We start from the raw sequence: 212,789 nt of genomic DNA, 5'->3' as shown, positions 1-212,789 counted from the left end.
ATGTTTCCATATGGAGAGACCACCATGAGAGTAATTGCGGTGGTTGAATGGTGGCCTCCAAAAAGATATGTCCATGTCGTAAACCCCAGAACCTGTGGATGTGGCCTTATATAGGAAAAGGGTCTTTGCAGATGTAACTAATTTAATTATCTTGAAATAAGATCATCCTGGATTATCTAGGTGAGTCCTAAATCCAATGGCAAATATCTTTAGAAGGGACAGAAGAGAAGACACAGATATAAGATGGAGGCAATGATTAGAGTGATGCACCAAGGAATACCACAGATTGATGACAGCCACTGGCAGGTAGGGGAGGGGAATGAAGGGATACTCCCTAGAGCCACACTCAATCAGATGACCTATTTCTTCCTTGGGGAAAAATGAGAAAGAGAAGGTGATGAGGCCAACAGAGGTAGTTTCTTGTGGCTGCTGTAAGAAAAAAAAAATACCACAAACTATGTTGCTTAAAAACAACAGAAATTTATTTGCTCACAGCTCTGGCAGTAAGAAATCTGAAATCAAAGTGGCAGCTAAGTCAAAAGAATATTTGAAGAAATAATAGCATAAATGGTTTCCTAGCTATGACACCAAGAAAAAAAAAGCAGCAACAAAAGAAAACATAGATAAATTAAACTTACTAAAAATTAAGAACTTCAGTGCTTCAAAGGACACTATCAAGAAAGTAAAAAGACAACTTGCAGAATAGGAGAAAATATTTGCAAAGCATATACATGATAAGAGACTAGTATCCAGAATATGCAAGGAATTCCTACAATGAAATAGTAGAAATATAATAATCCAATTAAAAACATGCAGAGGATTTGAATAAGTAGTTCTCCATTGAAAAAAAAAAATAGCCAATTTGCACATGGAACGACGTTTAACATCATTAGGCGTTAGGGAAATGCAAATCAAGACCACAATAAGATACCACTTCATATCCACTAGGATGGCTATAATAAAAAACTCAGGTAAAAAAACACGTTGACAACAATGTGGAGAAATTGGAACTCTAATACACTGCTGGTGGGGTAAAATGGTGCAGCCATTTTGAAAAACAGCTGGAAGTTCCTCAAAACGTTAGTTATAGAGTAATCATATGACCCAGTGCAATGGGTTGAATGTTTATGTGCCCCCACTGGCCCTGAAGCAGATTCATATGTTGAAATCCTAATCCCCAAGATGATAGTGTTAAGAAGTGTGGCATTTGGAGGTGACTAGGTCACCAGGGTGGAGCCCCCATGAATAGGATTATAAAAGAGGCCTCAGAGAGATCTCTCAAACTCTCCACTATGTGAGGACACAGATAAAAGACGATTGTCTAATAAGAGGGCCCTAACCAGACATGGAATCTGCCAATGCCTTGATCTTAGGCTTTCCAGCCTCCAAAACTGTGAGAAACAAATTTCTGGGCTTTTTGTAAACCACCCAGTTTATTGTATTTTGTTATAGCAACCCAGACTCAGACATGCAGCAATTCCATTCCTAGCTATATACTGAAGAGATATTCAAATATATAGCTACACAAAAATTTTTACACAAATGTTCATGGCAGTATTATTCATAATAGCCAAAAGTTGGAAACAACCTCAATGTCAATGAACTGAGAAGCAAAATGTGATATAACCATACAATAAAATATTATTGTTATACAAATGAAGTACTGACACATGCTAGAATCTAAATATTAAATACATTATGGTATGTGAAAAAGCCATACACAAGAGACCATGTCATATGATTCCATTTATATTAGATGCCCATGATATGCAAATTCCATAGAGACAGAGAGTAGATTAATGCTTGCTCTGCGTTAAGGTAGATGGGGTATACGAAGATGATGGCTAAAGGACACAGGGTTTTTTTGAGGAGAGGGTAAGATATTCTGAAATTGTGGTGATGTCAGATGCCTCATGAGGATGTGAAAAATTAAAAAATAATAAAAAATAAAATAAAATTGTGATTGTTGCAATATATGTGAATATCCTAAAACCATTGAAATGTATACTTTAAATGAATGAGTTATATGGGATGTGAATTATATCTCAATAAAGCTGTTAAAAAATGTGTCCCATACTGGGCATCTGAAACTTCATCCATAGCAATTCCTATGCACAAATTCAAAGGTTGTAGCTCCAATATAACTGTATGTAATTCCTAAAATAATCCAGTTGTCAATAGTGGAATAACCATGTATAAATGCCAACCCATTTAAGATTAATTACTCTGAAACTAATTTGTCAAGCACAGAACAGGCATATACTTTAGACAGATATCTAGTAATTTTTTTAATGGAGGATTACTGTTTTAAAAAATAGGATATACTGCATTTGATTAGATGGGAACCTACTGGCAGCAAGGAAAAAAGTTAAATTGAAAAAGTTGATAGGGGACACATTATAGAGCCGATGTGATGCCATGATAAAGAGTTTGTACTCTCAGCTGTAGACAGTGGAGAGACTGGAATGGCTTTCAGTAGGATAATGACAAGGTTAGATGTCTGAAAGATACACTGGTGGTAAGGAAGATGAACTAGTAGGTTTAAGTCTAAAGAGAGGGAGACCAGTGGGGAGGCTTTTAAAGTAATCCGGGAGAGAGAGGATGATGGCCTAAACAAGGATAGTATCAGCATAGGAGGGCAAGAGGGACATGATAAAATAAATATTATTAAGAGGTAAAATCAGTAGGAATTGGCCATTAATTTAGCACAAAGTTAAAGCCCAAGAACACTGCTTTGTGCCTATTAACAAGAAAACTCCATCACCTACTTTCTAAATTCTTAATCTGTTGAAGTCAAAGTTCTCTCCATTCCATTGCACAATGTTGATCATATTAACTTTGGAGATTTAAAGACAGCATTAATGTAGTTTGGCCATGCACAACATTTATAAATTTTAGTTTGTATCTTCAATTAATTGATAAAAATAAAGAGGTCATGTAATACAATATCAGAGAACTGCCTGAATTAAATACTCTTTCTTGTATTCAAACTAGAAAGTTTCCTCCTTTTACTTTATTGGCTTTAATAATATAATTGTCTCCGGCTTAAAACAATTTATGAATGGGCATGGTGGCTTCTGCCTGTAATCCCAGCATTTTGGCAGGACGAGGTGAGATAATTGCTCGAGCCCTAGAGTTCTAGACCAGCCTGGGCAACATAGCAAGAATTTGTCAAAACAGAAAATTAAAAAATTAGCCAGTGTGGTGGCACATGCCTGTAGACCTAGCTACCTGGGAAGCTAAGGTGGTAGGATTGCTTGATCCCAGAAGTTTGAGGCTGCAGTGAGCTAAGATGGTACCACTGCACCTTAGCCTACACATAGAGTGAGACCTTGTCTCAAAAACAACAACAGCAACAAAAAACACAACTTATGCCCAGGTTAAATCCTTTGAAGTCTGTCAATTATAAGCATATTTCTTAGCCCTACAGCCTTCATACAGTGGAAGCTTTACAGTCTCCAACCTGCTTTCATGCCTTCATCTCCTTACTATCCTGAACTCCCTCTCCCAAGATTCTTTCCAACAACCACCCTCCTCCCACCTTTCACTCTACTTCCTGTAACTTTTGCTCCAACATTACAAGATGCCTCCATATTTTCAAAATTAGATGGAAATTTGGTCCAGCGAACACCTATTAATCCATGCTTTATCGGCTATGAGGTCAAGCTCCCTGACTACACTTCTGGATTCCTTGCTCATATCCAGTAAAGCCAGTGAATCTGGGGTTAAATTATTTATCTTTACCCTAAATCCTGCCATAATCCTAAGACAGTCCAATGTCCTTGTAGCCAGCAAGCCATGCTGTGGATCTCAGAAATCTTAAACTCTAGAGCCCAATCTCTGACTGCATCTTCTCTCATGATCTCATACCATAAGAGATCTTTCATCTAGAAAACCTTTTGGCAACATTTTCTCCCAATCTTTTTAACTCCCTTCTGGCCTCTGTTCCCTCTTTTTGTAGCTTGAGTCACATGATTGATCACTTAAGCCAAAACCCTCAGTTCCTTATCTTTTCAGCACTCTCAGTTCCATATCCTTTTAACCCGTAAAATCCAGCAAATCTTCAATCAATGTTTCTTTGCCCTGCCATTCAGGTGGTGAACTCTGCGGCACAACAGCCTCATTTGCACATAGATTGCTGCCACTGTAAATTGAGCTGGATCATTGATGCTGCCTAACAGTTCTCTTACTTGTCCCTAGTCAGTTTCTTCTGGTGCATTCTCCTCAGATAGTAAACTCCTTGAGGGTAGAGTGAATACCTCATGCATGGTTGCATCTCTTGCACACACCACTGACTTGCCTATAGTGAACACTTAAATATTTGTCAAATTATTAAATGCTAATGAGTTAATTCATTAACATTTATATTAAATGAGTGAGTCTACCTTAAAAATCTTCAAATCTCTCCAATCTCTTGACCCTGAATTTCTCTCTGGCTCCTTTCTATTCTCTATGTAAGTCCCAACATCCAAACACTACAGAAGTACAGTCTGCACTGTCTCCTGTCTTTGATTATTATTGATAATATTCCCATCTCAAGATCCTTAACTTAATAACATTTGCAAAGTTCCTTTCGTCATACAAAGTAACATTCAAAGGTCTTAAGTATTAGGATCTGGATATCTTAACCTATATACTCCAGAAAAAATAAAGCACTACCAGCAATTTTTAATGGCTTAATTAAATCACCTTATTTTTCTTGTATAAAGACATTAGTGTGGTGGTCACAGCCAGAGCCTGAATCCTCTGCATGGACACTCTGGTGTGGGTCAGTGAATTCTTGTTAAGCAGACAGAGGCTTCCCAGAGATTGGAGTGAGATAACTATAGGTCTTGTAGATGGCATCAAAGGTGGCTTTGGTGAAGTTGCCCAGGGTGGTATTGCAATCCCGTGGCTAAAATGTAGTAGTTGAGGATACCGGCCATTATTAGCAGCTTCTTTGGTGGCAGGGGTGAGGAGTACCAGCACAGAGTTACAGCTGCCTATTACCTTTCAAGGGACAATGTGGAGTTTGCCAATCTTGTTCCTCCAGTAGCTTCACTGCATGGGACTTACAGAGAGCTGTGCAAGGATGACGGTCTCATTGATGGCAGTGGCTACTTCCTTGGAGCACTTCACACACAGATGATATGTTGCTTATAGTCCAAGATAGTGAAAAATGCATTGTTCCTGGTCAGCTGGACAGCATGAATCTGCTTTTGCAGGGGTGTAATCTTTAAAACCTTGTCTTTGAGGAATATTCCCAGGAAATAGTAGATGATCTCAGACTACTGAATGGGTAGGGAAAACAGAAAGATCTCCCTTGTGGACTTGATCCAGGTGGCACAGCTTGGTGATAGGAAGGCATCCCTTGTCTTTAATTCCTTCACAAGATCTGAGACTTGGACCAAATGCTGCCGCAGAAACCTCTGTGGAAACCAAGGCTTCTTTTTCCAGGACATCCGGGTGTGGGGGGGCCCTCAGGCAGCACTAGGAACATCTATCATTTGGTATTTTCTCAAAGAAGCCCAATATTTAAATTGGAGCCCAATGAGCCCTAGGCTGGACTTCCAACCTATAGAACTAATAAGATAATAAATCTGTGTTGTTTTAAGCTATTAAAGGCGTAGTAGTATGTCACTGAAGCAATAAAAAACTAACATACCCATCTCCTCAGTTGATTTTTCAGTTATGCAGATCTGTCTCTAATCTGTACCAAAAAATCTATATCCTAGCTTCTTGCCTAAGAATTTAATGTCTACTGGTTTGATGCCAGCTCTTACAAGATTTAATTTTAGAAACTATTTAAGCCTAAAAGAAACCACCTTTTCCCTTACTATCAGGCAGAACAGCTCTGTCCAATACAACTTTCCACAATAAAGGAAATGGTCTGTATTTGCGCTGCATTTCATGTAAATGGAATCATATAATAAATGGCCATTTGTGGCAGGCTTTTTTCATTTAGTATAATGTTTTTGAAGTTCATCTATTTTGTACCTCATATTGGTACTGCATTTCTTTTTGTGGCTGAATTAGATTCCATTGTTTGGATATACCATGTTTTGTTCATCTAGTCACCAGCTGATGGGCATTTGAGTTGCTTTCACCTTTAGTTATTATGAATAATGCTGCTAGAAACATTCCCATACACATTTTTGTGAAGACACATGTTTTCACTTTTGTTGGATATATACATACCAGTTGAATTGCATGCCATATGGCAACTCTATGTTTAATTTTTGAGGTACTGACAGACTGTTTTTCAAAGTGGCTACGTCATTCTGCATCCCCACCAGCAGTCTATGAAGGTTCTAATTTCTCCACATCCTTGCCAACATTTGTTATTATGTCACTTTTTGATTAGTGGCCATTCTCACAAGCCATTCTTGTCCACATGAAGTGGTATCTCATTGGTTTTGATGTGAATTTCCCTGATGAATAATTATGTTGAATATCTTTGTATGTGCTCATTGGTCATTTACATATCTTCTTCGGAAAAATGTCCATTCAGATCTTTTGCCCACTTTAAATTAGGTTATTAATATTTTAATAACCAACTTATAATAGTTCTTTATATATTCTAGATACAAGTACCTTATGAGAGGTATGTTTTACAAATATTTTCTGACAATTACTGTCTGGGTAATTTAGTTCCAGCCTGAAGAACTCCCTTTATTATTTCTTATATAGCAAGTCTGACAACAGTAAACATTTTCAGTTTTGTTTCTTGGGGAAGGTCTGTCTTTATTTTGCTTTCATTTTTGAAAGACAGCTTTGTTGGGTGTAGGATTCATGATTGACCTTGTTTTTTGAATACTTTGAATATGTTATACCACTATCTTATGTTTTCCACTATTTCTGCTGACAAGTAAGCTCTTAATATCACTAAGCTTCCCTTGTAAGTGACAAGTCATTTTTCTCTTGATATTTTGCAGATTGTCTCTTGATCTTTGACTTTCATTATTTTTATCACGATGTGTCTTTGTGTGGATTTCTTTACACTATTCCTGCTTAGAGTTATTGAGCTTCCTGGTTGTCCAGATTGCCTTTCAATAAATAAATTTCTTCAGTGTTCAACCTTTTCTTTCTTTTGTTTTCTTTTCTTTTCCTTTTCTCTCTCTCTCTCTCTTTCACCTCCCTTCCCTTCCCTTCCTCCTTCCCCTCCCTTCCCCTCCCCTTCATTTCCTTTCCTTTCCTTTTTTTTTTTTTTTTGAGACATTTTCACTCTGTCCTCCAGGCTGGAGTACAATGGGTGTGATCTTGGCTCACTGCAATCTCAGCCTCCCAGGCTCAAGCGACTCTCGTGCCTCAGCCTCCCAAGTAGCTGGAATTACAGGCGTATGCCACCATGCACAATTAGTTTTTGTATTTTTAGTAGAGATTGGGTTTCACCAGGTTGGCCAGGCTGGTCTTGAACTCCTGGCCTCAAGTGATCTGCCCACCTTGGGCTCCCAACATGCTGGGATTACAGGTGTGAGCCACCACGCCCAGCTTCAGCCCTTGTTTCTTTGAATATTTTTTGCTCCTTTTTCTCTCTCTTCTCTTTCTAGTACCTCCACTATACATACGTCATTGCCCTATGTTTTTCACATTTCTCTGTGGCTCTGTTCATTCTTCCTGGTTTATTTTTCTTTCTATTTTTTGGATTGTAGAATCTATTGATATATGCTTGAGTTTGTAAATTCTTTCTTCTATCAGTTGAAATCTACTGTTGAGCCCCTGTATGAATTTTTCATGTAAATTATACTTTATTGAAAATTCCATTATTTTCATTGGGTTCTCTTTTATTATTTCTATTTCTGTTTTTATTTCCCTAGAGGCAAGGTCTTGCTCTGTCACCCATGCTAGAAAGCAGTGGTGAGATCATAGCACACTGCAGCCTCAACCTCCCTGGCTCAAGTGATCCTCCTCCCTCAGCCTCCTGAGTAGCTGGGACTACAGATGCATGCCACCATGTCTGGCTAATTTTTAAAATTTTTGTAGAGATAGGGTCTCACTTTGTTGCCCAGGCTGGTTTTGAACAACTGGGCTCAAGCAATCCTCCTGCCTTGGCATCTCCAAGTGCTGGGAGATTATAGTCATGGGCCACTGCACTTGGCCTGTTTCTATTTATTTGTAACCTCTGTTTGATGTGACATGGTCATCTCATGTTACTTTTTAAATCATGATTTCCTTTAGTTGTTTGAACATATTTATAATAGCTACTATTGAAATCTCACATCTGGTTACTCTCACAGGCAGTTTTGTTGCCTGATTTTTTTTTCCTGCTATAAGCATCATAATTTTCTGTGTCTTTGCATGTCTCATAATTTTTTTGTTGAAAACTCAACATTTTAGGTAATAAACTGTAGCAACTCTGAGTGCTGTTCTCACCCCCTGCCCATACTTTGTTATTGCTATTTGCTTAGTGACCAGCAGCATTGTTTTAACAGAATTTATATCCATCCCCACAACCCCCAAGCCCCAGTGTGAAGCCTCTGATGCCCATCAGGGCCCAGCCTTTGTGATACTTTCAGAGTCACTTTTAGATGACAGTTGCTGTGGTTAGGTCACTTTTTGATTATGTCTTTCCCTGACCACATCTTAACTATCAAGCACTAGTAACTTCTAGTTAGTGTTCTGTTGTTTCCAGCAATGCCTTGAGGGCATAAATAGCTCCACAGACCAAATCAATCTAAAGGGGCTCCTTTGAAGGAATAGTTCCTGTCGTCAGTTATTGAGATTTATTCTGACCCCTTGTGATCTCCCCACAGCTGCCTCTTCCTCTGGTTCTCTCCAACAAACTAGCAGACCTACAGTTTACCTTATATCTCCAATGAAACTACTAATCACCTTCCAGTTGCCTTTTGCTTTGTTGACAGAGAAGGTCAAACTCTGAAAAATATTTGATGAGGTTTATTCTGAGTCATAACACTACCTCTGGTCCTGAGAACATGTGCCCAAGGTGACTGAGTTACAGTTTGATTTTATACATTTTAGGGAGACAGAAGTTACAGGCAAAGACATAAACTAATATATGTAAAGAATACATTGGTTCAGCCCATAAAGGCAGGACATCTCCAAGGGATGGGGGTGGCTTCCAGGTGATAGGTGGATTTGAAGGTTTCTTGATTGACAATTGGTTGAAAGAGTTAAGCTTTGCCTATAGAGTTGAAGTCAGCAGAAAGAAATGCTTGTGGTTAAGATAAAGGAGGTTATAGAAGCCAAGGTTCTTGTTATGTAGATAAAGCTTCCGGGTACTGGGCTTCAGAGGGAATAGATGGTAAATGTCTCTAATTGGGCCTTAAAAGTTTTCAGACTCCTTGTTAAATCACTTGTAGATCAGGAAAATACCTGGAAAGGGAAGGGAATTTTCTATAGAATGTATGTTTTCCCCACATGAGGCAGACTTGCAGGACTATTCCAAAATATGTTAAAGAAACGTATTTTGGGGCTAGGTGTGGTGGCATGCCTGTAATCCCAGCACTTTGGGAGGCTGAGGTGGGCAGATCACTTGAGGTCAGGAGTTTGAGACCAGCCTGACCAACATGGTGAAACCCCATCTCTACTAAAAATACAAAAATTAGCCATTCGTGGTGGTATGGGCCTGTAATTCCAGCTACTTGGGAAGCTGAGGCATGAGAATTGCTTGAACCTGGGAGGGAGAGGTTAGAGTGAGCCAAGATCGTGCCACTGCACTCCAGCCTGGTTGGCAGAGCAAAAGAAAAAGAAAAAAACAAAAAAAGAAATACATTTTGGAGTAAAATACTTTTATTTCTTTTAGGGCCTCTTATCTATCATATGATGTTATACCACAATCAGGTTTGAGTTGGTAACACATTGCTACAAAGAGTCTGCTCTGTCAGTCTTAGGATCTCTATTTTTAATGCTAACGCTGTTCAGTTGTGTCTAAACTCCCAAAGGGAGAGGGTATAATGAAGCATGTCTGACTCCCTCTCTTGCCATCTTGGCCTCAACTATTAATAGTTTTTCATGTTTCCTTGGAATCCCCTTAGTTGGAAGGGAGGTCCATTAAGTTAGTTGTGGGACTTAAAATTTTATTTTTGGTTTACAGCTTTTATCATCAATGAACCTGAAATGGAGCAAAGACCCTTTTTAGGGGCCTTCCACGCCCCCATAAGCATGGTAATAAAGGAAAATCTTGAGTTCCTTCAAGGAAAATTCCAAGGACCTAGCTAGCCTTGAGTAGTAAATGAGCAACTTGATAAACAAGAAGGTAGCTTAAAACAACAGTGAAGGAAATTAGAGTCACAAAATGTTTGCTTCCCTATAGAAACTAAAGATAACACCTTAACATATGTTCCTGAATTGTTTTTCAGAAACCTAGACCTCCACAAAATGGAAAATGCTATCTGTTGGCATACAGACTTCAGATAAGTGAGAACTGAAGACTGAACTTAGAGCACTGTTCTTTGTTCTAAACTTCTTCTTGCGGATCCTGGACAGTCATGCCCAAAGTCCAGAGCATAATATTCCTTTCTGCTGACCTCAAGTTTTTAGACAAACCTTCGCTTCTTTAACCAATCACAAATCCGAGAATCTTTAAATCTCCCAATAACGTGTGACCCCTTGCTGCAAGATGCCCCACCTCTTTAGACCAAATAGATGTATAGCCTCCATGTATTGAGTTATGGCTTTGCCTGTAACTCTGCCTCCTTGCCTTTAAAACCCCTGCATGTAGGCCACTGAGGAATTCTGGTCTTAAGCATCCTACCTGATTCTCCGTGCTTGGAGTCCTGAAATAAATGCCTCACTTTCTCTGGCTGCAAATGCCAATGTCAGTGTTTGGTTTTGCTCTGCCAGATTTTTACAGATTTTCTGGAATAAACATTTCTTATTTGCTACATGTCTTTTAGGCCATTTTCAGAAACTCTATACAGTTGAGTCTTTCAAAAAATAATTTTAACCCATTTCCCTAGGGAGTGGGTCCATGAGATCCTCATACTGTTGTGCACAAGTCTCTCCTCTGGTTGTTGATTTTTATGCAGAGACTGAACCTTAATATTCCACATTCTAAAAAAGTTTATTTTGATGGATTATAATTTAAGTGTGGTAAACTATGGCCTGCTGACAAAATCCAGCCAAACTGTTTTTGTAAATAAAATTTTCTAAGAACACAACCTTGCATAATTTGTAACATATAATTTATGGTTATTTTTGTCCTACAAAGGCAGAGTTGAATACTTGAGACAGAGACTGTATGGCACATAATAGTACAAATATTTGCTATCTGGTCCTTTGCAGAAAAATCTTGTTGACCTCTGGATTAGATGATAATATCCAGCAGGGTAATAGACGGAGGGTATCTTGTTTCTTTATACCTCAATGATTTGATGGGTACACGCATTTACTTATAAGTGATCTGGCAAGAAAGAATGTTTGTCTTCCCAAACTTTAGTTTAGAGGATGTAAAGCTAAGCATGACCTAAACTATTAGACTACTGTCTTAGCACAAACGTCTTCAGAAGCACTTTTTTTTGTCAAATTGATTCTACTTTCTCACCTGAAAAGTTGGCCTGCTTAGGTAAGCCTAAATACTAGGTAAGAGGTCAGAGGGCATTAGAAAGGCACAAAAAGACATATTCCTGCCATTTTAAAAGGATTTAAATAGAGGTAAACATTTATAGAAAATATATTTTGCCCCTGTAAAATGATTTGTACACAGAATAAAATCATTCAGAAATGTGCAAAGAAGAAAGCAAATTTCATTCGAAGTCCTGACTTTAATCTTCTCCAGTGGAACAGGTACATCCTCCTGAGCCCTGGACCTCTCTCTGGTTGATGGTCCTTGGTTTATTCTGAGCTGGGTTTTATTTTCCCCAAGGAAGTTGTTGTGTAAGATCCTAATTTCTAGTTTAGAGGTACATTCTAAAGGGATTTCTTAATTGCCCTTTTCTAAAGATAAGGAGAATGACCCCCTTTTGAGACCCCCCACTTGGTTTCCAGTTTGAAGGTGCATTCTAAAGGGTCTTCTCCATTGTTTTTTCTCCCCAAATTAAACTCAGTTGACCTGTCTGTGCATTGGCATGAGAAACTGAAGTGTTATTTTCACAGATAAATAAGACACTGAGCTCCTCAGCTCTGAAGAAAAGGAGCATTTTGCTCCTCTCAGCGGAAAGGCACCCCTGGGTGACCACAGGCTGAATGGGAGTATCTGGGGCATTGACCCCCATGACATATGGTGGCCCTACAGAGAACCTCCCCAAAAACTTAGTTCAAAAAGCCTTATCTAGGAAACACATGTAAGACCTGATCACTATGTGTTTTGGACCATCTCAAAGGTGCTAGACCTCAAGAGAGAGAAACTGAAATATGTAAGAGGGCAAAAATGATTCAGTGGTGAAACACTGGAATCCTGCCCACAATCAGCACACATTGATCCGCCACACTAAACCCTAAGCCACAACTCAGATACTTCTTTTAGGGAAAAAAAGGTAAGAAAGAGAAAATCTAAGAATGAAGAAAGATAATGAGAACGACCCCCTTTCAGGCACCTCAATGGTTCTATGGCACCTCTACTTGCAAGTGTTTGTGTAAAATGGAAAGGTTCCAGGGCATGCCAGTTTTTCTAGCTCTGTACATATCATGGTCTGCTGTGCACACTTTAAACTCATGGACAAATTACATCAAGGGAAAATCTGGAGTCCAGAGGCTGACCTTCAACTAACTATAGAGTTCCTAAGTTCTCTATTTTCTTTTCTGCTGTTACTCTTCTATTGAGATAAAAACGACTGTTTGGATCCAATCACTTTTTTTTTAAACTGATGAGTTTGTATTAGCATCTCATGGCTGGAGTTCTGAAGTAAAAGCTATATGATCTTTTTATGAGTGCCTATGTATGTATTTATGTTTACATACTGTATTTTATGTGTTGTTACCACAAGGTACCAAATTGGCTTAAAGTTAAGGAGTAGTCATAAATTAAGTGAATAATAAGCCCAAATGTTTTTTAAGTTCATGTGACTTAACTAAAATCTTTAATAAATAACCTGGCTTTAAAATTATTGGTAAAGTAATATTAGAGATGTCTTAAGAATTGTCAGCATTTTTGTTTGCATTTATTGATTAAGCAGTTTCATATGTACCCTGACAGATACTATAAGGTGTCAAAACTTGCCAAATGAATTAAAAAAGTATAAACCCAGCTCAAAACAGAATGATCTTTGCTTGTGTATTTTTTGATATAGGAGACTTTTAATATTGTTGGTTTAATGAAAATAGCTAAATCCTAAGTTATTGGTAAAATACCCATATATTTAACCTTAAGTTTCTCACATAGGTAAACACCTGAAATTCATAGGCTATAAAAATGGTTAACAGGGAAATAACACTAAATGATGACTATCACAGTTTTCATGAATAATCTAGGTAAGCTATTAAAAATAAATAATTGGGTAAATGTAATGGAATAAATGCTTGCAAACAAACTTGTCATACAAATTTAGAATCTAAAGTTATTTTAAATAATAAATATTCATTAAATGTTTGGGTAATTTTCAATTAAAAATTATAGAAAAATATTTTTCTAAAACAGTGTTCTTATTAAAATGTAAATACTTTTTATCTAATTCAAAAACTATTTAAAGGTTATATATAAAACAAGGTAGAAGGAACTAGGAGATGGATGTAAAGAAACTTATAAATATAAAGAAGTATTTTTGGTAGAAAAGGCTATGAGAAAGAATCTTGTATGATAAATTTTTATCCTAAAATAAAATGACTAGTTGTTAAAGAAAGAGGGGTTTTTAGGATAAACCAGAAAGTCCAAACATGTTGTAAATGGTCTGTGTACATTTTAATAGGTTAGTTAAAAAATTTATTTTAAAAAGTTATATAATTAAGTTGGCTATAATAAAGGGAAATTTTAAGTCTTTCTGGAAACTCAACTTTGATATTAAAAATACACTAATACAAAACTAAAGGATTGGTTAGAACAATATTTTATTGAAATTGACTTACTCATAATACAAGAAGATTTTAAGTTTTAAACTATATAATCTGTTTCTTTTTGAAATTCTTCATATTGATATTTCAGTTTAACTTCTGCTGTATACTGCTGCTTCAGCTCCCTTTTGAGAAGGCCTGTGGTGGTAATTCTCTTCTTCAATGTTTGTTTTTAATTTTTTTAAAAAATTAGTAGTCTAAAGTAAGGGTGAGAATTTTTAAAAACAGGAAAATGAAAAATCTCATAGGATCTGCCTTATGTCTACATGTTTATATGTGTCATGCGGAAGTGATACTTCACTATCAAATTCTATGAGAGCCCTAATCAATTGGCTTGAAGAAAAGTAAATGCTTATCAGACTAATAAAAGCAATCTACCTCTGATGACTTTTAGTTTGTATGACTATAGTTATACTTGAAAAGATTAATTTGATAAATTTAATCTCAAAATTCTCTCCAGTGGTTTGAAATCTTAGAGTCATGTTAAATTAAGTTACCTCAATTTTTTTCCACTGGGAATTTGAGTTATACTAAGAGTTAAAATAGCGGATGAGTTAAAAGTGTTTTTGATGAAGTTCATAAAAACACAAGGATGTGATTTTTGCTAAAAGAAATGTATTTTTTCTAGTTTAGAGGCTGTCACTTTAAAATAAAGAAAAAAATTATATAAATAAAACTAAATGGATAAAGAGAAAAATTGAAAGGTGGGGAATAAGAAACCCTGACACTTGGGTAGCCACATGGTCACACATCTTAAGGAGCTGCAGCTGGGCTGCATTCAATTACAAAAGAGTAAAAGTTCCCAATGGAATTTAGAGATGGATTATACTCATACTCCCAGGGAGTTAGTTTACTGAATGCATAAGGAAATGAAAACTAATTAAAAAAAAAAAAACATTCAATCTCTTATTTATTGTTATCTGTAATAGCTAAAATGAAAGTAAGAGAGTGCTGGGTTGGGCCCTAAGGCTGGAGGAAGCTCAGATCAGAGTCTGTCTCAGCTCAGGCCACCAGCCTCAAAGCTACCCACATAAGGAAAAATTAAGCCAGGGTAACAAAAGTTACCTCTGAGACCTGTAGTTACTAAAAAGATAATCAATGTGTGAAAAGGGCAAAAACCAAGTAACTATTAAAACCATAGTGTATAATGCAAAGGAATTGTTTCATTTTGTAGATTGTTATCCTCAGCTTCCTGAGAAACCTTTACTATAATGGACTGTAAAAATACTACTTTATGGACAGTATCTTTAGTTTTAACTGCAACAGAATAAAAGAGCATGTTTGGGTTGATGCATGACCCACAGCTCACTATTAAACAATTGCTGATGAGTACATATGATCCAGGTGCACAAGAGATTATTCCTGAGAGAATGACCAGCCTATTGGACAGAATAAACACCACCTTAATTTCTGTTTACCCTGAGAAGGGGAATTCCTAACTATCCCTATAAATTGCCAAGTGGAACACCCCAGATGAAGCAGCTTATATGCTTCATATTCAAGCCGTGTGGGACTGGCTTTATGATGAGTGGGATATTCTCCCACTTCATATGCCTATTACCCAGGTCATGATAAATGCTGGGGTTAAGAGGGCCCCTTCTACATGGGCACCGTGGGTGACATTACTACTACTGAATCAAACAACTGTTTGAGAAGCCTTATCAAATTCTTACAGATGCTAATAAAACATTAGGATAATTAACAAAACAAAACAAAAAAGGAGACAGGAGAAAGGGAGTCAAAGGACTAGTCCCAGAAGGGGACGTCCCAGAAGGGATGAATCCTTTGACTTAATAATCATCTAAAGATTTAGATGATTATTAAGAAATGAAATTAATAAAATAAAAATGGATGGGGTTAATAACAATCAAAGGTTGGGTGGACCAATGGGGAACCCCTGCTGGTTCCCCAACATTTATGGGACCTCAAACTAGTTGTCTGCATTTGCCCTGGATTGAAGAAATTTAAAAAAAAATCAAAAGGCGAAGGTTATAATGAGAAAGCTGACATTGCCTGGGGCAATGTTGAGGCAAATTAAGATAGATATAGACTGCAAAAAAGGGCCTGAGTTCCTTGGCTCAACTCCCTGCTAGGAGCCCAAATTTTTTTCACCAGAAAAGGTAAAATGATCTGGCAGTAGAGAAGAAAATTTCCTGGGACCAGAACATAAAAATGTAAAGGTTGAAAGGATTATGAAATTATGAAATTTGAGATGTTTAAACATCCTTTATGTAAACTGGTTGTGACTCCTTTGCCTAAACATCTTATGAAAATGGGTATTGTATCTGACTGGGGGATGTTTCCCCATCTAGTACTATAAAACTAAAGACGTGTAAAGCTGCTTGGCTTGTGAATGGCAGTGCCCAGGTGACCAAAGAGATATTTTCTTTGGAAGGCTGCAGCTCTGGTTAAATAAGAATCAAGGAAATCTTTTTCTTTTGAGTCATGTATTTTTATTTACTTATAAATTTTTTGAGACAGATTCTGGCACTTCAGGCTGGAGTGCAGTGGCACAATCCCGGCTCACTGCAACCTCTGCCTCCCAGGCTCAAGCAATTCTCCCACCTCAGCCTCCCAAGTAGCCAGGAATACAGGCCCACACCACTGCATCTGGCGAATTTTTGTATTTTTTTGTAAAGAAAGGGTTTTGCCATGTTTTCCAGGGTGGTCTTGAACTCTTGAGCTCAAGTGATCTGCCCGCCTCGGCCTCCCAAAGTGCTGGGATTACAGACATGAGTAAAATTTTTTTTTTAACTTTCATTTTAAGTTCAGGGGTACATGTGCAGGTTTGTTACATAGGGAAATTTGTCTCATGGGTGTTTGTTATACAGATTATTTCATCACCCAGCCTAGTACCCATTAGTTATTTTTCCTGATCATCTCCCTCCTCTCACTCTCCACCCTTTGATAGGCCCCAGTGTGTGTTGCTTCCCTCTATGTGTCCATGTGTTCTTGTTATAGTAAGTAGCTAGTCTGACATGAGCAGGCTAGGCGAGCTCCCCCGCACCACCAGGATTGTCTGGCAACTATCAGGTGATGGTCAGGAGGTTATTAAACTCTGTCTCAACAATAGTAATTGGTCACAGCCAGGGCCAGGGAAAGGCAGTCTCCCAATAGATAAAAACGCCTGAAACTGGCCATCAGCAGCTTCCTGATAAGATCTCAGTAGTTGGGCTAGTGAGCTCAAGCATGCACAGTAAGAGGCAAAAATTGTGGAGCTTAACTGGTATATGACATTCTATATGAATTTCTAGGGACATTTCACTGGTAAGGGAATAATGCCTCAAGAGAACATGCAAACAATTCCAGTAAATACACTCTGCATGCTCACCTCCCAAGTTTTGGCAGGCCACTGAGCATGCAGACAGCCCACCCCAAGGGAAGAATCAGGGGAGAAGGGATGCAAGACCCCAGAAGCATGCCATCGTATAAAACCCCAAGTCAAAAGGTCAAACCACGCACCTGTTCTTCATGTTGCTGGCTTGGCCCTCTCCCAAGTGTACTTTCTTTTGTCCCTGCTCTAAAGCTTTTTAGTCAACTTTCATTCGTGCTCTAAAACTTGCCTTGATCTCTCCTTCTGCCTTATGCCTCCTCGGTAGAATTCTTTCTTCTGAAAAGGCAAGAATTGAGGTTGCTCTAGACCCGTGTGGCTCATTGTCACTAACATTATCATTATTCAGCTCCCACTTATAAGTGAGAACATGTGGTATTTAGTGAGTTAGTTATAGTTTAAAGCAATTGGGTAAAGTATGTTTCTGTGAACAAATGTACCTTTCTCTCTATGAGTTCTCCAAAATTTAAACACTGCTTGTGATTTTATGACAATAGTTATTTGCATAAATTTAGTAAGAGTATTTTCTTTTAAAATAAGACAATTGGAGACACTAGTTATTTTACCAAGGTTTTGGCTAGAATAAGTATTTTTAGGTAAGGTTCCAGCAAAGCCAACTTGATAAGAGCCTATATGACCAATCAATTCCTCCTGCACTTTATGCGAAAAGTCAGGCCAAGTGTAATAAGCCTAAAACTTATTTTACACACAAATTGGTCTTACTATAACTTTTCCTTAGTAGAAAAGGAGGGCTGGAAAGAAAAATTATTTTAAAGGAAAACTATAACCCCTGTTACTAGATTGTAGCCCTGACTTTTCTTTTGATTGCAGATTAAATCATGAGTTATTCCTTAGCTATAATAATCCTCTAAAGATGAACCAGGTTATAATTTTTCTCCATGTTTTTTGTTAGCACCCTAATCGAATAGGTCACTTTTTCTGTTCTGACACATACATTCTCTTTTTAATTGTCAAATTATTAATGTTATTTATCTCTCACAGCTTTACTCCTTCCAAGAAAACCAGAATTGTGGTATTTTGAAGACCAGAGATGATTTGACAAAGCCTTTGAATTACACTCATTTGGAATCCCACTGGGCCCAATCTGTTTTTCACTACAAATCTCCTGCTGCTAAAACTATACAAGAACTCTCCCTCCAGGTCCAGAAACTACTGCAAAAGTGGTGGGCATGTGAGATTTTAAGGGCCGGTTTTGAGGAATAGAATTTGTTCAGACCCTGCAAATCAAGGATGGGTACACAAATGCCTAAACAGCTGGAAAATAAGGAACTTTGCTTTCTGAGCTACTATGTGGCACCTTTTCATCCATCCCAACTATAAACAATTTACTGCTTCCTATAGAATTAAAATAAAATTATTACTGAAAGGCTATAAAGATACCTCATGACAAAGTCTCCTGGGTATAATACTCCCAGTTGTGTGATTCATGCATATATATATATGTATATATTTATTTAAAAAATTTTATTAGCCATCTTAGAACAAATTACTAAAAGACTGCAAAAAGCATTGTGACATAACAAAATCCCTAAATTCCTTAGCTTAAAAGGTTTTACCAACGCTTATGTTTTATTATGCTACGTTTTTATGCTAATTGCTACAAGTCTGTAACTAAAGCTGAGATTACAATAGTTCAATGCATAGAAGTTAAAGGTAAGTCAATTTTGTATCCTTGCTTTAGGCTTTTTGTTTGTTCGCTGTTATATTACTTAAAAAAAATGTAAGAGTTAATAAATGCCTGTCCACGTCCATTCCTGTCTAGCCTAGAACATTTAATCTAGCTATAAGTCTTTTGGCACTAAGTCTCTTGGCCATTGGGGTTCAACTGAGGGGCAGGATGGACCTGGGGCAGGCAGCCATGCCACCCTGGCAATGCTATGGGACAAAATAAAAGTTTGGTGGCCACTGATGTTGCATCTGGCAAATATTGGCCAGAAGGGAGAGAATGTAAACCAAAAATAAAATTCTAAGCCATGCAGTCATCTGAATGGATCCTTCCTCTCAGCCAAGGGCATTCCAAAGTTAACCTGAAAAAACTAGTTCAGGCCATGATATGAAGGGAGAGCCAGACATGCATCATTATATCCTGTACCCTTTTGGAATTACTCATAGAACAGATTCTTTAAGTCTGGTAAGAAATATTTACAATCTATTATCTCAGAGGCCTGCTACCTGGAGACTTTGTCTGCATGATAAAACCTTGGTCTCCACAGCCCCTAATCTTGAAGACCCAGACATTCCTTTCTATTGGTTCAAAGTTTTTAGACAATAACCAAGTGCCAATCAGATCTTTGAATTCACTGATGACCTGGAAACCCCCACTTTTGGTCTTTCTGGACCAAACCTATGTACATCTTTTATGTATTGACTAATATCTTATGTCTCCCTAAAATGTATAAAGTCCAGCTGTAGCCTGACCTCCTTGGGCACATGTTCTCAGGATCTCCTGAGCACTGTGTCATGGGCCATTGGTCACTCATATTTGGCTCAAAATTATTATCTTCAAATATTTTAGAGTTTGACTCTTTTTGTCAACAGATCCTTAACATAATTTACAAAGTCCTACAAAACCTGTACCCTGTCCACCATTACTCATTCTGGATTTTATTTCTTATACCCACCATACTTTTTTTCAATGTCAATGATTTGTATACATTGTCCTAACTGCAATGTTTCCCACTCTCCTTTCACCTAGTATTTCTTCTGATTCTTAAGATTCTAATTTAAAGATGATTCCTACAGTAAGTCTTCCTTGACCACCCCTCCTCAACTTGGGTCAGCCTGTCACACAGATTCTTAACACTCTGTATTTCTCATTGACAATACCCTGCATAAGAATGCGTGTATCCTTGTTCAGTCTTCATCTCCTCATAAGACATAAACTCCCGGAGATCTGGGACCATGTCTGTTGTCTTATTCACAATTGAATTCCTAACACTTAGTATAGTGCCACATGAAGGAAAGCATTTAATGGTTAGTCTGTAGCCCAATTAGTCTATAGACTAATGAAATAGCATACTTTTATAGGCCAATACATGATTGACACATTTAACCATATTGCTATTATTTTTGTTGCTGTTTTAAAAATTGCTGTGATGCATAACCTTGTCCATATATATATGTGCACCTGTTCTTGTATCTTTTTAGGTTAAATCTCTTGAAATGAGACTGTTGGGTGGAAGGGAAGGAAAGATGATATAAATAATACTGAGAGCATGTAGCATAGTTATAAGGAGATGATGTAACATTGCCTAAGAGAATACTGATTTTCCAGCATCAGCTCCATCCTCAGAATTCTGTGGATAGAGCTTTATTGTCTTTAAGATATTCACTGCATACTTATGGTCCTAGGCTGTGATCTTCAGAGTGGACTGCATACCCTGTAGGAAGTACTCAGGAAAACCCATGGGCACACTGGAAAAAAATAAAACAAGGTCTGTTTATATTTGTTTTTAACTAATCTTTCAAAATTGTGTTTAAAATGTACTGTAGTAAATGTATTTAATTTATAAAAAATAAACATATACATACTTTACATATATATATGTACGTGTAGGATACAACTTCCACATACATTTACATTGATGACACAAACAAAAGTTTTTACATCACTGCTCTAAAACGTGCAGAGAATAAAAATAGTGAAGATTCATAATTGTCATAAGATATTGATATAAAACCAATTTTTCATCCAAGTTTATTATTGAAAACGGGGAATGAAGTCTGAGTGCTGTTAAAATTTGCTTTGCCTTTCTTCCACATCTGGTCATTAAAAGCTCATTACAAATTCTGTGACCCTTGTTATCTTAGTCTGTTTTGGTTACTGTAATAAAATACCATAAACTCAGTAGTGTGCTGTTATGAACAGCAGCAATTTTATTTCTCACAATTCTGGAGGCTGGGGAGCCCAAGATCAAGGCACTAGCAGATTTGGTGATAAAGACACAGATAAAGGCACTGATCCCATTCATGAGAACTCCACTCCCATGATCTAATCACCTTACAAAGGCCTCATTTCCTAACACCATTGCTTTAGGAGTGAGGATTTTAACATGTGAATTTTGAAAGGGAAACATAAACATTCAGACCATAGCACTTACTTTTCTCCCAGTACTTTCCTGGCTGCATTCCAGTGAATAGCAGTTCAATACTTTTGTACTGATTATGTTTTAGGAGTAGCCAGTGAAATAATCAGTTTTATCATTTTAACACTCAGGAGGTTTTTCCTAGACATCAACAAATGACTGTAGAGTAAATCTGAGATAGATAGAAAACCCATAGATATAGATCTGGCTAGAGAGTAGCGGTGTTTCAAGTCACAGTTCAAAGCCACTAGTAAATGGTTAATGTTCATTAATGATTTACAAGTGAGGAGGGATTTCTATATTGTTGATTCTTTGGTTTTCCAACTTAATGGCTTTATTTCACTGAAGGCTACCACCCTCATTCGCCTACAGAGAAGTGCATATTGAAAGATTATCCTGTTATTCCATTTTCTGAATTGGCAGCCAAAGGAAATATTAGTATGTGATGTGAAACACAGCATCTATTATCCTGAAACATTCCCCTGGGTTCACAGGTTCAGACTAGAGAAGGCAAAAGTTGGCAACCAAATAATATATATATTATTGTGGTAAGAACACTAAACATGGGATCTAACCTCTTAACATGTTTTTAACTATACGATACAGTATTACTAACTACAGGCATAGTGCTGTATAGGTCTCTAGAACTTACTCACCTTCTGTAACTGAAATCTGTATAGGAACTCCCGAGTTCCTCCTCCCTATAGCCCCTGACAACCACCATTCTGCTCTGTTTCTAGGAGTTTGACTAGAACTCCTGGATACCTTGTTATTGGAATCATACAGTATTTGTTCCTCTGTGACTAGCTTATTTCAATTAGCATAATATCCTCAATGCTCATCCATGTTGTCACACATGGCAAGATTTTCTTCTGTTTTAAGGCTAAACAGTATTCTGTTGTATGTATATACCACATTTTCTTTATCTATTCATCCATTTATCAACATTTAGGTTGTTTCCACATTCTGACTATTGTGAATAGTGCAATGAACATTGGTGTGCAAATACCTCTTTCAAGCAACCAAATATACATCTGACATGTATATTTAGAACTCTCATACTAAAACTATATGTCCAGTGCTTTTAAAAGTTAAATAAAAGCTGTACAATAGTTTAAATAAAAGTACCTAAATTCTTGCCCTCATTGTATTGATTTTTTCCTCACTTTTAGATGGTCTTTTCATTTATTTTGCAAAAACATATAATACATGGTTGTAATCCTTATATAATACAATTTGAATTCTGACTTTTACCCTTATCCTAACCATTTCCACATACAATTTGAAATTTTTACTTTTTAATAGTGGCATAATAGTTTTTCAAGATGATGCACTATAATGTAATGAATCATTTCTCTGTGGTTGGATATTTATAAGTGACCCTGATGTATTCTACTGAGCCAGGGTGTCACAATCTCTTGGCAGTATTTTTTTTGAAATGTATTATTGCAGGTGTTACTGGTTGTCTGGGAACATAAACAGCGGGATCATGTAGCCAAAATATCATACTTGGTTTGGGTTACTTTATTGTGAAAAAGATTTAACCAAATGGAATATTCACAAGGGAAGAAAATAATAATGAGGGAAACAGGGACCATTTGAAAGAGGGAAGTACAATTTGTAACTCACTATTTGACTATTTTCTTCATGTACTTCAATGACAGGTTATCTGTGGGGAGAAGACAGTTACAGGCACAGCAAAGCATGAGGCTGGATACAGGAACTGTGTTAGAGAAGAAAGGCCAAAGGATGATGGTGAGCACAAAGTAAGCTGTAAAAGACAATGAAAATGTAAATAATTACTACTATCACATCATGATTAGAAAGAAAGTATTCAATTTAAAGAGCTGAGCTGAGAGACACAGGTTAAGTTCATGGCTTGTATTAAGGCAGCAAAAAAGGGTTACCCAAGTCAAGTCAACACAACTGATATTTGTTGAACTGCTCTATGCTTAAAAGAAATCCTAGGACACTATAGATACAAAAATGAACAAAACTTAATAAGCTCATAATCCAGGTGACCAAGGGCCCTGAGAGCACAAAGTAAAAGAATATAGTTTTTTAAGAGGTGGAATTCGGAGTGTGAACAGTCAAGGTACACAGAGGAGTGACATTTGATCTGAGTCTTGAAAGAGGAGTAGGAGTTTGCTCAGCTGGCACAGAAAAAAAGGCTTTAGCAAAGGCTCCCTGTCAGAAGGTGCTTGGTATGTGCAGGGAGCAGAAAGTAGTCGAATTTAGCTAAAGCCATAATTTTCAAACATATTTAATATGAGTCACCCTTTCAAATAAAATTGTATTTAGAACCCAACATATACAATGTGTAAAAGTGGTACTTTACAGTTTAAATGCATTTTATCATTTTAATTGTGAAATATTTTCCTGTTATACATGGAAAAAATGAGAATAATGAAGCTCTTCGGAGAAGCTAAATATTGCAGCCATGGAGTTATATCTGATATTTTGCTTATTTTATTTCTGTTTGGCTGCACAATAATAAGAAAGTTCTGATTCACACTGCAGCTTGTCCCAGAATTTCAGTATATGCTTCAATTAAAGTAGATCAGAAGCTTGAAAGAAAAGTAGCAGGAAATGTTTGCTTCAGTGGTCAATAACTAATAATGTCAATTACCTCTTGTTCACATATGTAAATGTCAGACAAGATGTAGCCAAAATGGAAAATAATCTCTAAAACTATTTATAGTACAATATTATCATGAAGTGTTTTATATGCTCTTTTTGAACAACTACAATGCTGTGATAAGAAATAATTCTAGGCAGTACATGTCTCTGACCAGAGCCTCAAAGTATTATATACTTATATAAATTTAAGTGAGTCAAAATGCAGAGGTCTAAATGATAAAAAGATAAATACAGAGCTACAAACATCTTTATCAATGACATATTTTATATATTCAAATATAGGAAATTTGATGATGAGGAACCTTTAATCTAAGGTTTGTCTCCCAACTGCACAATCTGGTCTGTTTTTTTTTTTTTGTTTTTTGTTTTTTTTTTTGAGATGGAATCTCGCTCTGTCACCCAGGCTGGAGTACATGGTGCAATCTCAGCTCGCTGCAACCTTCATCTCCCAGGTTCAAGTGATTCTCCTGCCTCAGACTCCAGAGTAGCTTGGAGTACATGTGCCATATGCCAGGCTAATTTTTTATTTTTAGTAGAGATGGGGTTTCACCATGTTGGCCAGGCTGGTCTGGAACTCCTAACCTCAGGTGATCTGCCCACCTTTGCTTCCCAATGTGCTGGGATTACAGGTGTGAGCCACCATGCCCAGCCACAATCTGGTAATTTTTAATACTTTTAAATCAAAGATAGATCACAATTGAGTGTGCATGCTCCTTTTGTTAGTGTTGATAGAATAGTAAAAATGTAATCTAAAATTTAATTTCAAAATATAATGTTTGCATAGCCCCTGAAGTACCTCTGCAGAGCCCTTAAGGCCACATGATTTGTTGAGGCTAGATTAAACAAAATCTTGCCTATAATTGAATGTTGGACTTCACTTGCAGCCTTTGAGCATTTCTTGAAATATTTTAGAAAAAGATGTGAGAAGACCAGATCCTGTATTTGAAATAATAATTTTAAGTATGTTTAAATTGAGGGAGAATGGAAATTCATTTGGAAGGAAACTGAAATAATTCAGATGAGAGAAACTGAAACTGAGGCCCTGAAGTAGTGCAGAATGAGTGAAACTGGAGAGTTGGGGTAAGATTCAAAGATATCTCAGAAAGAGGGAGGTATAAAGAAATAGCAGCTTTTAATAACATATGGTCCAGGGTTTGAATCTTGCCTTATTTTTTTCAGTTTATTAAGTAAATTTTTCAGTTTACTTTATGTTTTCAGTAACCAAAGCACCTGCTGTGGTTTGAATGTGTCCTCCCCAAATTCATATGTTGACACTTAATTGCCAGTGTGATAGTATTAAGATATGGGGCTTTTCAGAGTGATTAAATCATGAGAGCTCATGAATGTGACTAGTGCCCTTATAGAAGAGGTACAAGGGAACTGTTTATGTCTTCTGCCCCTTCCATTATGTGAGGACACAGAGAAGGTATAATCTATGAGGAACAGGCTCTCATCAGACCCTTGTTAAAAGAAAAACTTTAGACAAATTAACTTTAGCAGAGTTTATTTGAGCAAAGAACAATTCATGAATCAGGCAGCACTCTGAACCAGTAGAGGTTCAGAAAGCCCCACTCAGCAATGTGAGCAGGCAGTATTTATAGGCAGAAAGAGGAATTGAGGTACAGAAACAGCTTGATTGATTATGGCCCAGCATTTGCCTTATTTGGGCACAATGCAATGTGGCATTTGCCTTATGTGGACATGGTCTTATTAGTTGGTAGTATGTGATTGGATGAAACCTGGCTGCTGTAATTAGCTGAGACTCAGCTATCTGTTACAAGAACATACTCTTAAGTAAGGTTTATTTAAACACTAACTTAGGTGCAGTTTGCTATGCAGAATTCCAAAGTATGGAAGCAGCTTTTGGCCAAATTTAATTTAATTTAACATATTCAATATGCTGGTGCCTTGATCTTGGACTTTCCAGCCTCCAGAACTGTGAGAAATACATTTCTTCTTGTAACTTACCCAGCCTAAGATATTTTGTTGTAGCAGCAAGAATGGACTAAGATAGCATCTGGGAAATAATTAATAATGTATAATCTTTTAACACCTGAATAATGCAAATATTGATCTAGAGATTACCTTACATCTTGACATTCTGTAAGCCCTGCTTAACTACTGCACCACAGAAGGCCGTATAGCTAGAGACTGCAGAGCTGAGACTTGAACCCTAGAAGCCTAACCACAGAATTCCTGCTCTTTATTATTTTGCTGTCAACACTTGATTCTGAGGTTGTGCAAATTCACTGTGTAAAAATCAAGAGGCACATATAGTTTGAAATATAAAGCAGACGTGTGGGGGAAAGGAAGACCAGAAGAGATGATCCTCTTCTATGTCATGTTATTAAGTATGAACTTTGGATCTCAAAGGCAGTGGGGAAAACCAATGACAGGTTTTAAGCAGAAATAAAGTGATCAGTCTTGAATGTATACAAGATCACTCTGGTGCATTTTACTCTTTTAGGTTTCCTTAGTATCTTATCATAATTTTCAATTTCATTCCAGGCCTTAAGCCCTCTCCAAGTATCTCATGCATTTATTTTACTTTTTTTCTGAGAAAACTACACTTTATAAAAATCAATCTATTTTTTCTTTAATCATTGAACAAATATTAAATACACACTAGTTAATACAAGGGACTCCTTTAAAGGATCTATGAAAATAAGCTTGCAAAATATGCAAATTAATGGGTGTCTTGCACTATAAAACAATACTTAGATTTACAGATTTATGTGAAATTTCAGATTTATGTCCTTCAAACCTACTAGAAGCAAATTGTTTGAAGGACTATGTTCTCCATATATTAAAGGACTATTGTGATAAAATGAAGCACGCATGCACTTTTATAAGTGACTCAAATGACCTACTTAAAAACTGCTATTTCTAGTGAAACCAGTTAATCAACATTTGAAAAACAAGTCTTCAGATGCCCCTGGTTATCATCCTGGGGAGTACACCATCAACTGTGAGAATAGGATGTCATATCTTGCACTAATGAGATATGCTAATGCATCATATTTTAGGAGAATTAAAATGAAACTCCTTAAAACAGAGAATAATTTACAATCTAATAAACTCTGACACATTACCTGCATGTATCTGATAAAATGGTGCCACACAGTCATGCCTTGCTTAATGACAAAGACAGGTTCTGAGAAATGAGATGCTAGGCTATTTTGTCATTGTGCTAATACAGAATATACTGACATAAACCTGGATGGTCTAACCTACTACACACCTAGGCTATATGGTATGGCTTATGCTCCTAGGCTACAAACTTGTACAGCATGTTACTGTACAATATTTAGTAGGCAATTGTAACATAATGGTAGTTATTTGTGTATTTAAATTTTTCTGTTCTTTCTTTTATTTTGAGACAGAGTCTTGCTCTGGCATGCAGAGGAGCAATCTCGGCTCACTGCAACCTCTGCCTCCCAGGCTCAAGCAATCCTCCTTACTCAGTCCCCACTGCCCACCCCACCCCAGTAGCTGGCTACAGGTGTGCTCCACCACACCAGCTAATTTTTTTGTTTGTCTGTTTTTGTAGAGACGGGGTTTCACCATGTTGCCTAGGCTGGTCTCGAACTCCTGGGCTCAAGCGATCCACTTGCCTTGGCCACCCAAAGTGCTGGGATTGCAGGCGTGGGCCACTGCACATGGCTAAACATTTCTAAACATAAAAAAGCTACAGTAAAATATGTTATTATAATCTTATGGGACCACCATCATATATGCTGTCCATTATTGACCAAAATGTTATGTAGCACATGACTTGGTGTATGTACACCCACACCCACACATACACATACGTATCATAACATAATACAAAAAAACAAAAAAAAATACAAAAAAACAAACAAAAAAATCTTTCCTCATTGCATGACTGGAATCAGACCTTTTGTTTAAAGGCTTTGAATCCAATTCTCCCAGTTTTTAAAAGTGTGGAAGTTAAACTGTAAGATTCCACAAAGAAAGGTTTCCAGAATATAACATATTTGCCAGAAACTGCCTTTCAAAGCAAGTGGGAAATATCCTTACTAGTTCGGAAAAGTTCAGATATTTAAAAGAAGTAAAATTTTGCACACCAATTAAAATTGAAGTGCCTTTGTGTAACTAGAAGTGAAATCAGCACATAAGAACTTTTTTTGTAATTTGTAATCTAATTTATTCAAGTTGAAGAGACTTGCACATTATTTAAAAAGTATAAAATGAAGTCACAGTCATCAAAAATACAGTACAGTGTGTTTTGACCATACAGTAATTAGGGTGATTTTCTCAGGAGACTTAGTCACATAGCATGCAACATTTAAAATGTGTCTTCCTCAGCCAAGAGCAACAAAGTGAGACCAGCCAAGAGTCAGTCATATGACCACCGGCAAAGTTGCCAATGCAGTTTTTCCATTTCATGTGCCCTGTGGAAGGGCAAAAGTGGAAAAGCAGACCCAATCGCAATGGGCAAAAGTGGAAAAGCAGACTCAATTGGAATGCTAGTTTTTTTCACATTGTGTAAGTTAAAGGTACAACAGCTGCTATATGCTAAATTATCACTAGTTATGGGACTTTAGTTACAGTACTTGAATTTCCCCCCAATCCAACTTCTTAAAATGTGTTGAAATACCAACTAGCAATAAGTTAATTTCTCCAGTGTAATTGAATAGTCTAACTTGGTATCTTACTCCTTAACTGATTTTGACTAAAATTATAATATTTACAGGAAAAAAAAAAGTTCAGAGTTAAAAGAATACCATGAAAGGGCAAATGATTTTATGGACAAACTTTGAACTGCATCTTCACTGTTCATTACCTTACTGTATTTGCTAAGGAAGCTAAGATCTCATTTAATTTTTGTGTGCTTTGCTTTGGTTCAAAACTAACATCACATTCTCAGAACTTGGTCAGGCCTTAATCAAATAAAATGCTATTGAGCTTCCACTTGGTCTTTCCACTCTGCTAAGTGCAAAGACAGTTCTGGAGAAATCAGTCGTGGCTCATGTCCTCAAGGAGTTGGTCAAAAGACAAGGCTTGGCGAATATGTACGTGCCATGTCAATGAACTGCTACAATGGAATAAACTTATAATAATGCCTAACATTTATTGACTCCTCATAATAAGGCCATAAACTTTGCATGAATTAACTCATAGAAACGTTATGACGTTGTATCACAAGCAATCCTAATTTGCAGATGAGGACACTGAGGCTTAGGGAAGTTATCTAACTTGCCTAAGGTTAAAGCAATATACTGCTTTTATGGTTGCATCTTTAGTAATCTCTGGGGTTGCTGGGACTCCAGTGCGAGAAAGAGCCCGAAATTCGCAAACTTGGATGATGGGGAAGAAAAGGTGTGCTAAACTCAGGTCACAGAGGTCCAGTCTTAATCTTGTTCCTCTGCAAGCCTTGTTGCTCACACCTCTTGACCGACAGTTCGAGGCAAGTGCTCACAGCAAACTTACTCTATGTAAGCCAAGGCCAGATGTGGGGAGAAGGGGCTGAGAAATGTTAGAAACGTGAACGCAGTCCAGGCGGGAGAAGAGAAGGGGGCCTCGAGGGGTGCCCCTATGCAGCCCACACACACGCCAGGCACTAACTTGGAAAAGCAACAAGCTTGGCGGGAGATCCTCCCGCGGCCGGAGGGCCCTGAACCCTAGGCCAAGACTCATCCACAACCTAGGGGGAGGCGGCCACCAGCGCCCCATCGAAGCTAAAGGGCTGACAGAAGGGCTGTAGCGGCAAGTGTGCGCCAACACAGCTGCACACGCCCAGACACCTGAGGCGCTGAGAGGAACTTCCCCGCGATCCGCCCCGGCTGCACAGAGCCTCTTCTCCCCGCCGGGGCCCCGCCCAGCCTCACTTCTTTTAAAAGCAGCAGCCAGCAGCGCGCCGGTGGCGTGCGGCTCGAAAGGCCGGGAGGACGTCATCGACGCGCTGTCGAGCCTCCAGCCCGCCCGGGTTTCCTTCGCAGTCGCGCACCGACGCTCAAACGCGCGCTCCAACCCGCAGCCTCCTCCTGCCTCACCGCCCGAAGATGGCGGCTCTCAAACTCCTCTCCTCCGGGCTTCGGCTCTGCGCCTCTGCCCGCGGATCTGGGGCAACCTGGTACAAGGTAAAGTGCGGGGGAAGAGGAAGGCCATGGGCAGGAAGAACGTGGACCAAACCCTGAGTGGTGCCCGCGTTTTCTTCTCTGCCCCTACCCGCTCTCTCCAGCCTGGGATCTGGCATCCGTGGCGCGGTGCCCTGGTCACGGACACGCGGCGACGCGTTCCTGGCCTCGCCGGCCCCTCGGATGACCGCCTTTGCTTGGTTCTGCAGTCGCTTCCCTGATGGAGCGAGACGCGATAAAGAAGCGCGCGGAGAGGCTGAGAAGGGGCGGGAGGACTCCTGGCAGCGCTCCCGAGCCCTTTGGCGCTCGTCGGCTTCCCTCCTGGCACCCGCCCTTGGATAGGGACTCTGAGGGTCTGAACGGGGGGAGGAGGGCGCCAGTATATGGAGGTTTAGGAGTGAGGCAACAGCGGGTAGGTTTGCGCCCCCGATGTTGGATCTCTGGGCAGAGGAACCTCTAGAGGCCCAGAACCTGAGGCTGGGTTAGCCATGGCTCTGCTCGAGTTCACCGGGGCTGGATGCCGGGTGCGGCGGGTGTGGAATGCCGCTCCCATCCTCTCCTCCCTATTTGGCTCTGCTGCCCCGTAGACTGGAGCGCTCGCCAGGGCGTCTTGCCGGCCAAGCTGGGAAACCATCCGAGGTGTGTCCCTGGCCCGCGCCTGGGCTGCAGGGGAGGACAAACCTTTCTCTCGAGGCCCCTCGTATCCGGGTTAGGGGCTTTCGGTTTTCAGAGCCCTTTGAAATCCTTTTTGTGCCCCACTGCCGACTCTCCACCGAGTGGTATCCGGAGGCATTCCCACCGTGGACTGACTTGTGGTTTTGCCTTATGCACTGTCCTCGCTTGTAAGCCCACCCCTGTCTGGAGCCCTAGGAGCGAATTACAGGACCAGAGCGCCAGGTCCAGGAGGGTGGCTTTATCCCCGCCGTCTCAATCGCGGGAGCCTCTTCCTTGGTATTCAGTAATAGGTCTGAGCTTGACAGCGTGCCATGCACACGGTGCTTACTCCTGAAGCGTGCCTGCCTGGCCCCATTGCTCTTTCCTGCATCCAATCCCTGACCGCTGAGAACACAGAGGAGCCACTGAGCTCCTTCGGTAGGTGCTAGGGAATGGTTCAGAACTGGACCATTTTACTCTTAAATGCCTCTTAGGAAGCATTTTTATAACTGCAGATAGACTTGGATATATAAAGCATTATTAAAAGGGAACTTGACCTTCAGTGAGATTGCAGCGGTGCTGAAGCTAATACAAACCAGAGCACAGCGATACCCTTGGGCCGAGGTCAGGAACGTTCCTTCTTTTGACAGTTACTGATTTGCCCAACTGTAATTTACTCACTTCAAGTCTTTTCCATCTTGAGTATATCATTAAACCATTTCCGAAGCTCAGCAAACCTCATCTTAGAGGGACGAGATGCAAATAAGGGGTTCTGCTATATCTCATTAAAAGTTCATACAGAGTTCAAACTTAGCCCTGTCAGGCTTGATTATCATAGGTCTAACTCCTGCCTTCCACTATTCCCCTAGCTTGTGGCTCTTAGTGCCCTTATTGTTTTTTTTTTTTTGAGACGGAGTCTCGCTCTGTCGCCCAGGCTGGAGTGCAGTGGCGGGATCTCGGCTCACTGCAAGCTCCGCCTCCCGGGTTCACGCCATTCTCCTGCCTCAGCCTCCCAAGTAGCTGGGACTACAGGCGCCCGCCACTACGCCCGGCTAATTTTTTGTATTTTTAGTAGAGACGGGGTTTCACCGTTTTAGCTGGGATGGTCTCGATCTCCTGACCTCGTGATCCGCCCGCCTCGGCCTCCCAAAGTGCTGGGATTACAGCCCTTATTGTTTAGCACTTTAAATCCTCACCTGCTGCTTCTGTTGAACTGTACCACTTATCTACTTGTTTAACTTTTCAGATGTGTATATTGTCTCCTCAACCAGATGACAGTTCCCCGATGGCAGAGACCATATTTATGCCTTACACTTAGTCTCCCTCAACAAACACACTACTCTGCATAGATCAGATATTCTACACATGTTTAAAGTACGGATGAGAGAACCCTCCAGGCAAACAGAAACCTTGAGTTTTTCCACTAAACATAACTAACAGCTAAAACGAGATAGTTATTTTCTTAAATGTTTAACATTTTTATAATGGGCAGGCCCAGTGTCTCGCAGACCTGAGAGTGCATCAGCATTACCTGGAGGTTTTCTAAAACAGATTGCTGTACCCACCCCCAGAATTTCTAATTTAATAGGTCCTGGGTGGGGCCCTAAACTTTGCATTGATAAGTTCCAGGTGATGTTGATGCTGCTGGTCTGGGGACTGACTGCCCCTTTCAGAGTTATCTGGCATGGACTTAGGTGAAAATAGACTATTGGGAGGTATCTTCTTTTCTTCATTATTACTGAGGGGCAGTGGGGAGCATTTAATACTATTTTCACTATAGAAAATTATTAGTGGGAAAAAGGTTATAAGAGTACCACTAACACTTTACCCACCATTCATCCTTGACCCTGTCTTTTCCCAAATCTCTTTCCAACCTCTGACTCTCCTGAGCTGCAGTCCTTCTGGTGCAACTGGTGAACTTCACTTGGATGTCAGTTGGTGCTTAAAGCTCTTTCTGATCCAAAGCAAACTAGCCATAAAGTGGCTTTCCCATTCCTTGTTTTGTTCTTCTATCACTGTGCTTAACAGCACCAGTATCCATCCAGTATATAAGCTGGAAATCCTGGAACCATCTTCTCTTCTCCTTGCTGCACTTCCAATTGATCACCAAGTGTCATATGTGTGCCTCTTTCTGAAATGTTCCTCAGTGCTGTCCCTGGCATTCTTTCTCAGCAACTGTTTCTTCCTTATAGCTCCCCAATTAAATACTATGATTGTGTTTAAAATTTTGTAATTATTTAATGACTACTATCTTTGCTAGTTTGTAAGTTTCATTATAGCAGGGGCTATGTCTGGGTTTTATTTTCAATATTTTAACTTTGTAGCCCCAGTATTTTGTATAGTTGGTACAAATGAGTGAAGGAAAGAAATAATGAGTTTCCATACCACTTTCTTAATTCAGGCTTCCTTTGAGTTGTGACATCTGTTTCAAAAGCTTTGCTGTCCCTTCGTCATGGAATGATCAAGTCACAAATCAACACTAAAGAACTTACTCATGTAACCAAATACTACTTGTTCCCCAAAAACCTATGGAAATAAAAAAATTAAAAAGAAAAGAAAAAAGAAACTCTGCAGTGTGGTCTGTAAGGCTTTTTACAAACTGCCTCAGTCTGCTTCTCCAGCCTCATCTTCATGAACCTCTCTCCATGAGACCTGATCCCGCATGTCTGTAACCACACAGCCTTTTCATATCGCTGAACTCTTACTCATGTGGCTCCCTTGTTTGGAATCACTGTCCTGACAAGTATTTAACACCTGGCAAACTTTGGTTTTCTAGTCCACCAGGTAGAATGAATTACTCCTTCATCTGTGCTCCTTCGGAGCACTGAGTATCCCTCCAGCATTGGAGAAGAACATGTATGTTCCCTCAATAACAATGCACACCACTGCTGTAGAGAATTGCCTAGTGTTGTAACTCTCTGTGAGCTCCTTGAGATTTATTCTTGTCACATGTGCATAATTGGCAGTGTTTAGTTCAAGGTGAAAATTCTACCTTTGGTAGACACCGGTCCTCTTCTGGACAGCTAAAGTATTTTCACACACATCACTACCTCTTGGGAGTGATGCCGTGCTCTGCAGGTCTGTGAGTGTATCCACTCACATATTACTGCCTTTTCTTTATAACGTGTATCTCTTTACTTCTCTCCATATAACTTCTCCCCACTTTTGTTTCTCAAACTGTGATACTTGGACAATATCAGCTGTTCCTTGTCATTTATTTAACTGTAAGGTGACAAAATAAATATCACCTCATGTGAAAGTAATCTTAAAGCTAAGGCCTATGTCTTTTTGAAAACCTTCAACAAAGATCACCTGGGTTAATTTGCTACAGTATGAATTGTGTTTAAAAACATTCTTTGTAAAATCAGTGGAGTGTGTGTATAGGGTAGAGTGAGGTGGTTAAAAATTAAAACTAAACTCCAATAAATGACAAGTTGGTCTTACTGCCCTGGTAGAGAATGAAGAAAAGTTTGCATTTTCCAAAGGAAGCTAACAACCCCTGAGTATCTTCTATAGTCCAGGCACAGGGCTTCTGTATATAACATCAGAATATGTTATATACATACATAACCTCAGGGAAACTGTGGATAAGCGGTGGGGGGGGGGGTCTACTGTACATATAAAAACACCATGTATGCCATAAATATATACATTTGTTACCTGCATAAATATATACATTTATATACAATTAAAATTAAAACTAAACTCCAATAAATGACAAATTGATCTTACTGCCCTAGTGGAGAATGAAGAAAAGTTTGCATTTTCCAAAGGAAGCTAGTATCCCCTGGATATCTTCTATAGTCCTGCAACAGGGCTTCTGTATATAACATCATTTGATCCTTACTACATTCCTAGAAAACAATTATCATCTTTTTGTAAACTTAAAATACCTTCTCCCCCCATGAAAAAGAGATGCAGTGGTTAAGTAATTTTCCTAGATTCATACAACTGTGGCAGAATTGGAATTTGAAGCAAGGGTATTTTTTGATCCCAAGAGCATGATCTATTATGGCACACTATCTCCTAAACTAGATGTTGGGTTTCTTAGGATACAATCTGTTGTAGTATAAGTTGACCTGTTAGTAAATAGATATCAAATGTCAACAAATATTGTTAACTGAATATATGAATAATGAAAAAAACAAGTACCTGCAGGTTCTTCATTGTCTTGAGCCCTTCTCAGATTACCTGGAAAACATCTTCACTTTATGCTTTTAACTTTTGATTATCTGGGTAAACATGTCTTCCCTAAAATACTTTTGAAGTATATTTTTTTGCAGAGAGTGTGGCAAGCTCTTTGGTAATTTCTAACTGTAGTGAAAACTATCAGATGAAACAAAAAAATAGAATTCTTGACAAGCCTGTAGTTATATGCTTTTATTTGTGGGCAGGGGAGAGGTAGTGAGGGTTAATGGGTACCAAAAATTAGAAAGAATGAATAAGACCTTCTGTTTGATAGCACAATAGGGTGACTATAGTCAATAGCAACTTAATTGTACATTTAAAAATAGCTTCAAGTGTATTCGGATTGTAACTCAAAGGATAAATGCTTGAGGGAATGGATACCTTAATGTAAAAAGCCTCTATAGGTATATAGGGGAAATGAGTTTTCTTCCAACTTCCTCTCTATGTGGGATTTGTGTTTCTCAGCATATTGAAATAGTTAGGGTGATCTTACTGCACAGACTGTTGAGCTGTGGATGAACTCTTTAATTTTCTTCCCCTTCCAGCTATAAGGGCCTGACTCTTCACTTTTGGGTGGAGGTAATGACAGCAGAGTTATACAGGAAGAAATAGAACACTCACAAAGATTTATTTTATATCAAAAAATGAGAAGTGGAGTATGAGAGGTTTCAAAAAACATGGAGAGAAGCATATTGTAGTAGAAAGGCCCTGAGGTAGAAGGCCAAATAAAACCTTGGATCTGGTCTTGCTTTAATACAGTTTTGGGTAAAGTACAAGATCCTTCTAAGCTTCAAAAATTTGACCTGTGAAATGAATTGGTTGGATTAGATATATGCACTTTTTAAGTGTGTCTAGGAGATATCCTCAACTTTATCTTACGATCCTTCTGTTGGCCTGTTTATTCAGGCTATCACACTTGTAATTTCTAATATATTAAAAAATATATGTTTAAAACAGAAGCAGATGAATAGAAAAGAGGGAAAACTCTTTGTGGCTCAAGCCCTTTCTGTCTCTGCCTAGACTTATTTCTCAGGGTTTGAGCAGTGTGCTGGCATATTTTTAGGGGAAGAAAAGAATGATGGATATTTATGCTGTCACCTTGACCACTTCAGGTTGTGTCTGTCTGGGAGACTGTTAGGCAGTGGATGTGAGCTCATAACTGGCATGTTAAGGTAGCAGTATATCAGGATTCAGATGTTATTCTTTCTTTTTAGCCTGGCTGTATAGTGAGAATAAAGGAGAGGTGATATTGAGTATGAATGATTGCTACAGAATCTGCTTTCTTGTTTTCTTTTGTGCATAGTGTGGATGAAGTAGGGGAAAGGGAAAAGTTTACAACTGATTGCTCATGAATATTCACTAGGTGACTCATTTGGGACCAAATAGTACACAGTGGTAAGGCTAGACTTACCTTCCTTGTAGATAATGGTTTGTTCCTTTTATGTAGCCTCCATAAACCTTAAGCCCCATAGGAGGATGAGTTGTTTTGTAAGGTGTTTTTGTCCCTCTAGGAGGCATTCTTTGACATTTAAGATTGAACCTGGGGCCCAACTCTGTAGGTATGTGTTTTGTTCATATTGGCTTTAATTTCTTAGAGAGCAGTGCTCATGTCTTAATACTTAACTGTGTTGGAATAAATAGTACAGGACTTGACACATGGTGGGTTTACAGTAAATACTTGTTGATTAATGGAAGATTGGGTTACCAGAAACTGATGCTTGATGACACCATTGCTATGAATTTGAATTCCAGTATATGGACTTTTCTTTCTACTTTCATTCTTTTGGGTGGCCACAAATGATGGAGTTAGAACTTTCCCTTATGTAATAGAAGACATCTGTTACAAGGGGACTTCAGTGATAATCTGTGGATAAAATATCCATCCTACTTTTAAGTATGAGTCACTTAAAGCGCCAGGCTTTTGAAGAGGGGGATAGTATCACAGACAGAAAGGTGAAATGGTGGTTATGGAGGCTGGGGGTGAGGGGTTGGTGAGATGTTGGTCAAAGGATACATAATTTTATTTAGGAGGAATAAATTCAAGAGATCTGCGGAACACCATGGCGACTATGGTTAATAATATATTTTATACTAGAAAATTGCTTAGAGATTTTTAAGTGTTTTTACCATAAAAAAGTGTGTGCATTTATAAATAGCTTGATTTAGCTGTTCAACAATGTATATAGTATCCTCCCTTATCCAAGGGGAATATGTTCCAAAACCCCAGTGGATGCCTGACCTGTGGGTAGTACCAAACCCTATATAAGTTGTTTTTCCTACATATGTGTATCATTCATTTTAATTTACAAATTAGACTATGAGACATTAGTCACAATAACTAATAATAGAACAGTTATAACAATATACTGTAATAAAAGTTATAAGAATGCATTCTGTCTCTCAAATCTTATTGTACCGTACTTTCCTGGGGTGACAGACCTCAGAAAGGGAAACTGTGGATAAGGGGGGTCTACTATCCATATAAAAACACCATGTATGCCATAAATATATACATGTATTACCTGTATAAATATATACATTATATACAGTTATTACCTGGCAATTAAAAACGTGTATATATAAAGGAGATAATGAAATTATCATTTGTCTATCAATTGAATAAATTGCTACACACACAAAGTAAAGCTGTATCTCCAAATGATTATCAATTTTTTTTTTTTAATATTTCAGGGATGTGTTTGTTCCTTTTCCACCAGTGCTCATCGCCATACCAAGTTTTATACAGATCCAGTAGAAGCTGTAAAAGACATCCCTGATGGTGCCACGGTTTTGGTTGGTGGTGAGTACTAACACTGTTTTCATGTTATGGTAATGTCCTTATGTTTTTAAATGAAGCAGGCAAATCACAATGACAAAGATGTATAAAAATGATAATTATTTTATTATGCATTATTTATTGTACATATTATAATATCATCTATTTTATTAGTGTCTCCTTCCTAAAAGTTTAGCAAGGTTTAGCACTTAATATTTTACTTTCTCTGTGTGCGTGCATGTGTGTGTGTATGTGTATTTGTGTGTTTCTGTTTTGAAAAACTGAAGCTTCAAAGTAGTCAGGTTTTATTAATAGCTTTGAAAAAAATCCCTAGATCCCAATTTTTTAACTTAAAATGTTTGCATTAATCTCATAAGCTTACACCTTCAGAGACCCCGTAGACATGTATTGACCTCCCCCACTGCCAATTCTATTGCTGCTTCTTGTTTGGACTCTCGAGGGAGTTTCACTTTGTCACCCAGGCTGGAGTGCAGTGGTGCGATCTCAGTTTACTGCAACCTCTGCCTCTCGGGTTCAAGCCATTCTCCTGCCTTAGCCTCCCGAGTAGCTGGGATTACAGGCACCCACCATCACTCCTGGCTAATTTTTGTATTTTTAGTAGAGATGGGGTTTCACCATGTTGGCCAGTCTGGTTTCAAACTCCTGACCTCTAGTCATCTGCCCACCTTGGCCTCCCAAAGCGCTGGGATTACAGGCGTGAGCCACCCACACCCAACTTGCTGCCTGCTTCTGATAAATAATGTCAAGGATTATTTTTAGCATTGATCTCCACTCATTCAAGTAAGTCATTGAATGTTCATTTTAAACCCAATACAATTTGAGTAATCATGGAAAATATAAAGAAATGACAGTTTTGGGCTTAGGCTTCCAACTATGCAAAATCTACTCAGACATATTAACATTCTTGAAAAAGTTGTAGAAAAACTGATTTACAAAGCAGGAAAACAATAGATATATAGTTAAGTGCAAACTGAGGAATGAGTAGCCATATAAACTGGTTGCACTTGGCTTATACTTGTGGTTCAAAGACTGGGCAGTGATATGTGATATAATGGTGCAAAACATTTGGATACAGCTATATGACCATTTACTTAGCTGCTGAGATATATCTGTGTATTTTGCTTAGTAGATCTAATAATGTGCTTTGTTTTATTTCCCTTTTAAAAAGAATAACACACACTTCTCTGAAAGAACATTGTTACCCCCTTTACAAATTGTTTATTTTTTGGGCTTAATATAGGTTTTGGGCTATGTGGAATTCCAGAGAATCTTATAGATGCTTTACTGAAAACTGGAGTAAAAGGACTAACTGCAGTCAGCAACAATGCAGGGTAAGTGTGCATTTTAAAAACAATTGGCTGGAGAGAAATGCCAATTCTTAATATTTAAACAGAGTTTATCAATGAAATGAAGTTTTCTCCTATTCACATGAGCAATATGTCCAAGCATCAAAATCTAGTGTTTAACAAGGTCAAGAGGGGTGGTTACATTTATCCAAATGTTTTTGGTACCATCCTTCATAAGTAAAGCAGACTTGCTTCATCTAGTATAAAGATATAAATTAAGACTTTATATCTTAATGTGATGTGCTTTTATTTTTCTAAACTTAAAATGTATTGAAGTTAGAATATATATCTTCAAATTAAGTCTTGCATTTTAAAATTTAAATGTATTGTTTTATGTTATTTATTAGATCATTTATAAAGCAAGGTGGGCATCAATTTGAAATCTGTTTAAAGCCCTTTCTTTTAGCAATGCCATCATTCTAGATCATAAATAAAGGGATACCATTAATCACAAAAACATGGCTGGTCTTGGAAGGTGGATATGCAGCCAGCACTTAAGATAATAGGATTGCATATTATAGTGGTCAGAAATAAGCCATCATTTTAATAATAGCATGCACATTAAGGTACATTTAGCTATGTTAGGAAAAGCCATATTTTTATTTTTACAAAATGGTAAGTCATCAGCTCTCAACAATTAAAGACTTTAAGGATTTTACATTTTTAATCACCCAATTGGCATTTTAGCCAATTATAAAAGCAGTTTAGAATAAATAGTGTAGGTTATTTGGGAAGTAAAACTGATGCTACTTTTTTGTGCCCATTTTTCCTTTTCTGAGTCTGTTTCCTTCTGGGAGACTGTCCCTCCTCTTTCCTGTCTATCCACATCTCTCAGGATTAGACTTAAGTTGTATATCCTCAAAGTATCCTTATCCAATTATAGAAACTTTTCTAGTCTTTATTGATCTTGCCCCTTTTTGAGTTCCTTTAGAGACTTTTAGCCTTTCTTTGTGTGCTGAATTTTACTTATCTTTGATATATATGTATATTACATTACCAATCTCCTTTATTTACAGTAGTTATGTATTCCCTACTGTCCTGAGCCTGTAAGTCTGAGTCTCAGAGTTACTGTGTGTTGGAGGGGAATGGGATTGTAGAAATCATCTGTCCCTTGTTTAACTGACTTTTCAGATCGTCTGAAAATAGAGAAGTAACTTGTTTAAGACAACTCGATAACTCTTAAACATATCTTATGCCCTTTAATTTGACTTGATTATACATACTTTTGATTATCAGCACTTTCAGTTTTCCAGATAGCTTTATGCTTATAAGGGATACTACAGATCAATATAAAATTCTTGATGCAGAATAGATGCTGTTATGACAAAGGCTGAGAAATCTGATTATACATATGTACCTACACCTATAATTACTTGTGTGTGTGTGTGTGTATATATATATATATATATTACATATATATATATATATATATATTACTATACTAGTCAGGTATAATAGTTTTTTGAGAGCCCAATGGTCAGTCTATCACTCTAAAATGTCTGGTTGTGTACCAATGACTTTGAACCTCAAGATAAAGGCAGTGACCCCTCTGCTGTGCCCTTGTTCTTTGTTGAGGAAGCTGCAGCTCTGAAGGAGTTAATAATCAGATGTAGGCCATGAGCTGATTATGGACATTCCCTAGGATTTAGTTATTTTGTCTGGGAAGGGCTAACCAATTCCTGGGATGTATACTTGAACTTCTGTGCTCAGCTCATGAAAGATTTCATTTGTCTCATGTAACTACAGAAGTCCTCCCTTATTCGAGGGGCCTGTGTTCTGAAATCATGGCTAATACTCAACCCAATTGCTGTCAATGGGAATGTATTTCTGTTTGTCTTCCACCCACAAATTTAATGTCTTTTCCATCTTAACTAAGCTCTTATTATGCTCTGTGGCTATAACTTTTGCAGTTTGAGATATGACAGCAAAACTAGCAGATATTTTTCTCTTTCTTTGAAATTTAATGGATAAAAGATTCATTCTTACTTAGATCTTTCACTTAAAGGAAGCACTTTATGACCTCTTTCTGGCATATCCAAGTTGCCTGCACCACTACTCTTGTGTTTTGGGGCCATTATTAAGTAAGATAAGGACTACTTGAACACAAGCACAGCAAAGACTGCAGCAATCTATCTGATCACCATCATGGCTACTAAGTGAAGAACAGGAGAGTAGTATATACAGTGTAGATGTGCTGGACAAAGGGAGGATTCACACCCCGGGCAGGATGGAGTAGGATGATGATAGCTCATCTCGTTACTCAGAATGGTGCAAAACTTAAAACTTATGAATTTTATATGTCTGGAATTTTCCATTTAATATTTGTGGACTGCAGTTGACTGGGTAATTGAAACCACATAGAAAATGAAACTGCAGATTGGGTGGGGGATGGGGAAATTACTGTATGTCATAAATTAGCCTTATATTTAAATGAAGCATTTTGTTTTTGGTACTCTTGATATATTAAATATAATTATCTAATCCAGATTTAAGTATGTCTAAAATGAAAAGTAAACAAAAGAAATACAACTTGGTAAGTGATCCCAACTTTATTTTTGTTTATCTTATTTTGACAAGAATTGCCAATTAATGAGATTTCAGAAAATCAGCAAATTAAATTTCAGATTCAGAGCATGGAAATATTTCCAGAACATTGTCTCTGATGCGGTATCTTTTTGCTTTATAATAATGTGTCTCATTAATGAATTCTTGGCCTTAGACTTTTTCTAGTCACCAAAATGTTTGAAACCCAGGTTTGTTATGATGCAGGAAAAAGATCACATCTCTCTTTAGTATGCTAAAAAATGTTGGCTACTAAAGGAAAGCACCCATCTTTTTGAAGGTCTTATCAGCATTGTCTTTAGTATTAAAGAGCTATAAGATGGTTTAATATACATGTCTCTATTAGAAATGATATGTTCCCCATTTGCAAAAGATCACATCTATTTTTCTTTATCTTGTAAGCCTTTATAGGTAAGGGACTTGTCTTACTAATTTTTTATCATCAATGTCTGATAATAGGTAAGATATACACTTGCCAAATTTGGGTTGTAAAGTATGTGGCAAGAAACACTCTCATTGTAAGCTGACAGCATTTTCAAGACCTGAAGAACTGGTCAGGTAGTGCACCTGGGGCTAGCGTCTTATGCACTGCTTGATTGCTATGCCAGGATACTAGTCTAAAAACAAAGCAAAGCCCATATAAACAATGATTCTCAGAGCTAACAAATGAATAAAGAGATGTGATCTCCAAATAGAGCCAACTTAAAATGGGTAATGGGTTGAAAAGCCAAAGAGATCCAGAAGACAGTAGTTAGAAAAATTCCCAAGTCAATCAGTGTCCAACTATATTCTGGCTTTACTATGGGCCTGTAGGAGTTTCAGATATTTTAAACTACAGAAAGTAAAATGGATCATATCTACCTTCATGAATTATTTTATTACAACTTTATTAGTCTGGGCTGTAGATGATATCAAACGTAATTGAATTTTCTGAGTGGTTGAGGAGTTTACCAAAGGGAGCCTTTTCAGTGGAATGGTCAGGGATGAGGGAAAAATGAGTAATAAAGAACACTGGAATTTGTATTGGAGGGGTGCTGTTACCAGCCCCAGGTCTGAAGGAGTGAAGGCAGGGAGCTGTTACTAGGACCTGGAAGAAAGCTTTATGGAGGGGGTTATCCAATAGGCTGTAACTTCTCAGGGAGAGAGCCAGAGGAATATAAATCCCAACATTTTCCCCTCACCCACATCCTCTTGATGGTGCCTCCCATTGGGTGAACCCGGTCAGAGTGGCTGAACCCAATCAGAAGCCAGAGGGCAAGGGGACCCCTCAATTTAGTCTACAGGGCAGCCATCTGAGGTCCAGATGTTGGAGGGATGGTGAGGCCAGGAGAGGAAGAGAAGTGAGCCAAAAGGAGAATGGGTGGAGTGAGGTTGGGGACATCAAAGGGCAACTGATCACATGGGACCTTGCAGGCCACTCCGGAGACCTTTAATTTTACTCTGAATGAAAGTACCATCACAAGGGTGTGAGCAAGAGCAGTGATATGTTCTGACTTACATTTTATATGGCTTGCTTTGGCTGCCATGTTGTGTGGGAGGGGAAGCAGGGAGGGTTTGCAGTACCCTGGCAAGATAGTGCAGAGTACCAAGGAGAGAGTGAGAAATGGCCAGATTTTGAATAGGCTTTGAAGGGGGAATCAGGATTTCCTGATAGATTCAATGTGGAGTTTGTGAGAGAAGTCAAAGATCGCTGCGTTAGTTTTGGGCTGAGGATCTGTAAGGTGAGCCTGCCATGAGGTGAGATGGGAAGGCTGCAGTGGAGTTGAATTTGGGGGAATAGAATTGTGGGGACCTAGCCAGGTACTAGGAGTAGGTTAAAAACTCAGAAGGCATTGTGTGCATTGAGAGTAATGGGAAGACAGCCCTTGAACAACGGAATCCTTAGGCCTCTGGTGACCTCTAGTGGACAAATGTATTCTTAACTTGCCGGGCATTCTAGCTCAAAAGTACACTCTTGAAAATGCTTATGTTACTTAGGCATTAGTTTTCTTTTGAACCAAGTGAGAGTAAGTCATGCAGCTATTTCTTTTCTACCCATGGTGGATGGGAAATCTTATCAGATTCAGCATTTGAAGGCTAGGGGTGCAAAACACGTTGAGTAGGAGGTTGACAGTTACCTGTTACCTAGACACTTTGAAGTGTTCATTGTGTCAGGAGTGCCGGGGGTAGGAAAGAGGTTTGGAAATGAAATTCTGAGAATTGGGAAGGAATCAGCTGAGCTGGAGTGGTCACTTGTCGGTGTGAGGAGTATGAGAGTGGAGAGTGGAATGAAGTTGGGAGAACAGGTGGCATCAGGAGAAATGTCAGTGGTTTGTCACATACTTAACACCTTTCCAGATCAAGTAAGTAGGCGTCACTAGTGCTTGTTAATTTCCCCCAACCAACTTTCTTTATATTCCATCACCAAAGCCAGAATTCTGGAGTGGGTCTGCAGCTTCATCAGGATGGGCAACAAGTCTTATGAATTATTTCCCCCAAAGACCCTCTTGATTTCTCCCTTCTCCATTCCCATTCCCACTGCTCAGACTCTCACTGTTGGTTGTTTGGACTACTTCGAGCCTCTTCATTGATATCCCGGCCTTTCATCTTTCAAGCTTTCCAGCTAATCATACTGTTATATTTCCGCTTAAAACTTTTTACAGGGACTTCCTGTCTTTCAGGATGAAATCCCACAAGGCTGATCACAACTGGTCCTGCCTTCTCCCCTCCCACATGCTGTTGCCCTCAGTCCATACTCCAGGAACACTGAACATGTAGTTTCCTGAGTGCATCTTTGCAAAGCTGTCTATCTGTCTGTTTTTCTCTACACCTCCACCCCACACACTGTTCTCGAGATGTTTTCTTTTTTCCTATGTCTGTGTAAGTGCCACCTCCTGTAAGATTTTTTCTGCTATCTTTCTCCTCCCCAAAAGTTGGGTTCTCCATTTTCAGAATTATCACAATTTGTGCCTAATTCCCTTAGCATGTCTCTCCCTCTGTTGTAATTATAGGTTACGTGTTTATTTTCTCAGTTTCAAAGCTGCCCAGGACCAGGTCTTATTCATGATTGTAGCTCCAGAGCCTGACACAGGGATAGAATAAGCACTCAGTAAGGGAGTTTTAGATGAATTAACAAACCTGTGGTAGAATAAGCACTCAGTAACGGAGTTTCAGATGAATGAACTGTGTAGATGACACAAGCTCTGTAGGGAAGGAACCATCAGAGCACTAAAGGAATTAGGAGGGAGAGATTGTAAATAAAAACTTCTGTTTCTAGGAAGCACTCTGGTCCTTATCACTACATTTCTGTCTCTTAAAAGGCTTTCTTGAAGCATAGTATGGAGTAATATAGAAAAGTGAACATCTCATAAATACAGTTTGATGGAGTTTTACAAGCTGCACACCCATGTCATCAATGCCCAGATAGATAAATGGAACATGACCAGTACCCCAGGAAGCCCTCTTCCTGCTCCTTCCAGTCGCTGTTCTCTTCTCCCACTACCAATATTAATCGTTAGCCTTACTTTTGATTCTCATAGATTTGTTTTGTCTGATTTTGAACATCATATTAAAGGAATATTTCAGAGTATAATCTTGTGTCTGGCTTTAGCTCAACATTATTCTGTGAGATTCAACCATTGTTACTGATGGTTATAGATGAGTCATTCTCACTGCTATACCCCACTTCATTATGTAGTATGCCACAATTATCTATTTTGCTGATGAGCATTTGGGAGGCTCCAATTTTGGCCATAATGAACAGTGCTGCTATGAATTTTCTTGCACATGTCTTGTGATGAACCTAAGTATGCATTTCTGTTGGTTATAGACCCAGAATGGAATTGCTGACCCATAGCATATGGATATATTGAACATTAGTAGGTACTAACAGTTTTTCCAAGGTGGTCATTTCAGTTTAAATTCCCCTTGGCACATATGAGAGTTCTGATTGTTTCACATCTTTGTCGAGACTTGGTATTTTTTTCTTTTTTAGCCATCCCTTCATGTTTGTGGTGGTGTCTCATCATACTTTTTGCCATTAAAAGTGTTTTGCTACGAAAAATACTTCCCCATTAAAACAATTTCACCATTAAAAAATATTTCGCCATTAAAAGATATTTCGCCATTAAAAATATTTCACCATTAAAAAAAAATTTTGTCATTAAAAAATTTCACCATTAAAAAAAGCTTAAGGTCAAGTATTCTTATCTTAGAAATGTTTTATTTCTCTAGTTGGTTAAAATATTTCTGACTCTTGAATGGAAGATGATCTTCAGTCTTTAAGGTGACTGAAATGGAAAAATAATTCATTCAGTTATCTATCTTGTTACATTGACTTTGCTTTAAATTCTAGGCATATTTTGCTTTGAAAAATAATAGAAATAAAGAAAGGCATAAACCTGGAGACCTTCACCCAATGAAAAAATAAAGTCAACACTGTGTATACCATTTCTAAGAATAAATTGAGCGCCAGCTTTAAAATAATAAAGATATTAAACTATAGTATATATAATTTAACAGATACAGGATTATTGTTTCCACTTAACACTCTTCACTGGCTTGTGATTAATTTTTTTTTTGCTTGTTTTTGTTAAGAATGTGTAAATCTTCTTGAGCAAAAGATTTATGATATAGGGAAAATGTTCATAGCTATTTATAATTTGGGTCCACATTTCAATGAGCATGTTAATCTCTCTTTTAAATACCAGAATGCCCCTCTCTCCTTTTTAGAAGTGAAAGAGCTTCTCCATCCAAATCTTCATTTTGGGTCAGTATATTGTCACTGCATTTATGTGTTCCTTCAAAGCATAGGACAAGAACCAATTCATCTCTTTGCTTATCTTCTAACTCAGAATCACTCTGCAGCCGTGAAAATAACAAAAGGTGCGGGGTAAAACTGTAGGGTTGACATGGGTGTGAATATTGGCTGTATGTCCCTTACTGCCCAAGACCTTGCCCTGTGCATGCCCCGCTCCCACAAAAAAATAACTTAAACTTCTTGACTTTTAGTTTCCTCAACTGTAAAATAAAAGGATAGCTACCTTGCAAAAGTTTTGGGGTTATGGGAGACTAAGAATGTGGATCAAATGCCTATAAGAAAGGATTTATTTTTCTTTAAATTAACAAAGTTTTATCTCTTTAAAAAGATGTAATAGTGTTCTGTCAGATGCTCTTTGGTAAGCTCCCTTCATTTTCCTTCTAGGGTTGACAATTTTGGTTTGGGGCTTTTGCTTCGGTCCAAGCAGATAAAACGCATGGTCTCTTCATATGTGGGAGAAAATGCAGAATTTGAACGACAGTACTTATCTGGTGAATTAGAAGTGGAGCTGACACCACAGGTGAGAAAATTTGCTTTTCTTTTATAATACTAACTTACTTTAAAAATTCCTTTTTTCTCCGTGGAAATTTCTTTGTGCAAAAGAGGTAAGGCAGAAGGAATAGTACTTTGCCAAACCAGGGAATTTTGTTTCTAACTCACACCTGTTGATTGCTGGAGGATTAATATTTTCTTCTACTGTGTACTGAAAAAAGAGATATTTCTAAAAGATATCCAGGCTGCAAGATAAGATTTTAAGTTTGGCACTGTAATGTGTATTGTGCCAGAAGCATACAAAAGGATTTGCTGGAATGTTTGAGAATCATCCTAAAAAGTTAATTTATAGGAATTTATTTTTATTTTTTTTTTTGAGGCAGAGTCTTACTGTGTCACCCAGGGTGGAGTGCGGCGGTGTGATCTCGGCTCACTGCAAACTCCACCTCCCGAGTTCAAGCAATTCTCCTGCCTCGGCCTCCTGAGAAGCTGAGATTTGAGATTACAGGCATGTGCCACCACGCCCAGCTACTTTTGTTTTCTGTATTTTTAGTAGAGACGGGATTTCACCATGTTGGCCAGGCTGGTCTCGAACTCCTGACCTCAAATGAGCCGCCTGCCTTGGCCTCACAGGTGTAAGCCACCATGCCTCTCCAATTTCTATGAATTTTAGAACTAGAAATTTATGGGTGATCTGGTCTTGCTGAGACACTTCAGAGTGAAGCCCTTGAAAGGTGCATGTGACTATATCTGAGTAAGTGCTGGGATCAGAACCTAGATTCCCAGGGAACTGATGTTACTACAAAGCAAGCAGTTACTATAATTAATCTAGCAACTTTTCACTCATTTTCTATGTCATCTCTTAACTAATTGGAGTTATTCATAAAGAAAGGAAAACTTTCTGAAATCTTTAAGTAAAATGAGGGTCTACAGTTTGCTCTTCTTTCATTTTGACATGCTCTGCTCTCAGCTCTTGAACTGAGCCACTCCGCTTTATTTTAGTCAACAGAAAATATTGCTACTGACTTTGCCAAGTTGGTAATAACATAATTTAGTAGATTTTTAAAAATTAGTAATGAAATCATGGTGTGTTTGTCTAGAAAGCACACATGGGAACTATTCTGAGGCTCGTGTTGCAGTCACACCTGGTCACTCTATAGCACCGTTACCTGTACATACCATAGCATTGCACTGGGCTTGGTATTTACTCAATTTTCTCAGTTTTTTGAAAAAACAAAAACAAAAAAAACAAAGATGTCTTAGTCTGCTCAGGCTGCTATAACAAAATATCACAGACTGGTGGCTTAAACAACAGAAGTTTCTCACAGTTCTGAAGGCTTGGAAGTCCTCCTTGGCTTGCAGATGGCCGACTTCTCACGGTTCTTGCATGGCGGAGAGCATGCATGCTCACTCTCTGGGTGTCTCTTCTTGTAGGAACACTAATCATACCAGATCAGGGCCCAACCTTTTTGACTTCCTTCAACCTTGATGACCTCCTTATAGGCCCTATCTCAATACAGTCACACTGGTGACTAGGAATTCAACATATGAATTTTGGGGAGAACACAGTTCGGTCCATAGCAGTATTTTTCACATGGTAGGTTAAGATACAGTATTCTTTGGGTTGTGGAACTATTGAAAATTAACCTTTTGATTACCCTTGGTATCTTTTATGTTACTCCTTATTTCGTCAGAAAGTACGTACATCATTAATATATCATTTTTTTTTTTACAGTTTTTCCTCAGGCTAAGAGAGGTCAGTGTCTCCTTCCCCAACTTAGTGGCCCGTTAGTAAACACTGGCTCTGGCAGCTTATTTTGCAGCCTGAAGGCTAGGGGGAGGAGTATCGATGGTGGGGATCAGGAGTTCTTTGGTGGGTGAGGGTAAGGAGCTGGTGGCACCTACAGAAGGCCTATCTGCAGAAATAGTCCACTTTCAGGCCCTTACCTGGTATGATAGAAGGAGAGTATTCAGGGAGGGTATATATAAAACATATTTTAAGGCAAGGGGTAGTGTTATGGTAATTTTGATGATTTAATTTTTTGTAAATGTTACTAACTTCACAACACAAGGTAGAGTCATCTCTTTCCGTTGGCTAGATAATCAGTTATCTGGAAGATTTTCAGTTATACCCCAAGTCTCTGTTTCCCCAGAATATTCCACCTACTTGAATGACTCAATGTCTCAAGTCCCAACTGTTAGTTTCTTTTTTGAGTTGAATACTTAGAGTCCTGTTAAAGTAGAAAATACTTTTTAAGGTTGGGACAATATGAACACATCATCATTAATACCATGAACCAATTCTTTTTTTTCTTAAAGAGGCAGATCTCATTATGTTGCCCAGGCTGGACTCAAACTCCTGGCCTCAAGTGATCCTTCACCTCCCAAAGCACTGGGATTTACAGGCATGAGCCATGGTGTCCAGCCCCAATTTTTAACTACTGACTAGCCAGTCAGTTTTCTAGTAAGACTGTTGTAACAAGTCTATCACAGTAGGCGTCAAGGTTAGGAAGGGTGTCAAGGTTCAGGGCCAGAGTTGATTCCTTAGGGAAAACCTGGGTAGAAAAACAGTTGAGAGTGAGAGAGCCAGGGAAACTAGTCTTGAAATCACTGGTACCTAGGAAGAAGAGTCACCCATCGGAAAGATGATGATCAAAAGAAGATACAAAGTAACTTTGCTTGCAGCTGTTTCTACTCTGAAACAATTTGATGTACTCTTGGCTTTTAAAAACCAATTTACCAGTATGCTGTATTTTTCACTTTGTTTTTTTTCTTAGACGATTTGTAGATAAAAATATTTATGAAAATGGTTTAAAATAAGCTCTAAAATTTAAACACTTTACATTATTAACTTGAATAAAATTTAGGCCATACCAACATAGATCATGAAATAAAACAAAATTTAACTGCATTACTTAATATATATAACTAAAGTTTCATAATTCAGATTTTAAAATTGACTTAGAATATCAAAAATAGACACATTTAAATGTGTCAAGAGATCATTGAGAGGTATGGAAGCTCAATGCATGACTATACAAATAAGCGGTTACATTTTGAATGTGGATTTAGAATGGTTCTAGAGGGGCAGTAACTTCTTAAAATTGATCTTCTAGCATACAATATTAGTGAAGTATGCTAATGTACAATGCTAGCTACTTTTTAGAATTATAAGCCTCTAGATAGTAGGAACCACGTCTAAATGTTTGTGTCCACATAGAGAAGTGTGCTTAGTGAACTTATGGGGTGTTGGTTGCTCACTTGCAGGGCACACTTGCAGAGAGGATCCGTGCAGGCGGGGCTGGAGTTCCTGCATTTTACACCCCAACAGGGTATGGGACCCTGGTACAAGAAGGAGGATCGCCCATCAAATACAACAAAGATGGCAGTGTTGCCATTGCCAGTAAGCCAAGAGAGGTAAGAAACACTCTTAACCAGATTATACCAGGATCCCTCTTTCCACGTGGGATTTTGGGTGGATCATTGGGCAAATAAGTATAAAATCACCTCTATGTGAGAAAAAGCACTCATTCATTTTCATAAATAGGTGAAATTTCTAGCTAAATCTGGGCATCCACTAGCATTTAAAATCACGTAGAGAAACTACAATAAAAAGAAGGAAAAAATGGTGTAATCCACATATGGTGTACTAGTCAAGGTTAGTTACTTGAACTGATTTTATGGTAGGCTTTAACAAATTGAGAAACAGTTATACTTGCTGATTATGCTTATATGGAAAATAAAGTAGTTGTGGTATGCATGCTAGCAAACTCTTTATGCTCAGGCCCTTCCTAAAGTGACTGTAGGAAGAAAAAACAAGGAAATAATATGTTTGTCTGAAACCTTGAAAGGAACTGTTATGATAGAATAGAGAGTTCATATGGTCACTATTTATTTTGTATCTTGGACACATTTGAGCTTTTGATGGAATAACCTACTTCTATTTAAAATGCTGAGTAGGATGGGGTACATCTATCCTAGGCATATTATAGAAGAGTAGAATTTCAGATAAAGGTATTTGAGATGCTCAGGTTGGAGAAAATTTCAAAAATTACACTGGCCAGTATTTCATTACGGTATTTTTTAGTATCTTTCCATTTTCCTGTCCAAATGGCCGAAGAAAGTTAACACAGGTTGCAGAAATGCTGTAGTCATCTCTGGGGAAGTGAACGTAGTAAATCAGGGGATCTCTTATCACTTTTCTGCATATGGGGATGCTGGCTGTGCCCCTCCCATTCCTAGGAACGATCAGAGGGAAGATTGGAGGTCACTGAATATGTCCTTTGATGTTCACTGTTGATCTCCAGCTGCATCTTCCATCTGGAGACATCTTTCTGTTGAGAGTGATCTATGTGGATTCAAAGCTTTTATTAATGTGTTTTTTAGATTCTGGATATTAGCCCTTTGTCCGAAGAGTAGGTTGCGAAAATTTTCTCCCATTTTGTAGGTTGCCTGTTCACTCTGATGGTAGTTTCTTTTGCTGTGCAGAAGCTCTTTAGTTTAATTAGACCCCATTTGTCAATTTTGGCTTTTGTTGCCATTGCTTTTGGTGTTTTATACATGAAGTCCTTGCCCATGCCTATGTCCTGAATGGTAATGCCTAGGTTTTCTTCTAGAGTTTTTATGGTTTTAGGTCTAACGTTTAAGTCTTTAATCCATCTTGAATTGATTTTTGTATAAGGTGTAAGGAAGGGATCCAGTTTCAGCTTTGTACATATGGCTAGCCAGTTTTCCCAGCACCATTTATTAAATAGGGAATCCTTTCCCCATTGCTTGTTTTTCTCAGGTTTGTCAAAAATCAGATAGTTGTAGATATGCGGTGTTATTTCTGAGGGCTCTGTTCTGTTCCATTGATCTATATCTCTGTTTTGGTACCAGTACCATGCTGTTTTGGTTACTGTAGCCTTGTAGTATAGTTTGAAGTCAGGTAGTGTGATGCCTCCGGCTTTGTTCTTTTGGCTTAGGATTGACTTGGCGATGCGGGCTCTTTTTTGGTTCCATATGAACTTTAAAGTAGTTTTTTTCCAATTCTGTGAAGAAAGTCATTGGTAGCTTGATGGGGATGGCATTGAATCTGTAAATTACCTTGGGCAGTATGGCCATTTTCACGATATTGATTCTTCCTACCCATGAGCATGGAATATTCTTCCATTTGTTTGTATCCTCTTTTATTTCCTTGAGCAGTGGTTTGTAGTTCTCCTTGAAGAGGTCCTTCACATCCCTTGTAAAAGTTGGATTCCTAGGTATTTTATTCTCTTTGAAGCAATTGTGAATGGGAGTTCACTCATGATTTGGCTCTCTGTTTGTCTGTTATTGGTGTATAAGAATGCTTGTGATTTTTGTACATTGATTTTGTATCCTGAGACTTTGCTGAAGTTGCTTATCAGCTTAAGGAGATTTTGGGCTGAGACAGTGGGGTTTTCTAGATATACAATCATGTCGTCTGCAAACAGGGACAATTTGACTTCCTCTTTTCCTAATTGAATACCCTTGATTTCCTTCTCCTGCCTAATTGCCCTGGCCAGAACTTCCAACACTATGTTGAATAGGAGTGGTGAGAGAGGGCATCCCTGTCTTGTGCCAGTTTTCAAAGGGAATGCTTCCAGTTTTTGCCCATTCAGTATGATATTGGCTGTGGGTTTGTCATAGATAGCTCTTATTATCTTGAGATATGTCCCATCAATACCTAATTTATTGAGAGTTTTTAGCATGAAGGGTTGTTGAATTTTGTCACGGTCTTTTCTGCATCTATTGAGATAATCATGTGGTTTTTGTCTTTGGTTCTGTTTATATGCTGGATTACATTTATTGATTTGTGTATATTGAACCAGCCTTGCATCCCAGGGATGAAGCCCACTTGATCATGGTGGATAAGCTTTTTGATGTGCTGCTGGATTCGGTTTGCCAGTATTTTATTGAGGATTTTTGCATCAATGTTCATCAAGGATATTGGTCTAAAATTCTCTTTTTTGGTTGAGTCTCTGCCTGGCTTTGGTATCAGGATGATGCTGGCCTCATAAAATGAGTTAGGGAGGATTCCCTCTTTTTCTATTGATTGGAATAGTTTAAGAAGGAATGGTACCAGTTCCTCCTTGTACCTCTGGTAGGATTCAGCTGTGAATCCATCTGGTCCTGGACTGTTTTTGGTTGGTAAGCTATTGATTATTGCCACAATTTCAGATCCTGTTATTGGTCTATTCAGAGATTCAACTTCTTCCTGGTTTAGTCTTGGGAGAGTGTATGTGTCAAGGAATTTATCCATTTCTTCTAGATTTTCTAGTTTATTTGCGTAGAGGTGTTTGTAGTATTCTCTGATGGTAGTTTGTATTTCTGTGGGATCGGTGGTGATATCCCCTTTATCATTTTTTATTGCGTCTATTTGATTCTTCTCTCTTTTTTTCTTTATTAGTCTTGCTAGCGGTCTATCAGTTTTGTTGATCCTTTCAAAAACAAATTTACAAGAAAAAAACAACCCCATCAAAAAGTGGGCGAAGGACATGAACAGACACTTCTCAAAAGAAGACATTTATGCAGCCAAAAAACATGAAAAAATGCTCACCATCACTGGCCATCAGAGAAATGCAAATCAAAACCACAATGAGATACCATCTCACACCAGTTAGAATGGCAATCATTAAAAAGTCAGGAAACAACAAGTGCTGGAGAGGATGTGGAGAAATAGGAATACTTTTACACTGTTGGTGGGACTATAAACTAGTTCAACCCTTGTGGAAGTCAGTGTGGCGATTCCTCAGGGATCTAGAACTAGAAATACCATTTGACCCAGCCATCCCATTACTGGGTATCTACCCAAAGGACTATAAATCATGCTGCTTTAAAGACACATGCACACGTATGTTTATTGCAGCATTATTCACAATAGCAAAGACTTGGAACCAACCCAAATGTCCAACAATGATAGACTGGATTAAGAAAATGTGGCACATATACACCATGGAATACTATGCAGCCATAAAAAATGATGAGTTCATGTCCTTTGTAGGGACATGGATGAAATTGGAAATCATCATTCTCAGTAAACTATCGCAAGAACAAAAAACCAAACACTGCATATTCTCACTCATAGGTGGGAATTGAACAATGAGAACACATGGACACAGGAAGGGGAACATCACACTCTGGGGACTGTTGTGGGGTGGGGGGAGGGGGGAGGGATAGCATTGGGAGATATCCCTAATGCTAGATGACGAGTTAGTGGGTGCAGCACACCAGCATGGCACATGTATACATATGTAACTAACCTGCACATTGTGCACATGTACCCTAAAACTTAAAGTATAATAATAATAAATAAATAAATACATACATACATACATAAATAAATAAAGAGAAGACTTCTGGATTGGAAGGCAGAAAATGAGTGCAATTAGGGAGGGAATGCAGGGGGATTTAAACTGAATATTAATGTTCTATTTCTTAAGCTGGTGTTATAAAAATGTATAAGTACTGCATATATTTTTAAAATGCTACATAAGCATATTTTGTACATTTTTATATGATAAATTTTACATTAAAATATTTTAAGATAAAAAATGTGTTTTTTATGTTTGATCTTTTTCCTTTACTGTCTAAATAAGTTTAAAAGGCTTCTTGACAAAGTAAAAGACAGGAGCCTAATTGTTAAAATGAACTGTAGTAGTATCTCATAAAGTTCCCGGAAAACTTGGGATAAATACTTTGATAGCTTGCTAGAAGTTGAAAAATTAATTCACCTCGTGAAAATATGAGACTAAAATATTTCTTAGGTTCATTTCTGCCTGGAATCAGGTGCCTCAAACTCGTAGTTTTTTAATTTTGTCTGAATTCCCTAGGAATATGACAGATAATTTATTTCTTAATTCTTAGTACTTTTTTTTTTTACTTAAAGCAGGAAAAAGTGAGTTCATTTCTAAATTAGTGTTATTTATTGAGGTCCTACTCTTTGCCAAACCCTGGTCTAAGCACTGTGGTAAAATGATCTAGATCAAGTCCTCCTGCTAGTGGAGGAACTGACAATGAATGAATAAATGCATAATGTCTATAGTGGAAGTACTGTGAAGACAAATCAAGTAGATTAACAGCAAAGAGAATTAATTATCACTGGCCAGGCAGCTGATATTCCAGACTGGTGGCCAGGGAGAGCTTCTTTGGGGAGGTGACACTTGGTAGAGACCTGAATAAGGTAGGAGAACGAGGCAAGTGGAGATAAGAGGGTTTGTGCTCTGTTCAGAAGGAAGAGTAAGTACAAGGTGCTGAGGCAGCTACAGGCTTGCCGTGTTTGGGGAACAGGAGGGTGGTGAGGCTGGAACAGCACATGAGGCAGAGAGTGATAAGGATGGAGATTGAAGAGAGGCAGGAGTCAAATTCATGCAAAGTTTGAATTTTACGGAACGCAGTGGGAAGCCTATGGAGTTTTGAATAAGGGTGAGAGTGATGTAATTTGAGTTGTCTTTTGTAACTATCACTGTGGCTGCTGGGGTGGTGGTTCTTTTTTTTTTTTTTTTGCTAGGAAGCCAAGAGCAGAAGCAGCGAGAGAGGGTTTAGGAGGCTGTTGTGTTAATTTAGGAGGGAATGGAAGGTGGCTAGACCAAGGTGGTAACAGTGGAGTTTGAGAGAAGTGGTTGAAATTGGTGTTATGTTCATGGTAGAGCCAACAGGATTTACTGGTAGATAGGTAAGGGGTGTAAGAGGAGTCAAGCATACTGTGTAAGATGAATGAAGCACAGGCCTTATCAAAGAGCTCTGTTTGGAACATGGTGCATTGGAGACGTTCATTAGACTCCAAGAGGAGGTGCTTAGTGAACGTCATATCAGGGGAGAGTCTAGAGCCAGGATAGAGACTTTGGAGGCATCAGCATATAGTATTTAAATCTGTATACTAGATGAGTGTCTAGGGGCTGAGTGCAGAGCACCTCGTTGACATTTAGAAATTGGGAAGAGAAGGAGCAGCAAAGAGAAATGGGAAAGAGTGATTAGTAAGTAAAGAAGAAACCCAGGGGCATCTGGCAATTTGAAAGAGAAGGGAAATTTTAAAAAGAAGGGAATGATCAACTGAGTGTGAAGAGGTTGGTAATACAGGGCCTGGAATTGAATCATTGGATTTGCAAAAACAGAGGTCATTGACAACTTTAAGAATTATTCCTTTTTGGAATAGAGGGGATGAAAATCTCATTAGATTCAAGAAAGAACCAAAAAGTGAGGAAGTGGTGACTACGAAATGTAGAATTCTTTCAAGTGAGTATAATAGCTAGTTTGACAAAACCAACTCCTTCCCCATTTTTAAATTTCAGTAAAACTAACACTCAGCAACAGCTGGTATGTAGACACATCAGAAAATTATGTAACTAGAATATAAAAGAAGCCTATTTATTGACTTTGCCTTGCATTTGCATATATTTACCCCAGTTTTCTAGATCTGTATGTAAAACACTCAACTATCATTGTTGGTATTTACAGTGATTTTTGAAATACATAAGCCGTTCCAAAATAACTTTGTATATTGATATGTGGCTCAGAAATATCTTTCATATAATTTATCTTAGTTCCTATAGTAAGATCCTCATTCATCAGTTATTCCCTAAGTGCATTAATCTTTTTTCTAGCAGGCAACTTGGTTAATGTCTTTAAAGTAGCCTTTATTTAAGAAAGGTTTTGTTTCAAACCATAGTTGAAATAAATGTACCAAAATTTTCTATTTTCTATAGCAGCTTTTTGTAAAACGCACTTAGTCTGTTTTTCCACTAGGGGGTGCGGTAGGGATGAGAATGGAGTTCTACATTCACATGGCTCCATTTTGTGCAGTGATGGAGTGTGGCAATGGATGCTTGTTTTAATTCCCGGAAATAAACCGTCAAGAATAAAAGAACATGATGGCAAGACAGTTTTGCTTTATGTTCTTCCCTCCAAAATTGGTAGTATAATTAAAAGGCAATAAACATAAATAAAAATCAATAGCATTCCCTAGATCAGTAATGTCAGAAGAGTAGATAGGAGCAAATGTAACATTCACAGTAGCAAGAGAAACCACTAAGTACCTATAAATAAACCTAAGAAAAAAAATAAAGCTTTTATGGAGAAAATAATAAAACTATTGAAGGAGGTCGAAGAAAACCTCAGTAAATGGAGACATATACTATGCTCATGGGTGGGAAGATAGGGCTTGTTGGTTTTCTCCAAATTTACTGATTCTGTGAATCCCATTTAAAATCTCAACAGGTGATATAGGTTATTGAGGATAGCTGAATGATAGATTTTTGTAACTATTTTATGTAGGAAAACAATACATAGACCATTTTATGCAAACTGTTTTTTCAGGGGAGAGGGAAAGAAGGACTATTTTTCACATTCAATATACAACCTGTACATACAAATAGTAAAATGAAAATAGTCTATCCCTCAGGCCATAGAACTTTCAGTTCCTCAAATGCACAAATTTTCTTTTGTCACTGGACCTTTGCTTGTCTGTTTCCTTAGCTCCCCTTAGACCACTTTGACTAAGTCCTGCTTGCCTAACACTGCTTATCTTTGAAGTCTCTGGGATGCTTTTCCCTCTGAGAAATTTTCCCTCAGTAGGCTTGTATCCTTATTATCTACCTCTATCAGAGTGCCTCTATCACAATCAAGACCTATGCAAATACCTGATGATGCCTTCTCCCTCTTCTGCAGGTGAGGGAGTTCAATGGTCAGCACTTTATTTTGGAGGAAGCAATTACAGGGGATTTTGCTTTGGTGAAAGCCTGGAAGGCGGACCGAGCAGGAAACGTGATTTTCAGGTATTGTGATAGTTTTAAAAACACTCGTGCATATCAGCAACTCTAAAAATGGACATCAGAGTGAATTTGGAATTTAAAAATGTATTTTCGTAATGGCCCAAAATCATACATGCCCATGTGTATTGCACATATATAGGTGTGTGCAGGGCTGCTGGTATGTCCACTTGTGGGAGTCTGTTTAGACTGGTCGATATCTATGTTGCACTGCTTGTTAAATATTTGGATCTATATGCCCTTTTATATAGGCACATGCAGTTGTTTTTCTCCTTGTGTATTTTAGTTGCCAAGACCAGTTACATGCTTAGAAAATGTGACATCATACAATTTTATTTAATTGATATTGTAATTTACATGTATTGTCTTAAAATGTCAAAGCTAATTTGATACTCTGGAAAGATACTGCTAATAATCATTGGGGTCAGTCCTTCAGTCCTTTTGGTGTCTTCTAGGAAATGCTTACAAAGGTTCTATCTGAAAAATTGATTAACCTTTATAATACTGAATTTTCAATCCTCTCAGCCACAGACTTTATAGATTTTAAAATCTTTTGGTTATTCTAAGCATACTAAGTATTTATATCTTGGATTTATAGATTTATATAGTTGTTTTTTGAGGAATATGAAACCTTTGAGTGTACACTTAAGAGTTTTCCAAACTGATCTTGAAGACTTTACCTATCAGATTACAGAAATCATTGTTTTTGCTTATTTATCATTTGCTGCTTTCGATTAACAATTTTTAAATCTTTAGCAAATGCAGCTTTGGTGCAATTACAGTTAAGTTCTCAGTGATACTCTCATATCACTTTTTATTTCTGAAGGACTTATGTGATATTAATGCTCTTTGATTTCTTTAATTTAGCCAGTTTTTTAAAGTACAACTAATTTTGGCAATAACAGGAGTAATTTTACATCATCTTTACCTTATTTGACACGTTTGTGTAATATTTACACGTTTAGTTGCTTTTTAAAAAAGATTAACAAAATTGTATACTACCAAACAGAAAGGAATTATTGAAAATATTCCCATGTTTATTCTGCGCTGCAGTGCCTGGCTCTGGTATTTGAAGGCTGCACAAGGGCTATTCTGGGCACTGACTTTATGCTGGTGGTTAATGAGTTCGGGTGTGAAATGAAAGCTTGCATCACCAATGGTCAAGTGACCTTAGGATTAACTTCATATTTAGTGGGACAGCTGGAACAGAAGTCTGTCTAGGTTATTCAAGTGGGGGACTTGGGACTCCTTTGCCTCTGACCATTCTGCCCTTGGAGCTTTTGATGCCTGGATGTCTGGTGGGATCTAACCCAGCAACTTGTGAAAGTTCACGAGGGCTCCTTTCTCAAGGATGCTCCTATTCCTGTACTCATTCTTCAATCTGAGCAAAAGAAATATTGGTGGCTCAAAAGAGCTAGTAAAACATAGCTGTGACTTACTTCCTTTTACCAAAGAAATTCTGCCATCAACGTATATTCCCAGAGACAAAAAATATGTTTTAATTTTTACCATTAGGGGAACTGTATTGAGGAACATCAGAGTGCAAAACCATCGGCAAAATTGGCACCTGCTAGAAATTTTTACACCTCGGGGTCTGATGTGGGTGTTATACTTCCAAAAACTTCATCAGAAAATGATTCTCCAGAATGATCTTTATAGTTGACTCACAAATTATCAATGAATGTTTCATTTAGTTTCAGCAATAGGCTTCTCTTCAATAGAGAATGTAATTACTGTACCTTCTCATGTGAAGCATTTGCTACTTTTCCTTTCTTAATATTTTAATGAAAGCAAGTGGTTGAATGAAATATTTAACTAATAGGGACAAAGCATACTTGTTAAAAGATTAAGGGAAATTAACTTCAAATAAGATAGATTTATTAATATTCCTTTTTTTGTTGTAGCTATATGTTGAATGTGAAAAATAGTTCCTCTTTCCCTCAATCCTGTTCAAAACAAAACTATATACATTGAATAAAGTAGTTATGGTTTTTAAAATTTATGAGATATTTATGAAACTTTATTAATGGAAAATATGATACACTCTTTTTGGAAAGATTCTTAGATTCTTAGTTCATAGAAATTCTAATCTATAAAACCTTAAAGGTGACAGAGATGCTTATTTTTCGTCTTTTCCCCCCCACTTTCTTATCTCCTCCACCCCTGTAGGAAAAGTGCAAGGAATTTCAACTTGCCAATGTGCAAAGCTGCAGAAACCACAGTGGTAGAGGTAAGAGGTTATTTTTGAATTCTTGGTGTTAATTATTTAACTTGATGTTAAGTATTAATTCAAGAAAAAGTACCACAGTTCATTTGTTTTATGGATAACAATGACAGCTTTTTTTTTTGTTTTGGAAATGGATCCATTCTATCTAAATATATAATAGTTAAAATTTTGCTGTAACTTCAGCTTTCTGGTTAGATAGGGTCTCACTAGAATGCTCTCTTTGGGAATCAAGCAATGGGACCAGCTTATAAAAGTCTTTTGATCCTTAAATGAAATAGATCTCCTTGAATGAAATCCCAAGATGAATTTATGTATGTGGAATCCCTGGAAAACAGTAAATGTGTCAGAAGAAGTTCATGATCTTACTGTGATAGATTTTGTGATTTCTTTAAGGGAAGAGCATTGCACATATAACTACTTTGATGTGGTTCAATTCAGAGCAAATTCAGGCACTGACTGTCCTTTGGGTATCTCAGTGTTTGGAAGGGGCTTGGATAATTCTGCAGCCTTTCCAGGCTTAAGGACCCAGGGCAGAAACAGGGGCTTATACCAAAACCGTGCCATTTTGGTTGTAACATATTGAACCTCAAAGAAGACTTCAAATGGTTCTTAACTTGAGGCTTTGAGGATCAACTTGGAACCCAATTTTCGTGGGAGTTTGAGGTAGTTTTTCCTTGGGAGGGCTTTATAGGACCCCTATTGGGATCTGGAATTGAAAATACATAGGTTCCTGATTGATTTTTCTCATGATGGCAGGTGTTGTATGTGGTATCTTTTGATTCATTTTTACAAGGCCAAGATAATGTTTCATGAAGTCAGTACAGTGTATTTTGAAACAATCAAATGTTAGAGTTTTGTTCCTTTCTTGGAAAATGAAGTGTGCTATTTTTAAATTGCTGAAGTATATGTTACTTTCAACCGAGGCATGGTGGTTTCTTTTGCAATGGCTTTACATTTTCTGAATTTAAAATGGATAGTGTGGCTTACACTTTCTGTGTAACCTGTCTTTAATTTATTCATCCATCTTAATGACCTGTCCGTGGCACACAACTATAGCATTACTGAAAAAAGGCCTACAGCATAGCTTAAAATAATCAATAGTTTTACACCCTGTTGACTTCCTGTATTTCTGTAAAACTGTCAGAAACCAGTATTTCTTTCCAGAGTACAGAGGGGCGTTATGCATTATCCTGGGTGAAGTTCTCTTTAAAATTTTTCCTGTTATAATCTGGTTCTTTTCAGTTCATCTCATTTCTTACAAGAGCAGAAAATAACCTTGTGTTGAAGAATCATTGCAGGTATTAGGAAAGAGAGGCTCTCTTTTGGCCTAAGGAGAGAAAATCCTTTAACTAAGCCTGCAAATGTAATAAAGGCTTCCCTCCTGTGTCCCGGAACAGACATCTCTGATGGATCACAGAATGCTTTCCTGGTAGGCCGAGACACACATTAGGGTCTCTTTCAATACAGTAATGTGCGCAACCACTCCTAATTCACTACACTCTCCAGTATGGTAGCCACTAGCCACATGTGACTTATAAAATTAAAATTATGGCACAGTGGCTCAGGCCTAATTTATCGCAGCACTTTGGAAGGCTGAGGCAGGTGGATCGCTTGAGCCTAGATGTTCAAGGGCAACATGGTGAAACCCTGTGTCTACAAAAAATTAGCCAGACGTGGTGGCATGTGCCTAAGTCCCAGCTACCCAGGAGCTGAGGTCTGAGGATCGCCTGAGTCCAGGAGGTCAAGGCTGCAGTGAGCTGTGACTGTGTCACTGTGGCTCCAGCCTGGGCCACACAGTGAGACCCTGTCTCAAAAAAAAAAAAAAAAATTGACTGAGAAATTGAATTTACCTTTATACTAGTCCCATATCAAGCAAAGCTACATGTGGCTAGTGATTACTGTATTGATTAGCACAAGTAAACATTATCATTGCAGGAAGTTTTATTGGACAAAGCTGGATTAGAAGGATCAAGAATAATCTGTTATACTAGTACAGGAACATAAGCAAAACAGCTCTTTGGACTATAGGATTATTGTAAGCCTACCCCTGACACCTGTTCATAGTAGAAACATATAGTATACATAGTAGAAACATGACCATAGATTGAATTGTAAGAACTGTGCTCTCAAAAGTGGAAAATAATTTGGAATTGGGGTTAGTGCCTAGATTGGGCATTTTCTGATGTGAAACTCTGTTTTGGCTTTGTGATTTGTATTTTGAGTCCAGTGAGTACCCTGGACCTCCAGCCCCCTGTTCTGTGCTATACCCTATGCACTCCGTTACCTGCGCTGGCCTCCAGGTTGCTATGACTTTTCAAGCCCTATCTTGCTTTCTTTTATGGGAGTCATAGTGGGATGGATGATTATAAGCTGGTCTCTGAAGTGCAACATTTAAGAGGAATCTTCAGGGATCATTAAGTTAACTGCATATTCTTCTGCATGCAAAATGCCAATAATGTTAGCTACTATTCAGGCATTTATGATGTATTAGTCACTACCGTATTCCTTATGTGCATTATTTTAAATTCTCACAATAGTCCTATGAGATAGGAATAATAATTATCTTTATTTTAGAGATGATGACTTTAAGGCATAGAGAGGTTAAGTTATATACCCAATGTCACACAGCTTAGGTGGAACCAGGAGAGACCCACAGAGAAACTGATTCCAGGCTGTCTACTCTTTTCCATTATGTAATGAAATGCTTCCATGTTATCTATCAATGGATGCTTTAAACTCTTGGAAGATATTGAATCTCCAGAAGTAGTCCATTTCATTGCTAACTATTAGATACAAGCAAATAAGGAGTTTTTTTTTTTTTTTGCCCAGCTTATTTTTCTATCCCAGACCTTCCTTGACAATTATTTCAATTGTAGTCTTTTTTTTTTTTGTTCTAGTACCATCTACCTTAGAGATGTCTTTGAGAAAGGCATCATCCTGTGTTCAGTGGCCCCGTGCATTCATTCAGTCTTTCTCTTGGACTCTTTTCATTCGATTGTCTAGCCTCTTTGACCTTTAAGCTTTTTACATATTTCTCTAAATGTGGTGACTGAATGTCTGTTCTAGTACTATAGTATCTTAAGCAGTGGGAGGCATAACAGTGTGACTACACCCTATATAACATAGTCAACGGCGTCTTTTTTTTTTTTTCTTAAATAAAGAACTCTTAGCTCATCTCCTTTCTTTTGAATTGTGGAATCTGGATTAGAGCTTGTCTCCTAAAGCTCTGTGCCAGCATCTTCCCACTCCACAATGCTGCATCTTCTCAACCTTTCTTCTCCCTGGTGATTTGAGTTTTGACTTGAGTTTTAAAGAGGATAGAACTATAAATATTTAAAGTACTAAGATTCCCTTAGGCATCTTAAATTTGTTTTGGATTTAGAAGCAGGGTGGCAAAGGAACATACATCTTGCTTTTTTGTTTATAATTTTTAAATTATATAATTTACAGCAAATGTTTTACATCAAGAAGTAAATGAGTATGTTTATTGTGAATTTAAAAGAAAATCAAATTGTCCTTGATGTTACTTATTTCTAGACTCTGCAAAAGGGAAACATTAGTCCTTTTTGGCAAAGTTTTGTTTTCAGATGTGTTCTAGACCAAGGGCCCCAACCCTCAGGCCATGGACCTGTACTGGCCCATGGTCTGTTAGGAACTGGGCCGCACAGTGGGAGATGAGTGGTGGGTGAGTGAGCATTACTGCCTGAGCTCTGCCTCCTGTTAGATCAGCCCTGGCATTATATTCTCATAGGAGTGGGAACCCTGTTATGAACTCTGCATGTGAGGGATCTAGGTTGCTCGCTCCTTATGAGAATCTAACTAACGCCTGATGATCTGAGGTGGAACAGTTTCATCCCAAAACCACGTCCCTGCCCAACCCCCATCTGTGGAAAAAGTGTCTTCCACAAAACTGATCCCTAGTACCAGCCAAAAAAGCTGGGGACCACTTTTCTAGATAAACTTATGAGTTGTGTAAAACCATAGAGGTGATCACTTATGTCTGTTTTTAACAAAACCAATATGAACATTACATTCATATTTCTTAAAATGTGCAGCCATTTGCATGCTTCCCCACAAAGTTGTGACACAGTTGATGCTGGCTGTATCTTCCTACCCCTCTTATGGACCTAGGTAGCTACTTGGGAAAAATAGTGCACATGGGCGCATATTGCCACACATGCTAGAGAGATGTTTCTCTTTTCAGTCCAGACAGTGTTATTTCTGGACCTCCCTCTCTTTGAGTGAGGGTGAAGTCTTCCCTGATAAACTTTACAAGTTCAAGTGCAAAACCAGCCAGGGAATGACTCTTGGGTGTTGCCTTCCATGTGTATGACAAGGAGTAGCAAGGACTCTTGAGTCTTCCAAAGGGAACTAATTTGGCTGTTTCTCAGGAGGAATCCTGTTATTGTGTTAAGCTCTCAACTCCCTATGAGCCCCTCTGCTAGTCTTCTGTGTGCATAACCTACCATCTAAGTTTCTCTGGAAATGGCCTATTTCTGTTTTTTTTTGAAGGAGCCTGTAATAGAAAACCTATGGGGAGGGATGAGAGTGCTTCACTCAGGAGACTGTTGATGCTTTGTCTCCTGCAAGCAGCCTGGCATGCACGTGCTGTCAGAAAAGGTCGTCTGACTCAGCCACTGAAGCTGCTGAGGCTGCCTGTGACTGAAATAACCTCACTGCTGTGGATTTCTTTGTGCTGTCAGGCTTGTGCCATGGCTAGTTTACGAGACAGCAAAGGTTTACCCAAGGCCCTTTCAACTATTTTAGTTAACTTCAGCTTTCAGTCAAAACAAGTACATTTATCATGACATAAATATAATTACTTTTATTGTATTTATATTGTGGTATGTTTGCCTGTAAAAGAATTGCTTAGATGATACGATATTTGGTGCACACAAATATTTATTGTAGCCTGTGTGGTTTATGAATCACAATATAAATTGAATATCGGTGAACCCATCTAATATAAGAATTAGAGGTTAATGGACATATAGAAAATTATTTTCAAAAGTGATATTCTAAGACTTATTTATAAGAGCCAGGCTTCAGGGAGCTGTATCTTCTGTGTTCTATACTGGTGCCTGGCATGTGCCATTGTTTTAAAATTTTTAAATTTTTGTGGATACATAGTAGGTGTATATATTTATGATTATTGGGCTGTTCAGATTCTTAATTTCTTTCTGGTTCAATCTTGATAGGTTATATATGTCTAGGAATTTATTCATTTCTTCTAGATTTTCCAATTTATTGGCATATAGTTGCTCCTAGTAGCCACTAACGACTCTTTGAATTTCTTATGAGTTTTAATGTCCCCTTTTTCATCTCTGATTTTATTTGGGTCTTCATCCCTACCCCCACCCCCACCGTTGTTAGTCTGGCTAAAGGTTTGTCAATTTTGTTTATCTTCTCAAAATACCAACTTTTTGTTTCATTGTTCTTTTGTATTTTCTTCATTTCAAATTTATTTCTGCTCTGATCTATATTTCTTTTACTAGTTTTGGGTTTGGTTTGCTCTTTTCTAGTTCTTTAAGTTACATCATTAGGTTATTTCTTTTTCTTTTTTGATGTAGGCACTTATAGCTGTAAATTTTCCTCTTAGTAATTTTTATCTGATGAAATGTTCTGTAGATCTCTATTAGGTTCATTCTGTAGTGCAGATTAAGTCCTATGTCTCTGACTTTTCTTCCTGAGAAATCTGTCAGTGCTGAAAATGGGGTGTGGAAGTCTCCAGCTGTTGTATTTTAATCTGTCTCTCTTTAGCTCTAATAATATTTGCTCTATGTATCCGGCTGCCCCAGTGTTGGGTGTGTATATATTTATAATCATTGTATCCTCTTGCTGAATTGACCCCTTTATCATTATATGATAAGCTTCTTTGTCTCTTCTTACAGTTTTTCTCTTGAAATCTATTTTGTCTGATGTAAGTATAGCTACTCCTGTTCTGTTTTGTTTTTTTTTTTTTTTTTGTGGGTTTCCATTGGCATGGGATATATTTTTCCATCCCTTTATTTTTGGTCTCTGTGTAGCTTTATAGGTGAACCATGTCTCTTGTAGACAACAGACCACTGGGTCTTAACTTTTTTCATCCATTCAGCTACTGTGTCTTATTGGAGAGTTTAGTCCATTTACAGTCAATGTTATTATTGATAAGTAGGGACTTATTCGTGCCATTTTGTTTTTTGTTTTCTGGTTGTTTTGTGGTCTTCTTTCTTCTTTCCTTCCTTCCTGTCTTCCTTCTAGTGAAGGTGATTTTTCTTTGGGGTGCTTTGATTTCTTGCTTTTTATTTTTTATGAATCTGTAGTTTTTTTTGTATTTGATGTTAGCATGAGGCTTGAAAAGACTGTCTTATAACTCGTTATTTTAAACTGATGAAAACTTAACACTAATTGCATAAACAAATAAGCAAAAAGAAAACTAATACAAACTCTATGCTTTTTTTTTTTTGAGACGGAATTTTGCTCTTGTTGCCCAGGCTGGAGTACAGTGGCATGATCTCGTAAGTAGCTGGGATTAAAGGTGCGCACCACCACGCCCAACTAATTTTTTGTATTTTTAGTAGAGACAGGGTTTCATCACGTTGGCCAAGTTGGTCTCGAACTCCTGACCTCAGGTGATCTACCCACCTCGGCCTCCCAAAAGTGCAGGGATTACAGGCATGAGCCACTGCATCCAGCCAAAACTCTACACTTTTACTTCACCCCTATGCTTTTTAACTTTTTGTTTCTCTTAATTTCTTATTGTGCTATGTCTTAAAGTTATTGTAGTTATTCTAATTGGTTCTTTAGTCTTTATGCTTAAGAGTGTTTACACACCACAGTTGCAATGTTAATAATATCCTGTGTTTCTATGTGTGCTTATTATTACCAGTGAGTTTTGTATCTTCAGATGATTTCTTGTTTGCTCATTAACATTCTTTTTTTTTTTTTTTCAGATCAAAGAACTCCCTCTATCACTTCTTGTAGGACAGGTCTGGTGTTGATGAAATCCCTCTGATTTTGGTTGTCTTGGAAGTTCTTTATTTCTCCTCCATGCTTGAAAGATATTTTGCCATATATACTATTCTAGGGCAAAAGTTTCTTTCCTTCAGTCCTTTAAATATGTCATGCTACTCTTTCCTGGCTTGTAATGTTTCCACTGAAAAGTCTGTTGCCAGACATGTTGGAGCTCTGTTGTCTGTTGTTTCTTTTCTCTTACTGCTTTTGGAATTCTTTATCATTGATTTTTTGGGAATTTGATTAACTCGCAAAAGGTAGCTTTGGAGGTAGTCTTCCTTGGGTTAAATTTGCTTGGTGTTCTATAACCTTCTTGTACTTGAATGTTTATCTTTCTCTAGGTTTGGGACATTTTGTTATCCCTTTGAATAAACTTTTCTACTCCTATCTCTTTCTCTACCTCTTCTTTAAAGCCAGTAACTCTTAGTATTGGCCCTTTCGAGGCTATTTTCTAGATATTGTAGGTGTGCTTCATTGTTCTTTATTTTTCTTTTGTCTCCTCTGACTGTATTTTCAATAAGCCTGTCTTCAAGCTTAGTGATTTTCTTCTGCTTGATCAGTTCTGCTATTTAAGAGACTGATGCATTCAGCAGTATGTCAGTTGCATTTTTCAAATGTAGAATTTCTGCTTGATTCTTTTAAATTATTTCAGTCTGTTAAATTTATCTGATAGAATTCTGAATTCCTTCTTTGTTATCTTGGATTTCTTCGTGTTTCCTCAAAACAGCTGTTTTGAATTCTGTCTGAAAGGTCACATATCTCTGTTTCCCCAAGATTGGTCCCCGGTGCCTTATTTTGTTTGGTGAGGTCATGCTTCCCTAGATTGTCTCAAGGCCTGTAGATGTTTGTTGGTGTCTGGGCATTAAAGGGTTAGGTATTTATTGTAGTCTTTGTGGTCTTGTCTTGTTAGTGCCTTTCCTTGGGAACGCTTTCTAGGTATTCAAAGGGACTTGGGCTCCAACCATAATTGCTGTGGTTTTTGTAAACTTGTAGGAGGTATTGTCTTGATGGTCTTAGATAATATCCAGAAGAATTTTCTGGGTTACCAGGTAGAGACTGCTGTTCTTTTCCCTTACTTTCCTCCAAACAAGTGGAATCTCTCTCTCTCTCTCTCTCTCTCTCTCTCTGTGCTGAACCGCCTGGAACTGGGGGTGTGGTGATACAAACACATCCCTATGGCCACCACCACTGGGACTGTGGTGGGTCAGGCCTAAAGCCAGCACAGCACTGGGTTTTGCCCAAGGCCTGCTGTTAACTACTACCTGACTACCACCTATTTTAACTCAAGGCCCTAGGGCTCTACAATAAACAGGTGGCGAAGCCAGCCAGGTCTGCATTCTTACCTTCAGTGCTGTGAGTTCCCCAAATGCTGTCTGATTTTTGGTTCTTGTGATGGTGCTTTTCTGTTTACAGATCGTTGTTAAAATTTGGTGCTCCTGAGGTGTGGACAAATGGCTTCAATTCCACCATCTTGCTCCACCACCTCTCCATCTCTTTTTAGGAGGTTAATCAGAGGAAAAGATCATGGGTATGTCTGCCATCCTGCCAAGCAGACATGTAGTGTTTCTGATTGGTGAGTGAGGAAAGGTAAAGATTGCAGTGTAACTGATAATACAAATTTTCATTTTAAATGTCTATTTTTGAGGATAATGAACATATATAATAGTAAGCAGAGGAGTATAATGTACCTTCCTGAGCCCAACACCTTAGCTCCAATGACTATCAACCCATGGTCACTCCTGCCCCATTCACATCCCCATCTCTTTGCCTTCTCCCTCCTCTAATTGATTTGAAGCAAGTACCAGATATTACAGTGCAAAGATAGTTTAAGGAAAGTTCACTGATACTCAAATTCTAGTGTACTAGGTATTTTTATAGGTTCTGGAAATACAGCAGTGAACAAAGCAAAACTCACTGCCCTCATGGAGTTTACATTCTGATGGTCTATCTTGATAATAGGATGAATAATAAGTAAAATATGTAGTATATTTGATATTGCTGTGTTAAGGGAGGAAAAACAAAGCATGAAAAGGGACCTGATATTTCAGGGAAAGAAACTGAAACTTAGGGTGGTACAGTGAAAGGCCTCGGTGAGATGACTTCTGAGTAAAGGCCTCAAGAAAGAGAGGAAGCTAGATTTGCAGCTAACTGATGGTGGAGCCTTTTAGGGCCAAATGAGTAGTGCGTGCAGAGGCCTGAGGCAAGAGCTTCCCTGGTGGTTTGGAGAACAGGGATGACAAACTTTTTTCATTGCATGGTCATAGGGTGTGGAGTCTTACGAGAATTAACTTTCTTGAGAATAATGGCAATATGTTTTTCAAAGACTGTGACTTTTGACATTGGAGCCTCCTGGTATTTGTGACTCTGGCCCTGTTTGGAGAGCTTTGTGTTAATAATTCCTCATACATTATCTTAGAAGTGATCAAGCTGGTTGTTTTACTTTACAATAGAAGGTGGGAATGCAGTAGATTTTAACCAGGTGACTTAAGCACTAAAGTGGATCCTATGAACATTTAATTTTCATTATTAAGCAGGCCAATTAATGTATCAGTGTTTTAGAGATTTGGGGCATCATGCTTCTTGCTTTAGAGAAATGAAAATGCCTAAAGAGTAAGCATAATTCCTTCTCTCTTAAATTTTTCTTATTCTTTAGACTGCTAATGCCTAATGATACAGTTTTAAAAGCAGTGGAACTCATAATTTTTCAAGAGGCAATAAAAAGAATGTTGGGATAGGAAGAAAAATGAAGCTTCTGTCCAGATAAGACAAAGACTTCTCACCATGTTGAAAAACTTCATTAGATCCCATTTCAAGAACACACACATCCATACGCAGGCTCATTCCTGTGTGAAATTCATTCACACACAAACATCTCTGACATATGGAGGCATATTTATAAGAACTTGGCTGAAATGTCAAATTTGGCATTCACTATGTGAACTTACTATGCTACATGCTCTTTGCTGCACTTTAGAATTTACCTGGTTAAAGCTCTCTATTTCAGTTAGCTACGTAGAATGAGGTTAGCAAAAAACTGTTCCTAATCTTCTTGAATCTACTCACATCAGCCAGTTGAGTTGAACACTTGACACAAGTTCTTTTAAGAGAAAGAAAAAGGTGTCTGTTTGATACAATATGGAAAAAAGAAATACCTTCCTTCCACCAACCCTTTCTGAAGAATCCTTAGTCCTTCGGCAGAATACTATCACCTTCCTAAGTGCTAACTTTTGGGATGGATGTAGTTAGTGATGGATATCATTCACACAGTTTGATTTTTTAGACATGGTAAATTATATAAAATCTTCAACTTACATTTATTTTCCTTATTCTTTTTCAGTTATAATATTTTACTTGTGCTTTTGGACTTTTTAAAATTGATTACTAAATCATTCTTAAAGAGATCTGTAAATTCTGTGCCACATATTTAGCCAGGTATAGAGTGCTTTGAAAATGTAATGTCCTAACATAAGCATACTGAATGAACTGACTGATCATACTTGTTTCAAGAGTATTGAAGTATTTAAAGACAATTCATTCGTTTCCTTGAATTTTCATGAAATGCTAGATTGGTTTGAAAATTTTGGATGCTAATGAAGATGTACTCAATGAAGACATATTGTAGTTGAGTAGTTTGGCAAAATAACCTAATAGAATTACTGTTACGTTAATATTTGCTATTTCTACCAAGGAAGTAATAAATATAAAAATATGGACTTGGTGAATGCCTAGTATTAACTTACTGCATTATTTTACATACACTTGTATATTAACAAATATAATTCTTAGCTTAATGACCATTTACACCCAGAAGAATAGCAGAATAGAAATAGTTTATTGGTGATAAAAATATATTAAACAAAGTGTTAATCTTGACATTTTATTTCTTGTTGCTTGGTAACAATGCTGCAGTAATGCGAGAGAGTTCCATTATCTCAGGTACAATGGACTTCATTGCATTGTGAGGTAAAAATACCAATTACAGCAAGTCATTTGTATGCCATTATCCTCACAAAATTTTGGAGCTATTTTTTATAGTTTATATAGAGATCCTAAAAGAAAGTCATTTTAATAATATATCCCCCTTTCTTGATGGATTGGTGAATTTTATCCTAGCTATTTTTGGCTTTTTGTCTTTATAATTTTTCAGGCCTCAAATTTGTGTTTTTATTAACCTGTATTATGTAAATCCAGGCTTTTAAATGTTATAAATATGCACATTATAAGTGATACTTCATAGTCCTTATTGAACATCTTTTATCCTTGACCACTTAAAGAAGAGAGAAATATCTGGGTGGAATTTTTTTGCCTCGTGAAAAATAGGGCATATTCCTCATCCTTCTCTAATATAGAACTTCCTAATTCAGGACATCAGGAGAGCCTGTTGAACTAGTGTGGCTTGTATTAAAGAGAGGCTGATTCATGTTGTATAGAACATTTTTTTTTCTCTGTAATATTGGTTCACAGTTATTACTTACAAGGATTGACAAAATACAGCCCACGGCCTGTTTTTATACAGTCTGAGAGCTAAGAATATTTTTAAATTTTGAAAAGACCATTTTTTAAAAAAGTATGTAACAGTGTGTACCCTGCAAAGCCTAAAATATTATTTAATCCTTCACAGAAAAAAGTGTGCAGACCCTTCATTTACAGCATAACTTCTATTTCTGTAGTCTGAATATATTAAATTACTCAGTATTTCTTAAAGGATCAACATAGAACTGAAATAACTGATTTGAAGACAATGAATAGAAAATTAATTAGAATAATGTGAATTTGTATAGATGTCGAGAAATGACTGCAATTTTGTGGGACTGGTTTTGGGGCTTCTATGAAGGGAAGATCTTGTGCAAAAAATTTGTGTATCCAGCTGTAGTTGCTGCCATCTTTTAAAAGCATGATGCCTCTGTCAATAGATCTGACATTAATATGATATAATTACATATTGATGGACTCATTTTATTAGAAGCACTTGCCTTTTTCTTGGTTATTTGACTTATACTTGACGGCCAGTTTCTCATGTATAGAAATGTGTAGCCTGGCCATGTGCAGTGGCTCATGCCTGTAATCCCAGCAATTTGGGAGGCCTAGGAGGGTGGATCACCTGAGGTCAGGAGTTCGAGACCAGTTGGCCAGCCTGGCCAACATGGTGAAACCCCATCTCTACTAAAAATGCAAAAAAAAAAAAATTAGCCAGGCATGGTGGCAAGCGCCTGTAATCCCAGCTACTCGGGAGGCTGAGGCAGGAGAATTGCTTGAACCTGGGAGGCGGAGGTTGCAGTGAGAGGAGATTTTGCCAGTGCACTCCAGCCTAGGCAACAAGAGCAAAACTCCATCTCAAAAACAAAACAAAACAAAAAAAAATTGCACAGCCAGATGAATGTCAGTAACCAGGATGATGGGTGGAATCTTCTCCAGCCTGACTAGTGTCCAGCATGTGGCTGTAGCTCCTGCTGGCTGGCAGAGTTTCCAAGAGCTACAGAAATAGTCCAGGGTTGAAGTCATGCTGTGTTCTTGGGGTTTGGGAGGGCCCTATGTCTCTGATTTTTCATCTGTATCATCAGCACCTTAGGAGGCGGAAGAACAGTGTTGGAGAGACTTTGAGGATGGTGAGGCTGATTACTCTTTTTTTCCCCCACCAGTTTTCTAAACTGCCTTGTAGCTCTCTCTTTTCTTTTTGGTCAGAAACACTTTTGTAAGACTTATTTATTTCTTATTTGTTGGTAAGGTAAAGCCTCAAATCAGGAAGTTTACCCAGGGTAGCAATGTGCTTTCTTGTCTTGCACCGATCCTCTTAAGCAGCAGAAAAGGATTGAAACAGCCAAGGTTAGTGATGAATGGCAAGTCAATTATTTTAGCTAGATTCATTTAACTCCCCTTTCTTATAAACAGTGTTCAGAACTTCACACTTGAGCACCATTTCCGCAGTATCTTGTGTTTGATATTACTTTGCATAATGCTTTGGGCTTTTCAAATCACTTTCACATACAGTATCTCATCGGATCCTCTAATCACCAGGTGAAGTTGGAGGAGAAGCAGCTTTATTACAATATTGTAAATGAGAAAACTGACATAGATAAATTTCCTGGACTCGATGACTGGGCAGTTGAATGGCATGTAAAGGACACTTGGAAGACTTGGATTAAGTCCTGAGTCTCTCTATGACTTTCTGGTTGCTCTGACAATATCGAGGCTTTATTTCTGGATATGTATAAGTAGGAATTATAAAAATCTGAATGTAGGTAGGTATATAGGCATTTGTAGGAGCTTGGATTTTAAGTGCATTTGGAAAGGTCATAATTTTAGCTTGCGTATTGTTTGTAGAACAGACTTTAGAGGCATAAAGGGGCAGACCAATGAGGAGACTGATGTGATCTGGGTGAGAGCTTGAATGGTGGCTTGGACTTGAGTGGTGGAGAGGAGGATAGCATTAAGAGATACGGTATGTTGGAAGAGGAATCTATCCAACATGCCCAGGCCTTAGATGTGGAGAGCTTGGATAGAGGAAAGGTAGAGATTCACTCCTACACTTGGCTTGAGCAATGATACATCACTTACTGAGACGGGGAAACCTGGGATGATCCTGTTGGAGTGAATCAAGAGCTCGCTTAGGATTGATTGGCTTCTTAGGCATTCAAATGGTGGTGACGCAGGTGCAGATGGATATATTATTGTAGTGCTTAGAGGGGAGGTCGGAAAGGTAGTTATACAATTGGGAATAATTCACAAATACTTGAGTTAGGGTTATGGAATGGAAAAGATCACTTAGGGAAAGAAGCTCTGGGACTAATCCTGAGGAGGCTTATCTTTTTTCTTTTCATTTTTTTTTTGAACAGAATATGAGATTAAGATTTGTTTCTCACTACTTTTGCAACCTTAGACAAATGACTTTAGAATCTCGTCTTCCTTACAGCCTCTGTTGTTTGCTTATTTCATGGGTTTATTTTGAGCATCAGTGGGATAGAGCATTCCAGTGTGTTTTCTAAAGCTTAAAAATGCTACATGCTCACCTTAATCCCTCCCGCTGCTTTGATTAATAAACCTTAGATGACTGTTCTCATTGACCCAGTGATGATGACTATTGAACTACATTGTAAATGGCAGCTGGCAAGGCACATCCTCTGTAACCTTTCCCTGTCTTCCAAAGTTCTTTATCTGAGAAAATAAAAATTCCATAATGCCTCCGATTCCTAAAATCTTAGTGCATGATCAAAAAACTAAATTTTGTTTTAAAAATATTGTTAGCTTAAATCCTTCAGAAAACTAACCAATATTTGAAGTCCATAAAATCAACTTAAACATGCTGATACCTTACATCAAGCAAAAACTGTGATGACTCTTGAGGGGAATATTATGGACACCTTCACGAGAGCAAGGTTCTTATAAATCTGTCACTTCATAGCTTGAGTTGTACACCCTCAAATTGATGACCTCTCTCTGCCTTTGTATTTGAAATATGGAGCATTAGTTAATGACCCATTTTATCTCTTTTTATACTTTGGCTCAAAAGATTCACATATTTTGGTTTGGGATGAAGATTAAAGTTATTTCCTGCTTAAAACTTGCTTGTGCTGAATAACCACTGTGACTTTTTTATTCTTTAAGAAAGAAAAGTTTACTTAGCTCATGATTTTAGTGGGTACAAAGTCCAAGACTGGGTAGCTGTGTCTGGTGAGGGCCTCATGCTGCTTCCACTCATGGCCTAAATTGGAGGAGGAGTGGGTGTGCACAAAGAGATCATGTGATGAGAGAGGAGGCAAGAGCCATATGACTTCTTTTGAATGAAAGTCACATCTGTTGTTCTTTTGGGGACATAAATAAAGAGGGCCTCAGATACTGATGCTTTCTGTTCACCTGTGGGCATACAACTCCCTGAACACAGAGGGACTTAAGGTCCAAAATGTAAGTTATGTGGAAGGAAGTGTTTTCTTTTCTTCCTTATGATAGCTTTGCCTTATTGAATTTTTATAGAATTATGAAAATATCTTTTTGTTTTTGGATGGAATATTTTAAAACAGTTAACAGTTCCTAAGACTAGGAACCAAGAGTTACTTAACTGTTAGAATGTAATGGTCTTCTACTCTGTGGTTTATTCCATGAAGAAATCAAGTCCACTCATGTCTAAGACTAGAGTTTACCTTCTCTGGTTCAGCTTTTTCAAGTTTAATGATAATACACAGTGTTTCTGCCACTGAGTAACAAAGTCCACATTCAGATTCTTCAACCACTCATGTCCAAAAGTATAGGTCACCTTCTCTCTTATTCAGCCTTTGAAGTTTAATGATAATATACAGTGTTTCTGCCACTGAGAACATATTTGGGTTCTTCGAAGAGAATTCTAAATACAAATCCTACCTGAGGAAAGTTAAACTGGAATGTGAAGAACCCTGCTACCTTTTCTGTGCCTTCTGTGAAAAGGATCTGGGTGATTCATTTAAAGAATCTATTTTAGTTTCCTTAATAGTTGCAGAAAAGGATACAAGTTTTGCCATGTATTGTGAAAAAGTTCTGTTCAGTTTTGAATTTCACTTTAAATTTTGGAAAAGCTTTGCCGACACAGACAAAACTCAGAAGAAAATTTCATCGTTATTACCAAACTCAGGCGAATACAGGTTAACTATAAAAAGCTATGAGATTAAGAATGAGTTTGAAAGTTTTGGTGTAATTTAACTTTCTCTGAGGAATTTACAAAACTCATTCATCTTGAATTGTCTTCTTAGAATTGGAATTAGACCTTTAGAAATAAAAGTAGTATTAAGTAGAATCTGAAAGACATTTTTATAACTCAGCTTCTGCTATAAAAAGTATTTTAGCTGCTGTTTTATTTATAGTTTTTTGTTCAGTGCTCTTGGCATCTGAATATGTTTGCACTCAAAATGTTTTCACTTATTTTTCCTCTTTGGTTTATGTTTTTAATGTACAAGGTAATATTTTATATGTAAATTGAGGACTAGGTTTTATAAGGAGATAGGAAAATGGAATGGAAAACTTTCTTAATGAAATTCATTCCCAGGAAATAGGGGCAGTGAAATGGTCCAAGTAGACTCTATACAGCTAAGATGTGCTTTACACAGAGTGTGGTAGATGCTATACTTGAAATATTTTCAATAATGGTAATATAAGTTGAAGGAGATATATAGCCTAATAATTATGAAAACAACAATAGCAACAACTTCTGTTTATACCATGCACTTACATGTAAAGCACTTTATAGTAACCCAGTGAGGTAGGTTTTATTGTGTATATTTTATAGAAGAACAAATGAGGATAAGGAAAGACTTTAAGATAACAAAATTGGTAGGGGGAAGAGTTAAGATCTAAACATTTCTTTGTGCCTCTAAAGCTTATGTTCTGAAGCAAAAACAAATGACGGTTGGTATATTTTGAGGTGCATTTTACATTATGCTTTGCAATGTTAACATTTTTATCTAATTTACAGTCTCCTTACTTGCAGGCTCATAGACCTTTAGCTGACTGAATTTTTCAGTTAACTTAGTGTAGCCCCAGGATAATGTTAATACTTTCATAAATGCAAAATTAAGAATTGTTCAGTAATGTTAACCTTTTAGAAAATATGAAATAGGATAATCTCCTAAAAGCTGTAAAATGAGAACCTTCACATTTAGGAAGACAGAATGTTTTTTTCCCCCCAATTGAAAATGAGGTAGATAGTATTATATAGTTGTTTGAATTCAAGATAGAAACTTTAGGATTCTATATAGTAACTACTGGTAATGATTATTTAAAAAATAGCCACTTCCAATTTCAGGCCTAACGTGCCAGGAGGTTGGAAGTTGCCACACCCATTCTCACAATAAGAAAAAAGATGAATAAACTGAAAAATCAACAATTATTCTTAGATCCGTCAGAGGATTAAAGTCACAGGGCAAACCACTGCCACCCAAATTGGAGAGAGACAGGCTAATACGGAGAATCACAACTGACTGGAGCAGAAGCCTAGTAGCAGAAATCTCCATGGGAACCAGTCCTGGGGTAGAAAAGCTCAAACTGTAATTGATGAATTGTTGGAGGCTCATGTGGACAAGTTTGAGAGTTAGACTCCAGAGTGGTCTGGTCTTGGGAGGGGCTTCATATTTCTGTGAGTTTTATGTCTAGGATCCCTACCAGAGTTTTGGTGAAGACCAAAGGAAAATTTCCTTGTGCTTCTGGCAAGGGGAGGGGGGAAAAGTGGACATTTTGAAATATACCCAGAGCGTTCTCTTTTTAACAAGGCCTGCCTTCAAGTGAAATGAATGATAGTAATGTTATAAGAGACAAGTGCTGGGGATACCATGTTTTAAGATATTTGCACTACCTGTGAAGTGATATAGTGTTATTTGAAAGAGTACTTGGATTAATTGTAAATGTATATTGCAAACTCAAGTGTAACAAAAAAAGCAGAAAAAGAATTGTATGAAAAAGATTAATTAAAACTACAGAATGCAGAAAAGAGTGGAGAGCAAAAAGAATAAAGAACAAGGACAATGATGAGAATAGTAGCAAATATGGTAGATATTAATCCGACTAAATAATTTGAACATTACTGGTCCGAACAATTAAGACTCACAGTGGATTAAAAACAAGACTCAGCTGTATGTTGTCTATAAGAAATCCACTTTAATATACAGACACAAATTACAAGTAAAGAGATGAATGTAAAAAATTATTCTAACATTAATCAAAAGAAAGCTGGAGCAATTAGGCTGGGCACGGTGGCTCAGACCTGTAATCCCAGCACTTTGGGAGGCTAAGGCAGGTGGATTGGAGTTCAAGAGCAGCCTGATGAACATGGTGAAACGCCGTCTCTACTAAAAATACAAAAATTAGCCGGGCATGGTGGCACACGCCTGTAATTCTGGCTACTTGGGAGGCTGAGTCAGGGGAATCGCTTGAACCCGGGAGTTGGAGGTTGCAGTGAGCTGAGATCATTGAACTCCAGCCTGGGCAAAAGAGTGAAATGGTCTCAAAACACAACAAAGCAAAAAAAGTTGGAGCAGTTGTATTAATTTCAGACAAAGTAGACTTCAGAGCAAGGAAAATTATTAGGGATAAAGAGGGCTAGTCCATAATGATAAAGAGGTCAGTTCTCCACAAAAACAGAAAAATTCTTAGTGTTTATGGTGTGGCAGTTCTTATTTCTGGTCTCCTCCCACCCCCAAACCACTACCGCAGAACTAGCCTCATGAGCTTCAGAAGTACCAGTACTGGCTGCCTCCTGTCACTCCCAGTAGGGGTCTGAATCCCAGCTCTGAGAAACCCCTGGCCCCATCACCAGTTCCATTTACTTCTCTTTGTTCCTCCTGCAGTTACTAGATCCGTGTCACCTGCGTGCTTTTTTGCCTTTTTGGTTCTCAATTTCTTATTTAAATTCTATTAAAATAACTGACAAAACTAACTCAAGAAGGAGTAAAGAACTAAATGTAAGTGTAAAATAGAAAACTCATCGGAAATAAGAAAAAAGTGGCCATGCTTTTTTAGATAAAAACATGATCCCTGAGAGAAAAACACTTGATAGGTTGGACTTCGTTAAAATTAAAAACTACTACTCTGTGGAAGACACTGTACAGGGAAAAAAATGACAAACTCTGGTTTGGGAGAAGATATTTGAAACATGTATCTTATAAAAGACTGGTGTCAAACATATGCAAAAACAATTAAAACTCAACAACAAGAAAATCACCCTATCACAAAATAGGTAAAATCTGAACAGGCACCTTACCAGAGAAGATACACAAATGGCAAATAAGCATATGAGAAGATGCTCAACATCATATCATTAGGGAATTGCAAACCTAAATGAAATGCCATTACACACCTATTAGAATGGCTAAAAGTCAGAACACTAACAACCAAATGCTGACGAGGATGTAAAATCACAGGCACTCAATCATTGCTGGTGAGAATGCAAAATGCTACAGCTTCTTTCGCAGTTTGGTGTTTTCTTATACAAATAAACAAACTCTTACCAAATAATCCAGCAATTACACTCCTTGGAATTAAATCACTATGTTGGTTGGAATGCTTCCTGAAAGATTAATAAATTGCCTATTTTTGTTTCCATGTAGAATATGTGATAGACTTGTTCATGCTCTGATTCTGAGCCATTGTTGAATTTTATATTTCATTTCTCATATTTTTCCTAAACATCTAAGAACCACTTTATTGGCACTGTGTACTGACTTTCATAAAGAGGCAATGTTTTCTTCAGGAAGTGACTGCATGTGTGTCCCTGTGTAGATAAAAACAATACTTTGGTTAAATGTGGGAGACAGGTAATTGGCTTTGAAGTCCATTTCAGCTGCATATTGAGTGAAGTTTCTAGCTTACCAAAACTACAAATTGCTACTTTCAGAGTTGCTTGGGGATGTAGTCAACAACATGGCTATTAGGTATACAAATGTTAAGGATTTGCTACATAAGACACTGTGATTGTTTTAGATCATCTTACAATCTAGTTGAGGTAGGACTAACCTGAAAATAAGTTGTGCATAGAGCAGTGAGTGCCCAATTTAGTGATAAAGATAGTAATTGCTGTGGGATCTTGATGGTGGTGGTTTGCTGCGAGTGTATGGCACTAACCCCACCCAATCCCTCTCCACTTCTTGGCCTTGTTTATGCAGATAAACAAGAAAAGTAAGGTCAATTGTGAAGGAAGGAGAAGACTTAAGGCATTTTACGCTTGCCATCTTGATTGACAGGTCTAGGGACATTTGGGTCAGGATGGGCCATAATGGGATGGGGAGACACTTTCTGCATGGAACAAAGAGACTTGAGAGAAAACATGGAAGTGTCTTGGCTTGATTTTCTTTAATTACTGTCCATACCTAATGTTTCTTTTTATAAAATAGGGACCATTTTAGTTATAATATATATTTCATTACATAAAACATTAAGCATGTTTTTGCAGTTCACTAATCCCTAACGAAAGATATTTTAAGTTATAGTAAAACATATCAACAATTCTATTGTTGGACTTTCATGTTTTCCATCTTTCACTATTAATGCTTTAGTGATTATTATTTTTGTGCATGTCTGATTATTTGACCACATTTCTAGAAGTAGATTTTCTTTATATGAGTATCAACATTTTAAGGTTTTGGAAAGTATTGCGAAATCATTCTCTAGAAAGATAATTTCAATTATAACCCCTCAGTGATATATAAAAGTATCATTTGGAACTACTCTCAACAACATGGATGTTATACTTTAAACACTTGATAACTTGCTAGGTGAAAAATGCCACCCTATAGTTTTAACTCAATATCTTTGACAAGAGACATTGAATATTTTTCATATATTTATTGACTCTATTTCTTTTGTGATTTTGTGTCTTATTTTAATGGGAATGTCACTATTATTTTATTCCCAGGTGTTCTTAAACCTCCCACTTAGTTGAGGAGTTGTGTGAGGGAAGAAAAGGTACAGGGTATGGTTAAAATGTGTGCTCTGGAGCCAGGCACTCTAGATTAGAACCCAGCTTCCTGGAGAATCCTCCTGGCTGCTTGACCCAGGATAAGAACTTGATTGCCTGTAGTTAGTAGACTAGAAAAAGAAGAACATTTTGAACCCAGAGCAGTAACCAGTTACGGAAGTAAATGTGGGTAAGATTCCCAGAGAGAAGGTAACCATGGCCAGCAGCTATACCCACAGAGCCCCTTCATAAAATAAGGTGTGAGTCAAGTGCTGTTGATTCATTGTTTTGAGATAGCTCTCTAAAACTTACAGTCATGATTTCTCACAAAATAATTAACAATTTTGTTGCAAATGAGGACATAGATTGTGTTTAAAAAAAAAAAAAAAAGAAGGTGGCTCACGCCTGTTATCTCAGCACTTTGGGAGGCTGAGGCAGGCAGATCACCTGAGGTAAGGAGTTCGAGACCAGCCTGGCAAATGTGGCGAAACCCTGTCTCTACTAAAAATACAAAAATTAGTTGGTGTGGTGGCGCATGCCTGTAATCCCAGCTACTCAGGAGGCTGAGGCAGGAGAATCGCTTGAACCCGGGAGGCGGAGGTTGCAGTGAGCTGAGATCCTGCTGCTGCACTCCAGCCTGGGTAACGAGTGAAACTCCATCCCCCTGCCCCCCCAATCCCCCCCAAAAAAGGAAGAGCCAGAGGGCATTACTAGCATATTAATGGTTTTAGAATGTTCGTGATACTCCCTCCTGAAAGATTATTAAATAAGGTACACTGTCACTGATACAAACTGAGGGGATGTTCTCCTAAAAAAAAATTATCTTAATACAAAGAATGACATGGATTCCTTTTCCTAATTTTGCTCTCTTTTGGTTTAACAACTTTTGACCTACTTATCGATTTATTTCATGTTTGTGTTAAGAATATAACTTATGATTTTAAAGTCACTCTGATTAAGAATAATAGTGGTTTTCCTTACTCCTTCCAGAGACCTTGTCAAAAAATGGTATTTTTTCCAACTTCAAATATAGATCTAGTCTACAAATACTGAAGTGATAATTAGGGCTTATGCAAGATTGCTTCATTTGAAAAATTAGTTGCTTTTTTTCTTTTTCTTTTTTTTTTTTTAAACGAGTCACTTTTCAAATCTTTCTGGTTCAAGGACAAAGCTAAAAGAAGGCATCTTAAAGTCATGGCTTATATAAATGATTTAAGTAAGAAATGTGGGAAAAAGTGATAAATATGATTCATTGACCCCTTTTGTTAATTTTTGTCTTATAAACACGTTTTTCCATGTATTAGTGTAGTATGAGCATGCAGCATATGGCAGCCTCCTAATATTAGAACATATGCAAATATCTGGCCTTTTACTAGGCCCCTTGAAAATCCAGGTACACAACCAAAAATTAATAAAAGCGAGAAAAGGTAATTGCCAATATGTTAAATTTTTTTCTTGTGAGAAGCCACAATAATCAGAAGAGACTGTCCCAGCATCATTAGCTAAAGTGAACTCTCTTGTGAATTTTTTGAAGTGTGAAGGACGCCATATTTCCTTTTTTGTTCAGTTAGCTATTACCATTTCTGATAGCTTTTCCAAAATTAGGTTCCTCATTCCACAGAATAAAAATTTTGAACTTCTGATGCAATGCTTTTATTTCCTGTGTACCCTAGGTCCTTTGACAAGTAACACATCCTCACATTCTCTCATGAGATCACATCCTTCCCTACCCTTTGCCCTTGACATTCCTACTGCCTAGAATGTTCTCCCTCTTTTTGTGGCTAATTTTCTGCCTGGTTAGTGGAATGTTCCCTCTATTATTGCACTTATTTTCATGTTTTATTGTGATACTCTGGTTACCTGTCTTCTCCATGAAACTGTGAGCACTTTGTAGGACCTTGTCTTACTCATCTCTGTAGTCCCAGCATGTAACACAATGCTTGGGACATAATAGCTGCTCATTAAATGATATTTGAGTCACTGAGTCAGCAGGTTCAAAACATACACAACACTTTGCAGGCTTAGAAATGTTCTATGGATTTTACTTGATTGACATTATCCTGCCATGGTCTAAGAAAGCAAAAATGCCTTATGTTCAGTGGTTCTTCCTGATGGCTTTATATTTGAGGCCATTGTCAGTCCTGCATTGAGAGACTTGATAATGTGCCACCAGCTGTTCTGTAACTGCCTTCCTTATTACTGTGCCTAGTTTCCTCTGACTTCTCTGGGATCATTTTATCTCAAGGTGTGCCTTTTAATACTGCCTGGTATAGTGTGTCTCATTCAGTAAGCTTTTATTACTCTGCAAAAGCAGAATAAGCCATATGGTAGTTACCTAGTTATACAAAGGGTTATAAAGTAATGAATTGGCAAATAAACTGGCCTTGTAAATTCAACAGCCTGTTTGGTCAGGAAAGGATGGATATAGCAAGTACACAAGTACAGAGGGGTATTGAAGATATGCTGCGTGGCATGGAACTAAAATCATGTTTTGCATTTAACAGATATGTCCAGTAAGATGACATTAATCTAGAGTGTTCAATATCCAGAATAATTAGAAAGATACTACACAATAATGTGCAAACTTTATGGTCTTGTAATAGAATGTCTAGGAACTAGTATAGACTTAACGGTCATGCAAGTGCTGGGAAGAATATTAGGCTTCATTTACAGTTCAACTTTTTCATTTTAAAGGTGAAATGACTTTAGGTGATTCATGTAAGAACATAGTATTAGATGATGTTAGGGCTGAAACCACAAATCGATGTCTTCTGACTTCAAATCCAGTACTTTCTTTATATCATACTGTCTTTTTTTTTAACTATAGGAAGGCTCAGTGAAATACATGGCATTAGAATCATATGGACTAAAATGTCCCTTACTAAATATTGACATCAATAAATTGCTGTTCTTTATCAACCATTCCTACTCTTCTTTTAATCATCATACTTAAGTTTTCAAATATGGTGTTGAGTTTTGGGAATGAGTTTATATGCCAGGAAGATATTTTGGATTTGGGACCTCGATCAGCTTTACTCATGGTAGATTTCAGTCATTGTCCGAATGATGGCTATTGTCAACTATAAATAATGAGATTCAGAAGATATGATTAAGTATAGAGTTTGAGTACAGTCTGAGGGTAGCCACGGAGGAGACACTCTAAACAAATGGGGTTAGCATTCCAACATTGAAAAGTTAAGTTTTCACTCATAGAGGAACAGAAATTCCAGCAGTACTACAACATTTTTCATATGAGACCAGATCATATGTTGTAGTGATATGACTCAAGGAAGATTAGTTTATTACTTCATAAGGAGAGATAGTGATCTTAAGGGGGTCTTATCTCTAGTGCTGTTTGGTCTTTCTAATTATTTATAGGAAAAAAAGGCAGAAGTTGCAGCGGCATGCCAAGTGACCCCGGCTGCATAGCCACACTCCTCTCAAGGGTCAGAATGATTTAAAATTCCACAAGCTTTAAGTTTGAATTATTTAACTTAACACCAGAATTAAGACTTGCCTTGCTTTCCCATGATGACTAGATGCTGAAATTCAGTGAGTTAGAAAAGCCTGGAACCAAGTGTTGCCAGCAGTAAAACTGATTGTGCATCTCCCTACTTGTACTAAGAGCCATTTGATCATCATGCTAAAGTCATAGTTGAAATGTGATAAACATGTTTGAATTTCTTTAGGACTTAAAGATCTAGTTTTGAAAACTGAACCACAGAGAGGAAGAAATATTTTGTTTTAAAGTTTATTTTTCCATTTTATATCTACCTCATATAAATCAGGGAAAACAAACATGGCATCTTAATTTTCTTAATGAAATATGTAGGATTCTACTCTGCTTACTGCTCTAGAGAAATGAAAACGTGGAGAACATTTAAAAGATGAAATGAATAAAGTAAAGCTCTTCTAATGCACGTGCTAAACAATTTTAAATTTAGGGACTGTTGAGTCATCCTCATGCTGAATTCAAATCAAATCTGTTAGATTTAGCAGCCATTAACTGTGTTCTGGAAATGCTAGGGTTTAACCCAATCCCATTTTGCATTTTATGTGTTAAGTATTGTGTTCCTGCACTATGAAGTGCTTCAGGGATGATTAACAGCCTCAAATAGTCTTAGAGTAACATTTGGAAATAGTCTTAGAGTAACATTTTAAATTTTAGTTGGCATTACCAATAGGCAGCCTTTCTGTAGCTGTAAAAACCCAACACGAACTTTTTCTCTTCCTGTTTCTCTATGACTCTCTTCACTGAAAAATGTTCCTTGTTTAATTCTATTAATTATATTATGTCTCCCTGTTTTCCTTGGGGTATATGATAATGGTGTAATTTTTAAAAACTATTATAGATAAGACTGGTGCTTTGAATGAACATGTTAGATGTATTTTAATTCCTTTGGGTAGATGTATTCATTTTAATTATTTCTCTGGATTTGCCACAGTCCTAATAAAATTTCTTTTTTAAAAGAGATATGACAAATGAAATATAGATATTTAGAATATTGCCTGAATGTTATTAAGTCACACATAAAGAGAAGATTGGCATTTCTGGGCAAACAAAAAATGTTAGCAGCTGGGCATAGTGGTGCATGCCTGTAATCCCAGCTGCTCAGGAGGCTGAGGCTGGAGAATCTCTTGAGCCCAGGAATTTGAGACAAGCCTGGGCAACATAATGAGATCTCATCTCAAAAAGTAAAATAAAATAAAAATAAAGTGTTAGTCTAATCAATGCTGGTATTTTGCTATTTTAGCTTGGTTTGAGTCAGTGGAAATGAAAATACTTGTCTTAGACTGCTTTTATTTTTTATTTTTTTAAAACAATTCTTCCACATTACAAAAACAATTGGGATGGTATATGAAGTAACAGTTCTACTTTTTTCAGATCATTATGGGTCAGATGTTGTATAATATAAAGATTTAATATATAAGCTATTAATTTTGCTGCTAGTCAATTTTAACAAATTGAGTTATTTCAGATAAAGCTTTTCCTCTAGAGTTCAGAGTGTTTTATCCATTTTTCACATCCTGCGTTTTACAATGAGACATTGTAGAGAGGAAGGACTGTTTTTGTTTTGTAATGAGATACATTAGGTTGAAGGTGCTATCACCAACTTTGAGGCTGGACAGCAAACAGAGAAAGGAAGACTCTTTTTATTTATTTATTTATTTTTATTATTATACTTTAAGTTTTAGGGTACATGTGCACAATGTGCAGGTTAGTTACATATGTATACATGTGACATGCTGGTGCGCTGCACCCACTAACTCGTCATCTAGCATTAGGTATATCTCCCAATGCTATCCCTCCCCCCTCCCCCCACCCCACAACAGTCCCCAGAGTGTGATGTTCCCCTTCCTGTGTCCATGTGTTCTCATTGTTCAATTCCCACCTATGAGTGAGAATATGCGGTGTTTGGTTTTTTGTTCTTGCGATAGTTTATTGAGAATGATGATTTCCAATTTCATCCATGTCCCTACAAAGGACATGAACTCATCCTTTTTTATGGCTGCATAGTATTCCATGGTGTATATGTGCTACATTTTCTTAATCCAGTCTATCATTATTGGACATTTGGGTTGGTTCTAAGTCTTTGCTATTGTGAATAGAGCCGCAATAAACATACATGTGCACGTGTCTATAGCAGCATGGTGTTTGGAATATTTCTGTCATGTTTAATAGTCTTTGTGCTGGTGGTTAGCTAAACCTTTCTATTTGCATTTCAAAAAACTATTAGGCCAGGTATTTTATGATATGAACTTTGATCCCTGCTGAAGTTCATTCAGTTGACACTGACCCATTTTATTTCCCTAACCAGTAGAGATCATTTTCTGTCTTCATTGAATTAGCTATTCTTTCTGGCCTTGGATCAGTTTCCAATTTGATAAATGTGCTGTTTAGTTTTTACCTGTTTTTTTTTTCCCAAAGATGATTTAAAATAGCTTATAAGACATAAATATACATGATAGCATCAATTAGGAACAGAGCTATAAGAATGAAAAGGAATGGTAGAACTGTACAGTGACCCTAGGATTGGACTAAAAATTGATACTATAATGACAAACATGAGTGAGGCCTGGGATGCCAAATAAAAATCAAAGTATTTATATAGTTAATAGTACATATAAAAGAAAGCTAATGATCAGATGAAATACAACTATTCTTGCTACTACAACCAGACAGTTTTATGTCAGGCACTATGTTTTAATGGTAAGAAATAACTCACTTGATTGCAAGAAAGAAAAACTGACTCTTTATGACTGTGGCATAAAGGTAATTGGTTTGTTCTAGGGGCATACCATTCTTGGGGCATTTAAAAGAGTGGTTCAACTCCCTGAATATGGTTTTTGTCACCTCTTTTAGTAAATACTTGGAGGCATGAGCGTCAGACTGTCTTCTCTGTTAGAGAAAGGGATGCACCCAAACCCTTGCCCCTTAACTATAATGCTGACTTCCTTATCTTCATTTAAAGCCTTGTAAATATGTTGACTGAACAGCGTAGGACAAAGACATCAAACCATTAGAGCAGGGGTCTAGGCTGGAGCTAGGGGATGGGAGTGGACAGATGTCTGTGGAATAATTCCATGGAATCTTTCAAAGGATTTTATACCTAAAGAAACCTTTGTGTATGTGAATTGACCCATGAGATTCTTAAAGTAGTACATTTGCCCTCAAAAGATAAAAACCACAGCACTGAAGACTTCCCCCTAAGGCTTTATCAAGCCACCATATACTTATGGTTCTTCAAGTATTTGTCTACCTATCTGTACACCAGAGCATACACCTTTTCTGTTTTCTTCCTTGCCAAATCTAGTAGGTGCTTAGTTTGTATTTGTTGATTTTAAGTGAATGAGCTCAAGTCACATTTTCCTGCTATGTCTATAAGACTCTTATGTGAAGGGCTTGGTCAGAGGCTCTGTGAAACTACACACTGTGCTTTTTTCCTGGCCCACTTATGTTCTAGCCTGATCACAAATTAATGAAGATCATATGACATGATTTAATTGGGTGGAAGACTTAGACTGCTGTCCAATTCTTTTCTCTCTTTATGGCCATCTAGACCATGTATATAATAATCCATTTTAGAATACTGTTGTAGATTGAGCCCCCCTTTTGGAAAGGAGTATATTTGCCTCTCAGTTGACACTTCTACCATTTTTCGCTTGACTGTAATTCTGTGATCGTATCTTCAGGCTCTTTAAGGGTCCTGGGATATAGATGTTGTGGGTCTACAGCCTAGTATTAGTACAGAGAATCTGGGTAGCTCTTCTTGGAATTGAATTTCTTCATAATCATACTAGTTCTACTTTCTTTCTCCCTGGTGAAGTCAGGAAAAAAAATAAAATTGAACTGCTCTGTTTTTTCCTGTCTTCTGCCCAAGCAGTAGTGATTATCATTTTCAAGTTCTCCAGCAGTGGCAGCAAAAACAAAATCACCCCAGGAGCCACCCTTTCCTTATCTTGAGCATTTTGAGGAGTCCTCATCTCATTCTGATTTTGTATCTTTTGATAGACCTCTTAAGGTCTCTTGACTTCCATTTGTCCTAGGTCATACGTGTCTCTTTTGTGGGAGCCCTGATAAAATACGAAGAAACACAAAGCTATCCATGTTGTTACATTCATTTCTTTATATGCAATTCTCTTCCTCATCAATATAACCCTTTTTCATATTGTCAGAATGGAAGTTTTGCAATCCTCATCTTTCATAAGCCCATTTGTGATTTTGAGTTTCTGACCTCTTGATCCTGCTTCTCTTTTCTCTGAACTTACTGAATTTTTTTCTTCAAAGACCAGGATATATTTCTGTGTACGTTTAAGATTCACTTCCTGGTCTATTTCCAATTCCAATTTTACGTTGTCATTTTTTTCCTCAAAATTTCTGTCATTTCTACTTTACCAAGCAATTTATTCTTATTCGTTAGAGGTCCTGAATCTTGGTTTCTCTCAGTGTTTTTATTCTGCAAGATAGAAATGACCAGAAGGCAATACAGAGTTATCAGCAGACTGTGATGAATAGAAGATGTTCAAATAATTGGCATCTCTTATTTGAGCCAATTTTTGTCACTTCTGTTACAAATATAACATCTATATCTTTGGGCATTATATGACCATAAGTGTGATATTCTTTCTCCTTTTAAACTCACTTTAAATATTCCTCACCACACTTCATGCCTAGGTCTGTGGCATCCCAGGTGTTATGCATATTTTCTTGGCAGAACATGCTTTTTTGTTAGGTTTATTTTCATTGGACATTGTGGAATGTCTGTTGGCATGAGCTCCCATCTACTCGGTTTCAATGACTATGCAACCATATGTACCACCATTTTAAAGGTTGCAAATTCATTGGTAGCCCCTCAACTTTTCAGTCTTTGTGCATTTCCTTATAGACATCTAAGACCATATGTATCTGTCTCTGGCCCTTTTAGCTTTCATACCATTTTTTTCTGTGTTTTTGTACTGGTCCTATCATTCCTTAGCATGAAGCCTAAGAATATATTCACTTTCTTGCTCCTTTGGATTTTTTCTCTTCATTTGAATCTTTGAGAAAGATGCCTTACATGCTGACCTCCTCTTTCTCTACATTGCCTCTTGTTTAAAAAATTATTTCTTTTTTGATACATGATAGACCTGTATGTTTTCAGGGTACCTGTGATAATTTGACATATTCGTATAACATAAAGGTAAAATCAGGGTAATTGGGATATTCATTACCATATTTATCTATTCTTTATGCTAAGCACATTCAAATTATTCTCTTCTAGCAACTTTGAGAGGTACAATAGATTTTTAACTATAGTTATCCTATTTATCTATTGAACGTGAGGTCTTACTCACATTTCCTCTTCATTTTACTCATTTTACTTCATTTTAACATCCAGAGCACCTCTGCATTTAACTTGTAACTTCTCTTATTGCTTATTGTCTCCCCCTTTTATTTTTCTAGACTTCCACAGCTGCTTTTTTTTTTTTTCCCTCTCTTTTGGAGTTAATGTTTCTCATGATTCTAGACATTATTGCTTGTTGTCTGTTTTTTTTCTTTTCTTTTTGGCAAAAGAAGTTTCCTCCTAAACTTTTTTGAAACTTAAAATGAGTCAGGAAGAAAGCCTGGAATGTGAGTCTCCCTCTTCCTCCCCCTCAACAGCCCTTACTTTGTATCGTACACAGAGTTTTGCAGGTGTGTATAATTTTTCGCTAACACCATTTAGGGTTGGGTCCATTTTTGTGTCTATAACAGATTGAGGTTGTCACTAAAATAAAATAAAAAATGAGGACGTTATTGCCTTGCAGCTCCTCTTTTCTCTTACCTGAGATATAATGTTTGCCAAGCAATCACAAACACATTGTCACCAAGGGATGAATTCTTATCCTTCTCTAAGCTTTAAAATAAGTTTTCAGTTATAAAGTAGGAAGAGTGCAGTGCAGAGAAAGCAATCTTTTAAAACAAAGTTCAGATCAATAACAACATTTCCTAGTGTCTATTTTTCTGTTAATGACTAAAGACAAGTACCAATTAGAGAAGCCTCAAACGTCTGGATTTCTGGTTGTAGCAAGTGGTGGGGCATGAGAACTATTCATAGTGCCATGGAGAAGTCCGGGTTGTTCTTAGCTACCTCTCTTCCATCTTGATCTTGCCTGAGGATACTTACATCTGCCCATTGCTTTGCCCTGAGGCTTTTCCTTTGTCCTTTATTCTTTATTACCCATTTCTAACTTCAGGAGGAAAACTCTGCCATCTTTAGTAAGGGATCTTTTATTTTTATGTTTGTCCTAACCAGCTCATTTTAGTCATCATTTTCTCATCAGGTTTTCCATTAACGCTTATGTTTAAATCGCCTGATCTCACTAGACTTTTTAATCCTCCCATTGCTCCTTCCTTATTGTTCTCAAGATCACACGAAACTGGCACTGAAGTCAGTCCCTTCAATAGCTAGCATTAAGATAGTTCTGCCTCTTCATTTTTTTTTTTAAACTCTTTTCATAGATTGTCTGAAAACATGTTTTCTTCTTTTGGTTTGTACTTCAAATATTTTCTTTCTTAGCTATTAACTCTGCTAACCAACTCTGAGAAAGCTTTGATTTTTGTATAGACGTTTTCAATACTGTTGAGTGTTGTTATTTTGACAAATGCTGCACATGCATTTTCTACAGTCTGAAAGCCATTTATATTAGGATGACAAAACATGGAATTGTTTATGTTTAGCTAGATTCTTGCTTATCGGAGTTGTTTTACCAGGACATATTCATTCTGTTAGTTCTGAGAGTTATGATATAATTGTCCTTGGTAATGAAGCTTTGTCTTGATTTGGTGTTTTCTGTTGAAACATTCTTTGATGGAACCAAAAGAAAATAGTGGCGGGTTTCCATCAGCATTTTCAGTTTAAGTGAGCAATACTTTTTTTTCTTCCTTTTTTATTATGTTCTTTGCCCCTGCTAGAGGGTAAGGCAGGAAGACCAAAGGAAGCTGCTGTCACAATCATAGCAAGAGATTTGAGGGCCTGACCTTTTGGAGCAATATTAGGCATGAAAAATAATTCACATTATTATTTTCAAATGTGCAGGCAAGAAGGGTTTGCTTAGTTTAGTTCATAATGTGACTGCTTTTAGGGTTTAGAAACTTCAGTTTTTCTTAGACTCTCTATTTTCTTTTTAACATGCCCTCTTTGGTACATGTCAAACTAATTGTGAGATTTATCACATGCTCCACTTATGATTTTCTAGTTTTAGAAACTTAGTGTTTATCACATCTTCTGAAAAAATAACATTGTGGGTTTCAGTTTTGATTATAAAAGTAAAAGGAAAACAAAAACCACTTGTACTATTACCCAGAGATAACAATTCTTAGCATTTCCGTGTGTTTCCTTTTATTTTCTGTAGGTATATAAATAATTGTCTATCCCAAAGTGCATTTCTATAAATTTTTATTTACTTATACAAAATCTTGCATTTTATGAAACATGAAATTATGAGATCATTAAATATTATGAGTGCATAATATTGATTAATCACATGGCTACACCATGTTTATTTGACCATTTCCCTATTGCTGACATTAAAGTTGTTTTCAATTCATTATTATAATAAATTTTGTGATTAGTGTTTTCATGAATAATAAATCTTCATGTCTATCCTCAGGATACTGGATTAATGTATAAACACATTTTTAAAGTCAAGAACTTCTTTGAAGGCTAAAACTGAATATGGAAAGATGTGAATGAGCCCTAATGGCTGAAAGTTCCAACCAGTTGAAGAGGTAGCAGTAGTGCTTAGCTGCTCTGCATTCCCCACCTCCACCTCGAATAGAAAATACTGGAGCATACAGAGTTTTCAAGGGGAGGACATAGAGTGCAGTGGCAAGGGGTCTTCGGCCCCACTTTCCCTGTCTCCTCACTCATCCCCAGATGCCTCTCTACCCAGTAGTTCAACTTGGATGCCGACATATTTTCTGACCTTTCCTTGGAATTTTTGTTTGATTTTTCTGTTTATCAAAGAAGATAGCTTTTATCCACCATGTCCTTGCCTTTTTCAGCTATTTGTGAGCATTGCACAATAAGTAAAATGTCTTCTGTAAGCCCTGGTATTCTTGCACTGTAGGAGGAGCCTAGTGAAGGCATATAGTAGTAGAACAGCATAAGAAGGGCTACTTAACCTCACAGATTTCCAGATTTCAGTGATTAGTTTAGGAAACAAAAATCAATACTACTATCCTTGTATAAGTCAGTTCATGGAAGCAAACGTTTGTTTTGGACACTGTATCTGTTAAGCTGAGTACTCACAACTTAAAGGTGTGTATGTTTGTGTGCGTGCGTGTCACCAGAAAGCTAATTCTTTCACCACAACAATGTTGAGTTTAGTTTTTCTTGATCCTTGTTCTTTTGAACTGTTTTATGTTGATAGAAAAATTGTCTTTTAAATTAATTCTAAAATAACAGACTAATGTGGAGGCATTTCATATTGCTATATGACCTTATTCTTGGTGAATGACTTTGATTCTAATTAAATTGAGTATTTCTAGTTATTAATTAATATTTCAGTTTTGAAGTTTCCATATTGGAATTAATTATCTGTCTTTAAGTAAATTATTTCAGCAATTGCAGTTGTATCACGATCCTAGGAAGCTAACAAGAATAATTTACAACTGTTACAAATAGCATTTGTATCTATATTTAAAAAGCTCTTCAATTGACCAAGCAGATGTTATTACAGATTTTTGTCTTTGATATGATAAATTTCCCATTAATTTAGAAAATCTGTGTTTAAGGAATGTGCTATCATTGCATAGTTGAACTGCAATTTGTGAAAGTTCAAGCTGCTGTACTGACAAACCATTTGACAAATTTGTAACTGAGACTCTTTTAAGCAAAGACTAACTTCTGGAGCCTAATGGTCTGTATTTTCTGTTCAGACGCATACACTTTAATTTCTTCTCTTTTGTGGGTCCAGGAGGTGTGATAGACATTACCTATATGTATACATATACATACATAGATATATGTCCATATTCCGTCATATGTTTGCAGCCTAAGTTGTATGTGAAGTTGTGTATACTTTTTAAAAAATTAAAAATGTTCACTTTAAGCTTTCACTAACTTTGAAAGAAATTTCTCTTTGTCTAGGTTGAAGAAATTGTGGATATTGGAGCATTTGCTCCAGAAGACATCCATATTCCTCAGATTTATGTACATCGCCTTATAAAGGGAGAAAAATATGAGAAAAGAATTGAGGTAATTGACTTAGCTGCTTTGTCAGTATTCATGGATCCAGTTACAGAGATAGTGCATCCCTGGGGCCATTCGAGATGATGGGGAACTAGAGCTGAGCAGAAAGTCTGGTCTTGGATCTTAGTAAGAGCTTCTCATGTGTCTATCATCATGGGGATATGATGGTCTATGCCTCTGTGCAGGCTGACAGTGCCTTGTCATCACAAGATATGTATCACCATGCCATGAGATTCTCTAGGCTGTGTCTACTAGGCTTCTACTGTCCTAATTTATGATCTGTAGTTTTTCTGGCTGTCTTAGAGGGGAGATAAGAATAATCATGTCTTTGGTGGTTTTATCCCTGCTGTAGTCTTATCTTAATGTTTGATTGTTCAGAATTGTCTGTCTTGAAGGTGCTTTGCACTTTTCTAGAGTGTAGAATGTCATTCTAATTAGCTTCAGGCTGTGGGTAGCTGGTGAGTATGAGATTGTGGCAAGGAGTGTAGGTACCAGGAGCATTGAAGGTATTCTAAGGCCAGTGTGTTAGTCCCTTTTGCATTGCTGTAAAAGAATACCTGAGACTGGGTAATTTATAAAGAAGTTTGTTTGGCTCACACTTCTGTGGGCTATACGTGAAGCATGGCACCAGCATCTGCTTCTGGTCAGGACCTCAGGAAGCTTTTACTCAGAGCAGAAGGAAAAGGGGAAGCAGGCATGTCACAAGGCGAGAGAGAGAGAAGGTGCCAGGCTCCTTTAGACAACCAGCTCGTGTGTAAACGAACAGAGGGAGAACTCCTGCATTTCCAAGGGATGGCACTAAGCCAATTCATAAGGGATCTGCATCCATGATCCAACACTTCCCACTAGGCCGCATCTCCAACATTGGAAAGTACATTTCAACCTGAGATTTGGAGGGGACACATATCTAAATCATCAGCCAGTGAGAGTAGACAATGGCCACCCTACCAGAATTACTGTCATGATTTAGAAGTGTCTAGGGATCAGCAACAGAATAGACATACAGTAGGGTGCTAGAGATACCCACTACCTTGTAGATATCAAACAGGAAGACATTTTATAATACAAAACCAGTGTCAGGGGCCCAGGAAGAAAGGATGAGACTTTTGCAAACACGAGCCAGAGTTTGTGTCAAAGAGACTTAATAGAGGAAATAGTTTCCTGGCTGGTTTCTGGGTATTTCTATGATTCCTGTGGTGCATTTGTGGTAAAAATAGTCTGGACTTTGCAGGTGGAAACAGGCAATTGGCAGCAGCAACACCTGGTAAACACATTCTGACAGCCCTGAAAAACACATTCCCAAAGTCTGTTCCTCTTTCATTCTTCTGGCCAATCCCTGAGCACCAGAGGAGAATTTAGTTGGAAGAATAACAGAAGGAGCAGACAGTGTGATAGTAACAGATTATTTGCTTCAAACAGACTGAACAGCGTATCTTCCTCTTTAAACAAATCTGACCACTTTCATTTAGTTCCTAAAGAATTATTTCTACCATCAAATATCACCCATAGTATTTTTTAAATATCTGGTATATTGCAGATTTGTCTCATAACAATGGGAGAGAGCTCATCTTTTTTTCCAGTAAAATTTATTTCAGCAGTGATAAAATACAAAGCATACCTCAACCACGAATAATTTATTTCTGTTTAATTTAAAGCGTTTATCAATCCGGAAAGAGGGAGATGGGGAAGCCAAATCTGCTAAACCTGGAGATGACGTAAGGGAACGAATCATCAAGAGGGCCGCTCTTGAGTTTGAGGATGGCATGTATGGTATCCTTTATCCTTCTGAGCCCGGGCAAAGACATAGCCTTTGCTTTTCCCATATTGATCAGGCTATTAGACCTCTTGCATAGTGAGTCATCTCTAGTCTATGGTAACTTTTAAGGTAATTAATCAATTTTTTTTTTTTTTTTACAAAATGTGGCATATAATCCAAAGGTGTCAAGATACATGACAGATATCTCTTTGCCTTCTTGAAACAAAATGGCAATCAATAATTTGCTTAGCTATTTTCTAATACCCATTAGATTTCAGTACAACTTGCATTTAATGGGAGATTATTGGGAAAAGAGATTACCCAAGATGAGTGTTTTCAAATCTCAGAATTCCTAGTGATAACCAGTGCTATTTACTTTCTGTCTATCCTGACATTTGCATACTCATTGAAAGATCCAACTTCTTAACAACCCTTTTATTCTCTTGACAAAGATCCTGTGATTACCCTGTTATATCTAATATTTTATGAGGGTATTCAACAAATGATTCAAATTCTGCTTTAGATACTTTGTCAAAAAAAGAGGTAGAGTAGACATAATTAATGCAATTAATATTTGGATTTTGAATGCATTTAAATAACAAATCTGTTCACCATTTTGCTAGTTTTCACTACAGTAGACATTGAATTATATAATACAAATAACACATACAAATACAGATCGCATATGATAAAATGAATGTTTGTTGAATGGTGGATACAGTGAAGCCATACTTAAAAGACCTAGGACAGAAAGAATGAGAGACATGACAAATGTCTCCATTCTGTGAGCTTCCCTGGTCCATGAATGTCAGTCTTCCAGACTGTGATCTTGACTGGGAGAACTTTTCTTTTTTCCCTTTCTTTTTACCTCTACCTCATTTTTGTTCATTTTTCAGTTTATACCTTGTGTTATGGTGCAAACTCACATAGGGGAAAAGAATAGCATGTTGCTGCTCTTCCAGTTCTTGTATCAGCAAGGTGTGGTGTCAACCAAGTTGAGTTAGTAGGTAAAAGTTGGTCACTGGACTTCTCAACCCGTCTTATCCTGACTTACCATTGATATTTAAACACTGACTATAATACTGATTTTAGGTGTTCTTTATTCAGTTATTGTATTGCCTGTGAAAAATATTTGCAAGTCAGTTTATGCAAGTGGTCTTTCCATATCTCCTACTTTTTTTCAACCCAAAATACATAGACTTTTTTCCTCCCTGGTGTTTGACTTTAAAATATTAAAGAACTGAGAGAATGCTATAATATGATGAAAGAGTTGAGGTACCAGACTTGTAATTTGGGTTGCTCTGTCCTAAAAACACCTGCTCATAATGGAATTAGTATCCTAATGTGTTCTGTGCATTATTGAGAAATAAATTACAAATAACACTATACTAGACTGTGATAGAACACTAGAGGTAAACCCAGTAGCTATAATCATAGCTTCATAGATTTACTCTATCCACAAGAAGTGACCTGGGTCATTGAGTTGTACTGCTGGCTTTTGTAGTTTATAATATGGCACCATATATAAACCTCCTCTGGCCTTGATTTGTGAAGATTTCACTGTTAGAATCTCATCAGAGTGCCATCATTCTTTGTACTAGTTCTGGTGAGGTATTTGTTGTGCAGTGGTAGTGGACAGTAGTGGGCAGTAGTTCCAGGCAGTGTGAGTATCTTTGATCTGATCAGCCTGCCTATGTTGATAGGCAGGATTGAACCCACACCATTGAGTAGTAATCATCATCACTCCTGTTTTGATCATTTAAGGAAGACAATTCAACAACCTCATTTAACTCTTTGATGCCTTAACAACAGCTCCTTTATCGATGAGCTCAATTGTATTTGCTGAAATTTAATTTCCTCCCCACTTTTCTTTTTATGTCACATAGAAAATTCAGTTACCAATGAATGTTACTATAGAGACCCAAAGGATCTGATATACTTTTAGGCAGAAATTTTGGTATTGTCAGAAAACTTTTTTAAAATTTAAAAACGGTAACTCCATTTATCAATAAAGACGATGAAAAACGATCTTTACTTTTGGCAGGAGTTTTGAATAGTGAAAATCATTCTTTAAAAGTCAAGCTGTGTTTAATAAATCAGTTATAATACATAAACCCAAATTTGCAGAGCACATTAATGAAAATGTGCTTACATTTTTGTTAAAATGTGACAAATGGCTAGCTTCTGAGGCCACTACTTTGATATTAATGTTACTGAAAAAGCTGACTAATTAGAGACTTTTTTTTTGAAAAATTACAAAATAATGCGCCATGGGTGATTGGAGAATATATTCATTTATTACATTCAGAGTAAGCCACCTTTAAATAAAGCTTCTGTTCAGATCTGTATATGTAGAAGATTTATGGTATAACTTCTCTACCTTTTATATGCTGGACCTTAACATCTTTTTTTTCCAGCTAATTTGGGCATAGGAATCCCTCTCCTGGCCAGCAATTTTATCAGCCCAAATATAACTGTTCATCTTCAAAGTGAAAATGGAGTTCTGGGTTTGGTAAGATGAAAATTTGTTTTCTAAAATCCAGTCTTAATGAAGAATGAGATATTTCATGTTGTGAAATTTTTTATTAAATTTTTTTATTTCAATAGCTTTTAGGGTGCAAGTGATTTTTGGTTACATGGATAAATTGTATAATGCTGAAACCTGAGATTTTAGTGGATCCGTCCCACATAGTGAAATCTGAGTTGTTGCATAAAGTGCCCAAGCTTATTTTTCTTTTTATCATGATAAAATATTTAATTTTTCCCTTAAAATGTAAGCAATGTAGTATTGTATTTTATGTAGTAGATGGTACGTTCCTGACTCTGGCTTTCTGACTGCGTCTCCCATGTGGAACCTGATTCAGAGAGACCTCATGATTTCCTGTGTAAACTATTTCTCATCCTTCTGTTGTTGGACAAGATAATGAAGGTTGTCAATAGTTCTATGTTAAATAAAATTAAGTAAGCCTCAGAGTGAGAAACTGAAGAGTAAGGTTTCTACTTTAGGACAGGGACATTGTTTGAGTTGATTGCCTCAAAAAGCTGTAGAAGTTCTCATCTCATTCTCCTTTTGAAGCTCTACTGTCCAAAAGGTTAAATTTTTTTCTTCCTTAAGATTAAGCATCCAGATGAGCTCAGTTTTCTTAGTTAGGCCATATTTTTTCATTAGTATAATAAAATCATATTTTTTTACTTCCTGTATGACATTTTAATTTAATTAACAATGGCAGGGATTTGGTTTGCCTATTCATAATCTTTTATTTCTCAGTAGATAATAACTGTTAATGCAATAGAAATTATGCATATGGAAAATGTATTCACAATTCAAAATAAATAATGATCCTGAGCGTATAGTTGATACTGATTGAGGCAATAATCATGACATTTTCAAAGACACAAAAATGATATATATTTGGATAAAAGCAGATTCATGTGGAAGTTAAAGACTTGCATTTTTAAGGTGCCTTAGAGATTATCTAGAGTGATCAAATTCCTGGTTTTGAAGAAAAGGGAAATAAATTTGTGGATTATCCATGGCCAGTGTTTAAAGGAAAATTTACATAGCTCTGAACATTAGTTGCCACTTCAGTTTAAAGGATAAATTTTTGGTCCCTCTCTAGAAAGTATGTAAAAATTTCACAGCCAATATTTCTTCATTTTTGGCTCCATCTTATATAGTATGCCTTTTATTTTTTTATAGTTTCCTCTCTTTTCATCGAATATATGTGATATTCTTAAACTACTTGGCCTATTTAAATAGAGTTACATTATAAAAATATATGGAAAAATTTAAAAACTTTACTGAGAGTAGCTGTGCAAAAGGAACATAAGGACATAAGTATATCAAAACTTAGATGTAGTGAGGAGTAAGATTAGAAACCCAAATTCAGGCCTACATTTTACAAATCAGAAAGCTAAAACTTTGCCTCTCCAGGTCCTTCTAGCCAAATAATGTGATGTAGTTTGTATTCATTAATCCTCACAGAAAAGTTTTTGAATAACATTGGCTGCATAGTAGGTACTAAATTTTTCCTCTTTGATTTTTATATTTTTAAGAGAATGGGGTGTCACTATGTTGGCCAGCCTGGTTTTGAACTGGCCTCAAGTGATCCTCCTGCTTCAGCCTCCCAAAATGCTGAGATTACAGGCATGAGCCACTGCCCTGGCCTACATTAGTTTTACCGACCTATATTTCTAATACATTTTCATAGTAGGGACTAAATAATTACTTTTTGTTTTATGGACTTGTATTTCTAATAGTATAGCATTTCTTTCAAACTGGTAATTTTTAGAAAATATTTTTCATTTGCCCAATCACAACTTTAGTATAGAAAAGACTAACATAAGAAACAGAGCCATGGACACAACCGAATTATTTTTCAAAAGTTTACCTCAAGTCTTCGGATGATAAATTTATAGGGTTTTTAGGGAAGTTATTTATATTATAGTTCTAATATGTGATTCAGTGAGAATCTTCATTTACTAATTGAATGTATGTTGTATTTGACAGGGTCCATATCCACGACAACATGAAGCTGATGCAGATCTCATCAATGCAGGTAAGCTCACTTATTTCTAGCCCTTCCCTTTGCTATTAATTTTGTGCTACATAATAAGAGTTTGGACTCAATTCTTTGTCTTTTCCTGGAGAGCACTCCATGGTATTCATTGTTGAGGAGGAGAGATAAGCTTTTTTGAGGTCTCCCCTCATTCAGGAATGACCAAGATAAAGGAGGAAATGCAGATGAAGGCACATTTAATGGAAGAGCTTTGATGGATCAATCAGTCAGGGTCCTGCCTGTGAACAGAGAGCACTCTTATATGGGGTAATTGAGAGTTAGAGGAAGGGACAATTTACAAGGGCATGGACAGGATTAAAAGAGACCAAGAAAGGATGGTGAAATTCCACAGGGAGTTATCACCTCTGGGCTTTATGGGACAGGTTGCTGTGATTTCACTGAGTTCCTCTACCAAAGGCCACTTAATGGAACTGTGGCCTTTGGTAGAGGAACTGGCCACTTAGTAGGAACTGTGGCCTTTGGTAGAGGAACTCAGTCAAATCACAGCAACCTGGTTGGGTGGAGAGTGTCCTCTGCTGGGTTGCCTGCCTGTGCTTCCCACTGGCGAATCTCAAGTCAAAGTAGGTCAGCCTTCTCAGGATAGAGAAGGGTGGGAGTGAATCCATAGCAGCAAAAAGAAAAGATCTGGTACACTGGGGTTTTTGTTGGTGGTGATGCTTCCTATTTTCTAGTTCTCATTGGAGCAGGAGAGGTGCTTAAGGAGGTACTCTGCTGGTAAGTATGATCTAGTAATGTAATAAATATAGTTTTGTTGAACTGGGGACTAGAGCCTTGTCTTCTCCTTTGTTCTTACAGGCATATGCTTTACCTTTTATTACTAGCCTTTTCTTTGACTGAGATGTAGCCTCATATATTAACAGCCTAGAGGAGGAAGAACAGGTCAGGTCTTTTGGCCATCTTCACTGCCTATGCTTGAGGCAACACTGCCACCACTTTGGAGCCATATGTCATCCCTGGAGTGCAGCTGCCCATAAGAAGCTAATTTTTAGGTTCTAGCATGATTTTCTGTATCCTTTTATTCATTCTGCCCCCGCAAAACTATTATTCTTTATTATTCTTACTTTGCATTCAAAAATAGTATGTGTAAATTTCAGAAGACAGGTAATATGAGCTGAACATAAAGGCCAGCTGCCAAGTAAAATTGATGTTTGATACTTAGAATTTTTGGAGTGAAACAGCTTCTGGTTGAATAGTTGAATTAGATAACACGACTCAACTCTGAAAGGCCTACTGTGATAAAGCAATGACATTTAACCAAGGCTGTAATTTAATTGTACTGTACCCTTTAGCAATAGCTCATTGATCTGTGAAAATATTTGCTGCTTGGTTTAATTAATTTATGATGTTAGTGAGTTATTTGCAAAATGAATAACTGCATGTTCCAAATTTCAGGCTTCAGTTTATAAAACCCACTTTCTTTGGAAAAGTTGTTAACTTTTTCAATGTGGTTGGACAGTAGGTGTTTCTGATTCCATAGAGCTTAGAAGTAGCTCAGTCCAAATGAAGCCACCAATTTTATATTTCCACCAATTTTATATTTCAACTTCAACACTTGAAGTGCCACATTTACAAACTACTTTACAAAGCAAGAATTCATTGCTTATGGGAAGCCAAGCTCCAAGTCAGTTTAATAATATTATAAGTTTTTCAAAGTCCTTTTTGGGATTTTTGATACTTTGACACTTTTGATTTTAAATTAGGAAATACTTTAAGCTGGAGAGCCTAGAATATAAATTGGTGGTTTCCTCAATTCCCAAAGTTATCTGCAAGATCAACCCATTATTTGTGTTAGTTTGAAAGCATTTTATGGAAATCTCTTTGAATACAAAGAGTTATGTTTCTGGATATAATTGGTATGATAAAAATTCAAAATAATAATATAACTATTTCCAAGGATCTCTTTTAAAAAAGTCTCATAAGGTTATGTAAAAATGAACTACCAGTTGTATAGTTTTACATGGCTTAGAGCATACTTTTTCACATGTATTATACCATTGGAACCTCAAATGAAACCTTGTTATACAAATTGGGAAACTGAGGTCCAGAAAATTGAAGTGATGGGTTCAAGATAACATTGCTAGGGACTGAGTTCATACCCAGTCTCCTGCTTGTGACCCCTGGCCTTTTTCTCTATACACTGAGTTATATCTGCTGATGACCTGACTTGCACAGAGGTGCAGACAGCAGTGCTAGGAATGTTCCAGAGGTCCCATCAAGATCTGGGCTCTAACCTAGAGTAACCCAATGCAGTTGTGAAATTTCTAAGTCTCATATTTTTGCTTCTGTATTGTGCATTTTGCATTCTTCATTTCTTAATGTTTTCTTATTTTAATATACAGTATTTTAAATGACTTAACTTTTGATTAAAGTTGCTTTAGAAAGAATAACCATGTTTAATATCCCTGGCCCCCTGCCATGTCCTCTCTGCACTAGTCGTTTTCAATGGGGTGGGGTCTGATTTTGCCCCCAGAGACATTTGGCAATGTCTGAGGACATTTTTGATTGTCACACCTGGGGGAGTAACATCTAGTAGGTAGAGGCCAGGGATGCTGATAAACATCCCACAGCAACCAGGACAGTTTCCCTATCCGCTGGAGTTAACCAGCCCCAATGCTCAATAGTGCTAAGCAGGAGAAACTCTGCTCTAGAGGTATATGTATCACATCTGAAGAATCACAGGGCTGCAGTCTAAAGTACAGATAACATGGCATTCCAGATCTCTGTAGTGTTTGCAACCAACCATTATGGCTTTCTGTCTTGCTGTACCCTTCAAGGATACTTTTGTGTACCCATTCTGGACTGCTGGGTGTTTTCTGATTATGGCTCATACTCTTCTTTGCATGTCTTTGCTCTTGGTGTGTCTTTCATGAGATTTTATTCTGCTCCATTCCATTTTTATCCCCATCTCCTTACTGATAACTTTCTATCAACATTCATTATGCCTATCCTTCAAGTTCCAGCCCATTTTTCTTCTCCAAATCCTACTGTAGCTCAGAAATGCCCTTCCCCTAAACCCACAACATATCTAGTGTCTCTCTGAGAAGCATATCACATTTTGCCTTGTAATTATTTGTTCATCTGTCTTGCTGTATAGTAAGTTCCTTTTGCTTAGGGCAGTGTGGTCTAAGTGTGGTCCCCAGACCCACAGCGTCAGCATCACTGGAAATGTTTTAGAAATGAAATTCTCAGACCTCACCACACTTACTGAATTAGAAACTATGCATTTCATAAATCTTCCATGTGATTCTGATGAATGTTAAAGTTTGCAAACCACTAGTTCAGATCACCCAAATTTGGTTTATAACGCTGTTTAAGGCATATAGTAGGCATTTACTATTGTGTGGATGACCTGTTAAATCGTGAGCCAAAGGACTCAGTGACCATGAAATTGATAACTCTATTGCCCAAATATGAAAAATTGAGATATACATAAAGAAAAATTGGAGGAGACAAATCAATCAGGAATAGCCAAATAAGAAAGCCCTCTTTGTGTTGATTGCCTTTAGTTACGACTTTTCTTGACCAAACTTGGACATTCTATGTGAAAATCATGGATTCAATTTTAGGATACTTATTTTTGTTTAGATATTGGATGTTTAAAAATGCTGAAAATTAACCTTGCTTCAAAAGAATGTAATTTTTAAGATGCAGTAATGTATTAGCAGAGGCCTTGATAATGATTTTTCAAGAGAGTTGTTTTCTAGGCTCTTTAATAAAACTATGCTTCACAAATAATATAGGGAGATCCAAAGCTCTTCCCATTGATCTCAGTTTCCTATAACATGGTAAATATGCCTTCTATGTATTATCAGCCAGTGCAGGTTGTCTTTTGGAAGTCAGTGTTATTTAGCCTCTAAAAAACAAAGAACTGGAATTTTTAATGTTTTTCTTCCTTTTTGTCCTACAAATTCCTCCTCCTTGACTTCCCACAGGACTGATGAGGATCTGAATTTGCAGGTTATAGACATTGTGTCTAGAATAAGGTTTAGTTGTGTTATGCCTGTCTTAAAACCTAGAGCTCACACAGGCTGGCCATACAACCCCACCATATAAGCCAATTGCTTGGTCCTGTGGCATTTGTCCCTAGAGGGGCAATGGCATTATCTCTTTTATAAGTAGCTTTGGAGAGAGGAATAACAAAAATGGCAATAATAAAAGGTGACGTTTATAAAGCCCTTTCTCTGTGCCAGGCAAGTTAGAGTAAGGACTTTGTATGCATTATCTAATTTAATCCACTACGTCTTACATGCTGTTTAAAAGCCCCTGCTAACCATACCAGGAAGTATTTTCAAAACTTTTCAATTTTGTGTACTTTAAAAGATACAAAAATATTTCTATCATTTGGAATAAAACTCCCTCGAGAGATATATATTTATATCAAGATGAAGTATTTATATATTTATAAATAAGCTTACTCTTTCTCCATACTCAAGTTTTAATGGAGGGGGATATTGATGGAAAAGTTAGCTTTCGGGAAAGACTTGAGAATCTGAGGATATAACTGTGTTGCACAGCTAGGGATATTCAGACTGCCTGTGGTCCTTTTGTTTCTGGGAGCTATTTCCTATTCCAATTTTGGAATAACAGTTTTGCTTCTCTTTCTTTTTGTCTGCCCTATTATACTGAGGCCATGCATGGGGTGTTCTCAAAACAGGTGACTTATCTTTGGCACAGTGGTATGTGAGCACCTTCCTGGTTGAGACCAGAAGCTATTCCCAGGCCCCTGAAGCTCCTGAATAGAGAGGAAATAGATCACAAGATGGGAGCAGCTTAGATATGAGTCAGGTGATTTTATTAGTTCTATGGGGAGTAGATGACCTTGAAAATCTTTTCCAGCTCTGAACCTCATTATGAGATGTAAGTCTTGGGAGATGTCCTTCCAAGGGGACCTCTTGGAAGTTAACCTTAGATACATTGGCCAGTATTACCATGTTATTCCCTGATTTTATGAAAATCCTGTGGTTTTAATAGAAGCTTATGGGGCAAGAGAGTACAGATGAGTCAGAAAAAGAAAGAAAAGGGGAGAGAGATGAAAAGTCGAGAGTTCAGGCCAAATGAAATTAAGGAATTAGGTGGGTCCTTTTTTTCTATATGTGTTTTCTAATTTTATTTTTATTTCTCCCCAGCTTCACTGAGATATACTTAACCAATAAAAATTGTTTATATTTAAGACGTGTAATGTGATGATTTGATATACATATACATTGTGAAATGATTACCACAATCATTAATTATCACATCCATCACCTCAGAGTTACCTTTTTTTGTAGTGAGAACTCTTAAGATCTACTTTTCTAGCAAATTTCAATTATACAGTATAGTATTAACTATAGTTAATACTATATGCTGTACATTAGCATCTCAGAAGTTATTCTTATCACTGAAGTTATTTGTTGATTAAAAAAAGAAACTGCGGTGCATCTCCTGTGTCATTCCCTTCAAAATTGCATTCCTTCTTATGTTCATGTTGATTCCACAGTCTCTCTGTCTCAGTGACTTACAGTAGCATTAGATTCTGACAGGTGTTACCCCAGAACTTCCTTCCTCCTCATTCCTAAGTAGTATTTAGCAGAGGATTGTGAAGGGAATGGGGATGGCGAGAGGCTGGAGAGGTATGGACAATAGAGGGGTGCATTTCCTGTAGAACAGGGGTCCCTAACCCCTGGGCTGTGGACCAGTACCGGTCCATGGCCTGTTAGGAACCAGGCTGCACAGCAGGAGGTGAGCAGCAGGCGAGCAAACGAGCATTACCATCTAAGCTTGGCCTTCTCTCAAATCATCAGCAGCATTAGATTCTGATAGAAGCCCGACTGAACCCATTGTAAACTGTGCATATGAGGGATCTAGGTTGCCCGTTCCTTATGATAACCTAATGCTTGATAAGCTGATGTGGAACAACAGTTTTATCCTGAAACCATCCCCATCCCCCAGTCTGTGGAAAAATTGTCTTCCATAAAACCGGTCTGAGGTACCAAAAAGGGGACTGCTGCTGTAGAGAATTTCCAAACAATAAGAAAACTAAAAGTGGTCTGCTTTTCATTATCATCATGCAAAGGCAAGAGCAATGTCAGTGACAAAATGCTTTCCACCACAAAAGGTTCCTACTGTGTCCCCCCACCTGCTATGTCACTGCATTTTGGTAAAGGGAGCTTAAGTTCTTTTGGGAATGGAGAAGATGTGGACCTCTGTTCACCATGATACTCTTAGAAATCTAATAGCCTTTTCTTTCTTTTGTGTGTGTGTGTGTTTAGGCAAGGAAACAGTTACTATTCTTCCAGGAGCCTCTTTTTTCTCCAGCGATGAATCATTTGCAATGATTAGAGGGTATGTAATAACAGAGCCCCTCATGTTTCAGACAGTATGGAATGAGCTGAGTCATCGTCTGAGTGTGTTAGCAAGGCTCTGAAACACAGCCACATTTCCCAGCCAGAAAACTATCAGGAGTTTGTTCGGCTGCAGGGTGTGAAATTATTCACATCGAATGTTGGGCATTGAATATCCAGCCCACTGTTAGGAAAAGAACCCCCAAAATGGAATCCATGCCTTTGTGCCAACCATACTGAAATAAACATTTCTAAGGTGCTTTCTGAGGATTCTAACATTTTCTTCAAACTGTGTTCACTTTCTAGCTAGTGTTTGTGTTCAAGTAGTCACATTCTGCCTCACTGAAGGAAACAGTCTTCCTGTGTACACCTGTTCATAGTTTGTTATTGAAACAATGTATACTGTAACTTTTTTTTCAAAAAGAATTTTTAGTGATTATTTCTCTGTCAGCATGGAGCTGATCTATTAGGAAATCAGTTGTGTGGTGGGGGAAGCAAGTATATTTTGGTGGTATGAAGTTATTCTAATTGCTGGCAAGTTCAAGCAAAGGGGACAAAAGCTTATGAGGTTCACTTTATTCTTCCTCTTTCTTTCTCAGTGGACACGTCGATCTGACAATGCTAGGAGCGATGCAGGTTTCCAAATATGGTGACCTGGCTAACTGGATGATACCTGTAAGTAGACATTTTTTATTCTGAATTATGTTTGGATCAGAATAATTATATTTTAAATACTAAGAAAAAGGGCCATGAGATCACGATTCTTTAAAAATGAAATATTTTAATATATATTTCTTACTAGAATCAAATTTTAATTAAGTAAGCACTGAGAAGTATTCAGCTTTGCCAATTTACTGTGCATTTGGGACTAAAAGTAGGCAAGGTCAGAGCCGAAACCTCTTGCTTAGAAGAAACCAAGTTAGAGAAGACTTAAAAAACAGAAAAAGGGCTAATTATACTCTGAAAATAAGAAATACAAATATTTACCATAACTAAAATTTTAAACTAGGAAGAACAATTAACAAGTTTGTTAGCGTTGTTAATTAACTTTGCTAATTGTTAATTCTATTAATCAGTGATTGAAATCATCTTGATTGGTCATGTGACCCCATAAATAATCATTGTCCTCTGCTATGGAATTCAAAACCTGTGAGAGTTTAATATCCTTGTGAAATGCACAGTTGTCATTTAATATGAAATGCACAGTTGTCATTTAATAGTGACCTAAATCAAGGAAGAAACCTCTTAGAATTAGCTTTGGAAAGAGGACTGTTATCACTGACTTAATTCATGAGTGTAGTTCATTATAGACCAGGATGTTGCTTCCCAAGTACGTGCATGGAAACAATAATGGGTATGTTTATGATTATGAGCTCATTTTGGCTGGTAGCCCGGTTGCTCTTTGTGTGTGTGTTTAAGGATTTCCATATGTTTCTCTATAGAACAAGCTAAGAAGAATCTTGTCAAATAACTGAGGCTGGTGGTCTATGATAGGACAGTTTTCTTGAAATCTCTTAAATTTGTTTTCTAATAATTTTTTGAGGAAGGTGGATTAATGTAGTTGATAACAATGTTAGAGATCATGTTAGTCTAGCTCATTTGATCTAGAGATCATGTTAGTCTAGCTCATTTGATCTAATGCCACCTGAAATGTTATGTTTAAGTTTTAATAATTATTCAAGCCCTAGTTTTCAAACTTGGTGGTGTATTAGAATACCTCAGAGTTTTAAGAAATTTTGATGCCTGGGTTCCAGCCCAGGTAGTCTCTAATTTAATTAATCTGGGATGTAGCCTGGACACTGGGTCATTCAAAGCAACTCAGGTGGTTCTGATATGTGACCAGGTTTGAGAACCAGCATATTAAAGATTGATTACAACTCACTTCATTTTAAAATGTAAGAGAAAAACATCATTGAGCCATCATAATAAGAACCCTTAGCAAATTGTGGATTATATTGTTAGTTTAGTTGTAAAAATACTGATCTTTCAGAATCAGCCATAGTTACAAGGGTTAGCAGCTTTTGATTGCTTCAAAAAAATCAGGGAGGGTCTCCTGAGCATCGTACAGTGAGTCAGATAGAAAGTTTGTGGAAATACTTGTGTAGGATATTACAATGTATTTCTGTTTTCAAATTTTAGAAAAGGGCCATACGGGGTAGTAGAGTGACTATAGGAAAGCAAGCCCTGGGTTTTAGCACTGACTCTACCAGTAATCAAGGTGTGATGTTGAACATTTCACTTATGCTCTTTGGGTTAAAATGCCCTCATCTATAAAGTGAGGGTTTGAGAACAGATAATTTTAGGGGTCTCATTTGGTTCTCTTAGCTTAGTAGGTAAGAGCAAGGCCCTGTAGTGAGATAGTTGTGGATTAAAGTCTTATTTCTGACGCTTGCTGGCAGTGTAACTTGAGCTAATTTCCTATTTTTCCTCATCTGTAAAAATGGGAATCATATAACAGTACCTACTTTATAGGACTATATGAAGGAATACATGTGACAATGCATACAAAGTACATAGCACAGAGCTTGACACTTAGTACCTGGTAAATAGGTTATTGTTCTTATAAGAAGTTGCGGGCCGGACGCAGTGGCTCACGCCTGTAATCCCAGCACTTTGGGAGGCCGAGGCGGGTGGATCACGAGGTCAGGAGATTGAGACCATCCTGGCTAACATGGTGAAACCTCGTCTCTGCTAAAAAATACAAAAAATTAGCCGGGCGTGGTGGCATGCGCTTGAGTCCCAGCTACTCGAGAGGCTGAGGCAGGAGAATGGCGTGCACCCGGGAGGCGGAGCTTGCAGTGAGCAGAGATCGCGCCACTGCACTCCAGCCTGTGGGCGAAAGAGCGAGACTCCGTCTCATAAAAAAAAAAATAAATAAATAAAATAAAAAAGAAGTTGCGGATACCTGGCAAAGAAGAGAAAAGCATTGGGTCCTATGAACAAAAGCAATAGGGTTTTAAATACATCTATTTCTCTAGACTAATGATTTTTGAAATCAATTTGCTCAGTGGTCCTGGGTATGAAGCAGAAATGTGTTAAATATCTTCTTCCCTTCGGGGAACATGGGCATCTTCATATCAGTATAAGATTTGTTTATATTATGATTTAGCATGTAGTAAGGCTGGAAGCTCTCATAGTGGTAGTGTACACTATGTAGTTATTTGTAGGAAAGCTTTTCCAATGCGTACCATATTTTTACATATCCTGTTAAGATTCCTGTGAATGATTAAAATACAAATGTTTATTACTTTATACTTTTCTCAATATAACTTGGAGCCCACGAGTTCCCAAAGGAATGGACCTAGTGGGATGAACAACTCTGGAGTTCTGTAGGAACATCATGGAAGTCTAGTTGAGAAAAATTAAGCATAAGAAGTGTTCCTGGGTTTGGTTCCACTGTTTTGGTAATGGAAGTTGGTAGTGTTACTTCTGATTAGCATTTTTTTTGTTGCTTTCATAACTGATAATCATTTCCTAACTTCTTTGTATGTGATGCACCATGTATATTTTCATTGTTTGAGACTCAGGGCAGCTTCAGAATCAAGTCCATGAGGTTTAGTTTGGTTTTAATTTCAGCCCTACCCCTTACAAATTATGTGATCTGAAGCACATGTTTTGGCTAGGATTAAGTGAGAAGAAAATGAAAAGTGAACACTGCAAGCACTCTCTAAATAGTGGCTATTAAGTAATGCTCTATTACTTAAAATTAAAGAGGAAATATTTACCTTAAAATACACTGGTAAAAGCGAGATGATTTTACAGGAGCCAGTACAACCTGCTTATCCTAAGTCCCTATTCAAGCACCAAAATTAAGCCCTTTGAGGACACATTTTTTTTCTTTTATTGGTTATGGATAAAGATACAGCTTACCTTCCTTATGTAATTTCAGTAAGCAATCTATTTTTATTTGTCCCAAAGATTTGTTGACTTATGTAATTTAAATATGTTTTTATTGCAAGATCTGGCAGTCAAGAAGCTGAAAAATTCAGCTTTATTATATTATTTTTCATTTACTTTTATCTTTTTCCTGAGTTTAATAATCTTTCAATGGCTGTGTAAGCCATGAGTTCTCAGCATCATGACATTATCATCAATCATTATAGCATCAGATTACAATAAACATTAAGCCTTCAGGGCAAGCAAACGGTGTGGATGCTATTTGTCTTACCGTTTAATAGCTTCTTAGTATGCAGTGTTGGTCTCATGTACACAGATTTTTAACAATTCTACCCTGAGCATCCAAAGGAGGAAAACTTGACAAAACAGTAGTTGGCTCCTTCAAGCTCGCTGCTGATTGTGATGATGGTAAAACCCCAGGCAAGCGAATAAATGATGGAAAGATGTGCAGTCCGCTGAATCTATATTCAGAGCTGCTCTAGTGCTTTCTGAATGCCTATTTTTGGAGAACAGCTGGCATTGATTATTGACTTATGAAGGGAAGCAGATGTGTATGGTCAGCTATGAGAGCTGGTTATTGAAAGCACAAAATAGCAGCCCACTGGACAGGGCTGCAGTACGTGAGTGGCACAAGAGCCAAGAGCCCTCCTCTATGTGGAGAGGATTGAATGAGGCATTCTTATGGCAAGAAAGAATGGGACACTTTTGGTGTTTTTTTATTTTTTTCCTTTTCTCCCTCACATTTTTCACATCTTTGTGCATTTGAAAAGAATAAATACTAATTAATGTCATACTCCTGTGTGCTACATGTCTGAGCACATAAAATTGATTGGGTTCTCTAGACATGCTACCTGTTTTAAATAAGTTAAGTCACTAGTATTCCTGGTTATAAAACTACAAGGGGGTTTGTGTTGAAGATTCAGTCTGTTTAGTTGCATCAATTGTAATCCAAATGTTAGTCCAAAATATAGATATTTAAATATATTATGACATAGGTGAGGAAATAAGCATAAATCTCTAGACATTGTTTTAACTTTAGTGTATTGTCCATTTGGTCCTGAGGCTCAGGAAAAGAAAAACAGGTGGAAAATCCATATGAGGTCATATGAAACTTTTACAATTAGTAATGCCTTTGTCTTATTAGTGTAATGTAGTGGAAAGCTCATAAAACTTTGGAATTAGACAGACTTGAGCTTAAATACTGGTTCTTTACTTATTGATCATGTAGTATATCACTGTTGTAGTATATTCATTGGTAAAATGACAATTTTTAACTCATGCTTGTTCTGAGGATTAAATTCGCTAATTCATTCAACATGTATTGATCTGGCATATATTAAGGGTCAGGCACTGTTAAATATAAACGACAACGTTTTTGGGGATGCAGTAGTTAACAAAACAGACAAAATTCTCTGCATTTATGGAGCTGATATTCTAACAGGGGTCAGCAAACTGTGTTGCATGTACCAAATCTGGCCCACTGCCTATTTTTGTAAATTTTTCTTGGAGCATAGCCATATCCACTCATTTACGTATTGTTTATGGCTGCTTTAAATAGTTAGGATAGAAACTGTGTGGCTTGCAAAGCCTAAAATATTTACCGTTTGGCCCTTTACAGAAAAGATTTGCCAACTTCTGCCTTAGATCACTGATTTGAAACCTTTTTTCTCTAATATAAGCAAGTAACATCCTACAAATTTTTATGTTGTTTCAGTCTCTTCAAAATACTTTCTAATCTTCCTTGTTATTTTTTGTATGACCCATTGTTTATTTAAAGGTGTGTCAGTTTCCAAATATTTGGTAATTTTCCACATAACTTTTTAAAAATTTTTCAGTTTAATTCTTTTGAGGTCAGAAAACACACTTTATAGTTTCAGTCCTTTTAAATTTGAGACTTGCTTATGGCCCAGAATGTAGGCTATTTTAGTGACTGTTCCATTTGCACTTGAATATATATTCTGCTCTTGTTGGGTACAGTGTTCTGTAAGTGCCAATTGGATCAAATGGGCAGTTAGTATTGTTCAAGTGTTCTGTGTCTTGTCAATTACTGAGAGAGCAGTCTTGAGATCTTCAGCTATAATTGTGGATTTGTCTGTTTTTCCTTTCAGTTATACCACTTTTTCCTTTATCTGTTTTAGAGCTGTTACTACTTGCATTTATACACATTTAAGCTTACATTCTCTTAATGAATTGATCTGTCATTTTGTCTCTTCAATAATATTCCTTTTATTGAAGTCTACTGTCTGATGCTGATATAGTCACTCTTCAAAGTATGTTTCTCCATTCTTCTGCCTGTAACCTATGAACACCTTTATTTTTAAGTAGGTTTTTGTAATCATATAGTTAGATTGTTATCTTATAATCTCTAAATCATAATTGGAGGTTTAGACCATTTACAATTAATGTAGTCATCAATATGGTTGGGTTTAAATCTATCAGGATATTTTTTTTTCTGTTTACTTCATCTGTCCTTTTTGCCCTTTGATTTCTTTGGGATCAATTACGTATTTTTTGAGTATTTTATCTTCACTGTTGGATTACTTTTTAGTGGCTTCTCTAGGGTCTACCATATACATATTTTAATCACAATCTACTTCAAGTAATATATCACTTTATATATAATGTAAGAATTATACAATAGTAAACTTCTGTTTTCTGCCTTATTGTGTGTTCTTTAGTGATAGTTAATTCTGCATGTGACATAAACCTTATACTTCGCTATTATTTTTGCTCTAAACACTCGACTATCTTTTTAAGTAATCTTTGAAAATGAGGAAAAATCTTTTATATTTTTCCAACATATTTTCTGTTTGTTGCACTTTTTCTGTGCAGAGATCTAGATTGCCATTTGATGTTTTTTTCCTTCTGCTTGAAGGACATCCTTTGATGTTTGTTGTAGCACAAATTCTATAGATGTCTCTCAGGTTGATCTTTTTCAATATTTGCTTTTAAGCTGTGTTAAGATTAGTTGAGAGTAGCCTTTAGTTGCAGTTTAATTTATAGCCCCACTACTGAGAAAGTTTTCTTCGGAGGACTCTGCCTGATGCTCCATATATTACAAAATCTTTCCTCACTGTTTGGTAGGATTGTGAATTGTTCCTAGACCTGTGTTAGTTTTGGGCTTTTTTTTTTTTTTTTTTTTTTTTGCCTAATGCTTGCTTAATGGTTCTTTTTCAGGCTTTGACTAATTTCTTCTCATATATGCACATATTCATACTCTGCTAAAGACTTGAGACCTTCTTCCTCTGCAAATCTGAGCTCTCACTCTGTATAATGACCTCCTTTCTGGTATTTTCAGATCTCAAATTGTAGTTGCCTCAGGCTCTCTGAAGCCAACAAAATTGCTGAGTTTGACTTCCTGTACTGCAGCTTGCAAATTCTCTCCAGGCAGTAAGCTGGGGGAAATTGTAGACCTATCTTGTTGGCTTCCCTTCTTTCAGAAATGGTAGTCCCGTACTGTGTGTGGTCTAATGTCCGAAAGCCACTTTTTCATGTCAGTTTGATTTTTCTAACTGTTTAATATCATTAATAACATGTTTGAATTTATGTCATTGTGTATTTACTGATGGTTTTCTTAGTACAAATCCCTAGAAATAGAATATCTTTGTCAGTATTTTAGGGATTTTGATATATCACAGAGTTACTGGCCAGAAAAATTATCCCAGTTTACTCTCACACTGTTTCTACTCTATTACCAACACTGGTATCAGCTTTTTAAAAGCTATATTATTTTCTTGCGTTATTTGGCATTTCTTTATAAAGCTGCTCTCTGGGATTGTTTAAGGGGCAGCCGTACCTTACTCTTCAGGAGGGCATTTAATCATTTTCTCTCTTGTTTTGGAGACCTTCCTTTTGGCTTCTAGCAATTATCTCTCTTCAAATTCCAGTGTTGCTCTCTTTAGTTATATTAAAAAACAACATTGATAATGAGTATTCTGTGTTAGTGAATGTATCTTAGGAGATCCACTGTAACAAGCATGTATGTGAATGTGTGTGCATTTCTTCTGTTTACAATATTTTGAACAAGCTCTAAATGTGGGATAGAATAAAATACAGCTATTTTTATCTCCTGTGGTACTCTTTAACCTATTCTGTTAGGGAAGCTTTTCCTCTGCTGTTAATGAATACTCAGGCTGCATGACATTTCAGCTCACTCTAGGAAAATAAACAGCTCTTAAGTGACTTTAATTCATAAACTCAGTCTTCATTCAGACATTAGAGGGTCCATTCCAAAACAGTGAAAAATGCTTTAATAATCATTCAAAAGCAATGCATCTCCTCATTTTTGATCTCCCAGCTACAGTCTGCCTGCATTTGAAGAAGGTTATATAGTATGCTTTTGCTTTTTCTCTACTCCCCTCCTCTTCCAGCTCACTGTTTGGCACCCACCAGGATCAAAATTCAAGAGAAAGGGAAGGCAAGGAAATAGGGCAGGAAAGATTTTACATAGCAGGAGACTGGTAATCCTGTTTGCTGGCTCCATGATCTCTGGTCCATAAAAATATTTAAAGCTGATCCCTTCCTCTCTCTGTGTGTGTGGAGTGGGGTGAGCAGTTGTCTTTAGAGACCCCCTTCTTGGTTCCTCCTGCAGCGGCTGCTCCTATGGGTGATGGCTGGATGCTTCCCCAGCAGCTTCTGACTTTCCTGCGGTCCACTTAACATATAGACTCTTACCGGTGGAGTCCCTCTTCCTGGGCTATCCTGTTGACAAAGCATTAACCTGTTGAGGTTGTTCCTCTCTCACATGGCCCCCATCTGGGAAGCACTCACATTTCTTCTACTGCCTCCAGTGATAGTGTAGTTACTTCCGCAAAACAGCCCCTTTAATTTTCTCAGGTAAGAGTCAGGCAGCACTCCCTATCTGCACTCCCCATCTTTCAGGCTCTGATTTGTCAATGGAGTGAGCAGCAGGCATACCCTTACCCCTTCCTTGGTTGCTGAGAAATGTAGGGGTAGTTAGAATACTTTTCATGAAATAAATCCTTCATACAAAACCTTTGCTATTCCTATACTGTATTCCTTCAGCCTGCTGAGGGTCCCAAGAGCCTTGGGATGTGCTTTTGACTATTTCCTTTGTAAATTCTACTTCTGAGCATCTATCCTACATGCTGGTATCCCCTAGCTCTTCTATCAGTTAAAAGTGAGACAGCAAGATCTCATCTAACATCTGGTTACCAACCACTTTTGCTCATGAGCCTGCCTTTTTTTGTTGCCATTAATCCTCCCTATTTATCATATTTAATTCTGCACGTGATATAAATCTTATAATACTTTGCTATTATTTTTGCTCTAAACAGTCAACTGTCTTTTAAGTAATCTTTAAAAATGAGGAAAAAAACTCTTCAATATTTTTCCAGCATATTTGCCAATTCAAGCTCATATTCAGCTAAGCCTTGGTGCATATAAGGGTGTTTTCCAACTATGGTTCTAATACCTCTAGGCAGTTCCCCCTAGCCTGTTCTGTTTTCCACAGAGGACTGTGGAAGAACCCAGCCAAACCCTGTTTGTCCTAACAGGGAATAAAAATACTGACCCATTGGGATGGACCTTTACTTCCTGTGCTGTTTGGAAAATGCATTTAATGCCTTCAGAATTTCCAGGAGCAAAATATTATTTCCTCTTATACAGTGATTTAACAAATGGGCATGCATTTTTTTTAGAAAGGCAACTTTTTATTAGTGATTCACCAATTTAGGATGTTATTAGAAACATAAGCTATTTATTATACTTTTCTTGGGTGCTATATTTGGTTATTCAAAAATACTTTTATCTATGACTATCTGGAAAACATGTTGAAAACTAATGTTTAGTTTCCTTATTTACACCCAATATTTTTCAGACTAAAGGTATATTTAGAGACTGACATATTTGACATATTCATTTTGTCAGGAAAATTTCTCTTACTTGAAAGATCCTGTCAATGATTAAAAACTGTGATTAAGGTTTAAAAGCCACAGCTAAATTCTAAATCTATTTTTTACAAGGAGGGAACTAACAATTATTAAGCACATGTCACTGGCCAGGTTCTGAATATTTATTGCCATTTTATCCTCACAGAACACTGAGTTAAATACAAATATTCCTGTTATTATAGATGAAGAGATTCAGGCCAAGGGAGTTAACTATTCAAGTTCACATCTGTGGCAAGTGATGAAAAGAGAAGTGGAATTACAGTCTTCTTTGCTCTTATGTGCTTCACATTCTGCCACAGGTACTTTTGGGGATATTTAACTGCCTTTCAGAATGGAAGCAAAACAACCTGCAAAATACATAAAAATCTGTATAGCATTCTGTAAGCCTTATGAAGAAATGATTGTCGGATAAAGCCTGTTGTGGTTTGAAGGATATATGTTGAGTACATATGACTCTTATTCATGGTGGGATTTTTTTGTAGGTGGACCATTTGCATGTTTGTTCTTCTGCATCCCGTTTTCTTTAAGCTTTCACCCAAATTCTAAAGTCTCCACTGCCCAGTCACTTATAATTAGCCTAAATGTCATATATGAAGTACTTTATCCATTTTATTTACCCATTTTGTTTTTTATAATCTACCAATCAAAGAATTCTTTGGAAAATTTCAGGCCCTCTACAAAGAATGTTTATAAAATTATCTTGCAATACTTGTTAAATGGGAAACACTGAAGCACAATTGGAGAAATATCAGAATTATTGCAAAGGGAGGAATACTGAAGATAATTTTTAAAAAGATTAAGATCCGAAAGGAACAAAAGCAAATTCATTAGCAAGCCATCTCACCCAGCCTAGGCCCTCACACATGTTAACCTTTGACAGAAGCAAAAGGATATGAGAATGTGAAAGAGTTTCTCCATCTTCAACAGTCTTACAGAGATTTTGCCTTTTGATTGCTACCTGAGTCTTTTTTAGGAGGAAAGAAAATATTTCTCTCCTTGCTGTGCTTCATATGATATATTTTGAACAACTGCTTACCTCTAAGACTTTGACTGTTCACTGGAACTTGGGTATGTTCAACACAGAGACTGAAAGAAAGGTGAGCTAGATACCTGATTCCAAACCATGCTGCTACACTGCCTACCAGACACTCTTGTAAGAATTTAATCAAATATTCTCCATCTCCTCTGGTGTTGAAAGGCAGACTTCTTTGCATAGAGTGGGATTTTGGTCATCTTTGAATCAGTCGATCTCTGTCTCTCTCATGAACAATGAATGAGTTTGATATTTGTTATAAATATCCTTTTGGCTAATGATGCATTTGTATGACTGCAGCAGGCTCTTCTCATTAAACAGCTCACTTAAAAGGAGAAGAAGAAACATTAAAAATGATAGATGAGGCTTCCTAGAAACCCATTATTAATAATATGATAAATCATAGTGTTGCTGATATGACTTAGCAGGGAATGAAACCAAAGGGCTAATGATTACTGCTGGTGACCCTGCAGCTAAAGGCTAATGAATCTTGAAGACTAAATTTTATTAAATGACTGAATTTCACATTCCCAGTTGGCGAAATCTTTCTCTATTCTTTTGGTTTAGAGATCATCTTGATCAACACTTTTGAGAAAATCTTTAAATTAACTCTCTATAAAAATAGAATAGTAAATGCATACATCCAGCTTAGACAGTTATCCACTTATGGTCAGTCTTGTTTCATCTGTACTCAACTTCCCTTTTCCTCAGATTATTTTGAAGCAAATGCTGCACATATTCTATCCATAAACATTTCGGCATTATCTGAAAGATTATTTTCAAATTTCTTTATAAAAGGATTCTTTTCATAAACTGCAATTCTGTTATCCCACCTAACAGTAAGGAATTAAGGATATAATTCTTTAATATCATTCAGCTATAAGCACCCTAATGTTAATTGCAGAAAACCTGAATCAGGAGAAATGAAGTGACTCAGCTCAGGCTGCAAAACTCTAATTAGTAGCTAAGCCAATATTAGGACCTATCTCTTCTGTCTGTAGTTTTGTAGGGATGCTCTTTCCACTACACAGGGGAAAGTTTACCTTTGAAAAACATCCCAATACAAAGAACCTTCCATGTTTCTTTCAAATATGCTTAGAAGTGGCTGTATCCAAAAACTATCATCAGGATGAACAGAAAACCTACAGAATGTGAGAAAATATTTGCAATCTATCCATCTGAAAAATGACTAATATCCAGAGTCTGGAAGGAACTTAAGCATATTTACAAAAAAAAACTAACCCCATTAAAAAGTGGGCAAAGGACATGAACAGATACTTCTCAAAAGAAGACATACATGGGCCAAGAAATAGGAAAAAAAGCTCCTGGGGCAGTGGCTCATGCCTGTAATCCCAGCACTTTGGGGGGCTAAGGCAGGCGGATTACTTCAGGTCAGGAGTTCAAGACCAGCCTGGCCAACACAGTGAAACCCGATCTTTACAAAAATACAAAAATTTGCTAGGCATGGTGGCATGCACCTGTAATCTCAGCTTCTTGGAAGGCTGAGGCAGGAGAATCACTTGAACCCAGGAGGTGGAGGTTGCACTGAGCTGAGGTCACACCACTGCACTCCAGCCTGGGCAGCAGAGCAAGACTCCATTTAAAAAAAAAAAAAAGCTCAACATCACTGATCATTAGAGAAATGCAAATCAAAACCAGAATGAGATACCATCTCACTCCAGTCACAATGACTATTACTAAAAATTAAAAAAAAAAAAAAAGATGCTGGCAAGATTGTGGAGAAAAAGGAACACTTTTACACTGTTGGTGGGAGTGTAAATTAATTCAACCATTTTGGAAGACAGTGTGGCAATTCCTCAAAGACCTAGAGGCAGAAATACCATTTGACTCAGCAATCCCATTGCTGGGTATATACCCATGGGAACATAAATCATTCTGTTATAAAGAAACGTGTGTGTTATGTTCATTACTGCACTGTTCACAATAGTAAAGACATGGAATCAACCTAAATACCCACCAATTATAGACTGAATAAAGAAAATGTGGCACATATATACCATGCTATACTATGCAGCCATATAAAGAAACGAGATCATGTTCTTTGCAGGGACCTGGATTGAGTCAGAAGCCATTATCCTCAGCAAACTAACGCAGGAACAGAAAACCAAACACTGCATATTCTCACTTGTAAGTGGGAGCTGAACGATGAAAACACATGGACACCACTGGGGGAACAACACATACAGAGGGCCTGTTGGGGTATGGGGGGAGCGAGAGTATCAGGAAGAATAGCTGATGGATGCTGGGCTTAATACCTAGGTGATGGGATGATCTATGTGGCAAAACACCATGGCACACATTTACCTATGTAACAAACCTGCATATCCTGCACATGTACCCTGCTACTTAAAATAAAAGTTGAAGGGAAAAAAAAAAAAGCAGCAGCTGTGTCCCTGCGGTCACTTTATCTTTCTAGACCTCAGCTTCTTATTTGTAAAATGTGATCCATGGCATAGCTTTTATTCAACAAAATTAAGATTTTGTTTTCTTTTTGTATTAGGTGTTGTATTAACAATGAAGGGTAGAGTGGTAAGCAAACCCAATACAGTCCTTTCCTGTACAGAGAATGTTTTTATATCTATGATGAGGTTAATAAGATATGGGAGACAGTAAGCCGGCCTTGGTGGCTCACACCTGTAATCCCAGCACTTTGGGAGGCCGAGATGGGCAGATCACGAGGTCAGGAGATCAAGACCATCCTGGCTAACATGGTGAAACCCCGTCTCTACTAAAAAAATACAAAATCAGCTGGGCGTGGTGGTGGGTGCCTTTAGTCCCAGCTACTTGGGAGGCTGAGGCAGGAGAATGGCGTGACCCCAGGAGGCAGAGCTTGCAGTGAGCCAAGATCGCGCCACTGCCCTGCAGCCTAGGTGACAGAGCGAGACTCCGTCTCAAAAAAAAAAAAAAATGTGGGAGACAGTACTATAAGGTCAGTGCAGTACACGAAACATGAAATATTTTGGTTTGGGAAGAATTAAATGAGTTTGCATTAGTTAAGTCATCCTGTCCAGGAACATGGTATAGTTTACTCTCCAGGTCTCATTTTACCTCCATTACATTTGTTACATTATTTTATAGTTCTTGTCAATATTTTGAGCTGAATAGTCAATTTCAGTTTCCAAATGTCTATTGCTAATATAAAGGAAAACTGTTGATTTCTATATTTCTTATACCTATTCATTTTACTAAATTTTCTTATCAGCTATAATAATTTTAAAAAAATTCTTAGACACTCTACACAATTCTCTTATCTGAAAATATTTTGAATTTAATCATTAAAACAATGTAAATAGTAGTGATTGAGGAACTTGATTTTGATGAATTAGAGTTTTAACTTAATATTATGTTTGCTGTTTGTGCTTCTAGTAAATGTCCTTTATACTGTTCTAACAGTTTGCCTTTACTCCTTTGCTTATAGTTTTTAAACTGAATGGCAGTTGAATGTAGTCAGTATGTTTCCATCTGTTTAATCACAGTTCTTCACCCTGAATTTATCAATGTCATTATTTAAATTGATGTTGAATCAGTTTTTTAATACAAATAGTCAATTTTTAACAATTTTTAAGTTATTCTCGTGCCTTTTCATCTCAAATTTTCTCACTTCTTGTGGCAATTTTGTTAATTTGCATTTTCCAAAAAGCATCCATTTCTTTTGGATTTTCAAATTCATTCACCCAAAACATGTCATATTCTTGTATACCTTTAATTTCCTCAGACTGTTATTATATCTTCTCTTTATCCTAATGCTGTAGATGTTCAGACTTACTAATTTTCTTTACTTTTACTCACTTTTTAATGTTACACTAGTTCTACATTTGTAAATTCAAATGTTTACTTTATTTGCAGTCCTTATTATAAAATCATTTAAGGCTCTGTGTTTTTCTGAATATAATTTTAATTGCATGTCATAATCTTTGAGAAAGTTCTTATTTTCATTAATTTCTGGGTAGCTTGTAATTTCAGTTTTGATTTCTTTTTTGGCCCAGTAATTTTTCATAAGTGTTTTTTCTTCAAATTTTAAAGGCTTGGAGGAGTTACTCTTTACATTGCTTTTTGGAATTTATTGGGTTTTCTTGGTGGCCAGGTAACTTGATTTTTTTTTCTAAACTTTACATGAAAATAAGATAATTTTATGTAAGATTGAGCTTGTTAGTTATTGTATTCGGATCTTTTACTTTCTTTGTGTGTTAGTTCTTGGAGACAGTGTGGTTTGTAGAAAGTGAGTAAGCATAGAATTTTAAAGACCTGAATTCTAGTTTTAGCTTTGTTACTAACAAATTGTGACCTTATACAGATTACTTTCTCTCTGTTGGTCTAATACAGTATGGTCCAGAAAACTCACTGTGATGATGGAGACATTCTATATGTGCTTGTACAGTATGGGAGCCATTAGCCACATGTGGCTTTTGAGTACTTGAAATGTGGCTAGTATAACTGGCAAACTCAATTTCTAATTTTGTTTAATTCAGATTTATATAGCCACATGTGGCTAGTCTAACTTATCAGACAGTGCATATATGATCTCTGAAATCAAGTTCTTGGATTCAATAAATCCCTAACAGAACCCAAAGCTAAAATTTAACCTCTAAGCTGTGGATTTACACATTTCTAAAGATGCTACTATGTAATGGGGAATTTTGAATACTTAGAAAAAAATCGATATTTGAGAGGTGGTAAAACTTCAACATTTTTCTACCTGGTTCAGGCTTCTAACACGTATAAGACCTAGAAATAATCTACATTTAATAATTTAGCCTATAGTGATCTTAAAGGCTTTGAAATGTGGAGAGTTATTTTAATGAGGATTTGCTTCTGAAAGTCAATGCTATGGTGAAAATCACATTCCAATATTGCTTCTGAGTATATTTTACTTCCTTGTCAAAAGTTGCAAAACACATAAAATCTAACATATGTTCTTCTCCCAAAGGGCGTTGGATCAAAAAAGAAAGACAAATTATAACTTATCTAGAAACTAATAAAAACTAAGAACTTTGTGTCAAAGCTTGAGGAATACAATTAAATTTATACTCAGAATAAAAAGAGAACCTTAAGTGCTTTTATTACTTGCAGAAATGATACATTGACCGCTTCTAGCTTGTGTGCATTCCTTACCTGTCTAATGCATGTGGTGGGGCATTGTTGAAGAACTTGCAGCACTCGATCATACTAGCAGCTGAGATGGGTATCAGCATTGGAACAGATGATCATGGTTATTGTTAAGGTCCAGATAGAGCAGTTGGCTTTTATTTGGGGGTCATATGACATGTGACATATATCCTTAAACCCTAGAGTCATCTTGATAAATTCACATTATGAAAGCAATATGGGATTGGGACTGAGTGAACATGCGTTTTCCATCTCCAGACCTCTTCTCTCTAAACTGAATGCCAGGCAAAATCATCAGTATTTTACATTTACCGTTCTCTCTCCCCTCTTAACCAGTGTAGTGGAATTATTTTAAGTAAAACGCAGAGTTTTTAACTTTGTTTCCAGTCAATTCAACACTACCCATATTACTATTTGATAGCTCTAGTAGATCATTGGAGTATTTGTACTAATACTTGATTTATAGAAAATTTTTAGATAATAAGATATTCCATCTGTAACTTTTTTACATTATCCAAATTTAGCTATGTAAGTACCAATTTCTAAATATAGTTATGAATAGAAAATTAGATAATCCATCTTTTTACATTTGTGCATAATTAAAGTAAATAGCTTCTGCATGAAGGCCTGACACAGACTCCTCATAAGCTTTGACTCAAGTACATGTTTTAGCCATTCACTATCTGTTTGGCATATTTCTGGATTATGATTGTAGCCTAGGACAGATCTAAATAACCAGACCCTGAAAAATTAATCCACAAATATTACAAAAATGGCTGTATTAAAAGGCAAAATTTTTCTTTTTTACTGCCATAACTTCATGAAAACAAACTTATTAACACTTAGAAACTTTATCTGCTAACATAATTCCATCCTGAATGTAACTTCTGCTTACAATCATGTAGTTTTTAGGAAACTTAATTTTTATAAATCATGGCTTTCAGTTTGGCAAAAGATGAATGGTTTATTTAGAAGCACATTGGAAAGCTTTGTAACTTTAGTCCTGAAAGATCTGACTGTATTTTTAGAAATTGTACATAGGACATCTCTAGGCTTGCTGTGTGCTTCTTAACAAAATTAATTAACACCATCCAACAGATTAGGAACAATAAGAAAGAAAAATAGTGCAATAAGTTCAACATAATGGACATTTTAAAATAGGAAGCATCTTTTATGGGGATTCGATTACCTCTTTCTGGAGGCTGGGGAAAAGACTTCAGCCAGTTTTTTTTCTGACTTGTTCTGTGACTTCAGGTGATGTATTTAGCTTTTCTTCATTGAACGGTTTTTTTTAAGACAGAGTCTCACTTTGTCGCCCAGGCTGGAGTGCAGTGGCACGATCTCGGCTCACTGCAACCTCCACCTCTCGGGTTCAAGCAATTCTTCTGCCTCAGCCTCCTAAGTAGCTGGCATTACAGGCATATGCCACCATGCCCGGCTAATAATTGTATTTTTAGTAGGGACGGGGTTTGACCATGTTGGTCAGGCTGGTCTCGAACTCCTGACCTCATGATCCACCCACCTCACCCTCCCAAAGTGCTGGGATTACAGGCATAAGCCACCGCACCCGGCCCCTTTTTTGTAAAGGAGAGCTTGTTACACATTCTACAAGCACATTTTAGGTGATGAGGACTATCTTTATATAATTGAGTTGATTAAAATATGTTCAGTATGAACAAAGTAGATCATAACAAGAAAAATAAGAATATTAAAAAATAGAAATGGTACATCATTTGTCATAGAACAGAGGTCCAGTCTGTATTTCCAATTTTCTCACACTGGTAACAATATGGTCAAAGAACATCGTTTTATAAAGTTCTAATGATGTGTATGATTTTTTTTTCCAAAGCTCTATCAGAATCTAAGATGTCTAGCAGCAAGATAGGCTTATCAACATAATGAATTGGATAGTAAAGTTTTTTCCATTGGGAATAAAAACAAAAATCCCACACATGCCGTTCTTAGATTTATCTTATTTATTCAGAGACTAACTCATGACTTTGTTATGCTAGCATACTCTGTTCTGGTAAATGTTGGATTCTGCAAAGAAATAAAGTTCAGTTACTACAAGAAAGTAAATCATTGTTGAACAAAGCACAGATTCATTTGACTTTCTCAAATTCACTTGTTTTCTGAGTCAGATTTTGCAAAGCCGTTTAGCAACAGGCTTAAAGAGTTACTAGGATTGCTCCTTACTGAGGGAAATCTGAGAACCATTTTGTTTTCATTTTGATGAAAAACAAAAAAACACAGGAACAGGCCACATACTGAGTTTTTTAAATAAATTTTTTGTTGTAAAAATTAAAATTAGTTTAGATTCACAGAAAAGCTACAGAGATAGTACAGAGTTTCCATATTCCCCCCACCCAGTTTTCCAAGATCCAGTTCAGGGTACTGCATTGCTTTTAGTTGTCATAGCTCCCTAGCCTTCTCTGATCTGTGCCAGTTTCTCAGTCTTTCCTTGTTTTTCGTAACTTTGTCAGTCTTGAAGTATTAACTGGATGTCATATAGAATGTCCCCCAATCTGGATTTGTCTGATGTTTTTCTCATAATTAGATGTGGGTTATGGGTTTTTAGAAAGAATATCATAGAAGTAGAGTGCCCTTCTTATATCAGGGGTTATAGGATACCTACATTGCATCCCTCATGATGATAATCTTTATCACTTGGTGAAGGTAGTGCTTACCAGGTTTGCTCACTATATAAAATTACTAGTTTTTCCCTTCCCTACTTCGTTCTCTGTGGAAGCAATTTAGTACCTAGTCCACCCTCAAAGATCTGGAGGGGGATTAAGCTCTACCTCTTGGAGGGAAACTGTGATAAGGAATATATTTTGTCTTTGATCCCCAGTTCCTGACACTGAGCTTCTAAAATGTTTGGAATTTCCTGAGCGATAGGGCCATAGGAGCATTTTGTTATTCATAATAAGCCCCTTTCAACCATACCTGAATTTACGCTAATGTGACTCTCAGTGGGCCCTTAAGTAGCTTCAATATGGAGCTGTTTGCCAGACAGACCAAGACATGATTAGAGGGTTGGAAAGTTCAGCCCCACACACAATCTCTAGGAAGGAGAGAGGGTCTGGAGATTGAGTTCAGTCACCAATGGCCAATGACTTAATCATGCCTATGTAATGAAATGTCCATAAAAACCCCTGAACGACAGGATTCTAAGTGCTTCTGGGTTGCTGAACACATCAGGGCTCTGGGAGAGTGGCATACCTGCATACAGCATGGAAGCTCTGTGCTCCTGCCCTCAAACCTTGCCCTATACATCTCTTCCATTGGGCCATTCCTTAGTTGTATCCTTCATAATAAACCAATAATAGCAAGTAAAATGCCTTCCTGAATCCTATGAGCTGTTATAGCAAATTATTGAAGCTGAGCGGGGGTTGTAGAAACCTCTTGACTTTATAGCTGGTTCGTCAGAGGTACTGGTGGCCTGGACTTGCTATCAGGGTTTGAAATGGGGAGCAGTTTTGTAAGACTGAATCCTTAACTTGTGGGTCCTGTGCTAATTCCAGGTAGTTAGGGTCAGAAGTGAGTTGAATTGTTGGGCACTCAGCTGGTTACAGAATTGGGTGGTGTAAGGAAAAACCCCACATATTTGATGTCAGAAGTGTTGAGTATAAACAGTTGAAGAAGTATTATGTATTTTGCAATTCTTCTGGAGAGAAGATTTGTCTCTTCTCTCCCATTTATTTAATCATATGTTTATATCAATATGTTCTCAAGTATGTTTTATATTTTGGTTGTAATACAATACCATGTTTATGTTATTTATTTATTCACTTATTTATTTATTTTATTTTTTGAGACAGAGTTTCACTCTGTCACCCAGGCTGGAGTGCAGTGGCGTGATCTTGGCTCACTGCAACCTCCACCTCCTGGGTTCAAACGATTCTCCTGCCTCAGCCTCCCTAGTAGCCTGGGCTACAGGTGCATGCCGCCACGCCCGGCTAATTTTTTGTATTTTGAGTAGAGATGGGGTTTTACCGTGTTAGCCAGGATGCTCTCGATCTCCTGACCTCGTGATCCACCTGCCTCCACTTCCCAGAGTGCTGGGATTACAGGCATGAGCCACTGTGCCTGGCCCTGTGTTTATTTTTATGCTCACATTGTTCCAGCCATAGCCATTGGGAGCTCTTTCAGGTTTGCTGGTCTACCCCTTTGTTGTCCTTCCATTCTTTTTGTTTTTCATTGAGCACTTCCTTACTTTCTGCTACTACAAGATGCTCATCTTATATTTCTTGTGCCCCTAGAGTCAACTTTTTCTTCAAAAGCTAATTCTCTAATAAGAGAACGACATATAGAAAACCAAGATCTGGGTGCTAGGTGTGCTTGTTGCTACTGGGCTATCATTGCTTCTAGCCCTTCTCAATGGACAGAGCTATGTAATATATGCACACATATTAACCCATGCTCATGCAGTTTTAAATAATAAACAACTTTCCATTTTAGACCATTTTCCTAAGGATAGAGGAAAAAAGTAACTCCTTACTGAATAACGGTCTCAAGGTGGTATCAACAGAATGTGTTTTCTTCCAAATACCAGACCTAGAAAATGGCATTCTTAGGATTAAAAATAGTGACATTTTAGCAATTACACCTCACCACCAAGTATTTTGCCACACTTGAGTTCCAGATGAATGTGACTGAGGTCATATCTGTCATATAGCTATATAGTAATGTTGTAAAAGGAATAAAGTCCTCTCACTTACTGTAACTCCTGCTTCTCATCTGAGAATGTACTAGCTTTAACATGTACCTTAACTTAGGTCCCTATAAAATGAAATGGAAGTAACTAGGGTTTTTATTCACAGGGATTTTAAAACACTGTTTTTTCACACATTTAACATTCATATCTGATATTATGAATGGTCAACGTTACTGAAACCATCAAGATCAGAAATTTAAAAGGTCTCCTATGAAATTCAGGGAGTTGAAACATTGGCCTATCAAGAAATGAGTTAAAGTTTGTATATTCCTATATATGCTTTTTACCTCTTCTGATCTTTCTTTGTATTTCACTTTGAAAACAATTTTCTATTCTATTCTCAGTTTTTCATTTTTTTTTGGCAGAGGGGTGGGGGTGGGCGGGTTGCGAAGGGATAAGGTCTCACTCTGTAGCCCAGGCTGGAGTGCGTTGGTTGGTGCAGTCATGACTCAGTGCAGCCTTGACCTCCTGGGCTCAGGTGATCCTCCCACTTCAGCCTCCCAAGTAGCTCATACTACAGGTGCATGCAACCACACCCAGCTAATTAATTTTTTTTTCTTTTTTCTTTTTTTTTTTTTTCGTAGAGACAGGGTTTTACCATGTTGCCCAGGCTAGTCTTGAACTCCTGGGCTTCAGTGATCTGCCTGCCTTGGCCTCCCAAATTGCTGAGATTGCAGGCTTGAGCCACCATGCCCAGCTGTTCTCAATAGTTTGATTTCTGCACTACCAAGTTCTTCACCAAAGCTTTTGTTTCACTATTACTTTGCTCTAAAGACACATCACTTTTTTTCCCCCATCTTATAGATTGCCTGGCACTGTTGACTTAAAAAGATAAGGTAGAAATTAATGCTCTTTGAATCTCCTGTTATATCTTTCAAAAATATTAACTTTGTGGCAAATCGCCCAAAGTCGTTCTTTTAACTGGTTTTGGTGTTGAAAGGAGAAACTGTGTTTTTCCTGCCTGTGATGATAGGACCCTCCCAGAGTGACATTGTGCTTCAGCATTCTCTGTTGCCTCCAGAGATGGGTCATTCTCACAAGGAGGATGTGCTTTTCCCTTTTGGGACTCAGACCTGAGACTCATTCCATGCACTGAGTCTGTGTGGAATGATGTTACCTAGGAGGCCCATGGTTCTCCTTGTCCTGAGAGTAGGGTGTGCATTCTTAGCAAACCGGTGGTTAGACTTGCCTCCACATATGAAAAGCACTGGGTTCCTATTTCACAGAGTAAGGCTTGCACAGGAGAACAAATTAAGACTCCAACACAGAGTTATCAATTTGCTGTGAATGTCATAGCTATTAATTCCCAGTAGGTACTTAAGCAGTCATTAAACGGGGTCATCAACTGAATCCAGAGGACATCTTGAGATAAACAGTAGTTATTAATTTAATGTAGAATCAAAATACTTTGTATTCTTCCACCCAGTCCTATAATACTTGCTTAATAGGGCACGTACATTTATTATACATAGCATGATCTTTTGCAATTGCTCTTAACTGCTTTTTTTTTAACCTTTAAAATTTATCTTCTGTGTTACTTTCTGATCCTTTCTATTGTGGAAAAAAACACTGGTAATGATTTCAATTTATTAATGTTCTTTCAGTCACTCTCTCTCTCTTTTTTTTTTTGTTTTTTTTAATCTCATCCACCTGTCAGTGATGGCGGTGTAATTACATTAAGTCTAATTGTGCTCTTAGAGCTTTGCAGACAGTGGGAGGAGGTGATGGAGCAAGTATGTGCTGCCCATGGTTCTAGTTCTCATTCCCTCCCCCTTCTCCCCAACCAACCCACATCCTCTTTGAGGAATCAGAAAATAAACTTTCTGAGAACAAGTATTTCCTGATGACAAAATAAATAGTAATAATTCCATATTCCATGTGAACGAGTTGTTGAGGAGATTAATATATTTTAGTACATGCAGACACATAAATGATGTTTTTCCATTTGTATTTTAGTTTCCTATTTTGTAATGACTATTGGAGACCTCCTAAAAGTATAAACCTTTAAAAAATTATGTGATAGTAATTGTGACCATTTAAACCTCACCATTAGAACATAGGTTGAACCAACCATATGAAATTCCTGTATTTGCAGGTCATACATGCTCCTATGTGAGCAATTTCATATGATTCTAATGCATTTCTCTCAGCGATTCAGTGGAAGGAAGAAAATAACTTATCCCTGGATTTTTAAATATGTAATTTATTCTGTTTCTGGGTAGTATACAGGCCCAGAAGCTCCAGTGCTTAGCTATATTCAATAAACTCAAATAACTTAGAGTACCTTTTTATTTATCCTGAAACACTTGGTCATGCTCTTTCCATCAATGCCTTCTGTAAGAGGCCTGATAAAACAAGCTGAATTCACTTAGCCATATTGTCTGATGTTTGTTTTCATCTCTGTAGTATTATGAATAGACTCTATGAAAACTGCAACTGCAGCTTCAGAACAGAGCTAGGAGTACGTTTTTCTCTTGCTGTCCATTTTCAAAATCTAACAAATAGATCAGAGTGTTAGTCTATGTGACCTTATACAAAGAGCTTAACCAATCCAAAGTGCCTTAATAACAACAAAAAAAACTTTGTCACACATTGATTGTACCTTGAGAAGAGAAAATACATTGGTTTCATAGTTCTAACTGTTCACTTAATAAATACTTATTAATTTCTTATACAGAGATGGAGTTAATTACCTTGTATAATTAATGACAATTTTGTATGCATTGGAATTTTTTCTTGGAGCAATGAGGTTTCATAAGTGAACTATGGAGACCCTCTTGAATGGTATTTACATTTTACAAAATGAGAGAAATTGGTGTAATTAATAGCTAGGAACAGAACTCATTTTTCTTATTTGAAGTTAATTGATTTCTTTAAGAATCAAACCTATTACATTTGTGACATTTTCTAACCTGCATAAAGTGGTTTGTCTGGACTATCTTACAATAGATGAATGAAGACTCTGATCATGGTAATAAAGTGAGTTTCACTTACATTTTTGTTTGTTCAGGTTCATTTGCAATAGACAATGTGTTAGAGAAACTTGATGTGGTTTTGGTATAGTTTCTGGTATGAACTAGTATAGATAGTTTCTGTAAAGTAATTTTTTATTTTCAAATATTCTGCCTGGAGTCAGAAAATAGCACATTTATCAAATCTAATGTATACAATTATCATAAAATCATTTTGAATTGATACACATCAGTGGTTCTGTTAGTTATATTTATTATAGTGGAATTTATAAAAATGGATTTTACCCTTTGTGAATATTTGAAAGAAAACAGAAGTGGTAGTTTTAGGATTTTAGAATTTGCATTTTTTATTTAATTTGGCCTCAGAAACATTGAGAGGGCATTCAAGACCTATAAGCTATTAAAAGCAGGAGTTTTGTATGCTTAGTGAAAAGCACAGAACACCTAACAGGTATTAAGTAGATGCTTAATTAATGATTAATAGTTGGGGTATCCAGTTTCTTAGGACTTTTCCTTGGGTGTCTTATAAATGATTTTTCTCCCCACTTGAAAAAGCAAATTCAGTGTAGTTCAGATATGTATTAAATAACATTTATTTAACATTCAGCCCTGAAGAAGATATTTAAAAAATGTCCTTAGTAGGGTCAATTTTGAAGGACACCATATTTTCTTCTCTATAGCTTTGCAACTTCCTGAGGTGAAGTTTTAATTTTACATTTTATTTTAGCCACCTCTTTTTTTCTTCTTGCTATCATTTTCTCTGTAGGTAATGTCCCTAGCTTTGATTACTCTCATTAGTACACCTTAATATCTTTTTGATTCTGTATTTTTTAGAAACAAACTTGAAGATGGAATTCAGTTTACTTAAATACATAGTGAAAACAAGCTATCATGTATTAGCAACTGCACTGGGTTGAAGGTGAACAGGGAAGGCAAAGGGCTCATAGTCTAATGAGCAAGGGCTGGGCGTGGTGGCTCACGCCTGTAATCCCAACACTTTGGGAGGCCAAGGCAGGCGGATCACCTGAGGTCAGGAGTTCGAGACCAGCCTGACCAACATGGTGAAACCCCGTCTCTATTAAAAATAAAAAAATTAGTGGGGCATGGTGGGCGCGTGCCTGTAACCCCAGCTACTTGGGAGGCTCAGGCACAAGAATCACTTGAATCCAGGAGGCGGAGATCCTGCCACTGTACCCCAACCTGGGCAACACAGCAAGACTCTGTCTCAAAAATAATAATAGTAATAATAATAAGCAAGATGATATCCTACATCTGTGATAGGTGATTTTTTTTTTACTTGAGTCACGGTTTCTCTCTGTCGACCAGGTTGGAGTCCAGTGGCTGCTCAGCATGGCCTTGATTTGCTGGGCTCAAGTGATTTTCCTGCCTCAGCTTCTCGAGTAGCTGGGACCACAGGCACACATCATCCCATCTAGTGACTTTTTTTTTTTTTTTTTTTGGTAGAGATAGGGTCTTTCTATATTGCCCAGGCTGGTCTTAAACTCCCGGGCTTAAGTGATCCTCCTACCCCAGCCTCTAAAATGTCCAGATTACAGGTGTGAGCTACCACACCTGGCCCTGTGACAGGTGGTCTTGATTAGGTGGTAAGGCACAGGCACTGATTAATCAGAACAGATGTGAGAAATCAGAACAGATTTGAGAACAGATGTGAGCACTGGTAGTCATAGCTGCATGGGGTCTTGGAGGCTCCCTATTGTGTTTTTAATTATTAAATTTTGGGGGGAAGGGTGGTTAGAGAGAAGGGAGGTGTCTCATAAGGGAGAGATCATAACTACTTGTATGGCCTTGTCACTACCTGCCACTACAACATCAGCCCTGATCTTAAAGCTGATAATGTGGTAAATTTTAAAATGGGAATATGCAAGTATGCTGTGAGAGGTTCCTAAAATAATCATGTGGATAGCGTGGGACAGAGGTCTGTGAACACTTCCTGAGAGAAGTCATCATGATTGATACATAAAGAATAAGCCGGAGCTCACTTCATAGTATGAAGGAGAAACCTCAAGGCATGTGGGAGCCATATGCTATGTACAAGCAACTCACTATTCCTGGCATGGAAATGGGAACTGGGGTGTGAGGAAATGAAGAGGGGAGGGTCCAGGTTATTACAGACCTTGAATGCCAGGCTGAGGTGCTTGGACTTTACCCTGAAGCGCTGAAGGGTTTTATGCAGAGGAGCAACGTATTCAGATGCGCATTTTAGAGAGGCGGTTTTTGTGGCTGCAAGTTGGACAGAGAGGGACAAAGCTGGACACATGTTGACCAGTAAGGAGACTACTATAACTCTTTAGGGAGAAATCATGGGAATCTTAGCTAGGATGAGAAAAGGTCAAGCTCAAGAAATGTTGGGAGAAGTGGAGTTCTTAGTAGTTGAGCGACTGATTGGATGTGGGTTATGAGGGAGAGGCAGGAGACAAGGAGGTTTCTGATTTGGATCTTGAGGTGGATGATTGGCCATTAACTGAGCCAGGAAATTTGCAGGTGGGTGAGATTTGCCTTTATGAAGATACTTAATTTAGTTTGGATCATATTGAGCTGAGGCATGTATTAATATAACAGAAGTTTTTATTTCTCATTCACCTAGAACCAAATGAGTATCCCTAATTGTCAGGCAGCTCTCTTCTGTGCAGTAATTCAGGGATTGAGATTCCTTCCATCCTACAGCTCCACCATTTTCAACTTGTAGTTTGCGGAAGGTAGAAGAATGTGGAGGATTGTTCTTGCAAGGTTTTATGGTCCAGACCTGGAAGTAGTATACATCACTTTCACTTTCCATTGTCCAGAACTTATTCCATGTGACCAATTGTAACTTCAAGGAAGGCTGGAAAATGTAGCCTAACTATGAGCTCAGGAATAAAGGAACAATTTTGGGAATCAGTTAACAGGATGTGCCACAGGGTGACAGGGACACTTTTGGATATCGAAGTCTGAAACTTGCAGCAAAGACCTTAGCTGGAAATGTGGTTTTAGGACTCATCAGAGACAGGGGCAGTTCATATGATGAAACTAGATGGAGTCACTCTTGGAGAACAAGTAGGCAAGAGCTGAGGACAGAGCTGTTAATTTGGCCAACATATAAAGTGTTCTGGGAAAAAGGATGCTAGGTAGAAAACTGAAAGCCTCAATAGCAGTAGGAGGAACCAGGACCATAGAAGCCCCTAAGTGGAGGATTTCAAGGAGTGAATGGAAGACACTGTGATATGCAGTAGATAGATATAGGAATGTAGACAGATATATAGTAGACACTATATATATATATATATATATATATATATACACACACATATATATTAGATACTAGATAGATATATAGTAGACACCACAAGGTGTCTACTCAATCAGATGATTAACTATTAGAGACGTGACTGAGTAGAGTTCTCACTTCAAGGGCACAGTCAAGCAGAAACAAGATTTTCTCTCTCCAGGGAATTAGCAGAGAGGAGCCATGGAGAGAGGATGGAGAAACTGGAGCAATGGGGCTAATTGATGACATAGAGCATCCCTGAGAGAACAGGAACAAGAGAGCTTATTAAAATAAAAATTTGAGTTTATCAGAATACTGCTCTTTTGACATGCTTTTTTGAAAAGCCCTTATAATGATTGATAACTGATTTTTATTGTAAGTAATTTTGCTAACCTAACAATAGAGAATATAATTATATTTCTCGTTCCATATTAGTTGGTTTACATAATCAATTCACCTGTCCTAGAAAATGCCATTAATCTTTGAAAATAACTTTTTTTGGTTTTTTAAAAGAAAGTGTAACACAGAAAAGAGAAATATTCTCATGTAACTGTGCTATAACTGCTATACTAAGGCAAATTTTAAGTCTCTTATTTTTCCTAGAGAAAGGTGTTTATAACCTGTTACTATATGTTTAAATTAATGTTATCTTTCTCAGTTTTCCTCTCTCCTACTCTTTAGCTAGGAGCATGCTTAGAGGACTATTTCTTTTCTAGAGCATTTTTTAATAATGGGGAAGACAGATATAAAGAGGCTTACATTTGGATTGAGGTGGGTACTTAATGTTCTGGTATTTAATATTGAGCAGTAAGAGCTAGTTTTATTAATAAATCATTCTACAATGATCTTTCCCTTTGACTTCCAATAGATTCACACTTTCTACTATGGCATATAGCATTACTTTAAAATGCTTTTAAAATTGTTTCTATATATTATAAATTGTTTCTCACTTAAGACCAGAATATTTAGAGGTAACATCTGGAAATGAGCCATTACTGTTTATGTACTAATGATAAAGGTAACGGCAAGAATGATTTTCAGTGTGTTTTGTACTTTATTTTAAACAGCATTTCACAGAACCATTCAAATGCATTCATTTTTCCTTTTTGTAAAATCCTTAAAATATCACCAAAGATCATGTTTACAACTTGAATTCCTGTTGTTGTTGTTGTTTTTTTTTTTTTTTGGAGTACAATGTAATATTGATACTTTGATGTGTTGACTTTTTAATGTTACTGAATTTATAATAGTTTTTCTCTTACTTTCTTTAAAATTCTAGTATTAGGAAATAGGATCAAAATAGGTGAAATTATTGATTTCAGCTTAAATCTATTTTCTAGAAAAAAGTGGATCATCATATTCATCTTTTATTTCTAATTCCTATCTTGGTGCCTGGTTTATAATAGATTCTGAGTAAATACTTGTGAATTGAGGATACTTGAATCAGTATCTTTAGAAAGGTTGTATAACTGTTGTGATGGAGCATGCGGCATTGCTAGCTCATTTTATTGCAGAATCTTTCCATACTTGCTATCAGGGTCAATCCTTAACAGCAAAAAGATGAGTTGGCTATGAAATGAGCATCCAGCAATCATCTCTCCATTATGCTAGCCAGAACGCATTTCAGAACTAGAGTTGCATCCTTTAAGAAATGTATGTTTGCTGATGAGATTTTAAAGAAAGCCATACTTTGTGTCATGCTGGCCCAATGCTTCAATCATTCCCAGAAGCTCTTCTTCATTATAGGCCTATTTTCCCCAAGTATCACTTTCCCTCTGTGACTTATTTAAAGATATATTTTTAGCTCCTTAATCTCCCCATTTTATCAGCTTCTTGTTCTGTATGTTGAATTAGGATGTTGAATTTTGGGGATGAAGATGAGGGATGGGGGTGGACTCTATATTCCCCTGTTCAGCTATTCACTTAACTTGTAGTGCTCTCATCTTCTCAAAATTCTTTCCATCCATTCATTCACTCACTCATTTTATTCACTCAGCAATCATGTTTTACCTCTGCAAAATGTCAAGCAGTGTGTTGGACATCTGGATAGAAAGGTGAATTACTCTGCCTAGGACAGCATCTGACATAGTCACCTCACTCAGGGAGCAGTAGTAAAATGTCCCCTTAAGAGCTTTGCTCAGATCCCCTTCTGTTGTGCAGCTATAACAGTTCTAATTTGACACTGAATTCTCACCCTTCCATATAATTTGGGCACCACTTTAATATATTAGTCATACTAGCTTCTGTAACAAATAAACCCTTCAGTTTGAGTGGCTTAGCACCCTGTGCACTTATTTTTTTACTCATTTTGAATGGTGCAATGTAGTTCCAAAGAAGTGGGCTGTGCAACAGATGGTCCTTTAAGGACCAAGGCTGAAGGAAACTCAGCCATCTTCCAAAGTCGCTTTGGATGTCAGCGTCCAGATTGCAGAACGTGAAAAAACATGAACTGCATGAAAGAGATTTTTGTAGGCCAGAGCTGAAAATCATAGATGTCACCTCCATTTTTTCCATTGTCTGGAACTCAGGCACATGGCCACCCCTAACTGGAATAGAGATCTGGGAGATGCAAGTGGTGGGGACCCAAAAGAATGCCTAGCTAAGCTGGAGTGAAGGATGATGATGCATTTCCCGCTTATGTCAGGGAGTATGCCTTGTATAACCCTGTTTTATTTTCCTCCTGGTATAAATAGAACGCCTTTTCTTCTTTTTAGTAATGGACTGTTTCAGAAATCCTTTGGGAATTGAAATGGAGGGAAACATTTTATTTTCTGTTTCCAATACAGTGAACACACTAAAAGCAGAAAAACCAGATATTTGAAGGTTTTCCTGTGACCTGCTAGAAATGCTATTAAAAGATACTGCTCTTATCTTTCACAGTATTGCTCTTACCACCTAATGGGCTACTTGTGTGAATCCCCTCATTTGGGAATCTCCCTGAGCTACTTCCTTCCCTGCCTGCTTTCCCAGCCACAGTTAGCAGTTGCATCCTCAGTGTTATACCTTTGTTGGTTTAATTCATTCATCCACTCACTCATCCAAATATTTATAATGGAGAGAAGAAGAGAAAGAGGGAAGGCAGGGAAAGAGAACAGTTGAAATTCACTGTGATAGCATTACATACTGAATAGTATAAAGGCTTAGGGAAAAGACACTTATCTGTACTTTGTGATAAGAGAGAGGTGAAAATGTTCCTTTTAGAGGAAGGAAGTGTAGTCTGAGTCTTTTAGTATTCATGGATACTTTTCCTTCCATAGGCAACAAGCTTTTCCAGGAGAAGGACCTTGTTTTGATCTGACTCTAGCACCCTAGTATACAGCAACACTTATACTAGACATTCAGTAAGTTGAATTGATTGAAGATAAGTGAATACATTTATAAACTCTATTTATTACACGTTTGCATACATCATCTCATACAGTGCTCACCACAGCTCTATGGTAGGACAGATATTCTTATTCCTGGTGTACAGATAATGAACACAAATTCAGAGAGATTTGGTGTTTTGCCATTGACTCATAGTTAACAGGCTAGATCTCAGGTGTTCTGCATCTAATCTTGTGCATTTTTCACTCTTGGAAACAAGCATTAAATTTAAGAATCAAAATAGTGCTTTAAAGGTTGTAACATGTGCTTTGGAAATGAGACATCAAGCCAGCTGAATCTCTTTGAGTGAAGGCTATTCACTTATATTGAGTCAAGAGTGTTTTTAACAAAAACAGACATGCTTGGTCTACCATGTTTCATAGTGTGTTATATTCTTGCCAGCACACTGGTTTGTACCCTGCAGGGCCTCTATACATATTTCTAAACTAATTGACAGTAATTTAAAATGTATAAATCAGATTCATCTAAATTGGGCAGGCTTCCTTCTTGTTAGAGGCTGTCATAAGTTTTTACCTATGTAACCATTTTGTCACAGGGGACAGAATTTGCCTGTGGTATATTCTAATTCAGGGACTTTTTTTTAATTCAAAGAGTTGTTAACTCTCTAGCTTGGTTTCTGGTTTTCTTTGGCTGCTGCCTTTTCATTCTTCCAGCGCTCGCCCCCTCAGTCTGCCAAGGACACTATGTATAGAAACTGAGACTGCCTGGATGTTCTTACCATAGCAGATTGACACATTTTATCATAGGGTTGCTTTAGTGTCTTTTGTTGCTCTACAAATCTCAAACTTTCTCATTAGAATTTGATAGGCATTGATTGCTTCCATCTCTGACTTATTTATATTTTGTACGATATCAATGTTCTCTACAGAAATATTATGACCAACTTAATAAATTGGCCCCAGTTTATTAGGGTTGCAGCTAAGAATGAAGGCATTGCTTATAGAAGTTTAAAAGTATGCATTTCCACATTATGTTCTGCTTCAAACGGTCTGAAACCAGGCTCATTTTGTACTCTGCATTCTCTCCCCTGCCACCCTCATCCCTTGTCCCCCAGCTGTTGCCAGCTGCCATCTATCTTATTTACTGACAGATTCCAAACCACAAAAATGTGGTGACTACTTCTTTTCTTCATACTGCTCATCTAATTCATGTTCATGTTCTGTTTCATTGACCTGTAAAATGTCTCCAAAATCATGGAATTCGAGACCGTGTTTTAAAGCCATGTTGTGTGCATTTCTTGATCTCCTTATAGCTCTAACATTATCAGAAAGGAGCTAAGAGCCCTCTAAGACTTTACTGGCAAATCAGCAAGAGGACTTGGGCTAAAAAATAAATAAAATTTTAAGGAGGTTTCAGTTCAAAGACATTTCTCCTCAATATACTTGAGTAAGAATCATTTTATCATCTCTGGAAACACTTGCTTTTTCCAGAACTCTGTAAGCAGGAGACAGAATAGACGGATGGACTTTTTCAGAGCATGTGGTACATAGAAGGTGGTTGGTAAAAGTATAATGAATGAAGGGATGGCCAGATGATCAAAAATAGAATGATAATGGTGAAATGATCCTGAACTCTGTTTCTGTGTTCTGTTTTTGCTTAGCAAGAATGTTTTTTATTTTATTTTTCTAAGCGCAAGATAAATGCCAAGTGTTAGAAAGACAGAGCCACCTTTCATATTAGCCATTACTAGAAAAACACCATTCATGCCTCAGCCTACTACTACATAATGGAATTTTAATCTGCAGGAAATCCAAGAGTACTTTAGAAAGTGCCCTTAATTGAAGACTCAGTAGAGTTGATTGTGTTTAAAAAGAAGTGGATGTCAGGGGTGTTTGGATTTCAATCTGATAGTGTAATAATAGTAATGTCCCAGAATTCTGGAAAGGTTTTTAATTTTTTTTAATCCACTGATTGTCTTATTGCTAAAATGTCAAGAAAATCATATTAGCCACACTTAATAAAAGTGATGTAATGTTTATCCTGAACTTTATCCTTCAACCACAGAATAATAGAGTGACAGAATATTAGGTTATAGAACTTCAAGCACTAAGCAATGAAGGACAATGAGTTTTTAATGATTCTAGTAGCTTATTTTTGCAAGTTAATTTTGTTCTGTCACATACAAAAGAAGTGAAAGATACAGAGCTATTTATTTTTTGTTTTGCAGGGGAAGATGGTGAAAGGAATGGGAGGTGCTATGGATTTAGTGTCCAGTGCGAAAACCAAAGTGGTGGTCACCATGGAGCATTCTGCAAAGGTAACATGTACTGTGCTCCCCAAATACTGCTTTTGGAAATTTGCAATACATCAAAACCCAGTGTACCACCAGGTCACCTAACTGTGGATTTTATTTTCTCTGGCTCATTCAAGGTGATAGCATTTACATTTGAGAGAGAAAGATGACAAAAACAGTTACTTATTATTTATTTAGCTAAATGGTTAACTTTGAGTGAAACCAAACATCAGCATGTTCTTCAAATATTTGTCCTGCATACCTATTAAAAGTAAAAGCTTTATGCATACATATTAAAAGTAAAAGCTTTAATATCTCCAAAGGAAGTGAAAAGATGTCTGTATGGATGTATTGATTCAGGTTTTAAGATGATTATAGTGGTTGCTATCTGTGCGTGAAATGAAAAGCCACAACAGAACATACATCTTAACAACAGTTATTTTCAAATGGACCATATGGCCCTCAAAGCTGTGAGGTGCCGTATCCAGAAGATGTTACAAAATAATGGACTAGGTGATAGCTCTGAAAGGTATTATACTTTTATTTTGATAAATCATTAAATATTTGAGTGCCTGTTACATGCTAGGCATGCTAGGATGTGGCAGTGACCAAAACTGGACAAAAATTACTGATCTCATGAAGCTTACATTCAGTCTTTTTCCTCTTCCTTCACATTGCAATAATAATAGCTACCATTTTTTAGTGTTTACTGTGTGCCAAGAATACACCAAGCTCTGTGTATATGTATGGGCCCATGAACTTGATATAAGTGCTCTTAGTATGTCCAGAAACAGAGCTTTAGAGAGGTTAAGTAACTTGCCCGAAGTTCTGTTAGAACTAGTAGAACTCTGATTAGACCTGGTGTCTCTGATTCCAAAGCCCAGTTGTCTCACCAAGGAACTATCAGTGTAAGTTTCTTCCTTGTTCCTGACTCAGTGTCTTTGGACGAACTGAGCTTAATTGCCTTCCTAACCTGAACCCATTGGCTTCTACTGATTTTAAAAGTTGATATTGAATGCTTTCTTCATCTTCTTTGCCTTCTCTTCATCCTCCTTTATTCTTTATCATTCTTAGTTTTAAAATCTACCTCTTCTCACTTTGAGACCTGCTAATCTGAGTGGAAATGACAGTTCATTTGCCCTCTTTTTGTTTAGTGATGCAGCATTATGTTAAAGCACGGAACTAGAAGATTCACATCCCACCTGCTTCCCCTGGGAAAGTTTGGTTACAGAGAAATGTATGCCACAAAATGATTTTGTTGTGAAAACAGCTATAAATATGTGTTATCATAAATTGAGTAAACAGTGGGAGGTGAGCAGTGGTGCATAAATATGGAATAATAGAAATGGTACCAGCACAGGTGACTTCTGAGAATGCCTTGCAAAGCATCCAAAATACTTCATTTCAGAGGCAAGAGGATGCCAAGCATGCAAATCAAATCCAAATCTTTTCTGGAAAATAATGTCTATTTGGAAAAAACTCTTTCAGACTTTCTTTTTGTTGTGAACCTTAATATTGACACACGAAGGCACTGAAGTTCAACTTATTTTAGTTTATTTTTGTGTATTTGTTTTCAAAACATTAGGCCTATATTTTGCAAATTCTTTTCTTCCACCCAAGTCCTTTCTTTCTCCTCAGCTGGAATTTCTGATAGAGGAAAATAAATGATGCCACCAACTTCAGACTAGAAATATCTTATTAAAGCTTTCCACAGAAGAAAGATCATATTTTTTACTTCTTTCCTTCTCTCAGTGGGGAAATTAGCACTGAGTTTTAAAACAGAATTGGAATGAGGTATTTTTCCGTAGATAGTTTCATTTCAACAAACCAATAAAACAATGTACTTATGATTAAAATAATAGTAATGAATTATTCACAGTAAACAGTTAACCTTTGAAAAATAATCAACAGTTTCTCTTCTCACACATTTTACTTGTGGCTCTCGAATATGTAGCTGCTACTATTTTGTTCACCTGGACTCATGGTTACTGGCCCAGCTCAAGGGAAGACAGGGAACCTGCTATTTCTTTTTTGCATCTTTTGCTTTGGTTAAAAGTTGAGAAGAGCTGGAAAAGAGGTAGGGAAGAGAGTTTTTTCACTCCTGGTAATCTCTTCAGTTAAGAATCTGTTCTTTTAGATATGCCAGGTAACTTCTGCTGCCTTATGATTAAGTGAACAGCCTAGGGGAGCAATCTCTAGAGTTTTGTAAGACATGGGAGTAAAGTTTGCAAAGAAGGATTAAAACCTGAGAAATATAGTCTTGTATTCTTGTGCTGCTGTTTTGCTGTTTTTTTTGTTTGTTTGTTTTGTTTTGTTTTTTCTGTAAGTGGATAGAGCTATTAACTGGTTTTCGGGTAGGGCTATCTATTTCCTTATCGATAGGGTTACAGTTAATTTGCAGGTTGTTTATAAATATAGCATTGCTTGGCTTTGTAAAAATGTGTTTTTTGTTGTTGTTTTAATAAGACAAAGGAAACTCTTGCAACCAGTTACTGCCTTTAGTTCAGACTCCAGCAGCTTCTAAAACCTGAGACCTGGCTACCTACGGGTGCTGCTCTGGAGTAACACCTGCCCTCAGACTACCTCTGCAACGTATGTCAGGCACACGGGTCAGACTGGCATTGTAACTTGATTTTCATTTGAGCCTAGACATCAGAGTTACAGGCAAAGTTTTGAAGTAGGCAAAGTTTTTTTTGGTGTCCAGCCACCTTTCTTCTTAAGCTTCTTTTTCATTTCTAGGTATATCTTATCTTCTGCCCTTTAAAAATGTGAAGAAAGGAAAGGAGTAACAATCTGAGTCCTTACCAGGTGGAGGTGCTGTGCTTGGCACTGCATATGCTTAATCTCATTGATCCTCTGAAGTAAGGTTGAGATATGGGTATTAAGAAGCTTATCCAGGAAAGTGACAGAGCTGGAATTTGATTCAGTGTGGTGCAGCCTGTGTTCATACTGCACCATGCCACATCCTCACAAAGCTACCTCTGCACCAGCGTCCCACCCACATCTGCCCTTTCAGGAAGCTTCAGGTTTTTTTTTTTTTTTTTCATTTTCCCTGGACAAAGCTCTCTTTGCTTAGGTGAGACTTACATCAGCAATATGTTTAAAAGAAAATAATCCAAAAATCTAATTATATCTTCTAATACCTATCTCCATTTCTTCCTTTTTGCATTAGACTCCTCCCTGTTTTATCTGGGCACACAGATAAACCCAGTGACTGGCTACATTTCCTAGCCTTCCTGTGCATAGATACATCCATGCTACCAAGTTTGGGTCAGTGGGATTTGAGTATTTATGATGTATGTAATTTCTGAGGTATGTCTTTAAAGTTAAAGCCAATTGCATTAAATTTTCTATGCCCCCTCTGTCTGATAAAGGCCTTGACTGCAGCAGCAGCCTTGGGTACAAACCTGTAAACCATGTGCTGCGGGTTGCAGAGCTGCCTCCACCACTTGTATCCATAGATAGATTCCCCATTCCTTCCTTTATGGGTTCCCTCCAGAACTCTTTATAATGCCCTCTGCTCTGCAGCCTTCTAAGGTGCCATCTGAATCTTTGGTACCAACTACTATTTTTCACTCAGTGGCTCCCTCCACCACTTGTATCCATAGATAGATTCCCCATTCCTTCCTTTATGGGTTCCCTCCAGAACTCTTTATAATGCCCTCTGCTCTGCAGCCTTCTAAGGTGCCATCTGAATCTTTGGTACCAAGTACTATTTTTCACTCAGTGGCTCCTTAATCATTTTTCCACACTAGAATCTTCTGATCAGCCATAGAACTATATTTCTAACTTCCTATTACACAACTCCACCTGGTTGTTCCACAGCCACCTCATCTGCAACAAATTTTGCCAACTAAATCATCATTCCCCCTAAATATGTTCTGCTTATTTGGCCCAACTAGAGAAGTGATGATCTCCCAGTTATCATTTGGCAGGGCATCCATGGTCCCTCTCTGCCCCTACCCCTACGTACACCAAGCACTATAAATATTGCATCAATGTGACTCTTGTAGTCTGCTCCCCACTATGTATTTCTACTCTGTTTATCCCTGTTAAGGCCTTCTTTACATCTGCATAGATCACTACTGCAGCATTCCAAAGGTCCCTGACTGCTGACTGCCCCTACGTCCTGGTAATCAAGCACACGACTGCCAGATTGACTAGTCTAAAACTAAAGCTAGATGAAGTTGTTGCTATTTAAAATCTGTAAACATAGTCAACACTGCTTGGTTCTACTTAGCCCATCTGCCTTTGCGATTCGCTCCCCAGCAGCCTATCTCATCCTTGCCCGCAGAACTTAAGGTCTACTAAGATCTACAGAAAGGCATCATGGTGTTTCCCATTCTTAGGTGTTTGTACATTCAGTGCCCACTCCCTCTTTATCTGGCTTATTCCTACCTCTGTAAAATCATAGATGAATGAGCCAATGTTTTATGAATTTGCTGGTTTAGTTCCTTCTGTCCTCTCGACATTGTGAATGACCAAAGGAATATTCTTTGATGTTTTGTCTTGAATTTTGGTAAAATTACCTTCTGAGTATGTTAATTTACTTGTTTATTCAGACATAAAATATTTACTGAGGACTTGATATGTACAAAGTACTATCATAGGCTCTGAGGAAATGAAAAAAGATATGGTCCTTCAGGCAGCCCAGTCTTATGGGGGCAGAGTCATGGAAATCAGTACTTAAGATGAAAGGTGAGCAAAGCAGAGCCTGCAGAACCTGGCATCTCATTCCCAGTTCCATTGTTGGGGAGCAACAAAGAGGCTTCCCATGGGATGTATGGAGTATTTGCAGGAGATCTGAGGGATGGGGCAGCTTGACAGGGATTAAGTGTTGCAGGAAATAAAAGAATAGACACTGGTGTGTGGGAGGATGGTGCATGTTAAGAGATTTATAATTAGGTCCCTCTAGTCAAAGAACAAAGCGAGAAAGGTTGAGTGGGAAAAAATATACTCACACTTAAACACACACAGTGGCCAGAGTGATTTTTTTCGCCAAAATGTAAATGGGATCATGCTACTTCTTTGTTGGCTCAAAAACCCTCAATGGCAGCTCAAAAACCCTCAATGACTTCCCATCTCACTTAGATTCAAGTCCAGAGTCCTTACTATTGTCTCCAAGACTTCCATGGTTTGTAGACTCCCCCTGCTTTGCCACCCCAACTGCCTCTCTGAATCTGTTATCTCTCTTGCCCACTTAACTTCACCCTCACTCACTTCCTGAAAGTTTCTAGAACATCGTAAGAATATCTTGCCTTGGGACCTTTGCATTTGTTATTCTTTATGCCTAGAATACTTTTTCCTAGCTATCCACATGGCTCACTGCCTCACTTCACTCAGACTCAAAATACCAGAGAAGCTTTCTTTGACTACCTTATTATATACAACAGAACTCTTCCGTCTTCAGACGATCCTTTCTCCCCCTTCTTCAGCAGAATGCAAACTCCATGAAGACAGGGGCTCTGTTATAAGCACCGAGTAGAATAGAGCCTTATGTACATCATGGCTCAATACATACTTGTTGAATTAATTTTTCAAGTAATCCACCTTGAACATATAGAAAGCACTTCTAACTTTTCCAAGTTGTTACATGCTTCTGTCTCCATTTTATCATTATAACCCTCTCATGAGATGGTTCTTGATATTTTCTTTCTAGAGGCAGAATTTCATAGAGGTTAAGTAACCCAATAAAATAAAAAGTAAAACCAAGCCCAGAGTCCATGCATTCTGCCTCTGGGCTTCCTTTTCCTTTTGTTAAGCTTTTCTGCTGGCAAGCACCATTACCACTAACAACATGAAGAATCTGTTTTGTTCTCAATATCATGTACGGGAAACGTGTTCCTAAGTATAACTTTCAGACCACAAAAACAAAGGAATTCAGTTACTGTTGTCATTTAATGGCAACAAACAAAGCTTGGTTTCTTAATTTTGGAGACAAAATGAGAACTCTATTACTAAAACAGGTTTAGATTTTTGTATTACAATAGGAGGTCTGGATTCTGAAGGGATAAAAAGAATAATTGTTATGAAGTTGAGAATAAACCTGGTGAATGAAAGAATAAACCTTGTGTTTTTTAATTTGGATTACCTTAAGCTTATTAGTGTTAAAAAGTATACTCATATAGCTTCACTCACTCTCTCCTGGCTTGTGCTGCCTTTGTCATATAAACTGTAGCGATCTTTATACTCATCTGCCCATCAGAACATATTTATAATTGTTGTTTTATGCAACTGTGTTTACAGTCTTGTAAAGGAAATGTTATATTTATGTATGTACCTTTATGTGTACCAATATTTGCTTTTAGGTGACCTTTTATATTTACCTTTCCTGCTGTTCTTTATTTCTTCACCTTGATTCAAATTATAGTCAAGTATCTTTTCATTTCAGCCTTTAATCTGTGTCTATAGCACAGGTCTCATATAGAGCTGAAAGCTATCTTATCTTGACTTCACTTTTTGTGGAGAAGAATTATAAAAGGTAAATGGAGTTTATTAATCCTGCTTATTTTGGATGAAATGTGTTATCAAAAGCCAACAAATATGAAGGCTTTTTAAGGAAAACCCTTTCTTGGGAGACATCCTTCAGATAATTTTCAGCAACATTGAAAAGTAGCTCAAAATGAAAGTATTCTTTTCTTAGGAGAATTCATAATTAATAAGAGTTTCAGCTAGCTTAATTTTTTTCTCATTTATAAAAGCGTATAATTCTTTCCTAGCTTCAATTAGAATATACAGTAGCCAGGTTCTGTTTGGGGAAAAAAAATTCACCTTTAAAAACTATAAATCCTTACATGGTTTTGCCTTTTTATTTCTCCTTTATGATAGAAATGCCTGCAAAAACGTTATAAAATGGGAGAAAAAAAGCAGAACACAGTCCAACAACTAGTAAAACTCTTTAAAATGTGTTACAGAATTTAATTAACCTTATCACTTTAAATTCTTTAGCTTTGCATTTATGTGCACAAGTCTCCACATTTTCTAAAATAAAAAGGAAAACTAATGCTAACAGAGGCTTTCTAAGGTACCACAACAGTTCATGAATGAAAAGAGAAAGTAATTCCTGCTGACTTCTGTGCTCTGCCCTCTGGAGGTTAGAGATCATAGGACGCAACCTTTAGAAAAAATAAGTATGTCTATGATAATGATTTTTATGATACAGTGTACAAGAAATGTATATGATACAGTGTATAAGGGGCCTTCTATTCTAAGATCTCAAAACCCTGAAGACCGTTTTTCAGGCAAATGGCTTGCTGTATCTACTGTTTCATTTGGCTAGTCTTCCCCTTGAGAATATACCTGTAACCACAAACTTTTATTACCTCCATATATTACCTCCACATATCATTTGTAATAGCAAATGTTCTCTGCTTCTAAGTTAGCTGAGTCTCTCTACTGAAGTCCTGAGTGGATTGTTGGAAACCCTATAGTGTAGGCGCTGTATAAAGGTCAATCATATCCCATGAGGACAAATGCAGTGTGAGTAATCTCATTCTTTCCTTTTATTCTGTGTACCTTGATTTTCTTTATTTAGCAAATCCAGTTCTTTTCTTTTTTTAAAAAAATTAAATTTTTTAATTTTTGTGGGCACATAATAGGTGAATATATTTATGGGGTACATGAGATGTTTTGATATAGGCATATGGTGTGAAATAATCACACTGTGGAGAATGGGGTATCCATCTTCTCAAGCATGTATCTTTTGTGTTACAAATAATCCAGCTACATCAGTTATAGTGATGTGACAGTCATGTATTTTGTAATACAGCATTTCCCATTATTGTATTTGTGTGTGTATGTGGTATGCTTGATTTAAGCATTGAGATTAAGTGGGAGAAGGAAAGAGCAAGGGTGTTGATAATCAGGCTTCATCCATGATATTTTGGCAAGCCCAAAGATAGACCTGCCATTGGCTTCCTTGTTCTACCAGACAAAGTATTTAATATTCTCTTGCCAAGAATATTAAATTAAAAGAAGCCCTTGTAGTCCTTCTTTTCAGCAAATTATGGCAAGTGCCTTTAAGCTTTAGAAGGGAGCAGGTGGAAGAGGTAAAATAACTATAATTCACTGTTTCTCTCTTAACTTTCACATTTGTATGTTTTGGGCTACAGTCCTAAAGTGTCTTTGCTGCTTCCTTTTATCACACCTTTATCTGTCTTCCCAAAGTCTTATAAGCCCCGTCATGTGCTTCTGCTAGCTGTGCTGCTTCTAGTGAGCTCAGAGATACTAGGAATGTACGAGTACCTATCTTAGAACTAGAAAGGCAGCCCCTAGTGGTCCATAGACATTAGTCACATGGCATTTTATAGCTCCCCTCTGGAGTTCCTTGAATCAGAAATGCAGCCTTTATTGATCACTGTAGTTTGCCTAATGTTCTACTCATGGCTGTACATATGAAGAAAAATAGTCTTAGCTTAGTGAGCTCAGCATCTAATGGAGGTGGTGGCAAGAGGTCAACATGTGAAGGGAGGAGGAAGCACAGGAGCACCTAGGAGGGCCACACACTGGGGACACCCATGGGAACATGACTGCAGCACCAGATGAGGATGCTGGATGAAGGTTTTCCTAGGGAAGATGGTGTCTGAGCCAACTCCTGAATAGGAAGGGTGTTGCCGTTTGAATCTGGGGTGATGAGGTATGTGGTGGTATGTGTTCCAGCTAACAGGCAGCATGAACAAAAGCTGAAAGGCTTGGTCTTTTTAGGAGCAGGCAAATCCCAGAACTTGCCTTCTCTGTAGTTGATCATTAGGGCTTTGCCAAAGAAAGTACTGAGAGAAAAAATACGTGCACACGTGTGTGTCTGTGTGTGTGTGTGTGTGTGTGTCTATGTGTGTGTGTGTGTCTATGTGTGTGTGTGTGTGTGTATTGCAGCCACATTTAACAAGCACTTAACAGAAAAGATGAGCATGAAATGAGGTTTTGTATAAAGCACAGTCTTAAAGATTTCAGGTGAATGTATTGACATGAAATGCAAGAAATCATTCTGTTGTGATAAAGAGCTTATTTGGATTTGGGATTAAGTTCATTGCAATAACATGAAACTTATTGTTATGATAGCAAAGGGATTTATTACTATTTAACTAGAGTTGTTTAATACTGCAGAACTTAGGCCCAGGATTTTATTCAGACATCTAAAGAATTAAAGAGATCACCAAGAAGCAAGCAATAGAAAGTACTAGAGTGTTTAGTCACTTGAAAATGGTGAATTACCCTATGTATTGCTCAAGTCCTGTAAGCGCTGAAGGAGAAAGAGAAAGATTAGGGAAGCTGATGCAGGAAAGAAGGTAGATGTTCACCAAAGGTTGTGATGAAGTTAATAAGTAAGGGCATATTGAAATCAGGAGCCTCAGGACTAGTCAGTTTTTTTTGTTTGTTTTTGTTTGTTTGTTTGAGACCAGTTCTCTTTGTTGCCCAAGCTGGAGTGCAATGGCATGAGCATAGCTTACTACAACCTCCTGGGCTCAAGCAGTCCTCCTACCTTGGCCTCCTGAGTAGCTGGAACTACAGGCACGCACAGACACAACTGGCTAACTTTTAAAATTTTTGTAGAAATAGGGTCTTGCTATGTTGCCTGGGGTGTTCTAGAACTGCTGGCCTCAAGTGATCCTCCCACCTCAGCTTCCCAAAGTGCTGGGATTACAGGTGTGACCCATGCCACCATGCACAAAGCATTTTTAATGCTATGCTTTGTATCTATTTCTCTGCCTTTTCTGACAACCCTTCATGAGGAAGGAAAGAAATGCAATATATAAGCATGAATGAGATCCGCGTAACCCTGTATATTTGCACCTAGATTCAACCCACCCTAGTTTATTGCAGTTTCAGAACATTTCATTTGATTCCTACAATGATCAGGTAAGGAGGATAAAGCAAAGGATAAGAGAGAACTATGGCACAAAGAATTTAAGGGACCACAAAAATTGTATGGCAGAACTAAGACTACAAACCTGGTCTTTGGACTCCTAGTAGAGTGCTCTTTGCTCCCACACCATACTGCATTCCTTTACTAGGATTTATTTTTAAATGCTAAAACCTCAGCACTTGTTCCTCCTTTGTGAGTCACTAATATATGCAGCTGCCATAGCATACTGTAGGGCTCAGCCCAGCATATTTAGAATAGAGTGCTAACATGGGAGCTAGTCATATTTTGGTTTCATAGCTAACCTTTTATTGAATATTGAAATTGTGACATTTTAAAATCTTTCTGCATCTCATTTTCTTTTTCCTTGATCTGTGTTATGTCCTGGCACTATAAATGTGAATGGAATCATCTAGCTCCATTGTTCTAACAGGAATACATTTGGTGCCAGTTTCTTAGGAGAGCCATATGGTTTGCCCCCAAATTTGTGTTGTGTTTTCACTAGTTTTATGTGTCTCAGGAATTGTATTTAGGCCATTTTCTACATAATCCTCTGTCAGACTTCATATAGGAACTTAATTTCCTCGCAGGTTTTAGAAATATTAATTATGGATTGTATTAAAAACAGTACCAGCTAACATTCATTAAGCACTAAGTGCTGGACCCTTGCATTTCATGTAGAACTTATCTAATCTTTCAAGGTAGGGTGGATGGAGAAGCATGGGCATGTGGCTCTTACAGAGACAGTGGGGGGCATGGCCAGGTTTTACACACAGGTCCTTTGGCTCTAGCCCATGCACTTAACCACTATGCTATAGTGTGTATGCAGAGAATGGTCTAGAAAAAGGTCTCCATTGGTAGGGCACAGCCAATTCTGTCAGTTGAAATCCTTGATTCCTCCTAAAATGAAGTTGATTGTTCATTAAAATCCAAGTGGCTGCTCTCATGCCAGATGTAGATCTTGCTCAAATAATGAGAACTAAGTAAGAGCTCCTTGCAGAAAATGTTCTTCAGTGGCTGGCAGATAGTTCAGTTTGTTTGAAGTCAGGCCCAGAATTCATTGTGACATGCCTTGATTTATATTAAATGTAAGGAGACCTGACAACTGTAGAAGTTCGAATATTTGTCATTAATTTCAGCTGTTTAATTAATTTAGCTTCTGTGTCGTGCAGAATTTGAAATTTTAAAAGAAAAATAATTAGAAGTGAAGTGAAAATGAAGCTTTATTTCTGCAACTATAAATTTTCATATACAGTAAGATCTGGAAACATATGAATTGTTTTAAAAGGTGTTATGTCAACTTACTTCATATGTATTTAGCACCAGTTTTGTCTGAACTAAAGTAATAGTTTTTTTAAAAATCTATCCAAGATTCCCAATTTACCTCTGTTTCTCTTCCCATTCATTCTTACATGCCTTTATTCAAAAACTACTGAATGTCTTTTATTCCCTGAACTGGCTTAAGTACATTAAAGCCCCTTAATTACTAGTGCATTGCTGAGTTGGCAGGCTATCACAAGGAATGAAATCTTAATGGAGTCCACCTATCTGAAATTCATAGCCTCTGCCCATATACTTAGCCTGACACCAGTTTTGGGAGAGATATAAACTAGATAGTAGGTGTGCATTTAAGCAGGTAAAACATTGAGATGGCTAAGGACGATAGTGGCGTCACATGTGGTACATTAGATCCAAAAGAAAGCAATAAAAGCATTTTGTCATTTTTGGAGAAGATCTAGAATATGTTAGAGTAGCTATCAGCCCCAAGGGAGACAGTAATTTAGGCTCCTGGTGCTTGACTCTTAAAAAGTAGCTTAATCATGAACAGAAGAAAATGATCTGAAGATCAGATCCTCAGAGCCAATGTTTCAACTGTGTTCCTCAGACATGCCTCAGAGGCCAGTTCTACATTGCAGGTGGGAGGAGGGGCTGGAGGAGGGAGTCAATGAATGAAAACATTTTTTCCACTTTTAGTTTTTCTTAAGTCTTCCTCTGCCACAATAGGAAATGAATAGATACTGTTTAAAATTGATTAATCAAGAAGTAGCATGGTAAACATAGTATTTTAAAAGTGGATATAAGAAGAAAATGTGTAGAAACCTAGAAGAAAATGCTAAAAAAAAAAAAAAAAAAAAAAAAACCAAAAAACACACTAGAATGGATTCCAGTTAAGAGCAAGTCTAAGAGTGGGGAAGGGAGGCAAGGCACTGCTGTTTTCCATGTACATATTACTTTTTTAACAGATAAAGTATTTTTTAAGAAGAGGACTTACGCATTTGTGTTCTGTATGTGCTTTGCATCCTGCGCAGATATCTGCTCACATTTTTAAAGGAGACCATTCCTTGGAAGGGAAAAATAATCAGGATATTAGTGACATTTCACTTCAAATGATACAAGGGCTGAGGCTTGAGAAGTCAAATTTCTGGCAGGATGTTTCCCAATTAAATCATTTCTGCCTTTGGCCATTCATCTGGCATTCTCTAAATTATTGCAGGTACAGAAGCTGCCTCCAAAAAAAGAGTAAAAAATGTAACTGTGCAAAAATTCTGAAAGAGTCTTTACTTAGGAGACAATTTCTCTGATAGTTTCTGTTTATCCTATAGTTATGCCAATTCTAAATAAAAATTGCTCCCTAACTACTCTTTTTGATGTTTTCTTTTTAAAACAGGGAAATGCACATAAAATCATGGAGAAATGTACATTACCATTGACTGGAAAGCAATGTGTCAACCGCATTATTACTGAAAAGGTAAAAAGTGCTTTTTCTACTATTACCATGTTTTAAGTAAGCATTTTTAGAAAGTTTTGTTACCTTCTAAGAGTGTATTACACCAGTAGTCATAGGATTAATTTAGTCTGTGGGCAGAACGAATAGGAAAGCTCATCAATTTAATGTTTCTAAATGTAGAATTCTTTATGTGCAACTCTTTGGAAACATGCAAACAAAACTGAATCACTGTCCTTGGTAACTTTGACAGTGTGCTATAATCAGAGAAAAGTTTTATTGATCTTTATATTTTGACTATTACAGTGTCAGGCTGGATGGTGATATATGCAAAGTTATGAATATATTATTTCTACCTTTTCTAAATCACAAGTAGAAATTTTTGGATTTTAAGAAATTCAGTGTAAGTTGGGTTTTTAATTGTTTCAGTGCAAATCGTAGTATAGGCCCCACAGTAAGCCAAGAAATGTATTCTGTTTCTTGCATGCTTTCTGCTCTCTTTTATAGAGTAGGGTTTCAAAACACACAGTGACTCTCTAGATTCTTCTTACTAGATGGAACATATTGGTCAGTAGTACAACTGAAAGCTGCTCAGACCAGAGAAGCATCACCAGCAGCTGTCTGTCATCACCCTTCTGACTCAGATTTGAACCTAGTATGTCGGAATGACTTACTGCTTTTAAGTCAGCTGGGAGGGTGTGTTTTCTTGATTCAGTACCTTGAAGAAGCCACAAAACAGAATTATGTATATCAGGTTCTTTTAGTGCTGTTCCATTTGCCAAGAACAATAGCATTAGTGTCTTGGCATTAATCTGACTCGCTAACCTCACTGAGGTGTGACAGTGAGCACCCTAAAGCAGGCTTTGAAGTGGGCTAGGAGGCTTATTATTCCCAGAAGCCACTTTTAAGGGAGGTTCTGTCCTAAATGATGCCTTCCCCAGGACTACTTATGTGGAATGCCATGAAGGTAACATATAAAGAACAAGATAAAGGGGCAGAATATTTTATCCCACCATCTATTCTGAATCTTTACCATTTCTTGAATCCCCCTAAAACTATGAACAGGGATTGTTGAAAAGAATCCATTACTTTAAAGATAAAAGCAAAGCAATCTTTTACCCTGTTGGTTGTTTGTTTATTTTTAAATAAAGTGGTAGTCCTTCTAAAGATAATTCCAGAAACATTCTTCCTGTGGGTCCTCTCCTCCTTCCATCAGCCCTCTCCTCATCTCCACATGTGCCCTGCCCTTGTTCTTACCAGTTCAGTTCTTCTACCTGTCATAGCTCCCACTTGATCCTCAGCCTCCCCAAATACTACCTGTCCTTTAAACCTAATGCATTTTCCCTCTTCATGATGAAGAGGTTTTGCACCATCATAGCACACAACAATTTATTCTCATAGTGGTCCACTGTTCATTTTGGCACTCATAATCTAATGTATTCTTATGCTATAACTTACATTGATATTTAACTTTACTATCATTTTAAAAACTTTTGAACCAGAGTGTTCCCAACAGTGTGCTACAGAAAGGAGGAAGGCAGAGTCTCTGTCCTAAAGGACAACATGGAAGAAGGGTGAGACACCAAACATCCAGCCTTTCCAGCAGTCAGAGTAATTGACATGATAAAGGCCATATGGAGACACACGCCAGATGCTAATCTAGGGACATAGAGAAAAGCTGCCCAGCAGTGTGGGCAGAGGTGTCAGGGAAAGATTTTTGGTGTTATTAAATACAAGCTTTTAACATATCTTGTGAAGCATTTCACAGTATGTACCTTTTCTCCTTTAGCCTATTTCTCTCTGCTTTAACTTTCTCCCTACTTGAGCCATGCTAAAATGCTGTGAACTACATTCCATTCTTCCCTGGACCATGTTCTTTTGAGACTTTGCACATCCTCCTTCTCTGTCTGGAACATTCTTCCCACCCCATCCATCTAGCTAATCTTCCCTAATCTAGCTAATCTAGCAAGTCTTCCCTATCCCTCCCCAAATTTTCTGGGTGCTTCTCTGAATCTTTGTACTTATCCTAACTTAGCACAAACCACTATACTGAAATAAACTCTAATCTCTGCCTGTCTGGCTCACCATTGTTTATCTAACACTTGGCACAGTGCCAACCCATACTCAGTGAATACTTATGCTTTTCTTGCTGAAAAACTGGATTGAATGGTGAGCCTCGAAAGAGCAGTAGGAATTTCATAAGTTAGAAAGCCAACAAGGACCTTCTGGAAAAAAGGAAGAAAACATGTAGTCACAGAGGTATGAAGAAAACATGGCTTGTCCTATAACCTGCAAGTGGAACTGGTTGGAGCAAGGGCATGGCTGGATTCTGAAGGCTGAGGTGGAAAAGGCAGTGAGGGGTCAAATAATGGAGGGATGTAGATGTCTTGCTAAGAACTGTGGGTCTTATAAGGAAGGCAGTAAGGAACCCTTCAGTGATTTTGTTTTAAGGCTGGGGACACAATAAATTAGATTTGCATTAGAAAAAACACTGTAAGCTTTTATGTAAAGCGGGGAGAAAAGAGATAAGGCAGAAGCCAGTTAAGAGGATTCATAGACCTAGGCAAAAAATCTCAAAATTCTAAACCATAGGACAGATAGAGAGATTTGAAAGAGATTTAGGAGATGGACTCGACCTAACTTGATGAATTGCACATTGTTGGTAAGACAGAGGTGATTCCTAAGTTTTCTGACTAGAGAGAATAGTTGACCTGTGTATCCTTTAGGAAGCCCAGGACTGCAGGAGGAGAAGGGGAAGGATAATACAAGACATGAATAGGTTCAGTTTGGACAGCCTCAGTGTGATATTCTTGGGAATACCCAGTCAGATATTGCAATAAACAATTGGAGATTTGGATCTAGAGCTCAAAAGAGAAGTCAGTATTGGAATAAACTTGCGGGTGTCATTAACATATGGGGATAATTGGAGCCTTAATTATAGATGTATAGCAAGAATGAGTAAAGAGAAGAGCATCTACGTCTGGAACTTTTGGTACGTTAAAGAAAGGAAGGTTGTGTGTTTATCGCTATGCTCTGTGCATAGTAGGTGCTCAATAAATACTTGTTGAATGAGTAATGAGAATGCAGTGCCATTAAGAGCAATGAAGGTCTCCAGCCCTCACTAACAGTGGACTAGAATGCCATTATCAGATCCAGAGAAAATTCCATTCAGTTGCCCTTTGAAAGAGAATTTGGAGGATGCTATGACCCTGATTTCCTAGTTTTGACCTGCTGGAATGAGGTAATGAAAGATGCGTTCCTTGGTTCTGTTTATATGCTGGATTACATTTATTGATTTGCATATGTTGAACCAGGCTTGCATCCCAGGGATGAAGCCCACTTGATCATGGTGGATAAGCTTTTTGATGTGCTGCTGGATTCGGTTTGCCAGTATTTTATTGAGGATTTTTTGCATCGATGTTCATCAGGGATGTTGGTCTAAAATTCTCTTTTTTTGTTGTGTCTCTGCCAGGCTTTGGTGTCAGGATAATGCTGGCCTCATAAAATGAGTTAGGGAGGATTCCTTCTTTTTCTATTGATTCGAGTAGTTTTGGAAGGAATGGTACCAGCTCCTCTTTGTACCTCTGGTAGAATTCGGCTGTGAATCCATCTGGTCCTGGACGTTTTTTGGTTGGTAAGCCATTAATTATTGCCTCAATTTCAGAGCCTGTTATTGGTCTATTCAGAGATTCAACTTCTTCCTGGTTTAGTCTTGGGAGGGTGTATGTGTCGAGGAATTTATCCATTTCTTCTAGACTTTCTAGTTTATTTGCGTAGAGGTGTTTATAGTATTCTCTGATGGTAGTTTGTATTTCTGTGGGATCGGTGGTGATATCCCCTTTATCATTTTTTATTGCGTCTATTTGATTCTTCTCTCTTTCCTTCTTTATTAGTCTTGCTAGCGGTCTATCAATTTTGTTGATCTTTTCAAAAAACCAGCTCCTGGATTCACTGATTTTTTGAAGGGTTTTTTGTGTCTATTTCCTTCAGTTCTGCTCTGATCTTAGTTATTTCTTGCCTTCTGCTAGCTTTTGAATGTGTTTGCTCTTGCTTCTCTAGTTCTTTTAATCGTGATGTTAGGATGTCAATTTTAGATCTTTCCTGCTTTCTCTTGTGGGCATTTAGTGCTATAAATTTCCCTCTACACACTGCTTTGAATGTGTCCCAGAGATTCTGGTATGTTGTGTCTTTGTTCTCATTGGTTTCAAAGAACATCTTTATTTCTGCCTTCATTTCGTTATGTACCCAGTAGTCATTCAGGAGCAGGTTGTTCAGTTTCCATGTAGTTGAGTGGTTTTGAGTGAGTTTCTTAATCCTGAGTTCTAGTTTGATTGCACTGTGGTCTGAGAGACAGTTTGTTATAATTTGTTTTTTTTTTACATTTGCTGAGGAGTGCTTTACTTCCAACTATGTGATCAGTTTTGGAATAGGTGTGGTGTGGTGCTGAAAATAATGTATATTCTGTTGATTTGGGGTGGAGAGTTCTGTAGTATCTATTAGGTCCGCTTGGTGCAGAGTTGAGTTCAGTTCCTGGATAGCGTTGTTACCTTTCTGTCTCGTTGATGTGTCTAATGTTGACAGTGGAATGTCCCATTATTATTGTGTGGCAGTCTAAGTCTCTTTGTAGGTCTCTAAGGACTGGGTGCTCCTGTATTGGGTGCATATATATTTAGGATAGTTAGCTCTTCTTGTTGAATTGATCCCTTTACCATTATGTAATGGCCTTCTTTGTCTCTTTTGATCTTTGTTGGCTTAAAGTCTGTTTTATCAGAGACTAGGATTGCAACCCCTGCCTTTTTTTGTCAGAACCAATGACAAAAACCGCATGATTATCTCAATAGATGCAGAAAAGGCCTTTGACAAAATTCGACAACACTTCATGCTAAAAACTCTCAATAAATTAGGTATTGATGGGACGTATCTCAAAATAATAAGAGCTATCTATGACAAACCCACAGCCAATATCATACTGAATGGGCAAAAACTAGAAGCATCCCCTTTGAAAACTGGCACAAGACAGGGATGCTTTCTCTCACCACTCCTATTCAACATAGTGTTGGAAGTTCTGGCCAGGGCAATCAGGCAGGAGAAGGAAACAAAGGGTATTCAATTAGGAAAAGAGGAAGTCAAATTGTCCCTGTTTGCAGATGACATGATTGTATATCTAGAAAACCCTATCATCTCAGCCCAAAATCTCCTTAAGCTGATAAGCAACTTCAGCAAAGTCTCAGGATACAAAATGAATGTGCAGAAATCACAAGCATTCTTATACACCAATAACAAACAGAGAGCCAAATCATGAGTGAACTCCCATTCACAATTGCTTCAAAGAGAATAAAATACCTAGGAATCCAACTTACAAGGGACCTGAAGGACCTCTTCAAACCACTGCTCAATGAAATAGAAGAGGATACAAACAAATGGAAGAACATTCCATGCTCATGGGTAGGAAGAATCAGTATCGTGAAAATGGCCATACTGCCCAAGGTAATTTATAGATTCAATGCTATCCCCATCAAGCTACCAATGACTTTCTTCACAGCATTGGAACAAACTACTTTAAAGTTCATATGGAACCAAAAAAGAGCTCGCATTTCCAAGTCAATACTAAGCTAAAAGAACAAAGCTGGAGGCATCAGGCTACCTGACTTCAAACTATACTACAAGGCTACAGTAACCAAAACAGCATGGTACTGGTACCAAAACAGAGATATAGACCAATGGAACAGAACAGAGCCCTCAGAAATAATGCCACATATGTACAACTATCTGATCTTTGACAAACCTGACAAAAACAAGCAATGGGGAAAGGATTCCCTATTTAATAAATGGTGCTGGGAAAACTGGCTAGCCATATGTAGAAAGCTGAAACTGGATCCCTTCCTTGCACCTTATACAAAAATTAATTCAAGATGGATTAAAGAGTTAAATGTTAGACCTAAAACCATAAAAACCCTAGAAGAAAACCTAGGCAACACCATTCAGGACATAGGCATGGGCGAGGACTTCATGTGTAAAACACCAAAAGCAATGGCAACAAAAGCCAAAATTGACAAATGGGATCTAATTAAACTAAAGAGTTTCTGCACAGCAAAAGAAACTACCATCAGAGTGAACAGGCAACCTACAGAATGGGAGAAAATTTTTACAATCTACCCATCTGACAAAGGGCTAATATCCAGAATCTACAAAGAACCCAAACAAATTTACAAGAAAAAATCAAACAACCCCATCAAAAAGTGGGTAAAGGATATGAACAGACACTTCTCAAAAGAAGACATTTATGCAGCCAACAGACACATGAAAAAATGCTCATCATCACTGGCCATCAGAGAAATGCAAATCAAAGCCACAATGAGATACCATCTCACACCAGTTAGAATGGCAATCATTAAAAAGTCAGGAAACAACAGGTGCTGGAGAGGATGTGGAGAAATAAGAACACTTTTACACTGTTGGTGGGACCGTAAACTAGTTCAGCCATTGTGGAAGACAGTGTGGTGATTCCTCAAGGATCTAGAATTAGAAATACCATTTGACCCAGCCATCCCATTACTGTGTATATACCCAAAGGATTATAAATCATGCTGCTATAAAGACACATGCACATGTATGTTTATTGTGGCACTATTCACAATAGCAAAGACTTGGAACCAACCCAAATGCCCATCAATGATAGACTGGATTAAGAAAATGCGGCACATATACACCATGGAATACTATGCAGCCATAAAAAAGGATGAGTTCATGTCCTTTGTAGGGATATGGATGAAGCTGGACACCATCATTCTGATCAAACTGTCACAAGGACAGAAAACCAAACACTGCATGTTCTCATAGGTGAGAATTGAACAATGAGAACACTTGGACACAGGGTGGGGAACATCACACACTGGGGCCTGTTGTGGGGTGGGGGGCAGGGGAAGGGATAGCATTAGGAGATATACCTAATGTTAAATGAAGAGTTAATGGGTGCAGCACACCAACATGGCACATGCATACATATGTAACAAACCTGCACGTTGTGCACGTGTACCCTAAAACTTAAAGTGTAATAAAAAAATAAAGTAAAATAAAAGAAAGATGCATTCCTCACCAGCACCTGGGCTGTGATTCACTGTTACCCATAATGTAAGCTTTTGTCACGGTGATAAAGTAATTAACATTTATCTCTTAGACAAAGTACTTTCAGTATTCTGGATAGTTGAACAATTTATTGTGACTTTTAGGTTTTAGTCTCCATTTTTGTCAATTTTTTGTTTGCACCTTATATCACTAAATGGAAAGTTTCCTAAATATTTCAAAAGTAAGTTTCCTTTTTTAAATTATAGATACTTGGTTTTCTAATATATCTAATTAAGATTTGATAAATGTGTTAATAAGGTTTTTTTAAAAGCAATGTCAATTTGCCATAGATTTACTCTCCCTGATTACTGAAGCCTTAAATTTTTGATACCACAGTTATCTTCTCTCTAAATCATTTCCATGCCTGTTCTTAATAACTTAATCCAGATGCTCTTTTTTTCTTATTTGTTCTTTTATAAATTGACAGTTGTTCAGAATGCAAGAAAAAGCAAATCATATGAATAGTGCTCCAGATACATTTTCTGCAAAGAAAGTGTTCATTTTAAAAAAATTTAATTGTCATTTTGGAATGAAGCAAGCTAATGAGTATACAAACATTCCTAAATTATCCATTTATTTTTTTCCTCTTGAAACACACATTTCTGCCAAAAAACTTTTTTGGAACATAAAATGTACAAGCAAAAGGAAAGTTTACTGAAATATTTTGTCTTACATTTCAACCCTCTTTTCCAGTAATGTCAACCAGGTTATCTGTGAATTCTTCAGACAAACCAATAATGCAGTTATCACTGGTCCCAGCGATGTGTGTTTCTGGGGAAAAATATTAATCAGCTGGAGTCAATAATCATTCCAGGGCTTTGATCTGGCATCACATATAAGTGAGATGTTAAGCTACTAAGGAGTGAAAAGTGAAAAAACTGCTTGTATGCTGCCCCCACTGTCTCAGGGATGGTGCTCAGAGTATGTTTTCTTATATTTGTCCTGTATCACAATCTTGGGAAGTACATTTTTATTATATATGTCTACAGATGCAAAGACAGGTTCACTAAAGGTTGCATAACAGTTGTGCAGCAGAGTGGAATTCTCACTGAGCTCAAAGGCCAGGGTTCTTTTCTCTACGTGTTGCTGTGTCTTGATATTACCCTCCTAGTTAGGAGTGTATTCAAAAATGACAATTCAAGGTTTGACTTCCAAGCCAATTGAAAAATTGGTTAAGCGGTGGCTCACTCCTGTAATCCTTGCATCCCAAAGGAGGCCGAGGCAGGCAGGTGGATCACCTGAGGTCAGGAATTTGAGACCAGCCTGACCAACATGGTAAAACCTCATCTCTACTAAAAATACAAAAAATTAGCTGGATGTGGTGGGGCATGCCTGTAATCCCAGCTACTCAGGAGGCTGAGGCAAGAGAATCACTTGAACCCTGGAGGCAGAGGTTGCAGTGAGCAGAGATCGGGCCATTGCACTCCAGCCTGGGTGACAGAGTGAGACTCTGTCTCAAAAAAAAAAAAAAAAGATTCTAGGCCTGCAAATAATAGTTGAATTTAGGTTAACTGTAGAGGAGAGGAAAGCTCTGGGATGCATAACATTTTAGTCTGAGAAAGAGGAAACTAACCATGAGAACTGAAAGAGGGTACAGTGCTTAATATGCTGGAGGGTAACTATAGCATGGAGCTAAAGCCATAGGAGAAGCAGTTTTAGCTCTTAAGGTTTGAGCTTCCCTTCAGTAAACAATCTGCCTTGAAATAAGTGAGCCTCCTGCCACTGCAAGTATCTAAGCAGAACCTCATTGACTATCTGAGAAGAATGTTTTGAAGAATTCTTGGGTGGAAGGTTATATTAAGTGACCTCGTAGGTCACTTCCACTTGAGTTATATTTCTAAGTGTGAAAGCATGTGTTCTAAATCAGATACAACAGGTGGGGTCTATCTGCTGAGGTCAAGCCATACCAATTGGCACTACCAACACCTGATGTTACAGACCAGAATGATGGAATGTTTCAGGTAAGATTGGCTTTCTGGTGCTTGCCCTAAATATAAGCATCTTCATTTGATTTGCATAGCAAAGGGAGATTCCCATGCTCTCTTTTTGAGACTATATGTTTTACAGGACTTAAGGAGAATATTTTAAACAGTTACTTGCATGTCTTTCAGGACCAGGGTAGCTATCCTCTTATAATTACTCCTAGACACTTCAGAGCACCTTCTTCTGTTTCCTGTAATTCTTTACCCAATATCATTTATAAACTTTTTTCCTGTCATTCATGTGCTTTCACCTTCCAAATATTCCCTTTCTCTCTCCCTCTTTCTTCATTCCTTTCTTTGTTCAAATCATTATTAATCACTAATTGACCTTTGACCAAAAGTGTTAGACTTAACAAAAGGGAGGTAGTTTTTAAAAAACTGGTTGCAGTAGTAACAAATGCCATCCATGGTCAATGCTCATTTATTTTCTGGCATCAACACTGTTCCACAACTAATTGCTGATTAGGGAGTTGGCATTTATCCTCACCAAAATATCATAGTTACAGTTGACATTTTTTCACTGCTGATTTTTCTTTTGTCCTGGGTCTTGTGTTTCCTTTTTTTTTTTTTTTTGAGACAGAGTCTGGCTCTGTCGTCCAGGCTGGAGTGCAGTGGCGTGATCTCGGCTCACTGCAAGCTCCGCCTCTCGGGTTCACGCCATTCTCCTGCCTCAGCCTCCCAAGTAGCTGGGACTACAGGTGCCTGCCACCATGCCCAGCTAATTTTTTTTTTTTGTATTTTTAGTAGAGACGGGGTTTCACCGTGTTAGCCAGGATGGTCTCGATCTCCTGACCTTGTGATCCACCCACCTAAGCCTACCAAAATGCTGGGATTATAGGCCTGAGCCACCACACCCGACCTCGTCGAACTTGCGAGGTTATTTCTGTTTTGTGCCATATAATAATTATTTTGATGGAAATTGTCATTGTCCTTTTTCTTCCCACTCTGACAGGCTGTGTTTGATGTGGACAAGAAGAAAGGGTTGACTCTGATTGAGCTCTGGGAAGGCCTGACAGTGGATGACGTACAGAAGAGTACTGGGTGTGATTTTGCAGTAAGTATTTCTGTGAACAAATCCAGACACTTGTCTTATATTATAGGCTTGATTAATGGGTGTTTGCAGGACATGAACCATTAATTTGTGATCATTTTTGGAGTTGACCTTTACAGTGAACAGGAGTAGAAGGAAGGGTGCCTCTAGATGAGAGCAGGTGGGAACAGAGCTGTGCTCTGACTCACTGGCCAAGGTTTGGCTTAGGACTCAGAAGCAGGAAGGGGACACACCACCAGGAGCTGCTAGAAACAAGGTTGAGCTTGAGCTCTAAGCTACTTTATGTTTTGAAGGCCCTTGTAATCCCCTGTTCTTTGGTTATATGGCAGCTGTGCTTGAACTTGATTAACTGAAAAATGTTAGCCACATATGGAGAAATGATACTTCCTTATTTTTAAACCCATCTATGACTTATGACTTTCTCTAAATTCTATGCCATATTTCATCCGTTGAAAATATTAAAATGTTGGGCCTCTGACATCACCAGGTTAGTCATCACAAAACAGACATGCCCTGTATTTGAAGATAAGTACATAAAACAGACTTACAAAGCAGATAAATACGTCAGGGGAGTATCCGTTTAAGAAACCTCCAAATCCCTTTTTAAAACAGAATATTACTGAGAATATAAATAATTGCTCTTTAATATAAGTGCTTATTCATAAATCAATCACCTAGCTAATGGCATTGAAAGCATGGCTCAGTCTATTTGAAGTTAACCAAAAGTAAAACTAAAATGTCTCTGAAGAAATGAAGGAAAGTGTATTAGTCCATTCTCACAGAGCTAACAAAGACAGCATAAGATTGGGTAGTTTATAGAGAAAAAGAGGTTTGATGGACTCAGGTCCACATGGCTGGGGAGGCCTCACAATCATGGCAGAAGGTGAAGGAGAAGCAAAGGCACGTCTTATGTGGCAGCAAGCAAGAGAGTGTGTGCAGGGAAACTGCCCTTTATAAAACCATCAGATCAAAGACTTACTCACTATCACAAGAACAGCATGTGAAAAACCCACCCCCATGATTCAGTTACCTCCCACCAGGTCCCTCCCGTGACACAAGGGGATTATGGGAGCTCCAAATCAAGATGAGATTTGGGTGGGGACACAGCCAAACCATATCAGAAAGGGATATTATTCTCATACCTATTTAAGAACCAATCTAATTAAAATGAAATATATTTATAATGAGAAGAAAATATGTTAATGTTACAGCTACACATCTTGGAGAAACTAATTTAACAAAAGTTATTTGATAAGTCATACATATATTGTATGTATGTCTTTCTTGTGTACTACATGCTTTGCTTGTACCTATCAGTGCATAACACATTTTTTTTTTAAGACGGAGTCTTGTTCTGTTGCCCAGGCTGGAGTGCAGTGGCGCGATCTTGGCTCATTGCAAGCTCCGCCTCCCAGGTTCACACCATTCTCCTGCCTCAGCCTCCCCAGCAGCTGGGACTACAGGCACATGCCGCCACGCCCGGCTAATTTTTTGTATTTTTAGTAGAGATGGGGTTTCACCGTGCTAGCCAGGATGGTCTCGATCTCCTGACCTTGTGATCTGCCCGCCTCGGCCTCCCAAAGTGCTGGGATTACAGGCGTGAGCCACCGTGCCCGGCCTACACATTTCTCTAAAAACGATTTTTGTTTCATAGTTCATTATCCATATAATAACTGTTCCTGGTACTCTACCAAGGTCTTTGTCTATTAACTTTTTTTGAATGTCCCTTTGGAAAAAGAAGTCTCCCAGTAATACCTTTCATGAAAAGCACATCTTTAATTAGCCTTTCAATAACCTCAAGGGGAAGGATATGCTTATACTTTAACTATTTAGGATTTCTCACTCCAGTGAGAAAAGCAAACAATCTGTATTATTTTTTTCTATGTGGAAGAATTAACCTCTTCATCAGATAACATTTTCAAGATCCACAGAATGTTCAGTTTTTTTTTGCAGCAAAAGAGAATGTACAAAGGAAGACCTGGTTATCTAGTTCTTTTTTTATTCATGTGGGTAAATAAGGAATGAAAATATGAGTTTTTACTGTTCTTGCTTTGTTTTCCAATAAAAGGTGCTGTTCCAATGGAAAATATCTCTGTAGACCCTCTCAATTTCAGTACCATCTCTTCTTTTCACAGGGATATGTAATCTTGTTTTCTCCAAATTAGGATGTTGAGATGAAATGTTAATTTGTATGTCAATGTTGTCCTGAGAATGAAAAGGTATGGTATCAATGGAACCATCCAGAGGACTAGCTTTTGAGCATCTGACGATCAATGGCATCTCTTTACACTCTGACAGATGAAATCACATATAACAGGTTGTTTTCTGTAAGGCTAGAGCTGGAGTGCCCTAATTAATAAAATGTTCTACTTAATACCTGGATTATCAATAAGGATACATTTAATTACAAAAGTACATTGAAGATAGCATTTCTTTCTTGACAATTCAGAAGACATTCCATGTCCTAATTTAGAAAATATTCCCTGTGGTTATCACTGCATAGCTAGCATTGTACTCCATATGTGACTATACACTAGTTGCTCAAGTTCTGTTTGAGAAAAGTCCCTAGAACTCAGCCTTCAACTGGCAGTCAACATTCTAGAAGGGAATGATTGGCCAGTGTTGCCTCATAAAGAAAAAAAGGTAAAATCCTAGTGCAAAACAATTTAAAATGTGTTGGTAAAAGTCCTGTATCCCTAAGGATATGGGCAAGTGAATGGGCAAAAGCTACATTATGTGGATATTAGCTGGTTGGGAAAATACTGGGAATTCCAAAGTAAAAGACTAAATATGACAGCATCAGATAACAGGACGTGACAAAATTTTGGTTTTAGGATATCAAAAAAGAATGATAGTGAAATATTTGGGCACTGTTAAAAAAAAGAATTACTAAGACTTTTTCATATATATCATAGTGTTATTAGCCATAATAAAAAAGTGGAAAAAATATGATTTTTAATCACATGAAACATAACTTTAAAAAACCTGTAATGACTGTCACAGTTTTGTTCATGATTTTGTATCAACTGAAAGTTGGAGTTTTCCATCGGAGGGCAGTATCTTGAAGGTCATATATGTCTGGAACTTGGTAGAGGCTGTGGAAATTTTGTTGTAGAAATGCAAATATTGATTATATTTCTGGAACCTGAAGGTTCACACACCCAAAATAAGATTCTGGTCAGGAGCTGTTTACAGCTAGAGAAGCCAACCATATGATTACTCTCCCTTAAAATGTAGATGCTATGACGATAGGGACTTTGCTGTTTCTTGGGGATTGAGTGCTGAATCCCTTGAGAGAAAGGAGCTGAACAGGTAGAGGTAAAAGTATTACTATTATACAGGCTAGAGTGAGGGATGTGGCCTAGGTGTACAGCCACAGCAGGCTTTTCAGTTGTGAACCCCACAGATACAGAGGCTTTGGCTCCCCAGTGTAGGCAGCACCAGAGAAACCCAGGCCTCCCACAAGGGTAGCCTTCATTGCTGAGCTTCCATCCACATGGCTGAGAGCAAAACAGAGCATTGCTTTCTAGGTGAAGACCTCAATGAAGAGGAAGAGTCATGCTGAGTTTCACATGTTAAGGTTCCTCTGCCCAAATAATCATTTAATTACATCAATAAGGGACACACCGGAGGTCAGGGTAGTTACATGAATAGATAGGTGTCCTTCCACATGGAATGGAATATGAGAAGTGGGGAATAAAGGCTCCCCTGTCCCCAGCGCTATTGGTAGAGCCTTGTATGTATGTTCATGCTCTACAAATGCTTGTGATGCTGTTCAGTAATGCTTTCCTATTTTTAAATAACTGGTAAAAACTTTAAAAAAATTTACCATCTTAACCATGTTTAAGTGTACAATGCAGTAATATTAAGTGTATTCACATTGTTATACAACAGATCTCTAGAACTTTTATAACTTGCAGCTCTGAAACTACTCATTAAACACTAATTCCACAGCCTTTGGCAACCACTGTTTTTGCTTTCTGTTTCTATCATTTTGACTATTCTAGATACCTCATATGAGTGGAGTTATACAGTATTTGCCCTTTTGTGACTGGCTTATTTTGCTTAGCATAATGTATTCAGGGTTCATCTGTGTTGTAGCATGTATGACAGGATTATCTTCTTTTTAAGGCTGTATAATATTTCATTGTGCATATATACCACACTTTCATGACCCACTCATCTGTTGGTAGACATTTGGGTTGCTTCCACCACTTGGCTACTGTGAATAGTGCTGCAAAGAACATGGATGTGCAAATATCTCTTTGACATTCTGCTTTGAAATTTTTTAGATATATAATTCAGAATTTGGATTGCTGGATCATATGATAATTCTATTTTTAATTTTTTGTGGAACTGCCATACTGTTTCACAATGTTTGCCCCGTTTTACATTCCCACTGTTGGTGCACAGGGGTTCTAATTTCTCCATATCTTTGCCAACAGTTATCTTCTGTTTAATAGTGGCCATTCTAATGGCTGTGAGGTGATATCTCATTGTGGTTTTGATTTGCATTTATCTGGTGATGTTCTCAAAGTTTCTCATATATTCTGGATGCTAATCTCTTATCAGATGATTTTTGAATGTTCTTTTCCATTTCATAGGTTGCTTTTTCACTGTTTTCTTTGACACATGGAAGTTTTTAAGTTCGATATAGTCTTCTGTCTGTCTTTTATGCTACTAGGGCCCAACATTTTCACAACTAAGGAATCCTTTGGCTTATTTTTCTCCCATTGTCCTCAGATTTTGAAAGAAGTCTGTCTCTCAAATATTTAAAGAATCAAAATGATGTCGTATTAAAGCTTGACAAGCTAATGAGTATGTCAAATTTCTTTATTTTTTGGCTATACTTAACAGCATGCAGTATGCCAGTTACTTGATGGGCGAAAGTATTAGGTTGATGCAAAAGTAATTGTGGTTTAATAAATGGTTTTGCCATTGAAAATAACGGCTTTCAATTGGTTATTTGGGTTGTTTCTTTTCTGATGAATGCTTAAGCTATGTAAAATAGGTGTTTTTATAAACCATATGTCTGTGGACCTCTTTTGAAACAATATTTCTTTGATTTTATCTTCTTAACTTAAAAAATTAAAAATGTATTCCATATTTAAACATTATGTGTTAGAATAAACTTCCAGATGTCACTAGTCATACACCCAATGTATGTTCCATATTGAGCTGTAAAATATGAATAAAATAGAACCAATTTATGGTTCTTGCTCCCAAGAGCCTTGGCTTTATTCTCCAGGCAGGAATATACCTAAACCACCAGTGGCAAAACAAACAAACAAATAAAAAACTAGTAAAAGCAATGTTTGTTGATATGTTTGCAGTGGAATCTGAAAGAAGCTGCAGACATTCCTTGCCTAATTGAATAAATTTATACTCTCAGTATCTACTATGAACTGGCATTCTACCAGAGTCAAGCAATATACTTTTGGGATATTAATGCACTGGGAAGACAAATCATTGGCTTGTCTTCTATAGCTAAATCATGTCACCTTGTGCTTAGCCTGCAGATCACGTTGGCAGAATAAGCTCCTTTGGCTTGCATGAATTTACAACGTTGATGAGACTGGGAGAACAGAATGAGAAATGGTGGTTTAGTAGATGTTTTTCATTAAAAAGCAGGCAAAGTCAGTCTATATAAAGCGTTATCTTATTTTTGATGTCATTTTTCACATTGAGAATGTAAATGACATTAAGAGCTCAAAATAGGGCTGACATGACAAGGAAAAGGATCAGATGTTTAGTTAAAAAAATTAATGTGTCCAGTTTCTTTTTAAAGGAAGTGCTATGAAGCATCTATAGAAAATGATTTGTAGTAAAAAAGTTTCACTAAATTGGGCCAGGCACGGTGGCTTACGCCTGTAATCCCAGCACTTTGGGAGGCTGAGGCAGGTGGATCACCTGAGGTCGGGAGTTCAAGACCAGCCTTACCAACATGGAGAAACCCCGTCTCTACTAAATATACAAAAATTAGCTGGTCATGGTGGCACATGCCTGTAATCCCAGCTACTTGGGAGGCTAAGGCAGGAGAATCGCTTGAACCCAGGAGGCGGAGGTTGCGGTGAGCCAAGATCGCGCCATTGCACTCCAGCCTGGGCAACAAGAGCAAAACTCCGTCTCAAAAAAAAAAAAAAAAAAAGTTTCACTAAATTATTTCCACAGATGCTCTGTTGTTTAAAAAAAAGAAAGAAAATGAACTGTGAGATATACTTATCTAAATACTAAATGTTATTATTAGTAGAGTTGAAAATCTGTGCGTATGTGTGATGTTACTTTTTGTCTACTTATTCTGTTTATTTTGTCTGTATGTCTACTCTTAGAAATAAGTCATAATGCGTTCTCATTTACCATAAGCTATATACCAAATCATGCTGAACTTTATTATTATTGTTTATTCTTATTTATTCTTTTAGTAGACATTTTTGCCATTCTGGTTTAATATTTTAGTACAAAAATGGAAGACAAGACATTAACTCTTGATACTATGAAGAGTTAATTGTGAAGAGCTAATGCAGACATTTATAAATGAACTAAAACTATTTAACCTTATGAAAGCCAAATGACTGCCTGTTCTTTCAGTTTTTAATACTGATGATTTAACCTCTATTAGGAACCTCCCTTCTAGTTCTTTGAAACTTATATAATTATCTACTTATTCATTCATTTGTTCATTTATCAATTTAAGAAAATATTGTTTATTCTGGAAGGTAAAATGCTAATTGGGCTCATTTTGATTGCCACATCTTTCAGAATTTCAAAAAGCACCCAATTTTTGGTATTTCCTGCTTCCCATGGGGACTGTTACTAACTAGAACCCAATCAATATTTGCCATGTTGAATTAAGGAATCTGAACCTGGTACCACACTTTGAAAAATCTGTCTCAGTTAAACTGACCACTTATATTTATGGTTCTCCTGCAACCGGCTCTACCTTAAATATACATTCATTGTCACTTTTCTCTGCTTGCAGATTCGCAGGAAAGCATTGACTGTTTTATACACTGAACATAATTATAATCAACATTTAATTGTTTTAATGCTATTACTTCCATATTTTAATAACTTGGAATCCTCTTATTGCCTTTGTATCATTTCTATTCTGATTATGAAATTTCCGATAAGATTTATCATTGATCATACGTCTCTTCATTAATATGTATTTAGGTAATCCAAAGATTACATAAAGCATCTTTCAACAAAATTATGAATTGGCTGGATCTATTTTGAGGTTTTGGAGACTTGGGGTTTGTACTGCGTCTTAAGTGAAGTCTCAGAGGCATCAGTCTCGGAGATCAGTGATCCATCTGACAGGGGGCTTGGTTATTGGGATCCTTTGTTTTCCTCTGCTCCTCTTCCACCTGCTCCTTGTTGCCAGCCTTGTTCATCCTTAATTTAGGAGCTAATACAAGAAGGTTGAGAACTACAAAATACCCAAAATGTAAACAGAACTGTTCTGTCTCAATGTTTCAGGATGGAAAATCATATGGAAACTCCAGGGAATGTCCATGGCAAGGCTGCTTGTTGCCTACATGATTGAAATTTGGAAATTAAAAGGAGAGAGATTTATATCATGCAGTTTTTCATAATTTGATTTTTTTTTCCTCTTTTACCAGGTTTCACCAAAACTCATGCCAATGCAGCAGATCGCAAATTGAAATATGGATATTTGTACCAGGCTGCGTGTTTTTCATTTTAAACACACAAGATTTAATTGAAAGGACATCAATAATCATAATTGTGTATTTAACAGGTGGTTTTTTATTAGTTTTCTTGTGTTTCAGACTTTATGCAGCCATATAAACTGTTCTCTAGGCATGCTGTGACATTTTAATAAAAAGCAAAAGGAGCATTTATAATTATCTCATTTGTTAAGGCTGAGAAGGTTGTTTTTATAATAGGTAATTATATTGAATGCATTTTCACTGAATATGGTATGTATGCTAAATTATATGAACCTTTCCCCAAGAAGGGCCCTAGAAATTGATGTGGCTTTCCTCTTAAATATTAATTATTAGTCCTGAAAGAAAGATAACATATGTGATTTTTGTGGTTAGGAGAGTTGCTGTCATGATTGTTTTTTCTTCAGCCTCCTCTGACTTTTCTTTTGGGGCTTCAGATTTTATGATTACATCTTGTCCCCCTAGAACATCCCCCTTCCTCCCATACTGCTTTTAAACAGATGCCCAAGAAGGCAAGCAGGAATGCCTCTTGTGGGGGAGGGCAGGGAGAAATAACTAGTTCAAACCAACTATCTATCTATGCTTTGCAAAGACTAAGGCGTATTATAGGAAGAGGGCTAGAAACCTAACTGATTCTTCTCAGTTTTCTCATTTTAAAACAGCCCAGTATTCCTTTGTATCCTCAAGGGTCCTTGAGAATACTTCTGTTATTGAGACCCTGTGGGCTACTTGTACTGTACCTCCTCTCAAGCCAAGAAGGGCTGTGGGATAATTTACCATGAATCCTTAGTAGCAATGACAGCAGAGTTAAAAAATAAAAGGTGTTTTACTTTCAGGCTCTTGTTTTGGTTCAGAGGAGATTTTAAATATTGAATGACACTTCTACAGAACAACGGTTTTTCTTCTGCCAAGGCTACTTCCTTTAACGAAGTGCCTTTAATTCAGCCTTATCCAACTAGGGAAAATAATGTTGGACAAGTCTAGGATTTGAAGAGTCAGTGAACTTTTAGTGTCAGGGAATAAACATGGTGGGTAGATTAGGTTTGAAAAAAACTTCCTTAGAGGTATTTATTCTCAATACCTGACAGGGGCCCATGGGAATGACTTCAGAAGCATCCCGGATAATAGATGGGTAAAAAGTCTAGGCACCCTGAAGAACAGGTGAGACAGCTGGCCTCTGGACAGAGGTAGGCATAGTACAGTACGATATATCATTCCTCTGGTCCTAAATATACAAACTTATTCATGTTTTTAGGTGATGATGGTCATTGAAACTCACTTCTTTTCAGGTGTAGCTACAATTGTGTAATGTACAATATTAGAGAAAGGACAGGCTTTTTATGAGTAACACACACCATATATAAAACAGCCTTTCTGGCTGACCACATGGTTAAATGCATACCTTCCCAGTACTGGGGGGAAAAAATGACCCTTCTTAGAATGTGCAAGTTCCATGAGAGTAATATATTGATATGATTTTGAAAAGAATTGTTGATAGTTACATCTTCAAACTTATCATTCCAGTATGCATCTTTAAGATAATGTGATTCTAAGTAGATGACTTTATATTCTTGATTGAAGAGTGCTATACATGTTAAGAAATGCATTAAGGAATACAATAAATATTCTAAAGTGATGTAGATCAGTGTGACTGTCCTTTATTTCACTTGGGAATGGCATTGCTAAATGTGGGAATAATGCAACAGATTGTCAGGGTAGCTAACAATAAAGTCAGCACACATCACCACTTCTTTTTTTTTTCCTTTTTTTTAAATTATACTTTAAGTTCTAGGGTACATGTGCACAATGTGCAAGTTTGTTACATATGTATACATGTGCCATGTTGGTGTGCCAACATGCTAATGGTGTGCCATTAACTCGTCATTTACATTAGGTATATCTTCTAATGCTATCCCTCCCCCCTTCCCCCACCCCATGACAGGCCCCGGTGTGTGATGTTCCCCTTCCTGTGTCCAAGGGTTCTCATTGTTCAGTTCCCACCTATGAGTGAGAACGTGCGGTGTTTGGTTGTTTGTCCTTGCAATAGTTTGCTGAGAATGACGGTTTCCAGCTTCATCCATGTCCCTACAAAGGACATAAACTCATCCTTTTTTATGGCTGCATAGTATTCCATGGTGTATATGTGCCACATTTTCTTGATCCAGTCTATCATTGATGGACATTTGGGTTGGTTCCAAGTCTTTGCTATTGTGAATAGTGCCACAATAAACATACGCACATCACCACTTCTAGTCAAGTTGTTGCTTTTCTTTTTATCTTACCAGAGAAAAGATATTGTTCTTCTAGAAAGATCAAGTGAACATTGAGTTTCACAACTTGCTCCTTGTCAGAGGCTGCTATGTTTACAAAAATCATTTATCCAAGGCTTCATGTGTGAATCCTTGTTCACTTTTTGTGTAACATTTTCCTTTACTGTACACATTAGTTGCCTGGTGCTGTGAGTTTATTTCCATTTTGAAGTGGCTCTAGTGGTAGTCTGCTCAGCATCTGTTTTGCTGCTCCTCTGGTAACAAAGGGGTGGGCACGTCCCCAGGATTTGCTACTTCCGGTAGCTGTCCTTGGTCGACAGTGGTTATACCCAGAGTTGTGCATATGACCAAGGATGTACCAGTTTATTTCTCCAACATTTAAAAAACAGATGAGAAGTCAACTTTCTTACTCCTCTCGGGCTATGAAGCCATAAGAATGTGAATCTGACACCAATACCCCACATGTCTGCTACACACATGCACATACCTAGCTGAGCTCCAGCTGGAGAGAAAGAAACTGATACACAAAACATGGAGCTGTATAGGAAGTATGTCAGTGGGGGCATTCTGGTGGTATTTGGATAGATGGTTCTGGAAGTGCCTAAGGCCAACTTCCCTCCAGCCGTGCCTGGATAGAGTTCATAAATCTTTTTGCTTGAGCAGAGTTTTTGTCACCTGTAAGCACAGTGAAATCATACAGCTTTGGTAATTCTTTTTCGCCACGGTGTCTCACTCTGTCACCTAGGTTGGAGTGCAGTGGCACAATCACGGCTCACTGCAGCCTTAGCCTCCTGGGCTCAAGTGATTCTTCCACTTTAGCTTCCTGAGTACCTGAGACTATAGGTATGCACTACCACACTTGACTAATTTATTTTTTGTAGAAACGGAGTGTCACTATGCTGCCCACGCTTGCCTGGAACTCCTGGCCTCAAGTGATCTTCCTGCCTCAGTCACCCATAGTGCTGGGATTACAGGCATGACCCAACATGCATGCCATAATTCTTGAGTTCTGAGAGGGACCTGGTCTCCTAGAGAAGTTATGCAGAATATGAGCAAAACTGCTCGTACCTAGTCCCAGAGAACACAAGAGCATTTCTGGGTATTTACAGTGAGTAGGGAGGTTATGAGTAGAAGTTCATTCTCTTCCAATCTCAGTATATTCAGCAAAAGTTTGGGATGTTATTTCAATGGAAGTATAAGCAAAAATTTAATCAATAAATGGGTTTCTTTGGCACTGACTTCCTTTTCTCAGGGTGTGATCTTGAGTTTCTTAAGCTTATTTTTAGATCCTCCATCTTTAAAATAGGGGAGAATACACTGTTTTCCACTGTGGTTCTATAAGATGTAATTAAAATATCTGGCTGTAAAACTGACATCTTTTAAAAATGCTGTGCCATCATATTACCTTGGAGACAGAATTGTTTATTGTTCCTGTCGTTTTATTTAATGACTACACTGCCTTCCCACTGGAGACAATACTGAATATCAAAGTGGATTTAAGTATAAATACCAATAAGTGTATGTGATCTGAGTGCACATTTATGTGACATATTTGAAGATCCTGCCTCTATAAAGTTAGACACATCTGTGTAAAATCATCCAAACACCCCTTGTGGATCACGCAGCAGCTTCCATGAGCATGATGCCTACAACACTCCAGATAACTAATTGGTAATTCCTTTGTCTAGGGAAACAAATATGTTTGATTGTAGTCATTATCACCCCTCATGGGGAGCCACTCTGGATGGTCCTGTTGGAAAGGGCCTCAGGCAACTCTACCTTGACTCTTGCATGGCCCACAGTGTGTATGTTGGAAACACACCTATTTCTGCTGACAAACTACAGGATGCCAGATGCCCAACACAGCCATTTTTTTGTTTTTGGCTCACTCCTAAACACCAGGTATTCTATCTCTTGCCCTTTAAAGTTTTTAAGAGGAAATCAGACAGTTCCAGAAGCTGGCATATAAAACCTTGGTGTTCCCTTGGAAGACCCTCTGTCTTAATGTGGGGATAGAAGGTAGCTTCTCCCATTTTGCATTCTTGGGGTTGGAGTACTCAACTCTCCAAACTGTTTCTGTAATTGCTCGTTAATATTTATTGAATCAATTTGCTGGTTGAAAACAGCAAATTTAGCTGAGGAGTTCCCTCAGCTGAATAATTAGGTAAGACCTTAGGAAGAGGTAAGAAAAGAAAAAGAAACGAGGTGGAATATGGAGGGCATAACACAGGAATAAAGAGACCTGCGATGGTCACATGTTTAACACTTGATAATTTATAAAGTACCCAAAATATGCTAGCTAGCTTATTTGATTCTCGTAATAACCTGCCAGGGAGACATTATTACCTCCATTAAAATTAACTTGATTAGTTGGAAAGAAGTAATGTCTGTCAGTTCTTTAATCAAATTAGCTTTTCAGGGCTAATGTTGGATTTTGCCAAGGTAGTTAATGAGACGTGAATTAAATCCCCTGAACAGAACTAGATTTGTGGCTCTTTGGTAAGCTATAAAACAGAGTCCAAATTCTCTAAACCTAATGGAACAAATATTCAAATTTTGTTCCCTCTGCCCTCACAGCTCTTATACACAACCCAGTTTATAAGGAAATGGGTAGTTGTCAAGTAAAAACGATGATGCCACCCACCAGGCAAAATGTCCCCATGGAAGACTTGTAATTACCCAATGTGCTTACATGAAAGGTTCTATGTAGGTAAGCATGCTCACCTGACATCAACCAGAGGGACGGACACACTTTGCTTTGTCTTTGTGGCTGAGCAACTTTCTGAAATTGTTTGTTTGCAATTAACCTTTACCCACGTTCAAAGTCAGAGTTGTAGTTAAGACTAATTCAGTTGAGTCCCAGAAATAAAGCTAAGATTGTTACCAAACTGAACATGGGTTACCTGCTTGACACAGCAAAGCCAAACACTGATATTGGGATATGCAGCAAGAAAACGTGAGGTATTTATTGCAGGGCAGCAAGCAAGGAGAATTAGGCAGCTCATGCCTAGGACCCATACTCTTCAATGGCTTAAATGTAAGGGTTTTTAAAGACAAGATGACAGAGGTTACAGGTGAAGTCATAAGTCAATACATGGAGGCTGTACATTGGTGTAGCCTAAAAAGGCAGGACATCTTGAAGCAGGGCCCATAGGTCATAGGTGGATTCAAAGATTTTCTGATTTGCCCTTGGTTAAGCTTTGCTTAAAAACTTGGGGTCAGTAGAAAAAAAGTGTTAAGCTCTGGCCTGTGGGCATGACTTCCTCCAGGCCCCTCAGGAAGAAATTCAGAATGAGGAACATTGGTCAGAGTTCAGCCCTCAGTTCCCTAGTATCTGAGGTCTGTGTGCCAGCAAAGAGCATTTTCCATGTGTTGGGGATCTGGGTTTCTGAAAAACAACTCAGAGGCATAAATAAAGATGTTCTCTTGAGTTTCTATAGGGAACCAAATATTTCGTTGCTCTCACTTCTTTGGCTGTTTTAAGCTATATTTACCTTTTTGCTTAACAGGTTGCTCATAAGGCTAGCTAGCCACTTCTCAAGGATAGCTAGGTGCCTGGGATTTTCCTTGAAGGGACTCCAGGTTTTCTTTTATTTCTATGCTCTGTGGGCCCATCAGGCCTCAAAGAGGGGTCCCTGCTCCATCTCAATATTTGTATCCTGAAAGTAAATGTTACAGGTGACATAGAGGAATGCTCAGTGAGATCTAATAGTTTCCTCCAACAGGAAAGACAGGATCCATGGAAAGAAGAAAACTGGTCATGGCACTGGAGCCTGTGGAGTGGGGTTGGGGTTGGGGTTGGAGTAAGAAGGCATTAGGGTTCAGCAAGACACACTTTATATGAAACATTTAAGTGTTATTATCGTATTTTCTTTAAATGTTAAGACAGCATCAATTTTAAAATGCACTATGATTTTGTTTACTTTCTTATCACTTAGAAATTTTATTGTGTAGATACTAAGATTTTTTAGACTTCTCCTCAGTCCCAGATGAGTTCACCAATTAGTCCCTGCCTGTTTAAGGCAAAGAAGAGTCATTAATGGATGCCTTGTGCAGCTGATAGGCATTGCAAGCAGTTAATGACCCAAGAAAATTGACCAGTCTTGAAGTCTGTGCATTTGCAATCCAGGAGTTTATCACTGACAAGAGGGGTCAAATGGTCAAAGGGACAGGGTCAGGGTGGGGATCAGGTCAGGAGAAGGGTGGAGGTGTGGGGAGCTGGTGCCTGCCTCAGCTCCCCCTCTGGAACAGTAGTGCAACCAGAGGCCAAGGGTGCCAAGACAATTGTAGTGTGCCACCATTTGTGAGATGCATCTCAATTTCAGAGGTGATAAAATGTGGAAAATTGTTTATCTTTGCTAAAATCAGTGAATTGCAGGGAGTCCTCTCAGGCCTTTCTGAATTGGCATAATGTTTGATTTACGAATATTTTAAAGACACATCTTGTCATTACATTCTATTACATACAGCACTGATTGCATAGGAAATAATCCCTAAGGACCTCTTTCACAAATAAGAGTTGGTAATTATATTAGTGTGTATGTAAATAAGTGCTTAAAAATGGTTCCCCCAGCAATCCAAGTGTTCATTATGGAAACTTTCCATCATGATTTGCCTTCCAGGTTTGTCTCTGTGTCCTCCTAACCTTTTCCTCTCACACCCATCTTTTCTATACACACAATTTCTGTTTCAGGTATATAAAAGTTTTGCCTGTAATCCCAGCACTTTGGGAGGCTGAGGCAGGTGGATCACTTGAGGTCAGGAGTTTGAGACCAGCCTTACCAACATGGCAAAACCCCATCTCTACTAAAAATACAAAATTAGCTGGGCGTGGGTCATGCCTGTAATCCCAGCTACTTGGGAGGCTAAGGCAGGAGAATCGCTTGAACCTGGGAGGCAGAGGTTGCAGTGAGCTGAGATCGTGCCATTGCACTCAAGCCTAGGCAAAAAGAGTGAAACTCCAACTCAAAAAAAGAAAAGTTTATCTGTGAAAAAGTTTGAATACTGGGGTGGGTGCAGTGGCTCATGCCTGTAATCCCAGCACTTTGGGAGGCCGAGGCAGGTGGATAGCTTGAGCTCAGGAGTTTGAAACCAGGTTGGGCAAGACATGGTGAAACCTCATCTCTACCAAAAATACAAAAAAATTAGCTGGGCATGATGACACTCACCTGTAGTCCCAGCTACTTGAGGGGTTGAGGTGGGAGGATCGCTTGAGTCCAGGAGGTCAAGGCCACAGTGAGCTGAGATTGCACCACTGCACTCCAGCATGGGTGACAAAGTGAGACCCTGTCTCAAAAAAAAAAATAAAAAGAAAAATTTTTAATGTTGTAATTAAAGATATTTAACATGGTATAGATACTCAAATATATAAGCAAGTATAGAAGGCCATGCATCTGAGGAGTTACTTCTATTAAGTCAGTAGTATGAAACTCCATATGAGATTGTTGAAGTGAACAATGCCATTTAGGATGAGTGTGATCAAATTGGAGAAAGCATAGGAAAACAAATAATTAAAAATAATACAACTATGGAGAAAGAATAAAATGCCATGGAATATTTAACTTGCAGAAGAGACGTTAAAAGAGTGATTTAACAAGAATTTAGAAAACTGCTGTTTATAACTAAAGAATGCCCAGGCCCAAAGGGAAAGAAGAAGAAGAGGGTGTGGAATTTAATTTAGACACTAACCAGCATTTCATGACAATGAGATTTTAAGAAACAGGAATTAAATGACCTATTTATTCATTCATTTATTTTAAATTTTATTGCATATATTTAAGGTATACACCATGATGTTCATTTATTTACTGGTAGGAATTGAGGGGGAGAGAGAGAAAGGGAGAGAGAGGAGAGGTGTTGGGTAGTCTAATTTGGAGACAGTTCTGGAATCTAGCATTCCTAAAATCTGGCATTCAAGGAAATTTCTACTGGCTTTACAGTCTGGATTCTCTTTATAAACGTATTAATTCTCTCATTATCCAAAAACACCTATTTGTATATGCTTGGCAAACAATAGATGCTCAATAAATTTTTAGTGAAAGAGTGAGTGAAGAGAATATGAACTAATAAATAATTCAGTGGCACAGGATCATATTTAGACAAAATTCAGTTTGTCTTTTTAAATTTCTAACTCCAAATAATAACAGCAAACAAGCAAAACTGGCCCAGAGATACCAGGGATAGTTAAGGTCTCTCTCTGTCACTATCTCTTTCCCCCCTCTCCTTTCTTTCTTCCTTTTAAGAGATATGTATTAAGCACTCTTATCAGTCAGAGTCCAATCAGGAGACAGAAAGTACATGGTGAGTTGAACAGGGAAAGTTTAAAATAAAGAATTGTTAACTATAACAGGAAATTGGAGGAATGCATAATTGACTAGTAAGAAGTAAAGCAAATTCTAAGCAACACGAGATTAACAGCTATAAGGAGCAACCACTACACTTTGAGTTGAAATAGAGCATCCAAGGAACAGGCCTCCAGGGCTGAGATCCAGACCTTGTTCAAAAGTGCATGGCTGTGGCTCACTGGATGGCAGAGAAGTCAATGTGATGCTATGCCAACAGAACTTTCTCGAAATCTGCCTCTGGGGTGCAACAGGAAGCTGTCACAGAGATGCAGCCATGCTTCTCCTGGTGCCACAAAGCCACCCGAAGAGGTGCTAGGGAAGTCTGTTAACAGGGAGCTGTCTCATCTGGGGCATTCCACTGCACAGACACCTGCTGGGGGATGTAGCTGGCTGCTGAGTCCCACAGGCTGCCACATACTGCAGGAGCCATGAATGGGAAAAGCCAGTTTTGCTGTGATTGTTGGGTACTGGGGAAGCTATGTGTGCTGCAGGACCCTGGAAAGAGAAGCACACCAGAACTAGGAGGATAAAGCTCTTCCTCCTCCAGTGTCTCTCTAGCACCTTCTATTGACAAAGCTTAATATAGTGCCAGTTGGCAAAGAAGTCATATTTGCAGGCTTCATCTGTATTATCTTGGACAAAGCAACGAAAGCTGGATTTGGAGCCAGAAGTCAGCAAGATGCTAACTGACATAATTACCTGCTATGAGCCAGCAGTGTACTAGATGCTAGGGATATGGCAATAAGAAAGCATATTGTCTCACCCTCATGGAGCTTAGATTCTAGTGGAGAGAAATAGCTCTTAATCACATAATCACCCTTAAGAGTTAACTTATAACTGTGTTGAGTTTTCTTTTTATGAAGAAAAAGTATGAGTGCCATGAGAGGTTATTTTAAAGGATCTTGAAGTTATATTAATATTTCTTACTTGCCTCTGTTCAGCACATCCTTACATTTGCCACAGGTTCTTCAATAAAATGTGAAAGCATGTGTAAAAAGCTAAAGTGACTCTTGACAATAAAAACCAACCAACCAACCAACCAAAAAAAAAAAAAATCCCTCAAAACAATATGGAGATCAAGTAACTTAACATCTGTGAAAAATTACAAAAAGAATTCAGCCACAAGGCAGAACTCTGGTAAAAGTGGTTAGAGGACAAAAATCAAACATCACTTGTGCTTGATTTGAGAAAATCTGAACTTTACAGTTTCAGTGAAATAATAGAGTTATTAAAAGGATATGAAATAGAATGATTCTGGCCCAGGGTGAAAGCCATACCACTCAGTGGTTGTTGTAGTCATTTGATTATAGATGTTTTATCGTGGAAGGATATTACATAGATACAATCTGTCCTGAAGGGGTCAATTGAAATACTCTGGTGACTGAGGAAATGCAGCAATGAGAATGCTGCTAACCAAACTGAGCCAGCTGTGTTTTTCAGAGAAGAAGGAATTGTGAAATGACCTCATTGTCATCTGTAATATCATGGAGAAGCAGAAATATTCCAAGGACATCTGAGCTGGTGTTAAAGTCGAACATATTTATAAAAGTTAACTCTGGCATAAACATAAAACTACTTTATATTGTTAGAAGGGAAAAATGAAAACATAAAATCATTTACAAACCTGTTCTATACCTGGAATACATCCATTTGTTTATCTCAATAATGGCTATCCAATTAATAAGGAAATTTTTTTTTTCATTTAACAAGACCATAGCACAAAAAGATCTATCAATCTACCAATATGTATACAACCTATAAGTCCAGTCCAGAAAAAGAGCAAATATGTTTTAAAAAATTACTAAAACAGCATAAGAAGTTCATCTGCCAAATAGGTCATAGTTTGTAAGCACTAATTTAATAATAAAAATAGAAAGCATGTTGAAACTTTACTCCACAACCAACTTATGTCCCTTAATCTCGGGAATCTCATGACTTGACCTTGTCAGGAAAAGTATTAATTTGTGGGTGAAATGATCGGACATGAAGATTTGCTTAAAAATACTCTGTCAAGTAATGATGATAATGACAATTATAGAAAAATCGATGAAGTAATATTGGCAAAATTTGGGTAAAGCTGGGGGTGACAGGTACATGAAAGTTAATTATGCTCTTCTTTACTGTATGTTTGAAATTCATCATATTAGAAGGGTTTTCAAAAGAAAGATATAAATGCAATATCCATTATAGCATATTTATGATAATTACAGTTTTGAATAGGAAAATTTAGTGATGTTTTGAATAAGAAAATTTAGTGATGATTCCCTGGGGTTGGGATTAGAAATTTAGTCAAGAGGAACTACAATCTCAATGGAAGAGAGAAGATGAGGATGGATTTTTTTAATCAAGTTCATTTTTATTATTTTAATCACTAATAATGCAAACCCCAGAAGAATGAAAATAAGTACAAAAAGCATGAAAAAAAAAACAACATTATTAGCTATCAGGCAAATGCAACTTTAAGCCATACTAAGATACTACCACACACCTGACAGAATAACTAAAATAAAAACAGTGACACCACCAAATGTTGGTAAAGATATGGAGACACTAAATCTCTCATACATTTCTGAGGGAATGTAAAATGATACAGCCATTCCGGAAAACAGTTTGGCAGTTTCTTATAAAACTAACATATAGTTTACTGTATGGCCCAATGAATGCACTATTGGGCATTATTCCAGAAAAATGAACTTATGTTGATATAAAAACCTATACAAGAATATCAGCAGCAGTTTTATTTATGAAAGTCAAAAGCTGGGAGCAGCCCAGATATCCTTAAATGGGTGAATGGTTAAACAAACTGTGGGAAATCCTTAAATAGAATACTACTCAGCAATAAAAAGAAACAAACTATTGATATATGCAACAACTAGGATGAATTTCCAGGAAATTACACTGAGAAAAAAAGCCTGTGCCAAAAGGCTATATACAATATGATTTCACTTATGTAACATTTTTGAAATGATAAAATTTTAGCAACAGAGAACATATCAGATGTTGTCAGGGGTTAGGGATCTGGGAGGGAAAGTAGAAAAGAGGTTTGTGTGGTTATAACAGAGTCACAGGAGGGATACTTGGGGTGATGGAACTGTTCTGTATTTCACCTGTAGTGGTGGATATATGAACCTACACATGTAATACAAGTAAACAGAACTAAATCACACACACACAAGTAAAGCACAAGTGAGCACAAGCAATATGAATAAAACGAGTATATTCTCATTAACCTAGCTGTGATATTGTAACATAATTTTGTAAGATGATCCCATCAGAGGAAAATAGGTAAAGAGTACATGGGATCTCCCCGTTGGTATTTCTCACAGCTTCGTGTGAAACTAAAATTATCTCAATAAAAATTTCACCCACAAATAAAGTTAAAAAATCAGTGTTGAAAGGCTGCCTTTTTAATCTGCTCAAACCCTTGATAGATGATCTTCTTGACTTTTTTTCCAAAGGGAATAAAAAGAAATGGTTGTACTCTTCCTACTAATCATAGGAAGTTCTTTACTTGTTTTACCTAGGAATGCCACCCACTGGCTAGATGCCTCTAATGAAGTTTCTTAACCTCACTGTGTAGGTTTTCTAATATGTAAATGGATATAATGCCTTCCTCACAGGGCTGCTGAAAGGATTTAAAATATATCTTAAGTTCCTGGCACATAATTGCCAATTTAAAAAATTCTTCTTTACACTAGAGATAATGTTTCATTTGTAGTTTTTTTACAGTCCCTGCTTTTTTTACTTTTGCTCTCCCATTAGTCTTTGGGAATTTCTGTATGTGTTTATGTATTCCCTGGAACATGAATATATTATATACAGTAAAATTTCTGGTTAAGAGTAAAGAAAGTTTGGAGAGAAAGCTTGAAACTAGTGACCCAAAAGAAATGTTGGATTATCTGTGATTTTCAGTGATCTATCCTCTTCCTGGCCAAGTGTAGCATATGAAATCAAGAACTAGTGGCATTGAATGGCAATTTAAAATGCTGCTTAATTAAGCCATTAAAGATGAATATAAATTCTCACGGTGATTTTTCATCAATTCTCGTTTATTACCAAGGACACCTGTTGATTTAAAAGTGTAGAAGTACTGAGTGAGAGCTTGTTCTGGCCTTGTAATGAGAAGTTATGAAATATCAGCATTGTCCCATTAGTAACTATGTGCATATCCAGATCCATCTAATTTTATGAAGCAGACAATGAGTATTTTTGAAGGCAAATGAGGAAAATCACTCTTAGAAACCAAGCTAGGAGTTATCTACTGCCAGGAATGGTGGCATAGATTGGTATAGATAAATCTGGCAATAGAAAGCTACCAGGAAGGCTGGATAAAATACCCCCACCCCTGTTCCACTATCTCTACCACCACCACCACCACCACCACACACACACACACACACACACACACAAATGTTTGAGGGCATCAAAGAGAAACTGAAACTTTCTGGAGCAATAAAGAAGCAAAATGAGGTTAGTCTTATATTCTTAAGCTTAACATTCCATGGCATTGTCCCCTTTGAGGTGTTTGCTAACTTACAGAACTTGTAGGGCTAAAACACTGAGAAAGTAAACATAAAGTGACAGCTAAGAGTCTGAGAAGCTCAGATGAGCTTAAGTTATCTTATATATTGGGGAGACGACAATTAGGAATCAGAGACAGCCAAGGAAAAACAGTCCTACTAAAGACCTTAGAATTCCAATTACAGTTGACCCTTGAACAACATAGGTTTGAACTGTATGGGTCCACTTTTACACAGATATTTTTTCAATAAATACACTGAAAATATTTTGGAGATTTGCAACAATTGGAAATAACTTGCAGATGAACCATGCAGCTTTGAAAAATAAAGTTAGGTATGTCAAGAATACATAAAATATATGTAGATACTAATCTATTTTGTCCTTTACTACCAGAAGATATATACAAATCTAGCATAAAAAGTTAAAATTTATCAAAACTTATGCACACAATCACTATACACAGTGTCATTTGCAGTCTAGAGAAATGTAAATAAATATAAAGATACAGTAGTAAGTGATAACTGCATAAAATTAACTGGAGTAATACTGTACTACTATAATAACTTTGTAGCTACCTTCTTTTGCAATTGCAGTGAGCTCCTGTTGTGAGTATCCAAGTCTCCATTTAAAATGCCATGCCATACTAATCATCTCCATGTGCGCAGTTTGTCTCTCTAGTAAATTTTTTTTTTTTTTTTTTTTTTTTTTGAGACGGAGTCTCGCTCTGTCGCCCAGGCTGGAGTGCAGTGGTGCGATCTCGGCTCACTGCAAGCTCCGCCTCCCAGGTTCACGCCATTCTCCTGCCTCAGCCTCCCGAGTAGCTGGGACTACAGGCGCCCACCACCATGCCCGGCTAATTTTTTTGTATTTTTAGTAGAGACGGGGTTTCAGCATGTTAGCCAGGATGGTCTCAATCTCCTGACCTCGTGATCCGCCCGCCTCGGCCTCCCAAAGTGCTGGGATTACAGGCGTGAGCTACCACGCCCGGCCGTAAATTTCTTATCACAGTAAAAAGTGATCTCTCATGATTTATGTGGACATTTTTGTTGTGTTTCTTGCAATACCATAAACCTTAAATAATACTATGGGACTCATACAAAGTGCCACTAGTAGTGCTGGAAGTGCTCCCAAGAAGCATAGAAAAGTCATGGCATTACAAGAAAAGTTTGGGTCACTTGATACGTACCACAGATCGGGGTCTAAAGCTGTGATTGCCCACCATTTCAGGATAAATGAATCCAGTGTAAGGACCACTGTCAAAAAATAAAAAAGGAAGGAAATTCATGAAGCTGTTGCTGCAGCTATGCTAGCAGGCACAAAATCCTTGCCCTTGTTGTGAAGTGCCTATTTATCTTGTATTATCTTGTATCTGTATTGAAAATGCAGCTTTATATGGGTGCAGGGTTGCATTATAGGAAAGGCATACATATAAACTCTAATATGATTTGAGAAAAAGCAAAGTCATTATATGTGACAACTTAAAGCAAAAAGAAGATGAAGGATCTAAAGCTGGAAAATTTAATGCCAGCAAAGGATGGTTTGATAATTTTAGAAAGAGGTTTGACTTTTAAAATGTCAAGATAACAGGAGGAGCTTCTGCTGACCAACAGACAGCAGATGAGTTCTTAAATGCCATTAAGAAAATCATTGAGGGGAAAGGCTATCTGCCTGACCAAGTTCTTAATGCAGATGAAAGTGCCCTATTCCAGAAAATCCACAAAAGAAATTTATTAGTAAGGAAGAGAAGCGAGCACTGGGATTTAAAGCAGGAAGGGATAGGCTAATTCTACTGTTTTATGCAAGTTCAGTCAGGTTTATGATCAGGATTGCCGTTACCTATAAAACTGCTATCCGCTGAACCTTGAAGGTAAAAAAGAAAATAAACATTTTATCTGAGGAATATGAATCTCCTCTAAATTATCAGGCCTAGGGAGGCATAGGAATGAGACACCAACTGTGTCCAACTTCCCCCTTGAGCTACATAATCATTACTTGAAGCTGCATGCTATGTGGACTCTAGACTGACTGATGACACAAATAGCTATAAACTAACCTAACAATCCCACATACTGGACACCATAAATCATACCCTATGGTTAAAAAATGTACAACAGTCACTAATAAATGCTATTTTTGTGAACCCATGAAGAATTCCTGACAAACAACTTTGTATTAGCCCACTCCTTGTCTCCCTTGTTTGCCCTTAAAAACCTACTGTAACAAAGGCTACATGGAGCACATATCCAAGGTTGCTTGGGTGTGAGTCTTCTGGGAAGCTTGTCCCATTTTAGTTGAAGTTTGAAGTTGTATTTGTGCTTCGGTTTCCTTCTTTAGGCCAATAAAGGGAAAAGATAAGCACCTGCTTCCAGTCTTCTGATTATACAACAAGATAGCCTGGACAGCAGGATCCCCTTTTCTGGATTGGTTTCATCAATGTTTTGTCCTTGAAGTCAGGAAGTACCTTGCCAGTAAGGGACTGCCTTTTCCAGTTCTTTTGATATTGGACCATACCCCTGCTCATCCAGAGCCCTGTGAGTTTAATACTGAAGGTGTCAAAGTGGTCCACTTGCCTCCAAACACAACATCTTTAATTCATCCTCTAGATTGGGGTCATAGGAACCCTTAAGGCTCATTATACATGCTACTCTATGGAAAAGATTGTCAATGCTATGACAGAGAAACCTGATAGTTAGAATGTTACATAAGTCTAACAGGATTACACCATTGATTATGCCATCCTTGTTATAGAAAAATCCATGAAAACCATCAAGCTCAAAATAATACATTCCTGCTGAAGAAAACTGTGTCTATATGTGCATGGCTTCACAGGATTTATAACAGAGCCAATCAAGAAAATCACGAAAGAAATTATAGATATGGCAAAAAAAGGTAGGGGGTGAAGTGTTTAAAGATTTTGTGAATCTTAGAGAAATTCAAGTGGTAATAGGCACCACAGCAGAGGAATTAACAGAATATGACTTGATAAAGATGAGTGCTTCTAAACCATGCCAAACTATGAAAAAGAAGACAGAAGAAGCAGTGCCAGAAAACAAATTGACATTAGAAAACTTGACAGAAGGATTCCAATTATTCAAAACTGCTTTTGACTTCTTTTATGACATGGACCCTTCTATGATACAGGCAATGAAAGTAATGCAAATAGTGGAAGAAGTATTGGTACTGTATAGAAATATTTTTAGAGAAAAGAAACAAGCAAAATGTCTGAAATTATGATGCATTTCCATTAAGTTCCACCAAGTGTGCCTGCCTCTCCTTCCTCCTCTCTACCTTCTCCATCTCTGCCACCTCTGCCACTCCTGAGATGGCAAGATCAATCCCTGCTCTTCTTCAGCCTACTCAATGTGAAGACCATGAGAATGAAAACCCTTTTGATGATCCACTTTCACTTAATGACTAATAAGTATAATTTATCTCCCTTGTGATTTTCTGAATAACATTTTCTTTTCTTTAGCTTATTGTAAGAATGCAGATATCATACACATAATATATAAAATATGTGTTACTAGACCGCTTATATTATTGGTAAGGCTTCCAGTCAACAGAAGGCTATTAGTAGTTAAGTATTTGAGGAGTCAAAAGTTATATGCAATTTTTTATTATACTTTAAGTTCTGGGATACATGTGCAGAATAGGCAGATTTGTTACATAGGTATACACGTGCCATGGTGGTTTGCTGCACCCATCAATCTGTCATCTACACCAGGTATTTCTCCCAATGCTATTCTTCCTCTAGCACCCCCACACCCTGACAGGCCCTGGTGTGTGATGTTCCCCTCCCTGAGTCCATGTGTTCACATTGTTCAACTCCCACTTATGAGTGAGAACTTGTGATGTTTGGTTTTCTGTTCCTGTGTTAGTTTGCTGAGAATGATGGTTTCCAGCTTCATCCATGTCCCTGCAAAGGATGTGAACTCATCCTTTTTTATGGCTGCATAGTATTCCATAGTGTATATATGCCACATTTTCTTTATCCAGTCTATCACTGATGGGCATTTGGGTTGGTTCCAAGTCTTTGCTATTGTGAATAGTGCTGCAATAAACATACATGTGCATGTGTCTTTATAGTAGCATGATTTATAATCTTTTGGGTATATACCCAGTAATGGGATTTCTGGGGTCAAAGAGTGATTGCATGAGGGGATGGCTTCCCTATCCCCCATGTTGGTCAAGGGTCAACTATAGTTCTCCTGAAGACTATACTTCAGAAGTACCCAATAGAAAGAAAAAGAAAATTCCTCTAAAAAGATCTCAGAAAGAGCTTCAAAGTAATGCCCCATTTTTTTACACACAGATGTCCCATATGTTGGAACCATTAGACACGGACATAGAAAAAGATAAATATATTCAAGAAAATAAATGATGAGGTGGATAATTTAACCAGAGAAATTCTAACATAATAAAGTCAAGAACCCAACATAGCCGAGCGCGGTAGCTCATGCTTCTAATCCCAGCACTTTGGGAGGCCGAGGCAGGCGGATCACCTGAGGTTGGGAGTTCGAGACCAGTCTGACAAACATGGAGAAACCCCATCTCTGCTAAAAATACAAAAAAAAATTAGCCGGGCATGGCGGCACATGTCTTAATCCTAGCTACCCAGGAGGCTGAGGCAGGAGGATTGCTTGAACCTGGAAGGCGGAGGTTGCAATAGGCCGAGATTCCACCATTGCACTCCAGCCTGGGCAACAAGAGCAAAACTCCATCTCAAACAACAACAACAACCCCAACAAAAAAGCAACAAACAACCAAAAAAACAAAACCGATATATGTGTGTAACAGTAAATGAGACAATGAAACACTATTAGTAAACTGAAAGATAGGATGATATAAAATATCCAGAGTGAAACATAGAAAAAATGAATGGATTAATAAATACAAAAAGTACCTATGAAACATGGTAAAAAGAAGGTCTAATAGCTGTGTAAAAATATTACAGAAGAAGAGGAGAGTGAGAAAGGGAGGGGCTAAAAGCTTTAATAGGTAAAATTTTGGCCAATTAATTTCCAAGATTATCAAAAGCACTTAAACCACAGATTCAAAGGAGCGCCGTCAAACCTAAGCAGAATTAAAAGCAAAAACAAAAACATAGGTAGTATATCAGGGGCCAATAGCTAAAAGCCAAAGACAAAGAAAGATCTAAAAACAGCCAGAGTGATAAAGACATACTACTCTTAAAGGAGGAAAAATAAAACAGAGAACTGACTTCTTTTGTTTAAAAATGCCTGTGCATGCAAGCCTGAGAGTTAAAAACTCCAAGGGGGATTCAGTCAAATGGGAGCTGTCACACTTTTGTGGCTTTTACCTTGAGGAGTTCACCAAGTTCTTACAGCAAACATCAGACAAAAATTTCCTCATGCTTTTGGTAGGGAAGGGGAGAGGAAGGCAAGAAGAAAGAATTATTTTGCAATATGCTAGAGAACTATGCTCTTCTTAACCAGACCTGACCCCAGAAGAAACTCCAGAACCAGAGCCTAACTTGCTGGGATATTATCAGAAACTAATTGACCTCAGAAAAGGAAATACCCAATTCCAGCCTACTCTAGTTGTCCTGTCTCCCTAAAGGGATAGGGGAGAAACTGAGAAGCACTTGTGTAGTTCACAGTCCAGGAACACAGGCTCACTTAAAGATTGAGACCTAAGCAAGCATGGGTCTATAGAATGTTTTCCCCTGCCCCTAAACCTTAGCAACACATTACTAAAAGCCCATACAAAGCAGTTCCTTTTACCTGGTCCATCATATCTGGTTATCAAGAAAATATTACAAAACATACTAAAGGCAAAAAAAAAAATCCACAAGTAGAAGAGGCAAAAGAAGCATTAAAACCAGAATCAGATATGGCAAGGATGCTGGAATTATTAGAAAGAAAATTTAAAACAACTATAGTTAATATGCTAAGTTCCCTAATGAATAAAGTAGACAGAATGCAAGAATAGGTGGGCAATGTAAACACAGAGATAAACATTCTAAAAAAAATGCTAGAAATAAAAAACACTGTAACTGAAAGAATAATGTCCTTGATGGGTTTACAATAGACTAGGTATGGCTGAAGAAAATATCTCTGAGCTTGAGGATATATCAACAGAAACTTCCAAAAATGAAAAGAAATGAGAACAAAGACTTGAAAAAACAAAAGAATATCCAAGGACTGTGGCACAACTACAAAAAAGTGTAATATACAGCCGGGCGCAGTGGCTCATGCCTGTAATCCCAACATTTTGGGAGGCCGAGGCGGGCACATCACGAGGTCAGGAGATAGAGATCATCCTGGCTAACATGGCAAAACCCCGTCTCTACTAAAAATACAAAATAAATAAATAAATAAATAAATAAATAAATAAATAAAAAGCCGGGCGTGGTGGCGGGCACCTGTAGTCCCAGCTACTCGGGAGGCTGAGGCAGGCAAATGGCGTGAACTCAGGAGGCAGAGCTTGCAGTGAGCAGAGATCGCGCCACTACACTCAGGCCTGGGCGACAGGAGCCAGACTCCGTCTCAAAAAAAAAAAGTGTAATACACATGTAATGGAAATACCAGACGAAAGAAACAGAAGAAATATGTGAAATAATAATGACCAAGTATTTCCCCAAAGTAATGTTCAACACCAAATCACACAGCCAGGAAACCTAGAAAACAGCAAGCAGGATAAATGCAAAAACCAAAGCAAAACAAAAGCCTATGTCTAGGCATGCTATTTCCAAACTACAGAAAATCAAACATAAAATTCTGAAAGAAGCAGAGGGAAACAACACATTACCTACATTGTACTTATCTATAGAGGGACAAAGATAAGAACTACAACCAACTTCTCAGAAACCAGGCATACTGGAAGAGAGTGGAGCTAAATAAACTGCTGATTTTCATCCCCTACCAACCTAGAATTCTGTACCCTGTGAATTGTCTTTCAAAGTTGAATGAGTAATGAAGTCTTTCGCAGACAAAAACTGAGGAGGCAGATCTGCCTTGCAAGAAATGTTAAAATAATTCCTTGGGATGGAAGGAAAATAATATAGGTCAGAAACTCAGATGTATGTAAAGAAAGGAAGATCATTGAAGTAGGAATAAGTGAAGGCAAAATAAAAAAGTTTTTTTCCCTTATTTTAATTGATCTAACAGATAACCATTTGTTTAAAGTAATAATACTGACAATATGTTCAATTATGTATACTTATGTATATACCATATATATGTTTACGTATACTATGTATAAGTGGTGATAGAAGGAATGGCAGAGGAAATTAGAAATATTTTGTGTTTATAAGGTGCTCACACTTCCTGTGAAGTGATATAGTGTTATTTGAAAGTAGACATGGATTAGTTATAAATGTATATTGCAAACTCTAGGACAGCCAGGAGAAACATTGAAAAGAAGTCGAATTGATATGCTAAGAAAGAAGAGAAAATTATATAAAATGTTCAATAGAAATCACAAAAGGCAGAAAAAGAGTGGAAAATAAAAACTGGACCAAAGAACAAAGGCAACAAGTAGAAAACAGTAGCAAATATGGTAGATAGTAATCCAACTACATAATCACTTTGAACATCAATGGTCAAAATGCATCAACTGCAAGACAGAAATTGTCAGAGCACATCAAGAAAACAAGACACAACTAGATGTTGTCTGCAAGAAACTCAGTTTAAATATAAAAATACATATATATCAAAAGTAAATAGATGGAGAAAATATACCATGCTAACACGAATGAAAACAAAAGTGGAGTAGCTGTATAAATTTCAAAAAGAGCAGATTTTAATGCAAGGAAGTTATCAGGAATAAGAAAGAGCATTACATAACTATAAAGGGATCAATTATCTGAAAGACAACAATCTTCAACATGTATGTGCCTAACAGCAGCATCAAATTATACGAGGGAAAGCCTGAGAAAACTGCAAGAAATAAGAGATGAATCCACAATCACAGTTGGAGACTTAACACACCTCTATCAGAAATGTACAGATTTAACAGGCAGAAAATCAGTAAAGGTATAACTGAATTCAACAACCCCATCAATCAAATGAATATAATGAAGATCTGTACTACTTCATTCAACAACATCAGAATACACATTTTTGTCGTGCTGACATGGAACATTTGCCAAGACAGACCACATTCTGAGCCATAAAATACATTTTAACAAATTTAAAAGAATAGAAATGATATAATGTCTGCTCTCAGACCACAATGAGACTAAACTAGAAATTAATAACAGAAAAAAAGTTTAAAACTAAAAAAATACATTTGTAACAACATGGACGAAAGAATTTGGAAAGATATTACACAATATTTTGAGCTAAATAAAAAACACAATTTATTAATACTTGTGGATTTCAGTGAAAGTAGTGCTTAAGAGATAGTTATAGCATTTAATTCATATATTACAAAAGAAGAAAGATCTAAAATCAATAATCTAAGCTTCCACTTTAGAAAACAAGAAAAAGAAGGGCAAATTAAATTCAAATGAAGCAAAAGAAATGATAAGAATTAGAACATAGATTAATACTTGAAAACAGAAAATCAGTAGAAGAAATTAACAAAATCAGAGGCTGGTTTTTTGAAAAGATTAACTATAATTGATAAGCCTCTAGCAAGGCTAACTAAGAAGGAATACCACTACAGATACCATGAACATTAAAAGAATAATAAAGGAATGCTATGAACACCTCTATGTTCACACATTTGATAACCTAGATGGACCAATTCCTTTAAAGACACAACTTGCCAAAGCTCACACAAGAAGAAATAATCTGAATTGTCCTATGTTTATTAAAGACACTAATAAATAAGTAATAACTTTCCAAAAGAGAAAGAAGCAAGCTCAGATGGATTCTCTGGTGAATTCTACTAAACATATAAGGAAGAAATTATACCAATTTTTTTACAGTCTTTTTCAAAATATAAAAGCAGAGGGAATACTTTCTAACTCATTCTGTAAGGCTAGGACTACCATAACATCAAAACCAAATAAAGACATTCCAAGAAAGAGAAACTATGCAATATCTTTCATGAACATAAATGCAAAAAATATCAACAAAACATTAGCAAATAAAATCCAACAATGTATAATAGAAATTATACACCATGACCAAGTGGGATTTATTCCAGGTATGCAAGGCTTGTTCAACTTTCAAAAGTCAATTAATTGATGTGATGTAATCCATCACATCAACATGCTAACAAAGAAAAACCACATGATCACATCAATAGATTCAGATAAAAACACTGGATAAAATGCAATATCCATTCATAATAAAAAATAAAACTCCAGTAAACTAGAAATGGAGGGAAACTTACTCAACCTGATAAAGATTACCTATAAAAAAAACCCTACAGCTAACATCATACTTAATGGTGAGAAATGTGAAGTCTTCCCACTAATATCAGGAATAAAGCAAACATGTCTCCTCTCACTGCTGCTTTTAAACATTGTACTGGAATTCCTAACTAATGCAATAAGATAAGAAAAAGAAATAAAATTATCCAGATTGGGAAGGAAGAAATAAAACTGTCTTTGTTTGCATAATTGTCTAGGTAGACAATAGACAATCAAAGAATTCACACACACACACACACACACACACACACGCACACACACACACATACATACTCTTCCTGGGACTAATAAACGATTACAGCAAGATCACAGAATACAAAAGTCAATCACTTTCTTATACACCAGTAATTAACAAGTGGATCACTTCAGCCAGGTGTGGCTCTGCATTTCTCTGGGCTGGACTTCCCGGAGACAATCCACAGGCTCTCTGCCAAAGCTTTGTAGCAGTACCCTCCCTTGCTGCCATTAGTCTGGGGAAGGAACAAAGAGCCTGAGTGCTTTACTCACACCTCCAGCATACCACAGCTGTCCTACAGGGAGGAGGCTAGACTGTCTTCCACATGAGCCTCCACTCCCCATGCTCTTTACCAGTCAGAGCCCTCAGCTTGGGCCCACAGAGTAGCTGTCCCACTCCCAGCTAAACTGATAGCCCCTCTGCCACTGCCACTGAAGCAGTACCCATACCTTGCTGGGACAGGTACGGCTGCAGCAACAGTGGCAGAGAGGCTGTCAGTTGCCTCTGGGAACTGATACAGGGCACTGACTGCACGAGATTGGGAAAGAAACTAAGAGCCTGGGTGCTTTACCGGCACCTCCATCATGCCACAGACAGTCTATGGAGAAGAAGCCAGTCAATCTTCCCTGTAAGCCCTAACCCCATTGTTCTTCACCAGCAGGATAAGAGCCTATACTGAACATTACACTTGAGTGCCATCTGCAGTATTGCAGCCCAAACTACAACACCAAAAATACTTTGCTATAATAATATAACCCTCTATAAAATCAAGGGCAAGAATTCAGCCACAAATAAAGACACTGCACAAAGTCTTGGCCTTCTAAAAACATTCAGAAAGGAAGCCGACTAACAATACTCAAATTACACAACAGTTAAAGGAATATCAGCCCACACAGATGAGAAAAAAAAGTGCAAGAACTCTAGCAGCTCTAAAAGCCAGAGTGTCTTATTACCTCCAAACAGCTGCACTAGCTCCCCAGCAATGGTTCTTAAACAGAATGAAATGAATGAAGTAACAGACATATAAATCAGAATCTGTTTACCAATGAAAGTCAAATAGAGTCTATGAAAAAGTAGAAATCTGATACAAGGAATCTTAGGAATTCAGCAAAACAATTCAAGGGATGTAACATGAAATGATTATTTTAAGAAAGAACCAAATTGATCTTGAGCTAAATAACTTACTACAATAATTTCATAACACCATCAGAAGTATTAACTGCAGAATAGGACAAGATGAGGAAAGAATCTCAGAGCTCGAACCGGCTTTTTGAATGAACTCAGTCAGACAACAATAATGAAAAAAGAATTTTTAAAAATGAAGAAAACTTCAAAGAAATATGAGATTATGTAAAGAGACCAAGCCTATGACTCATTAGGGTCCCTGAGAAAGCAGGAGAGAGAGCAAGAAACATAGAAAACATATTTGAGGATATTGTCCATGACAATTCCCCCAACCTCACCAGAGAGGTCAACATTCAAATACAGGAAATTCAGAGAACCCCTGTGAAATATTATACAAAAGGACCATGGTGAAGACAGAGAGTCATCAGATTCTCCAAGGTCAGCATGAAAGAAAAAATATTAAAGGTAGCTAGCAAGAAGGAGTGGGTCACCTACAAATGAAACTCCATCAGGCTAATAGGGGACCGTTCAGCATTAACCCTACAAGCCAGAAGAGATTGGGAGCCTATATTCAGCATCCTTAGAGAAAAAAAAAAGGATAATAAAAATTCTCCAACCAAGAATTTTATATCTAGCCAAACTAAGCATCATATGTGAAGGAGAAATAAAATCTTTTTCAGACAAGCAAATGCTAAAAGAATTCATTACCAGCAGACTTGCCTAACAAGAGGTTCCAAAGGGAGTGCTAACAATGGAAATGGAAAACCATTACCAGCCACTACAAAAACACACTTAAGTACATAGACTATTGATGCCATAAAGCAACTTTACAATTAAGTCTGCATAAGAACCAGCCAATACCACCATGACAGGATCAAATTCACACATTGATATTAACCTTGAATGTAACTGGGCTAAATGCTCCCACTTGAAAGAGTGGCAAGTTGGATAAAGAAACCAGACCCAACTGTATGCTGTCTTCAAGAGATCCATCTCATATGCAATTACATCCATAGACTCTAAGTGATGGAGAAAGATCTATCAAACCAACAGAAAACAAAAGTGAGCAAAGGTTGCTAATCTTATTTCAGACAAAACAGACTTTAAACCAAAAACAATAAAAAATGACAAGGGCATTACATAATGATAAAGGGTTCAATCAACAAGAAGACCTAATTATCCTAAATATATAAAAACATATATATGCATCTGGAACACTCAGATTCATAAAACGAGTTCTTAGTGACTTATGAAAAGATTTAAATAACCACATAACAACAGTTGGAGGCTTCAACATCCCACTGACAGTATTAGACAGATCATTGAGGCAGAAAACTAACAAAGATATTCAGGACCTGAACTCCACATTTAACCAAATGGACTTAACAGACAGCCACAGAACACTCCACCCAATAACAGCAGTATATATATTCTTCTCATCTGCACATGGTACATACTCTAAAATGGACCACATACTGGGTCATAAAACAATTCTCAAGTTTTAAGAAATGGAAATCATTCTAACTAATACCAAGAAGATCCCTCAAAACCATATGATTACATGGAAATTAAACAATCTTGTTCCTGAACGACTTTTGGGTGAACAATGAAATTAAGGCAGAAATCAAGAGGAAAGGTTATAGCACTAAACACCCACAAGAAAAAGTTAGAAAGTTCTCAAATTGACAACCTAACATCATGCCTAGATAAACTTAAAAAACAAGAGCAAACTAACCCCAAAGCTAACTGAAGAAAGGAAATAACCAAAATCAGAGCTGTACTGAACAAAATGGAGATGAAGAACGTCATAAAAAAGATCAAGGAAACCAAAAGTAGGTTCTTTGAAAGAATAAACAAGATTATTCTTGAGAGCCTGAACAAGAAAAGGATGCCCACTCTCACCATTCCTATTCAACACAGTAGTGGAAGTACTAGCCAGAGCAATTTGGCAAGGGAAAGAAATAAATGGCATCCAAATAGGAGGAGAGAAAGTTAAACTATGTCTCTTCACTTATGATATGATTTTATACCCAGAAAACCCCATGGTCACTGCCCAAAGGCTCCTGAATCCTACAAACAACTTCAGCAAAGTTTCAACATACAATATCAATGGGCAAAAGTCAGTAGTGTTTCTACACACCAATACCACCCAAGCCAAGAACCAAATCAAGAATGCAATCCCATTTGCAATAGCCACATAAGGAATAAAATACCAAGGAATATAGCTAACCAGGATGTAAAGGATATCTATAACAAGAATTACAACATATATACCAAGGAATATTACAAGAATTACAACAAGGAAATTAACAAGAATTACAACATATATACCAAGGAATATAGCTAACCGGGAAGTAAAGGATATCTACAACAAGAATTACAACAAGAAGTAAAGGATATGTACAACAAGAATGGTCAAAGAAATCAGAGGACACAAACAAATGGGAAATTTTCCCTGCTTATGAATAGGAAGAATCAAAATTCTTAAAATGGCCATTCTCTCCAAAGCAGTTTACAGATTCAATGGTATTCCTATGAAACTACTGATGACATTTTTTCACAGAAACAAGCAATGGGGAAAGGATTCCCTATTTAATAAGTGGGGAAAACTGGCAAGCCATATGCAGAAAGCTGAAACTGGATCTCTTCCTTACACCTTATACAAAAATTAACTCAAGATGGATTAAAGACTTAAAAGTAAGACCTAAAACCATAAAAACCACAGAAGAAAACCTAGGCAATAGAATTCAGGACATAGGCAAGGGCAAAGACTTCATGGCTAAAACACCAAAAGCAATGGCAACAACAGCCAAAATTGACAAATGGAATCTGATTAAACTAAAGAGCTTCTGCACAGCAAAAGAAACTGTCATCAGAGTGAACAGGTAACCTACAGAAGGGAGAAAATTTTTGCAATCTATCCATCTGACAAAAGGCTAATATCCAGAATCTACAAAGAACTTAAACAAGTTTACAAGAAAAAAAACAAACCCATCAAAAAGTGGGCAAAGGATATGAACAGACACTTCTCAAAAGAAGACATTTATGCAGCCAACAAACATATGAAGAAAAGCTCTTCATCACTGGTCATTAGAGAAATGCAAATCAAAACCACAATGAGATACCATCTCACACCAGTTAAAATGGTGATCATTAAAAAGTCAGGAAACAACAGATGCTGGAGAGGATGTAGAGAAATAGGAATGCTTTTTTTTTTTTTAATAGGAATGCTTTTACACTGTTGGTGCAAGTGTAAATTAGTTGAGCCATTGTGGAAGACAGTCTGGTGATTCCTCAAGGATCTAGAACTAGAAATACCATTTGACCCAGCAATCCCATTACTGGGTATATACCCAAAGGATTATAAATCATTCTACTATTAAGACACATGCACACATATGTTTATTGCAGCACTAGTCACAATAGCAAAGACTTGGAACCAACCCAAATGCCCATCCATGATAGACTGGATTAAGAAAATGTGGCACATATACACCATGAAATAGAATGCAGCCATAAAAAAGGATGAGTTCATGTCTTTTGTGGGAACATGGATGAAGCTGGAAACCATCATTCTCAGCAAACTAACACAGGAACAGAAAACCAAACACCGCATGTTCTCACTCATAAGTGGGAGTTGAACAATGAGAACATATGGACACAGGGAGGGAAACATCACACACCAGGGCCTGTCGGAGGCTGGGGGGCTAGGGGAGGGATAGCATTAGGAGAAATACCTAATGCAGATGACGGGTTGATGGGTGCAGCAAACCACCAGGTCATGTTTATATCTATGTAACAAACCTGCATGTTCTGCACATTAACCCAGAAATTAAAGTATAATAAAAAAATTAAAAAACCATTGTAAAATTTATATAGAACCAAAGAGAGCCCAAATAGCTAAAGCAATCCTAAGCAAAAAGAACAAAGCTTGAGGCATCACACTACCTGACTTCAAACTATACTACAAGGTAATAGTAACCAAAACAGCATGATACTGGTACCAAAAAAAAAAAAAAAAAAAGACATGTAGACCAATGGAACAGGTTAAAGAACCCAGAAATAAAGCCACACATCTACAACCATCTGATCTTTCACAAATCCACCAATAACAAGCAATGGGGAAATGACTCTCTATTTAATAAATGGTGCCAGGATAATTGGTTAGCCATATGCAGAAGATGGAATTTGGACCTCTTCCTTTCACCATATCCAAAAATAAACTCAAGATGAACTAAATACTTAGATGTAAAACCCCACGCTATGAAAACTGTAGAAGAAAACCTAGAAAATAGCATTCTGGAGATCGGCTCTGGCAAAGATTTCATGACAAAGACTACAAAAATAATTGCAACAAAATCAAAAATTGATAAGTGAAACCTAATTAAAGAGCTTCTGCACAGAAGAAAAAACTATGAAGAGAGTAAACAGACAGCCTACAGAATAGTAGAAAATATATTCAAACTACGCATCCAACAAAGGTCTAATGTACAGAATCTATAAGTAACTTATATCAACAAGCAGAAAATAACATTTTTTAAATGGGCAAAGGATATAAACAGACACACTTCTCAAAAGAACACATACGCATGAACAACAAGCATATGGAAAAATGTTCAACATCATTAATTATTCAAGAAGTACAAATTAAAACTACAGTGAGATACTATCTCATGCCAGTCAGAATGGCTACTGTTAAAAAGTAAAAAATAACAGATGCTGAAGAGGTTGGAGAGAAAATGGGATGCTTATACATTGCTGGTAGGAATGTAAATTAGTTCAGCCACTGGAGAAAGCAGTCTGGAGATTTCTCAAAGAACTTAAAACAGAGCTACCATTTGACCCAGCATTCCCATTACTGTGTATGTGCCCAAAAGAATATAAATCATTCTATCATAAAAACACGTTCATATGTGTGCTCACCACAACACTATTCACAATGGCGAAGACATGGTATCAACACACATGCCCATCAACAGTGGACTGGATAAAGAAAATATAGTACATACATACCATGAAATATTATGCAGCCATAAAAAATAATGAAATTATATCCTTTGCAGCAACACGGATGGAACTGGAGGCCATTATCCTAAACAAATTAACACAGTAACAGAAAAATCAATTATTGCATGTTATCACTTACAAGTGAGAGCTAAACACTGAGTACACATTGATGCAAAGATAGGAACAATAGACACCAGGGTCTACTTGAGGGTGGAGGTTGGGAAGGGGGTGAGGATTGAAAAACTACCTGTTGGGCACTATGCCCATTATCTGAATGACACAATAATCTGTACACCACACCCCTACAACACGTGATTTTACTCATGTAACAAACCTGCAAATATACCCCCAAACATATAAAAGTTGGACAGAAAATTTTAAAATAAGACAAACTAAACTTATCATTAAGCAGAAAAAAGTATTAGCGAATTTATCACTAGAAGACCTGTATTAAAATATTAAAGGGAATTTGTGAGGCAGAAGGAAAATACAGAAATGTGAATAGATATAAAAAATAATAGAAAGAGTAAATATATGGAATGATCTAAACAAATAAGGCTTTATGGAATTTTAAATGCATATAGGAAATATAGCATACGACAATAGCACAAATGATGGGAGAAGGGTAAATAGAATTAATGTGTTGAAGATTCTTGCATTGTCTGAAAATTTTATATGGTACTTTAACAAGTCAAGCATGCATGTTGTAATCTCTAGCACACAAAAAGAAGAGTAAAATAATGGATAACAAGCTAAAAGAGAGAAAAAATGGAATAATAAAATTGATCTGTTTAAAAAATAATAAAGGGAGAAAGTTATATGAAACATTGTAATAAATGGAAATTAAATCTTAAAATGTCATATTTACCCCAAATACGCTATTAACAACAGGAAATGTGAATCTCTTTCTTACATTAAACTTGAGTAAATTAAAGATTAATGAGTATAACTACTAAAAATAAAATAGTGAAAGAATGTAAAACCAACAATGGAAATACTAGATTAATTCAGAAGAATGCCAAAAACAGAGTAAAAAGTAAAGTAGAACATGTGGAACAAATAGAAAAAAAAATGTAGTCTATTTAAAGCCAAATGTCCTCAAAATAACATAAGTATGAAAAACATAATCAAATTAAAAGATTTTCTGAATGTGAATATATAAACCCAAGTTATAAGGTTTACAAGAGAACTACCCAAAATATATAGATGTTGAAAGTTTGAAGGTAAAACAATTTTGTTTCAGCTAGAGTTTATTCAGTGATGCAGAATCACTATGAAAGATAAAGAATTTTCATAGGAATTAGAACTTACATATTTGTAGGAGTTGGGATACAATTCTATGGAAGGATGTTATTGCTGTGTTTGGTTGTGGCCTATTGTCTCTGTAGGCCAGTCGGGCAGGCAGCTGGAAAGAAAAACTGAATGTGAAGCTGGAGAAAGGGAAGACAAAATGGAAGCCATGCAGATAAACTAGAACCCTTGCCTGTGTCTCTGCTTTCAACCTGAGCACATGTGTGGCCTGCAGAAGCTGGCTCCCTTCATCATGGATTTACGCATGACCCTGGTCAGACTTGGAGAAGCTTGAAGGAGGACATCTGGCATAAACTGCAGAAGCTACAGCCCTGGCTATTGATTCATACCAATGAGTGAGACAGCAGATCGGTGATAATTTGAACAGAAATTATGTCTTTAAAAACAAGTAAGATAACTTTCCTTAGAAACAGGTCTGCAAATCTGCCGTGAATTGACTTGAAGTGAGACAAAGGTTTTCCCAATCTACAATAAGGCACAAGATGTTATGCAGAAATTTAAGAGAATTTTAAAGTGAAAAGGCTCTCGGTAAATCCCTGGATCTTGTTTTCCAACATGTGGAAAGTAAACAAAATTTTTACAGGAATATAAGTTCTTTCATATAGGCATTGCTGAGATCTGTAATAGCAAACACAATATTTATTTGCATGTGTCTGTCAGAAGGTGGTTATTATAAAATGGAACACAATGGTTTCAATAAGGAAAGCTATTACTAAACAGGATGAAAAAATAATGACTGGGTTTTCAAAATATTTTTAATTTTTAATATATTGTTAAAAATTTAGTTTTTGTTTTTATATTCGATTTGGTTATTTTTAGATTTACATACTCAGTCACCTCCTTGAATGTTATTCAGTGTTAAATACTGTGTCTAGTCTCTCACTCTACCTACTACCTCTCTCACTATTCCCTACACACTGCTCCTGAAATGTTTAAAGTGGGGTGCTTGTTTGCAACCTATAGATACTCTATATTCACGCTTCTTTTGGTATAAATTCTCATGCATTTTCACTGCCTTTCTTCCTCTTCAGTTACCTCTAATCCACTTTTACTTTAAGACCCAGGTAGAGCCCAATCTTTTCTGAGCAGCCTGCTCCTCTTATCCTAGATTGCTTTATCAATTTCTTCATTGAATTCCAAATACAGTAGGAAAAGGATGTGAAAATGCATGAGAATTGAGTCTCACACAGATTGGCAAATAATTGTTTTCTAGGCTTTGTTTTTGTTTTAGATACCTTATAACTGTACCCCTCAACACAAACAATGGGGGGTCCATAATTGGGTGATTAATCTTAATTAATTGGTTAACATTGCTAGCAGAATCATTAGTTTCTCAGATGATTTGACCATTTTCCTAATATAGACTAATATTTAGCCATGACCAACAGGAAAGCAGTAGAATTTTCTAGTGATATTCCATTTTAATCAGTATTTTGTTAAGAAGTGACAGTTCAATTTTTAGATAGGAGGGGTTCTATAGAAATAAACAAAAAGCCATGCAATCTGTGAAATTCCACAAGTTTGTTGACATCTCTAAGCTTGGTAGAATGGGCCATGATTAAACTTATTACCACCACTCTTCCAGAAAGTAACTCCTTTGCAGCACTGAAAGGAGGAGTGTAGATGGGAGCAGAATGGTCTGCATGGTGTAAAGGAAAGAGTTCAAATATGATGAGGACATACAGTTCTTTTTCTAGTTCTGCCATTTTTCTGTTTTGTGACTGTGAGCAAGTGGGCAAATTTTGGGAGCCGTGTTTTTCTCTTCTGTCAATGAAACCATAGACTTTTGCCATCCACTGAGAGCAGCCTTTCTGTAGACAATGGAAAATTGCTTTAACAATGGACTGGAACATCTCTCAGATCCTTAAAAGTGATTCCAAACAATGTAAGAAACTATAATCTATAGGGTAGAGAGATGGAAATTGACTAATCCAATAGTATGAGTCACTACAGCTAATGCTGAATGGAAAATTTAATTTTTTAAATAAATCACAAATTATAATTATAAAATGTAGTTGGTGCTACAGTTTCTACAGAAACTAATTTATAATTGCATGGAGTATGGCATTGTTTTCTTTTCCAAATGAATCTCTAGTATACTTTTACATGAAATATAGCTAATCCTTGGCAGTAAGAAGTTCAAAGCTTGAAGAAGTATATTATGGCTTGGATATGAAGTTTCAATGAATTTGATTTCCTTTTCCAGACTTTGATAGTTCATGAGAACCTTATTATAATCACACAGCATTTTTTTGTGTCTCTATTCCCATCTATTAAATGGGAAGGATATTATATTTTATGAAAGTTTAAGAAGATCACAAAATCAAATGTCTACAGGGATTGAAGAGTAAGAGGAAATGGGTGAAATGAGCTATTGTATAAGTAATAGGGAGTGCTGGGAAGTGTAGCACACATACTGGAGACATAAGAACTCATTTAAACCATCTGACTGGCAAATCGGTTGGCACAATGTGTCATGTCTTTTGATTTTTTTTCAGGTGTATTTTATGTGTGAATCTCCATTTTTTTTTTGCATTTAATTTAAAAAATTTAGGTCACCGTGCAGATCAAACAGAGCATGTTTCTGGGCCACCATGTGAACTGTACTTTAGAGCATGCCACGAAAAGAACATTAAAAGGTTTCTCACTGTGGTTTAGATTTGCATTTCCCTGACGATTAGAGATGCTGAACATTATTTTTTCATATATCTGTTGACAGTTTGTGTGTCATCTTTTGAGAAATACCTATTATGATCTTCTGCCCATTTTTTAATCAGGTCATTTGTTTTTAAGTTGATGAGTTGTTTAAGTTCCTTATATATGCTGGATATTAACTTCTTGTCAGATGTATAGTTCACAACATTTTCTTCATTCTGTATGTCATCTCTTCACTTTGTTAATAGTTTCCTTTGCTGTCCATAAGGTTTTTAGTTTGTTATAATCCAATTTGTCTATATTTGCTTTTATTTCCTGTGCTTTTGAGGTCTTATTTTAAAAATCCTTGCCCAGCCCAATTTGGGAAGTATTTTCCCTGTGTTTTCTTTTAGTAGTTTTGGAGTTTCAGGTTTTACATTTAAACCTTTAATCTATTTTGAATTGATTTTTTTATATGGTGTCAGGTAGTGGTCTAGTCTCATTCTTCAGCATGTTGATAGCCAATTTTCTCAGCACCATTCATTGAAGAGATTGTCTTTTCACCAATATGTGTTCTTGGCACTTTTGTAGAAAAATCAGTTGGCTGTCAGTCTATTCACTTCAGTTAGAATGGCTACTATCAAGAAGGCAAAAGAAAACAAGTGTTGGCAAGGATGTGGAGAAGAGGGAATACTTACCCACTGTTGGTGCAATTGTATACCAGTATAGCCATTCTGTACTGGTAGTATGGGGGTTCTTAAAAAAATTGAAAATAGAACTATCAGGTTTTTTTTTTCCAAAATGGTAAATTAGAGGCTTTTAGTGTGCCTCATACACTTAGACACAGCAAAATAGTGCATGAAGATCAATATTGTGAGCTTTTATTCAAGAAGGAATATGGGAATTCACCCAAAAAGCAAAGGACTCTACATTTCCTGGAAAAGAGAAGGCAGAAAGCAGGCTATATGTCAGCATTTGCTGATAAAAGTGAGTGAATCCCCAGTACATGAGAGGCGGACAACATACCTGTGATTCAGTTTTCCATTAAGGATCCATGCAACTCAGGCCATGAGGGAGCACCTTGGGTCTCTGAAGTGCTGGAGCTAGCTTGGGGAAAGGCTGGGAGACAATAACAGGAAAATCCACTGGGAAAAGCTACAGGCATATTCCCAGACCCAGGACTGAGAAGAAAGTATCTTTCTTTTCTTTTCTTTTCTTTTTTTTTTTTTTTTGAGATGGAGCCTTGCTCTGTTGCCCAGGCTGGAGTGCAATGGCACAATCTCAGCTCACTTCAAGCTCCGCCTCCCAGGTTCATGCCATTCTCCTGCCTCAGCCTCCCGAGTAGCTGGGACTACAGGCACCCACCACCATGCCCGGATAATTTTGTTGTTGTTGTTGTATTTTTAGTAGAGACGGGGTTTCACCAGGTTATCCAGGATGGTCTCGATCTCCTGACCTCATGATCTGCCTGCCTTGGCCTCCCAAAGTGCTGGGATTACAAGTGTGAGCCACCACTCCCGGCCGGAAGATATCATTTTTAATCTGGACTCATGCAGTCACTCATTGATTGATGATCTGGCAGTGGTGTCTGTCACAAGCAGTTTAGTCTCCAGCCAGAGATTAGAGCATTTGCTCTGGAGTGTGGGAAGACTGCCCAAAGACAAAATTGAATGGCAAATGTAGAGTGCACCCCATAAGTAGGTGCTAGAATTGGGCTTTCTCCCATCACTGAACTTGAGCAGGAGGAGAATTGCCGAAGCTGCAGGTTCTCCTGAGTGGTGTAATCTCTGGCCAGGAACAGCTTTGTAGCTTGAGACTGGTCTGCCTCTGTCATTGCTGGGTGCCCCAGATTGCTCCCTTGGTCAATCAGGAGACAGTGCCCCACCAGCTGTAAGGTGCAAGAGGGAGGCAGACCCTACTCTTCCTCACCCGGAATGGGAACGTGGGCCACATCTCTCTTCCCTTGCAAAGAACTTGGTGCAGTGGTGCTCCTTCTTCTCCACACCTGGGCATATTTCCAGGCATTTGGTACAACCACTTGCCTGGAATAGGGGCCTGAGTTGCCCCTTTATTCCCCTGTAAAGACCTTTCTGCATCAGCTATTAAAATGTTATGCAGGAGTTACTCCACTTCTTGCCAGAGTACATATCTCCAGGTATTTGGCACACCTGCTGCCTGAATTAGGAGCCTGAGTCACCCCTTCTTTCCTGTGCACAAATCTGGGTGCAGTGGTGCCCTCTCCTCTCCATACCCAGGCATAATTCCAAGCAATCAGTGCACCTGCTCACCTGGAGTAGAAGCCTGAGTCACCCCCTTTCCCTCTCACCACCCATCTTGGTGCACTGGCACCCTCTACACTACATGCCCAGTTATATCTGCAGGCATATGACTGGAGCACCCACTCTTTTTGATTAGGAGTTTAGGCCACCTGTCCTAGGCACAGAACTTGGAACAGTGGAGGTCTGTACACTCTACTCCCCAGTACATCCCTGGGTGCTTGATGGCTGTACCCTGAATCCCACCTTGGACCTGGTGATTATGCCTGCCATTGAGTGATGGTGTAGGCAGGCCTGCTGATCTGGCCCTTAGTCCCCACTCAGGGGCTAAGCAGGGAGCTCAGACTATTATGTATGCCACAGGACAGTCTAATGTCTGAATCTACAGGGAGCTTCTCATGGTAAACAAAGATCAAACATATACCATTTTTTATCAGCTGCAGCCAGCTCTTATCCATAAGTGCCACCTACTGGCTTGGAGGTTGAACTGTATAACCCAAAAGAAAAATCTGCTGACACAAGTGCGCAGCACTAGGGAATGAGATAAGTCTCATGAGACCACCACCCTCCCAGCCCCACAGGAGGAAGCAGTGAGTCTGTTCACACACACAGTACATCACGACTTCAACCAGCATTTGAGAAAGCCACCAAACAAAAGCTATCTATAACCGAGGAACTTATACAGAATCTTTAACATTGAAAGCACCCAGAACTGATGCCAAAGGATCCTGCACAACACACACTCTAGTCATATCCTCAAAATGGGGGGAAATCCCATCCAAATGAAAATAAATTCGAAAGTAAGAAGGAAAGGAACCAGAGAAACAATTCTGTAAGTATGAAAAGACAGAGTGTTACAACACTCCCAAAGTACACACTAAGTCTTCAGCAGTGGATCCTAATCAAAATGAAATCTTTGAAATATCAGAAAAAGAATTCAAAATATTGACTTTAATGCTTAATGTGATCCAAGAGAAAGTTGAAAACCAACACAAAAGAATCAGGAAAACAATTCAGAATATGAAGAAGAGATAGATACTTTAAAAAGGAAAGCAGAACTTCTAAAATTGAAACAAAAATCATGGAAGGAATCATAAAATACACTTGAAAGCCTTAACAGTAGGCTAGACCAAGCAGAAGAAAAATTTTAGAGTAGAAAGATAGGGCTTTTGAATTAACCCAGTCAGACAAAAATAAAGATTTTTTTTAAATGAACAAAGCTTTTGAGAAATATGGCATTGTGCAAAGCATCCAAGCCTATGAGTTATAGGTATTCCAGAGGGAGAAGAAGAAAAGGTAAAAAGTATGAAAAACCTATTTGAGGGTCTAATGCAGGAAAACTTCTCTGGTCCTGCTAAATATCTAGACATCCAGATACAAGAAGCTCAGAGAATCCTTAGAAGATACACTTCAAGAATAACTTAACCAAGGCATAGAGTCATCAGACTATCCAAAGTCAACATAAAGGAAAAAATCCTAAAAAGTGACAAGAGAGAATCATCTAATCACCAGTAAAAGAAATTCCCTCAAACTAACAGCAGACTTCTCAGCAGAAAGTTTCAAAGCCAGAAGAGTTTGGAGTCCTATTTTCAGTCTTCTTAGAGAAACAAACAATCCAACCAAAAGTTTTGTGTGCTGCTAAACCAAACTTCATAAATGAAGGAGAAATAAAGTCTTTTCCAGACAAGCAAACACTGAGGGAATGTCACCTCTAGGCTGCTCCTACAAGAAATGTTCAAAAGAGTTTGAAACATGGAACTGAAAGGGTAATACTTGTTATCATAAAAACACAGGTCTTATAAATCAATTACACAATCGAGATTGCAAAGCAATTAGGTAATAATTCACATTATGGCAAGAACAAAACCTCACACATCAATACTAATTTTAAAGGTAAATGAACTAAGTGCTCTACCTAAAAGATATAGAGGTTAGCAGAATGGATAAAACACTAAGATGCAACCATATGCTGCATACAAGAAATTCACCTAATGGGTAAATACGTTTACAGCCTCAAAGTACAGGGATGGAACAAGATATTTTGTGCAAACAGATACAAAAAGCAAGCAGTAGTAGCTATTCTTCTATCACATTAAAAAGACTTTAAATCTACAACAGTAAAGAAAAAAAAGACAAAAGAAGTCATTACATAATGATAAAGAGATTGATTCCAGAAGAAGAGATAATAATCCTAAATATATATGCACTTAACACTGGAGCATCCAGATTCATAAAACAAATACTATTAGACCTATGAAAAAGGATAGACAGCAATACAATAATAGTAGAGGACTTTAATACCCCACTGACAGCACTAGATAGATCATCAAGGGAGAATATCAAAAAAGAAACTCTGGATGCAAATTGGACTGTAGACCAAATGGACCTAACAGACATTTACAGAAGATTCTACCCTGCAACTGCAGAATACACATTCTTCTCATTTGTGCATTGAGTGTTCTCAAAAATTGACCATGTTGCAGGCCATGAGGCAAGTCTCAATAAATTTTAAAAAATTGAAATCATATCATGTACCTTCTTGGACCACAGTCGAATAAATCTAGAAATTAAAACCAAGAGGAGCCCTCAAAACTATACAAATACATGGAAATTAAATAATCTGCTCCTGAATGATTTTTGGGTCAACAATGAAATTAAGGAAGAAATTAAAATTTTTTTAAAGTGAAAGCAAGTTAATTAGAGAAGCAAAGAAACAAAAGAATTACTACTCCATAGTCACAGAAACCCACAAAATTTTTGAAACAAATGAAAATGAAGACAGAACACACCAAAACCTCTGAGATATAGCAAAAGTAGTGCTAAGAGGGAAGTTTATAGCATTAAATGCCTAAATATATCCACAAAAACTAAAACTTAAAAAGAAGATGTGTATGGCTAAAAGCAAACAAAAAAGAAAGATCTCAAAATAGACAGCCAAAGTTTCACCTCAAGGAACTAGAAAAAACAGGAACAAAGCATGCCCAAAGCTAGCAAAAGAAAAGAAATAACAAAGAGCAGAACTAAACAAAATTGAGACCAAAAAATTACAAAGAATTGATGAAAAAGAAAAACTGTTTTTTTGAAAAGATAAACAAAATTGATAGACCACTAGCTAAATTAACCAAGAAAGAAATGGAGAAGATTGAAATAAGCACAAACAGAATTCATAAAGATGTCATTACAACTGATACAACAGAAACACAAAAGACCATCAGAGACTACTCTGAGCATCTGTATGTATGCAAACTAGAAAACCCAGAAGAAATGGATAAATTCCTGGAACATACAACCATCCAAGATCTAACCAGGGAGAAATAGAAATCCTGAAGAGACCAATAATTAATAGTAAAATTTAATCAGTAATAAAAATCTTCCAACAAAAAAGTTCAGGACCAGACAGGTTCACAGCCAAATTCCATCTGACATGCAAGGAAGAAGTGGTACCAATTCTACTGAAACTGTTCCAAAAAATCGAGGAGAAAGTTAATTCTTACTACCTCATTCTGTGAAGTAAGCATCACCGTGATACCAAAATCAAGCAAGGACACAACATAAAAAGAAAACTACAGACCAATACCCCTAATGAACATAGATGCAAAAATCCTCAACAAAATACTAGGAAACTGAATCTAACAGCACATCAAAAAGATAGTACACCATGATCAAGTAGCTTTTATTCCAGAGATGCAATGTTGGTTCAACATATACAAATCAATAAATGTGATTTACCACATAAAAAGAATTAAAAAGAAAAACCATGTTATCATGTCAATAGATGCAGTAAAAGCATTTGACAAAATCCAGCATTCTGTCATAATAAAAACTCTTACCAAACTGGACAAAGAAGGCACATACCTCAAAATAATAAAAGCCATATGTGACAAATCCACTGGCAACATTATGCTTAATATGGTTTGGATGCTTGTTCCCTCCAAATCTTATGTTGAAATGTGATTTCCAGTGTTGGAGGTGGGGCCTGGTGGGAGGTTGTTGGATCATGGGGGCATATCCCTCATGAATGTTTGAGCACCATCCCCTTGTGATAAGTGAGTTATCACTCAGTTAGCTCATTTGAGATCTGGTTGGTTGAAGAGCCTGGCATCTCTTCCATCTCTCTCTTTCTCCCTTTTTCCCATGTAATATGCTGGCTTCCCTTTTCATCTTTCACCATGATTATAAGCTTCCTGAGGCCCTCACCAGAAGCTGAGCTGAGGTTGGTGCCATGCTCGTACAGCCTGTAGAAACACAAGCCAATTAAACTTATTCTCTTTATAAATTACCTAGCCTAAGGTATTTCTTTATACCAACGCAGAGATGGCCTAACGCAGAAAATTGTTGCTATAAAAGAATACCCGAGATGGGTAATTTATGCAGAAAGATGTTTAATTGGTTCACAGATCTGCAGGCTGTACAAGCATGGCACCAACATCTGCTTGGGTTCTGGTGAGGGCCTCAAGAAGTTTACAATCATGGTGGAAGCTGAAGCAGGAATAGGCAAGTCACATGGCAAGATCAGGAGCAAGAGAAAATGTAGAGGAGTGTGCTGCCATACTCTTTTAAACAAGTGAGAACTTACTTGTTACCAAGGGGATGGCACTAAGTCATTCATGACGGATCAGCCCTCATAATCCAGTATCTCCCCATTGGCCCCACCTCCAATATTAGGAATCACATTTTAACATGAGATTTGGAGGGGACAAACATCAAAGCCATATCAATACTGAATGAGCAAAAGTTGAAAGCATTCCCCCAAAGAACTGAAACAAGACGAGAATGCTCACTTTCAACAGTCCTATTCAACATCATACTGGAAGTCCTAGCTAGAGCAATAAGGCAAGAGAAATAAATGAAAAGCAAATCATCTAAATTGGAAAAGAAGAAGTCAAATTATCCCTGTTCACTGATATTATCTTATACCTATAAAACCTTAAATACTCCTCCAAAAGACTCTTAGATTTGCTAAATAACTTCAGTAAAATTTCAGGATACCAAATAAACATACCAAAATCAGTAGCATTTCTATACACCAATAATGATAAAGCTAAGAACCAAATCAAAAACTCGATTCCACTTACAATAGCTGCAAAAAAATACATAGGAATACATTTAACCTAGGAGGTGAAAGATCTTTTCAAGGAGAATTACAAAACACTGATGAAGGAAATAAGGGGCAACAGAAAAAATGGAAATACATCACGTGCTCATGGATTGTAAGAATTAATATCATTAAAATGACCATACTGCCAAAAATTATATACAGATTCAACATGATTTCTTTCAAATTACCAACATGATTCTGCACATAGGAAAAACAATCCTAAAATTCATATGACACAAAAAGAGAGCTTGAATAGCCAAAGTAATTCTAAGCAAAAAGAATAAAGCTGGAGGAATCACATTACCTGACTTCAAATTATACAACAAGTCTATAGTAATCAAAACAGCATAGTACTAGCATAAAAATAGATACACAGATCAATGAAACAGATTAAAGAATACAGAAATAATTTCACATATCCATAACCAACTGACCTTTGACAAAGTCAACAAAAATATACACTGGGGAAATGATATCACTTTAAATAAATGATGCTGGCATATGCAGAAGAATGAAATTTGACCCCTATGTCTCACCATATACAAAAACTAACTCAAGATGGCCTAAAGACTCAAGTGTAAGACCCGAAACTATAAAAATCCAAGAGGAATACCTGGGAAAACTCTTCTGGACATTAGTCTAGACAAAGAATTTATGACTTAGTTCTCAAAAAGAAATGCAGCAAAACCATAAGTAGAGAAAAGAGACTTAAACTAAAAAGCTTCTGCATAGCAAGAGAAATAATCAATAGAGTAAACAGACAACCTACAGAATCGTAGAAAATATTTGCAAACAATGCATCTGTAGTAGTATGTTCTCATGCTGCTATAAAGAACTGCCCGAGACTGGGTAAGTTATAAAGGAAAGGGGTTTAATTTACTCACAGATCCACAGGGCTGGGGAGTCCTCAGGAAACTTATAATCATGGCAGAAGGAGAAGCAAACATTGCAGCAGGAAGAAGAAAAATGAGAGCCGAGTGAAGGGGGAAGCCCCTTATAAAACCATCGGATGTCATGAGAACTTACTGTCACAAGAATAGTATGGGGGAAGCCACCATTTACCGGAAGTGGAAGGTTCAATTACCTCCCACTTGGCCCTTCCCATGACATGTGGGGATTATGAGAACTATAATTCAATATCAAAATATCAAAATTTAACTTGAATTGTAACTATAATTCAAGATGAGATTTGGGTAGGGACACAGCCAAACCATATCAGCATCCAACAAGGGGCTAATAATAAGAATCTATAAGGAACTCAACTCAACAACCACCACCACCACAACACCAAACAACCCCATTAAAAAGTGGGCAAATGTCATGAACAGACATTTTTCAAAAGATGACATACAGGTGGCCAAAAAACATATGAAAAAAGTGCTCAACATCACTAATCATCAGAGAAATGCAAATTAAAATCACAATGAGATACTATCTTACAGCAGTCAGAATGGCTATTACTAAAAAGTAAAAAAAGAAACAGCAGATGTTGGCAAATATCCACAGAAAAGGGAATGCTTATACACTTTTGGTGGGAATATAAATTAATACAATGTCTACAGAAAACAGTATGGAGATTTTTCAAAGAACTAAAAATACAACTACACTGTGATCCAGCACTCCCACTACTGGGTGTCTACCCAAAGAAAAAGAAATCATTTTATTAAAGATACCTGTATTTGTATGTTTACTGCAGCTCTATTCTCAATAGCAAAGATAATGAATCAACCTAAGTGTCCATCAGTGGATCATGGCATTAAAAAATACACACACGCACGCACACACACACACACACACGCATGCACACACACACACGCCTCACCATGGATTACTATTCAGCCATAAAAAGAAAAAAAAACATGTCTTTTTCAGCAATATAAGTGGAATTGGAGGCCATTATCCTTAGTGAAATGACTCAGAAATAGAAAGTCAAATATTGCATGTTCTCACATATAAATGGGAGTTAAATAATGGGTACATGGACATACAGAGTGGAATAACAGACATTGGAGACTCCAAAAAATGGGAGGGTGGGAGGGTGGTGAGGGATGACATACTTATTGGGTATACAATGTACACTATTCAGATGATGGGTACACTAAAATCCCAGACTTTGTCACTATGCAATATGTAACACAATTGCACTTATACACCTAAATCCTCAAAAATAAAAGTAAATAAAAATAGAACTACCACATAAGCCAGTAATCTCACTACTGGGTATTGATCCAAAGGAAATGAAATCAGTATGTCAAAGAGATATTTGCTTGGATGTGATGAATTTCAGAATATATGACTTCCATTTTCAGGTTTTTATGCTTAATGGGAACTTGAACTCTCATATTTACTGCAGCATTATTTACAATAGCCAAGATATGGAATCAACCTAAGTGTCTAACAATGTATTAATAAAGAAAATGTGATATATGGAATACTATTTATCCATAAAAATAATGAAATCCTGTCATTTACAACAACATGGATGAAACTGGAGGACATCATGTTAAGTGAAACAGAGTAGAACAGTGGTTATCAGAGACTGGAAAAGGGAGGGGGTACAGAAGGATGAGGAGAGGTTGGTCAGTGGGTACAAAGTTTAAATGCGAAGAAATAAGTTTTGGTGGTCTACTGCACATGAGGTGACTGTAGTTAACAGCAAAGTATTGTGTATTACAAAATAGCTAGGAGAAAGGTTTTTGAATGTTCTTACCACAAAGAAATGCATGAGGTGATAGATACAGTAACTACCCTGATTGGATCACTATACAACATATTTATGTATAGAAATATCAAATTTTACCCCATAATTATGTACAATTAAAAAATAAATAAGTTTTGTTATGTAAAAAAACATTAAGAGAATCACACCTGATTCCACCTCCAGGTCCTCATATTACATGTATGGAGACCAAAACCTCAAAAGACATTCTGCTTGGAAACCATTGTATTCAGTAAATATACCAGATATGCTAGAAGCTGGAGAAACATTAGTGAACAGGACAGACACATTCTCCAATACCATGCAGCTGTCTACCTGAATTTTGCATCCTAAATGGTTGAGATCCTCAAAAACAAATTTAGTTTCTATCTGAACACATTTACAACTCCTGAAGTACAATGAATCTAATGTGGTAGGCTGGATCAGGCACTCTCCCGCCCTAGATGTTTGGATAATCAGAAATATCCTGCAAAGAAAATTGAGCTGTGTTGCAACTTTTTTCTTCAGCATTTTATCAAGAAAGATATGTGTAAAAGTAGTAGAGTAAATGTACTGAAATGATGGAAAAGCCTTTCTTTTCGTATTTGACAGTAGAAGAGGCATTTGTAATTTTTGCTAATATGGTAATTTCCTAATGCAATATGACTTAGGTATCTTGGGCAACTTTATGGGAAATAAAAATTATTTTGGAAGTATGTATTGTATTACTTCTTGGTGAGGAGTTATTGAGATAGCAGGACAATTAACACCTTGTTGGTACTCATATGGTCTTATACTTTTCCACTTAGCCTTTCCTCACTCTGTTCTTTCTCTCTGAAATAGCTTTCTAGAAGTTTAAATCCTGCCCATCTTTTACCATTAGCCCAGTGGTGTCTCTTCAGTGAAGTAGGATGTCATTTCTTCCTCTGATGAATCCTCATTTGTTCATTTCTTATACCAGTAATAGATGGAAGTTTCTTAAGGGTATATATAAATGAATAAGTGATATTTTGTCCCTTAAATTATGGAGTATACTTTTTTGTTGTCTGGAATAATTTTAGGTTATCCTGAGTTCACTTAGAAATCTAGTGAATGGGAGTCCTTCTAGGAAAATGACATCAATACAGTAAATAAGGTAAAGCCCCTGTGACACTCTAGAGGGAATACGTAGTGTCCTCTTTCATTAGGTTGAAGAGAATTAAATATTAGTTTGGGGTTGGGGAGTGGAGAGGGCATGGGAAGAA

The 212,789-nt window shown here is 37.4% G+C and overlaps 1 protein-coding gene, 2 long non-coding RNA genes and 1 pseudogene across 11 annotated transcripts, besides 8 other annotated features; 1 reads left to right on the top strand and 3 right to left on the bottom strand.

Annotated features, from left to right (window-relative positions):
• Positions 4,717-5,446, bottom strand: RPS2P22 (ribosomal protein S2 pseudogene 22; annotated as a pseudogene).
• Positions 20,570-37,197, bottom strand: LOC102723752 (uncharacterized). Of its 3 annotated transcripts, none has more exons than XR_925956.4 (3): positions 30,783-37,197; positions 22,990-23,131; positions 20,570-20,689 (listed from the first exon to the last, which is right to left on the bottom strand). It is a non-coding gene; the product is annotated as an uncharacterized LOC102723752 (long non-coding RNA). The 3 variants fall into 3 exon arrangements; XR_427695.4 differs by having other exon boundaries at positions 31,313-31,392; XR_007058750.1 differs by having other exon boundaries at positions 31,352-31,392.
• On the bottom strand, positions 28,144-30,355 carry OXCT1-AS1 (OXCT1 antisense RNA 1). The gene is made up of 3 exons (NR_046635.1): positions 30,193-30,355; positions 30,003-30,094; positions 28,144-29,619 (listed from the first exon to the last, which is right to left on the bottom strand). It is a non-coding gene; the product is annotated as an OXCT1 antisense RNA 1 (long non-coding RNA).
• Positions 29,364-29,413: an enhancer, noted in NCBI's record as "active region_22507". NCBI's record gives its function as "activates an Ori minimal core promoter by ATAC-STARR-seq in GM12878 lymphoblastoid cells {active_cell/tissue: GM12878}" and the evidence as "EXISTENCE:reporter gene assay evidence [ECO:0000049][PMID:35858748]".
• Positions 29,960-170,320, top strand: OXCT1 (3-oxoacid CoA-transferase 1). 7 transcript variants are annotated; one of them, NM_001364299.2, is made up of 18 exons: positions 29,960-30,104; positions 37,635-37,743; positions 38,981-39,071; positions 46,831-46,966; positions 48,674-48,694; positions 50,206-50,355; positions 57,604-57,710; positions 59,874-59,934; positions 92,947-93,054; positions 94,704-94,818; positions 97,222-97,316; positions 99,315-99,363; positions 105,636-105,708; positions 106,307-106,382; positions 138,185-138,274; positions 150,778-150,858; positions 160,894-160,995; positions 168,615-170,320. In NM_001364299.2, the coding sequence occupies exons 1-18, from the start codon at positions 30,027-30,029 to the stop codon at positions 168,654-168,656; spliced, it is 1,584 nt and encodes a 527-aa protein (NP_001351228.1). In that variant the 5' UTR covers positions 29,960-30,026; the 3' UTR covers positions 168,657-170,320. The 7 variants fall into 7 exon arrangements, 6 of the variants coding, with proteins under 6 accessions (NP_001351228.1, NP_001351230.1, NP_000427.1 ...); NM_001364301.2 differs by lacking the exon at positions 48,674-48,694 and having other exon boundaries at positions 59,874-59,928; NM_000436.4 differs by lacking the exon at positions 48,674-48,694.
• Positions 30,244-30,323: an enhancer, noted in NCBI's record as "active region_22506". NCBI's record gives its function as "activates an Ori minimal core promoter by ATAC-STARR-seq in GM12878 lymphoblastoid cells {active_cell/tissue: GM12878}" and the evidence as "EXISTENCE:reporter gene assay evidence [ECO:0000049][PMID:35858748]".
• Positions 77,912-78,413: an enhancer, noted in NCBI's record as "NANOG hESC enhancer chr5:41822074-41822575 (GRCh37/hg19 assembly coordinates)". NCBI's record gives its function as "activates a minimal SCP1, AML or CMV promoter by ChIP-STARR-seq in naive H9 embryonic stem cells {active_cell/tissue: H9 hESC(naive)}" and the evidence as "EXISTENCE:reporter gene assay evidence [ECO:0000049][PMID:30033119]".
• Positions 78,984-79,278: a silencer, noted in NCBI's record as "tiled region #14906; HepG2 Repressive non-DNase unmatched - State 24:Quies". NCBI's record gives its function as "represses a minimal TATA promoter and a strong SV40 promoter by Sharpr-MPRA in HepG2 cells {active_cell/tissue: HepG2}" and the evidence as "EXISTENCE:reporter gene assay evidence [ECO:0000049][PMID:27701403]".
• Positions 105,584-105,878: an enhancer, noted in NCBI's record as "tiled region #14195; K562 Activating DNase unmatched - State 15:Elon". NCBI's record gives its function as "activates a minimal TATA promoter and a strong SV40 promoter by Sharpr-MPRA in K562 cells {active_cell/tissue: K562}" and the evidence as "EXISTENCE:reporter gene assay evidence [ECO:0000049][PMID:27701403]".
• Positions 124,415-124,955: an enhancer, noted in NCBI's record as "OCT4-NANOG hESC enhancer chr5:41775532-41776072 (GRCh37/hg19 assembly coordinates)". NCBI's record gives its function as "activates a minimal SCP1, AML or CMV promoter by ChIP-STARR-seq in naive H9 embryonic stem cells {active_cell/tissue: H9 hESC(naive)}" and the evidence as "EXISTENCE:reporter gene assay evidence [ECO:0000049][PMID:30033119]".
• Positions 159,706-159,765: an enhancer, noted in NCBI's record as "active region_22505". NCBI's record gives its function as "activates an Ori minimal core promoter by ATAC-STARR-seq in GM12878 lymphoblastoid cells {active_cell/tissue: GM12878}" and the evidence as "EXISTENCE:reporter gene assay evidence [ECO:0000049][PMID:35858748]".
• Positions 182,702-182,886: a silencer, noted in NCBI's record as "fragment chr5:41717601-41717785 (GRCh37/hg19 assembly coordinates)". NCBI's record gives its function as "represses an EF-1alpha promoter that drives an FKBP-Casp9 reporter gene in an ReSE screen in K562 erythroleukemia cells {active_cell/tissue: K562}" and the evidence as "EXISTENCE:reporter gene assay evidence [ECO:0000049][PMID:32094911]".

This window comes from Homo sapiens, chromosome 5 (genome assembly GCF_000001405.40).
Source record: "Homo sapiens chromosome 5, GRCh38.p14 Primary Assembly".
In the NCBI taxonomy this organism is placed as follows: domain Eukaryota; kingdom Metazoa; phylum Chordata; class Mammalia; order Primates; family Hominidae; genus Homo; species Homo sapiens.
This window is presented reverse-complemented; position numbering and strand designations above follow the sequence as displayed.

Bases quoted from the DNA above. Each gene is read 5' to 3' on its own strand.
- OXCT1 (NM_001364299.2), top strand. From the start codon at position 30,027: ATGGCGGCTCTCAAACTCCTCTCCTCCGGGCTTCGGCTCTGCGCCTCT. The intron at 39,072-46,830 runs GTAAGTGTGCAT...TTTTCCTTCTAG, and splicing joins GCAGTCAGCAACAATGCAGG to GGTTGACAATTTTGGTTTGG. The intron at 99,364-105,635 runs GTAAGCTCACTT...GTGTGTGTTTAG, and splicing joins TGCAGATCTCATCAATGCAG to GCAAGGAAACAGTTACTATT.